Genomic DNA, 277,325 nt, shown 5'->3' on the forward strand with positions numbered 1-277,325 from the left:
TCTGCCAGTCTCTACCTCAGTGCAAGGAGAAAGATGCAGTTTTTAGATGTGATTTGGGAATATGATAGAAGACATTTAAAAGTATGTGCATTCATATTTCATTATACAATTCAGAACAACCATGTTGTTTTCTGTATATCTTTATGTGATTAAAGGGTTGATAAGATGCTCATGTATAATTATAGGGATAGTTCATGAAAAAAATGTAATCAATTACTCACCCTCATGTCATTCCAAACCTGTATGATTTTCTTTCTTCTGTGGAACATAAAAGACAATATTTTGAGAAGTGTGTTTTTTTATTTTTCATATCAGTGGGCACCAGAATCTGCATGAGAGAACTCTTAACACTTCATCAGTCCTCTGTGTGAAGAGACTAAATAAAAACAACAAAAGAAGCTTCGAGAGTGTGTCAAGGTGTGCTTTTCCTCTCCTTTAATTATGGCCAATTTTGGACCTAGATTAAGCAGAAGATGAAGTCCTGCCTCAGTTAACTGGAAGTCATTGAAAACAGACAATAACTTGTCTCTCCACAAGATCATTATAGTATTTAACTATAATGACAGGTTTTCTCAGAAGCTTCTCAGGAACATTAACTCGGAAAGCCGACTACATCTGACTGTGACATAAATGTCATTGTTTCACATCAAGTGGTATTTCAGAAGCATATTTCAGAGTAAAGAGAAATCAAAATGGAAGTAAAGGAGATAAACAGAGGGTAATATTTAGGCTACTCTTTTCTGTAGAATTTAAGGAAAGCTTTTGCTTCTCAGTCTTACATGATAAGGTAAAGCAATAAGCTTATACAGTACATGACATGGTGGTTCTATTCTTTAGGTCTGTTTGCTCTTTTGTTTTGTTTACATGTCAGCACTCTTGCTTCTGTTGCAATTGATTACAGCGGGTATGGAAGTGGAACTGACATACTTCCCTATTTCAAGTGTTTATTTTCAGTAGAGAGCAGTAGCCTGGCATTTAATGAGACATGATGTTTGTAATGGGAGAGGATTGACGGTTGAGGTTCATGGCCCAGGGGACTGTGTCTTTGTGTCTCAGCGTTCTCCGTTTTCCTCTGTCATGGCTAACAGTTAAACCGAGCATTGAACAATGGATGCATACGGCATTTGGCCTCTCAGAGCCCCGAGTGGGAGTGAGTAATGGGGGTTTAAAGATCAGGCTTCTGCTTTTTTACAAAACAGCTTTCTTATCCTCTGCGTCTCTTCGTTAATTAGGTCTCGACTCATCTAGTCATCTAGTAATATTTTCTTTGGTGCAATATAGTCCCATACAATGCCTGTGTATCTTCATTAATAATAAAATAATTATTTGTCTAATAATAATAATAATATATATATAGTAGTCAACATCAAAGTTATACATGAATTTTGAACAATACCCGTTCTTTTTTTAGGACAAATTTGATGAACTTTTTTGATCCACTTCAAATGTTGATTACTGTATATAGCTATGCATAAATCATCAAATAAATCATTAAAAATATTAACTTAAATTACAATTAAATTACAATTACAGTCAGGAAATTTAATTTAATTAAGCTATTGCATTTGTCTTAACAATTGCATCTCAATAGCATCTAAAGATGACAAAAAGTGAAAGGCTACTTTGTAAGTTAATTAAATCACTTTGAATTCACCTTCTGCTACTTTGGTTTATCAGTCGCTTCATTGTATACGCAGACGAGAACAAACACAGTACTATAGTGAATCTGTGCCAGTTAATGAATTAACACCATCCCCCCATAACAGCCCTGTCTGGTGCTGGCTGGGCCCATAGACTGTAAAAACATGGCTGGGTCTCAACCATTTTTTTACAGTCTCACCACATGATGTAGTCTAACACAACTGCTTTATTTAAATAAAATGACAAATGAAGGTTCCTCCGCTAATTAATAACTATTTCTGTAGTTGCAAACCATCCATCATACTGTATACGTTTGCTCTTGCATTACTGAGCAGCAAAAAAATAAAAAAATAAACACTTTTAGATTTATAGGGGCAGACTTTATGTATTTAGCTTGTAAAGCCTCCTCTCCTTACAATGAAGTGTTTATTAGCATTGCTGACATACAAAATCACCCACAAATCACTTTGGAAAAAGGTTAAATTTATAAGTTACCTGATTCAGGCCTCGACAGAATTGAAGTATTAATGTGAGCAAAGGATATGCCAGAATAAAACCAAGTTATTCGAAGTATATATAATATTGTTTTTTACCCTGATTTATTATCAGTTACTGTGAGTTTTGAATCGAGGCCAACGATTACGTAATAAGTAACACATTCATTGAGGGGCGGTTACCTTGGAAACTATCCTGCGTTTTCCAAACTGGGAAGCGACCAATGGCGGGATTTGGCTCATACTATTATTTGCAGGATTGGGGGTGTTCACACTGTGTGCAGACATCCTGACCCGCTTTCTTGTCCTGCTTTTTTCAAATGTATTTTATATTGTAAGAACATGTTTAGTAAATATAAACATATATTTGTGTTGTAAATTAAAGCACATGTTACCGCTGACGTTCTATTTTTCAACCACAATGACATTGCACCCTCATATTTTATGGTTTGATAATGGTATATTCCCCGCAGAAATTCAATTCGCTATCAGTGTTCACTGTTCATGAAAATGTAGGTACTCTCACTTTTTGTCTCAAAGACATTTCAGCTATTAACTAAATTCATACGCTACAATCCAGTTTGCATTTCACCTGTTTGATGTCTACTTTGGAAACGCTGCAGTGTCGCTTCTGAGGTGAGTGATAAATAAATAAATGTATGAATTATACACAAGAAGACTGTCAATTTATGCTGGTCAAATGATCGTTGCGTATGGAATATTCGAAATAAAAAATGAAGCAAACTAATGCTGAAAAGACATTCTAACTGTTTAATCTTTAGGTTTAGGGGATTTTTCACATAATGCTGGCGAAGTATTAAACTCACAGTTTGTTGTTTAAAATTATTATTGAGCACATTCAGTTCAAGCAAATGTTATTACTAATTCTTATATCAGTGAATGGTATCAGGATATTTGTTCGTTTGAATCGGTTCACAAATGGTCTGAGGATTCGTTCAATGATTCGTGCAAAGTCTTTTTCAGCGAAGCGATTTAAGTACATTTTAATATTGTTTAATGTAAAGGCAGATGATATTTGTGTTCTTGCCGACTATGAACTGAGATATATTAGTACAATTTACGTGAACGTTATGCCACTCCGTGATCCCAGGAGCCGCGTGATGACGTAAATAAAAGAATCCCTGAATCTTTTGCTTTAAAATGAACTGTTCGAAGGAACCGATTCGCGGCCCTTTATTGCAGGATGTCAGTGTTGCAGCCGACCTAGGCTTTGAAAATGATAAAAGTGGAGCCCAAGGGCGAGTCCTGGGGTTAAGGTTTACCACACACATTCTCCGATAGTGATTTAACCTTGACTGTAGCACTGCTCATTGAAGAAACAAAATAGCTGCACAGAAGTAGAAGTGACAGGTGCTTCCTATCTGTTTCTTTTGCACTATTTTTGTATTTAAATGACGGCTGTGGGTGGATAGAGCATATTTTGTTAATAAGGAAACTTGACTACTAGATTGTGATAGGCCTTGTTTGGATAAATGTGCTTGTGCGTCTGCGTGTTTTAGTCACCAAACCAAGTGAAACAGATCACAATATGAACAGATAATATAAGTTAATTTAGGAAGACAGATTGGCATTGTTTTGTTTTAATGTACACATACTTTTTATAATGTTCTGACCTGATTCCACTGCAAAGGAAAATTGAAAGGGGATTAGTTTAGGCTTAGAGTATGTTTTTGTTATTCCCTGTTAGTTGATAGCCTGGGCGTTATCATTTCGTGTCTGTCTAAATACTGAATTGCATGATGTTGACCTTTTTGTACACGATAAGTCTTAAAGCATGTAAAAAAAAACAAAAAACGTGAACAGCTATTCATGTCTGTGTATTATTGCACTAGTGCCCCTTTTTGCCCCTCTTTGTGGTATTATTACTAAAATGTTAAATTTAGATGTCTTTCTACATTAGAAAGACGTCATTTCTGTCATCAGCACAGTCCGCAATTTTTTGTTTGTGCATAGTTCATGTGCAAGTGATTTGAGTGCTCACTAGGCAGTGAGCATGCAGTGAATGCATACATTTTTGAAGGGCATGTGCGCTAGAAGCAGTGGAATGCGGAAGTAAATCCAGGCCTAAGAAGTATTTGGATGGAGAAAAGACCCTCAGCACCCCACCATATGTGGCAAAAGATTGTCCACTCTTCAGTTGAGTTTTAGTGCTGGTGTGATGTCAGTTCGGAAATCATCCCCCATAGTGTTGGGAAATATGGGATCTGTCTGGATGTCATAACGCAGTCTTCATGGATGACTTCATGGTGTTCTCTATCTCTTCTGGTTGTGCTTTGTGAATTTCCAGGATGACTGCTGCTCCGTGCCGCAAGTCAAATTCCAATTTGGGAATTTAGTCAGCGGTGAGTGAGTAGAGGTCTATCAGCAGAGATAGAGAGGGGGCAGTTACTGTTACTGTTAAGTAAAGGTTAGTATGCATGTAGTCTGTGTATTCTCTGTAGCAAAGTCTGTTTTTCTGAAACCATACACACACACACAACCTCAACCACAGACTAGCCACTGGGTCCTACGCTAGTTAGTTTGCAAACCATGTGAAGAACCACCGTCTCTCTCGCAGTGATTGTTGACAGTCTGACTGCCTCAAGGCTCCAGTGAATATAAAATGATAATTTGCTCAGCAGAGTTCAGAGGATTAGAGAGAGTATCTGAGACATTTTGGGTCCTCAGAGTGATCTCATAAAATTTCCTAAAACCATAAAATGTTTCTGATAGTTCACGTTAGTCAAGCTGATCCACTCTCAGCTGATCCACGTCTACCTATAGGAATACGACGCCTATCACTGTATACATATAAGCTCCTTCAGTATTATCAGCAGCTATCGTGTTTCTCTGGAGCTCATTACCCTCCTCCATCCCCAGCTCCTCCTCTTGTCCAGTCAGGATTTGGCATTCTGATTCCCCCTGAATCAGACTAAAATTCTCTAATCATGTTGTACATTAAAATTAATTAATGCTATCTGCAATACATTCATGTTGGTTCTGTCCTCCCTGATTGCTGCTCTCCCTGCTCTTATAGGCTGCCCATAACAGAACCATACCGCCAATCCAAACTGTGTGCTAACTGTCAATCGTATTTGACGATATTGGTCCTGACAGAATTTTTGGGAAAAGTGTTTAAATTAGTGAATAGGTGTCAATCAGTTTCTTAATAGTTGATGTGTTGTTAACAACGTAAACACACAATAGCCACAGCAGAATATGATGCTGACTGTGACGCTGTTCCTTTTGAACCACATAATGTTTTATTTGAAAGGCTAGAATTTGTTTGCCATTCACAGTTACACATGAGGTTTTTGTATAATGTTGCCAAATATAAAGTTGAAATTACCATTTTAAATCTTAACTCATTTTATGGGCTTTCCATATAATATAGACATCTTGAACCAATGTCCCTATTTGTTTCCCTCTCCAATAACCAAAAAATGCTTTTTGAAACTTATAGTCTGACTGGTTTAAAACTTATTGTCTGGCCATAAGAAGCTGATGCTTTTCTCTCAGAATCTTTTTAACCACAACCCCTATAAGTTTATTATGGACTTCAGAAGTGGTTGCTGATCAACAAATATTTGTAGCCTATATTTTATATTTTAACTGCTAGTGTAAACCTAAATAGCGTCTATTGTTGACTTTTATAATTAAGTGCTTCAAACTGCAAATCAGTTTTGATAAAGAGCATCTGCTAAATTAATAAATGTAAATATTTTATTTTATTCAGAGAAAAACATCCTGACAGTATGAGCATTGAAATTACAGAAATATAAAATTCTAGCATTGTCCACAAATATGATCAACCATACAAACAGTTTAAAAAAAAAGTCTGTTATTTTTATCTCTGGATGATGCTTTTGACCCATAAGAAGTTTGCCACATCAACCGCCCACATGCATTTACTAAATACAGCTTCCTCAAGTTTGGACTTAAGAACGTGACCAAGCTTTTCTCTTTTCTTCACACACTCTTCTAAATCTCCAGTTTTTTTTTCTCTGAGGAATGTGAGTTGGCTCTTTCCAGCCTCTCCCTAGAAAACTGCCCTCCCAAGATAAACAGCCCTAGTCCAGCCAGCCCTCCGCCCTCCGCCCTTCCCAGAGGTCTGTGTTTTCCCTCCAGCACGTGAGAGAGTGGACTCCTCCTCTGTATGGCACTGTGACTGAAAGTTCACTAACCCTATGGTAAATCTATGGTATTGACTTGGTTGGCGTCTATAACAAACAGTTTAACCTTGTTTCAGTGAGTGAAGTAGGTGCTATTTCAGACAATCCTTTCAATGCCGCCCACTTATAACCAGGCCTACACAGAATTCAGCAGAAAGCTCTCCATATTTCTGCATAATTGGAAATTCTATAGTTTCCATTCTGCAGAATTTCATGCAAAAACTGGCTCAGATTCCGTCAGGACCTGCTTTTAATGCCGCTTTTGAGTTCAGAGGGAATTGAACTGTTATCTGTCTCTATTCTAGCCTTTGATAAAGAATGTAACCCACATGCAAATTTGAACCGCTTATTCAAATGTAGCTAAGTATGTAAACAGTTTATGGTAGGTGATCTCACCTCACTTTGGTTTTATTGAGTCATTTTCATCACTGTTTGATTAATCAGTTGATCAGGCATGTTTATGTGCACATGTGCGTGTTCACAGAGGGGTGTGTGTATGTATTTGTGACAATTTAGTGGTGTGAAAGCCCGTTTAGACATGTCTGTGTGCAATATGAGTTGTAAAAGGAGATGTTCGTATTTGACCCTTTGTGTGTGTGTGTGTATGTGTGTGTGTGTGTGTGTGTGTGTGTGTGTGTGTGTGTGTGTGTGTGTGTGTGTGTGTGTGTGTCTCGCTCCGAGCCTACAGCGTGGTCTGTTATCTTCAGAATAAGAGATGGGCAGGAGTAGTAATCCTGCACTGCCTCATAATCCTCTCTTTCAAAGACACTGGCATTCTTCAGCAGCTCAGACGAGCACCCAAACAGATCAGTGCTGACAGCATTGCCAATGTGGCACACAGGGCAGCCAGGCTCTTAAACATTAGCGTTGATCCTGCAGCATAAGCAGCATTAATGTAAACACTTCAGGAACTTGGGCTGGGGATGAAGTTACAACGTAAAGGTCAAAGATCAGAGGTCTTCATATCTGCATGGAGTTTGAAGATATATATAAAAGTAGAAAAAGAAATCTGATGGCAGACATAAGAGGAACTCAATGGTCATTGACTCTTGTTGATGAAAGTGCAGCATGCAAACAATAATTAGGCTACATAACATGATTAACTAGTGTAGCCTATGTCAACAATTCAATAGTAGTTCAGACTAGAGGTGTTTTAATTCATGTTAAAGGTTGTATCTGATTTTAGGCCCACATTTTTTTTATCACATTCATCTAATCTTTCCTAACGATCCGCTAGCTGCCCACCCCATAAGCATGCCGTCAAAAAAACGCGTCTCTGTAGGCAGCCTAGGCTCTGAGATCTGCACACAAAAACAATTGGTTTCACCAACCACTCAAAACCAAAACAAAGTGTTCCAACCAATCACTGACAGGGGGAGGGTGTTGTGAGGTTTTGAGCCAGTTTCTTCTTCAGCTCCGACTTCGCGTGCAGCCGTGCACGAGCACAAAGCCTCACAGCACCCTCCCCCTGTCAGTGATTGGTTGGAACACTATTTGTTTTGGTTTTGAGTTGTTGGTGAAACCAATTGTTTTTGTGTGCAGATCTCAGAGCCTAGGCTGCCTACAGAGACGCGTTTTTTGACGGCATGCTTATGGGGCGGGCAGCTAGCGGATCGTTAGGAAAGATTAGATGAATGTGATAAAAAAATGTTGGGCCTGAAATCACTGATACAACCTTTAATATGGAGGACTCTGAATACCATTTATACGTATACCCTATTTTTTAATTACATAAATAAATTTGACTAAGAAATCGAATTGGAGTGTTAATTAAAACACAGTCCGCTGTGTTTTGGTGCATTTGGGTTTTTTAATCAATTTATTTTAATTTAGTCTAGTTTTATGTATTTTGCATTGATGATAACAGAGACTGAAACTAGGACTGCAGAATCAGATACAAACTGTAAACAAAACAGTGCGAGCGTTTGCTTACCATTTTGAATATCAATCATGCTGATCACTTTCTTCATTCCAGACGGCTAATGTAATGAAAATATTTGATATATATATATATATATATATATATATATATATATATATATATATATATATATATATATATATATACACTACTGTTCAAAAGTTTGGGGTCAGTAAGATTTTTAATGTTTTTAAAAGAAGTATCTTCTGCTCACCAAGGCTGCATTAATTTGATAAAAAACAATAAAAAAAAACAGTAATATTGTGAAATATTATGACAATTTAAAATGACTTTTCTATTTTAATATATTTTAAACTGTATTATTCCTGTGATCAAAGCTGAATTTTCAGCATCATTACTCCAGTCTTCAGTGTCACATGATCCTTCAGAAATCATTCTAATATGATGATTTGATGCTCAAGAAACATTCATTATTATTATCAATGTTGAAAACAGTTGTGTACAATTTTTTTTCAAAATTCTTTGATGAATAGAAAGTTCAAAAGAACAGCATTTATTTAAAATAGAATATTTTCTAACATTATAAATGTCTTTACTGTAACTTTTGATCAGTTTAACTCATCCTTGATGAATAAAAGTATTGATTTATTTTATTTATTTCCCCCAAAAATTAAATTAAAATTCTTACTGACCCCAAACTTTTGAACGGTAGTGTTTAATGTTACAAAAGCTTTAGATTTCAGATAAATGCTGTTCTTTTGAACTTTCTATTCATCAAAGAATTAAAAAAAAAATTGTACACAACTGTTTTCAACATTGATAATAATAATGAATGTTTCTTGAGCATCAAATCATCATATTAGAATGATTTCTGAAGGATCATGTGACACTGAAGACTGGAGTAATGATGCTGAAAATTCAGCTTTGATCACAGGAATAAATTACACTTTACTGTATATTCACATAGAAAACAGCTGTTTTAAATTGGAATAATATTTCACAATATTACTGTTTTTGTTTGTATTTTTAATCAAATAAATGCAGCCTTGGTGAGCAGAAGATACTTCTTTTAAAAACATTAAAAATCTTACTGACCCCAAACTTTTGAACGGTAGTGTATATATACTGTATATTTAAAAAAAAAAATAATATAAATTATATAATATATGTAGTAATGGCAGGACAAGTGTTGTAACAAAAATGTTTGTTGCTTATCATCGTCTTTATCACACTATCACTGTTTTCAGTGAATGTAATCATTGTTTATAGACAGTAAAATGTTGCAACACCTTGAGTTTAGCCTGTTTTATTTTCACAAGCCAGGGGTGCACATCTGTGTCACAAATGTGACATGCAACTCAATGTGCAGATATGCTTCAGTTACCTGTATAGACAGTGTTTTCGCACATCGTCAGATTTTATCTGTTAAATTATGCACAACAGTTAATCGTCATTCTGTCATTAACACCCTTATATTTCAGACTTTTGGTAGCATCTGCTCGATTCACTTCCCTCAAAACAGATAGAGCGCCAGCCATTCCCATAGAGATCTGTTACCATAGCCACAGGCACACATTCTGTGGGTATTGTGTTTACGGTGGGACTCAGGTATGCCCCCATGGCATGAGAGTGTTGGTTTCAAAGGCAACCAAATGGAGACGATTGGGGTAAGAATCCACACCTGGACTTGACTGAATGAATAGACCCAGAGAGGAGGAGCTATTATGGTCAGACTTGTTTATTTGTTGTGCATCTGGATGGCAGATGTTATCTCTTTTCAGGAGAACTTTCACCTTCCCAAAATGGTGGTCTGCCAAACCAAACCTCATTCAACCACTCCTTAAATAATCCGGTTAATCATACTTAAAAAATGGAGAGGTGGAGTCTCCAAAGTGAGTTTGAGGTGTCCGACACTGGCGTGTAAGTGAAAATTAAGTGTTGCTTCACAACTTTCATTCTTTCCGTCCTTCTGAGTTGGATACAGTCCACTCCCTGCTCTTACGGGATTTTGCGGAATGAACTTGTTTTTTGAGGGCGATGCTCAACCCAGACTCATATTCTGAGTGCCGAGAAACCACAATTTATTCTTAGCCGTCTGCTTCCAAGAACAGAAACAGACATACCAGATGATTCTCTCCAGTCTTTCTCAGGTAATTCCTTTGAGATCTTCCTGAAATTGTCCAACCGAATGATGGGATATCCTTATGGCCACCACTGCTTGTCTTTCTTTTTTCTGGAGCACCTTGTTTACTTTGATGAAGCCGACAGACACTCTTATATCATTTCCTCTCGTAGTCTAGGTGGAATGCTGGAAAGGATTATTAAGAAGTGTTTTGGGAAATGACTGCCATAAATATCCTGGAGGTGAACTCCAATGGGAAACCACTCGAGCTGAGACCAAGAATAGGCAAAGAATTTGTGGTGGAAATATGGTGGAAGCATGTACTGAGGTGTATGAATGAATGAATTTGGTCATGTGTCCGTTGGGAAGTGTCGTGCTTCCTGGTTGTATTTCTCCAGCCCTGCTCTGTCTGAAAGAGTTGGCTGGGAGGAGCTATCTAGGAAAGAGGGAGGAGGAGAAGTATTTGAGTTGCCATCTCAGTCGCGCTCACACACACAGACTCACACACACATTCACTGGAGCGCTGCTGACTCTCTGCTGAGCTCCGTTCTTCATAAGGGTCTACAGCTTGAGAGCTTCGTCCTGCTTTCGGAAAACACTTGTCCTGGTAAGTTAAGCAACCCGTAACAGAGATGGTACAGTAATCTATTTACTAGTGGACTTGTCAAATTCTTTCTGAAATTAGTTTGTGTTGACTATGTATGTGAGATATCTGTTGAACTCTGGCTTTGTATTAGTTATTCTTCTTAAGATTTTATTATCATCAATTGTATTTGCAATAACAGTGAAACTTGTGAAAGACTTGTCCTCGGCTCTCATTTCATCATTATTTATGAAGGATGTGAGTCTCTAATGAGTCTTATTTGAGCGTGCTGGGACTGGACTGATTACCTAGTACGTAATGGTTGTTTATATGGGATCTGTAAGAATCGTGTGAGAGTATGGGTGAGTTCAGGTTTTAGGCAAATAAAATACAGATAAACTCCAGGTATTTTCCCATCTCATTAGGGCTTTTATTAAAACAGTGAATGATTGTCGCTTTGAGCTCAGTTGTTAGATTGAGTTGGTTTTTGTGGGTGCTAAATGTTGTTTTGTGACATTGTTAGGAATAAACCAAAATTAAAATTCTGGTGAATATATATTTATTTTTTTATAAAGCTGATCATTATTTTCATGTCATGGCTGTTTAATATATTGGATGATATTAAAAATATATAAATAAAAAATTAAATGCATTTTGAATAATACAAGTGAATGTAGGAATCATAACATTATAACTGTATAAAATGTTTTAACATTATTATCAATACAAATATTTTCATGTTATGGCCAATAACCATTAAATGGCAGATATTAAAAGTTTAAACTACTTTGTTAAAATAAAACACTAAAAATGATTTGTTTTAAATGCTGCAAGGCATCACAGCATTTTTATGTACAGTATAAAAAATGGACATTCGTTTTGAGATTTGCTAAAGATTACATTTAACAATGTTATTAAATAAGTGATTTTAAAGATTCACTTTAAGTGAGCTTTAGATGACCGCAAAAGCTGTCTAAATGTAAAAATAGAGGAAAGGAGCGTGCTAAATAAAAAATTCAACATTGAACAAAAACGTGATCTGATATATTGTGCATCCCTAAGATGGATGGTGTCAAAACAATAGTGTCTGGGAAATGAGGAACTGAGAGCGTGTAACAACAACTTTGAGCTATGTCATATTGTCAGCATATTCATGGAGGAAAAGATCTCTATCTATCTATCTCCCTCTCTGAGATCCATTAACATTCCTGGCTTGGTTATTGGTCAAACTGGGTTAATAGGTGACCTCTGCTTATGTATGTTTAGAGGCTGTGTTTGTGTTGTGCGCTAGTTTTTGTAAACGTAGTTACTAGTTGTTTGTTGTTCTTTTGTTTTTGTGTGTGTGTGTGTGTGTGTGTGTGTGTGTGACTGTGGGAAAGCGGAATTGGTAGCTGCGGTGGAAGAAGGTAAAAACAACACTCTGGGCTGAGGCTTAAACCATCTCATCTTTGTGATTACACACTGTGTCCACACGTATATGCTTTTGTGTGTCTGTTTCTCTGTTAGCAGACACCTAGGCTGTAATTCTGTGCAGATGTGAGTGTGTATGTTTAGTGAGTGGCATATCTCTGCATTACTTTGTCAGGCCTGAGGCAGGCCACAGGGTCAGGGTCCATTTAAAGGACCTGGGGGTCATGGATTCCTGAGATGAATCTGACATGGACAAGGTTGCCATGGTTGTAATTAGGCGATGATCAGGCCATTTTGCTTGACCGGTATGACAGCAAGTTGCATCTCTCTTTTCACCCCTGACAGTGCTGTGAGGATGTTGCCAAGGCAATTGAACAGTACTGGAATAAGAGTTTAAAGTGTCTTCTGATGCCACAGTGTCCTTCCTTAAATGTGCAGCTGGTACAGAGCTTCATCTGGGGGAAACGGTAAATCACTAATAATCGTGTAAGTGACAGATCACCCAGGCCTCTGGGGTCAGATACATCTGTGCTGCCTGCGTTTAACCCTGATCTGAAAACTCCAGGGATATGATTTGATCTAATCTGGTTTTCTTTGATTTGAAGTTTTAAAGTGATGGACGAAGGGAAATGTGGAGAATTTATGGTAAAAGTGAGGCTGGCCCATGACGGACAGATTGCTCTCATCTGATTATCTTATTATAGTCAACATGAGAGATGAAGGAATAGACCGATCACATTTTCTGCTTGTTACCTTTCTAACAAGCCTCTGTGACACATAACCATTATTATGTTATCCTACTTTTGTACGTTTTTCTACTAATGATAAATTCGTATTTGGGGCAAGCCAATTAAATAATTTTAACTAAAAGGGATAGTTCTCCCAAAAATGAAAATTTTGTCGTGATTTACTCAAGTTGTTTCAAACCTGTATGAGTTTCTTTCTTCTGTTGAACACAAAAGAAGATATTTTAAAGAATGTTGGTAATGAAACAGTTGACGGTAGCCATTGACATCCATAGTAGGAAAGAAAATATGTTCTTTGAACATATGTAAAAATGTTTTTTGTTCAACAGGAACTCAAGTTAGGTTTGGAACAACATGAGGGTGAGCAAATGAGGATTTTTAGAAGAACTATCCCTTTACTAACCTTATGTTCGTCCGTTTTAAGATTATCCAGACTGGATTTCAGGATTGTTTTTTCTTTTTGTATTATTTATACCCTTTTTGGCCTAAAATCTGCATCCCCAAAATTATATAAATATTATAGAAAAGATATACAAGATATATAAAGATATATAAGATAAATCAAATATTTAATTAATAAATACTATTATTCATCATCATAAATAAATTCATTCATAAATGAAATATTATTAGGGCTGCAACAATTAACTGTTAATAAAATAATGTGTTTGTTTTTCTTTTATTAACTTTTAAAACGGTGATTTTAAACTGCTTTTTTGCTTCAGATTTGCTGACAAACTGTTGTTGTTTTTAATAACGTAACGTTAAGGCTTTAAAAAAAAAAAAAATTCACATAATGTATAACTAGGGTTGGGTACCGAAACCGATATGGAACCGGTACCTAAGTAACTGGTATGTAACCGGACAGAATCAAAACGCAGATTTCGGTGCCACTTAAATGCCTCAGCTGTCGGTTGAAATATCTGCCCTCTGGTTCTCCGAACCGGACTTAAGAAGCATCATCACCGCATGTGATCGCTAGTTAACCCTTTGACGCGTACAGTCGTTCAGATCGCGTGATCATCAACTTCTAAATTCAAATCTTTGTTTGAATTTACAACATTCATAGTTAGTAAAATACACACTGATGTCTATGGAAATGTCAATAACAATCCTTTCAATTATAAATTGATGACGTGTTTAGATACACATTGTGTTGGTAACTATAAAATTTACTCTATTCTTCTCACACTTCACCAGCCATGAACACGTCAATTCATCCACTTCTCCCCAAATACATTAAAGTAAATGTATTTCGGGAGAAGTGGATGAATTGACGTGTTGACAGATACAATTCTCTGAACTGTGGTGCGTTGGCTACTAACATAGCGCCCATTGTTCGTTATAGATCAGCAGTTGATCTATTGTATTGATCATCAATTAACATGAATCATGATCATTATAAAGGTTTCTTAAATAACAAAACACATTCACTTACATGTACAGTATTTAAGAATAAAAATATCAGCCAAGGACTGACTGACATAACGCAACCAATCACAGTTCGTTAATTATTCATTCAAGAACGTTGTGCAAGTTTACTGAAACAATAGAGCCGCGAACCTCACATACTTTTGAAAATCCAGCCTTCAGTTGATCCTGATGAGCGCTCGTTGTCAGTTGTAAACATGATGGTGTTGTTCTTCCACAAGGGGTTTCGCGTCACTGCATTTAAAGCTGCATTCCGTAACTTTTTTGGGGTTAAAAATTGTCCTAAATAAATTGAGTAAGTACATAACCAGCCAGTGTTCAAAACGATCTGCTTGCCTTAGCTCGATTCAAAACGGTAAGCTTGTAATAATGTTTTTAATTCCAGTGGTACTGGTGGATTTCTGCGGGAAATTCGAGCATGTCTTTGCGTCATTACGTCACATCTGTACACATAAATAATGTGTCCCAGCTAGTAGGCTATATTGCGTGTGAGGATGTTGGAGGTGGAGATTTATAGACTTTTCTCATAACACTTGATATAATTAAACTTATCAATTTGATGGCGGATCCAGAAAGGTTCAAACGACAATCACCAGTGACAACTGGAGATTCACCCGCTGAAAAAAAATGCAAAAGACTTAATTCGGACTTCGGAGTGGCTAGAGAAAAAAAAGAGACTACAACCGGGCCCATGCGAAAACAAGGATAAATATCGGAAGGGCATTAAATGTAGTCACGCAATGCTGATGTTGTTAACATTAACAATTTGAGAACAAAGTATAATTTTGCACGGTTTTACGTGATATGATAAGCGATCGTTAGATTTAATCAGCGTGATTTACTGCAATGCTTTTTTCCCTTAGTTGGTCAGAATAAAAGTGGATGTTACTTACTTGTTAAGATAATATTTTCCGGTGAAAATTCTTATGTTGGTCATACTTCCAAAAAGTAGAATCTGTGATTCCGAATGCCAGGATCCACACCTGCGCGGCGACTGACATCCGCACATTCTCCTCAAAACATTGGATTCATCCGCGCTGTGCCGTGCCGAGGCACAATCCACGCAAAGTTGATAATTCCTCAAATAACTGCAATTGCAGATTTCGAACAGAGATGGCGACAAAGAGGAAAAACTACAGACTGCAGCTTTAAGGTGATGCATTCTAAAATAACGCTCACCTTGTGCAGGACATGCAATAAGTCAGGAGAGGTGTCGTATTTGGCCAGAGAAGTAAAAAAACGTGAAAATAATTGCTGAAATCTAAAGCTAGTTTGTAGCATACCAAGAATACAGACTACTGTTAGTAGGCTACTGTAGTGTTATTTAGTGTTAAATTATTGTATTTGGGTTAGGTAGCTTAGTTTTTAATGTGAATTTATGTAAATTTGTTGTTTTGTATTTAGACTACTTATGTTTATATATTTACTTAAAAAATTGTATATATTCAATTTTGAGAATTTATTTATTTTATTTTTTTCAACAATAAACCCTTCTTTGATGTCATTCACCATCGTATTGAGGCTCTCTTTTTTTTTTCTTTTTTTTCTTTTTTTTTTTTTTATCGGTTCAGGCACCATTTAGACACTGGTACCGTTTTAAAAGTATCGATTTGGCACCGGTATCGAAAAAAAAAACAGACTATTGTATATCACCCTACATGGATACTTTCACTATATTTGTTGTCAACCTTGGACACTGGAATAGCATGTTTTTGTAAATTTGTAAATGTAATTTTTATCTGATTAACCAAAGAAATACTTGACAGGTTAATTGATTACCAAAATAATTGTTAGGTACAGCCCTATATATTATTTACATTTGTATATTAATTATAAATATGCTATAATCATTATTTTAAAACAACCGAAGTCTGTTATGCCCCCATGTAGTTGGGTAAACTGTGAGTGTAAGAAATGGCACTAAGGGCAACTGTATTTACATCTCTTTAGGGATGCACATGTTGGCTGTAATAATGGGAGATGAATGATGATATTATCCTGAGGGCTCATTCAGACATTCAATGTTAACGTTAGTTGTATCCTGGTCTAGCTGTGGGACGTTTAGTACAATACCAGGCTCTGTCTAATGATGTTGTGTTGAGAGGTCATCCTGGTCTGCTGTGGACGGAGGGGAAACAGCTGTGCTGTGGTTTGCCACACATTGAGAAGAGAAGGCTGTTTAAAACTCTTTATAACCGGCTGTTCCCTCGCCGATAGAGCTTTGTGGTGGTTATTGATGGAGGCAGTGTGAAAGGTTATCAGGCTAAAGGCTTGAATCCTCTGGGGCGTCTTTATCGCGGTCGCTGAGGTGAGTTGAGTGAGAGGTGTGACTCTGTCAGTGCAGTAAAAGCCGTCTGGGAAAACCCTTGGGAATGATGCTAGTTAGCTTGTACTTACACCTAACACCTACAGTGTAGTGCAAGAGGTCAAATCTTTAAGTGAACGGTCCCACAAATGAGGTTCATCTGTCGGCCACATCCAAACAAAGCTGTTACTGCTGAAACAAGCCGTTATCAATAAATCAATTGATAACTGAAATATATAACTACTTGTTGCTGAATAGGAGGGCTCGTCCAAAATTCATCTTATCTGACTCTCCTTATGTGCAGAGGTGATATTTGCCTCACCGTGACTCTTTATACATGGGGTTGTGATGGTCTCTGCCCGAGTTGGATTTACACATTCCTTCTCTCTTTTCCTTACATAACTTCCTCTCATGTCAGCAGGATGGCTCATGTTGCCAGTTTGGAGGGATTCCTGAATTCCGTCATTACTCATAGTGACGTCAGATCTTCTGCGCCCAATCCTTGTTCAATATCTGAGAAGATTCACAGGAACTTCCTGGAATATTGACACGTTAAATCAATGATGAAAAGCATGTAGTGTCAGCCTGTGAGGAACAGGAACGTAACTGTAACATTGCACAGGTGACTCAGCCTCAGAGTGAATCCCTTCGGGCTGCTAGGAGCAGGAAATGTTGGTTTTGATCTGTTTAGAGCTGTCAGCATCGCCATTTCTATTCTTCCCTTCCATAGCAAAGCACAGTAACTATACATTTAGTTTTGGGTTATGACTGAAATTCGGTCACCATGATCTACCAAGTGACAAAAGTGTGAGAATTGATAATTAATTCATCAGAATTCAATACAAAGCAGTATATTTTGTGTCCTTCATTAAAAACAGATGGAAAAAAATATGATTTCATCTAGTTTTTAAAGCATATTTGGCTTTTAAAAGGGTTCAAAACCCTTAAACCCAAGTTAAATTTTTGCACTTAACACACGTGCTATGAACATGATGCCTCAAATTGTGCAGTTTGTTGAGGAAAAAATGTGACGTCATGTTTCTAGCTAAAACTTTTCTACCTGGAAGATGATCAAACGTGAATCATATTTTTTTATTTTTTTCATTTTTTATTTTTTATTTGAGTCAGTAAGCTACCTAGCAACCCCCCAGAACACCCTAGCATCCACATAGCAATGGACTGAAGAAATCTTTGACCACCATAGCAACACCTTGACATTGTGATGATGAGATAAGCACCACTCAACTTATCTTTAGAAAACTACATTTACATTTAGTCATTTAGCAGACGCCTTTGTCCAAAGCGACTTACAAATGAGGACTACATTAAGCGTGTCGTCGGGAAGAGGCAAAAACAACTAAAGAAGTGCTCAAAATACAAAGTTCTGGCATTGCTCAGAGTAGCATAAGCCAGACAAGGGAGGATTAAAGGAAAAGGAAAGAATATATTATTATTATTATTTTTTATTTTTTTTTATTATTATTTTTTTAATGAGGTTAAGTGCTCACAGAAGAGATGAGTTTTCAGTTGTCTTTTGAATGTTGTCAGGGATTCTGCATTCCGGATGAGGGTGGGGAGATCATTCCACCAGCATGGAACCGGGAATGAGAATGTTCTCTGGCTCTCCCCACGTCCTCAGCGCTCCGGGTCCAGTTGGCTCAGCGCTGAAATGCTTCTGTTATCTCAATCAGGTCATACCACGCTTGTGCCCAAAGCTGTGGGCTGTTCGTCTTTTTGTATTACATGTATTACACTGTAAAATCTAATTAGTTGGACTTACTTAAAAAAAGCATGCAAACCGATTGCCTTAAAAAAACAAAACAAGTGAAATAGGAATAGTATGTGGTACTGACAAATGCTTAGTTAGTATAGTTCACTTACACAAGAGTTCTAGTAACTAAAAAAGAACTGTAGAGAGTGCTTGATAATTTACTTTAAATAAAATATAATTGTTACCATTGTTGTGTTTTGCAGGCTGAATGTCGAAGTTTGTGTGACTCAAGGATGATCAATTGCAAGATTGTCACAAATCTACCCAATTAAAAGTTTCACAAGGTGTTTAGGACATAACTGTTAGCAACAACATTATAAAAGATCATTAATTGACATAAAATATAGTAACGTTATACATCATTCATATCTATATACACTTCTCCTCCTTTGAAACCGAATAACTGATTTCTTATTGCAATCGGTGCATCAATGGGAAGAGAATTACAATAGTATAAATGAAGTTCCAAGTGCCCAACCAAAGGGATCACTAATCGCCATAATGGTGACTAAAACATTTTAGGAAAATCAACATCAATTTATGAAGTTAGCTTGTGCGATGTTCTCTCAAATTTTTCAGTTGTATTAAAATATCAACATTCAAGATGACTTTGGGAAATGAGTGAATGCAAACAGAGAAAATTAACTGCAGAAGTGGAGGAAATGAGTGAAAAGTCCATTAAGATTTCCCCCGCCTCAAAAACCACACTCAAACCAATCAATTAATCTTAACTTGGGTTTTCTTAGTAAATAAAACAGTATGTGAATAGTGCAGATTACTAGATTTTTACAATTAAGTTAAGACATTAAGTAAAGTTAACTAAAAAGTGTTAGTTAGAATCACTGTTGGATTTTACAGTACATGCCTTTTGAATGGACTTCTCCTTTAGAATATAACAATAACTATTTAATAACTATCTCACTCTTTATCTGTTTTTTAGATATCTATCCTGACCCACATCCCTATCTCTCTCTCCCTCACTTTCTCTCTTTCATCTTCTATTCCTTGTTCTTTTTATTTTCCCCTCTCACGTGTATCTTTCATGTTGGGCCTGTTGTCGCAGCAGTAATTGATAGATATCCTTAAAGTAGCAGATCCCTTTCAGTCACGCAGAATTCCCCTCTAATTACATTGCGGAGTTTCTTTCAGCCAAAATTAGTGAGGTCATTTTGTACTTTGTCCCTACAGCTGTAGACCGCCGCTCCATTGGTTTTTAGGAATAGCTTATTTGCATCACATTTTCCTCCATGTAGTGTACTGTCATTAAATCATTAAACACTAATAAAATGAACATTGGAAATGATACATCCATTCGAGTTTAAAAACACCCACAAAAACATCACTCTAAGATACCGTGCTCAAGCCGTTAGCAAACATTTTCCATTCACGTTTTTGCAGCCCAACCAACAGTCCAGTACACCACTAAACACTGTGGGGAACATTACATCAGCTCTCAGAAATCAAGACCAAGATCTTTATTTTGTGCCCAGAAAGGTTTGCTTTGGAGATGCCTGTGCGTTTCTGTGGTTGTGGCAGTCTGCCGTGGGTGTGTGTGGCTCTAAGTGTGTGTATTCCTGGCTCTCCCCACGTCCTCAGTGTTCCGGGTCCAGTTGGCTCAGCGCTGAAATGCTTCTGTTATCTCAATCAGTTCACACCACGCTTGTGCCCAAAGCTGTGGGCTGTCCGTGCCACCCTCGCTGCTGTGGCCCTCACATTCCACTGTGTGTCTGCTTCTGTTTGGGGATATTATTTTACAGGAGAAGTAAACACTTTAATGGTTTTTTGGGGATCACTGTCTGCTGTAAGATGAAAGTGATTTCCACTCCAGTTGGACAGAGTATATCATTGCTGTAAACAGTGGTTCTCAGCTGTCGGGTTGCAACCCAAAATTGGGAACCAAGTTCTGCTTATTACAGTCTGCACAGGAGAACTGTATGTTTTACTCATTCAAAGATCAGGTTAAGTCATTATGTACAATATCGGTACCCATATTATCGGCCCAAAACTCTTGATTTAATAACACTGCTAAATATAATCTTTAGCAAATCTCAAAATAAATATAACTTTTTCATAAAAGTTCATATAATATGATGCCTGAATTCATTTGTAGCATTTAAATAGACTTTTAGTGTATTTGTTTTAACAAAATAGTATAGACTTTTAATATCACCAAATTAAATGTTATCAGACAGCCATACAATGAAAATACTGGTATCTGATGACTTAACAAGCCTAGAATTTCTGCTAGCTCTCATTGTTTATCCATATTTGTCCCTGTAAGCCCTCATGCTTGTGGCCTAGGGATGCACTGAAATTCTGGGCCGAAACCAAAAATTCTAGATGCTCTTTGCCAAAAAAACAAAATTATTAAAAAAAAAATATATATAAAATATATATTTATTTATTTATTTATTATTAGAAATTTCATGTCGGCACATTATTTGAGCGGACTTTGCTTTTCCGATGAGCATGAGCGGTACATGAGTGCAGCGTTCTCATGGGCCGTGAGCAACTGAGCGGAGCACACATGCGTAGAGTGAAATATTGAGCAGAGCGTCACACCGCGCAGTGATAACGGCTAGAGTGAGAGTGAAGCTTTCTGGCCATAAAACTCAAATGCCATTTTCGGTGGGTGAAATTTCCATGCATCCCTAGTGGTCTATGGTCCCTGTCTGTGGAAGAGCTTTCCTCTATGTTGGTGTCTGGTAAAGGCCAGTGTAGAACTGGTGAATGCAAAGATGTGGAGGGGAAGGAATGATGATCCATTTTGGCTTTTGGACACTAGAGCTGCCTCACCCCTAGCAGCATAGCAGGATCCTGAGCAACTGTGCTTTCTATTAAAAGCTTGGCCATTGAGAGACAGGTGTGTGTGTGTGTGTGTGTGTGTGTGTGTGTGTGTGTGTGTGTGTGTGTGTGTGTGTGTGTGTGTGTGTGTGTGTGTGTGTGTGTGGATCATCATCTAAATGCACCACAGAATTTGACCTGGATAAGCATTTATTCCATTACTCTGTCCATAAGCCTCTTATAAGACACAATAACAGATAGATAGAAGCATGCCAAGCATGTTTAAATGGTTCTGTTTCCATAGTAATGGAAACACCACAACACTAGACATTTCTCAATGCCAGTGCTAACCCACTTTTAACTTACCTGTCACTCTGCTGTTTCAGTCTCGTGGCAACGTATGAGATGAGTCACGGATCTGAATGATTCAGAAACCAGAATGGAATCATTAGTAGGAACAATTAAAGTGTTTAAAAGCAAATCATCCTGCAGGGTCATTTCGACGGGGACCCCTTCACAAAATTTAGTTCAGGGCCCCCAGAAGTGTAGGACCAGCACTGTTATTCTTCTAGTTTTTTACCTATAGCCAAAGTGCAGTAAACGGTCAAACCTATGCTACAAACCTGTGTGTTTATAATTAGAACAATACTTCAAAACAATTTGGTAGGAAATACTAGTTTGCAATATAAAACAAAAAATAAATTGAAGCGAATGACACCGAAAGCCAGACAAACAAATTAGGTATGTTTGATTTGAAGCAGCACCGAGCAGAATGACGTACCGCAAGAGTCATCTGTATTTTTTTTACTGACAAGTTTTTAAACTGACTAGTTATGTTATTGAACCACTTCACTTGAACTGAGGCAGCAACGGTGATCTGTTATGCCACATCTAAAAGTGGTAAGACATTGTTTCATATCAAATGAAAACAAAGCACAAAGCTTATTGCGAATGAATGGATGGGAGACATGCTGCAAATCATGTTTAGTTCATGCATCAACTGAAAATACCATTCTTCAGATTCTTGGGATTTAAGAATCGATTTTGGTTAATCAAAATGAGAATTTGAGGAAAAAAACAAGTAATCAATATTTTTAACCCAGCCCTAATAATTATCATAACATTAAAGTTAAATGAATCACCACTTGAAACCTGTTTTACTTGCATAATGTGTGAAAAACAGGATATTTAAAGAGCAAAAAAATCTCGAGCATGAGAGATTTTAAAACAAAAGCTATATGTAATTATCCATTAGCCTGTGTAGCCTAAGTGACGGCAGCAGAAAAGGAAAGTCGTTTCAAAGGAAGAGCAAGCTACTACATTTTGACAATTTACAAAGCCACACAATTTTACTATGTGGAAGAACATGCACTGATAAAATGTTCACAATAATACCAGGAACATACATTAAAAAAGGAAATGGGGTCAACTTTTATTTTATGTTGGAAATTATTGCAGTGTAAGCCAATGAGCTCATTTAAGCAATTGAGGCTATTTATTGTTCAGTCTTTTGGGGCGAATGTCAGTAAGGTTATTAACAGTTTTCTCTAAAGGCGTTTCACACTGTTCTGTAATTAGAGTTTAAGACTATATTTAGGTTTTAAAGTGAACTGTTGCTTGGTAAGAGAATATGTCTATCTTTCTATTGTACTGAGTCTTTTCTATCTTATTAGTGGAAGAAAGGGAGGGGGAGCGTAACGAGGATGAGGGCCCAGACACAAAGTCATGCTATAAAAAGATTAATTAAAAATGTGTATTTGACTATAATGATGATGATGGCGAGAAATGGCAAGGAACAAGCCTCTCAGCGCTCTTGATGATGTAATCCAAACCTTTAATGCAGTAACAAAAAGAAGAATGTGGAAGGGAAAAATTGCCTTCACTCCCCTGACACTGAGGATCAAGAGAATATGAAAGCATTATAAGTTGTGAAGACATAGAGAGAGTGAGAGAGCTAAATTTGAGCCAGAGCCGATTTGAGAGCAATTCTCTTGTCTGTGTATAGTCTGACAGTAAGAGGGTTTTACTACATTATATGAAACTAGCTTGTCTGAGTCAAGCTGTGTGGATGCTCATGAGTGTTTCAGACAGATTTAAATAAGTCTTGGCTCAGATCTAGTCTGAGACCAGAATATAAAACATGATAATCTGCCTATAATGTACTCTAAAGACACTACACAATGTGCCTTTGTGCGCTTATGAACACTGAACAAGTGGAAAGCAGGGCATTTAAATATTTTCATAAAACGCTACTGTTTGATGTAATTGAATGTAAAAGATTGCAGCTGTTCTTTTGCTCTGCTCTTTTCTTTTTTGTTTCTTTTCAAAGAATCACATTTGAATGAAAATTCAGTAGGAGTGTTTGTTGTGAGTGGGGGGAAGGGTGCAATTGGTCAGAGTTCCAATCCTCGGCCAATCGGAGATCATCTGCTGGCTTACTCCTTTCTCCTCCTCTAGTGCATGCAACACTTTTCTCTTTCCTGATTGGCTGCTCACACATGCAGCATCTGGAGGCTTTACGAGTGTAGTGGGAGGGGCCAGACAGTGCATTAAAACCAAACGTCTGCCCCCATTCGCTTTAGAGTACTCCAGTATCTGTTCTGTGTGGAGCAGAGGGAGTGAAAGGAGGTCCTCTCTTTGCCTACCCATGTCTGACAGCATCTCTCTCTCTCTCTCCTTCCTCCAGGAAAACAGTGCAGGATTACAAGAAAAAGAGTTTCAAGTTTTCAAGGAGTGTTTTACAAGTCTGAAACATCTGGAGATTGAAAGGAAAGGACTGAGCCACCGTGCTTCACCAAAACTATTCTGCTAACCTTTCAGCTGCGAAGAGCTCACTTCAGGATCTGCCCGTCCTGGTGGGTCACTCAGCCGGACTGATGTGGAATGCAACCCTTTATGACCCCATCCCATCGGCCTCTATTCAATGAGCCGGACTCGGGAGAGAGCAGATAATAGACGTAAGAGGCCGGCACACAAAAAGAGTGAAGTAACAGCAGCAGGAGTGTTCAGACTGGTAAGAAAGTTAAAGGGGTCATTGAAGGTGGGAAAAAAGAGCTTAAAATACAAAGAAGAAGGAATAAAGAGACCAGTGACTACAAAAGTCTTTCTTGGGACTGCAAGACATTCTTGATCGCAAAGAAAACTTTGACCCTTAGTCATTTCACCTCTTAAATTAATCCCACTGCTACCCATCATGCCAGTGGAGACCCTCCGTCCTACAGATGGCCGTCTTACTGGGGGTCCCTTCACTTCTGCCATGCCTTTCCGTATCCTCAATAAAGGCCCTGACTACTTCCGCAGAGCGCCCGAGACAGGAACACGGAAGCTGAGTGCAGTTGAGCGCCTGGAAGCGGACAAGGCCAAGTACGTAAAGAGTCAGCAAGTAGCACTCACTAGACAAGAACCTGTAAAACCCCCAATCATCCGCAAACCACTGTTATCACCAAGCATGATGATGCAATGCAGAATAAACACTCCACCAGCGAGGAAGATTACCCGGCGCCTACTTGAGGCAGAGAACGGACCGGACCATGGCATGAGCAGAGGACCGCAACTCAACCTGGAAGTACTGAATAATCTAATCAATGTCTGCGATGGGCCGCTTGCATCCTCCCCTACCCCCTCCTCTCCTTCTCCATCAGGCTCCTCTCCCTCTTCTGGGGGTCACAGTGTTGGCAGTGGACAATCTGCAGAACCTCAACACTATACCAACTTCAAAGCACACCTTGCCTCAACGCCCAACTCCTCTCGCACCTCCTCTCCTCTTAACAATCAATCCTCACCTGCAGAACCCAGCCGAAGGCCGCCTCCGGTCCCAGCCAGAGCTCCCAGATTGGTACCACAAGGTAGTTATGGACCACCCAACTCTGTAACTGTGCGGCGGGTGGATGTGCGGCCACAGGCCGAGAGCAGAAAACCTAAAAGATTGCCTCTACAACCCAAACCTAGACAAACCCAAGTAGCTCAACCACAGATAGCCCAGCCACAGGCGCCTCCCACACCTCTTGCTCAGCTGCAACCTTCGGCAGCACACCCTCCATCCCCCTTCATACCCACCAGCCCGCTGTTTCTGCGACCTGGCATTCTACCCCCGGCTTCTCCCGCTTTCACCCGCCTGTCTTCAGCCAGCTCTCGAGGGTCACGTCCAGGTTCAAGTCGGAAGCACCCCTCCCTCCATCGGTCCAAGTCAGACTTGAGCGACCGCTACTCACGGGCCACAGCTGACCTGGAGCGTTTCTTCAACTACTGTGGGCTGGACCCAGGTGAGGTGGAAGGAATGGGTGGCGTGGAGCGTTTCGCTCGGGCCAATTCGGACATTGTTTCAGTCTCCAAGCTCCGCAGCGTCAGTACGTCTAGCTCAGAGTGCAGGGATGGTGGGGATGGACGGCAAGGGGAAGAGGAAGATGACGATGGGCCCATCAAGCCCAGTGAGCGGGTTCCTTACGGCATCTCAGTCATCGAGAGGAATGCACGCGTCATTAAGTGGCTCTATGGTATCCGACAAGCACGGGATGCCTCACAAAACATCTCCAATGTCTAGAAGCTTCTCTCTGGCTGTCTATCTACCCAGGAGTACCAGACATAGACAATATAAATGGAACAGAGACTTGTTATAGCATCCAGCTGATGTCTATAACACACACCTAATATTTATTACGTTCTTGTTTGAAGGCTGTTTGTATTTGCCTTAATAAAAGGATAATGTTCATGATGTTTGTTACATAGAATTTACATGGACATCCTGTTGTTTTTCGAGCGTCTGATGTTCTGCAAGAATGACGTACCTCCAAATGCGGAATACTACAGACTCTCAGCACTGTGACTTTGATACATTTTGATTTAAGCAATAAGACTAATGCTAAAGGCACTAACAGTGATTGAATGGATGATGATTTTGATTAAGAAGGTAGCAGTCGATCTGCTGTGCTGGTGCTGTTCAGGTACAAAGTCTTTATTAAACAGCAGTACTGTGGGACCCGTGGCCTAAGCTAATTCCTCTAGGAACCATTGTGTTTATAATATTGGAAATGAAGCAGGTACTTTCTAGTTTTAGAAATCTTTGTATTGGTTGAAGAATTGAAGAATGATTGAAGCTATTTAGGATGCTTGTTTATGAGGTCATCATTTGGTGTCGATTGTAGTAAGACCTCAGGGATATGTTTATTAAGCCACACCTAGAACAGACACCGCAAAGTCCTACCAGTACACGCATATAGAAACTGAGATGCACACAAACCCTTGCTCACTGTTCACACACTTTTGCTCCATAGGTGTCAAATTCACAAGTGCGTCAGATGTTTGGTGTAGATGTTTTTGAAGGCAAGACTACGATACTGTGAAGAATTCAGAGCTTCCACAGAGGCACTGCTCCTCTGCAAACATGGCTGATAGACTGTTATTGTTGAATATAAGTTTAGACATTCAAAATATAAGCATGTGAGAGCCTCTTGTCAGCATGCACATGTGGATGTTCAGCTTTATTATATGGCAAAGCACAGTTGCACGATGTGCACTCAAACATGCATTCCAAAACATGGACATACATTCCATTCAGCTTAATGTTTATGTATGATTTGTGTGGGTTTTGTTTGATTGTAACTGTTCCTTCTGCCTGTTTCTTTGTTTGGGAGAGGTTATGTTGTGTAAGACAAGTAAAGTGTGAGAGCTGACAGAACTGAGAGAGAGTGTTTGGCTCAATACTCTCAGGGGAATCAAAGCTGTTAACTCTGTTAACAGAGTTTTTGCATTTTAAAGTAAAAAAAGAAAAGCCTTACAAATTATTTTGATAGAATTTGATTGTCATAAAGTCATGAGGGCCACACAAATGTTTACTTTTGGTTGACAGTTTTTAAGAGAAAGTTTTGCTTTATTAAAAGCATAATAATCAAGTTTTTATTTTCAACGAATTGTGCAATCTAAATATAGCCATAAATGCATGAAAAAGGTAACGCAAAGCATTTGAATACATTAAATACATTGCTCTGCAGTACATTCAGAAATAATACACACAAAGGTACAAACCCTCAAACATTTCAGCACAGTGGTTAACAGTGGTTATTAAAGTTGGAGGGTACATGGTGGATCTGCTCGCTCCCTGAAGTTTACAGTTGACCCGGAAAGAGTCGAATGCAAAACCGGTCTTTTGAAGATGTCAATAAAGAGATGATGTTTTTGAAAACAAGCTGTGATTTCCTTATTTTCTTTAGGATTCATTTGAGTTGTTTAAAACTTAATCTAGATCTTCTACTGGAAAAGACATTTTAATCCAGGGTGCAGCACTTTTAAAAGCCACTTTACATGAAGAACCAGTTGAAGACGTCATTCTGAGTATGTTTACTCTGTCCCTTTAGACAAAGTGTTGAATATAAAGATGGCATATACAGTCCAAAACAACACTGGATCCCATTGTATGGACAAATAAAAAAAACGTTTGTGTTCCACAGAAGAAAGAGGCAACATGGAAGGACATGAGGGTGATCTCTTCAAGGCTGATGTCTCTGCTTTCAAATGTATTATATATTGTCAAATATTGTGCCCTGAGGTCGAGTCTGAGGCTGTGTCACAGGAGCAGCCTGTTGCCCCAGTCACCTGTGAATTATGTCTAACCTTGAGCAGACATGTAAAGAATTATGGCCAGGGAGAGAGGGGGATGTGACCATGTAAGAAGATGAAGAGGGCAGAGGTGTGATTAACAGCATCTTCTGCAGGCCAATTAGTTTTTATTGAAGAACCTCCCATTTTAATCCAGGAAAATGAAACTGGTGGAAGAACGAATAAGATTTATGGTAATGCTGTTCCCTAGTGAGGTGGTTTGAGGTGAGGTGTATTTATCTCTGTGCAGTAAACTCATGTAGACAGATGAGAGTGCGAGTGAACTAGAGACGCTAAGGGAGGAGTGCACTCATACAGTATTTACTGACACACCAGCTGCTTCATTCAGAAACGCACACAAAGAACGGTAAACACTTCTGCACCTGCGAGCCTCCGGCATTATATTTTAATTTTCACTTCTGGATGATGACGGGAAAAAATTGTTCAGTTATTGTTTCATAAGCATTTCTTGGTGTAACTGACTGTATTATGCACTAGTAAGCAGTTCTAGTGTTCATTAAAGTCCCCTGCTTTTATTATATTACAGTGAGTTTAAACATTACAGCAATTAGATTGGTGTGTGCAGTGTTTTTTGGGGTATGCATGCACCAGTGAGGCTGTAAATAATGGAATTACATTTTATTCAGGGGCTTTTTAAATCGAAGATGAAAAATGTGAATAACTTTGAATCTACATAATACACATTAGAAAAACAATAGTCTCCCAAATGTAACAGTTTTGCTTTGAACAATGCTGATGCATTTGCAGTGTGCATTCACTGTAGCTTTATAGGCTTAGTTTTTGGCTGTTGACTGGCTTTACTTATGCTGATGTTGTTTGTGTTGGTGTAAAGAACTCGTCATTTTACTTTGTAGTTTATTGGTTGTCACCGTTATTGAAGTTTATGTGTTGATTCTACTTAAAAAGGTGTTTTTTCTTATTTCACTACATAAGAATTATTATTATTTACAGTGGGCATGTGGTGTGTGTTGATGTAAACAACAAAGCACAGTAGCCGCAATGTGTGTCACTGCCTGACCTGTGGGCTCATTCACAGGCGGTCGGGAGGGGGGATGTGGTCATAAGCTGATTAGATGCACAGGGCAGATGGGTCTGTAAGTGTGTATGAAACTGGATGTGATGTGCGTTGAGTATTGATGAGTCTCCTCTCACCAGCCTCAATTGCAATGAGCTGAAGCCACTTAACCCTCACTACTCATCTGCTTAGAAACCAGTCTGTCAACAGCTAAATTTAAGGAGATAAGCTGTACAGATCTATGTCAGTTAAGGCTAGTCCTAAGCATCAGAATATATTGCTGGTGGGAATGAACTTTGACCTATTAAGCATCTATGCTTTAGCAGAGACTGTATGGAGTTTAGCAAAGTTTCTTTCAAGCACAGTCAGTTCACTCAGACGCGTTTTGCATCACATCCGACCCGTATTTCCGGTAGAGAGTAGCTTCCCAGTTCCCTATAGTAAAAGTTGCTTCTTTGGCTTTATTGTATATGGTAGGAGAGAGCCATGGATCCTGGCTTGGGAAAGTTCTTCAGGAAATGTAGAGCATTCTTATGTCTGTCTGCTCTGTGTTTAAACTCATGAGATAAAGGAGGGTTAGCCAATGGGATGAAGGCCATGTTTATCTGGACTTTGACCTAATTGCTTTGGCATTCTTGCTGTAAGTTGTAAAAATGTGCCTTAAAATATACAGCTCCATGTAAAGACCTTGTCCATATGGTTATTTATAATGTCAGGCTAACAGGTGGTCCTCGTGAGATAAACCAACAGCCCTTTTTCATATTTGTGCATCACATGCAATGTCTATTCTGAAATCAAGTCAATGTTTTATGCTACAACTAGAGAATCAAGGCCTGTAAATAATCTTGATGATTTGCACTGGCAAAATCTAAATCTTTGTTATTAGACAAATTCCAAACTGAGCTGCCATAGAAGGTCATATGTGTGTCAGTAGGTCCTTCATCCTTCTCCTCAACGAACAGACTCAACAGATCAATGGCTCATGGGCCTGATGGATGCGTGGTGCTTGATTAGGCATGAACTCTGACTAGTAAACCAGGTCATGTGATGTCACTTAGGTCAAATCCAATTAAATTAAAATAAATTAAATACTGCAAAGTAAAATGATAAATTTAGAATTAAAAATGAGAAGAAAACTACATAAAAAAATGATGACCAACTTTCTTCGAACTCTTTATTTAACTTTTCTGCTTTTTCTCTTCTACCTCTTTACTTTGTGGCTCAATTCCTCTTTTCTTCTTGTCTCTGTATATTCAATGCCAGGTGTCTGTACCTTATAAACTTTATTTCACATTCCCTCTCTCCAGAACAGATTTACACAGTTGTGTCCAACTCTTGTGTCTTTGCATCATTCTTTGAAATTACACTTGGTCCCAACTGATGGCAGGTGTTTTGGTAGATAAGAGCTAGACTGTTTGTCTGGTTCCTGTTTGAATCTCGGAGTCTGTTTGTGTGTGCGCCCAAAATCCTTCCCTTTATTGCTTTGGAAAGAAAAGTAGTTTTGCTTGTCTCTACATGTTTGTTATTTATGTTGTGGGCATAAATTATTAAAGAGAAACTGCTTCAGTCAATTGGAAAGCTTTAACAAAGCATTGATTAAAAGCAATTCCTCTCTCTGTTCTTTGAGTGTGGCAAGGATTTATTGCACTATTATGATGTACAGACTTTGGATGATTTAAATGCAGTAATAAGCTTATTTTCATTAAACAAATGCAGCCTTGGCGAGTATAAAAAACATTTAAAAACATTACAAAAATATCATCACTGTACTAAGCTAAAGCAAATTATAAAAAAAAAAAATTGGAAAAATTTCATTTGCATTACATGTATCTTTTTTTAAATCAATTATTATTCATGTAATTTTAGATATTTATTTTAAATCTAACAAATTGATTAAATGAAATTTAGATTTATTTGTAAAGCACTCCCCGCTGGTCTTTGTTATCACACAGGAAGTTGCAGTGAGTGGCATCCTGTCCCAGTTCTATGCCAAAGGATAATGACGTCGAGAGCATGAAAGAGACAACTTTTAATGAAATATTCAAAAGACTCTCACTCACCCGAATGCACCTTCAATTTTTCATAGGCACAATGTGCCTGTTGTCATGGAGGTATACGTACTTGTGTGCACATAGTATTTCATCTCTCAGTGTGTGCATAGAAAGATGGACAAACGGCACACACATCATTTTAGTCGCACTAAATGAGGCGGCATTATATACTGCAGCGCTGTAGCTCCGCTACTTTATGTGAGGAAACTTGCAACATGTAATTAACATTCCCCAAATCGCCACAATCCTCCCTCCAAAACATGTCTGTCTGAATGGGACAGTAACCGGCATGACAGATATGCAGCTGTGACTGGCCACAAACTACACCAAAACAATTCAACTGAAACCAGCAGGAGACAGAGAAGATTCGCTAGTCTGACGCTAGTAGCTAATCCTTTATGTTTTGACACAAAAACAGTATGTGTGGTAAACTTTGGATTACACTTTTGCATATTCAGACACACAAAAAATTATGAACCAGCCAATATAACATGGGTTCATACTGAACCACTATGATTCATAACAAAAAGGAGCTGACTTAACAATAACACAGTTGAATTTCTACACTTGGACCTTTATTGCATGTGTTGGGTGGCTCATATGAACTCACAGCATGAAAGACGCAGGGAGGACGGGCGTGGGAGGAGAGGTGAGGAGTCGGAAGGGGAGCTTCATTATCAGAGCCCCAGAAACACAGCATGCAGGCTGGGGTGTGGAGAGAGCCGAGGTCTGATGTCAGGTGATCCGGAGATTAGATCACCTTTACTGGAGCAATCTGCGTCACAGCTCTGAAGGACTTCAGGTGAGTCAGAGGACAGGTGAGGAATGTGCCAGGGTGGGCCGGAGGAGCCTGGAGGGCTGGGGTGAGTAATAAAAATGATGGTGCATAAAAACCAAGTGAAGAAAAGAACCTGCATGATATTATCCAGCACTACACGCACAAGATGAGTAATGTGACAAGCAAGGACGCATTAGACAACAACAAGCGGTTCAATCCGGTGAAATTCCACACCTCTCCTCTGTTTCTGCCTCCGGTTACACTGCTAATATCTGCTCCTCTCTCTCTCTTGCTTTCTTTTTCTGCATGTTCAACGTGTCTTATGAAAACTCTTGAAAAGAATATTATACTGAGTATATGAGTCAGATTATTTTGAATGTTTAAATATTTTAAATATACGAATATATAAAAATATTATGTTGTTGTGAGACATCAAAGGACTCGTCCCCATTTTTAAATAGCAATTTTAAATGTCACCAGAAAAAAACGAATAAAAATGATTAACAATAATAGGCTAATTTGAGAATAATTTTCATAGCAATAAAATAATATGATAAAATAATAATAATGTAACATAATGATAATTATTATTATTATGAATAACTTATTTCAAATAGGCTAAAGTTAACAAAATCAAATAAATTATTTACCAAATTTGACTACCATCTATAAATACTGTTCAGACAGCCATAGTTTTATGTTTTTCTTCAGATTTAGATGCATCAACTCTAAATTTTTGGTAGAAAAATATGAAACAAAAATTGGATTTGAATGGAAAGTAAATATTTTCCATCTAATAGTTTACATAGGCTTATATTTATAATATCTAATATTTTCACATGTGTCTTTATATGTGAAAATAGTCATATTTTAGGAAGGGGATCCATCATAAGGGCATCCTCATATTTGGTGATCTAAGTCATCAAAAAGTTTGAAACTCCCCTGCAAATTCAGTGCCATAATCGACAGATATGCTATCTCAGACCGGACTGTACTCGAGAACTGCATTACAAAAACAAGGCAAAACCCAAACAAAGGACCTTCTGAGTGCTGTGAGCCTTCATTCACTGAAAACAGTCTTGAAAAACATCTCTGTGGAGCAACAGTTGACCTTAAGACACAGACTGCAGACTCAACATGTTGTGTGATCATACGTCAGCAACGAGGCAGTGAGAGTAAAGCTGACGACAGATAAATGTAGACCTTAAACCCCCCCACACACAGTTAGTTACTAGCACAGCTGATGAATAGTGCCTGAACCACAACAATCCCCTCGTATTATTACAGACCCTTCCTGTCTCGTCCCACATGAACTCTGACGCACATCTTGGCCATTATGATGAAATACCTGCAAGAGTCAAAAGAGTGTGTGGTTTCTGGAACATGTAGTCACAGTTCAAAATGTATGGTTGTCAAGCCACAAGTGTCAGTAAATATGGTCTTTGGCAATACTGGCCAACTTTATTAGGAACTGCAACATAACACATGGTTTAAACTCATTTATAATTTTTTTTACAGAATCTATGCCATGTCTCGCTGCTTTTTCTGCTTCTCGTACATCAGTGGCGCAAATTTAAAAATGTTCGAAATGTGCCTTGAGACCCGCAGTTTCTCATGTTTTTAAACGCAGCCAAAGACTTTATATATACATAGACGGTGTACGCATATTAATATGAATGGGAGAAATTGCAACTCGCAATATGGCAGAAAAAGCCATTTAAAATAAAAGAGCCAATCGCATTGCAGCTGCAGTTAGAAGCTCCGGCTGCTGTAAAAAAGTCAATGCTTATGACTCCACATGTGCATTGGCTGGTCCAGCCTGAAAAATGCAGTCATAAGTTTTTTTTTTGTCATGATTTGAGCATTTAGAACCAAAATGTATTAGATAGTTATTTATTATTTTTTAAATTAACATTATAACATTATTTATGTTATTTTAAATATGAAATTTAATCTTAAGCTTGGTGAACAGCTTTGAAGAATTTGATGTTTTCCCATTCAAAGAGATATAAGAGCTGTCCTTGCATGACTGAAATAGCTGCCAGAGACGCGTTTTAAAGATGGCCACCGAGTGAAATGACTTGCATGAAAGGGAAGGGATGTTGGCTGCATCCAAAATCGCATACTCTCTTGAATATGTAGTTATTTTGAATAAGTAATTCACGTCTTCACAAAACTACATTCCATGTAGTGTGAATGTGTGTAGTATAAATGTAATCTGGACGTACATTCGCCACGTTGTCATTATCATGTGACCTAACAGCGTCAGTTATGTCGCTTCACTGCCATTCATAAATCCTCTCCTGTGGCCTCATGGGATAGTAAGGAGTTCATTGTATGCACACTTTAGAATCTCACTAAAAGAAGTAGGTCATCAGGGTACTTTTTGCCTACTCTTTTATGAGTACTGTGAATTCAGACATACTTCTTTGTCACATTTCTGTTTTTCACATTTAGTAGGGAAGTATGCGATTTCCGATGCAGCCTTTGACTCAGCTGACAGTTAAAGACGTCCAACTAGCGCATATAGAAAAACAATTAAAAGGTAGGGCACTGAGACGCAATAAAGCATTCTGTGTGAACGATTTACACAATTCAAACCATCTACTAAAAACATCTGTCATGACTAAAGTCAACTTTTTTCGCTGGTAAAATAAAAATAAAAATGGATGCTAAGAAATATTATGGCTGGTCTCTCAATTCATTGTCATAGCAAAAAATATACATTTCTGTCCTTCATGTTGGAAAGTTTTTTGAAGTTGTAAAACATCCTTAAAGGGACCATTCACACAGAATGCATTGTCTTTAGATGTGTTTTTTTCACAGTTGAGCTCCGTGTTTTTTTAACTCTTTGTTATGCGCAAAACAAAGAAAAAGACATGATCGCAACAACATTAGTCTAAATCATGTTTACATATAAAAACAATGGAAAAGTAGTGCCGAAGAATATAAAAACGCATTCTTTGTGAACAGTCCCTTATTCTTATAGAACATCCCAGTTTAAGAACAGTCTGATTATTTATGTTTAAAGCAAGGCTAATTCCAATAGCGGTCTAAAAGTTGCACATAAGATTTACACATTACAGTAACCTCTTGAACTCATATTAGAGGCTTTTGTAAATCCTTAAGTATTTTTCATCCACACTTTTGTAGCACTGTGTTTGTGAGCCTCTTCCACCCCTGACTGTGCTGATCTGTGTCTCAGTGCACCAACAGGAGGTTCCCCAGGGCTCTGTAGCAGGGGGTCGTAGAATTAGGTCTCGTTCAGGTAGAATAAGAGGCTTTGAACTACAGGACAGGCAAAGCTAGTCTGATCTCCCCCAAATGCTCTCTGAGATCTATCCAGCTCAGTCATATGTATAATATGAATACATTTATAATGAATCAGTCATGTCCAGAACTTTTGTTGATAAATGCTGTGGTATAAGATGCTCTGTTTCAAAACCTAGTGAGATCAGTGAAAAAAATAAATCCACGATGGCGTATGAGGCAAGGGCAAGATAAATATTGATAAATATAGATACGAATAGGTCAGGTTAATAAAAAAAAAGTTTTTTTTAATTTTTATCCGGAGTTGCGAAGTTGCTGCTTGTTGTTTAGTGTTCAAAATCAATCCGTTATGAAGTTTGGATGATACCTTAGAAGGCACTGTCTTTTAGAACAGAGCTAGCCTAAATTCTCTCTTGAAAAAATCAGATACTCTGCCAAACTGGATTCATTCAAAAAGCATTTCCTGTTTAATTTCCAATCACTGTTCTGCCAGAGCTTTACCCTGGTTTTTTACCTTAGTTTGCTCACTTGCTTCCCTTAAGGAGTGAGTACGTGTGCTAAGTGTGAGTGTTGGCTTGCAAACCTATTTTCGTGTTCAGTAATGTACTTCATATTTTCCGCTTGCACAAGCTCACTTCGTAGTTTTAAATCTTGCCGATGGAGTAGTGCATTTTTCATGAGACTTGCATGTGAATGACTCCAAACAGAGAGATGGAAGAATTATCATGGGAATTGCAGTGTGGTCAAAACCTTTAAAACAGTATATTTGTGCTAGACTTTTCAGAGCTTAGCCCAATTCTGTACTGATGGCTTTTACATATCAAACAGATACACTCACGCACATGTAGAAAGTATGTCAAGACACAAATAGACAATTTCCAATTTGCTAAAAGATAAACACTCATCATGCTATAAACACACTGTGCATCCTTAGGCTATATGACTAATGATTATTCCTCCATGGCTGTCATGGCTCTAAATTGAAATTATGCTATAGAAAATGAGATGCAATTCAGTTTAAACCGAAACAGAATATCTTGCAGACTGCATTGTAAGGGCAGCCTACCTGCAGTTCCCAAGACAAATGAAAACTGTAAGAGCACGAAATCTTTCTGTGTGTGCACACATTGTTCTCAGCCTCAACCACGCTTTCCTCCGACTGTAAGATCCCATGCATACTCAAACGACCCAGTTTGGAGACATTGCCTTTGAGACATTACTGTTTCTTTTTGAAGGCAGCTTGAGCTGCACAGCATGACATCGCCATTAGAGAGAGCGTAGGATAGGAATAAAAAGAAAAGAAAATGATTAGCAAACCAGTGCATAATAATAATAATAGTGAAATGTAGTAAACAAGTGAAATTAAATTTATTTTAAAATAAAGCGTGTTTTACTGTCATGACAAAAACTATTTGATGTTAGGACTCTAGCAAAAAGATATATGTAGGTTAAATAAGGTTTAGCAAAATGCCAGACTACAGGGTTGCAATTGAGCAAATGGTGACATTTCTCAAATGTGCCAGAGTCTGAATCTCTCTGCATGAATCACTGCCTACTAACTTGAAAGTCATTTGTATTTTTGATGTCTGAAAATCTTCACCCACACCCCAGGCTCAGGAGTGTGTGTGTGTGTGTGAGAGAGAGATTTACATTACTGAGATCTAAAAAGTAGAAAGAGAAGCGAGAGAAGCAGGATTGGAAAGTTGCGGCGGCAGGCGCATCATAGCTCTTAACGCACATTAGTGGAAGGCGAAAGTGGGCTAGATTTTGCATTTTTAATTAGAGAAGGGATTTACTATCTGTAAGAATCCTCTGCTGAGTGAATTGAGAGGGAAGTGAAAGGACCACAGAATGAAGAGATTTTGATGATGCTGTTGTTTTTGTGTCCTCAATACTGTGTTTTTTCTTCCCTAGCCCCATTTTTTTTCTAATATCTAAATTCTTTCAGCTGCTTTGCTACTTTCTCTTGCTGGCATGTCTCACTATCAGTGCATGACTTAATAGGCCTGTGTTTGGCTCTTTCCTCAGGTTCCCACACAGCAGATAAACTAGAAGGACAGACTGCACCACACAACTGTTGATGTCACAGTCCAGAAATCTCATCTGTAGCCAGAACACTGTTAAAACAACAAGAGCCATTAAAGGAATATTCCAGGTTCAGTACAGTTTAAAATACATTTTAAAATGTAATTTAATCCTGTGATGTCAAAGCTGAATTTTCAGCATCATTACTCTTCAGAAATCCTTAGGTATCCTTGGGCGCTGTGGTAAAGCCCCCGTCCTGACCCCTGTCAGTCCTGCAAGCTTGCTTAACAACATAATCGAGCTCATATTTATGAGGTGAAACTGATTTGTTTGTAATATGCAGGCCTGCTTTTCCCAACGGTCACTTGGACTGTGAATGAGTTTCCCATTACAGCAGCTGTAAAGCAACAGAACAGCTGTATTTAATCTTAAATTGTACAGTACTGTCTTTTTCCATCTCTGCCTTTTTCTAAAGAATACACAAAGTCTGCATTGTAGCTCTCACATTTCTTCCAGATCCTGTGCACCTGTTGCTCCCTCAATGTTCCCAAGTCATGGTAATAGTGTGAGTGTTGATTAGCCTACAGCTGTTGAAGTGCAGCTGTGTTCAGTTCTGCAGCTCTCCTTGTGTCTCAACTGAGTGCTTACATGAAGACATGATCTTTAAACACATACACTCTTCAAAAGTTCTCGGGTGGATAGCATTTTAAAGTGCCCCATTATGGATTTTTGAAAATGACCCTTCATGCAGTGTGTAACATAGCTCTAAGTGAATAAAAACAACCTGCAAAGTTTTAAATCTGAAAGTGAACCGTACATGAAGTTATTGTCTTTCAAAAGTAAGAGTCGACTCTGAGTCAATGAAATGAATCGTTTTTCAAACAAGTCATAAGCCGCTTCGTTTCGGTGTGAAACATTAGCATATTGCCCGCCCACTTATTGCGCGCACAAACACCAGGGAAAACTTGAACGCCCTCAAAAACACTGTTGCTGATTCCTGTGGATACTAGATAGCATCATGTCGAGAAGATGCTGTGCTCTCCAATGTGAAGGTAAAGCCAAGACTTTCTGTGTTTAGTTTACGGTGTAGGAAGCCTCAGGACAAGCAGAGCTGACGGACGTTGTTTTGGCAATGGGCGTTTTTGTTTTCGAGACGCGCGCTTTACACAGTAGACCAATCACAACAGACTGAGCTGTCTGGCCAATCAGAGCAGAGTAGCTTGCGGAAAAAGGCGGGATTTAGAGAGATTGACTCGTCTGACGAGTCGTTTTGAGAATCATTGAAAAGATGGTGATGTGCAAATGTATATTATGAGAAAATGAAATAGTTTTTTGTCATTTGATGCATGTAAACCTGTTGTAGGAGACTCCAAAACAACATTAGGAAACTTTAAAATAACGTTTTGTTTTGATGTTTTTGCATATTCCCCATCCAGCAATGATCACTTTTATATTGTTCTCAGCATAGCCACTTTGTACCTGACAACAGTACATCCTTATTAGACCTTTACATTTATTCCCTCCATTGACTGTATGGCACAGGGCAACGCCACTTTATCTATCAATCATTTACCTCCATATATTGACACTTTTTGCACTATTTGTATAAATTTGTAAATGTTCGATCTGCTGACCTGCATACTGCATTTCTACGCTTATTGTGTACTTCTTTGTCTTCTAATTATATGTGTAACTTTATGTTCTTTTGTACCTCGACGCTTTTATCTTGGCTAAGTCGCCATTGTAAATGAGAAAGTGTTCTCAATGTGCTTACCTGGTTAAATAAAGGTTCAATAAAAAATAGTTAAAAAAGGTATCTTAATTATGTTGCCTTAAGACATTTTGTTTTAGCCAAATTCTATGGCAGCATCAAATGCATCTCTTGCAGAGAAGACAATCCCAATATGCACTGCAATGAGGCTAGTGAAAAAATACATCCAAGATCGCATGTGTCTCATTAATGCTTCAATTGACCTAACAACAGAAACACAATTCAGATTAATCCCATCAGTGCTATTAAATACACTCCCCTCCCCCTCACGCACATCATTTAACACACATATACACACATATGCGCACACACGGGTCACAGAGCAGCCAAATGTTCACTGATATCCTGGGCATTCAGATGTCTATTTAACCAGAAGAGGTCCTCATTGGTTGCCATGGCGACTCCTCTCCTCGCACTATTTTATTGAGCATGAGAGGCCATTGCCTGGGCGTCTGGAGGAGGAATGCTGAGCAGAAGACCCTGATGTTTGGAGTCTTACTGTCTGAGAAAAGATCTGATGCCGCTGTGATAGCAGGCCGTAAAGGCCTCTAGACCTACACACACATTTTGGTATCGGTTTGTTAATGTCTGTCATTTTGTCAGACTTTCATTGTCTGACCCTAGAGGTTCATTGCACTAATAGTGTCATAAAAACATTCACAGTCTCTGACTAATTGTTGATTGCTTAAATAATTACAGGTTGAACTGTGGAAATGTCACACCTATTCTAACAGGATGCGATGTCTGTTTCCCTTTCACCTTCTGTCAGGGCCAATAGGATAGAAACATCACGAAGGAAATGTCTCAGTCGTTTGTTTAGATTGAATGGAGAGCAATTGGAGGCTTTTGCGTAAGTCGCCTGCTTTTTAGATGAGAGAAAAACGGCAGTAATCTCACATATCTCAATGAATCAATAATAATCAGCAGTTTATCCTAAATAATAAATAAAATAAATAGATAGATAGATAGATAGATAGATAGATAGATAGATAGATAGATAGATGGATAGATAGATAGCGTTTTTTAATTAAAGTGAACACAGCGGTTGGGAAAGGTTGATAGTAGAAAGGGCTCTGGTTAGAGTGCACTAAAAATAGATAGAGTTACTCGCTGGTGTGCTCAACGTAGTAGATTTACTACACTCACTCTGTCAAGGGGGCGATCAATCTGCCCTCTCTGCATTATAACCTGTGTGCTTTTGAACACTGTGGGCTCTTGTAATAGCAGGCTGGGTCACACACCGTGAGTCACCTTCTCATTTTCTGAGAAGAAATGGCAGGTTTACACACTCTGGGACTGGGAGGTTTTTCTCCAGTTTGATGTTTCTTCCACAGTGAAACAGGACTTATAGTGGAGGAGGGAAACTGCTTTGGGTCCATCTATGCATTCATACAAGTGGATAGACAGCCGACACAGAGAGAGACAGATGGAGGCAGATTTATGGAACATGGGAGGGACAAGAGTGAAAAAGATGGAAAAAAGGATGGACAGGAGGGAGGAGAGGTGGTCAGGAAGGATGCAGTAGTGTTGTTGAACTCTGATTAAACTGTCAGAGTGAAAAACGACAGGTCATGGGATGCTACCACACACGCACGCACGCACGCACGCACGCACGCACGCACGCACACACACACACACACACACACACACACACACACACACACACACACACACACACACACACACACACACACACACACACACACACACACACACACACACACACACACACACACACACACACACACACACACACACACACAAAGTATGGAAGCTTATTTCCACCAGGAAAGACAAATAGGTTATTGCAGCTTTTTATTTCACAATTCGGACTGTTTTTCTTGCAATTCTGAGGAAAGGTCTGAACTGTGAGATATAAACTTGCAATTGCAATAAAACCAAAAGGTTTTGTGAGAAAAAAAAGTTGCAATAATTTTTTTAATTTTTTTGTCCATGGCAGGAAAAAAAACAACCCAAAAAACAAAATTATGAGATGTATCTCAGAATTCAGAGGAAAAAAATGTCAAAATTGCAAGATGTAAGTTGCAAGATTGCGAGTTTACAACTTGCAATTCTGATTTTTTTATTTTTTTATTTTGAGTTTACATCTTGCAAATTTTTTTATTTTTTTCCCTCACTTCTCAGTTTAAAAATAAACTAATATAAATATAGACTTGCAACTTTGAGAAAAAAAGTCATAATATGAGATAAAAAGTTTGCAATACAAGCTTCCATAGAAAAGAGAGAAGAGATAAGAGTGAAAAGAGATATATGTGATTGTTCTCCACTGACGATCACAATGCAAAAAGATGGAAAAGTGCCATAAAAGATGCATGTAAAGGGGGAAAAAAAGACAAGGAATGGGAGAATAATCCCATGACTCTCCGGTTTACGATCAGACCTTTTCCTGTTGCTGCAAACTTTATCTCCATATCTAACCCAGTGAAGAGCCATAGAGCTCCACACAAACAAAGCTAATCCTGGGAGAGGAACAGATAGCACGGGAAAGCGGCCTTGCTGAGTAAACATCAGTTTTCATAGATGTAAATTAAGATTAAACTAATTTGTATAGCTGTGTAACAGTATAATTTGTTATCTTTGTAATTATGAAACCATTTCCCTAGTCTTTGATGTCCAAATATTACTTTATTACATTGTCAAACTGAGAGTATCCTCCAAGTGTCATGGATCATTCATGGATGGGACAGACCAGATCCATCCGTAGTGCCCATGGGAATCGATTAGTAAAGGTGACCATCGTTAGAGAGGAAGTAAACAGCGAGTTCTGTGTGGAAGTCATAATCTCTGATAGGCTCATGAGTCAAAGGTCAGGTGTTCAGTTTCAGATGAAGGGGTGGTGGCATGAACAGGACGGATGGAAGTGATTTTTAGAAAGTGGAAAATTAGTCTTAATTCACAAGATCAGTTTGCCCATTAAGACGCCACCCAGAAGAGAGATGCATCATGGTCTTATCAGCACAGAAATTGATGCACATAGTTGCTCTCGCTTTCTTTTAATCACCCCCATCCTGCTTTACATACAGTAGATTTAAGCAACCACATGCTGTGTTCTTTGTGTAGGTTACACACCTAAAACATATGGAAGCCCATTTTACATAAACACATAGCCTACTTTGATAAATTATGAAGTATATGAGATAAAAACTCAAAATTATGACAAAAATTATGAGATAAAGTCATAATTATGACAGAATTTGGACTTTAACTAAGTATCTCATAATTTTTTTAATTTTTTTTATAACATTTAATGTCATAATTTGACTTTTTATCAGTGAAGCTGTCTGCAGTTCACAATAAATATATTGTTTACTTCATGTTTACACGTTACTGGTATAATGAGAGTATCATGAAAATGTAGAACGTCAGAGAGCTCGAGTGGTGTGTCAGCAACTTTAATTTAAACACCTCTGATTGGCTGTTGCATGTATGTGCTCAACAGACATGTCCTGTGATTTGGTTAAGGCGCAAAGCAGCGAAAAACAAACAAACAAAAACACACATTGTAAATATATACTTGCGAAGCAACTGGAGTAGATGTAAATGAAATTCTCACAGCATGTGTCGACACTGGATTATTAATATTTCTTTAATAAATATTTGTTCGTCCACTAAAGTCTGCATCCATGTGTGCTTTTGTCCACTCAGACTCTGAGCTTTTAACCCTAAACGTTCTGTTCCACACCTCAGTCTTCCTCTCTGGTGCTCTTCCTGATCTGTCAGTGAGAAAGACTGTGTTTATCCAAGCACACATATATCATAGAAATACTCATGCTTATCTTTATCGTGCTAGCGTTATAATATAACATTTCTTGAGTGATATTAACATACACAGTGTCTGATCAGTCATATTGCTAATAGCTATCTTGCTAATTTACAGTTGTATGTTTTCTCTAGTATCACACCCAGGGAGGAAATTGCTGTTATTTTGATATGTTGGCAGAACATCCTTCCTCATTCTGGCCCTGAGATACTGTCTGACTGACTGCTCTTCCTACTTCAGTCGAGGGTCGCAGGCCTCTGCTCTTTGTATTGTGTGTTGTGAATTACTTCCCTGGCCTTTAACACAACAGTGACTGCAGGCCCACATCCACAGCCAGGCTGACGGTGTGCGTTTCCCCACGATAAGGCTGGTTCTTCCTCCTCTTTCTCTCTGTTGTTCACACACATCCACACTTTATCATTGTCAACAACGGTTATAGAAAGAGCTGATGCTTACCAGATTTGTGTAATGCTGATTTCATCAGTGAACTTTAGAGACATATTTTAGCATTCTTTATGCATGGTATCTGTTCAATCTCCTGAGAATGAAAAAAACAGTGTTAGATAATCAGTTTAATCTGATTAACGGACCTTTAAAATCAGATTCCTCTTTTTTTGAATAACAAGGAACAGATTTGAAGTATATGTCTGTATAGCAGTGATCTCTGAATGCAAATAGCTGCAGAAAGAGGACACACTTTTCTAAATCTATAAGAACATGCAGCAATGATGCATATAAAAATAGAAATTTTGTTTTATTCCCCTAAGGGCCGGTAAGATGATTAAAATTTGAGGGCATATTGCTCTCTTGCATGAGCTACAATGCGTGTGATAGGAAAGGAAAGCTTGGGGGTGAATGATGACAGAAATGCTCTGGTGTTTAGTCATGTACCACAACCTGATTATCTGTGAAGATCAAACGAGCAGTGCACTGGAAAACAAACAACAAAGCATTGCCAAGTTTCTCTCCAGAAACAATATGTGCTGAATTAGATCCTCCCAAACTAATTGAGCACATAGTTTGCTTCTGTTTAAGGACCTTTGAATTAGCAGTTGCTAATGAATGAATATTAGAGGAAGAAAGTCCTGCAAAATCCAGGTCACACAATAAATAAGTCATTGTCTGCTGGTGTGTAAAAGCTCTGTGGTGTGAAATCACATGCATGTGAGAACTGTTTCAACCCAGTTTCTTTGCTTTGGAAAAAATGTTGCATACACATTATTTCTAAATTATTGTACGTGGGAAAAGAAACACTGTAAGTTAATTCTTATCATTTGAAACCCTAAAAAAAAACTATTTATTGTGCTATTATTATCATAAATATTATTATGCTTTAAGGAAGTAGCCTATTGCATGAAAAATGTGGCACCATGATTAACAAAAACTTACTAATATAATTTCCATCTTTAAAAATTGTAAATATAACATTTTATCTAATATAACAAAAAAGACTTGATGTGGGACTGAAAATCTACTGCGTAGGGATGAGAAATAAGGTGACAAATACAATGGACTGTATTGCCATCTGCTGGTGGATACAAATGTAAGGAAAAGGATTGCGACTTACTCCATCTTTGAATTCTCAATTCTCCACGTGTGCTTGTAGTAATAACTGCACTATACATTTTAATATATATATACAGTACAGGCCAAAAGTTTGGAAACATTACTATTTTTAATGTTTTTGAAAGAAGTTTCTTCTGCTCATCAAGCCTGCATTTATTTAATCAAAAATACAGAAAAAAAACTGTAATATTGTGAAATATTATTACAACTTAAAATAATAGTTTTCTATTTGAATATACTTTAAAAAATAATTTATTCCTGTGATGCAAAGCTGAATTTTCAGCATCATTACTCCAGTCTTCAGTGTCACATGTGACATCCAGTCTATCACATGATCCTTTAGAAATCATTCTAATATTCTGATTTATTATGAGTGTTGGAAACAGTTCTGTTGCCTAATATATTTGATGAATAAAAGGTTAAAAAGAACTGCATTTATTCAAAATAAAAAAAATATTTTCTAATAATATAATTCTTCTTTACTATCACTTTTTATCAATTTAACACATCCTTGCTGAATAAAAGTATTGATTTATTTCAAAAAAAGAAAGAAAAAAAATACTGACCCCAAATTACGGACCAGTAGTGTATATTGTTGTTACAAAAGATTTCTATTTTTAAAAAATGTGCTTCTTTTTTATTTTATTTTTATTTTTATCAAAGTATCCTAAAAAAGTATCACAAGTTATGAAAAAATATTAAGCAGCAGAACTGTTTCCAACTTTGATAATGAATCATCATATTAGAATGATTTCTAAAGGATCATGTGATAGACTAGAGTAATGATCCTGAAAATTCAGCTTTGCATCACAGGAATAAATTGTTTTTTAAAGTATATTCAAATAGAAAACTTTTATTTTAAGTTGTAATAATATTTCACAATATTACTGTTTTTTTTCCCTGTATTTTTGATCAAACTAGATGTACCGCATCGCGGTACAAAATATGACCGCCGCTCAGGCCTGCACTGGCTTTCCACAAAAATAAATGACGTGGAGTAATTTGGCTGTATTGCGTGTTTATGTATATACCTAAAAAAAGTAATAGTATGTGCATGTCTGTCTGTGTGTGTGTGTGTGTGTGTGTGTGTGTGTGTGTGTATGTGTGTGTATTTGTGTATGTGTGTGTCTGTGTGTGTGTGTGTGTGTGTCTGTGCGTGTATGTATGTGTGCGTACATGTGTGCGCGTGTGTGTTTGTGTGTGTGTGTGTCTGTGCATGTGGATTTGTATGTGTGTGTGCAGGGTGCGATTTGTGAAAAAAACAGAGGGGGGGATGTTTTGAAACATTTTTATTCATAAAAATAAATCATGAGAACAAGAACTTCATTCACTGCATTTGCTGCTCTGGACCCTTTTCATTGTTCCCAGCTAGCTAACAAGAGTTTTCGTGCTGAAAAATTACATACTATTACAAATATTTGTACTTGGTGACATTCTGAAAAGCCGTACATGGATCAAAGCTAATGGACAGGATCAGATAAATCAGAGTTTAGATTCTCTGCCCGAGCCCGAATTTGACCCGACCCGACCCGGGCCCTTGATCCAGCACTTGTGTTACAAAATGCAACACGTCACGTGTCATGCTCCTCCACTCGCACGCATCACACCGGCCCGGGATAATAATCTTTAAAAATATTTATTTTGTTTAAAAAATATTCTATATTCTAAAACCTTGTTGAATTAAATTAGAGTTGTAGCCTACTAGGGCTACTCCTCCTAGGCCATCCAAAGTTCATCCAAAGTTCATTTTCTGTGTTCATAATTTTTCACGTTTTATTTTTATTTTATTTTATTTATTTTTTACGTTTCTTCTTTCAGATCCATTTGCGATCCATTTCATTCTGAATAAACAAACAAGGCAGTTTACATGATTTGTCCTTGTTGCATTATTCATTATGATAATAATTAATAAATGCACGCACAATATCCGTGAACTTGATAAATGTTGCAGATATGTTTTACTATGCACAAACAAATGCCTTTCAACTTATGTGTGCAAAATTCAGAAGCAGTAAATGAATGTGCAGCAATTTGTACAAATAGAGTGTCTGTATAGGCCTACTATATGTGTTGTAGCCATTAAATAAGCTCATTTAGTTTCATATTTGTTAAAATATTATTGTTATTTTTTTCCATCTATGTTGATTTATGAAAAGTGAACAGCAGCACGAGTAAGATAGGATGTGCAGTATATATCGGGAGACTTGGAGTGGGTTAGACATGATTTTGACTATTTCATTAAGTTTTGTTTTGTAGAAAGCCTTTCTTTAAAGTGAATTTCGTTCTGTATAAATTGTATCTTAATTTTAATACATTTTTCATCAACGAATTGCGTGTATTTAATAAATAAGAAGCAAATATAGCAGACAAAGGCTATAATCAGAGGCGCCGCCGCGGTTACTTGCACTGCACGATAACTTAAGCGGATCTCATCATAAATTAACCGAAACTAAGTGTATGCCTCAAAGAGAATATTAAGAAATATATCTAAAGAACGCTTGAAATGTCTTTAAACGAAACAATTCAAAACAAAAAGAAATAGGCAACACTCTGATGTAATCCATGCATTTCTCCATATATGCGCATTCACTACGGAAATGGCGATCGTCAACTTCATCTTTGCTTCATCTCAACTTCCCTGGCGCCACCCCTGGGTTTAAATTGGGCTCGGGCTCATAACATACAGTTAATGTGTCGGGCCGGGCCGACAAAGTCAATTCGCCTCATTCGGGCTTCGCGTCTACCGCGCCGCGCGACACGCATCGCGCCGCAGGACCTCTAGACGCGCGTAAACGCGTCTTTACATTGACTTAACATTGAAATCACTCACGCCAGACACTCAAGAGTGAGTGAGTAATCAAAAAACCTTTGCTTAGCCTCAGTTGAGTAAAACACCGTATGTGCAACCTCAGCACTAACTCTGCTTGTCATCATAGAAACAGATAATCAGATTGTGATGTTTATTCCCGCTTCAGTAATATGCTGCATATGCAGCGTAAAAAAAGACCTGCAACCGTCTCGCAAGTGTTGATAGGCTATTACTCGTGAGGTGTAACCAATCATATAGCGCCGTGGGCGGGACATTGAGCAAGTCTGCAGAGTGGTGGTTACAGAGAGGCTGCGGAGCCAGTCAAAGTAGCGCATTTTAAAATAAAAAGGATTTTAATCAAACCACGGATCCGTGATAAGTTTTGTGATCCGCCTCGCCACTAGTGTAGTAGCACTGATCACTTTGAGGGGGGGATAAATTTATCCCCACCGGGGATAAAAATAATTAAGCAGAGGCAGGGATACATTGACCAGAAAGGGGGAAATCCCACGCATCCCCCCCGGCAAATCGCACCCTGTGTGTGTGGATGTCAGTGTGTGTGCATGCTTGCGTTTGTTTGTATTCCTGAATGTGTGTGTGTGACAGTATTGGCCCCCGGGGACCAAACGAAATTTTTCCGTAGAAGTCTAGTGGGGCTACATGCCCACCAAATTTCATGTTCCCCGGTGTTTCGGTGTCCCTGGTATCGTTGACGAAAAATTTACGGGGGCCCCAGCGCAGGGGGGGGAAGTGGCCCCCGGGGACCAAACGAAATTTTTCCGTAAAAGTCTAGTAGACCAACATACCATAAAAATGTCTTCATCCTCGGTGCCACGGTTCAGGTAGTTATTTAGGAAAAACTGCATTTTTTGGGGTTTGGGGGGGGCCCAGCGCGGGGGGGGGAGTGGCCCCCGGGGACCAAACGAAATTTTTCCGTAGAAGTGTAGTGGGGCTACATGCCCACCAAATTTCATGTTCCCCGGTGCTTCGGTGTCCCTGGTATCGTTGACGAAAAATTTACGGGGGCCCCAGCGTGGGGAGGGGGGAGTGGCCCCCGGGGACCAAACGAAATTTTTCCGTAAAAGTCTAGTAGACCAACATACCATAAAAATGTCTTCATCCTCGGTGCCACGGTTCAGGTAGTTATTTAGGAAAAACTGCATTTTTTTGGGTTTGGGGGGGCCCAGCGCGGGGGGGGAGTGGCCCCCGGGGACCAAACGAAATTTTTCCTTAGAAGTCTAGTGGGGCTACATGCCCACCAAATTTCATGTTCCCCGGTGCTTCGGTGTCCCTGGTATCGTTGACGAAAAATTTAAGGGGGCCCCAGCGCGGGGGGGGGGGAAGTGGCCCCCAGGGACCAAACGAAATTTTTCCGTAAAAGTCTAGTAGACCAACATACCATAAAAATGTCTTCATCCTCGGTGCCACGGTTCAGGTAGTTATTTAGGAAAAACTGCATTTTTGGGGGTTTGGGGGGGCCCAGCGCGGGGGGGGAGTGGCCCCCGGGGACCAAACGAAATTTTTCCTTAGAAGTCTAGTGGGGCTACATGCCCACCAAATTTCATGTTCCCCGGTGCTTCGGTGTCCCTGGTATCTTTGACGAAAAATTCAGTAAGGTGACAAAAAAAAAAAAAAAAAAAAACTTTGACAATCCCTATATGACCGGCTAGCTACGCTAGCGGCGGTCATAATAAATGCAGGCTTGATGAGCAGAAGGAACTTCTTTCAAAAACATAAAAAATAGTAATGTTTCCAAACTTTTGGCCTGTACTATATATATATATATACAAAATATTTATAATAATGCCAACTTATAGACCCTAATAGCCTACATAAAAATGTGCAACTCAATATTTGTTAGATTTTCTTTTTTTATGGGTGATTATTAAAAAAAAAGAATTAAAAAAAACAAAAAAACAACTTGCCAACATTAATATCGATGCAATGAAAAGAGAGGGAATTGAAAACTCCTAAACTCTAAACTTTTGCTCCCAAACAGCGGAACTAAGCTTTCGTTTCTCCTGTTTCCTGTCGGATCTTTCCAGAGCGTGACACATCAAAATGGCGGAGCGGGAAGAAGCAGTGAGGGGGTTCATCGCTGTTACTGATGTTGATGAAGAGAGGGCCCGTTTCTTTCTCGAGTCAGCCGGCTGGGACCTACAGGTCAGGGTCACACTGATCACTTTTTTACTGAAATATTGTGCTGTGAAGCAAAAGCTCTGCACCTGAGAATTCAACATACTTAAACCTCCGCTCACTGGCAACCAGTGAAATCTATAACCGGCTAACGAAATGTGCAAGTCACTCTTCATTAAAATCACCAGGAGTGTCTTACACTGGTTTAAGTCGTTAATCACACATGATTTGATTCACACTTCAGGATTTGGTAGTCAGTATTGCCTTGAAGTGGATAATGTTTTTAAACCGTGCCGTTCTATTTTACTTAGAAATCCATCCATAAGCTAACTTAGCAGCTTTAGCTTGTTCACTTGATACTCATGTTTACATTCGTGGTTTGTTGGTAATATTCGTCCTGAAATATATTAAATTGTGATGTTTTGGAGTCGTTAATATAATAAATCTGATGTATCTAAGTACTGAAAGCAAAAATTGGTGTGTTTTGTTTCTGTAATTGACCAAAAGCGTGTCTGTGTGTGAAATGAAGTGACAGCTCTCTCTCATCTGTCCCCTCAGCTTGCTCTAGCTAATTTCTTTGAAGATGGAGGAGATGATGATATTGCCACCCTCCCTCAGCCAGAAACTGGCCCTGTCACTCGATCCACAGGGCCAAGGTAACACAGGTCAACCTACGAACTGTTTGGGCTTCTCTGTTATACAGGATCAGCTATATTATGGTTAAAGTCATAATAACAGTTGTGCTGTGTTTAATGTAATCTCATCTGATTTCAGTGAACACAGAGTGACATCCTTTAGAGATCTGATGCATGAGGATGAGGATGAGAGTGGTGATGAAGAAGGCCAGAGGTATCAATATCTTGTACAGTTAATAACAGCAAAAAATTGAAATTTTTTAATATTTGGGGTTTATATTATTGTGGAATAATGTCATAATTTTTTATGGAATATTTATTTTTTAAATCATATGCCCCCCTAATCTTTTAAAAACATTAACTTCCCTTCTCTGATGACATGTGCACAGGAGTGAGGGCTAGACAATAATCCCTCCCTTCCAGCAACCTGTCACACAATGATATCCCAGCAATTAGCAAATGACAACGATCCAATCAATTTCCAGTGGACAAAATCAAAATTTCACCCCTACATTTTTCATTCTCATTCGAGAAGCTGTTTCACTCGGATATACGTCACAATAGGGAAGAAAAGACGACCGCATTTCGTGACTTTTACGCGAACATGAACTCTTTTGTATTCACAACCATGATAAGTTACTTAAAGGGAAATTATTGCATAAAGGAAACACTGTCTTTTAGGTCTTTCTCCATTTTAGCTTTTTGCTGTTCGTTCCAATGTACCTGTGGTGACACAGTATATATTAAAAGTGAAAAAATATCAATAAGTGATTAAAAAAATGCTTGTTTGATAATTGTACCACAATTAGACATATAGTCCCCATGAAATCAGTTGAGGTTTTTTGGCTTTTAGTATGAATATATTAGCCGTACTGTTATCTATGTGCTCCAAAACAATGACAAAATTTTAATTTAGAAGATAAGCATTGAAAACGTACAGTCTTCCGCCAATATGGATCAATGATTTTGATGACATCACTGCACTTCAGCTTCTCGTCAGATTTTTTGTCCAATCAAATGCTTTCTAGAATCTTAAAGCGTCTAGAATCAATGTCCTTCCGTCTTCCTGTTTCAGTGGAAATTATGTTGACACAATGAAAAAACGCTGCGCTTTTCAAGGCACTTCAGTGGGCCCTTAAATAAAATATAGCGTCACCCTCCAAGACACTGCTGTCACTGATTGACATGTCAGCTACCCATATTCTCTGTAAGAGGATGCTTTCTCAGTCACACTTTTATTCCCTCTCTAATAGAATCAGAAAGAGCTTTATTGCCAAGTATGCTTGCGCATACGAGGAATTTGTCTTGGTGACAGTAGCTTCCAGTACACATACAATATAAAGTGACAAGACAAGTAACATAGGTATAAATAAAAAATAGAAAAAATAAAATAAAAATAAAAGATTATAAATTATAAATATATATAAAGTTATAAGGTGCTATAATGAAATGTCTGAGGGAAGTATTGCACATGTTTGTTCCACAGTAGGGGAACATTTAAGTGTTCATGAGGTAGATGGCCTGGGGAAAGAAACTTTTCCTGTGTCTGGTTGTTTTTGTGCTCGGTGCTCTGTAGCGTCGACCAGACGGTAACAGTTCAAACAGAAAGTGTGCTGGGTGTGACGGGTCCAGAGTGATTTTGCGAGCCCTTTTACTCACTCTGGATGAGTGCAGTACTTTGAGTGTGGGAAGGGTAGTGCCAGTGATTCGCTCAGCAGTCCGAACTATCCGCTGTAGTCTACGGAGGTCGGTTTTGGTAGCAGAGCCGAACCAGATGGTGATGGAAGTGCAGAGGATGGACTGGATGACAGCTGAGTAGAACTGTACGAGCAGCTCCTGTGGCAGGTTGAATTTCCTCAGCTGACGCAGGAAGTACAGTCTCTGTTGGGCTTTCTTCACAATAGAGTCTATGTGAGTGTCCCACTTCAGATCCTGAGAGATGGTGGTGCCCAGGAACCTGAATGACTCTACTGCAGTCACAGTGCTGTCCATGATGGTGAGTGAAGGGAGTGCAGGGGGGTTTCTCCTGAAGTCCACGATCATCTCCACTGTTTTGAGCGTGTTCAGCTCCAGGTTGTTATAACTGCACCAAAGAGCCAGCTGCTCCACCTCCTGTCTGTACGCAGACTCGTCACCGTTCCGGATGAGTCCGATAACAGTAGTGTCGTCCGCAAACTTCAGGAGCTTGACAGAGGTGTCTTTAGAGGTGCAGTCATTTGTGTACAGGGAGAAGAGCAGTGGTGAGAGAACACATCCCTGTGGAGCACCGGTGCTGATGGTGCGGCTGTCGGACGTGATTTTGCCCATTCTGACTAGCTGTTGTCTGTCTGTCAGAAAGCTGGTGATCCATTGACAGATGGAGCTAGGGACAGAGAGCTGGGTCAGTTTGGTCTGGAGCAGTGATGGGACGATGGTGTTGAAGGCAGAACTAAAGTCCACGAACAGAATCCTTGCATAGGTCCCTGGTTTGTCCAGATGTTGTAGGGTGTAATGCAGTCCCATATTGACCACATCATCCACAGACCGGTTTGCTCTGTAGGCAAACTGCAGGGGGTCCAGCAAGGGTCCAGTGATGTCCTTCAGATATGCCAACACCAGTCTTTCAAATGACTTCATGGCCACAGATGTTAAGGCAACAGGTCTGTAGTCATTGAGTCCTGTGATCTTTGGTTTCTTCGGGATTGGGATGATGGTGGAGCGTTTAAAGCAGAAAGGGACTTTGCACTGCTCCAGTGATCTGTTGAAGATCAGTGAGAAGATAGAGGCCAGCTGGTCAGCGCAGGTTTTCAGACAGGCTGGTGAAACACCGTCTGGGCCTGGTGCTTTCCTTCTCTTCTGTTTCCTGAAGATCTGACGCACATTATCCTCACTGATCTGAAGTGCAGGGGGGGAGGGGAGGGGGATGGCTGGAGGTGTTGATGGCTGTGTAGAGAGATGGTCAGGGCGGGTATGGGGTGTCTGATCGGGGGTCTCAAATCTACAGTAAAAGACATTCAGCTCGTTCGCAAGATGCTTGTTGCTGTCGATGCTGGGGGATGGTGTCTTGTAGTTGGTAATGTCTTTCAGGCCTTTCCACACTGATGCAGGGTCGCTTTTTGGCATAGCTCTTCTTAGCCACTTCAATCTCCTTTGTCAATGTGTTCCTGGCCTGATTATACAAGATCCTATCCCCACTCCTGTAGGCATCTTCTTTGACCTGACGAAGCTGTCTGAGTTTTGGTGTGAACCATGGTTTATCATTGTTGAATGATAAGTAATTTCTGGTAGGGATGCATAAATCCTCACAGAAACTGATGTATGATGTTACAGTCTCTGTGAGCTCGTCCAGATCGCTGGCAGCAGCTTCAAAAACACTCCAGTCAGTGCATTCAAAACAGGCTTGTAAGACCTGCTCTGTGTCGTTGGTCCATCTCTCTACAGTCCTTATTACTGGCTTAACAGTTTTAAGTTTTTGCCTGTAAGTTGGTAGAAGATGAACCAGGCAGTGATCGGAAAGTCCTAGAGCTGCTCTGGCGACGGAGCGATATGCATCCTTTGTTGTGGTGTAGCAATGGTCCAAAATATTATTGTCTCTGGTGTGGGGCATGTAATGTGCTGTTTGAATTTAGGCAGTTCACGTGTGAGTTTTGCCTGATTAAAGTCTCCGAGAATGATAAGAACAGAGTCCGGGTGTTGTTGTTCTGTTTCTGTGATCAGATCAGCCAGCTGTTGCAGCGCCGTACTCACGTGTGCTTGCGGTGGAATGTAAACACTGATGAGAACGAGCGAGGAAAACTCCCGCGGCGAGTAGAACGGCTTACAGTTAATGAAAAGCACTTCCACATCAGGACAGCACATCTTCCTTAACACAGTTACATCAGTACACCACCTTCTGTTGATGTAAAAGCATGTCCCACCACCGCGCGTTTTCCCCGTTGACTCCATATCGCGATCCGCTCTGAACAGCTGAAAGTCCGGTAGATGTAACGCACTGTCCGGAATGGCTTCGTTCAGCCAGGTTTCCGTGAAACACAGAGCAGCAGAGTTGGTAAAGTCCTTGTTTTTGCGTGAGAGCAGAAGTAGTTCGTCCATTTTGTTAGGGAGAGAGCGGACATTCGCCAGATGGATGCTAGGCAGCGCCGTTCTGAATCCGCGCTGCCTGAGCTTCACGAGTGTGCCGGCTCGCTTCCCACGCCTGCGCGTATTATACTGTTTCCACAGTGCAGCGGCGCAACCGACGACAATGTTCCGCAAAACGCCAGAAGAATCAAAAACTGGTTGGTGATCAGTTGGTGTGCACTGCCGAATGTTCAGCAGTTCGTCCCTGGTATAACTGATAGCGAATGACAAACATAAAACAGGACAAACTAACAAAAACAGTGTAACAACTGGAGAGCTCAACACCGAGGCAGCCATCCGCGGCGCCATCTTGGATTGTAAGGCCAGATAAAGACATAAATACTTTCACTTCTGCTTTTAACCCTCTGGGGTCTGAGCTGTTTTCTGGCCCTGGAGGTGTTCTGACATGCTCTAACATTTGTGCTTATTTCTGTTACTTGTGACATTGTCATGGCTAAAGTCTTATTACACTGTATTTAGCACAAACTCTGCTACAATAATATATCAGCAGCATGTATGTAAAGTTTGTAGTTTTGAGATAATGATATTTATACGTGGTTTGTGAAAATACCAACAAAAAAATTGTCACTGAAATAAGGCCATGAAACCCATACTGATTATTTCTTCACAAGACTTTTGAAAATTGTATCACGTAGCCTAGAATATTTGCTCCAAAACTATGTGAAAATCATCCTGACTGCTCATTCAGATAAGACAATATATTGATTTAAAATTTCTAAGACGTGTTTTGTGTGAGAAAGCTTTATGCGAAGAGGCGTGATCATCTCATTAATATGTAAGCCTTTCACACCTGAGAAAGACAAAGATACTCCCCTAATGGCTCTATTAGGAGCTATCAGGCCCTGTCATTCTGAGCAACCTTGCACAAAGAATGAGGAGATTTTAAAAAGAATGGCTTTTAGATTGTTTGGATTTATTTACAACACAACATAATCCAAAGATACACAACAAATGACAAAAGAGCACATTGAAAACAATGATCCAAAGACAGAGACCTTTGTGCCATTCATAAAAACATTGTACATGCCTTTCAATTCCAAGGTGTTTGATTTTCACTTTACCATGTTCATATAGAGACTCATGTGAATGTTGAAGTCAGCAGGACTCAGTGGCATCTGGTCCCTGAAAGAAAAGAAAAAAAGTGAACATACTGGTATCAAGAGAAACTAGGCCTGCACGATTTTGGGAATACATTTTAGATTTTTCTGGTTAAAATTGCTTTTTAAAATTCACAGAATACACACACACACACACAAATGTTTCCAACAATATATAATATAATGAACACCAGGTTTTTTGTGCCTTGTAGGCATAGGCTATGCGCAGTGCTGCATAAAATAATAATAACAATAGCCTATACCAGCCTATAAATCTTCCAAAAGATTTCAGTAACAACTACGCTAGAGAAAAATGTTTCCATTCGTTATGATGATATGAAATGAGATAATAGTAAAAACATAAAGCCTAATGTTTGGTGCGTTTTGCTTTTCAAACGCGATCGCGCTCCAAAATATGATACATTCAAACGCAGAGCGCTCCAAATTATGAAACATTATGGTTACCATATTAAACATATCTACGTTTGAGCAGATATCCACAAACAGTATTTAACAGTAAACACGGGTCTAAATATTATAATATTCACCATATATCTAGCAACAGTTCAACTGCAATGTGAAGTTTATGCAACAATACCATAAACTAATAAGAATTTCTTACCTTACATCTTTCTTGTCTTCAAATCGCGTTCTTCTTCTGAGGTAAATCCAATGTAAGCTCACGGCGCGTCTTCCAAACTCGACGAAAAGCAGAGACTTGTGAAGTGTTTTGGTGTTTTGTGTTTGAGGTAACGAGCGCGTTCGCGTTCCATGTGGAGATTTGCATGTGAATCACTTTTGCGCGAGTGGGCGTGGTCAAATAAAAAATAATGAGCAAGCGTTTGAGATACTGGACATCCTGTTTGTTTTATACAAATTACTTAAACAGAGAATATTTGTTTTCAGTTTGAATCCGATCATTTAAAAGTACACACTTAAATGTGTATAAAGGTATATGGCTCATAAATGTGTGACAAGTATTCGCTGAGTTTTGTTTCAGTTTATAGACGTGCTCAAGAAAAAAAAGTTCACCGCGACGGAGAGGCAGAACGCACACCCTGTTTATTTTCTTTATTTTACAAAAGCACAATGTTTTGATTTGATTGTAAGTGGACACATACAAAAGTAGAAATATCACAGATTCTTTTTTTATATTTATTTTTTTCTGTATGACCATAAATGGAGTAAATTAAGTTTATTGTGCTACAATGTGAAGAAAATCCAGCAAAACGCGGGGGCGCGTTTGCCGACCCCAGAGGGTTAATGTCATGTTTACACATATTTAATGCTCCTTTTTTTGAGTAACATCAGACTTCTCCTCCTGCAGGTTCTTTGCCGGGGGCTCAGAACGCAGTGGGCAGCAGATTGTTGGCCCTCCCAAAAAGAAGAGCCCAAATGAGGTGGTTGAGGACTTGTTTAAAGGAGCTAAGGAGCATGGGGCGGTTCCTGTTGACAAAGCAGGCAAAGGACTTGGAGAATCCAGCAAGTCCAAGGTAGTTCTTCCAAAAGAGTATACTTTACAGTATATTAAAGATAATTTGCTTATTGCATATATATATTTATACTTATATACATGTTGATTTTGATGTGCTCATGTTTCCTTTCTGTCTGCTCGTTCTACAGCCGTTTATAGGTGGTGGTTATCGATTGGGTGCAGCACCAGAGGAGGAGTCAACTTATGTTGCAGGAGCTCGGAGACAGCCCGGCAGTTCACAAGATGTGAGTCACCTAGCCTGTGCCTGCTGAAGTCATTCAGGCGTAGAGAGAGATCTGCTACAGTGATTTGTACTGTACCAACAGGTGCATGTGGTGCTGAAGCTCTGGAAGAGTGGCTTTAGTCTTGATGATGGAGAGCTTAGGAACTACAGTGATCCCGGGAACGCTCTCTTCTTGGAGTCTATCCGCAGAGGGTGAGCTCTAAATTCATTCATGGATGTTTGGCAGAAGTTTAGCTGATTAGCAGAGGTTATTGTTCCCCCTCAAGTCACTTCCAAAAGCATCCAACATTTTCCATTAAATGTATTTAGTTTAATGTTGGACCCTCTTGACATTAGCATTGAAAATCCTTATTGGTTGAACACTATTAGATAGTCCTCCTCTAACTGGTTGTCAAATTAGACTTGATAATCCACTAAATCTCTTTGTTACTTGCTGACTCACTCAGGGAGATCCCTCTGGAATTGAGACAGCGTTTCCGAGGTGGTCAGGTAAACCTAGACATGGAGGACCATCGGGATGAAGACTTTTCCAAACCCAAGCATGCTTTCAAGGCCTTTACTGGAGAAGGACAGAAACTCGGCAGGTTGGAAAACTCTTTCTTCTCTTCTGATTTCCTTTCACTGAGCTGAAGGTGGCTTAATTACAATGTTTCAAATTCTGAAACACATGTATGGCTGCTCAGTTCTGGATAAATTGAGAATCATGATTTTAAATATGAGATCATGATTCTCCCACAATTCTAAATGGACAACTAAACTAAACAACATGTAATTTACTAGAGGTTCTGAAGTAAAGGTTCATTTGTCTATTTAAAAAAAAAAAATCTTTAAAAAAAACTATTTGAATTAATGATTCAATGACTCATAAAGACTTCAATTGTTTCATTACTGGATGAATCATCATTTTTGAACGAATCTTCTGAATGAATGAATCGATGACAAATACAAATTTTAACAGTCACTTTATATTTCAAGTGTTATTATTTTCAAAAGGTGATTTACTCTATTTTGATCACTTCCGTAGACATCAGTGTTTATATCCGAACTATAAACTTTTATCCCAGTACTTCTGTGATCATTTGAATGCTTGTAAGATAGAAATAATGATACTGTGTGCTTGAAAAGACTGTTTGTGAAGCTGTTTCATACCTACACATGATAACTGCTTTCTCATGGTCAGCGGCAGCACCAATGCAGACTTTAATGTTCGTTGTGTTTATACTTGCCAAAGGTTTAATAGACATAGATGAATCATAGTCCATTGTTGTCATGATTGCGTGGATGTTTGAATCGAGATTGTGATCTTTTAATGATTAATCGTCCGGCTCTATTGGTTAATGTCTCATTGTTGGATATTGAACCATTGGAGGACAGCCTTTTTTCATTTGACATCTTTTTCTTAAATTAAGAGGTTACTTTAATTAGCATTAATAAAACTATAATTCTCAAAACCCTTACAATTATGCATAATGACAGGAGCATTGCTTATAGCAATCTATTTTACCACAAGGGAGCCAATAGTTTAATGCCTATTAGCTACAGACCCTTTTAGTCTCCCTGTTGTTTGGTGCTGTGTATTTGCTGTTGTTAAATAGTAGGGTAGCAGTAAACTGATGGGACACCATAAAGCTTCTCTTTTGATGACAACAGCCAAAATCATTACAAGTTTTGGGAAGATGGATGCATATATTTTGTTTAATCGCAGTCTTTGTGATTTGACTAAGCCATAACACACTAAGCCATAGTGCAATTTTGGTTTTGCCTCGATTAATCGCGCAGCCCTAGAAAATCATGAATTGTTTAGTTTGATGGGCACTATGGAGCTCTATCTATTCATTGTACATTGTGGTCTACTTGATAACACTTGATCATTAGATGTTATATAATTGAATGCGGCTGAACTGTCCTCATTCTACACTATCGTCCCTCAGCGCCACTCCAGATTTGGTTTCGCTCCAGAGCAACCCGCTGGACCAGTCTAGCAGTGAAGCTGAGGCTAGTGCTTCCATCAGTGTGGACAGCTCTCAACCGGTCACTAGCATCCAGATCAGACTGGCCGATGGAGGCCGGCTGGTGCAGAAATTCAACCACACCCATAGGTAAAAGCGTTATAAAAATGCTTTGAATATTGTGATAAATCTTCCTCACGACTGACTGAATGTTCCACATTTCTCCATCTCAGGGTGTCTGATGTGCGTCAGTTTGTGGCGAGCGCTCGTCCAGCTTTAGCCGCCACTGAGTTTGTTCTCATGACGACCTTCCCCAACAAGGAGCTGACGGACGAGAGCCAGACGCTGAAGGAAGCCAACCTGCTGAATGCCGTCATTGTGCAGCGGATAAAGTGACAGCGCCATCCGCTGGCCTGGCTTTATTAAAGCACTCTTGAGTTGGAGATACCTGGACTGAAAGGACTTCTAATTACTTAATTTTGTTTTCTTTAGTGATATGTTATTCCCCTGTGACAGTTTTGAGGGTGGTGGGTGTTTCTGGTTAAGCAAAATGGAGATGAATGGGGAAGCAATCACACTGTGATATAGTTAAAGGAAAGGAGAGAGCAACCGAAGCGAAGATCTAACAAGTTTTATGATTTTAGAATAACTGCTGAACACCTCAGATTGATTAAAAAGAGCTGAAGAGTGAAGAGTTTTGAGATTATTTTACCTCGATGTCTATCTTGCAGCTACATGCTGCTTCTGCTTTACCACCTCCTCAGTTTTATTCCTCATTCTGTGATTCTTCTCTTAGCATTTCTCAGAACTGTCATTAAAAATAAAGTAGCCTTACAACCCCATTCAGTGACGCTGACCTCCAAGATTAACCTCAACTGTCAATGATCAAAATGTTTATTTTTACAAAACAATCTTTCTTTTTTCAGATTTGAGGATTTTTTGTTATTTAGGTTGTCATGCTATATTATTGTTTTTTTAATTATATTAATTTTGCCTGATAATAAAATAAAATAAAGAGTTGGTTAAGAGCCAACTTCAGTTTCGGACACTGCTGCTGGTAAACTTATCAGCGGCCTTCTTGTATTCTATGCAGAAACTGACTATAAATCTGGACGTATTGCGTGATTGTGAGCTGTGGTGAACCTGATATTAAACCCCTTTGTCTGGCATTGGAGAGCGCTTAATTTTTTTGGGGGTGTTTTGGAGTATGGGACCACCAGGGGCTGATACCCTAGGAACTTTCCCCCCCCCAAAAAAGGACCTTTGAATGTCAGGAAGCAATTTGTTTTTTGAAAGCTTAGTTTGACGTAAGATCATGCTAGACTGCGTGATGGAAACTATTAGTTCAGAAACTGGAGTCATGAGTTTGTCATGCACTCCCAAGGTCTGTGGAGTCCACCGGCTTGCAATGTATTTGTGAAGAATATTTTCACATTTAGCACAGTAATGAAATTGAAATCCTACATTAATGACTTCATTGAATTTATTTATAAAAATACATCTCAACATTTTCGCATATGGATTCCACTATAATGTATACAAGCATTCCTCCAGTATTAAATGAGATTATGTTATATGGCCTGTTTTATTATTAAATTAGATATAATTCAGCTAATCGGATATATTAGTCATGGTTGCCTTTTAAGAGTTAACCAAGTTGAGCTGATTTTCGGCATGGGCTGTGGGGCTATATTCCATCTGTGTATATTTATGTGTGACTAAATACGTTCTAAATAAGTGAAAAATAAATGTCTTGTTTGTTGCATAGAGATATCATGAAGTATATAATCACTCAGTGGAGTATGTCAACAGCAAGCATTCTTCGCATAGCTTGTCTTTTTTAAGGAGACTCATTGCTATTCCCTTTTACGCAGATGGATGTACATGATTCCACTGCACAGGAGCAAGGGTACACAAACCCACGCCAAGAAAAAGCAGTAGCCGAAGTGTCCCAAGCTCAACTCCCGAGAGTCCTGAAGGATTTCTTTATTGTGCAGGGTGTAAATGAGCACGGCAGTGAAGGCGTTGAGGCCTGAAAGGAGACAAAAGGTCAGAAAAAAAAATTCCAAATGTTTTTTCTCGACTTAAGAGCAAATGAAACGAGTGTTTATGTATTTTGGCTCCAAGACGTTAAAATTAGGTAATAAAGCAAATTAATTCAAAGCACATACCGGCAAATGCCTGGCAGATACCAGTGAGGTAAAAGAGTCCTCCTTTAGACATGGTGAAGAGTTGTCCCAGGAATATCAGGAATGAAATGGAGGAGAAAACCACGGACAGGACCATCAGAACCTGGACAGCTTGAAGCCACTCTGGTGGACATAAGACATGGAGACTATTCTAGGCAGCTTTGAACCTCTTGTTTGGTGATGGTTATTGCAATAAATTCCCATATTTCAAAATCATTTAATTGCTCAAATGTGTTATTTTACCCGTCTCTTGTGATGTTGCACAAAACCACGACTCGGTTTCATTGTCAAACCGGCAGTTGTACCACAGGTCTGAGTTTTCTGTGCCTTGCCAAACCCACCAGGACTGAATCATAAATATGCATTAATGTTTTTAGATGTATGCACGTTATTCTGATTTTTGGGCATAAAGTGCTTCATTTACTTACCTTCTCCATGGTGGCGATAAAGAGAACGGCCAGTGTGATGAGATGAAGCAGCGTGACCAACATCAGAAGGGACGTCATGGTGATAAACAGCACCTGTCAACATATGAAGCGTTCTCATCTGTGCATTTCTGTGTTGTAAATCAGGGCACATATTTCACTTTTAACACATTTAAAATATGGTATGTATATATTGAATATTCATAAAATATTGGCAAACATTTAAGTGAAATGTATAACTTAATAATAATAATAATATATTTATTATTTGTTTATAAACATTTAACTTAAAGTTTGCCAAGGTTTTATAAATATTCAATATTATTTAAAATATTTTGTATTATTATTATTATTTATTATTATTATATTGTTTATAAACACATTTCACTTTTAAAATGTTTTAAAATATATTTTTTAAAAACAATATATTATATAGTTAGTGTTCTTGTATATTATTTATAATAAAATAAATGATGTAATAAAAAGATTATTATGTTATAAATAAAAAACTATTGTTTGATATTTGATATTAAGTCAAGGGTTCAAGACACAACTGCATAACTGTACGTTTAGCCTCAGGTTTTGTGCTTTTGCCAAAACCAAGACAGGGAAAAGGACAGGAAGTAAAAATAGTAAGTAAACTGACTATGGCTGAAGTCCAGAGCTGAGAAATGAAGGCACTCTTTCAGACTTTTCTAAGTCTTGAGACACACTGTACTTTTCTTCAGGTCAAAGCTAAAGAAGAACAGCCTCTGGAAAAGTTATTTTCTCATATCCAGTCTTCAGTCATTCTCAGAGACCTTTTACATTAAAAAAAACCCTAAAACTGTTATGTAGACTTCTGACTATAATACAATGATGAGGTTCAAGCACAGATTCATTCCCTTGTTAAAAATCCTTTCATATTCACAGCAGAGTTTGAAGTGTATCTTAAGTTGTTATATTTTATGGTTCAAGTTGTGTTTTTATAGGGTTTTTTAAATTATTATTTCACACTATAAACAATAATAAAAGCAGATCAAATAGAAGTAAACTCACCAAATGTGATCCAAATCCAGCAGAGGCAAATATACGATGTATTGTCTCTTTCGGTGTTTATTCAGGTCTGCTTCTGCTCTCCTCCTTTTTCAGCTCCAGTAAACTGGAGGATTTTGTGGGGTCAACTTCAGAAACGCCCATTTCCTTGCAGTTGGGTTAGTTCTGCTGTCCTGCACACAGCCCCATCTGATCCTCCTTGTGTGTTCAGGAAATGCATGAGCATGGGCACACATCTCTTTCCTTACAGTCGTTTATCATCTCAGAGGGTGTGCGCTGAGTTCTTATGGGCGTCTATCATAACTTTAATCTCCTTTGATGATGTCAATTATGTGAGTGGGTTTCATTCATCATCGCCCATGCGATGGAGTTTTGGGAAAGCCACCTAAATGGAGAAAACTACAGGAACCCAGTGTTTATTTGTCCAGCTGTGTACAGTAAATGTAGGTGGACCAAGGGAAAAAATAAACCCTAATATTTATATATGTATAGTATATTTATATCTTATATTAATATCTATATCTTATAGTATCTTTATATCTATATTATTTCTACAAATGCATTGACACAATAAATACAAAATCTTTCCATTACTGAAGTACATCTGTCCATTGTATTGAACGCAATGCATTAAAGGGTATATTTCTTCATTGGTTATTTCAGTGCTCATACTTGGTCTATATCTTAGTCTATTTCAAAATGTATCATTGTGTTATTTTATAAGCTCATAACAATTGCTGTAGGTTAATGGTTTAAAAATATATAAGCATATTTTGCTTAAATGCATGGGAGAAATAAAGAAAAAAATAAGAATGTTCCAGTCTATTATTAAGTAATCAGTTTAAACTATTTGCAAATATGATTTTTTATTATTATTTTCAATTATGCACACATTCACTCTTATGTCTAATATGTCAAAACGCACAATGTTACTCCTCTCGACGCATTCAGTTATGAATTATGTAAATAATAGCATGTTCAATTCAAAAAGGTAAAATGTTGTGCAGTTTGCATTACAGGATTATTTTACTGCCAGTTGCTGAACATTTCAATCGTAAAACAGTTGTCAAATATTAAATGTTTAGCTACGTACAGTACATCTCACCGGTCTTTCTACACAACACCTTTTTCAATGAAAAAACGAAAAACTTTTTATGTGTTTTGGTCGTTCATTTAGGCTATACAACAACAGCGGTTTACGTTTTTCGCATACAGACAATGTTATCAAAACGATCCCTGTTCATACGAATCCAAAATGACTAAAACACTGTTTTCGGCTGCCAGGCCAGTCGTTGGCGTCTGGCGATGTCACTTTGAAAAGAAAGTGACATCGCCAATGTTTTGACATAGACTGAACACATATAGGCCTATGCATGATGTCACCGTTTTCACACATTCACGTTTTTGTAGTTTACATGTAGGCTAGATGATAACTAGATGAAAAAGTTTGTTAAGTTGGCATGAAAAAGCCTTGCCAGAAAGTTTGAAAAATGTTTAAAAGCTTGAAGTTTTTAGTTTTAATTAGTTTAAGTTTTAGTTTAGTAGTTTTAAGTTTGAATGTTTTCAGTTTTAATTGGTTTAAGTTTTAGTTTAGTAGTTTTAAAAGTTTGTAGAAGTTTGAAGGTTTTCAGTTTAGAAATATTAGATAGACTCGATGATTAGAAATAGTACATAGAGCGGCAGCTGATGGAGTCTAATGAGCCTCTCCAACTGTCAAAATTTGAATTTAGTTTGGAGTTAGAATGAAAGAAAGAAAGATTAGTTAGTTAGAAAGAAAGAAAGAAAGATTAGTTAGTTAGTTAGTTAGTTAGAAAGAAAGAAAGAAAGAAAGAAAGAAAGAAAGAAAGAAAGAAAGAAAGAAAGAAAGAAAAAGAGCGAAAGAAAGAAGGGAAGATTAGTTAGAAAGAATGATTATAAGTATTAAAAATGGCCGATATGGAAAAATCGGGTATCATTTGACTCGGCATTTGACTGCACTGAATCAAAAGAGGCCAGATAATATAGTTTTTGGGTGAATGGCCTCTCAACTGACCAGTAGGTGGCGCTGTGTTAAAAAGATAGATAGATAGAAGTTTGTTAATACCAAAGTTTGAAGAATTTTTAAAAGCTTGAAGGTTTTTAGTTTTAATTAGTTTAGTTTAAGTTTTAGTTTAGTAGTTTTAAAAGTTTGAAGGTTTTCAGTTTAGAAAAATTAGATAGAATGGAAAATGAGTCTCGATGGATTAGAAATAGTACATAAAATGGCAGCTTACATAATGGAGTCTAATGAGCCTCTCCAACTGTCAAAATTTTAATTTAGTTTGGAGTAATATATATATATATATATATATATATATATATATATATATATATATATATATATATATATATATATATATAAAGAAATATTTGTTAGAAAAAAAGAAAGAAATATAAGATAGATAGATAGATAGATAGATAGATAGATTAGTTAGGAAGAAAGAAAGAAAGAAAGAAATAAAGAAAGAAAGAAAGAAAGAAAGAAAGAAAGAAAGAAAGAAAGAAAGAAAGAAAGAAAGAAAGAAAGAAAGAAAGAAAGAAAGCAAGCTTAAATGAGTCTCAATGAATTAGAAATAGTACATAGAATGGCAGCTGATGGAGTCTAATGAGCCTCTCCAACTGTCAAAATTTGAATTTATACAGTTGAAGTTTGAATAGTCTTGGCTCAATTTGAACATTCCGCAATGAAAGTCTATGGGATTTTTTATCAGCAATTTTAGGAAAACAGCAAGTCTGATCAGTCTAAATAGATAAAGCAACAGTTTGAAGGTCTAGTCTGAGTTTAGTGGTTGTAGCTTGAACAGTTTAGGAGGAGATGCGTGGAGAAATTTAGTCTAAGAAGAATAATAATAATCTTAAAGGGATACTCCACTTTCAAATGAAAATTCTGTCATCATATACTCACCGTCACCCTCATGTTGTTTCAAACCTTTATGAATTTCTTTCTTCTGCTGAACATAAAGGAAGATATTTAGAAGAATATCAGTAACCAGACAGTTGCTGGTCTCATTGACTTCCATAGTATATTTTTTTTCCTACTATGGAAGTCAATGAGACCAGCAACTGTCTGGTTACTGATATTCTTCTAAATATCTTCCTTTATGTTCAGCAGAAGAAAGAAATTCATACAGGTATATGAGTATATGATGACAGAATTTTCATTTTAAAGTGGAGTATTCCCTTTAAGTACAATATCAGTAAGTTGGCTTTTCCAACCCAACTCAACTATTGTTTTCAAAAACTTGTACTTTGAATCCCGTTTTCAAAAGTTTGCATTTTCAGTAATGAACTTGTAAATGAACGGCCAAAATGCATAAAACGTTTTCCGTTTTTAGTAAAAAAAAAGGTTTGTGTAAACAGCCCCTTAAGCCAAGTTCACACTACAGGATTTTAAGCCCGATTTAAGCCCGATTTGCAAATCGTTGAGCTCGCCGACAGGTCGGGGTGTTATCGCGTGCAAATCGCGGGGGATTAGCGGGCGATGAACGCTCGCCAATCTGTTAGTATGAAAGAGCCAACAACGCATCAAAGACGCTCGCAGACGCCTCGCAGACGCGTCGGCGAGCCCAGAAAAATATCTAGCATGCTAGATATCCAGAGCTGTCGGCCGACTCGATAGCCTGTGGTGTCACGTGTCGCGACGAGCAACAGCCAATGATCAGCTTGTTATGACATTACAAAAGCCTTTTGTATTTGTAACCATCGTTGCCAAACCACAACAGGCAGCTGCTTTTTCATTATAATGTTTTACTCACTTCCAACTGCCCGTGCGTGCTTATCCATCCTTTCACGCATATTCTTTTTTTTTTTTTCGGGGTTCTAAACAGATCATGTGCAAACAATATATACATGTATATGTATGTATGTATATATATTAGGGGTGTGCCGGTTTCAGAATTGGTGTGACGGTTATGACGTGAGTCAAATGACAAAACTCATTATCCGCACCAACGTTTTTTGACCAAATTTCAAAGCCGCACCCGCCCGCCATCCGCTGATTGTTTTGCGGTCTATGGGCGATGCAATGCTCTGCTGATGCGAGCCGCAAGAAAGCCCTTGTCTGTTCAAGAAAGGATGCAGCAAAGATATTTAATGCTAATGTATGAGGCATAGGCCTACGCTGAGTTTCATTCATTTACGATGAGATGCGCTATAGTTCACAATGCAATGCAAGTGAACGCGACGCACCAGCGCCCGCATGTCACGGTTATTATTATTATTATTTGCGTTTTATTTATTAAATACATGCAATTGGTTGATGAAACATTTATTAAAATTAAGATACAATTTGTACAAAACGAAATTCGCTTTAAAGAAATGCTTTCTACAAAGCAAAACTTAATGAAGTGGTAAAAATCATGTCTGACGATTTACAAAACAAAACTTCATTAAGTGGTAAAAACCCAATATATTGCGCATCTTATGATCCTATCTTTTATTACAATAGTTTTTTTAGCTAAAATGTAATACACATCATATACACTGTAGCCTATATGTTTCTTTTATCAAACATGTTTAGGGCCAGTCAAGGGGTAATTAAACTGCACGATCAGTTATCGGTAATGCTAGGCTACGTTGTTTATTATTGCAAATGTTTATTGCTAATGTTTATTATTGCAAATGTTTTTCATTTGTTTAATAAATCTCATAATGATGGCACATCACTATATCATAGCTTTTATTTCTATCTCAGATGATTGGCGGTCGGTCAAGGGGTACTTGGCAAAGAATCAAATACAGTTGGAAACGATGTAGACCAATAATAACACAGACTGTCAACAATTGTTTTTAATTAGTATTTAAACATTCTCTATGATAAAAAATATTTGTAAATATTTTAATAATCTTAATAATTTTAAGTTTGGGCGGTTATAGAGTTCTAATGACGGTGCTCAACTATAACCCCTAATATATATATTTTTCTATATTATAATTTTTTTAATAATTTTATATATAATTATTTTTTTTTTTAACCGCCAATTTTGTCCCGCCATCCATTTTCAAATAGACAATGCGCCATTGGAATGCACCATTTCCCATTCCACTTCTTGCGCATGTTTTCGTGACAAAATGTGGTTTTGGGACCGGATAGAGTCGTTGGGTGACAGAGTTGTTGTCAGCTCATGTAGTGTGTAACCCCCCTGTTGCAGAAGATTTACGTAGTGTCACGTAGTGTGAACACAACAACGACTTCAAGACTCCAGAGCAACTCATGTAGTCTGAACAGCACAGCAATCTGCCGACGTTTGTTGGAGTTCGCACTCGCCTTTGTTTTGATTGGCCATCTCAAACATTTCGTGCGCTAAGGCAAACCAGCCTAAAAATGTAACTTTTAAGACTTTTCGCCATCCTAAGAACAGTTAGTGTGTAACAGTTAATGGGAGTGTAGACCAGCATCAAGAAATATCATTTTGTTGGTGTTTTTCTTTCTCAAAGAATAAAAATAAAGACTCACTAATGGATAACGACACCATATGGACCGCACGGCACTCACCGCAGTAATTCAGTGGGTGGGGGTCAGTTGCTGGTTGTAGTTACCCCTCCAGTCCAGTAGGGTGCAGTATTAACTCTATCATCCCCGGTGGTTTCGTGGAAACTTCCCAACGTCACAACGTCAGCGAAACAGCAATGGCGACTAGGCGCTCTGGGTTTTCACGGACCCAAACAAGCAGAGGAAATTCATGCAAAAACATTTTTAATAAAATTCAACAAGGACAAATCACAGGTGTTGGGTTGACTAGAGGGTCTCAGGTGAGATTTTAACTTATATAAAGGTCCAAACTGCCTCCAAAACGCGTCTTAGACACTGTTTACATACGAGGGCCTGGAGACTCCTCAATCTAAAATAACGTTAGCTCTCAAAGAGTCATATATTTCGTTTCATTGAGAGCAATAATCCGACAAACGAATTGTGTAGGGTGGATGACAAATGTGTAGTTGTAGGTTTTTATTTTAAAAAACTGATTTAGTGATTCTCTTCCTGCTTTTCAACTTCGCAAACATGATTATTTTATGATCTAACAATATGTTAAAGTGCTTATGTTTTATATATTTGCATTGCTTGCTAAAGGTGTTTAGTGCTAAAATAGTCTGATAACAATAGGAGCAATAATTAATATATCTGAAATGTATTTATAGTGTTTGAGCAGTGTTGTGTTTGTGTTGTCGAATGAAGATTCCTGCGGTTTTGCTGGAGGAGAGAGATAAAAGAGCTCAATGGCAGGGAATACCAGTGTTATTGAGGAGACTTCATGAGAGCAGCCATCCTAACAGTGATCTCTCCAAGATTGACAGCATGGTCATGGTAATCAAAATGTCGTCCATTCATACAAAATCGCCTGAAACCCATTGGTATAATTTGTGATCAGATGTTAATTGAGTTGTTTTGTGATTGTGCAGGAGCTGTCGTCATTGCTGTCTATGGAGGCCATGTCATTTGTCACAGAGGAGCGTAAAACACCACAGGAGTCGGTTTCACCCAATACATATACGTTTGACCTGTTTGGAGGAGTTGATGTGAGTTTCTTGTAATTAAATATAATGCCTGACTCATCTTGATCAAGATAGGCTAAGTTAAATTGTCTTCATTTTGAAGGCATTCATGTAAATGGCTATTCTTATTCATCTTGTATGTAGCTTCTAGTTTTCAATTGTTCTTAAGCTAGAGCCCCTAAGAAGTTAGACTACTTTGCAAAAGTTTGGGGTCAGTGCGATTCTTTTAAAATAATAATACATTTATTCACACAGAGCAATAAAGTGACAGTAAAGATTTATATTATAAAAATGTTTAGTTCTCAGAATTGTGAATTGTGAAATAGTCGCAATTTCCTTTTGTATTTTTTCAATTCCGTGACGGAAACAAGCTTCCATAATTGATCAAATCATGATTTTCCGGTACATGATGAGAGCTTATTAATTACAAACGATTATTTATTTTAGCTGATTATTATTTTATTTCAGTTAGTTTTTCAGTAACTGTTGTTAGTTTCGTTTAGTTTTAGTTTTTCATTTATGTTGAAATTTCTATTTTATTTCAGTTTACACTCTTGAAAACATACAAAATCTTACATGGAATCATAATATTTGAATTTAAAAGGAACCAGTTTGGATGTTACCGTAATTATCATACTGGTAATCACAGTATACAGATTTGTTAGTTACTCAGTGCTTTTGTCATTCGTCTGCAGCTATTTGTAGAGATTCTGATGCGGCCAACGCTCACAGTACAAGGAGATCTACCCATACGTAAGCTTATTTAAATATTAAATCCAAGCTTCCTCGTTTCCACTCTTCTCATTGCTTACTGTTTTTTAGGAAAGAGCGAGTGTTTGATGTTTTTCAATTTAATTAAAGGTTTGCTTTATTATTTTAGTGAGCGATGATCTCATCAAGGACTGTCTAAGCGGACTGTACAACTGCTGTATATGTGTAAGTATATTAAAAAATGCATGACTCTGAAAGGACAGAAATAATAATTGTGAATTATTTCACTTGTTTCCTTGTGAGTAACAGCCTCTGCTTTGGTCTGTCAGACAGAGGGAGTCACAAAAAGCCTTGCAGCGAGGGAGGATTTCGTCATGTTCCTGTTCACTCTCATGTCCAACAAAAAGGTTTTCTTACCAACTGCCACTCTTATTGAGGACATTTTGGGTGTCCGAAAGGTAAAAGCAAATGCATATACACTACTGTTTAAAAGTTTGGAGTCTGTAAAAAATTTAAGGAATTATTTTATTCAGCAAGGATACATTAAATCGATCAAAAGTGACAGTAAAGACATTTGTAATGTCACAAAAGATTTCTATTTTAAATAAATGCTGTTTTTCTTTTGAACTTTCTATTCGTCAAAGAATCCTGAATTTTTGTTTTATCATGGTTTCCTTTAAAAATAGATTAAGCAGCACAACTGTTTTCAATATTGATGATGATAATATTAAATGTTTCTTGAGCAACAAATCAGCATATTAGAATAATTTCTGAAGGATCATGTTGCTGTGAAGACTGGAGTAATGATGCGGAAAATTCAGCTTTGCTATCACACAGATTAAAAGTGTATTTTGTATGATATTCAGAAATGCTCTCTGTCTCTTAGCAGCGTAGTAAATCATTTATTTTCTATTTTTAATCTTAGGAAATCATTCAGCTGGAGAAAATTCCCAACTTGGCTAGTCTGGTCCAGAGCTTCAACCAGCAGCAGCTGGCCAACTTCTGTCGTATCCTCTCGGTCACCATATCAGAGCCAGACGTTGGTGTAGATGACAAACACACTCTCCTGGCCCGCAGTACCCAGCAAAAGACCAGCACGTGCACATCACGCGCTGAGAGCAACCAGGGTTAGAAAACACAACTGTAGTTAATCCATAAAATAATAATATGCGCTCTGTTGTGTCATGTGATCACACACTTGCTCTGATCTGTCTGCAGTGGCTCTGCTGAATATCCCAGGCTTTATTGAGCGCCTTTGTAAGCTCGCCACACGAAAAGTTACAGAGGCGGCGGGTGCTTCTGCCCGGCTGGAGCTGGAAGACTGGCATAGTTGGCTTGACAACGCACTGGTTCTGGATGCTCTCATGCAGTTAGCAATTGAGGAAGCGGAGCAGAGCAGTACAGGTGAGATCCTCTTCTCTTTCTTGCTCTGTTATTTATATTAACTGTGATTCCTCTCCATCCTTTCCTGTTACTTGGTCTCATCCACTCTGATTGGCTGTCTTTCAGAGTCATCTGATGAGAGCTCCCTGTCCTCCAGTCCGCTCAGACACAGGCTACCCCAATCTATGAAGATCGTGCACGAGATCATGTACAAAGTGGAGGTTCTCTATGTGCTGTGTGTGATGCTTATGGGCAGACAGCGAAATCAGGTAATGTGACGGGATTGAAGTGACTGAATATTAATATGATAAATTTGACATGGTATGAGCCATCCAACAACTGACCTAGTCATTTAGTAAGCTTGAGTAATAATAATAATAATTGTTTTTTTAAAGTCTCTTATGTTCACCAATGCTGCATTTATTTGACCAAAAATACAGTAAAATAGCAGTTTTGTTTAGTTTAAAATAACTAATTTATTCCTGTGATGGCAAAGCTGAATTTTTAGCATCATTGCATTAGTCTTCAGTGATTCTTCAGAAATCATTCGAATATGCTCATTTTCTGCTTAAGAAACATATCAATGTTGCATATCAAACATCTGTGCAGCTCAATATTTTAGTGGGAACTATGATGTATTTTGAAAGTTCAAAAGAACAGCATTTATTTGAAATGCTTTGAAATCTTTTGAACCATTATAAATGCATTTATTGTCTTTTTTGGTCATTTTTTAAAAACAAAAAAGTATTAATTCCTTTAAACCCAAACGTTTGAACGGGAGTGTATTTTAAAGAATTGAATTATATATTTTTACTCTTGTTACACAGGTTCACAGAATGTTGGCAGAGTTCAAGTTAATTCCTGGACTCAATAACCTGTTTGATAAGCTGATCTGGAGGAAGCAGCCATCGGGTCACGTCCTACATCGACAGAACCAGAACTGTGACTGCAGTCCAGTAAGAAGCATCCCTTCATTACTCAGACTTATTTAAATGACTCTTACATACGGATGACAATACACCTCTTTTCTCCTGCACATCAGGAGATCTCTTTCAAGATCCAGTTCCTCAGGCTGCTGCAGAGCTTCAGTGACCACCATGAGTGAGTATAACACTGAGATGCAAGGAACAGGGAATGTTAGACTCAATATTTCTAAATTTCTTAGCATATACTCAACTTATATTAAACCATCTATTTATTGATCACAGGAATAAGTACCTTCTTCTAAGTGGACTGGAGCTGAATGAACTGAGTGAGATCTACCTGAGTGCGAACATCTTTGAAATGGATGCACTGAATAACACAGACAGGCATGGGGACCCTTCTCATATCATATACTTTAGTGCTTCCTTATTCTCATGTTTTGAGCTGCTGATTAATTGGTTTACATTAACTTTAGTTAATTGTTTTACAGGAACCTTGTGTGTGATGGTAAAAAAGGTATTCTTACACGGTTAATCTCTGTAATGAAGAAAGAGCCAATTGATTCTTCATTCAGGTGAGATCTATAGTTGCATTCGTAATGTTTCCTTCCACATCTTGTGTCTTGAGTTTGACTGGTCACATGACATTTCTCCATGTCTATTTCACAACTCACTTCAGGTTCTGGCAGGCAAGAGCAGTGGAGAGTTTTCTGAGAGGAACACCATCTTATGCCGATCAAGTTTTCCTTCTCAGAAGAGGCTTGTTAGAGGTAAACACAATGTGTGATGAATCCATTTACACACTACTGTTTTTTGAAAGAAATTAATAATTGTATTCAGTAAGGGTGCATGAAATTGATCAAAAGTGACAGTTTCAAATAAATGCTGTTCTTTTGAAGTTTCTTCAAAGAATCCAGATAAATATGTTATTTTAAATTGTAATAATATTTCACAATATTACTGTTTTTTTACTTTAATATTGATTAAACAAATGAAGCTGTGGAGAGAATAAGAGACTTCTTTCAAAAACATGAAAAAACCTTACTGACGTTTGAATGGTAGTCTACAGTTAATTACAGTCAATTAAACTGTCTCATAATTGTTTTCTTTCAGCACATTCTATATTGCATAATCGACAGTGGCTGTAAGTCACATGATGTCCTTCAGAGCTACTTTGACCTACTTGGTGAGCTCATGAAGTTCAACATTGATGCCTTCAAAAGATTTAACAAATATGTCAACACTGAGGAGAAGGTGGGCTTAGAGTCAGATCTTAGATTTTTCTTGTGGCACACACACTGAAGTGAATCAGTAGATCTCAAATCTGTCTTTCGACACCTCAGTTTCAGACGTTCCTGACTCAGATCAACAGCTCTCTGGTGGACTCTAACATGCTGGTGCGATGTATCGTCCTGTCTCTGGACCGTTTTGAGAGCCAGACTGAAGACATAAAAGGTTTGACTCAAGTGATTGAACGATTAACGGAGAGATGGATGAAAGACGAGACATGTTTTAAATGTTTTTCTTTGTCTCTTTTTCTCAGTGGTTGAAGTGTTTTCAGAATGTCGCCTATTGTCCTACATGGCTCAAGTGGAAAACAGGTTGTTCTACCTTTATAGACTGATCAGCATCATCAATGTACAAACCCTCACTCAGGCAAGTTATAAAATGTATTTTTTTGCAACCAGTGCCAGTATTAACACGGGGAGGGGTAATCTTCATTGAAGATATAATGTTCCAGCAAGTCTGCTGAATCAGTTACCAAAGAAACATGTCAATATTAATCAGGAAATTAAGATTTTCTTATCAAATTGATAAAATGTCATGAAAAATTAGTAAACCTCCTGAAAGTTACAAAAAAAATGTTTAAAAAAAAATTATGGTGCAAATTAAAGGCATTTCTTGATCAACAGGTGAGGTGATGTTGAACCAAAACATTTAAATAAGAGTAATTTCTCTACAATTATAAGTGCTATTTAGCCTGTTGAATCATCCTTAGACTTAACGCTGACAACAATGGAACCAATTGGGCATTTCAACATGACAATGACTTAAGACTTTAAAATTGATAGGCACCTGGGGTGGATCTCCAGGAGATAAACAGAATGGATGTGAAAAGCTGGTTGTGAATTTGTATACTCAGTGCCAAGAAGTAGTATAATATTATCCTCTGGTTTCACAGACAAGGCTTAAGCTTGTCTGTGGGAAAAAAATGGATGTTTGAGCTGTTTTAACTGAAAGCAGCTTTCACTGACATATCTTAAAATGCGTGACTGTCATTGTTCTGTCTCAAGAAGCACACCAGTCAAGGTTTTTTTTACGGCACTAAGGCCTAACCCTGGCTTAATCTAAGCCCTGTCTGTGAAATCAGGCCTATATGTTTGTTATATTTAATTAAGGTTGTACACATTTTTCTCTGTTTTTATTAAGTCTGTTTGCTAAATTTCCATTTGTTTTGAAATGCAATAGTGTAAATGTCTATTTTCTTGAATTGAAATAGTGATCACTAAGTAATGGGAACATATCTTTGTTCAGAGGGGGTGCACTAATTAATGCTGAGTTCTGTGAATGTATGTGTGCATATGGCGCAGTGATTAACTAGGAAAAATCTAAATGGCACTTAATGACAAAAAGGTTTGCCGACCCCTAATTTATGCTGTTGCAAGATAATATGCAAATGTGAGAGATCATTTAAAGGTCACTGACATTACACTAATTGTTTTTTTGTCTAGATCAATACATTTGTTCAAAAATACCAGAAAAATGCAAAGCATACATAGATTGAATATTTTTTTTATTACGAGTCAAACTATTATTTTTAAACCAACATGAATACAAAGATTACATTTCTAATTCTTGAACAAATTTTTTTTATTAAATATCATTGACCCTTAAAACCTATTGCTGTGGTTTTGACCAATCACAGGAGAACGTGAGCTGTCTAAACACCAGTCTGGTGATTCTGATGCTGGCTCGGAGGCGGGGGAAGTTGCCTTTCTACCTGAGTGCTCTGCGAGAGAAGGAATATGCAGAGAAATACCCCGGCTTCCTGCTCAACAACTTCCACAACCTGCTGCGCTTTTGGCAGCACCACTACCTCAACAAGGACAAGGACAGCACCTGCCTGGAGAACGTGAGCTCCGCTTGATTGACCAAACGCAGACTTTCTGTCATAGATGTGGGTTCATAAGGCATTACCTTTTGTATCTCTTTCTCTACAGAGTTCTTGTATTCCCTTCACCTACTGGAAGGAGACAGTATCAGTGCTGCTGGGTTCTGGTAGAAGCTCACAATGTGCCATTGCCAGCTACATTGATGAAGCCTACATGGACCTGGACAGAGACTTCATGGAGCTGTGACTATAGAGAATGAGAGGACTCTCTTTACATCAGAATGACATCATGCCTAAATTTATAAGACCTTGTCCATTCAGATGCATTACAGAATAGTGTGTATGTGTGAAGTTATGAGTATGTGGGTGCAAGTGTATCTGGCTATTCATGGCACTGAGGTTATTGATCTGCTTGTTCAACCGCATGAATGTGTGTGTGTGTGTGTGTGTGTGTGTGTGTGCTGGCTCACAGTATTAAATGTGAAATGAATGTGCTTGGGAATATGTAATGCCACTTTAGAGGTGTGTATAGCGTGTGTGTGTTTGCAATGGCACTAGAGTCTGGTTTGTAGAGTTACAGCTGCCTTGTTCTCTACTGCTGATCTCTCTTGCCTCCTGTGGGTCGAGTTGTCAGTGACACATCCAGACAAACTCCAGAAAGTAGTCAGGAAGAGTCTCACTGCCCATTGTCCCTCACTGCAAAAAAGGCTGTTTCATTCAGGGACATCCTAATGTCTAATGTTGGTGGTTGGCTTAGTTTACATACTGCCTGTATATTTATGTATGTTATGTACGTAGTTCTTACTTCAAAATTGAACTTTTAAGCCCTGAATTACAGAGTGACGACACAAAAGAAAATAAAGAATTGTTTTATCACAAGCATGTTTCTGTCTGGCTACAGCATTAGACTTAGTATTCTATTAAAACCAGGTTTTCAATCAGGGGACCTCATACAGTATGTGAGAATAATTATTTTTTGTAATGTTTTTTATTTTTTAAGGCAAATTGCAGTTTGGCTTTCCTTTATATTTTATGTAAATCTATGATTTTTGTTTTGCTTAGTGAAATGAACCAAGCAATTCTTTCCTTAATTTATAAACAACACTCCCCTACCTCTTACAGAAAAAGTGTTGCTATTTTGAACTTGTTTTTTCCGTCTTATCCAAACTTGGGATGCGTTTCCCAAACGTATCGTTAGCCAACCATGATCGCCATAGTTCCGTCAACGGAACTATCGCCGTTTAGTTGGCAGATATTTGCGTTGCGAAGAGACAGAAATGGCGCGTTTTCTGAGGTGATTTTAAAATGTTTTTATTCAGTAAGTTACATTTATTTGTTAGATTAAATTTAGTAAAAAATGATATTAACAACAACATAGGCCTACTAAATAGCTGATATCAACATGTTCATTGCATGTAGGCTATATAACTGGCTGTTCGATTCATTAGTTCTAAAAAGATGATTTTCTTATGTCATCTTTCTCCCTATCAACTCTCCCTTTATAATTTTATTATAAGTGTGTTGGAACTAATAATTGTTTTGTTGTCAGATTCCTGCTTACGAAAATAGCTTTGCCTCAAGCGAGACACCACGGATGAATAGGGTAAAAAAAAAAAAAAAGTAGATTGATTACATTAAGAATTGCAAACATTATTTGCATAACAAATTTTCTGCAATTTTCTGTTAAAATATGCTAATTGTATATTTTAATCTGATTAAATATGCACTAATTTGCATACATTTCCAGAACAGAAATCTGAGCATTGGATAAAGCCAGGTTCAAAACATTTTTATTTTGTTGACATAGTCAAAGGTTTTTTTAAGAGGGAATTTTAGAAATCTCTTTCACCATGAAAATACTGTTAACAGCTGGAAAAATTTTTTTTAATTAAGAATGACATGTTGTAGCCTATAAATCAGGCAAATGATATGTGAACAAACAAACAAACCCCTTGTTCAAACCCATTGGAATATGTATAGGAATAAAACTAAAGTTTGGAGTAAATGCTATTCAAGCGGAGATTTCATTGAAAACGTGACAAAGATATGTATTGCAATTACAATCTGCAAATAGATAAAGATGAACTAATCTCCAGTCTGGTTAGGCTTGACCGTTTTGCTGGTTTTACTTCATACAGTTTTTGGAAGCCGATTCACTTTTTCTTCTTCTTTTGATCTTCAGAAAGATCCCCCTTTTCACATAATTCTACATAATGTCATATTTTTTATATTTTAACTATTTCTTCATTTGAAATCAGCATTATAAGCTATGAAAAAATTCTAGGAGAACAACTGTGAGACTCAACTTTCACCCTTTCAGTTTGCATCCCTAGAAAGAAAATAAAATGATCAATTATCCCACTTTGTTGAAATTGAAAGCATGGGTTTGGCATATTATTTGGTGATGCAGGTTGAGTTAGACCAGAAAAACAAGAGCAACGCATTCTTAACATTTTTATTCCAAATTAATTTCTGTGCAACTTGACATGATCATGCAAACATTTCCATTTAGGTGCTGTTTATTTATCATGTCCAAATAGCTTTTCAAATACACTGTGGACTTCAACTCAGTCCAGTTTAAAATCAGAAGGGTACAGGAACACAACTGTCTTCCTGAGCTGTTCTTCAGCTGGACTGTAATGACACTCTGATTTTCCAAAACACTGCAAATTATGAGCTCTGCAGCCTGAGCCTCTTCCGAGAAGGATAGACCGCTTAAAAAAACTTTTCAAGACTAGTGTTTGATATCTGAAAATCAGCATTTTATCTCTGCAGGCTGCAATTGCAACAACAACAAAAAAACGATCAGTTTTAGTTGACTTTCAGTAAGCATTAAACATTTCCAAAACCTCTGTGCCTTGCAGCATATTACAAAGAGCAAAAAAGAAAGGAAAGGTACTTGTCACAAGCTACACGACTCTTAAAAATCATCTGCTTTAATCATCTTCACTCCACAATCTGTGAACAAAAAGGTATTTTTGTTATGACTCACTTTTATTGTCTTCTTTTTCTTCCATTTACTCATTCTTAAAGGGCCAGTTCACCCAAAAATGAAAATTCCGTCATTTTAATTTTCTGATTTTGTAGGACTTTCTCTCTTCTTTTCTCTTTTTTTTTGTTTTTGTTTGTCTAATTGGGTTCAGTTTTGTTGTGGCAATTCACTGACATAAGTTAAATTTTTGGGTGATCTTTCTATACAAGTATCTGAGATCAGTTTACTGTGTTACCTTGACAACATGAGTCTCTCGGGTGCGCACACGCAGCTTGTTGACCTGAGATTCGGCCATATCTGCCCTCTCCTCGGCCTCATCCAGCTCATTCTGGATCTTCTTGAACCGAGTCATGTTGCAGTTGACCTGCTCCTCCTGCCATACAACAACGAGATACAATGCTCTGTAATCTTTAAAAAATGGACAATGCCATATTGTTTGACAGGTCACATGATGAACAAAGTAAAATATTTTGTTACTGTCCAACACTGTACCATATCTTTATGTAATGAAAGGAGTTGATATTGCAAGGGAATGGAAAATACGTACGGCATCCTCAGCTTGTCTCTTGAAGCTCTTTACTTTTGCCTGTAATTTGTCAATCAGGTCTTGCATCCTCAGGAGAGTTTTCCTGTCCTCCTCTGTCTGCACAGAGAACACAAAGTCTTTTAGATGTGCTGGAGATGACGAGGAACACTGTTTTTCTGTTGCGTCACGTCTCCGTGAGTAATACCTGGTAAGTGAGCTCTTTAATCCGCCTCTCATATTTTCGCAATCCTTTTTGGAACTCTCCACTCTTCTTCTGCTCACACTCCAGCTCTCCCTCAAGCTCCCGCACCTGATGATTGAAATGTTCCCACAGATACAGATTAGTCCATAAAATATGTTATATTCATGTCTGGACCAAATGGACTTTTTCTTTCTTTCTGCTCACCCGAATTTCCATTTTCTGAATCTGTTTCTTTCCTCCCTTGAGAGCAATCTGCTCCGCCTCATCCAGACGCATCTGCAGGTCTTTGATGGTCTGCTCCATGTTCCTCTTCAACCTCTCCAGGTGACTGCTGGTGTCCTGCTCCTTCTTCAGCTCCTCCGCCATCATGGCTGCCTAATGATGGATATGTTTGGTTACAAGTTACAATATAAAACAGCACACTCAAAACAAGTGTTTCAGAGTTGTGCTTTATGGTTGTAATCAGAAAAATTAGATGCGATTTTGACATTTTCTGCCACGCAAAACTTGCGGACAGTAGTAACTCACATCAGTTATGGCCTTCTTCGCCTTCTCTTCAGCACTGCGACACTCCTGCAGAGCATCGTCCACTTCCCCAGATAGCATGGACAGATCACCCTCGAGCTTCTTCTTGTGGTTCAACACTACCGTGTTCTGTAGAGATCAGTGGATCGTGAGGTAAAATCATGACGTTTGATTATTGATCATTTGTTTAATTCATTTATCATACCTGAGCATGCAGCAGGTTCACTCTCTCACTGGACTCCAGAAGCTCGTGCTCAGCGACTTTACGCATGCGGTCTGTTTGTTCCACCATTGCGCGTAACTCCTCCAACTCTGCAGTTAGCAGGGTGTTTCTCCTTTCTGTGACTGCCACTTGCTCCTTTTGGTCCTCACACTGATGTACATAATCATCTAACTCTACTTGCAGTTCCTGAGAAGACACAACAATTGCAGTTGACATTTGAATTTTTACACACTTAAATGTATGTTATACAGATTAAAAGGGATGCACTGATATAAAGATTCTGGCCAAAACAGATTAGCTGGTAATTATTTTTATGTTAAGCCTGATATTAAAATGTATACTATTTTGAGTAAATTAAAAATAAAACTTCAAAAACTAAATGCTTTAGGCATCACAACATTTCGAAAACGGATATTCATTTTGGGATTTGCTAAAGATTACATTTAACAGTTTTATTAAAGTTGTTAAAATAGGGAATTGAGCACAATCAATTATACAATATCAACGAATACGATAAAAAAATCTTAATATTGTGCATCCCTAGAGATTATTTAAAGTTGTAGTTAAAGATTACTCTGTAGTTTAAATCTGCATATTGCTACAACCAGCCCTCCCATCTCACCTTGATTTGAAGCTGTAGGTTGCGCACCATTTTTTGAGACTCCACAGCCTGTCTGTTTGCGTGGTTCAGATGGATCTCCATCTCATTCATATCTCCTTCCATCTTTTTCTTCACCCTGACTGCCTCATTACGGGCCCTGGCTTCTGCTTCCAGAGTGGTCTGCATGGTGTCCAGAGTCCTCTGATGGTTTCGACTGCATAGGTAAATAGTCACGTGTTTTAATTAAATAGTGATACTTTAATAGTTAACTTTTTTTTTATAGATATAAAAGAGTCCCTTACCGGAGATTGTCAATCTCTTCATCCCTCTCTGCAAGTTTCTTTTCAACCTCAGTCCTGGTCTGGCTGAGTTCCAGCTGGATGCGTAGGGTTTTACTCTCCTCGTGCTCCAGAGTGCCCTGAGTCACACAGGGTTAGCAACACATTAGCTTTTCACCCAAGTACATAATTATAAATGTCTGTTGGTGAGCATAGTCTGGTATCTCAGGTAATCTTCCTCACCTCAGCTTCCTCCAGTGCTGCTTGAATGTTAATCTTCTCAAGGTCCAAAACCTTCTTCATCTGTTCAAGCTCATGGAAAGTCTTGTTGCCTTGACTAATCTGATCAGTCAAGTCAATGATTTCCTCTGCAAAACAAAGGTCAGGTAAGGCTCATTTTGAAAAACATTCTGGACCAAAATATACTCTCTTGATAAAAATAAATGTGTGCAATTTCACAGTCAGATATATTCTTTCCTAAAGTCTATGTACAGTCTTTGTACCCTGCAGGTTTTTGTTCTCCCTTTTAATCGTCTCCAGCTGGTCAAGGGATTCTTCATAGGAGTTTTTGAGTTTAAAGAGCTCTGTGCTGAGACTGCGGGACTCTTTCTGAGAGCCATCCAGCTCGGCCTGTGTCTCCTCAAACTTCTGCCTCCACTCAGACAGCACCTGGACATATTAATAATAAAAATAGGTGGTAGTAGAAAATGAATAAGAACAATGCCTATCTGTACTTCTGATTAAATGAAATATTTAAATGTACTTTTTTGTCCTGACCTTATCAAAATTGCGTTGCTTTTTGTCCAGCACAACAGCCACAGCATTAGAGCGTTCCAGGTCAACCATCAAGTCCTCAATCTCAGTCTGCAGACGGTGCTTGGTCTTTTCCAGCGAGGCACATTTGGCATTGGAAGCTTCCACTGCCTCCTCAGAACTCTGGAGCCGCGCAACCAGCTTCTTCCTGAAGACAGATAAATCAGAATTTTAAATAAAACAGTGATTCTTTTTGATAAGTGAACAAGACTCTATGTTACATTGGCTGATGACAGAGTGGTCTCTTACTTGGCATCCTCTAGTTCATCGGTCCTCTGAATGGCATCAGTCTCATACTTTGTCCTCCACTGTGCAATCTCCACATTGGCTTTAGACAGAGCACGCTGCAACTCGGATTTGGCCTCCTGCTCCTCCTCAAACTGCTCTCTCAAGAGCTCACAATCATGCCTGGATGACTGTACCGCATGAGCTAAACTGTTCTTTGCCTGGCACAAAGACACAAACACAATATAATATTAAATGTGATTCACTTGAGATGAATATATTGAATATAAACACTACCAGTGAAACGTTTGGCGTCATTAAGATTTTTTAAGAAGTCTCTTATGCTCTCCAAAGCTGCATTTATTTGATCAAATACAGTAAAAACAGTAATATTGTGAAATGGTTTTAGTTTAAAATAACAATTTTCTATTTTAATATAATTTAAAATAAAAAATGTTCCAGTGATGGCTAAACTGAATTTTTCAGCAGCCATTACTACAGTCTTTAGTGTCACTTTTGAGCAATTAAATGCATCCTTTAATACTGAATAAAAGTATTAATTTCTTTCCAAAAGAAAATGATCCCAAACTTTTGAACGGTAGGGTAAATTTTTTCAACGATTTACCTGTCTGCCACAATAATGTAATAATTTATGTCTCTTTCTTCAGCAAACATTGATATGTGATTAATTGTGGTTAGAAATTGTAATTGATTGACTGCCCTAATAGTTATGGCACAATGCATCCAATGTATCTAAAATCAGGCTCACTTTGCATTCTTCTTCTAGCTGTTTCTTCATCTCCTCCATGGTCTGGGTGAGACCACTCTTTGTTCGCTGCAGTTGCATGACCAGAACCTCTCTCTCTTCCAGTCTGCGGCTGACCTCGGCTGATAATTGTAAGAGTGAAAAGAGGGAACATCCGTTGGTACTTTACCAAGTGACTGATGCCTTAAATTATTTGATCTCAGTGTTGGCACTTGTTTCTAAGAAAAAATGTGAATCATATTGTCTATAGGATACTTCCAATCATAATGTATAATATATTTCCAGCTCCTGATCTTTATTCCTTTTCAGAGTGTAGGACACTGACCACTTTCTGTCTGAGCACGAGCTTTTTGAGAGGTGACATCCATTAGCTGCCTCTGGAGTTCCTCCGCCTTGGTTTTAGACTCGTTCAGCTGGTCCTCGTACATCCTGCACATTTTCTCTGTTGTGGCCTGCAAACATCAGTCTCTTTGTTAATTCCCTCACAGTTCATTTGGTACTGTATATATAATATAAACTCTATGAATAGTAACATAATGGCATTATGAATCTCAGAAACCATGTTAAGCACATTGAGATGTTTTACTTTGGCTCTGGAGAGATGTTCAAGGTTAGACGCCAAATCTTCAGACTCCATTCTGGCTTCTGCCTTTTCCTTTTCCAGCCTCTGTTTAACCCTCTGCAGGTTGTCCAGTTGCTCCCCCATCTCAGCCACAGTGTCCGCATGCTTTCTCCGTAGCATGGCCATGGTGGTTTCATGATGCAGAGAGGCTTCTTCCAGATCTCTTCGCATCTTTAAAAAGTCAGCCTCTCGCTTCTTGTTCATCTCGATCTGGGCAGTGGTAGCACCTCCTGCTTCCTCCAGACGTTCACTCAGCTCTTCCAGTTCCCTTGAAACATCACTGCGTTGTTTGTCCGACTTTATTCGAGCTGCTCTTTCAGCCTCAAGTTCCTCCTCAAGCTCTTCTATACGGGTCTGTAAACAGTTTACCATAATACTGTTAGATTAATAACTCATTATGCAAACACGTAATGTTCGGTCAGTAGCCAAATAATTACTTTACCTGTAATTCTTTTATTTTCTTCTGTAGTTGAATAACCAAGGCTTGCTCCTCTTCAATCTTTGCACCTATCTGAACCATTTCGAAGTCTTTCCTACAGAAAAGACCAAGTACAGATTTCATTAGAGAACATAATCTTACAGCATTTTTGTAGCACAGTACTTCCATTTAATATGACGATGTGTAATGCTTATAAAATCTCACTTCTTTAGTCTGTCCTCTAGCTGTTGTTTGTTGTTCTCCAAATCCATGGATGACTCCATGGAAAGCTTCAGATCGGCCTCAAGCTTTCGCTTCACTCGCTCCAGATCCATACGCACTTTCTTCTCTTGCTCCAAAGAGCCCTCTAACTGTTCCGGTTAACACATAATAATAAACAATGAGAAATGTATTACTCAACCATTTTGCTAGGTTACACGGTCGTGTAGGCTAATAAGCTTTTCATTTCCACTGTGCTGTGAATAAGGAGCTTGGATTGTTACAGAGTTTGTCTCACAGGGTTTTACTGAGCCCACTTTATACTCACATCATCCACCTGCTGCTCAAGTTTGATCTTGGCCTTGGACAGCATGTTCACTTTGTTCTCCTCAGTCTGCAGGTCTTCCAGAGCCTGCTGATGTGCATCCTGGAGGGCTTTCTTCTCTTTAGTCAGCCTCAGGATGGATTCATCCAATGTAGCCATTTCCTCCACCAAGTTTTTCACCTGAGTCAACCAGAGAGAACTAGGTAGTTAATCAGTGCATTAGAGGAACTAACGTAGACCACATTGCCCCATCCATGAACGGATCAGTGTTACCTTGTTCTCAGTGGCATGCTTTTCCTTCTCCACCTTGGCCAAAGTAATCTCCAGGTCATCCAGGTCTTTTTTCAGCTCAATACACTCATCCTCAAGTTTGCGTTTCTTGGCCAGGATGGTGGCATTAACCTCCTCTTCATCCTCCAGCCTCTCCATCAGCTCCTTAATTTTCGCCTCCATCTGGATCTTAGCCTTGATCAGCAGGTTACAGCGGTCTTCAGCATCAGCCAGATTATCCTGCTCCTGGGGTCAGAATGTAAAGATGAATTCTTTCCATCTTTCCTTTGACTAGTGTTTGATGCATAAAAGCAAGTAAAATATGATTGCTATTAACTGTGATTCTGAATCTTAACTTCTTGTTTCATTGGTATGATCCACTCCTTGCACTCACCGCTTGAAGTTGTAAGGAGAGGTCATTTTTCTCTTGCACCAAAGAGATCTGTTTCTCCTCAAACTCCTTCCTCTTCACCTCAGACCTCTCAAGAGCCTCCTTTAGCTTCTGGAACTCCTCCTTCAGTGTAGCCAGCTCCTTCTCTGTAGCTGCGCTCCTCAGCAGGGGTTTGATCTTGAAGAACAGACACATCCATGGCCAGTTCTTGACTGCGTAAAAGGCACGGATGTTCCACTGAATCACCATCAGAGCTTCCCTGAGTGAATACAATCAGATGGTGGATCAGTGACATACTGTATATCGGGTTTAAACCCAAAAACAAGTTCTCAGAAATGTACTCTTTATATGTTGGTTTCATATGGTTCTAAAAACTTTTATACAATTAAAAAATAAAAAGTTTAAACATACTGATCCCCAAAATGTCATCTTGTTTAATCATAAAGTAAAATATAACACATCTTCCTTACATCTAAGTACCGGTACATGTGAGTGTACATCCTAATCATTATATATAGATTATTTCAAGGTAAAAAAAAATTACAAAAAATGTAATAACTTTTAACCTTTTAACCTGTATGTTGGGTGCACTCATAACTTTTAACCTGCATGCTGGGTGCACCACAGTGTTTTTAGAATGAAGCATTTTTCCTTCATTTTCTTGATATCAAGAGAGTTTTACCACCCTGGTATTTTTAACTTTAAGCTTAAATATGTTGTATTCAAGTCAATGTGTGTATGACTTGCATGTTAAACATATATTTTTAAATAAATAGATCAATGAAAATTTAGCATAATGTCATTGAGCCTGGTGCTGGTATATATGGAGTTGTCTAGGAAATATTTTGGACTACACAAAACATTGGGTAAATACATTACAATAAGTTTCAATATAAGATACATACTAGGAATGTCCCAAACAAGTTTTTTGTGCCCCCAAAACGATCCGAGTCAATGAATATCGAGTATCTGCAGATAGCATGTCCAGATCCTTTACTTGTAATTTCCTAGTACTTAGTGCACACTTAAAGTACACTCAAATCAATCCAATATATACAGGGCTGTGCAGAGAGTTTAAAAAAAAGGGGCATTTATCACTAGAGTAACTCCAATGTAACAATTACTAAAGTAATGATATATATATATATGTATATATATATATATATATATATATATATATATATATACATATTTATAAATAAATAAATATGTATATGTACATGCACACACACTTGAGCTTATTCTTTTCCTTTTAATGACGGTTGGCAAACCCACTTGGGTGCATTCCGCTACCTACTGCACGGCACCAGCGTGACAGCTGATGTAAAATTAAGGATCAGGCTTAGGATAGCCAATACGATCAATAAAAAAAAAAGCTTAATCAGCCCCAATAACGATCCTTCAGATCGGCTCAGGACATCTTTAATTCATACTGTAAGAGGATCAAGATGAAGCCTTTTACACTCTCTCAAAACTCCTTGTGTCCAAGGATAAAAGAACCCGTATCCATTTTGTAGCCAGCACCTCAAACTCCCTGCCCCTGTTGTTCTAAATTAGCTCAGTATGTCTAGCACCAAATAGGGCCAGGCTGCCACACGCCATTGTTTCGTGTGTTCTAAATCAGTAATCCCACTGTGATACTGAGCATGTCTAAAGAGTAAATCAATTCCGCATTGCTGAAGCGGCAACACAATCAGGAACAGTCAAAGGTCAGGCAGAGGTTGTTGATTATCTAAAGCTGAACCCTTCTGAAGAAACAAGAGGACTTAATGTCCTGTCACCTGGGATGGCATTTCAGCAGTTTTCAGCCTGCTCCCAGCCATTCCCATTCTGGACAAAAGAAGGTTATTTATATTAAAGATCGGAGGGGGCACTCTGGTAAGGAACCGTCAACAACTGGTATGTGCGCTGTTTGCGGGATATATGACCCACCTCCACACCTGCTTTTGTAAATGCCATTTTGGGTGGAGGGGGTTTAACTGGCTTTTTCTGTAGTGACCACACACACACACACACACACACAAAACAAACGGACACACGCCAGACACACGCCACAACATAGTCCGCATACACTTCAGACATTCCTCTCATAGATTTACAGGCTCATAGGCCTACACACACTCTCAACAGTTTATCGACATGTTTAGAAAGGGCTTAAGGATGCAATATCTGCAATCTGACACCTTTTTCAGTCAGTGAGTAACAGCAAAACTATTTGCGTTTGGCTATTTAGATGCTTTATGACTATTGTCATGGTTTGGATATCCAAATAGCACATACTTCTCTTTCATCATCCTTCTGCGCTCCATTTGCATGAGTTTTCCCCTGCAGAAGGCCTGCAGCAAGGTGAGGATCTTAGACAGACGTTCGACTCTCATGTCCTCCAGATGGCCAAGAAGTCCCGCCTTAAAGAAAACCTGAAGGAGGACAGATTCACAGGTCAGTGTAGCCTAGGATGAGTTTTAAGTAACTGAAAATACAGTAGTGGGCATGATAGGAGTGAAAGAGAACAATTTCATGAACCTTGCTGTGGCCAAACTTGTACTGTGTGTGGTCGATATCCAGAGACCCAAGCAACTTTTCTACAGCTTTCCTGCTGTCCACATATGTGTCCTCTGGGATGGCCAAAGGGTTCAGGATACGATAGCTGGTAAATCATGATGGTTTAGTTAAATATCTTTATTCATCTTTCTATTGGGGTTGTGCACCATTAAAAATTTACTTGAGAATGGCTTTTAAATTGTTAAATTTTAATACAAGAAAGTAGAATTAAAGTAGTGAAAATCAAAGAGATAGATAGATAGATAGATAGATATTATACTCTACACTACATCCCCAGAATGCATTACCTGTGTTAAATCTTCATTTAATTACCATTCACTAAAATAATCTTCCTGTCATTCCAGCATTATCCAGTCTCTTGTGCCCCTAATTACAAGTGTGACCTATGAAGAAAAACTCACCGCTGTTTGAACTCTGCATAGAGAATCCGGTTGGGAAATCCCTTCCTGCAAATGCGGATTCCTTCAAGAACACCATTGCAGCGAAGCTGGTGCAGAACCAGAAATGGCTCCATCATCCCTATCAGAAACAAGAACAGAAACTGAAGACTGATGGTGTGTTTACGGTTGGTTTATGGAGATCTTATAGCATAACAAATGGTTTTATCCTCAACACTGGATTTTTTGTACCTGGGGTCTTTGACTCATTGGGGATAATGCAGCGCACAAAATGAGGCTGAGTGCTTCTCAAATTAGCCATCAACTTGTTTAGATTCTCCTAGAGTGATATAGAAGGAAAGGTCATTATGCAATATGATAAGATTGAAACAAATTTTAAATCAGCTCACAGTCTCCATGCTTGCAACTACTGGGTCAGATCTTACCTGCGTCTGTGCATCTGCAGCTGGTGAAAGCTGAGCCAGCACAGACTTAAAGTGATGTTCATGGGTCAGATTACCTAAACATCACTGCAAGTCTTAACTGGCTCACTTTCCAACACCATTTCCAATATCTAACCATTTGCAGATTTTTAAAGAAGTGAAAAGTTGCTTTTCTGGTGCATTTAGATATAACGTCATTTGATATCACACATTTACCTATAGAAAATACATAATCTCTCCTCCGTATCTCCTCACTCTTACCCACCTTATGCAGCTGGGACACTGTTTGGAATGAAGCACCTTTCTTCCTCTTCTCTCTGCCCCCTGGTTTTGCTTCTGTACCTTTAACAATACGTGTAAAACACCTCAGTACAATCTAGCCAATGGAATCATCATTTTAATATCAGTTGTATTAATATACACCTGAATCTAAGCTGATGAAGTTCTCGAAGAGGATTGCCATTAACTTGTTGGACGATCTCTGGAAGATTCCCACCACTGTTTCATTTAGAGGATCTCTGTTTTTGTCAAGCCATCCATTGATGTTGTACGGCACCTGACAACATACATGCATGTGAATTTATATTATATGTTCAGTTAATTATAGTGATCAAGTGATTTATCCTTTGCCACTCTTGAGCTATCACCATTGTGCCATTAAGCAAGGCACTTAATCTCAGCTTGCTCCAGACAATCCCTGTTACTTAAATGGTGCCATTCTATGGCGGCATTGCATACTGTAAATTGCTTAACAAATTCCAATGGCTCCAGTTATGCGGCTTATAAAGAGTCTATTATTGTATGCTATGGTAAATATGTCTGTGAATATGATGTTATTTTCACTCACCACTCCAGCGTAGTGCACCAGCTCAAAGTGAGTGTCATATTTGCGTTTTTTGTCTGGCCTCGGTTTCAGGAAGTTGGGAGACTTGCCAAGGTGATTATCGTAGAGTTTAGCTTTGAAGCTGCTCTCTGTGGATTTAGGGAACATGCACTCCTCTTCCAGAATAGACAGTATACCCAACGGCTGCAAACAACACAAGAAGGATGTAACAGCTAGAGTTGCTTAGTATTATCTTATACAAACTTAAACATGCTTTCACAGAGTTGTATGTAATTCTATATCAACCTTCTCAATGAGGTCAATGCAGGCTTGCAGGTCTAATCCAAAGTCTATGAAAGTCCACTCTATGCCCTCAGTCTTGTACTCCTCCTGTTCTAGGATGAACATGTGATGGTTGAAAAACTGTTGCAGTTTCTCATTGGTGTAGTTGATGCACATTTGCTCAAAGTTGTTGAACTGTTCAGGGAAACAGAAAAGAAAGAGTTTTTCAAATAATGTACAATGAGTGCTGAATAATGTATATGGGTGGGTATCAGTGTACATTTCCTGAATCAGTTCTAAATAAGTTCACGATTCAATCTGATTGTGATTTAATGTTATAGTCCACTTTAGACATTCATTCTACTAACTATAAGTAACTTTGCAACTTCATGTCAGCTACAAGTCATTAGAATATTAGTAGACTGTCTGCTTAATATCTGCTAACATTTTATTTTGATGGTTTCCAACAGACATTCTACTGACTATAAGTAGCTTTTCAAGTACATCAACTTTATCATTAAAAAGACTGACTCAAAGAGTAATTTGTTTGTGAATTGGACTACATTGTTTGCAATGCATATTTTTGATTCACTACCAAGAACCAGTACATAAGAGTCAATGAATGATTGAAACGTGGTGCAGGAACCACTTCCACAGGGTAAAAAAAAAGAGCTTTTAAGAATCAAAATTGTGTCAATCAAATGAAATTTGCGATTCCATATTTGCATATATATGGAGAAAATCCATATTTTTACTCAGCCCTAATTTTGTATCTTGTGTCTTTAAGATCCACATCTGATGTGCAGACAGTGGTAAGGAGTGATGCAAAGCAATATACAAGAAATGTACAAATATTCAAATTTGACTTGAAATTGACTCACCTCAAAGATCTCAAAGCCTGCTATGTCCAGCACTCCTATGAAGAACTGACGGGGGATGGCCGTGTATAGGGTTTTATTGATTCTGCTCACCAGCCATTTAAACATGCGGTCATACGTGGCTTTGGCCAAAGCACCAACAGCATAGGTCACCTATCATGACACAAAAGCACAAATACTCTAACTACTTGGTGAAATTAAATAGCATGGATACTAATTCATCATTTACTGACCAAACTGACCTGTTCAACTGTCTGTCCTTTGACAATGTACTCATTGCCCACTTTCACTCTAGGGTGAAGCAGTCCTTTTATGAGGTCAGCTGAACTGATCCCCATGAGATAGGAGGCTTTGTCTGCACCTGAGTAACAAAATCACAGCGCTTAGCCAAACCAAGATGCTGACTGAGACATTGGCCTTGCTTATGACAGAATCCCTCTTACTTTCAGTGCCATCTGCCTCTGCTTGCTCCTCTCTCTGCCGCACTTTGAACTTCATGTTGCCAAAGTGCATGATTGCACCGACTATCTTGTAACAGCCATACTTCTCCTCAGGAGTGAAACCAAGGGTGTCCATTGCATGCTAGAGAGGAAGGTAAGCAAGTTGCATTATGGGTGAGTGGTCATTCTGTGTTTATGTGGAATAATTAGCATCTAGGTAACTCTTTACGGTGATCTCCATCATACAAGAACTTACATCAGTTGCAAGCAGCTCATCTCCATCGTCCATGTTGTCAACAGTTACAACACCCTGCGAGCAGAAGTGGTAGTCAAAGGGATTTGATGACACCAGCAGCATGTCTGTATAACACATGAAAGAGGTTGTGCACTGAGGATGGAATTCTGCTGGCATTTTAACATCTATACTTGATATATACTTAGTTCTTTAGCTTAAATAGTAGCCATGCTGTCTGTGTTTCCTCTGAATACCTAGGAGTTCTGGTTTCCTTTGCGAGAGGATCTGGTAGTAGATGTGGTAGCTTCTCTCTCCAGTTTGCTGAAAAATCACTCTAGATTTTTCCAGAAGATCTAAAGAGAATGTGAAATGGAACAGGATTTGAAGGAATAACAATATATATAATCTATTAACAGTATTATTTTTCAAATCAGCTTACAGATGTCAATGTCAGAAGATGCAAGTTTCCCTGTAGGAGCAAAATGGATTCGTATGAATTTACCCTGTGTTAAAGAGAGGAGAAAAAAGTAAAACGGAGAACGATACTGAAAGAAAGTGAGATGTTGTGCTCATTTTATGACGTTTACTCACAAAGCGGGATGAGTTGTCATTCCTCAGGGTTTTTGCATTGCCAAAAGCTTCCATAGCTGGGTTGGCCTCAATTATCTGATCCTCTAATGTACCCTATTTACATTGAAAACAGAGATATGTGTGAGTTTATAATCGAACACTAAAATGATATCTATGAGTAGGACAGAACAAACTCATGGAAATGAAAATGAAATATTATCTGTCATGATTGAGGGGAAAATAGATGAAATCAGGTTTTTTTTCTTCCAAAAAGACAAAATGTGAAAAAGGAGCTTATAATGTTAAAAACAAAAGACAAAATGAGAGACATTGCAAAAAGGGGAATGGGCAATGTAAAGAGTGGTATAAAAAGGGTTTATAAAATCATACTGGAACGGGAAAACAAAACTCAGGTAACAAAACTCTGAGGGTCACTCCTTATCGGTTAAAAGGATGTCTGTGAATTCAAAAGGAATAGATAAACATTTAGACGTGATTAAAAATCCCAAAAAACAAGAAGACAAAAACAAGGGATAAGGATGGGTGATGACAAAAAGAAGCAGAGAAATTTCTGCCCTTACTCCTTTTTTGCCCCCTGCTTCACCGAGAGCAGCTATAATGGCAAAATACTGAATTACGCGTTTCGTGTTGACAGTTTTGCCAGCACCGGATTCTCCGCTAGGCATGGACAAAATTCATGTGAAAGATACATGAAACATTATTAAATCCAAGAAGAAAGATTGAAAAAGAAAAAAGAAAAAAGAAAACTCTTCAAAATGACAAAAACCCATTTTTTTTTATACCGCTTCGTGATTAAATAATGAGCAAAAAGGATTGCAGATCATTCTGACCTAATAGTTGTAGAACAGAATGTCGTGGTGGAAGGTTACTTACGTGATAAGCATTGACTGGTTTTCACGATCTACAAGGAAAAAAGTTTACTGAGTACATGGTAAAGAATAAAGAACGAAATGCATTATCTTTTGACCAAAATGCTATTCAGAATCAAAACAAATGCAACATATAAGGCCTTGTGTGAAATAGAGATCAAAAGAAATATGTTTCAGACCATACTTTTTAGCATGTCATTGTAGGCATTGTCTGCTATGGAATAGATGTGAGGCGGAACATCTGAGCGACGCTTTCCCTTATACGCTGCAACCACTTCAGGAGAATAGACAGGAAGCCATTTATACGGGTTAACTGTCACACAAAACAGCCCTGAATATGTCTGTGGACAGACAGAAAAGAACACGCATGAAGACTGAAAAACCCTAAAATGATCCTATGAAGAACATCGAAGAAACAGATATCTTGATTCTCAAGTTATTTTTAAAACTCTTTTAGATACAGAGAGCCGTTAAACAGTAAATGATAAAGTCGTGTCTCACATAGATCATCCAGTAACTGTAGCGACGTCTGATGTTGAAAAGAACAGAGGCCTCATTGAGGTGCGTAAGCATGGCCATGTCTTCAATCATGTCAAACTTCGGGGGATTCATCTGCTGAATGTCATCCTCTTTCACTGTTAACATCTGTAAGGATAAGATTAAAGAATTTAATCACCACCTTGTGATACATTTTCTTTTTCCACTGCAGAATGAATGTAGTCACTTGAATGACAATTGTAGAAACATGCGAGATTGGCCTGCTAAGCTTAACTATTTGCTATAAATACAATACAATACACACACACAAAAATCAGCCCACAGACAACATCAGCATTGGTATACACAATGCAATACATTTTTTTTTTTAAATTAATTCTCTAGTGAAAACACCTAAAACAAAATAATTACATTTATGTTTCTTTATCTATTCCCCCCCCCCCCCCCCCAATTTTTTTGCTTAAAACAAGAGAAAAAAATTGCCAATGAGGTAAGAAAGATCTAATTTCTTCTAAAAAATTGTCTCTTGTAAGAATGTAGATATACTTACTGAAAAATAAGCCAAAAATTGTGATTACATTTTTTTGCAGTGTGGTCACAGAAAAAACAAGGGCAGTTTAAGCTTCACTGACCATTCCATCTTTGGTCTCCACCATGACTTTGTCTCCATCGGTATCTTTGATCTCCACCTCAATGTAGGCTTCATTCTCATCTGGAATATAAACACGTTTCTTCCCTGCACACAGAAGTATTTGTCACTTCTTAATTGAACTGCCAGACAGGTAACATTACAAACCATGGTAGATAAACCTCTTATGCATGCAACACCAATTAAACATAATACTATTATTATTATTATTACATTAATTTATAATTTAGGTTATAGCCTAATATAAATATATATTGCATTTATTTACATTTAAAATAAACAAAGTTGCGTGTTATGTCAAGATATCTATGCGTTTTCACATGCACAATACATGCGTATCTTAATGTGTAACTCGTCCAGAATTGGATAGGATTTAAAATTAATGATTTGAATTTTGATAGGATTCTGCACCAATAATAGTAAAATAAAAACTCGTTTTCACATAGGACACAAACAGGACGTCTGACAGTACCATCAAACGCATGGGACTGCGCAGCGAGTTGTTCCAGGTTGGTTTTACGCAGGAATGTGGCCGCATCTCCAAATTCCCTCAATTCCATAAAGCGGGACATGATTAACGCTTCCGGTCCCGGACCTGCACTCAAACACCTGTAACGTCGTAGAAACTTTGTTAGAAAAAAAAAAAGATTTTCTCTTCTTTGTTTTGTTTCACATAGGCATGTGTTGAAAAAAAGTCAATCTCTAATCCACAATCTTGGTGAGTATTTGTGTACAAAAACCTCGAATTCTTCAAAACTGTCACATACAAGGCACGGCGCACTATCCAAACAGCGCATGCATTTGAGTACTGACCTCAGTAATGTCTAAACGGGTTGGCCTCGGAAGAAGTGGCCTGGTCCTCTTTTATTGTTCCCCTCAAGGTCAGAGTTGGGGAGATATGTCAGATATTCCCATGTGTCCGTGTGTGTTCAGTTGCTCATTGGCTGCGCGTCCGTGCGGTCCGTCCCTGCGCGATCACAAAAGGCAAACAGGTTTGACGAACCGTACTGTAAGGGGTTATTTTTAAAACAACATTGTTGTTGCTTGTGATTAATGTGCTGCTGTCCAGAGGTTAAATGCACGACCTCTCTCTATTTCTTTAAAGTCTTCAATTATGTTACGGGCAAAAAATGATAAGTAAAAAAAACAACAACAAAAAAACTACGGCTTTGGAGGGTTTTGACCCTTATTGAGGCCTGAACCCCCATATGGAAGTGAAAACAAAACATTAAGGAGGAGACTTTTATTTTATAAAATTTATTATAAATATACGGAATTTTCTCAAAATAATACTGTAAACAAAAAAGTTAGATTATAAGTTAAATTGACGCTTGAGAACAGTTTACCTGTGGTAACAATAGCAACAGAAGGTTCTCGAGACTTCCGTCATTGTATCGAATTGTATCGGACGGTATATTGACAAAACAGTTAAAATGTATTTGTTGTTTTTAAATTTTTTATTTTTTTCTCACGTTAGTAAATAGAAATATAATTTTATATGTAGGCTATAGGGTTTTGCAGAATTTGCACGACAGGCAACCCTTAGCCTACTCATAAAATTACATTTCTATTTTCTATAGGCTTTATGCAATTCATTTATTAGAATATAAAATATAAATGTAATTTTATGTGTAGACTAGGTGAGTTTAAGTTTATTTATATTTGTATTACTTAATGTATATTTATAATATGATTACTTACACATTAACAGCATACCAGATTGAATACAACATGGGCCAGTTCAGAGAACTATCAGGGGATTTTTAAGAGTAGGCTTAAGCTGTGTTATGACAGGATGAAATATGGTATTGAAAGGAATGGGATCAGTCTGTGCCTATAACTTAGGGCTTCCTATAACTTAACTAACTTCTGAGACGAGGATTTAAAAAAATTGTGTCAACTTGGTGCAGTCCATTTCTGTGAGTGTATAAGGGTATCTATCTTTGCCTCATTTGACAGACTAGTTGAAAGACATAGTGGTGTGTTCAATATAACACACAAGATCTGCATAACGTTCATACTGATACAATCAGATCCTCCTTAGCAAATAGGCGCCTCAGAAGCTGTCGACCTTGAGGGGTAAAGCTGAGATAAGTGTCCTCTAGCAGAATCCAGAGCCCACTATGTAGTCCGAAAATAGAAGAGAATACAACTCCTGTTCCCAATAGCCGGCATTCCGTGCAGAGATAGCCATGCTGTCTGGCATGGGTTTGTGGTTAAAGAGGCGGTGCTCTGGTTTGTTTCCCTAAGAAATTACTGAGAGTGATCAGCCAGTGATTAAACACTATCTTCTCAACCCTATAAATACTGAAAGAGGTGCACAGATGTCACCATTTATGTTTGATTGTTGAAAGTGCTGTTAAACAGTTCAAAAGTAAGCATTCTTTTTATATTATATTATATTTTTATTCATTTACTTTTTAATAAGTACATTTAATAAGTAATAAAACTACATTATTTTTTTGAAGTGACATCAGAAATTATATCGTAATGAATTAGGCTACTTCATACAGCAATTTCCTTGTTGAGGAAACTGCTTTTTGAAAACATAGTTAGAAAGCTACGAACAAAAAATTGCTAACTATACGGAAGTTACTTAAGGAGGCAATATGTTTTTATAAATAAAAAATATACATTTATTCAAGGGTGTGATTTATCATTTTAATCAAAACAATGAGTGCTTTTAAATTTATGAAAAAATATGTAGCAGTAACTTAAACAAACCAATTTATACATAGACTACAAAAGCACCCTAACTTAACTAATTAGAAAATAGTACATATTGCAAAGACTTCTATTAATCGTTTTGCACTATTTACTATGAATTACACAATGGAAAGAGAGAATGAATTACGATGAACCAATTCAATAGAATGAATCAGACTTTCCAACGTTAAAATAGAACGGCGACCGTTTAAAATGATTCATTTATAATAATGAATCAGACTTTCCAACGCTACATAGGACAGAGAGAACCAGAATGAATCAGACTTTACTCAACACACATTGTGGTGTTTGTTTTTAGCTCAGTAATTAAATACAGCGATGCAGTGTTTGGTCTCGCTACTTATGGTAAAAAAAATAGCTTGTTACTGGAAAAGGTAAGTTACATTGAAAATAATCTACTATTACAACAAAAAATTTAGTTTTAGTAAATAGTTTTATTTGCTACTTTTACATTTATTAATTTAGCAGATTGAAGCATTGTCTAGAAGTATCTTTTAGTTAGTTACTATCCAGCATTGTACAATTCATTACAATGTCACTTGCCATAAAAGAGCAACCGAAATGGCACACCTGAACAAAGCTTCCAGGAACCAGGTTTTGAAGTTCTACACATGGTGAGCAGTTGTTACAGATTATCAGCTCTCATACAGTGGCACAAGCCTCTACCACAGAGGCCAAAAAGGTCAGAGGTGGAGGGGGAGCAGTGGCGGTTCTGGGGGCGGGGGGGCCAGTGGCCCCGTGTCACCAAGCTTGGCCCCCCCTCTGGCCCCCCTAAATTTGGAATCGTAAAATCACACCAAACAACTGCGCATTTTATCAGTTGCGGCGCATTCATCTATAGGCTGCACTGCAGCACGACGTATATTCACATCAAATGTTAACGCAGAGGAACGGGACACTGCAGTTCACAAAAGCATTATTCATTATTTGCATGTGCTTTAAAGCCTTGCCGGTTAAACATGTCATTCGCTGCTGATGCGCTGTTCAAATATGCGCTTTACTGAGCGCGTACACTCGACGCGCACATGCACTAAAAGCCTGTTACTGGACTAAGTTATCTTTTGAGTCTTATATTGCGCTAATACTGTCAAATACAGACAATTGTTACATAAACAAAGTTGGTTATGTCTAAAGTGAAAGCAAACAGAGAAAATTAATTAAAATCTGCTTGTCAAATGCGTGTATATTAGACGCATCGCCTGCATTTCTTAAAGAGACAGTAGCCCTAATAATAAACATGCTGCCGCTTGTCCTTAAAGGGATAGTTCACTTTGAAATAAAATTTTGGTATGTTTTAGCTTACCTCAAGGGCATCCAAGATGTAAGTGTCTTTTTTTTCCGCAGTAGTTTCAATTTTGATATTTTTAGGTCAAACCGTTCTTGTCTGTCAGTCATATAATGCAGGTCTGTGGTCACCACCTCAAAGAGCAAGCACAGTGTCCAAATTAAAACAATTCTCCATCGTCCAAATGAAACAATTTGGACAATAATTTGGACGATGGGGAATTGTTTTAATTTGGACTCTGTGCTTGCTCTTTGAGGTGGTGACCACAGACCTGCATTATATGACTGACAGAAAAGAACGGTTTGACCTAAAAATATCAAAATTGAAACTACTGCGGGTAAAAAAGACACCTACATCTTGGATGCCCTTGAGGTAAGCTAAAACATACCAAAATTTTATTTCAAAGTGAACTATCCCTTTAAAGAGATAGTCCACCCAAAACCAAACAGTTGCTGGTCCCCATTGACTTCCATACATAGTAGGAAAAAAATATACTGAAGTCACAGGGGTACATCAACTGTTTGGTTACTCACATTCTTTCAAATAACGTTTATTTTCAACAGAAGAAAGAAACTTATTCAGGTTTAAAACAACTTAAGAGAGTAAATTATGACTTTTTTGGGGGGAGAACTATCCCTTTAATGTTAATAAAACAACAAAACACACAGAGGAAATCATTCACTGCTCTTGACTGAGAACTTTAAGTCTGTTGTGTTTTATTTTCATATTTGTTCATTTAATTACTTTCTTCAATTCTACTGTTAAATACACCTATAGCTGAAAAAATAAAGCACTGTTTATTTCATTTGTATATTAAGTTGTGTATGTGTAATATGTATCTCTGTTCTTAATTTTTAATAACAAAGAAAATAGTGACAAAGATTTTTATCTTCGCCACTTTGGCCTAAATGTCTGCCATTCTTTTTTATTTTATATTTTACCTATATTTTGTTACCTATAAGGCTTTGCTTTTAAAATAGGGACATTAGTTTGGCTGTAATGCTCAGTCACATGCAAAATAGTAAAACCAACATGAAAAATGAATCGTGATAAAATCGTGATTTTCCTGAAAAAAATAATAATTTGTAATATGATATTATTGCCATATCGCCCACCCCAGGTGTAAAAAAGTGCCTATTTGTGCTTAGATGCTAAAAATGTGTTATTATTGATCATTATATCACACTACAATTAAACATAATGAAACATTCATTTGAATTGAATTTTTTTTATTAGCTTAGCTAATATAATTTATTAGCTTTTTCTAGAGATTGCAGTCATGCATGACATGGTGAAAAATGACTTGAAATAATACTGAAAATAGGTTAAGATGAATGTTAAAGGTGTGCCCCCTAAAAGCACAAGTGGCCCCTGCCTGGCCCCCCCAGTTACTGTGGTCTAGAACCGCCACTGGGGGGGAGGTCACATTCTGTACACCCACACTCAAAGGAAAAATACACAAACTGAATGTTTGCCTCTTGCCAATAAAAAAATACAGTATCTCCTGGTCTTTTAAATCCTATATGTGATCTATCCACCAGGTGCAGACATGTGAACCATATCCCAGATGAGCAGCGTTCGGCTCCCCCATTATTCTCGATTCTTCATTAGTTTTTCCCGCTGACCTGCCTCTGACAGTGGCGTATTGTAAGACCCTGGCACACAGCAACCCCCCCTGCACCTGTGTGTGTGATTGAGAACGAAGAGGAGTTTGGGAAACCCTAGATGCCCTAATCTCAGGATTACCAGCCGGCCCATCCCCACAAATCGGCAGTAATATAAGCTAATCAGTCTTTTAGCAAGTGACTCAGCGGATGGAGACTCAGTGCCGTTCTCCCCCATCCGGCTCCAACACTCGGCCCGTCTGCATTGTGTTAGGTCTCCACTGCACCACCATCCTTCTCACACACACTCAAACGCATAGCCTAGATATGAGCACCCACAGCTGTCTGTCTATTTTAGTCTGGATTTTGACAGCAGTATATCTACCCTCCCCTGTAACAATCCCTGACGCCTTCACCAGAACAATAGGCAGCAGCTCACATAAACCTTTTAAACTTAGAAAGCGCTCAGGCTCAAGAATAGCCCAGCCATTCTGGCGCAATCTCCTGCCACACGGTAAGCCCAGAGAGGACGGACAGAGTTAACAAGGCCTTGAGTCAACACTGACTTAAACAATCCATGCCTGATTCAAGTCTGTGCGCAGATGCTCAAAGTTACATTTTATTAAATAGATTCGACTCTAAATTCTGATAGGATGAACTGCATTTAAAGCCATTGTAAAATATGCATTTATATCTACACACACACACACACACACACACACACACACACACACACACACACACACACACACACACACACACACACACACACACACACACACACACACACACACACACACACACACACACACACACACACACACACACACACACACACACACACACACACACACACACACACACACACACACACACACACCTTAATGCGCCAGGTTGCTCTGATAATATTAGGCTAATGAACTATATTACTTGCTGGAACAATTCTTTCTTCTTCTTATTAATATACTAATGATGAGAAGAATGTATTTTTAATATAATTTAAGTATTAAATATTGGTCAAAAAAACAATCAGAGTGAAGTCACGGTAATGCTCAGCCTCTCTGGCTTATCACTTTAGAATGTTTAACTGCTTTAAATTTACAGTGATTGAAGTGATAAAATGAGTGTGTGTGTGTGTGTGTGTGTGTGTGTGTGTGTGTGTGTGTGTGTGTGTGTGTGTGTGTGTGTGTGTGTGTGTGTGTGTGATGAATGGTGACCATGTGCAAACCCTCATAACCTCACTTTATCTCTCCATCTGTCTCATTGTCTCTTAACATTCTCAGCATAAGCTTCCGCTATCATATTTAGTATTTAAATAGTACATATAACCGGCAATTAAAATTCCAAACCCCACTTAAATACACCTGCACATCTCTACATTCATTTACTGTCATCTACCATGGGATAATAGAAACCTTGACAGATTGGAATGGGAAGTGGATATGGATTAATTCAGTCAGTCTCCCATACAGTATATTGCTATGTAAAATCCACATGGCTGACTCAGAAAACCCACATTAGCCTTATCCAACACGGCAACAACTGCTGGAGAACGTACACACAGGAATATGTATACCATCAATTCCCTTATAGTCAGTGAATCTGTTACCGGTGTTTACTGTAGTAGCCTACATGTTGATTTTTTTTAGTTGTTTGGAAATGTTTCCATGTATAAACTTTCTGTATAAACTTGATTATATCATTTTATATTATTTAAGGCATCATGTTTGCATGTTCCGCTATGTCCAACTGGCACAAAAATTTTTGTTGAAAATGAAGAAGGGAGTGGTTGTGTAACAAAATATTTCCGCCAGTCATCACCCTGCTTGCAATGGTGATCAGGTCAGAGAGATGGTAGTGGCATCATAGTTTAACTATAAGCTCCTTTATTAAGGCTGCTGAAGAATCCTGTCAAGTGCTGTATGACATGAATAGTGTAGTCAATAGTCATACATTTGTTTTTGTCACAAAGCATTTGTTTTGTTCCTGGTTCATACATGGAAATGTTATGTGAGGGCCACAGCAATTCACTGGTTCTTTTCAAACTAATTGAGCAATATGAGACCAAGTCAGTGCATGCGTGAGGAATTAACAGTTATGGCAGCTTTGCTTTTGAAGCCACACTATAGTTTTAGATATAAGAAGTTATTTAGTGCTATGCACAGGTGCATAGATTAAGAGTGACACAAGAGAGAAGGGGAACCACTGTATCTATATCCACTTTATCTTTCTTTCTTTCTTTCTTTCTTTCTTTCTTTCTTTCTTTCTTTCTTTCTTTCTTTCTTTCTTTCTTTCTTTCTTTCTTTCTTTCTTTCTTTAGGAGCACTATTTAGTTGCTACTGCCATCTATAGGACAACAGACGTAGGCTACTACGTCTAAGAAGTTACTTAAAAGCTAAGCAATGAATTCTTAATGTCCATAACTATTACATATTATGCAATACTGTAATAAACTATATAGGCTAAGTATTCATATATTATTAAAAATGTTATTATAAATTAATTATTTAGGCTAATAAAAATAAATGATTGTGTCCAAGTCCAACCTTACAAACAATGCATGGTAACAATAGTTTGGGAGGCGAAATGGGTTAATGCAATTATTATTGCATCTTTAGAATAATTGTGAAATAATTTGGGATCTCTTTCGAACATTTTAAGAAGGTTTCAAACTTTTTTTTTATTTATTTATTTTTTTTTTTTTACAGATGTGGTAAATACAAAAATGTGCAGTTTTATTATGTTAACTTGTGTTTTATATGGTTTATTGTCCTGCACTAGCTGCGTTCTCAGTGGACTAGTATTTTGAAATGGTCAACGTCAGGTGATTATAGTGGCACGTTGTTGCTCGCAGTAGTAACAAACACGCACATATTGTTATTGATCTTACTTATCAATACTCGTCATTAAACCGACAGTTAACGAATTTCTTTGTTTGTTTATCACTCGTCCCGTGATGGCGGAACGGATCACGAGAGAAGATGCGTTAACACGGGAGGGTTTCAAACATGCGTGTCACATTATGCTTTACGGAGACTCTAGTGCCAAACTCTTCGGGAAAATCCCAATCAAACATATAGTTCTGGTAAGGAAGAGTAGGCCTGCGCTTACTGTGACCTGTACATCTTTTTACCTTTATGTGTAGAGTGCGACTACGACAGGTGCACTACCAAAGCAGGAAGTTTAAAAAATAATGTGTAAATGAACGCCGTTGAATTTATGAACCTGAATTCAGATTACTGTCATTCAGATGCAGATGCGCTTTGATGGCTTGCTGGGTTTCCCTGGGGGGTGAGTTCATCTTGCCACACGAAAAAAAAACAAAAAAAAAACGAATTAAAACTTTAAATGATTTGTCTTAAGTAGTTTATAAATGCACTGGAATTATTCATGTGTTTTGTAATCTGTAGATTGGTGAACCCGTCTAAGGAGACGCTGGAGGCGGGGCTTAGCAGAGAGCTTCACGAGGAGGTAGGCGCGGCTGTTTCGGTGGGCGTGGACGATCAAATATCCTCCTGCCTTTCTCAATCTCCATCCTCCCCTCGGCTCATCACACACTTCTACATCAAGAAGATGTCAGAGCCAGAGCTGAAAGAGATCGAGAGAGCAGCTGTAACTACAGCCACAGACCATGGTTTAGAGGTAAAAGCTCTGTCTATTCTTTTCATGTGTGTGTAAATGTACTCACAAACTCTTATTATGCAACTTTCTTGTCTGTCCCCAGGTAATGGGTATGGTCCGAGTCCCACTCTACTTCCTTAAGAATGGGGGTGGTCTCCCCTATTTCCTGTCCCACTCGTTCATCTGTAACTCTCGGGCCCAGCTGCTCTCCGCCCTGCACCACTGTAGGCTGCTGTCCCAGGGGGAGCTGGAGAAGGCTGTGAGACAGGCTGAGCAGATGAGACACACACACAGCGATGATCCGCACTGACATTAGTTTACACAGCGGTGCCTTTTCACCCCTGGGCCATTACAGCTACATCACAGTAGCCCAACCCCCCAAGTGCCGATAGATACACCCTCATGTCCTCACCCTACCTTCAGTTCCTGATTCAGCCTTGTACAGCATGTACTCTCCGTAGATATCCTGTGTCTCAAAGATGCAGACCTGTTTAATAGAACCCTAACCGTTTATCATAATTTCACTAACAATTCATGACCCCAGGTTCACTTAATAGGATTGTTATTGTTTGATAATAATATTTTTGCATACATCAATAGTCCCTGTTCTACAATATTAGAGCATAAATTAAGCAAATTAATGACTCTGAGATGTTGCAATAATTATACCTCAAAAAATGTAATTTGTTTTTGATCATTTACATATGTAAATGTGTTTATTATTTATGCATATTTGCTTAAGAGAGATGAATGCTACACTTATGGCAGTGAAGCCATACTGTTTGATGAATTCCTATCAGATCGGTTTATGAGATTTATATATTTGCAAGAGAAATGGTGCATGCTAGTTAGACTAATAAACACCAGATGCCATGTAAGGCTCGTGTCTTTTCCAAATGTGTATCAAAGCTGAGGTTTTAATCACATCAGACTTGCAGTACTTAGAATGGCCACAGAATTGTGCTAGCAGACTGCCTTATCTGACAGGCACTTTTTCAAGCAAGTCTTTTTCTCTGGTTGTAGGATAAAGCTGCAGTGTGTAATTGTACAAACAATAAAAAAAATGTAACACTCTCTTATCTGCCATTGGTTAGCAAACAGACAGTCCTGCTCCAAACTCATACCATTGTTTGCACAATGCTGCAGACTCAAACAAACAGCAATGTTTTAATAGAGGTACAGTGTTTACACTTTTTTAACTTTCTTTTTTTTTTTTTACTTTTTTTTTACTATTGGCTTACTTCGTGTTTTACATAACCTTTAAATTAGTGTTTACCCCAAAAATAATCAATTATTTACCCATCAATAATTAAATGAGAGTGCAGTAACTTTCATTTTAGCTTCCCCTTTTTAAGTAGGAAACTGTTTTGCTGAATTCATGACTTTCAGAATTCTCATAATCTTTTAGTCAGAAACTCCATTATTCAGAGTTCTTTGTTAACTGACTCATGTGATGGATGCATTTTCAGTAATTCACTGTTCTATTAAATTATTACGTTAAGACGTGGCAGTTTCTTGTAGCATGAAACTACAAATTTGATTCTAAACATGTACCTTGCTATATTCTGGAAAAATACATCTAACTTCAAGAGAGTCTTCATATACAAGGAAGTGGTCTAAAAGTGTTTCTATTTCCCATTTTTCCCCTTTTAAATTTATTTTCCCATTTAAATTTGTATTGCAAATTACATTATCAGCATCAGAATTGGAGGGAAAGTTGAAATGAAAAATGTCCTAGTGTCCACAAGTTTGTGTGAAACCTGATGTTCATGTTCTCCAGTAGGGTTATTTGAGATGATTCAAAGATTATCTTGAGATTCAATGGCAGCAAGAACACCTGACCCATCTGAATAAAGTCGCATGCTGCAAATTTGCTTAAATTTTCATTTAAATATTTCCTATTCATTGAGGTTTTTTTTGTTTACATTTTTTCAAGTCAACCTCTTTATCTCCAAGTTAAAAAATGATTTGGAATCTCAGATTTTCAGTGTGATCAAAGACTTTTGTACCCCATGATCAATGCCCACGTCATCGCCACGTTCTGCAGTCCATCAGCATCTCTGAACCGGAGCTTTGTTGATGTGTTCATCAGACCACAGCAGGTGAAATCATCTTTGTTATCACCACTTGCCGTTCATTTGCATCGCTGCATGTGCAGTTTTGAGCATGCGAGGCCAGAGACATGAAGTAGGTCAAAGCTGTGAGGACTGACTGACCAAGTGGAAACTGAACTGTCCCTAGGGAGGACGGGCCGGGGTAGAACGGGTTGATGCGGGAAGAGGGGAAATTGTAGAAACAATTGTATCAGAGGCAGCGCCGACCTGTTATAATGTTCACGTCACATCATGGCTTCCCCCCCAGCCACCCTCACAGTGGAGTCGCCTTTCCAAGCACTCATGGGTGGGGTGATGGTTCCCGTAGACCATTCGTTTGCCACAAGAGAGCTGGAGCATGTGCAACAATCCTTGTATTATATCCATGAGTTTATAAGTCCGTCTTGACCAACTGCACACAGCATCACACGTTCATATTGTTGATTATGCTCAATGAACACATGTATAGTTGTGTTGTGAGTGCGCTCTGTTTAATATTGGTGCTGCTGCACTGAATTTCTCTTTAGGGATCAATAATCATCAATCTTTTTATATCTAGTGAGATTGGGCCGCACTGCAGCTGCAGATGTTTCTCTCAGCTGTGTGTGTGTTTCTGTCTGGTTGTATGTGTAATATTGTCTATGTGTGTGTTTGTGTGTGTGTTTCACATTATAGGATTTAGGGGGCTTTATTTCCCTTTATTTGTCACATCCTGAGGATTTTATAGTGAGTGAAAGAGAGCGAAAACAGACTTAACCAGAGAGAGGAAGGAAACAAGCACAGGAAAGATGGGGGAGGTGAAGGGGTTGAACTTCTGTTTGCGCGCACTTTGAAAAAAAAATGGTTCAATCGGTTTATATACCATAGGGTTCTTGACTCAATTTTAAAGAGCTGTTTATGCGAAAAGGTATTTCAGGTTTTTTTTTCTGGTGATAAAGTATGTTTACAAGCTGTTCATGAAATGTATTAAAAATACGTTAAAACTAAATTAATTCATTGAAACTAAATCCTTAAAATAATCCATATGAAGCACCTGACAGAACCCTTTAACCTTTTCTTCTAAGAGTGCCCTAACTCAGAACAGGAATATTCAATTATTTATTAAATTAAATATTTATTAAATGTTAAAACACAAAATGTAAATGATTACATTTACATTGATTTCTCATTTGAGACGTTAAATGGAAATTCAGTCAATTTTTTCACACTCTTGTCATTCCAAACCTGTATGACTTTCTTTCTTTCTTTCTTTCTTTCTTTCTTTCTTTCTTTCTTTCTTTCTCTGTCTGTAGATATATATATATATAAAAAAATCCCTTTAAGGTATTCTTATTTGCATAACTAAAATTGTTCTCATGCATATGCATGAAGTAGGTATTTTTTACAGAAAGATTTAAAAAATCAACAACAAATTGAATGATTGTGGCACATTTACAAGTTAAAACCGACGACCCACACTCAACACTTCTCAGTCTCCTTTAGTGGTTGCTGTGATGAGTAAATTGGCGGTTATGTGGGCACCATTTCCTGTTTGGTGCGAACTCATCTAAAAAAATCGTTTTATTGTATGCATAACAATAATGGAGCTAATGGGCAACATAAATATGTGCACATCCAGACCAGTGCATACTAGATAGGATAAGCCATTAGCACATGACAGCGCGCGCGTGGTGTCAGCAACAGTACGTTTACACAGAACGTGTTGCGTTTAAAAACGAGACGCAGCGCAGTTGAATGGAAAACAATGACGTTTTAAAAAGTTTAACTTAAACGTGGCTAACGGTCAACGGTCCTGCTATGTAAACGGTGCATGTTTACCAAATAAAACAGCGCAGTCGAGCGGAAAAAACGCATTCTGTGTAAACCGGCCATTACAGAGCCAGCAGCAGGTGTATGTATCCTATGTGTGTGTGTGCTGTGCACGCGTCGGCCATTGTTTGTTTATCACCCAGCTATAGCTCTTATCCATTCAATCCCTTTTGGATTGGCATTAGCATCAGTTTTATAGCTCATCTGCAAGATCATTAAATAGATTCATGACTGTACATTAATCCTGAACGTGTGTGTGTGTGCAGAGAAAAGGGGGAGGTAGTCCTCGAGCACAATGCAAGGTCATAAGAGAAGCATTTCATGGCCACAGAGAGGGGGAATATTAGGAATGAGAGATGGAACAAAACGGGAGGGGGCAAGTCTAAGAGAACAAGACAGCATATTCATATCCATCCCTGTATTTATAGTAAGCCTGCGGGGAGGGGGCCGAAGAGGGCGTGGCTTCGGTTATGACATTCTCTCTGATTGCCTGAGAGCGGAGGAGACAGAGAGAGAGGCTGTGTTTCAGCGCGCATGCATGTGTGTGAACCAAAGAAGGGAGCCGTTTTCTAGCATGCGTGCTCGTGTGTGTGTGCGCGCATCCACCTTATTTTGAATGCACTCCTGAGAGAGAGAGGGTCATGTGTGTAGAATGTGTCAGAGGGGGTGAAATCAAGCTGGCTGCATGAAATCTGTGTGACTCAAACACAGTGTTCAGCAAGAGACAGACCCTTGGAGAATGAGGTAAGACTGGGCTTTCTTTATTATTTATGACTGTACATTCACTGTGTATTCCTCTCAGCATGACCGGTTGTATGTTTATGTGTTCGCCCTCCATCTCCTCACACACACGGTGGAGGCTCACTGACATGTTTGTGTGTGTATGACAGCGAGCATTTCTTAGTTGCATGCATTGTCCTCTATATAGGATGAGAGTGTGTGTGTTTTTGGCAGATCCGTCTAACGCGTCCACACATAGGCTATTCGTGCTTTTGCATACATGTCTGACTGTGCGCATGAATGCCACACATCGAGAGAAAGACACTAAGTGACACGGGCTGCTTCCTCTTTCAGGGTGTCTCAGTGGCATTGATTGTTATCAAGCTGTCCGTCTCACCTCTTTGCTTCAGTCTTCCACCTCCCCTCTCACCTACTGTACCTCTGTGGTGTTGTTATTTGGCTGAGGGTTTCCCTGTGTCTCTCTTTCTCTTCCTCTTCCCCTTGCACAATCTCTTGCCTTTCATTTTCACACTTCAAATCACTCTTAAAGAGACAGTACACCTTTAAATGAAAATTCTGTCATTGTTTAGTCACCCTCATGTTGTTCCAAACCTGTATAGCGTGTCTTTCTTTTGTCAAACATGCAAAGAGATGTTTGGCAGAGGGTTCATGCTGCCCTGTTCCATACAATGAAATGAAATAATGACCAGGGGTTTTAAGGCATCAAGCACTATAAAAGTAGGCTAGTCCATATGACTTGTGCACTACATACTATACAGTAGCTTTATGTGAGGAATAAACCTATATTTATTGTGGTCTTTGAAAAATATTCTCCACCCTCGTTCTCAAATCTCAGTTATGGGATTTAAATATTCAAATATTAAATGCGTAAAAATATTCAAATCATATCATATTCAAATTTGGCATGTCACGATTGGTTTTAAGACACACAAGATCCAGTTACGTTTTGGCATCAATGGTTTCAAACCTACAGGAACGAAATTGACATGGATAATTTACCCCAAAATGAAACTTCTGTTACCATCTTTTCACCCTCATGTCATGATTTGGAATCTTAATGGCTTACTTTCTTCTGCAGAACACAAAAGAAGATATTTTGAATGTCTTGTCCATGCCATCAAAATGAATGGGGATGAAAACAACTCTGGATTGTATGGCCATAAAAAAGCACTGAGAGATTTTTCAAATTATCTTCTTTTGTGTTTCACGGAAGAAAGTCAAGCAGGTTTGAAAGACATGCGGGTGTTGTGAGAGCTAAATAATGACTTAAATTTCTGTCTGTTTCTCACAGTACAGTATTGCTTTTAAGACTTGAAAGACACATGAGTCATACACTCTAAAAAATGCTGGGTTGTTTTAACCCAAATTTGGGTCAAATATGGACAAATCCAGCCCTTTGGGTTACTTTTTTTTATTACATTTTTTAACCCAATGTTCGAGTTTGTCCATATTCGACCCAAAATTGGGTTAAAACAACTTAGCATTTTTTAGAGTGTATGGACCATGTTTATAGTGCTTTTTTCCATTTTTTTTTTCCAGCTTGACAGACTGGTTATCATTTACTTCCTTTTCATAAAAAGAGAAGTATCATCATTCTGATAAACTTCTCCTTTTGTGTATCATGGATTAAAGAAAATCATACAGATTCAGAACAATGAGAGGATGAGTTCATTTTGGGGTGAACTAACCCTTTAAATGCAGATATGTAGCAGTTGGGAATGGGATAGATGCTCCCTAGAAAGGTGGATTGAAAGATAAATGTATGAGTCTTCAGAGGCAAAACTTGGCAGATAAGCAGGGATGAAACGCAGGGAGATGAATTCCTTGCATGTCACGATGTCAGACTTCAGGGGAAGTGCTGGAAAGAATACAGTGACTCAAGCTTCTTAATATGGGATTAGAGTGTGTGAGAGAGCGTGTCCGTGTGTGTTTTCATGTACACATGCTGAAAAGGAGCGACAGTGCAGAAAGGGAGTCGTGATTGTCAGATAAGCAGTCTCATATCAGCATGACCTCTCAGCTCCTATACATTTACTGCTCTGAGCTGTCCCTCAAAGCTCTGCTATCCATCCATCCTGTCCAGAAGAAAATTGTATTTCTCAGAAGTTGCTCTTTCATAGCTCAAGTGAGTTATGGGAAACGAGACAATATAACAGTATTGCTGTTTTTATTGTATTTTTGATCAAAGAAAAGCTGCTTTGGCGAGCGTAAAATAATTCTTTCAAAAACAACAAATAATCTAGTGTATGAGCTGAGACATTAGCTAATGTATGTTTCCACCCAAAGTGTGATAACTTATGCGCAAAATTGGAATATTGCATAAAACATTTGCGAATAAAGCAGCGTTTCCTTCCCACGTGTTCAAGAGAACAAAATCATCACTTCCTTGGTCCAAAACATCTGTATTAAATATGGAAGTTTGAGATGCTGCACGATGCGATTGGTTCTGTTATCCAATCACATCCACTGTAAAGTGTTTCCATCGTAGTTCATGTGCATGTCTTCTTATTATATAAAAAATATATGCGCCTTATTTGAACACGTACGTTTTTAATGCGCGTTTTTAATGCGTGTTTTTGCGCATCTTTGCGTTTCCATCCAGGTTTTTTAATGTGATATCCCAAAATGTGCATAAAAATAGGTGGATGGGAACATAGCTATTGTTGAGATCTCTTCTGAGTGAGATTACTGGACATTTTCCTCAGGAGAAAAATGGGAGACTTAATCGCATTGCTGACTAGGAGAAACCAGAGAGATTATACAAAGATCTCATTTGTGATATTTTATTCCTATGGGCAGCAATCAGAGCAAGGCATATCTTAATCAACTTAGTCTCAGGCCATATTTGCTAATTGCCTTTGCAGAAATGCACTTTATCATAGTCAGTCCACAACATGTATGTTCAGAATAATGTTTACTTTATTGGCGCTTGGTGCATTTGTGATGTAATTTACTTGTAGATAACAAACATTTATAAAGTCTGTGGACAGACACACATTTGTAGCTTCAAGAGATCACGAGTGTCAGGACTAACTGTGTCACGGTCCGGATGTGGTTTGCATTATCACTGGTCACATCACATGAGTTTCTGTGCTGTTGTGTAGGTATGATGTTGTGGTTTGTGTAATTAGACAAGTTGGTTTTGCTTCCTTTTTGAGTGGTGTTTAATGTTATGGGTATGTTGCACTTCATAGTGTGACGAGTGTTGTGTTGGCATATTGTGAGGAAAGAGTTTGTGGGAGCTGCTGGGAAATATACATTGTTTGTTTTGTATGTCCACTACCTTTCGAGCATGGATGCATTAAATTGATAAAAAGTGATAGTAAAGAGTTTTACGTCCAAACTAATGATTTCTATTTCAAATAAATGCTGTTTCTATTCATCAAAGAATCCTGAAAATAGTATCACGATTTTAAATTGGATAACATTTTTACCGTATTTTTGATTAAATAAATGCAGCCTTGCTGAGCATGAGAGACTTCTTTCAAAAACATAAACGAATGTTTCCGACCCCAAACTTTTGAAAGATATTTGCTCTTCCACAGCTTGTGAACTCTCAACAACATGTTTTTTTCCCCCTTGGAAGACAAAATGAGATGCAGAATGTAGAAGCTGCCATTTTCCATGTAGTCAAAGTTGAAGTCCTCAGGCTCCAAAAAAAGAAAAAAAGGACCATAAAACGGGTCCATACAACTCATATTATATTAGCAAAGTCTTTTGAAGCCATACTAAAGCTTTGTGTGAGCTTTCTATCTGTCAAGGCAAAAATGTTGACTTGAAAATCATATTTTACAGCCATGGTTACCATTTACAAAAAAGCGCAGCTTAGACATTCAGCTAATTATCTTCTTTTGTGTTCCACTGAAGAAAGAAGGGTTTAGAATGAGTGGAAGTAAATGTACCTGATCTTTCATATTTGGGTGAGCTTTCCCTTTAAATGCATTTTTCGTGATGCATTACATTCAGCCTTTAATATTTGTGCCTTTGTCCGTGTGGAAGGAGCATCACTCCATGGCAATGAGAGAACACAGCGGTGTGTGTGTGTGTGTGCGGGGTCCCTGTGGTGCTCTGCTCTGAGAGATAAGACCAGAGCTCAGCTTCTTCCCAGCCTCCACTGGGAGCGTAAAACAGGATTGATCCCATGGATCTCCAATTCCCCTCAGTTTCTTTAACTCAAGTCAATACAGTAGACAGATCAAGTTTAAACGGGCACATTCACTCAGTCAGGACACCGGAGTGGTTTCACACAGGCATTCCACTGCTGGATCAATATATATGCTTGCTTATGTGTAGCTGACAGATGTATATGTATATGTATAAATACAATACCATTTTATGATATTTTCATTAAAATGCGCGCGCATCTCCCGTAGATCTTAAACAGCCTATCAGATGTTTTGATTAATCAGTGTGCTACCATTGACAAGCAAACAATCAATAAGATCTAAACAGCCAGGTTGCATTGCTATCGTGTTCGGTTGCGTCACCGCATTGACATCCAATATCTCTTACAGTTTTAGAGGTTTGTATTACAGATGTTGATCTACCTCAAAGTTTGCCTTGATTGTTCTACGTTTACACTTTTACATTGCACACATTTTGTAACATTTTAAGTTTGAGAGTTTCTTTAACACTTACTTTTTTATCTTAAAAAAAAGGTTATAAAAATTGTCAATAATTATTGATACCGAACGACATGAAACATTATATCGTTATAATTTTTTTTGCTATATTGCATATATATATATAACAGAGAGAGAGAAAAGCAGCCTTGCATTCTTTCTTTTTTTTTGCCTGAAGTATCAGATTAGAGTTTACTATTTAAAATGCTTCAACCTTTCTCTGCAAAACAGAGAAACCACTGCCAAGAGTATATATCAAAAAAGCACTGGCATGTGCTGGCATACACTAATTCAATAGAATTCAACCCCATTGTGCACAAATCCGATTCAACTCTTGTGAATCAATAATAGCATTATCATAATGAAGTCTCTGCTGAGCTCTGATTGGCTGGCTTAGGCTTTTGACCTCTAAACACTGAGATGGAGGAAGTGAAGAGCAGACTGTCATGACTGCTCAGTCGCTGAGAGTGCATGATGTGCCTTTTGCATGGAATCAGTTGATGAGGAAATGTTGCTCATGTTGTTTATACTATTTAAATTATGGGTAAATTGCTATATTTATGTATTGCCATTGTTGCATGAAACGCTTTGTGCTCATGTGACAGGGTTAAACAAAAATTGGTGCTGGATTAAGTTTGAAACAGTTTCCACTCAGAAATTGCTAGTAAATGTAACACATAATCAAAGAACTAGCAAGTAACAAATTGAATTAAACCTAAAACTTTGAAGTAGAAAATTTTTTTTCAAGTGAGTTTTTTTTGGTTGTAAAATTTTCTGTTTTATTTACATGTTGAAAAATAATTTTGTACTGCAAGGCTGCTAGTCAACTTTATTACATGTTTTACATTATATTATCATATGATGTATATTATTTTTAAATGATTATAATGTTATTTTTTAATTAGTTAACTAATCAATCAATTATATATTCCATCCAAAGTCCTAAATCTGCGATTTGTAATGAAAAGCTAATTACAATTAAAATGAATAAATAATTGTAATAAAAAATAATAACAATCAAGATAAAAGATTAAACATTTTATTTGTTTACTTGAATGTCATGCGACCATTAACGACATCAGAGAACTGCGAACATGCAAATGAAGTATAAACTTAAAGGGATAGTTCACTTTGAAATTAATTTTTGGTATGTTTTAGCTTACCTCAAGGGCATCCAAGATGTAGGTGTCTTTTTTTCCGCAGTAGTTTCAATTTTTATATTTTTAGGTCAAACCGTTCTTGTATGTCAGTCATAATGCAGGTCTATGGTCACGGTCTCAAAACACATGCACAGAGTCCAAATTAAAACAATTCCCCGTCGTCCAAATTAAACAATTCCCCATCGTAAGTACACATTGATGGCCTAAGACACGAAACGAGCGGTTTGTGTGAGAAAACGAACAGTATTTATATCGTTTTTACCACTTATACGCAGCCATGTCGAAGTGATCTGATCTGACGTGTACGCAGACTGGTGCATAGATATATACACTAGATGTCGCCTTAAAGACATTCGTTCAATGAACTGCCGTAGACAAGGCGACATCTAGTGTGTATATATCTATGCACCAGTCTGCGCACACGTCAGATCAGAGCACTTCGACATGGCTATGTATAAGAGGTAAAAACGATATAAATACTGTTCGTTTTCTCACACAAACCGCTCGTTTCGTGTCTTAGGCCATCAATGTGTACTTACGATGGGCAATTGTTTAATTTGGACGACGGGGAATTGTTTTAATTTGGACTCTGTGCATGTGTTTTGAGACCGTGACCATAGACCTGCATTATATGACTGACAGACAAGAACGGTTTGACCTAAAAATATAAAAATTGAAACTACTGCGGAAAAAAGACACCTACATCTTGGATGCCCTTGAGGTAAGCTAAAACATACCAAAAATTAATTTCAAAGTGAACTATCCCTTTAAAATCTCACAATGTGCCGAACATTTCTGTTTGCATTTCTCAGGTTATATACAAAGAAGAAACCCACCTGTGCATGTGTGTTACTCTAAATTCTTAATGCACAGTGCTGGAGCAGCACTCCCCTGGTCTGACTATGACTGTGTGGGTTTGTGCCAAGAGCCATGATGACTCAGGTCCCTCCACCCTCTCATAAGACCAACGGCCATCACTGTTGCAACTCACAGGAACTCCTGCGCAGTTCAGACTGCCATCATACAACAAACAATCAGTCACGTAGCTGTAGTCAGAGCCAAGTCAGATCTTTCAAAAAAATTGCGATGTGTTTAAGGCCTTTCATTTGAGTTATTAGCTCAAGCTTTAGACTAGTGCTTCTCAGCTCAAAAGTGGGTCACAGGTTTGTCTGATTAGATTGCAGACAGCATTGAAGATGCTAAATGCAAATAGTAAAATGCAACTAACCATATAATTGTTCATAGTTTGTGCAAAATAAACAGGCTTCCTAAAAAAGAAAGAAACAGTTCCTATATTGTTGGTTGTTGATATCAAAGGCTGTGTGTCCAGCCAGACTCTATTTTTGTTGCAAACTGATCTGTCATTTGGTGGAAGCAGCCAATTTAGGCACGTGCCAACATGGACAGTTTGCATTGCACAAAAATAAGTAAAATTTTGGTACTGTGTTGGGTTGCAACTTGACATTCAGTGTGAAGTACTGTAAAACTGTTGAGAACTTAAGAGGTTGGTTTTTAGAAGTAGTAAAATGTGTGGATACTTAACTTAGGATTGACAGGATGTCTTCATATGAGAATCTTTCTGAATCGCACATACTATAGAAGACAAACAGGATGTGGGCAGGTGCATTCTATTCGCTTAACCGTTTTCGTCTTCTGGAAGTGCCCTTGACACGTCATATTGAAGTAACGTTTTTTGCTCTCTCTTCCTCTCCTGTCTCTCTCTTATCTTGTATTTACTTCCATATTCCATTTATGGTTTGTTTCTGTCTTGTACATTTGTCTTTGTCACACCTTCTTACGAAACTTCTGTGTTTCTCTCACTGTCTCTTCCAGGCAAGGACAATCGCATTTAACCACTGTCTCAGGAAACTGAACTAGAAAACTATCAGGCCCCTGCAACGTTCTCTGCTCTGAAAACTAATCTTTAAATGCACATGCTCAGTGCTGAGAGAGAATTGCTTTGATTGGAACTCCCTCCGTGTTCACAAACGCACACACTCATACACAAACATACACATGCACACAGAGACTTCCCTGTTCCGTTTCTACTGAGGGCACAGACTGAAAGACTGAAAAGAATTTTCTTTAGAAGCCCAGTATGAACTCAAGACCGAACTTGACATGTTTGTCTATAATGGAAATATAAATCATTTAGCAAAATAAAAACACCATTACGGAGTTAGAGTATTTTCTTCGTGAAGAGGAAGGAAATCTGTGCGTGATCATCTCAGACTGTGAGCCACTGTGAGCAAGTCAACAGGAGCGCTACGCCAGCAAAGGAGACCATGACATCACATGGAAAACTGAGAAAGGAAAAGGGGAGTCTGGCGGAGTATGAGACTCAAATCAAAGGTAAAAGAAATCAATTTGATTCTGGAATATTTAGTAAAGATGTTTGTGCAAATCCTTTAACCGGCATCTGTGTGCCACTGTGTGTGAAAAAACACTTGTGAAACACAATTCAAGTGAATTGGACTGTATAGCCTTTACTTCTCTGTTGGCAAGGCTTAATTTTAATTAATTGGACAGTCCTGTCCCCCTTCTTTTAAACTGTGGGCCAGAGATGTTTTACAATTCCTTAATTTAAGGGGCTCTGGGTCTAAGTTCACTTTCATGTGGCGTCCTTTCATAAATTATCTTCAAAACCAATTATAACTGTAAGTGGACGAACTGATGCTGGTGTCAGGTTTTGCTTATGATTTACTGATGTTATTCTTTCTCTTTTTTTCTTTATATACACATACAATGTAAAATAACAATGTCTGTATGTATGTTGTGTTGTTGGTTGTGTTGATGTGAGAATATGTTTGTTGTTGATGTTTAAACAAATAAAAAATGGGGGAAAAAGAGAGAGAGAAAAAAAGAAATCAATTTGATCTCTCTTTCTTTTACTTGGCTAGGTAGTACAAACTAATGTACATCTCAAAATGTAATGTGTGTTCTATGTGTGAGATGTTGGCCTGCACTGTGATGTATTTATAGGCAGTATTAGGGATGCTGTCTTCCCTCATCCAATCAGCTCTGAGCCCCAGGCCAGAGCCACTAGTGCCAGGAGATGCAAATTCATCAGTTCATGGTGCTTTTTGTGATGAAAACCATCCATACATGATCTCTTTCTCTTATATCTCTTTGTTCAGAGGTGCGTGGTCAGCTATCAGAGCAGCTAAAAATCCTAGACGCGCAGCTGGAGGTCAAGACCCAGCAGCTGCAGGATCTAAGCGAGTACCTGCGCAGACGAGGGGAGATTGAGGCAGAATATGCCCGCTCTCTGGAGAAACTCAGCGAGAAGTTCACAGTGAAGACTAAGAGGTACCCACCCTGCTTTTTGCATTGATGGATGGATGGGTGGATGGATGGATGGGTGGATGGAAATATGGATAGATGGATGGGTGGATGGATAGGTGGATGGATGGAAGTATGGAAGTATGGATGGATGGAAGGATGGATGGATAGGTGGGTGGGTGGATGGAAGGATGGATGGATGGATGGATAGGTGGATGGATGGAAGTATGGAAGTATGGAAGTATGGATGGATGGAAGGATGGATGGATAGGTGGGTGGATGGATGGATGGATGGGTGGATGGATGGAAATATGGATATATGGATGGATGGAAGGATGGATGGGTGGATGGATGGTTGGATGGTTGGATAGGTGGGTGGGTGGATGTAAGTATGGATGGATAGGTGGTCGATGGATGGGTGGATGGATGGAAGTACAGTATGGATAGGTGGTGGATGGATGGATGGATGGATGGATGAATGGATGGATAGATAGGTGAGTGGATGGATAGGTGGGTTTATAAATCAAATATAATTTTGTAAATTGCATAAACAATCATGAACAAAACAATATCATGTACTTATGCATAGTTTAATACAAAGAGCTGAAGCACCATTCTCACAGAGTAAATTTTTTTGCATTTAAAAACATGAGATGCAGTGGAATAGACCTCCCCCCCCCCCCACACACACACACACAAAGTCTCGAGACATGTTTTTTAAAAGTTGAACTTCTTTTAACTTTACATGGCTTTCTAAACATATGGCTCTCTTGTGCAATACGCAAGTGCAACAGTCAAAGATATCCGTCTAGCCCATGTTTACAGAACATAATGAAAAGCAGCACAGAAAATGCGTTCTATATGAATGGCTCGGTTAAGTTTTTGACATAAACAAGGTCTTTTCCGGCATTGAGCTTTTCTATTTCTGCAATGATTTGAATGAACAACGCAGCACCGCAGCATCAAGTAGGTTAAACTGGAAAAACATTAAAACACCAAAATGCAACAACGCTTACATCATCATCCCATCTCGTGTGCCACAAATAAGGCTGCCTGAAGCACACCAATAATCTTAATGCACCGTTTTTGCATTTGAATGTGGATTTTTCTTTTAAATTCGACAAATATAAAAAATTCAAATTTTTATTTGACAGCCCTAATAGATTGATGAATGGATGGATGAATGGATGGATAGGTGGATAGATGGATAGATGGATGGACAGATAGAGTGGCTTCACGCAACGATTTGTTCAAACACATCATTTTATTCAGTAACCAAATAAGTGACTCATGACTCATTTGTGAGTGAGTCATTGAATCATTGAATCATTCACTCAACCAATTCGTTCAAAAACACTAATCCATTTAGGAACACCACTACTGTGTTATTTCTCTGAGATGTGCAACTGCTGTGGCTTCATTCTGAAATATTTTCATTGGCGCAGCAAAAGTACATAAAGTGACTGCCAATATTGTGTCTAAAATGTGAGCCACGCCATAATAACTGTTTAATTGTTTTTTATTCATGTTTAATTTTTTTAATTTTTTTATTGACCTCGTAATGGATAACTGGATTATCCAGTGGAATGGATGACTTCTCTCTGGTGATATATGCCAGACTTGCAGACTTCTCCAATCACTAGTCTTCTTAAAACCGCTAATTTCTCACAATCAACTGCAAGCTTGCATTCAGAGCTGCCTTCTGCCTTCAACCGACTGATAGAACCAAGTTCCCGGCATACATTTTTCTTTTCCAGGATTCCGTTTCACACTGAAGTACGTCACAATAAGGATGAAAAGATCTGTTGCTACTTCTATTAGATTGCGACTTTAACCAACTCTTTCATTGTCTCTGCTCCTTTCTCTCTTTAGGAAGGAGCAGTTGGACCTGTCGGTGGCTCAGTGCTGGTCTGTTCTGCTGACCCAGACCAGGCAGGAGAGTAGAGATCACAGTTCACTGAGTGAGCTCTGCGGCAACACACTCACGCAGCGGCTCTCACACTGCATAGAGGACACACACCGCCTGGCAAAGCGGGTACAGAATCCCCACCATATTACCAGCTCCGACATCTAATTCCTCTCTCTTTCTCTTCCTCTCTTATTTACCGACATGAAACACTCCCCCACACAAAACACAACCAAAGCATCTTCCTTATTTCACACACCAACTCTTACTCTCTGTTTCAGAGCAAGGAGGTGGGACTCCAGATGCAGGATGAGCTCTTGAAAGTCACCACAGAGATGCAGACGGTAAGTCGGAGGCTGTTTTGCTGTGAACATGCTAAATATACACTGAGCAACACGCTCTAGTGAACTGAAATAGAGTCCAAATGGCATCAGCTTTGAATAACATCATCTCACCGTGCGGCCAAAGACAGCATGATTAAACTTGACTAAATACCACATGATGCACATATTTGCTCATGCATTCACGATTGAATGTGTCTGCATGTCTTTCTGTAGACCTCAGTGCATTTTGGTCCATCCTGTAACACAGAAAGCCCACGTGCCCCCCCCCGCTTTCCAGAGCTCATTTTTCTCGCTGTGCTTGGGTCAGAGCTGCAAGATCAAGCCCACTGACCCCGGCTGACAGCAGCTGTGTGCTCTCTACCCTCCAGTAGACAAACAGCTTGCCAACCACAAGTGTCTTGGCTCAAGGCTCAGGGTTTTTTTGTTTGCGTGTATGTCTTTTTGCAGTTTTAGAAGGTATTTAATGTCTCTTAAAATAAATACGCTAAGCTTGATCATAAAAAATAAAAATAGGGATTTATAAGAGCATGTAAAGTAGGACGTAATTGAGCATGTCACCTTGGCAAGTAGCTTTTTTTATCTCGTTTTATTTATAAATCAAATAGTAATCTTAAAATGTATACCCCCAGTTTCACAGACAAGGTTTAAGCCTAGTCCCAGACTAAAATGCATGTTGGAGCTGTTTTAACTGAATGCAACTTGCACTGATATATCTTAAAATATGTCAGTCTCATTGTTTTGTCTTGAAGATACACATCAGTAATGTCTTTTTCTAAGGCACTTTTATAAAAGCTACTTAAATGTCCTAATTGAAGTTTGAATAATCCTAATCCAAGGCCTAATCCTGGCTTAATCTGTGCCCTGTCTGTGAAACCGGGCCATGGCTTATTATGGTAAGTAAAAAAAGATTAGCCCATAGATTAAAAATAAACTTCATATTATTATTATTAATAAATAATAATAATAATAATAATAATGTATTATAATTTTATTATTATATATTATAATTTCATCTAGTTTTATCCATAGATTTAACAATAAGCTTCAAATGTCTGGCTTATTATGTTAAAAACAATAACAGCAATTATTTGCCCACGAATAAAACAAGATTAACAAGATAACAATAAAGATTATTAATAATAATAATAATTAATATTATTATTGTTGTTTTTGTTACTGTAGCTTTTTCACCTTGTTTTATTTATACATCTAACCATAAGTTTAAAAATATCTGGCTTATTATGTTAAAAACAATTAAAATTATTTGCCTATGGAGTAAAAATAAACATTTGTAATAATAATCGTTATTATTATTATTATATTTTTATCTTGTTTTTTCCCCATTAATTTAACAATAAACTTTAAATATCTGGATTATTCTGTTAAAAACAATTTGCACATGGACTAAAAATAAACTTTAATTAAATCTTAATTTACACAATTTTCTTTCTCAAGTAAGTTTACCTTGTGTTAAAGATGTTTAGATATTACTGATAAACAAGATACAAATATGAATTTTCTGTGCATCTCTTACAGGCTTTGAAGACTTATCATCAGTACCACATCGACTGTCTGGCTGCTGAAGGAAAGCTCAAAGAAGCCACACGACTGGAGGAGAAACAGACGGGCAAGTCATCTGATCTCGGGCTCATCCAATCAGGGGGGCAGAGGCGCAGCTCTGTGAAAAAAATGGAGAGACTGATGGAGAAGGTAAAAGCGGTAGTTTGTGAAAAAAGAAAGCTGGTAACATCCGGAGCTTTGCTCTGTGAAGATGGCACAGGAAGAGCAAGATCTCACTTTATCTCTAACCCCCAGTTTCCACTGTACTTGTGTTTTCTTTACAGAGACAAGGGAAAGTACAGGAAACTCAGCTGAAGTGCACTAAAGCTCGTAACGACTACTTGCTCAACTTGGCAGCAGCTAATGCCTCCATGAATAAATACTATCTGGAGGACATTTGCACTCTGATTGATGTGAGTCTAACACACTTCTGTCTCATTACCATCTGTCTAGACACTCTCTTGGATGTGTTTGTTTTAGTTCCCTTTTCATTTTGAATTGACCTCTGACCAAAAAATAGCACAGACCATTCAATCTAATGTCTTTACTGTATGTGTCCATTGAGAGAACAGTAGAGAAAACCATCTACACTACCAGTGAAAAGTATGAACACACTTTTTAAACAGCTTTTGATCTGAATATTTATGCTTAAATGCTTTAAAAGCTTTATAAGACAAATATTTATAGGGCCTATATATGAATTTCTTTACAAAACAATTTTTAATGAATGAGTAGAATCACAAAGATGAAAGAAACGAGCTAACCACAGCGGGCATACAGTACTGTTAAAATCCCAGGATGCACCTCATAGAGATAATTCCCACACTTCCATTTGTGTTATTTCATAGTTTCAATGACTTCACTATTGTTCTACTTTTTGATAGGCACTGTGCATCTTTTGTGGCACTGATATCTTCAGCTCCCAAGTGAGCTCTGAAATGTGTGTGATGGTTTGTTATTCCCATTGCCTGAGGCACATAGTAGAACAAGTCACATCAAAAACATCACAGCAGGTTTAGTCAGTAAGCGACGTGAATCAGAACATTCGTGTTTGCTCAAAAAATGACTGTATTTTCTTTTTTTTGTCTTTATCTTGCCATCTCGCTGATGTTGAATGCAGTGCACAGATCTGGGGTACCACCTGTCTGTGTCTCGGGTTATACGAGGATACCTCTCCAACAGAAACCGAACCCTCCAGAATATGAAAAATGGCTTTCAGCAGCTAGACACGGCAGTGACTGGACTCAGCCAGAGCCAGGATAGAGATGCTCTGCTTCAGGCCCACAACACTGCATTCTGTCTGCCGTTCCGCTTCCAGTACCAGCCCCATGAAGGAGACCAGGTAACGCTTGAGAGAGACTAAATGCTTTTCAGTGCAGCTTTCAGTAGCTCTTGAATGAATGAAATCCTTGAAATCCTTTGGTGTTATAATGTGTATAATGATAATATATTAAGAATCTAAACTTATTTAATGTTTTAATACAAATACAAGATATATTTTATATGCACAACCTAGATTTTTTATAGAAATGAATTGTTTTATTCAGCAAGGATGCATTAAATTGATCAAAATTCTCCATAAAGACATTTATGTTACAAAAAAACCCTATTTTAAATAAAATAGGCTGTTCTTTTGAACTTTCTATCAGTTGTTAGAGTATCCTGAAAAAAACAATAATCACAGTTTCCACAAAAATATTAAGCAGCACAACTGTTTTCAACATTGATAATAATAAGAAATGTTTCTTGAGCATCAAATCAGCATATTAGAATGATTTCTGAAGGATTGTATATTAAATATATAAAAATAGAACATTTTAAATTGTAATATTTCGCAGTATTACTGTTTTTACTGTAGCCTTGGTGAGCATAAGAGACTTCTTTCAAAAACATAAAAAAATCTTTACCAACCCCAAGCTTTTGAATGGTAGTGTAATATATATATTTTTTTAAAGAATAAAAACGTATATTGTATATAAATAATAGATTTAATATCATTTTAAAGGCATAATTCATTTTTTAAAAAGTAAAAAAATTTGGCAATTGAAAGGGTTTGATAATAAGGGATCATGTGGCCATCATGATGTAGAATAAAAACATCTGGTGTATGTGACAGGTGTGTGAGGTGAGCGCAGAAGGCCAGGTGAGGTATGAGCTTGAGACCAGATTCCAGCAGCTTCAGTCCAGACTGGCATCTGTTACCTTGGAAACTGACGAGGTAAAATCTATGCTACGCTCTTTATTTTGGTGCACTCCTCCAGAGATGCTCACACTGTTATTTTTATTTTTCACTGACTTCAGGTCAGTAAGACACTTAAGGCAACACACTCAAATCTTCTGGAGAGCGTCTGTGACGATGATTGCATCCCCACCCCGGACGCCTCCGCCGCCCCATCAGTGGAGAGCGCAGGTGACGGAACAGGAGCCAAACCCAGCCTCGCCAAACGCAGAGCCAATCAACAGGACACAGAGACCTTCTACTTTACAGTAAGAGCTCTTCCCAACATGGATTGATGTGCTATATGACCAAAAATATGTGGAAACGTCCTTCTCTTCAGCAAGGATTCATTAAATTGATCAAAAGTGACAGTAAACGTGATTAATGTTTTTTTTTTTTTTTTTTTTTATATATATTTTTTTATATTGTTTTACTGAACAGAGGTCCAAAATGGAAACATTAGCACGGTATACCAAATACATAAAAGTAAAGCAACTCTAGTTACAGATTAGTATTTCTGATACATAGGATAGAGGAGTTCCAGACAGATCACAGTGTTAACATCAGATGAGTAAATTAAGAGTTACAAATATGTAATGAAGTATAAGACCCAGTATATATTTATCACATTCCAAAGTAATCTAATACAGGCTTCCATATTTTCGTAAATATTTCTAGCTTGTCGTTATTGATAAATCGTAACTTCTCAATATGAATAATGTTCACTAGCTCACTTTGCAGCACTTTGAATGTTGGAACAATATCCAGTTTCCACCTCTGAAGAATCAGTCTTTTTGCAAGAACCATAAATAAAGAAATGTGATTTAATGTTTTTAACGTTCAAATTAATGTTTTGTTTTTTTGTTTTTTTGTGCAAAAAAGAAAATATTCTATTCATCAAAGAATCCTGAAAAAATATTCCACAAAAATATTAAACAGCATAACTGTTTTCAACATTGCTAAAAAATAATAAATGATTCTTGAGCAGGAAATCATCATATTAGAATGATTTCTGAAGGATCATGTGACACTGAAGACTGGAGTAATGATGCTGAAAATTCAGCTTTGATCACAGGAATAAATTACATTTTAAAATATATTGCAATAGAAAACAGGTATTTTTAAATTGTAATAGTATTTGCAATATTACTGCAAAATTACTGTATTTTTTAATCAAATAAGCAGTCTTGTGAGCATAAGAGACTTCTTTCAAAAAGAATGGTAGTGTACTGTATACTTTTAGCTTTATAATGTACATGCAAATCATATAGCAGAAAAGTAAATACCTTGATGACTAAAAATAACGTATTTAATTTTTTAATTTTTTAATATTTTTTTTTTAGAAAGTGAAGGAGAATGTAAGCGGCAGCTCTCTGATCTCCAAACTCGAAGCCAAGCATGACCTACTTAAAGAGGCCATACAGAAAGGTAACTAACCACAACTAATCAGTTCTTCGACTTAAAATTAAAATATACAGTAAATAAAAGAAGAAAAGTCACTATGCCCTCATAAAATATAGGGTAAGATGGTGTAAGATGCCTTATAACAATAAAAGTTTCCAGTTTTATTGTGGCAACAGTGACTTTAGTAACTATGTATTCTGGCAAAAAATTATGTGATTGAGAACCTATCACCTCTCTATCCTCATTCTCCCTCTTTTTCTCTTTTGCAGCTGAGGCCACTGATAGCGATCCCTCCAGGTACGTATCCCATCCCATCTGTTTCTCTGTGACTATGAGCTTTTCACACAGTCATGTGCTGACAACATTGGCCGCGATCCAGCAAACATCTGCTCTTGTTTCCTGGCCGACGGCCTTTGCGTGCTCAGCAGAAATTAAGACGGCTCCATTGAGAAATGTAACAATCAGTTTAAATGACTCGAGTGATCGAACAAAACACAATCAATTTCATAATGAGGCTCAAACATCTCATTGTGGGATAAATAGAGTGCGTATTGACCCCAGACGGTGTGCATGCTCTAGAGTACATTTCTGTTGTGTTGTTGTCTGTTCTGTGTGAATTACTGTTATGTTAGCATGTTTGCATGAGTACACTGATGCCATAGTGTCACAGTGGAGTGCCGGTGTATATATTTCCCAGAATGCAGCCTGGTAGGGCAGTGCGTGTGCGGAAAGCCAGGCCCTGCTCCCAGTACAACCACAAACTCTTCTCTGGAGACATGCTCTCCTTCATTCAGGTATAGCCCTGCGGCTGACAGCCCTCTGCTCTGTTAAAGACAGATTTCTGTAATGTTCTTGCTGTGTTCCTCTAACTCCATTCCCTCCATGGCTTCCTCAACACTAGCGCCTCACTCTCATGTGCTTCTGGTCATGTGTGTTGCATTTGTGCAGTTCTGATACGGCTTTGAGCATGGCCTTCCCTCTGTCTGATTATTGCATCTGGCGTTTCAATGATTACTTGTGAATTTTGGTGTGACCAGTCGGCTTGTAAATCTACAAGGGGAATGTTAAATAATGAGAACATCCATGGAGATAATGTGATCACTTCATGCTCCCCGAGTAAGGTTAGAGACATTGGCGCGGTTTGCACGATTGTGTTACCGAATCTTATTTGAAATGACATGCTACGTTATTTCCATAAAGTGACATGACTGCTTATTAAATCGGGTGAGACAGACGCGCTCACAGTGTTCTCTCCAGGCATCTGTGCAGCCTAGTAATCCGTGTGCTAGGCAACTAAAATGCGTGTTCACCTGTGTGAGTGAAGTCATGCATATTTTTCTGCATGTGTGTGCTTATAAGATCCACTGTGCTGTTCTCTGAATACTGCATCATTTCAACCGTTATCAAAGCCTCTTGCTCAGTTTTTTGGTGCTCGTATTTAATGCCTCTTCCATGTTATGGCCTATAAAAACAATGTGTCTTGCTTCTCACTGAAACTGCTGCCATAAGTGTTTTTTTTAATAGCCTTGGTTCTAGAATTTCTTCCTTGTTTTCTCCATAGGGATTTAAAAAATAAAAACAGGGAATGAACAGTTCAAGGAATTAACTACAATCCCATAGAGAATTATGAATGAATAAAAATCCAAAGGCGCAATAATAAACTATTGATACGTTTACATATTTATATGTGTATGTATTTATAAATGTGTAAATTATAAATAAATGTATGTTAATATAAAAATATGAGTGTAAATTTAAATGATGAAAGAAACATTTGTATTTATTTATTTACTCATTTATTTATTATATAATATTCATATAAGTATAATAAATATTATAAGAATATAATACATCTATACTATTTATTTATAATTATTTATAAATATAATTAAATAATTACAGTTAATTAAAATAATACAAAATAATATTAAATTTGTATTATTATCATCATTAAATATTCAGATATGCACCAGATATTAACTACTTATTCTGTAGTTCTTTACTGGGATTGGAATGAAGTTAAAATTACACTTGTGGCTTCTACAGAAGTATAGATTGCTTTTTATTTTGTCTAAGAATCTATATGGAGAAAATGAATGGGATTTTATCAGCATCATATAATGCTTTGGCTAACTCTCATTTGCTTTGCTGACTTGGTGTTTTACAAACTTAGATTAAGAGCGGCTTCAAGATGTAGCCTTCTGATAGCACTGGGGAACTCCACGCTTTCAAGTTTTTTGAGCTTATACCCTAGCTCTTACAATAGAGCTCATAATGGCTAGTGTATAATACCAGCTAAATTCTGCACCGTCTAAGAGCTGTCACTCTTGCTTTCTGCCTTATCTGCACTTGATGTCCTTGGCTCTTTAACAGTGTCCTTAGGAGACCACCAACACCAGACCACCCTGCTGAAAAGACTAGCTTAGACCAGCATGCATTTGGGTGCTTTTAACCATTTTTAATCATTTAACCAATTCAGCCTTTTTGCTTTTTGCTTAAATGGATAGTTCACCCTGAAACGAAGATTCTGTCATCATTTACTCACCCTTATGTTGTTCCAAACCTGTACGAGTTTCTTTCTTCTGTTTAACACAAAAGAAGATATGAAGAATGTTGATAAACAGCATAATATATATATTTTTTAATGGCTACCGCCAACTGTTTGGTTACCAACATTCTTCATAATGTCGTCTTTTGTGTTCATAAACATACAGAAATTCCATCATCTCTCAGTTAATATTATTTCAATAATTATATAATTACTGCTTGATAATTATGTCAAAAAATCTCAAAATAGAAAAATGTACATAGAATATCTGCTGTCACTCCTTGAACTTCCTTTTCTATGCTATTCAAGGGTGATTATTGTTGGTCTGAGCATAACAAACATTGAACATAGGTCAAATTGGTCAACCAGCATGGTCTTTCTGGTGAAGCTGTTCAGCGAGGGAAATCTTGATGGTTATGCTATTTAAAAAGCATATTGGGGAAGCCTGTGTCCACCAGACAGCATATGCTGGTGAGCAGTCATGCTAGTAGTTTCAGCAGGGTGCTCTCTATTCTCTGAGATTCCCACCGTGTGTCTCTCCGTCCCTCTCTATTCCTGGGAGCTCAGGCCTGTAGAGCACTGCTCTGCCATCTGGCTCTCTGCACCATGAGAAACTACTTCCTTCTTCCACTTCCATTCTCTCACACTTTTATTCTATTGTGGTGGAGTGTCTAACAGTGTCTGCTACATCCTGCATTAGCTGTAGCTGGTGTATCTCTTCATCTTAAGTGGACAGTAAATCTATGAGATGTGCACTCTCGTTACACCGCTAATAATTGGATAATGCAGTCAGGGCCACAGAATTGCTTCGCCAACAACACTTTTTTTTTTTGCTTCATTGGTTGATCAATGGGTGCAGCCCAGTAAAATGGACTTTTTTTTTGTTAGTTTTTTTGGATTGAAATCAGATTTAGGAACATTGCTAGCATCGAGCTATGCTAACATGTTCTTTCTGATCCCAAATCCCTTAACGAGCATAGTTTTGTGTTCTATATTGACGAATTTCCCATTGAAACAAGATGTTTGGGTGAGATATGTCAAAGTAATTGTTCTTTTTTAATGATAAAGGATAAAATGATTAATGATTATAGGCATTATATCTGCTCCTTGAATAATTCTAGATACTTTTTATATCTGAATTGTTTCGATTTTTAGAATGCACATTAGCTTATTGAACCACATCAACCGTTTAAAATGTACTACGGTGCATACACATTTTTGCATTGGTCTGAACAAAAATGGCAGACAGTTTGAATGAAAATCCACTCTCTGACAGTAGGTGGCGCTTATGGAAGAGCAGAATTAGAGCCGTTTCTCCGGTAACCGCCGAACACAAAGCAGCTCTGTGCTTTTAAACACTTCTTCATTAAAGAGGACCTATTATGAGTTTTTCAATTCATTATAATCATATACGGTTTTAATGATAATGAAAAATATGCTATATTAGTAATACTAACCATCTGGAATTTATAATGCTTTATCGCTAAACCGGTAGCTCAAACATTTCTTCCCTAATGATAAATGTCTTTACTGCCACTTTTGATCAGTTTGATGCATCCATGCACAAGACACCCCAAACCTTTGAACAGTAGTGCATATACTAAAAGTGTATTTTGTTAACGCCCAGGAGTACACTAGTAAATAAATAACAAAACATACAATCTAATTTAGATTTTATGCTGCCTTTAAACCCATTATTATTGTCTAGCCAGTACTACATTAAAACAGAGCATCCCTGACATGTTGCTTTTCATCTAAACTCCTTGTTCTCTGCTTTTTGTCTTTCTCCCTTACCCAAATTTTTCTTCCCCTTTTCTGACTGCTTTTGCTTTCATTTGCTTTTATGTCATTCTCTCCCCATTTTTCATGTTACTCACTCCTTCTGGTCATGCCAAACAATCTACTCCTCCTTTATATGTCCCTCCTGTCTCTTTCTTTCCTTGCTTGGCTGGCTGTGACTGTAGAAGGAGGAGGCGGATGTCGAGGACTCAGGTACAGCTGTTTCCCCTGTCATGCATGCATCTGTTTGTGTGGATAAATGTATTTCTGTGCTCTCTGCACTCTTTGCCTCTCTCTTGGCACATTATGTTTGCTATACTTCATATGTATATTTGTTTTATTTCTTTCATGATTGATTCCTATACAACTCTTCCCATCCAGATGTGCATAATTATTATTCCCAATTTCCCTCCATTCCCTGTCTAACAGAGCTCTGGGCAACAGATCCCCCTGGTGGTGGAGAGCTGCATTCGCTTCATCAACCTGCATGGTAAAACTGTCAATTGCAAGACAATCCCTTATTATAGCTACACTCTGTCATTTTTCCTCATTAAATAGGTTTTACACATAATGAAACAAAATGATTTACAATCACATATGATGAAAACAGTCATGTATCACATGTATCAGTATTATTCATAGCTGACTGCTAATAGTAGGTTTACTGTGAGCACCTTTATTGTAGGTAGTATTAATGGAAAGGAGTGAATAGTTATGTATTTATAAATGTGATATTTTAACAGGTCTGCATCATGAAGGCATTTTTAGAGTTCCTGGTTCACAGACTGAAGTCAATCATATCAGGGATGCCTTTGAAAGAGGTACGATCATGTTTAAATGGATGAATTACAGGTGTATTACAAAAAGAATGTAACATGAAGTAATGCACATTTGGCTGGTAATTATCACAAAATAAAAATATATCACTCTGACAGTGTTTATATTGCAATAATGACCTATTGAATGTACACTGCCGTTGAAAAATGTGTTGGTTAGTCAGAATTTCTTTTCAGTAAGGATACATTAAAGTGATCAAAAGTGACCTTAAAACATGTGTAATGTTACAAAAGATTTCTGTTTCAAATAAATGCTGTTCTTTTGAAATTTTTATTCATCAAAGAATCCTGAAAAAATGTATCATAGTTTCCAAAATATTAAGCAGCAAACTGTTTTCATATTTCTGAAGGATCATGTGACACTGAAGTAATGATTCTGAAAATTTAGCTTTGACATCACAGGAATAAATTACATTTTGAAATTCAAATAAAATAACAGATTTTTAAATTGTAATACTATTTCACTGTATTACAAGTTATACTGTATTTTTATAAAACAAATTCAGCTTTGGTGAGCATGAGAGTTCTTCCAAAAACATTTTTTTTAAATCCCGACCCCAAACTTTTGAACTATTGGTAGTGTATATTATCTTATATTTATATACAAATATGCCTTTTTGTTCAGTGTCTTGTCTGTTTTCTGTTCTCGCTAACTGTTCTTCTCTCTTTTATTTGGTGATGCAGGAGAGGACCCGCTCACGGACACTGAGAGTGACATTGATTCAGTGGCAGGGGTTCTGAAGCTGTATTTCAGAGGTCTAGAGAAACCTCTGTTCCCCGAGGAGAGCTTTAGCCGTCTCATGGAGTGTGTCCGTAAGATGCCTTTCATGTCTGCACATTAATTTGCATCAGATAACAACATATCAAACCTAGTGGCATCTGCATGCAAATGAAGTCAGAGCATTTCTCAGAACTTTACCTTTCTGTCCCATTTTTCAATGACTTTTAACCAAGTGGTCACAAGGTAGCACCATTCATTCAAAATTTCGGGTCAGTAAGCAAATAAATTAATATGTTTATTCAGGAAGGATGCATTTAATTTATCAAAATTGATATGTTTCAAAAATGTTAAGCAGCACAACTATTTTCAACATGGATAATAATTAAAAATGTATCTTGAGCACCGAATGATCACATTACAATGATTTCTGAAGGATCATGTGACACTGAAGACTGGTGTAATGATGCTGAAAATTCAGCTTTGACATCACAGGAATAAATTACATTTAAAAAAATATATAAAACAGTTATTTTAAACTGCATTTTGGCTTCACAATATTGCTATTTTTACTGTATTTTTGATCAAATAAATGCAGCCTTTCTGAGCAGAAGAGACTTCTTTCAAAATCATTACAAAAAAATCTTACTGGCCCCAACCTTTTGAATGCTAGTGTTTGCTTTAAAATAGTTACTGTAATAAGTTACTGTTTGAAAGTCTTAATTGAGTTGAGTGTTAACTCCGTGTCTCTTTCAGAGATGGAAAACATGACAGAAAAAGTAGTGCAGATTAAGACGATCGTCTCGACCTTCCCCAGACCCGTCATCATAGTGATGCGCTATCTCTTTGCCTTCCTTCATCAGTGAGTCCTGCTCTCTTTTTCTTAAAGGCCCACGCAATCGTTCCAAACCTGATTATGCTGTGCAGTGATACAGTGTGTAACCCGTTTTGTTTGTGTCTGTTCAGTGTCTCTCAGTACAGTGATGAGAATATGATGCAGCCGTATAACCTGGCCGTGTGCTTCGGCCCGAGTCTGCTCAGAGGGGTGGAGATGGGTGGTGATGAAGTGACCCTGGCACCTCAGATCAATGACCTTGTCAAGACCATGATCCTCCATCACGAGAACATTTTCCCAGGGCCATCCGAACTCCCGGGCACCGTCTATGAGAAATGCATGACTATGGAGCAGGAGTACTGGTGAGTCTTAAGGCCCTGATATACTCACGATGGATCTTCTTTAAGGTGTAAAAAGAAGTTTGAAACGCCTGAGCAGCGGTATACTGTTAGCAAACACACTGCTCAGAGCAGTGTTTAGATGCATATGTAAATATGGGCTGAATGCTTTCCTCTCAATAGCAAAATAAACACTATAAAAATGACAGCGATCAGAAAACAGCAGTTAAGAAAGCATCTGATCAGAGCGATATAGATATGTTTGCATCAGCTCTGCAATTCAGTTCTCAAGTCAAGTAAAATTTATTTATATACCACTTTTTGACAATGAATTGCTTTAAAGCTAGCAGCTTCACAGGACCAAACATGGAAAAACAGTGTCAGTGCTGCTTTCAGTTTGAATTAAAACTTTCTACTGTTAAGCAGTGTGTTCATATTTTTTACTTGCATCTGACCTTGACGGACTGAACAGAAGAAATGAACAGATTTCCACGTCAAAGAGCCATGTCACTTTGTACATAATTGCCACAGACCAGTGGTAGTTTGAAGGTGTTTAACAGACAGAGCAAACTTCTCCGGAAAGTTTGCTTTGGTGAGCAGTTTGGAACTGGCCTGATTTTGTTATGTTTTTCAATTTCACTTGAAGTATATCAGGGCCTTTAGAGGGATAGTTCATCGAAAAATTTAAAACATCTGTCATTATTTCCTAAACTCATTGTCTTTTAAAACCTTTTGCTGTTGCACAAAAAAAATCTTAATTATTTTTACTTTTAAGTAACGCCAACCTCTTTTTTCCAGTGAACCCATCACAGAGGAGGGCGAGGGAGAAGCTGAACATCCTCCCAGTGAAGATGGTAAGAAAATACAACATACATCATGACAATTTATTTTTAAACCTTTGAAGTTTTAATTAATCTAAATGTGTCCATGTGTGTTCTATGTTGGGTTTTTGTGTGCTGTTGTGCATTGTGGACATTCCATGTTGGATTTTGGCATATGTGGCATTTCTGTTGCCATGCTTTGTGTTGTCTGTATGCATTGTATGAGCAGAGTGCGAGGCTGTGGCCATGTTTGATTATGTTGCACGCTCTGCAGCCGAGCTGTCATTCAAGCAGGGTGAACACCTCCTACTACACAGCAAGGTCTCTGCTGATTGGTGGAGAGGGGAACTAGGAGGAGTGAGAGGCCTGATCCCCCATAAGTACATCAGTATGGTAGAGGGGTGAGAACATATTCATCATAAACTACATGCGGTTCCTTCAAACATTGCATTGATGTTACTATTACAGCTACTTATGAACAATAAGACTTATAGAAAGAAAAGTTTTAATTGTTACAAGCTCCGTTTCAAAGCCTTGTTGCTTACTAGTAACAAAGACAGCATCCTGACCCAGTAAGGGATTGATTTATAGCATAATATGCTTTATAGACAGCAACTCTGTGCTCCACACTTGTCTCTTGACTGGATTAAATTGATCAAAAGTGGCATCAGAGACATTTATAATGTTTCTATTTCAAATAAATGCTGTCATTTTTAACTTTCTAATGATAAAAATCCTGAAAAAATGTATCACGGTTTCCACTAAAATATGAAGCAACACAACGGTTTTCAACACTGATGATAATTCAGCAATTGAAAATTCAGCGTCGACATCACAGGAATAAATTACATTTTATATATTACGTAGAAAACAGGTATTTATTGTAATAATATTTTACAATTCTACTGTATTTTTTAAATTAAATGTCATATTAAACACTTCTTTCAAAAACCTTACCAACTCCAAACTTTTGAATGGTAGTGTAAACATAAATATGAAAAAAAACACATAGCACACACAAACATTGGGTCAAATAATCTATTACACTGAACAATTTTTGTCAATATTTCCAGTGTTGAATGCTTTTGAAACAGCTAATGAGCATAATTTGCTAACCAAATTGATTATTAATTATTTTATTAGTAAATATCTGAGCACTAATTAATCTGCTTTTATATTACCATGGTTCAAACATGACTGATGTGAAGCATATGAAATCAGTCAGATATGTCACTAATAGACTTTAGTCAGAGTAGATGTCGTATTTCATTTGTCACTAACAGAAACAAGACTGTGAGGGACAGAAGTTCAGTTCATTCAATATGTCATGCTGAAAATAAGGCCCAAGGTCACATCTAATGTTTTGTTGGCAGAATGATCAACATCCAGGTACACAGACATAACAGGCCTCATTCATGAAATGCAAGAAGAACAAACCTTTCTTTCTTGTCGCATTCAATTCACTGCAGCCATTTACGTAAGAATGGATTTATGAATGATTTACACAAATTTGTTCCGCTTGTATTGTTTTATGAATGAGACTCATCAAACGGGCTGAAAATCCATCCCTCACAGCCTTGTTTTTATATTGCATTAAATAAAATATGGTGTCTAAACTGATTAAAGTCTATGGAAACCATTGCAGAGACATAAAGAAAACATAATAAACAATCATATTGCTTTTGTTCTAATACAATATCTTGGTAGCCATAACCTTACCATTAGCTTTGGTAACCTCATCTTGTTGTCTTCTCATCCTCAGGGCGGAGCGTAAGGAACGAGGGAAGAAGGATGACAGCAGAGGGGGAAGCACAGGAAACCTTTCAGAAGAACAGCAGCAGTCTGAACAGAGCACCAGGTACATTCTCTCAGACCGCTGGTAATAATGCACCATGGATGCTCTACACAGGCCCACTGAGATCTTACTGTATCTGCACTGTGTTTGCTGTCGTTCCCCAGGATGAGAGTGAACAGTGACAGTGCTTCTTTGCCCTGCCGGCAGAGGACCAGCAGTGGAGGAGGCAGCAGTGGGAATGTGAGCCCCATACGGAAGCTCACCCTGCAGGTGCCCGAGGGACGACTCATCCTTCCTCCTCAGTCAACTGCAGCTGCACGCCAATTCTCAGGGTAGGAGAACAGAAGCTGTTGTTTTGATGGTACCAGCTGTTGAAAGGCATATGCATTAGGCGTGATCTGAGTATGTGACCACCATTAAATCCCAGTGAGCTTACAGAATTATTTTTTGAGATGACAAAAATAAGGTTCAAACATTATTTTTATTTTTATTTTGGAAGGATGCATTAAATTGATCAAAAGTAACAGTTGAACCATTTATAATGTTACAAAAAGATTTCATCAAAGAACCCAGAGAAAATGTATTGCGATTCCACAAAACAAAACAAAAAATTATAGAAATATTAAGTAGCACAACTGTTTTCAACCTTGATGATAATAAGAAATGTTTCTTACTTGCTACAGACTGCAGACATTTCTGCAATCCTATAAGATCATTACAAATCACACTGTACGACATGGATCTAATAAACTTGGGTACGACGTATGAACACTGTACTATAATGACACCTATTGAATTGTAGGCTACGAAGCAAGTTAGTATAGAAGAATAAATCATCATCAGCATGTGCTAGTAGTAAACAAACAAAGCAAGATGAATCGCACTTTGGCAATTGTGGTTTTTATGTGCGCTGAAGGATGGGGAATATGGATGCGATCATGGTTAGGGAAAAGAGGCCAACTTGGCATGGCAATAAAGCATTTATTAGAGCTTTGGGTAGTTTTAAGTTTTAGCGTAATATCACGTTGATCAATACGCCATTTCATGTTGCATTTTTATTGGCTAGTCAGCAAACACTGTAGCCTGGGAAAAACCCAGACAACTTCCGGCAAATTTAGATTTGCTCTGCAAGTAGTCTGGCAAAGAGCTCATTCAAACCCATTTCTAATCCGTCGAAATCGCGGCACCAATCAGAAACGTTGGGGCGGGCTTTACACGATGACGATCGCTCTGATTGGTTTTAGGTCTATCCAATTGCGCCCAGAGGCATTTGAGCGATGTCCGTACGTGAAGCGCACCAACTTTTAAATGCATTATTATATTCAAATTGCAAACACATGAGGACAGTCTCCATGAAAGACCCACTGGCAGATGAACATGCTACTACATTTCTCTCCGAAACGGTAGGAAATTAAATTAGATTTAATAGAGGATTTTAACTGTGACAAGATGATTGACAGGGCAGTTTACGTGACAGGATGCACGCGACAGATCCGTCCGATAAAGATGACGAAGTAGTATGTCCCAAAGCTTGCCTACTTTTTTGCTACACATTCAAAAGTAAATACCATTTCTTCACAAAAAGAGTACATACTTTTATGGCGTAGTGTAACTTAGGCGAATTGGGACGCAGCATATGGCTTTAGTTTACATGATGACGATCGCTCTGATTGGTTTTAGGTCTATCCAATTGCGCCCAGAGGCATTCGAGCGACGTCCGTTGGTGACGCCCCTTTGGAAATGAGTTATTAATGAAGCTTTGCCAGACCACAACTCAGTTACTACTGAGAATGGTCTGGTTTTAACCAGGCTACAAACACTGAGATGTTCACACTAAATTTCTGACACTGTCAGAAAATGATGGCAGGCTATCTTTGGTCACAAGTCCATGACAGCAGCTGTCTTTAAACCTTTCTCACTGTACTAAGTCGTACATGTACATGGACCACCGTTTAGGAGCCACGACCACAGAAACCGCCACAATTTGTCATCTTTCGTCTGGAACAGCCCAAAACCGTACAATGTGTACCGGCAGCAAATCAGCAAATTAGAATAATTTCTGAAGGATCATGGGAATTCAGCTTTGCATCACAGAAATATATTATAAAATATTAAATTAGAAAACAGTTACTTTAAATTTCAAAAATATTCCACAATATTACTGTTTTTCCTGTACTTTTTGATCAAATAATTGTAGCCTTGGTGAGCATAAGAGACCGATCCCAAACTTTTGAATGGTAGTGTATGTTGCTATAAGTAATTGAATTTTTTCCCTTCTATATGCCTTTTTTTTCCCTCTTCAGTCATCAAGAGCGCAGACACACTTTGGACAGTCTGAGACCAGTTGGAGGAGCAGCAGAAAGACAGACAGTACATATCGACAAGGTCTGATTCTCATACTGACTGGCATTTCACAAACATTTCTATACATTTTTGTAGTTATGATGAGATAAAATATTGTATCAGGTAGAAATTGCTGAGAAATTGAAAAAAATCCCTCACGAAATAATACAAAAGGTTTTTGAAACTAGAATTATGGATTTAATTGTTAATTATAAATGTCTTATTTTAATATATTTCCAATCTGTAAATAATAATAATAGTTTGAAAACAAGCAGCTTTTTCATTACAGCAGAAAGTACCTGAAATGTGGAGAATCTAAAAGACTGAGAGCCACTGATTTAAATCTATGAACATGGAAACTCGTATAAAAATCGTAATGTTTTAATGACCGAATCTCTCTTTCTCGTAGGAGGTCAGTCGCCAGATGAACTCGGTGTTTAGGGAGCTGTTATCTCGTCAGCCTCCTCTGGAAGTCTCGGGTTCGAGCGCTCCCCCCTCCTCTCCCCCTGCATCTGTCCCGTCGGTTTCCTCCGCTGCTGCTCGACCTCCGGCGAAGAAGGGAGGCTTCGGCCTGCGCAGCAGAGGTCTCTTCAAACCCCAAGACCAACAGGACTGAGGGAGAGGAAGGGATGATTTATGAGTGAATCTGAGTATGAGTGTTGGGGGAACGGCAAACTCATCACAGATATGAATATATTTTTCCAGACATACAAGATATGGTACTCTTTACGCCTTATTAACTAAATTTCCTTTGACAGTAACTGATTATGGTTTTGTTCGTGTGAGACCAAGTCATTGATCCTGTTATTGGTTGTATTTGTGTTTTACTAGCTTTGATAACAGTTAATTGGTCCTCGGTCAAGAATTTCCTACTCTAATCATTCACCGCAGTGATGTCCAATGTGTCTGACGTTTTTGACTGTAGTGTTGGCTGTGTTCTTTTGGAAAAACATAACTATCTGCTGATGATGTATTCATGGAGTCCCTCAAAGCACACAGATTCTGATCGGCAAGTGAATTGTGGGAATGATGTCCATGACAGACAGAGTCCACACTGTAATTTTAAATATAGACGTGTCACTCTGAATGTAGCAGGAGATTTATGAAGGCCACTCAGATGTTTGCGAACCAAGAGATCTACTTCATTATTGGAGTTTTTCTTATTCAGTTTTAAATGTTTTTTTTTTGTTGCTTTTGGATATTATGCATAGCTCAAGTAGTTCTAGGTACAACATGATGAATATTAAAATGCTCCAGTTTTTTATTTTTAGATGATTAATTTCGGGGTTTTTTGTATCATTTGCTATTTAATGTTTTTTTTTGTTTTTTACATTTAATTGCATTACTATTTTTACAATTATTTGCATTACAATGGATTATTCTTTAAAAAGCATTCTGTCGTAAAGGAACCAGCACATATGCATGCAATGTGCTGGGATGGTCTTGCGTGGAACAGGTGGGACGGCCAAAATAAGCACAGCTCTGTAGCCTTTTTTTATCCCGCCGGCTCCATGTGAAAAAGACAACTGTGAAGATAAGTGCCACAAAGCAGCTCAGGAACTGTCCAACAGAGAAGTGACTGGAGAAAAGAACAAACTGTGAAAAGGCACATGTAGTCACAGGAAGTACAATGGCACTTCCTTTTCGCTGCACATATTAATGCCTCTGGTTACTGGTCTCCCTCGACTTCCACCCCATCACCCATACCTTCCCCTTAGCAGTGTGTGTCTCTGGTAGATGATGTCATCATTGATATGTGGATTACAATATTATCTAAATAAATTATAGATTCTAAAATACTGTCGACTTGCCAAATATTTCATGCAGAATAATTACTCTTATAATGTTTATCTATATACTCTTTAATCATTTATTAATATATTAAACTAGATTTTTTTTATATTTTCAGTTTTCATTTTATTTTAAGTTTATGTAGTATGTTTTGTTTGTTTTGAGTTGGTATTTCTATTTAGCTTTATTCTATTTTTATTTCATATTTAGATATTTTAGTACTTTAACTTAAACTTTATTTATTTCATATTTGCTTCAGTTTTAGTTCAATGAAAACATTTTTTATTAGTTTATGGGTTACATTTTACAACAAGGTCCTATTAGTTAATTCATTAACTAACAATGAGCAATACATTTGTTACAGTATTTTCCAATCTTTATTAACATTTACATTTAACAATTATTTCATGTTAGCTAAAATGTATTAAATAATATTAATAGATACAACTTTTGATTTTAATAATGTATTAGTAATTAGTAATGTTGGAATTAACATTAACCAAGATTAATAAATGCTTTAGAAGTATTTGTCATTGTTTATCTTAACTAATGAAGTTAATTGATGTTAACATAACTTATAGTAAAGTGTTACCAGTTTTGCTTTTAGTTTTACACTGTGTAATACAATGACATACATTTTTAAGTGTCTCTTAACTGTCCAAATATTTTTTTTAGGGCCACTGTATGTTTCCTAAAAGAAAAAAATAATATATCTATGCCTAAAATGAGATAGTATGAGAGGAAACTGGCTGTGTTCGAAGAGGGTTAGCCTGTCCGGTAACCTGATTAGTGGTGCCCACTCCATTCCTCTCCCCAAAATAACTCTACGCTCAGCCTACTAATTCTTCACTGGATACACACACTTCCACAAACTAGACGATGGCAAAGAACACAAGGCAGAGTGAGTGAGGTCACACTGCCTTACTGTAAAACGCTCCGCTCCATTCCTTCTGATCTCCAACAGAATGATATAGGCCATATAGTCCTCTGTTAGATGTGGATGACGAGACAGTTTATGGAGATTTGCAGTGTCTGTCTGACTGATCAAAATAGTCAAACTACTGCCAACTAGAGTTTATTTTTGGACCAGGACTGAATATTGAATAGGGTAAGTGTTAAATATTCAAAATTGCACAAAAAAAAAATATTTTGCATCCCATTCATTATGAGTATTCCATATAAAATGCAATGCATGTATGTCAAATGTTTTTTTCTACACATTCTTTTCAAATTGATTTATGAAATGTCAGATTTTGTCATCTACGCCCATATGCCATACAGTACTGGCGGGTTCATGTCATCGCTTCTCAGTCAGACAAGTATGTAGGCCTATGACAGTATGATGCGTAATGAGTAAATGTAAGCATGAGTTGTCAGGGTGTGTCTTGTCTGAGTGCAAGATGGCTCAAAATTATTTAAAATGTAGTAATTACACGAGACTTCCAATTTCCTCGTAGAGCTTGTACTTGTAAGCTGGGAATTTTCTGAGAGCTCCTACTTAATTTAGGCCTTAATAGTGTTGCCATTGAAATGCTTCCGAGTCGAACGTCACTTGTTGTCATCTCGAACTTACGGTAATTGCGACATCCTGGGAACGCAGCTATGGTTCTCATTATTTTGGTCAACCTGGACATACAGTATTAGGGAATTTTAAAAGTGTGATTTCTAGACCTGGAAAAATCTTGAAATTAATCAAATATATATTTTTATACATGTAGGCCTATACATAAGCTCTAACATATTTTACTGTATAGAAATGGTTATTTGTTCAAATAATAATATAGGCTGTAAAAAAACCTGTGCACAAACTAGAAAAGTTATGCAAATTCAATGGTTATTATTAAATTATTTATATTTATTTTAATATGATGCCACTCCTAGTTTATGTGAATAAAAAGTTTGAGCAGCTTTGTCATCCTAGCAGATATCTTATAGGGGGCTTTAATAATGTCTTTGACAACGGGGTCCTTGCAGTCTTAAACTTTGAGAACCACTGCTGTAGTTTGAGTAGTTTATGAACTAAAATGTTTAATTTAACATGTTTAACCCACAGATATGCTAAAAACCTAACCTATTCATATACACTGTAAACAAAATATTGTTGGTTTAACTTAAACAAGTAGCCTAAATAACCTGTTTGACTTAAAAATGTAAGTTCATTGAAATTAAAAAATTGAGTTAACACAATTGAGATTGGTTTAATCAACAGAAACTCAAAATATTATCTGAACCACATTATCTAAGTGGATTTGACAAAAGTAAAATATTTGATAAATCATGAAAATGTTTTACTTGGTAGGCTACTGTACTGTTTGCTGAAATGTTTGTTGAAATTTCACTCAAACAAACCGTGTGATCTGCTCTGCAGTCAATATGATGCGAGACGAGTATTTGGTGGAGTGTAATATTGATGATGATGATGATGATGATGATGAAGAAGAAGAAGAAGATTATGATGTGAAAAAGTTCCAGCCGTCTCCGCCTCCTCCACCACAGTTCTCCTCCACCCCTCCCCTCGCTCATGTTGAGATCAGGGATCCCTATGGCGTCAACAAACAATTGAAGGTGAACTTCTCATCGGATGGACATTCAGGGTGTTTTACAGTAGCCTACATGAAAGAAGAAGAATCAGGAATAAAATTCACGTAACTTTCTGTTCATTGTGACACCATCAGGTAGAGTTTAGCGATGTTTTGGCAGAGCCCGCGTCCACACACAGCTACGACCGCGTGTGGGTGTACAGCGGGATCGCCTTCGAGTCCACGCGGCTGTGGGGTTACCGCTGCCTGACGGCGCTGTGTGCGGTTCCCCTCTCCTGCCTCTGCGGCTGCCTCTTTGCCCTGCTGGCCTGTATGCACATCTGGTAGGCTCTTTTTTAAAGAAAAAAAATATATATATTTATGATAGATGTTCCTTAAGTTTTTTAAAGGGATAGTTTACCCAAAATTTTTAATTCTGTTCCAAACCTGTATGAGTTTCATTCTTCTCTTGAACACAAAAGAAGATATTTTGAAGAATGTCTGTAACCAGACAGTTGACATAGCCATTGACTTCCATAGTATTGAAACATACTATGGAAGTCAATGGGGACCAGAAACTGTTTGGTTACTAATTAACATTCTTCAAAATATCTTCTTTTGTGTTCAACAGAAGAACAAAACTCATACAGGTTTGGAACAACATGAGGGTGTAGTAAATGATGACAGAATTTTCATTTTTGGGTAAACTATCCCTTTAAACAAAAATATTGTCACTGCTTCTATTTCCTTCTTCTTGTCATAGGTGTGTGATGCCCTGTATTCAGGTGTGTCATACCTGCCTGCCCTGTGTGAGGTCACTGTGGATGAGTGTGGTTAATATCTTCATCACTCCATTCTGCGCATCTGTGGCTCGCTGTTGCAGTGGCATATATGTGACGGTCTCCAAAGAGTGATGAAACACAATTAAGGAGGAATTTGAGGAAGTTTGTTCAACTTTTTTTTTTGCTCTTTTGAAGTTACAAAATAAAGCATATATTCAAACCATTTAAAGAAGAGGATTACATGCTATTGTAGCTTATAGATTTTTCATTATATAATAGTACTCGTTTTAAATTATCTTAATGTAATAAAAAAAATTCATGTCAGATTTTTTTAAATCTTTCTAAGCATAATACAAAAAAGAGCCTCACACAAAATATCAATAACCTCTTTTTTCATATAATCTGTTTATATTTTTCTGTTTGATATATTGTGTAATTGTCATGTAGTATCTATGAAGCCAGATGTCTATTTTGATGGTTATCATGTCATACATGTTTTTGAATAAAACAACCACTTACATTTGTGCATTCAAGTTCTCTTATTTATCAAGTTTTGTCAACAACATTTTTATTATGTGAAAATGCAAGTCAATCTGGACGATAAAGCACTCAAAAGCATTAATACTTTTTTTGTATTTTTTTTATTTTTTTATTTGTGAGGTCAAACTAAAAACGTTTGTATAATGGTGTTCGTAAAAGAGAGAACAGAGAACGCTGCATATTTAAAAATCTTCATTATGACAAGAACAGTCAATATTGGTCTACTTTTCACATGCATTGCAGCGCATCTATCCTTTTACAATTTGTTTCAGTACTACAGGTGAAAGTGCAGAAGTGGATTGTGTTACTATGTAGGACTGGAGCATTATAGCCCAAAGCAGAGATAATAAATTTGTGATAATTTTGATTGCAAAAGAACTTTGCATAAATATAATGGCACAAATACAAATCCTTATTATTAGCCTATTAGAAATGTAATAATAATAATAATAGCCTAATAATGATAATTATTATTGTTGTTGTTATTGTGTCAAAAGAAACAGCTAAAACATAATCATTTGTTCTGGTCGTGAAAAAAACCCTATATTATAGGATCTCTGGAGTATTCTTTACCAAAAACATGTCAAAAATGACCTGAAGACATAAAAAAAAGGTTTAAAAACGCATTAATAACAAAAACGCCTCGGGTTGTCATATAAGTGGGGATTTAAGTTATCTGTGGAGAAGTCACAAGTTATTATATTTTCCAACAAGAAAGTAGATAATGAATGGAAGTTAAGGATATATAACAGGGAAATGGCTCGAGTAACATCAGTTAGATTCTTGGGAATGTGGCTAGATACTAGACTTACATGGAAAGAGCATATAGATAAGATAGTGAATAGGTGTAAAAGAGTATTAAATACAATTAAATGTATGGCAGGACAAGAGTGGGGAGCAGATAGAGGGGCGCTTCAAACAGTATATATAGCAATGATAAGATCTGTGCTAGATTATGGAAGTATAGCATATGGGTTGGCGGCAAAATCGCAGTTAGAGAAATTGGATAGAATTCAAGCACAGGCATTGAGAATATGCTGTGGAGCATTTCCAACAACACCTATAGCAGCAATGCAAGTAGAGATAAATGAAATGCCGCTTAATATTAGAAGACAACAGTTAATGGCTGTGTATTGGACAAATCTGAATAGTCAGAATGAGGTACATCCAACAAGGAAAATATTAGGAATGGGTTGGGAACAAGGAATGAAGAAACATAAGAGTTTTGGGTGGGTGGTAGAAGAAGATATTAAGGAGATGGGGATAAACAATTATAGATGTGTACCAAGAGTAATATATCCGCATACTCCTATATGGATTATTTCTCATCCAGTAGTAGATTTAACATTAATGGAGATAAGACAGAGTGAAGGAAATAATGAGATGGAAGTAATGAGAGCGACTGAGTATTTAAGAATAACGTATGGAGATAATATACAGATTTATACAGATGCTTCCAAAAAAGGAATGAGAATAGGAGTGGCAGTCAATGTGCCAAAGTTAATGGTGAAGAAAAAAGCTAGAATTAGTGACCAGTTGTCAGTATATACAGGTGAGTTGATGGCTATTTTGCTAGGAGTAAAAATTATTAAGGAAAGGAAAATAAAAAATGCAGTCATATGTTCAGATTCTTATTCAGCAATTGTTAGTATCGATAATCAAAAATCAGAATCAAGACCAGATTTAATTATGGAAATTCTTCAAAATCTCTTTGAGTTGAATCAAATTAAAATAGAAGTACAGTTTATGTGGGTCCCAGCTCATGTGGGAATTAAAGGCAATGAGGAAGCAGATAAATTAGCTAAACAGGCAGTAGATGAAGAGATGGTAGAAATTGAGTTACCACATAGTTTAAAAGAAATTAAAGCAGTAATAAAAGAGAAAATGATTAAAAAGTGGCAACAATATTGGGATAATGAGAGTAAAGGGAGACATTTATATGCAATACAAAAGAAAGTAGGAAAAGGTAGGAAAAGAGGGAGAAATAGAAGGGAGGAAAGTATAATTACGAGACTAAGGGTGGGACATACTGGTTTGAATAAAACATTACATTTAATTTCTAAGCATCCAACGGGTTTGTGTGAGAAATGTGGGCAGAGTGAAACTGTAGAACATGTGTTTATTAATTGTAATGGTTATGAGGAAGAAAGAGAAGTGCTAAGAGAAGAATTATGGAAGAATGAAGGGAAAGAGTTAACATTAAAGAATATATTAGATTCAGATATAGGAAATAGTATGGTTATTGTGTTGTTTCAGTTTTTGAATAATACTGGTTTAATGAAGAGATTGTAGGATAAATATGTATATAGGTTTATAGAGAGAGGTAGAAGATGTATAGAAGTATAGTATGAGATAGGGTAAGTCAATTTGGAGGTAAATAAGGTTACGGATGGGAAGCGGGAGTTAAAGGGAAATGGGGTGGAAGCTGGAGGAGCTGAACACGCAGCGCCAGTGGGTGTTTTTTTTTTTTTTTTTTTTTTTTTTTTTTTTTTTTGCTTAGAAATATTAAGAGCTAGGAATGTTTCTGATCCGAGCTCCAAGCTACCAGATGATGGCAGTAATGCACTGTAAAGTGCGGTTGCCAATAAAATGGAAAAGAAGAAGAAGAACGCCTCGGGTTAAGAAGTCTCATGTGACTTTTTACTGTCATTTGTCTTCCCATAATTCCTCTGCCGTCTACCCGGAAGCAGTGCACAGTGTGATGAAGCGCGGAAGTATCGCGGGGGAATTCCTCGACAGTCTGCACCTGTCTGAGCTTTTCTGGATGTTTTCATCTGATTTACTCTATCAGCCTCGATTCTGATTTTCCAGCTCGGTGAGGTTGAAGATGTTGGCCGACCTGACCGTCTGCGGTTGACTATAAACAGGGCCGTGTTTCTTTGGCGGAAGACTGACAGACAGTGGATCTGTGTTAGCGGTAGACTTATATACTGTAAACGGCTTAAATAAGGTAATAATTACCTTCCTATTACATCCTACGATATATTTATCAGATAATGTATGTGTATATAATGAGTCTGAATTGTGTTACTATGTGGTTTTGCAAGTTTTAGGGTTTAAATGCACTGATGCTAGTTCGTTAGCTGAACGCGTCAGTAACGAGCCTGTAAACAAAACATTGAGTCTCGCCTTTCAGAAGACGTGGGAAGTGGTTTAAAGTAAACCTGGCGATAATAACTAAATATGAGGGCAATATAAGACTCAACAGCGTATTTGAGGTATGTGTTTGTCTTTAGCGTGAACACCGCAATGAGAAACAGTGAAATTATCTTTATGGGAAAGGAATCATGAGATGCCTAGACTATATTTTTCTTTTAAATATGATTTAACGTTAGAGTGATTATTTAATTTTAGATTTGGCTTTTTTAAGGGCAGAAGTGTCAGTTAATTGCGGCTAGTTTAGATGTTTTAGCATTAGTTGTAAAGTGAAACCGAAATTCATCCATTACACTTTAAATTAGATGTGAGATTGTTAAGTAATTTACATTTAAGTTTGCTAAAACCATTACTATTTAATTGTGTATAAATAAGCTGTACCTAACTGTAACTAAACCATGGAAATATCAGGGAATGTTAAATGTGTCATTTCCAGCACTGAAAAAGTCAGAAATAAATAACATTGAAAAAAAAAAATGAAAAAAGAAAAAACCCCTTAGTTAACTACATTAGTTAATATGAACTTGCAATGAATATTTAATGAAGCTATTTATTTGATTTACTATTAGAATTAAAAGTTATCTGTTAATTTTATTTAATAGATCTGCTCTAATATGAACTAACAATGAACAGTTATATTTGTATTAAATGTATTTTTATTAACTTTTATTGATTAATACATACATCAATAATATGAATAATTAACTAAAGACATTCCCTCTCAAATGAGCAGTCAGTGGAACATTTTATAGCCCAAAACAGAGTAAAATAAATTTGCGATCATTTTGACACAAAGACGAATAATAATGAATATTCATGACCAAAAGTTGAATTTCAAATCTATTTATGATAATGTTGTTTTTACTAGGTGCTGTTCTGTTCATTTAACACGTACACATGGTAACCATCATGCAACTCTGCACACTTTTTAGTGTACAAAAAATGTACTTAAAGATATGTTTAACTGATGTATTTAAAAAAGATATATTAAAAAAATCACCTGAAAAAAGTATCATCTTAACTAGTTATTTTGTTAATTGTATTTTTTATTCCCTATTGATTGCTGCTGACATGGCGTTAAAAAATCATTTAAAATAAATAAATATAAACTGATATTTAATATCCTTAAAAATGAATCATAAACAACTGGAAAGGTAATGGCGATTCAGAGGTGCCGATGTTTATTATTGGCTTGTCTTCTCTCTCTTTCAGGATCATGGTCCAGCCGCAGCCGTCAGGTGGTTGCACTCTGCAGTGGGAGCTGACTGGAGAGGAGACTGTGGGTGCCGGAGGTCAAGGGTCACTGATGGCCAGTTCACAGGGGTCTCTGAGGGTCCCTCCTGAATTAGCGGGAAATGAAGTGGTCCATAGACTCATAACAGATAATCATCAGCTACGAGGTGAGACGATGAGATCTATGGCAGACTCATTGCCTATTGAAAACAATGCATAAACAACTTTAAACGTTCCACAGAGGCTCTGAAGCGAAGCAATGATGCCCTCAAAGAGAGATGTGAAGAGATGGAGGGTTGGCAGAGGAGGTCGCGGGAGGAGCGAGAGTTCCTGAGCTGTAGATTTCGCGAAGCCAGATCTTTAGTGCAGCGGCTGGCGCAGGAAAACCAGAGCCTGTTAGGACAGCTCAACCACAGCATCGGTCCATGTGTCGGCATCTCTAAAGAGACTGGAACTCAAGGCCAGGACCAAGAGCTGAAGTGCACCAATGCAGAGAAGAATGCCCTCATGGGCTCACCAAAAGTAGGTTCTTTTGTTAATCCTCTATTCATAAGGAACTTGCTGAAAGTTCTGTTCATTGAATTAAAATGAACATCCCGTTTTGTTTCATCTCGCAGGTATTAAATGAAGCTGTACTCATAGCCCGAGCTGAAGGAGACACTGACAGACACACAATGCCTCAAAGTTTGGTAATTTACCATGAATCTTATTCTCAATATGTGAAATGTAACATTGTTTTTTTTTGTGTGCAACATCTGCAATCTGCTTTGACTTCTTTTGGGTGTGGTGTGTTTGTCCTCCTTTTCTTTACTGTGTTAAAGTACACTCCAAACATGGCAAAAAATAATGTCGTTTTTTTAATATAGCCTATTTTTGCTTTAACCTTTACACATCTCTTTACTCTTAAGCCTGCTGAGGGCTCTAATGAATTTCTGAAACTGCTGAAAAGCCATAAAGAGAAGCTGGAGGAAGGGATGAAGGTGCTGAGGAGGAAGAATGAGGAGCTAGAGAAGGAGAAAGCAGAGAATGAGAAAGAGCGAGTAAATCTCCTTGCCACCGTGGAGCAGTTAAACTCCAAACTCACTCAGGTAGAGCATTTCATTTCCACATGGTTATTGCTACAATTAGATGTGTCATATGGTTAGTTGAATAATAACATGCCCAACCCCTTTTCTGTCATTTATATTGTGTAATTGCTCATTGGAGATTATTTGGAGTTAGTTCTGCTGTGTCTTATTAAAAACTGCATGTATAATATTTATACAAAAATGTCATTTAAAACAATACTAGATGAAACTACTGTTAAGTTTTGGGTCAATAAAGTCTGTTATGCTCACCAAGACTGCATTTATTTGATCAAAGTAAAAACAACAATATCGTGAAATATTATTACAATTTAAAGTGTTATATATTTTAAAATGCTATTTATTCCTGTGATGGCAAAGCTGAATTTACAGCAGCCGTTACTCCAGTATCTAATATATTGCAATGGAAATCTTTTTTAAATTGTAGCATTTTAAATGTCTTCTGTCACTTTTGATCAATTTAATGCATCCTTTGGCGCTTTTCCACTACACAGTACCAGCTCGACTCGGCTCGACTCAGCTCGGCTCGGCTCGCTTTTCACTCCGTTTTCCATTGCAGATAGTACCTCCACAATAGTACCTGGTCGTCATAGTGACGCCGCAGGAAACTGCCGTGACTTAATCTTTTACGCGAGACACACCCGCTACCCACACACACAGGACAATGGAGGAAATCGAGTGTATGCTGTTTTTGGATGTTTTTGTTTTTGCTGTTTTTTATTCAGGATACTCCGTCTGGCGCGTGCAATGATGACGCAGTGAATAGTGACGATTCTCTCTGACCAATCAGCAGTCTGCTGTGTTTCCACGTCACATTTTAGTATCGCCTCAGCTCGCTTTAGAACCTCGCTGGAGGTGGTACGAAAAAAAGTACCTGGAAGCAGGTACAGGTACAACTTTTACACAGTGGAAAACCAAACAGAGCCGAGTCGAGTCGAAGCGAGCCGAGGCGAGCTGGTACTGTGTAGTGGAAAAGCGCCACTTGCTGGACAAAAATAACATCTTACTGACCCAAACTTTTGAGTAGTAATATAAAGCATGTCACACCATAGGACACTGTTACTGGTTTCTTACAGGACGTTAAATAGCTGCTCTTGTTCAGATTTGAGCACACTTTGGTTTAGTTTATGAACTAATGAACTCCTATTGATTCTTCCTCTCTTTATCAGAATGTTACAGAAGAGTCAGTCCAGCAGACATGCGCTCTCACCGTTCCTGCAGAAAGGTACTCTCAAATATTCAGTTTACTCTGCTCTCTCTCTCCATACAGGTGATAGTGATGCTCCTTTAACTTTGCATGCTTGGATTGGATTGTAATAAATCTCAAGGTGCTTTGCTTCCTTTCTTTTAATGTGAACGGTTTGGAATCTCTCTTCTCTGTCTTCTGTCTCGATTCACGTGTCTGCTTAGCCCTCACTTGGCTAAACTAACTGAACAGCTTCAGGCTACACAAGGCAGGTGAGGGGAAAACGTATCTCACTGTATGTGTGCATGAGTGTCCTTCCTCCTCATTCGTGTTGCAAGAGCATGTTGTCTGTGACTGGAATGAGACATGCACTGACTAGCATAACTAGCATTGATTCGGGGTCGGGAAGAATTAAGGAAAAAAATGTATAGTTTTATTCAGCAAGGATGCATAAAAATGATCAAACGTGACAGTAAAGACATTTCTAATGGTACAAAGGATTTATATGAACTTCCTATAAATGATCATTAGAAGAAAAGTTTTCAACATTGGTGATAATAAGAAATGTTTCTTGAGCAACAAATCAGAATATTAGAATGATTTCTGAAAGACTGGAGGAATGGCAGATAAATTACATAGAAATGACATAGAAAACAATTATTTTAAATTGTTATAATATTTCACAAATGACTGTTTTTACCATATATTTGATCAAATAAATGCAGCCTTGATGAACATAAGAGATTTCTTTCAAAAACATAAACCCGAAACATTTAATCTGTAGTGTGTTTATATATTGTTTTATTCATAATTGATTTTTAGTTGGACCAAATGGTGAACATATTAAATGTAGCCCAGCATACATGAGAGCTCATTAGTGTCCTTGCATCTAGGCAAAGGGGAAGTAAGCTAAAATATAAGATTTTGATTTGTTTAACATTTGGGCACTACATTTTCCCCACACTTAGTGGGTTTGTTCAACAGGGTTTGTTCATTTTGATGACTTTGTTACTTTAAAAATGTAGAAAATACTGACAATAAGGAATGAATTGATGTGTCCAAATACAAGTGGTAGTACTTTCGGTGGTGAACTGCAGTAAGATGGACGGTTAATTGGGTGTCTCTCTGTCTTTGCTGGGATGCAGGTACAGGGAGCTCCAGGAGAAGCTGGACTGTCTTCAGAAGAATTCTGCTCAGAGAGACAGAACTGAGGCTCTTCTCAAACAGAAAGAGAAGGACTTTGTTCAGGTACATAAGCAAAGATACAACCTTTGATTCTTTTTGTTTTGACATTTGCAGTAATTTGAGTTGAGGGATCAACATAATCTTTGTGTTTGTAGCTGACAAAGGATAGTGAAGCTCTGAGAGCTCAAGTCACGTCCCTTCTCGGTGAGTTGAATGAACGACAGAACTGGCTGGAGAAAAGTGAAGCAGAGAGACGAATATTAGAGGATAAGTAAGTGAATCTCTTCATCCTTGTGCATGTTTGATTATGAGAGTCGGCAGCTGTGTACAAGACCTGTTTGATCTCCCAGATTGGGCAAGAAGACAGAACGCCTGCAGACTTTAGAGAGAGACATGGAGCAGCAGAAGAAGCAGCACAGTGTGACAGTGGACAATCTTTTATTGCAGACACAGAACCTAGAAACTGCACTGAAGAACGAAAGGCTCGTCATAGTGGAGGAAAGGTGAGTTCGGCTGCATGGAGAGCCTCTTAACAAAAGCAGCTTCCCTTTTTTCATTGTTACAGTTGTAACAGTAACCCACTATTCCTGTTGCTCTTCCTCATCTAGGAGGAAGCTGGCCCAGCTCCAGCATGCATACACATGTCTGTTTCAGGATTACGACAACAAACTTAAAAGTGAAAAGCAAGCCAATCACAGGGTAGGTAGCTGCTGTTTGTGCTCTACTATGTTGGTTATGAAACTCTAGTTAGCAGCATGAAAAAATATATATTATGTACAGAAAGCGAATAAAGGTTTCTGCCATTCTAATCACTGAAGCTGTCAATCACAACGCGAGATACACAAAACTGTACTCTTGCGAAACTCCCGTTATGAAGCTGTCTATCTTTTTGACATTGTGTTTATACTTTGTTGGTTACAACGAGCCTGCAGAATTCGAGATGTTGAGCGGATTCTGACTTACAGCTCTGATTGGCCATTGCGTTCACATGCTCAACAGATATGTCTGTGATTGGCTACAATGCTAAACACTGCAAAAAACGTGAATAGAAACCTTTGATACGGTTCAGTATTTTAAATACTTATATTCAGTATTTATTAATAATTTAAATTAGTTTTTATTGTTATGTTTTTGGTTTTCATTTAAATTTTTGTTTAGATGTGCTTTTGTCATTTTTATTAGTTTTTTTATTAAAATAATTTTAGATTTAGCTTTTTCTTATTTCAGTTTTAGTATTTTTAGTACTTCAACCTAACCTTTTTAGGTTTTAGTAGTTTTTTCATCTAATATTTTATTTTACTTTTTCAATTAATGATTTTTAACAGTTTTAGTTAACAATAACAACACTGGTGCAACCAAGATACAGAAAAAAACATAAAACAAATACAAAACCCTTTGTGATAGTGTGTAAAAGTCAATACGCCTAAATAAATATTTATTAATAATTTATGATATTTGTAGAATACTTTTTTTTCCCTCACATATATAGCTGTTATATTTAAATTTAAATATTTGTAAAAGTTTTTTTCTTTTCTTTATGGTGGACACTTATTAACCCATCTCTTAAACTTAAATGCTTCAAAACTAGAAAACTGTTATGGTTTCATGTTTATGGTAAGCACTTTTGAAAATGGGTCAGTGCATGGTTTGCACTATATGTGGTTAATGGAAAGTGTATGTGTGGTATTTCCATTTCAGAGTGGAGAGGCAGATACTCTAGCTAACAGGTTAGCAGAGGCTGAGAAAGCTCTGGCCCTGAAACAGGATCACATCGATAAACTCAAGGAGGAAATGGAGCAGCTGAGAGCTACATTAGAAACTATACCAGTGCTGAATGCTCAGGTGAAAAGAACACCTCATTCAAATAATCATTTACTTTGTCTTTGTTATAAATACTCATTCAACATGCATGCTGCAATGAATTTTACATTTTACATACATTTTCTTTTTTGCAGGCCGAGATCTTTAAGATGGACTTCCTGGCTGAAAGGGAAGCCAGAGAGAAACTCAATCAAAAGAAGGAAGAGTTGCAGGAGGACCTAAATAAGGCACTAGCTGAGATAGACAGACTCAAGCAAGAGGGAACGTCACGGTATGAAATGAGATGGAAGCAGTGCACAATTCTTGATATTTGGGTACCAAAATGATTATTGACTGATTTAAAGGTATAGTTCTCCCAAAAATGAAAATTCTGTCATTAATTACTCAGCCTCGTGTCTTTCCAAACCCGTGAGACTTTCGTTCATCTTCGGAACACAAATTAAGATGTTTTGGAGAAATCTGAAAGCTTTCTGAATCCCCATAGACAGCTACGCAACTACCACTTTCACGCTTCAAAAAACTCATACATACCCCTTTTCCACCAAGGCAGAGCTGGTGCTGGTTCGGAGCCAGAGCCTAGTTTCAAATCGGTTCTTTGTTTTTCCACCGCCAAAGCACCAGCTCCGAACCAGTAAAACTGGTTCTTAAGTAGCACCAAATCATTGCAGGGTCTAGAACGGAGCCAAGAAAGAACCGCTTGCGTCAGAGGCTGGGGGCGGGGTTACCGTGGCCAACAAGACTGAAGAGAAACTTGTGACCGCCATTTTTAAATAGCAGCTAGTCGAGCTAATAGCAGCTTGATTATAATATCTGTCTATGTAAGTTACGGCGAGCTGCACGAACGCGTTGGATTCGCCGTGTTTGGATGCCGATTTATTTTCGCAAACCCATGAGCATCCATAGTAACGCAACGTCTATTATTGTTGATGCCTTGTTCGAGATGCATCGGAGCAGCGTGGACCGATCAGAGCTGCGGGAGTGTTTGGAGGTCATACGACTCCTTGTGCTTTTTGATCGCTTTGATTTCATGTGCTGATCGTTCTGCGAGAAGCCGATGCATCTCGAACAAGTCTGGTGTGTTTGTGTTTGGCGCTGCCGTACTAGCGTTGCTGGGCAACGTGATACGTATGCAGTGACGTAAGATATAGCTCTGTTGTGGCTCTCTGGCCGGTGGAAACGCAAACCGGTTCTTAGTAAGCTCGTCAGTCGAACCAACTCCGAACTGGCAATAGCTCTAGCTCTGAACCAGCACCCGGTTCTTGTTGGTGGAAAAGGGGTAAAAGAGGAGAGAATTTGGTTGGAAAAACATTATTAGATTTTTCATTACTCCTCGTATCAAAAGTAAGCAACTCAAGACCCCCCAGCATTGCTGGGGACTTTGTGGCAGTATGAATGCCAGTCATTCTCATGTATTTTGGACCTGTCCCAAAGGCAGGCCCTTCTGGGAAATCATAGCGACTGTAATAAGGGTTGTCTTGGGCTATGCGTTTCCCACTGACTTTCAATCTATGTACCTTGGTTTACTTTCCAATTCAGTTATACGAGCTGAGGATATGTATCTCTACAAAGTTATGTTGATGGCCAGCAAAAAAACTATTACAAGGAACTGGCTGAAGAGTCTCACTTTAACATTGTCACAATGGAAAGAGATAATGGAAGAAATCTATACAATGGAAAAAATCACTAATTTTATAAGGCTGAAATCAGCTCATTTTGAACAGAGATGGAAGAAATGGATAATCTATAAGACCCAAGTGTGAAAGGGATTCTTTGTAACATAACACCTTGCTGTTATGTTTTGTTTGTTTTGTTATGTTTGTTATAATTTGAAAATTGAATAAATAAAGAGTAAAAAAAAAAAAAAAAAAAACTCATAAAGTGATCGGAAATCCATATGAATCCAGCGGTTTAGTTCAAATTTTCTGAAAAGACATGATCACTTTATAGAATTAACAGGTTAAATTTAGGCTTTTAGAATAGCATATAAACATCAGCGCATACACCAGTTATGGTAAACAGAAGCTCAAGCATGTTCGCTTGACGTGCGAGAACCAATGAGGTTCATTCTTGTAACGCAGCATGTTTGAGCTTCTGCAAGAACCAATGAGGTTCATTCTTGTAACGCAGCATGTTTGAGCTTCTGCAAGAACCAATGAGGTTCATTCTTGCGTTACGCAGCACGTAATATCATAATATCTGATTAACGTAAATCCTCTCCACTAGATATCATCTTCTTATTTACCTTGCGCGATGTTACAACAAGGGAAGGCATGAAGTTAAGTTAAGCAAGTGCGGTACTAATTTAGCTTCCACACCTCACAAACACTTGGAAATGCGCCTAATATTAGAGTACATTTATCTAGGTTAACGATAGAGCAAGTGGTCATGTAAAGTGGCTAATGTGAGGCTACTACTTGCATGTGTTGAATAAGTCATGTTTGAGGTCGCACATCATACTTTGGATTTTCTGCCTGACATATTACCGCATGGACCAGCCATGTTAGCGATCTGTCACTGTGTGACTTTGCCAATTCTGGTGTTTTTTTTCTTCTGTGACTGACCGACTAATTAAAATTTTGTCAACCACGCCTCTTCTTGACGACTATGAGGCGGCAGCCCTAGTGCTTTGGTGGATGCAGGTGTGCCTTACAGTGTGAAGCACCTTCCGGACAGTTGAAGGAACTGTCACTATCCCGTTCGGACCAGTGCTGCATGGTCACGAAAGTTTATCATTTGCACTTGTTTTTAAGCCAAGTCAATTTAAACATTCAAGACATGAAAGAGAACGCAATTCAACACAAAATGTCCAAGAGTTACATGTGGATGTTGTCTCTTCACAGAGCTCGCATTGAGGAGATGCAACAGAGACACTTGGAGAATTACAGGCCTCGACCTCACCCGCCCCCTCCAGCTGGTAAAACCCCTTATTCAAAGTCTGCATGTGCTAAAACATATGCGCTCTCTCTTTCCTTCATTTTGAATGTACATTGTAAATGTAACAACTATCTCTTTAAATACTGTTGTATTACTTTACCTGAACATGTTTGGGGTCTCAACTTGAAATGTCTGCTTTTGAAGCACCTTTCCCAGGAGCAGCCATGTTCAACCCAGCCCAGCCGCCATCTGCACGCAGAAGAGATGATGAGCAGGAAGAGCTGCCTGATTACCGCTGCCCAAAATGTATGTACAAGGCTCCAGACATGGATACCCTGCAGATCCACGTCATGGACTGTATCCAGTGAGAAGAGATGTTCAGGGGTTTTCATGACACCTGAGTGAACTCTAACCACATCAACAAAAAATGAGAAGAGAAAATCAAGAACCTGCTAAAGACAAGACGAGAACTGTCTGAGGACTCTGAACATTTAATCCTGCTGCAGATTGACTTGAAGTAGACAGATGTTTAGCAGATGTTTTTATCATGTGGCTGTAGAGCTGCCACCATATTCCTGTACACTTAGTGTGTGTATCTCTTTAAAAAAAAAGTTCATCTGTACTGCCTTTCTGTGACAGCATAGTGTAATGTACTGCACGTGTGAATGTTTGTCTGCTTTACGTCTGCACACATCTGACAGTGACAATGTTTCCTTTATACCTGTGGTATTTGTTTCTCTAGATGTATGCACTCTTGAGGATTCATGCCCGCCTGTGTTAATATTGTGTATTATCAGCCAAAGTGAATATGGAAAAAACAACTTTGTACAGACTATTGTTATGGAGAGATTTACTGAAATAAAGGTATGAATATAATGAGGAAGGATCTACACCCATCTGTCAGTTATTCACTTAATTGTATAATGAGAAACTCCATGAAAAGAAAGAAGAGTTGCAGTAGGAGCTGAATAAGGCACTAGCCTAGATTCTCAGACAGACTCGAGCAAGAGGGACCCTTATGGTACAAAAAATATTAAATTAATATTTGAATTAAATTAAAAGTGAAAAACTGATTAGATGATATACCAATTCATTGTAAAAGTTGAATCCAATTTCATTACATGTTTTAATATTTGCTAATAAAATCCTACCATTGCAACTGTTAAAATATCAAAACGTGAAATGTATTAATAAGTGCTGTCAAATTGATTATTCGCATCTAACATAAAGGTTTGTGTTTATATATGTGTAAATATGATTAAATTATATATATTGTATGTACTGTATGTGTGTGTGTGTCTGTACACACACATTTATATATATACACGTATGTGTGTGTGTATATACAGTGTATATATATATATATATATATATACTGTACACACACACACACACACACACAAACAAATTTATGTTAGATGCGATTGATCGATTTGACAGCACTGATTTTAATACATTAAAATTACATTAACAAAGTATTTGGATACTTTCTGGTTGTGTGAACTTAAATACTGTGTGAATTTGAATAAAAAATCACTTTGACCTGTTGGTTGACCTCTTACGTGTTCAAATACTTTTGGCCCACTGTGTAGATTATCGTAAAAATCCCGATGGGATGTGGATGTTAGCTTGCTGAGGCCCCCTGGTGGTGAGCCACTGTTCTAGACGAAAGACCTGCAGTACCGGCGGCTTTCACCAGAGGTCGCGCTCTATATCCTACACGTCATTCTTCCGTAGAGGTGACGTGTCTGTCTGTGTTTCATTGGGTGGACGCTGCTAGTGTTGCTCTCTTTCCCAGGTTTGAGTGAGTAGAGGTGGATTCAACTGTCCGGAGATCAACATGATGCGAGTTATAACAGCTATTTTGGCTTTATGTCTGGGCTTTTGTGCAGGTACTTTGCCATTTCTTTCAATGTTAGATTTACATCACCATTCATTCTCAGCTTTCGTGTATTCGCTTATCAACCAAACAGGCTAACAAGATGATGTTGCAAGCTACATCGAATTGATTCCGTTTTTATCACATTTATCCATTGTTAATCTTTATAACTAGCGTTTACTTGAATTCATTCAGCGACTAAACTTGACATGTAACGTTAGCTTGTTATTCGTAAAGACTGTACGTGTGACCGGGGTTTTCTCTCCTCAGCTGAGACTTGCACAGACCCAGTCATTTCTCCGTCTTCATACACGACCACAGACGCGCTCATCTCCTCTGAGACTGTGTTCATCGTTGAACTGAGTCTGGCGTGTGCAAACGGAGCTCAGGTGAGTGCACTGACGGTGCTTTACAGTTACATGTATGCACGGTTCATTTGTACAGAAAAGTGGACTGACCCAGCTTGTGTTTTGTTTTCAGAGTGTGGCCCTCTATGCAGACGTCAATGGCAAACAGTTTCCTGTGACCAGAGGCCAAGATGTTGGCAAATATCAGGTAAGGTTACATGGTTTTAAAGGGATGGTTCACCCTAAAATTCTATCATTACTCACCCTCATGTCATTCCAAACCCATAAGACTTTCGTTCATCTTTGGAACACAAATGAAGGTCTTTTTGATGATCTCTGAGAGATTTCTGATTCTGTCCCTCCACAAAAAAAGCTTTACAATGTTCAATCCACGGCTTCTGTGAAGGCATGATTGCTGTATATGATTAAAATATTTAATTTAGGCTTTTATTCACATGTTATATAAATGTTGATCAGCGAACATGCATAGAGCACTCAAATATGGTAAACGGAAGCTCAACCGGAGAACAAACCTCATTGGTTTTTGCGAAGCTCAAACGTGCTGCGTAACACATGAGAATGAATTCCCACATGCTTCCGTTTCCCATATTTGAGTGTACGTTTGCTGATCATATGTGAATAAATGCTAAATTAAATCTGTTCATCAAGCAATTGTGTCTCTTTGGAATACTTGGATTAAACCATTTGATTCATTTGGATTTCTTTTACAACTTCTTTAACTTTTTGAAGTGTCAGAGTTTTAGGTAAATAGACTTTCAGTGGAGGGATACAAATCTCTCAGATGTAATAAAAAATATCTTCATTTGTGTTTGAAAGAAGGTATGTTAACGAAGCTGTAACTTGTAAAATCCCTCTACACATGTAACCAACTGCTCCATTTTCTTCTAATGTTTGTCCAGGTCTCATGGAGTGTTCCTCATAAGCAGGCCAGCTCTGGCACATATCAGGTCAAATTCTTTGACGAGGAGTCTTACAGCACTCTAAGAAAGGTTGGTTAAGAAATTATTGATTTAAGGTATAGATCACTTAAAAATGAAAATTCTGTAATTGACTTACCCTCATGTCATTTCAAATCTGTACGACTTTTTCTTCGGTGGAACATTAAAAGATATTTTGAAGAATATATATATTTTTTGTCCATACAATGGAAGTCAAGGGCACCAACTTTCTTCAAAATATCCTATTTTATGTTCTGCATTAGTCGTACAGTTTGGAAAAAACATTTACATTGTAAATAATGACAATGTTAATTAACTATCCCTTTAACATACTTGATGACACTGTGTGTTCAATGGTGCTGAAGACTTTTTTTTATGCTTTCAGGCTCAGAGAAACAATGAAGATGTTGATGCTATCAAGCCTTTGTTCTCTGTCAATGTGGATCACAGGGTGAGTATGCATACTAATCTTCATTGACAACAGCCTCCATATCGGTGTAATGCAGGGGTCACCAAACTCGGTCCTGGAGGGCCGCTGTCCTGCAGAGTTTAGCTACACCCATCTCACACACACCTGCTTGAAAGTTTCTTGTATGCCTAGTGAGACCTTGATTAGCTGGTTCAGGTCTGTTTAATTGGGGTTGGAGCTAAACTCTGCAGGACAGTGTAATGCATTAACAAAAATATACCCCCCACACAGGTTAATTTTGCTACTAGTTTACTTTCTATGATTTGTCTCTCTATATGTTTATTTACCACTATATATATGAATTGCAGGGTGCATGGAGTGGTCCCTGGGTGTCCACAGAGGTCTTGGCTGCTCTGATTGGCATTATGGTCTACTACCTGGCCTACAGCACCAAAAGTGCTATCCAAGCTTGAGATGAGAAGAAAAGTCCATTTTCCACCATACTGTTCAAACTGGTCTCCAGGCATTCCACCTCCTGCCATTTTAATGTGCAGAGTTTAGTGTCATGGGCACCTTGGCTGAAACAAGAGATTGGTTTGTTGTAGAGCTTGAGTGAAAGTATCGGTATGAACAGCAGCTGAAGTGGTGTTTTTTTCTTTTCTTTTTTTAAACAGACACTGTCAAGAATTGAAGACTTAAATCTTTCATCTATGCTATCATTATTAAACCTCAAAAGGTCAAAAACTGAGGTGATTTATCTGTGACTCATCATCATAGTCCAGTTCTGTATGTTGAAATGTCCCAAATATCAATGAAATTCATTGAATATGGGAATATTGGAATAAACATTTTTTCTGTAAGTTTTCCTGAGTCATTTAATTTTTGATGAAGAGCTTGTTTAGTTAACCACATTTACCCCATTAATATTGAGACATCGTCAATAACTTTTTTACATCAAACTACTCCATACACCATAATGACAAAGCAAAAAACTGATTTGTGAAAACTTTGCAAATGTTTCAATAATAAGAAACTTTATGTTTTCTGGGATACTTGAAATTTATCTCAGCATTCCAATTTTGCTAGATGTTACCCCACTTTGAGTAGAGTTAACCTGTGCAAATTCAATTGAATGGGTATGATTTGGAAAGGCCATACCTCTCAAGCTGAAAATGCATATCAGAGCAAAAACCAAACCATGAGGTCAAATGGACTGCCTGTAGAGCTCAGAGACAGGTAGAGCCTGTAGAGCTCAGAGACAGGATTGTCAAGACAGATCAAGGGAATACAAAAAAATGCTGCTGCATTGACGGTTCACAGAAGCATTTAGCCTCCGTAATCCTTGATGGAAGAAGTTTGGAACAACCAGGGACGCATTTCCCAAAAACACCGTAAGCCTAAGTTGAGTGTAGAGACCATTTATGGCAATTGTTACTTAGGCTTACGATGCTTTTGGGAAATGCAGCCTGGGACTCTTTGTAGAGCTGGCTTCCTTGCTAAACTGAGCAATCAATGGAGAAGGGCCTTGGTTAAAGTTGTGACCAAGCAGCTGATGCTCTCTCTGGTTCAGCTCCATGATCATATATGGAGATGGCAGAAATTTACAGAAGGACACGTACCATTGCGACACTCCACTTATCTGGGCTTTATGGCAGCAGTGGCCCGACTCAAGCCTCTCCTCAGTGAAGACAAATGAAAACCCACTTGGAATTAACAAAAAAGCATCTAAAGGACTCTCTCAGACTGTGAGAAACAAGATTATCTGGTCTGATGAACCTCAGTTCCAAGCATCATGTCTGGAGGAATCCAGGCACTTTTCATCACATGCACGATACCATCCAAACAGGTGTGGTGGTAGCAGCATCATGCTGTGGGGGGTGTTTTTCAGTGGCAGGGGCTGGTGAACTCGTCAGGGTAGAAGATAAGCTCAACACAGCAAAATATAGATAGCCTTAAAAACCAGTCCGGAGCACTCAGAACCTCAAACAGGGCAGAAGGTTCACCTTCCAACAGGACAATGACCCTAAGCACACAGCTAAGACAATGCAAGAGTGGCTTATGGACAACTATGTGAATGTCCTTGAGTAGCCTGGGCTTGAACGCAATCAAACATCTCTGGAGAAACCCTTAAAATGGCTGTCCATTGACGGTCCCCATCCAAACTGACAGAGCTTCATGCCTAAAAAGACTTGAGGCCGTAAAGGTGCTTCAACTAAGTACAGAGTTAAGGGTACAAATACTTATGCAATGCACTTATTTAAGTTTTTCCTTTTGTAATAAAACATTGTCACAAATCTGTTTTTTGCTTTGTCATTATGGTGTATGGAGTATAGATTGATGTAAAATAAGGCAGCAACAACAAAATGAAAAAAGAAGGGGTATGAATACTTTTGCAAGGCACCACTGTTCTCACCTATATTTACTACCTATTTACAGTATTTTTTATATATTTTTGAGGAAGCAAATGAAACAAGGTCATGATTAGCTTCGAGTACATATGGGATTGTCCATACATTTGCATCAATCCAACGTCTGATGCACCTTCATGGGCAAAACCAGAATAGGCGGAGCTCAAGATAGCAGACTATGCGACGTTTATTTCTGAGGTGGGTGAAGTGTGACCAGCCAAATGAAAAATATGCTAGCAATAGTTCAGTTTGGTGCAAGATTGATTTTCCTACTCTTTCTTTATGATGATTAGTATATCCTACAAATAATTTGTCTGTCAGCGACGAATTATCTTACTTGTGCCACAAAGTGACAACCAGCTCCCCTCTGCAGGATGAGTTGGTTCAGTCCGCAAGCGCGCCGCGTCCATACTCGTTTCTATGACCAAGCGTGTAGAATAAAACACGCTCTCTGTTTCTTTGAGGCGACTCACGTTTTCTCTCACTTCGCCGTGTTTCACCACCTGAATGAGTAATAAATACAATTCAGCATAGCCATGTCAGTTTCCGAGCCACAGTCAGTGGACTCCGGCGGAGCGGGAGGGTATGGAGCCTTTTACCCGGCGGGATACCAGGCGCTGCACCCGGAGGAGCACGGCCTAGATCGCGGCTTCCGACTCACGGCCTTTTCCGATATGAAAGGATGAGGGTGTAAAGTCCCGCAGGAGACTCTGCTCAAACTCCTGCAGGGACTAGAGCCTGACCGCCCGCCTGGAGAGGACGGCGGCTCGGGGACGGGTGTTGGAGACGAGACCGCTGATTTCGGGCAACTTGTTTCAGTTCCCCAGGGTCCTCGACTAGGTAAAGTATGAGCCGCGTGCTGACCTGTCACATCATCGCTGTCAAAAAGCGAGCACTGATTCGTGTACCTTTCGTTCTTTTGAGTCGGTTCTTTTCAACGAATCGGTTCCCAAAATCAGCAATTGGACCCAGAAACCAGAGTTTGTTGATACTAATAGTAAGCGCATTTGAAGTGAAGGGAGGTTTTGACTGATTGGGCGAAAAGAAAGTGACTTAAATAGCCGAATAGCATAGTATTTTTAACCAATAAAACGTACTGGAAATATATATTTTGACTTGATTGTATAATATATAATTATATATATAAAAAAGATACACTTAAACACTCCTATTAATGGAAAAACCTTAATAAGTTGCCATATGTTATTTGGATGTAAAACAAACCCCACTGGATCAGTTTTGTGAACTGGTTCTTAGAAACGAATGGTTTAAAAGAACCGATTCAAGGAAATGAGTCAGACTTCCCCATCATTGCTTTCAATCTGATATAATGTCAGTTTGATAGTTAATCAACCGGTTTAGCAAAGAAATGCTTATTTATTGAGACGTTTTTTGGGGTGTGTGTGTGTGTGTGTATATATATATATATATATATATATATATATAAATAATCATATAACGTCTGTGTTAGTAAAACTCTTTGTTTAACCTTTGACTTGTATCCTGTTAATTAAAAACTACTGGGAAGTATAATGCAATAATGTGAAAGAGATGTGAACTATGGACTCAGGCTTCAAGTCAATGCTTACCACTGAAAATTAGATCACAATTAATTCTGCAAAAATGCTTCTTACCATTGCAAACTGAATGATTTTTTATAAAGATTTAAGTCCCCATAGTATATGATTAGCTTCTATAAACATGCATGCACTTTGCACATGATTTTACAGTGAGTGAAAAATAATTCCACTGTTCTTGACTGCAGGTATTGGAATGGACTCATGTGTGATCCCTCTGAGGCACGGGGGTCTTTCCCTGGTCCAAACCACAGATTTCTTCTATCCTTTAGTGGAGGATCCTTACATGATGGTGAGTGAAATCTTATTAATGTTTCGCAAAAGTTAGCAGGCACCTCACAAAAGAGTGTCCAACTCATGTCAATTCTTTTACAGGGACGAATTGCCTGTGCAAATGTTCTGAGTGATCTGTACGCTATGGGCATCACAGAGTGTGACAACATGCTCATGCTTCTCAGCGTCAGTCAGAAGATGAATGAGAAGGTGCGCTGGAATCTCTCTGCTTTCATTCTCGCTGTCATATCATTTTTAGTTTTTACTTTTTAAAGCTAATGCAAAAATGTAATTTTCAGTAAATATGGACTTGTTCAGAATGTTCACTACATTTTTGCATGATGTTTTTGCAAAATTAGAAAGCTAAGCATGAAATGGTTAATTTGATTTGTTCTGTGCCGATGTTCTCGGCACAGGAGAGAGAGCAGGTGATGCCTTTAATGATGAAGGGCTTCCGTGATGCGGCGGAGGAGGGCGGGACTTCAGTAACCGGGGGACAAACAGTCATCAATCCCTGGATCATTGTAGGGGGCGTGGCCTCTGTTGTGTGCCAGCCCAACGATTTCATCATGTGAGTGTTTCTCATGAATCAAAGGACTGTATATCTGTACACTTGGTTCTGAATTATCAAGTTTTTCCTAAACAAACATTTACCACAATTTCAAAAGGAAATATTAATTGTCTGACACTTCACAGTTTGTTTTTGTTTTGTAAATGCTCACATATGTCTGTGTATGCAGGCCTGAAAATGCTGTACCTGGAGATGTGTTGGTTCTCACTAAACCTTTGGGAACTCAAGTAGCAGTGAATGCCCATCAGTGGCTGGATATAGTGAGTATACATTTTCCTCTTTGGAATGATTGCTTGTGCGGTTCTTTTCTCCTTTAAGTTATGAAGAGATGGCGACCTCATCTCATTTGTCTCTGGATCTCTTTTAACTTTATGCTTAATTTCTTCAGCCTGAGAAATGGAACAAGATAAAGTTGGTGATTTCTAAGGAGGAGGTAGAGCAAGCTTATCAGGAGGCTATGCTCAACATGGCCACCCTCAATCGCACTGGTATGTCATTGCATAAGCATTATTAGCATGGATTATTTTTAACAATGGGGCCAATATTCATTACACACACACCTCCTAGTTTTGTTTGTACTAGATCAAATGGCCTATATGCATACTTTCAAATGACGAGGAAAAGAGAGAAAAAATAAATACATTTTGCAGTACTAATAAAGAAAGATACATTTATGTTTCATTTGTTGCTTAATTTAATTACTACAAGACCTCTCTAGGCATATACGCGTTCAACAATTTGGGGTCAGTAAGATTACAGTTTTCAAAAACATATTAAGCTGTATTTTCAACACTGATCATAAGAAATGTTTCTTGAGCACTTAATCAGCATATTATAATGATTTCTGAAGGATCATGTGACTTTGAAGACTGGAGTAATGATGCTGAAAATTCAGCTTTGCCGTAGAGCTCTACGATTCTGAATTAATTGATGATCACAATTTATTAGTATTTTTTTTCAAACAAATTCATTACGATTCTCCCATGAACAGACATCCAAACAAAATAACATAATTTACTAGAGGTTCTGACAAAATGTTCATTTCTGCAGTCTATTTAAAATATTTAATTTGAATGAATGATTTAAAATTGGTTTGAATTAGGGCTGCACGATTCATCACAATTTACGTGTAGTTGCACTTGTATCGATTTGGCTTATTGTGGTTTTGAAATCGCAAAGGCTGCGATTTTTGCTTGTATGCGCAGCTAATCATTGATGTACGGCTCTGTAAACGCTCCATCTGAAAGCACTGTGAGTTTTGGTCACTTATAACGTGAATTTGAAAAAGCAACACGTGTCAAACATCTTTCATGAGAAGCATTTATGAACCTCATGTCTAACAAAGACAACATTTAATAACATGCTTTTACTCCAAACTCACTTTCATAACAACAGTTGAGCATCCTTCTGTGAGATGATGTGGCTTCTTACACAGAATAAGGCAGTTGTGTGTTTATTAGTCAAGTTTAATCAATCAAAGCGTTTCAATCTTCTGTTTATTAAGCAACAGTATAGGGATTTCCTGGAATGATGTGTGTTGTACTTCTGCAGCGGGGCATACTTGGTGTGACGCCCTCTGGCGTTCAGATGAAGCAGCATTTACTATCGATCAGCCGCACTCCACTGACAAGCAGCGCATAAAATAATCGCAGCCTTTGCCAAATTGCGTGTGGTTTCATTGTGAATAATTGTGCATCCCTAGTTTGAATGAATGATTCAGTGACTCATAAATACTTCACTTGTTTCATTACTGGATGAATATGAGTTTATGAATGAATCTTTTGAATGCTGTACTTCTGTGATAATTTGAATATTTGTAAGACTGAAATAATGATACTGTGATGTTGAAAAGACTGTTTGTGAAGCTGTTTCATACTGATAACTGCTTTCTCCGGGTCAGCGGCAGCGCAACGTGCCGGCGGGCTTTAGCATATCATTAAGAATGACCGCTGTTAAGCAGTGGAGTCTCAAGAGAAGCCAGGTTATCCCGGTACATTTTTCTGTTGATATGAAAAATCAAGTATATTTAGCAAAATAGCAGGTGAATTATGTATGTGATGTATTACGATGTTATGATGAACTATATGCCTTTCTCCCCTGGCGTTTTGAGTTGTTTAGAGTTTCTAAGGATACTGATTTTTAGAAGGCAGCTGATTATTAGCTGTTTGATAACGTAGTCAAGAAAAAGCTGATCATATTAGTTACCGTTATGTGTCTGCCGTTGTAGAGAGCGATACATAAAACACATCACCAATCTGAAACATTGACTTGTAGACGAGCATGTATGAGTGAGTGGAGGCGGGGCTCATTTGCATTTTCATGGATCCACGTATACTACATGAAGAAAGAGTGTAGTTACATTCAAGAAATTAAGGCATGAGTAAAAAAAAAATCCAAGGAAAAAACTTTAAATATGCCATTTTGGTTATCAAAGATGAGTTTTAAGGAATACAATTATTGACAACAGGGGGACTTTAAATTATATTACAATAGAATACAATATATAGACAATAGAATATAAATCGTATTGACCTTAAACTTTTAAACGGTAGTGTATTAAGGTTTTTACAACAGGTTTTACATTGTTTTTCAATTATTTTTTTTCTCTCCAGCTGCAGCCTTAATGCACAAATTTAATGCACATGCTGCCACGGACATCACAGGCTTTGGGATCATAGGTCACGCACGGAATCTCGCCCAGCAGCAGAGAAATGATGTTGCCTTTGTCATTCACAACCTTCCCATTATCTCCAAAATGGCCGCAATCAGCAAAGCTGGTGGCAACCTATTTGGGCTTTTGCAGGGCACCTCTTCTGAAACATCAGGTGAGAGTCACAGCTCTGTGCACAAACACAATCGTTTTAAAGTGAACTAAGAATTATCATCAAAACTTTGCAATTACATTGAAAGTGGGCTTAACATGATCAGCATTGGATAATTTCTTTGTAAATAAAGATTGTATTCGCTTCAAATACTGTAAAAAAAACCCATTGTTAAGGCCCGTACACACCGGGACGAATATCGGCGCGCGTTATTCGCCAGCGTTTTTCAACGCGTTTTTTGTGTTCACTCCCAAGCGATTTTCGCTGACGATGAGCCGAGTGAACATGCAAATTCATTCCCTGACATTAGATGGCGCTTAATGTAAAACAGAAATACAATACCACTCCATAACAGTCTATACTCTGCAATACCACTCCATAACAGTCTGTACTCTGCAATACCACTCCATTACAGTTCTCTTTTAACAAGATTTTTGTAGTCGCTGTCGCGTTTGTCATATAGTTCTTTATTCCGACACCAACGAGACCAGCAGCTCTACATTCATCTTGCCTTGCATCTTCCTCGTCATTTCTTCCCGGCAGTGTCTGTCTATGGGCAGTGTAGACGCTACTTGCCGTATATCTTCTTCGCTGTTACGTATGTGTGCTCGGCAAGACCGTTTTGTGTTTGAGCGCCCCCAAGTTGTGTTTTACTGTAACTTCAGAAGCTCCAGACACTTGAGCAAAAGCGCCAATCTCATTGGTCGGATAGTTTTTGACGCGGCGCGTCAAACCAAAAAAACGAACCCGAGGCGTTTAAAAAAAAATTACGCTTTTACGCGTGGCGTTTTTCGCGTCGGTGTGCACACTCACATTGGCGCCCTTTGTTTAGTCACGAGGCGTTAAACGTCGGCGAATATCGCGCGCGAAATTCGTCCCGGTGTGTACGGGCCTTTAGTCTGTCGTTCTCCCTGCATCATCCCAACTGACAATCTTAAATGTGAAGTGAAAAGTAATTTGAAATGTTCAAAGATCTTTTATTTTCTATACGTGTTGTAATCAGTAGTAATAAATTAATGGTAAATTGAAGAATTAAATTCTCACTAAACAGCGAAAATATATTAAAATACATTTGCCTAACAATATTGTTATTCACATTTGTTCAAATAAAATTTTATAAAAATAAATGCACATGGGATTCAAGGTCCTCCACAAGTTTTTTTTTTTAAACGGTATTAACATTGATTAATCAAATGAATCATTTATCAATTCCTGAAAATGAACAATCCTGGTCAGTAGAGATTCCTACATGCTCTTGGGTAGATAATCTTTTCCTGCCTCTCTCAGGTGGCCTGTTGATCTGCTTGCCACGGGAGCAGGCAGCCCGGTTTTGCGCCGAGATGAAATCCAGTCGTGTGGGTTTGTCGGGAGCAGTGGGGCAGGATGGAGGGGTGGGCGATGGGCAACAGGCTTGGATCATTGGCATCGTGGAGAAGGGCAGTCGCTGTGCCCGCATCATCGACAAACCTCGGATCATTGAGGTCCCGTACCGTGGCTCTGTGGTCAACGCGCAGGAGGCGAGCAACAATAATGCTAGTCCTCCTCAGGTTCAGCAGACATAACAACTCCACAACGCCACAGGGGGTCTCTCAGTGATCATTATTCTTTACCCCTGACCCATACACTATGATGATCGATTTGAATGTGTGTGCTCATAACAGGCATGGTGTTTGTGCAGGACAGAGCATGTGTGGTTACTCTTGCTGTCCATTCCCTCCCCCCGTTCAACCAAAGGGTTGAGAGCAACAGACCAAAAATATTTTAACTGACCTGGTGGGAGATGGAATGGACAAGCTAACATATTTTCATCTCTCATTCTCTTTTCCAACTCATTCTTTCAAACACACACACACCTCCACTCTGTTTTCTTTATTTTTCTTCTTCCTGGTTGACTGTTTTTCAATGTTTAACAGCTATTCTTTAAAAGAATAGTTCACCCAAACCATAAAAGCTAACTTAAGTTATTAACCCTTATGTTGCTTTAAATCTGTATTCTGCTAAATGCTAATTTTTATTTTATTTTTGTTGAACACAAAAGGAGGAATTTCAGGCAGACATTTTCCTATAAAAAACAGTGAAAGCGGTCCTTCTGCACTATTTTTCAAGTCTTTTGATTCCACTGTAAAAAGTGATTTTGTCTGATATTCCAGTACAAATATCTAATCATTCTTAAATTAAGAAACATTTTCTTGAAGCAAAATGACATCTTGTTTGTGAAAAAAGTATCAAAAAGAAGTGATTTTATACTTAAAACAAGAGAAAAATGTTAATGGGGTAAGAAAAATAACCTTGTTTTAGTTTTCTTACCCCGTTGGCTGATTCGTTTTTATTGTTTTAAGTTTAAACTCACTTAATTTTGATACATTTTTCAGAAAACAAGACACAATCTTATATTTGTGTTTCTCAAGTCAGTGTATGAATGCTTTGAACTTTTTCTGACTAAGAAAGTGAACAGACAAAATTAGTTAATATTTGTGACCTGTTAACTCGAGATTAAGCAATTAATTGTAGTTATATGGAAAAAGGGCTCATAATTCTGCTTTTGTGTTCCTCTGAAAACATCGTACAGGTTTGGAACAACATGAGGGTTAGTCATTTAATGAAATAAAACTCTTTTTGTAGCGGAAATGAGAATGAAACCATATCCAGAGCTTAATTATTTCTACTTGATGAGGTGGAGGCTTTGAGACCTCACACTAAAATGAAGCCGGGTTTACTAAGAAAACATTCCCAATGAGTTCCTGATGCTTTGAATAGCAAATATCCTTAATGACAATCAGACGTGTTTTTTTTTTTCTAAGCCATCTGACAAACACGTGTCAAAGAAACACTATCACACCAATGTATCCTGGGGCCTGAGTAATCATAAACGATGTATTAGTCGAGATATTTAGTGGTACAATCAATATTTATTTTGTCAAAAATTTAAATGCAATTATCCAAATTTCAAGTGTTTTTAGGTGGTGTTTATCTTGTATCCAATCAGTCTGATTCATCCATCTGTTGTAATAGGACATTCTTGTAACATTCAATTATGTCTGGTAAAATTAGGTTATAATGTTCTGTCTTGTGAGTCTTTTTCCTCAATAGAGTGACCTTACACTAGTTAAAGTAGGTTAGACCGGTTCTTCATTCATAAAAATATGGACAATGTGTCATGGTTTTAGGGGCAGCAGTTAATTTTGAATGATTGTGGTGAGACATATGGATGATCTTTTTCTTCTCTCTCAATAAGTCTGTTGATTTTGAACAGAAGATAAGGTAGTCTGGTTCTCCCTCTTGTATCTGAGAAAGGGTTGAGCAGCTTTCTCCGGTCCAGCGGGTGAGCCCAGAATGCCAGTTGTGCTGTTTGAATGGCAAGGACAGAACAGCAGTGTCCACAGTCCTCTTTATGACACCTCTCTCTTTAACCCCAACTCATGGGACAGGTGAGGTTGATGTTAGATAGGAAGGGATAGGCTGAACTGCCACGTTCATTCTCCTGGCACTGGTTTTGTCATTGCAGTTTTCATTCATTAAACCAATGTGACTCAATAAACTTGTAATTTCTCTAAACTGACTCTATTATTCATTGAAGCTTGAAGCTTGTTTCATGGTCTCTGTTGTTGACTGTCTAGATGTGTTGTATGTAGTTCACCACAATGTGTCAGCAAAGTGCAACACTAAGATGGAAGCGGCCAACAGAGTCTTGGCTCTGTTCTCTTTATATGTATTGGCTGGCTTGTCTCAACATCGTCATTCTGCTTTAGTTAACATCTTTTTAAACTCAAATGCAGTAATTGACAGCTGAGTGTTTGATAAAGCACTTTTAAAGGGATAGTTCACTTTGAAATTAATTTTTGGTATGTTTTAGCTTACCTCAAGGGCATCCAAGATGTAGGTGTCTTTTTTTCCGCAGTAGTTTCAATTTTGATATTTTTAGGTCAAACCGTTCTTGTCTGTCAGTCATATAATGCAGGTCTATGGTCATTATCTCAAAACACAAGCACAGAGTCCAAATTAAAACAATTCCCCGTCGTCCAAATTAAACAATTCCCCATCGTAAGTACACATTGATGGCCTAAGACACGAAACGAGCGGTTTGTGTGAGAAAACGAACAGTATTTATATCGTTTTTTACATCTTATACACAGCCATGTCGAAGTGATCTGATCTGTACGCAGACTGGTGCATAGATGCAGACTGGTGCATAGATATATACACGCTAGATGTCGCCTTGTCTACGGCAGTTCATTGGAACGAATGTCTTTAAGGCGACATCTAGTGTATATATCTATGCACCAGTCTGCGTACACGTCAGATCAGATCACTTGGACATGGCTGTGTTCAAGAGGTAAAAACGATATAAATACTGTTCGTTTTCTCACACAAACCGCTCGTTTCGTGTCTTAGGCCATCAATGTGTACTTACGATGGGGAATTGTTTAATTTGGACGACGGGGAATTGTTTTAATTTGGACTCTGTGCATGCTCTTTGAGACAGTGACCATCGACCTGCATTATATGACTGACAGACAAGAACGGTTTGACCTAAAAATATCAAAATTGAAACTACTGCGGAAAAAAAGACACCTACATCTTGGATGCCCTTGAGGTAAGCTAAAACATACCAAAAATTAATTTCAAAGTGAACTATCCCTTTAAGCGTATGGCAATTGACAATTGTTTTTTGAGCGAGGGGATACTGAAAAAGAACGAATGAACAAAGTTGTCAGAAATGTGCATGATCAGAAACAGATTTTTTTTCATCTTCTGCCAGTAGACAGATGTAGTTTGAAACGTTTGACTTTCATAAAATTTGAGGTAATATGAAGTAGGAGTTTTTTAATTTGACTGGAAAGTACATTCTAATTTCATTAGTGGCAAATAAACATCACTTGACTTCTATCTTAAATTGTATTTGCTGTTATAGGTTCATGCAGAGAACAGCAGAGTGCTGGAGACTACACTATCCATTTAGAGAAAAATTTCGTAATTTTCCATTTATCATCTATCCCTCAGAATAATATGTTAGAGACTGTTCCAATGCTTCAGTATGTGTATCAGCTCGATATGAAAACTTATAGGAATTTATGAAGGCAGATTTATTCCCATTTCTACCCTGTCCTTTCACTTTTAGGTGTTGTCTTCTTGGCTAAATCAGCAATTAGACCACTAAAGATAATCATCTCTCTTTTTATCGACCTAAAACATTTTGTTTACCAGCTCTTCTCCTGCTATCATCTGGTTTGATTTTATTAGGAAAGGGAGAGATACATAATCGCTCACTCTGGACATATTTTGTTTTCCCTCCTCACATTCTGCAACCCCTCTTTTCTCTTACATAATGTCCTTTTTTGGTGCAGAGTCTTTTCACGGTGAGGAAATAGTTTAACAGCTTCTGATTCCACTCATTGTCTGTTCACTGACTCTGTCACCATGCCCGGTCTAAACCTGTTCAGCAGAAACCTTGGTGGACCAATTGTTGCACTGTCCATTGGTTCTCTTTGTACTTTGCATTGAGTGTTTGTGCTCATCACTGATTATTGTGCTCATCACTGATTATTGTGCTCATCACTGATTATTGTGCTCATCACTGTTGTGATTAGGGATGGTATATTAATTCTGAAAGCTTCCCTGCTGTTGAATTTATGCTTTCGCTGCTTAATCTTCAGTCCTACAGCAAAACAAATCTTATTTTGTTGTGAATGTGAATTGGCAGTTTGTAATTAACACGATGCAATAAAAAGTTACGCCCCAACGTGCCTCAAGGCCACCACCATCGTCCAGTGGCGAAGAAGTCCACAGTGTCCAGCCTCAATGACTACCTGCCCGTCGCACTCGCACCCATCGTCATGAAGTGCTTCGAGAGGCTTGTCATGATGCACATCAAGACCCTTCTGCCCCTACACTGGCTCCCCTATAGTTTGCATACCGCCCCAAACGCTCAACAGACGACACCACAACCTCCACCCAGCTCTCACTCACCTGGATAAAAAGGACACATATGTAAGAATGCTGTTCAAAGACTTCAGTTCAGCATTCAACACAATTATTCCTCAGCACCTGATTGGAAATCTAACCCTGCTGAGCCTGAACTTGTCCCTCTGCAACTGAATCCTGGACTTCCTGTCTGAGAGACCTCACAGTCCAGAACAGCTTCTCCAGCACGCCGAACACAGGTGCCCCACAGGGCTTCGTGCTTACTCCATTGCTGTTCACTCTGCTGACTCATGACTGTGCAGAAATGCACAGATCAAACCACATCATCAAATTCGCAATGACACAACTGTGGTGGGTCTCATCAGCAAAGACGATGAGTTGGCATACAAAGAGGAGGTGCATCGGCTAACGGACTGGGGCAAAGTCAACGTGGACAAAATGAAAGAGATGGTTGTTGACTTTAGGAGAGCACGTAACAACCACTCTCTGTTTGGTGTCCACTTGGCGGAGAATCTCACCTGGTCTCTCAATACCAGCTCCATAGCAAAGAAGGTCCAGCAGTGTTTCTACTTTCTACAAAGGCTGAAGAATGGCTATGGATGAACACCAGTTGTTTGAAACGGCTTTGGCCGCTACAATGAACGAGTTAGACTTGGCTTTTTATCTTAAAGAGGAACAGAAGACGGCGCTCGAATCGTTCGAATCGATTTTCAAATGCATGCTTTGTGCCGCCCCTCGAGCTGGCCGATTTTCAATAGTCGATGCCAGACCATTCATCTTTCAGATTTAGGTCTGGATTTCCAGGCTACTCCCAGAGTGCATTACGGCATGAATAAATTAATTGCTTTTTTTAAAAACTATTTTTGGCTTTATTTTACCATTACAATTTTATTTGATATCGTTATTGGGGTTATACTGACAAGAGACAGCAAATAAAATTGTAATGGTCTAATGAATTAAATTAATAATAACAATAAAAACTTGTTACCATTGTTGTGGTTTGCATGCTGAATGTTGAAGTCTGTGTGTGACTCAAGCAAAATTGCAAGATATTGTCACAAATATAGAGGGATTATATCAACCCAATTAAAAGTTTATGCCATAAGTTTTAGCAATAAAATGTTAAAAGTTCATTATTATACATGAAATATAATTCTGTTATATATCATTAATACATTCATTCAACACATGGAATTAATTTGTATAAATATATATATAATAATTATTACTTCCTTTGAAATCAAATAACTGATTTCATGTTGCATCATTGCATCAATTGGAAGAGAATTACAATAATATATATTAAGTTCCAAGTGCCCAACCAAAGGGAACTCTAATCACAACAATGGTGAGAAATTTTAGGAAATCAATGTGAATTTATGAAGTCAACTTATGTGACGTTCTCCCAAAATGTTTTTGTTGTATTGACAATAACATTCATGCTGACTGGAAAATGAGCAAATGCAAGAAGAATGATGACTGCAGAAGTGGAAGAAATGAATGAAAAGTCTATTAAGAATTGCCCCGCCTCAAAATCAATTTGCCCCGCCTGTTTAAAAAATTTGTTTTTGCTTTGGCAAAATGCTACTCAAACCAGTCAAGTAATGTTTACTTGGGTTTTCTGAGTAACGAAGACATAGCATGCCAACAGTACAGCTTACTAAATTGTTTTAAGCAAGTTAGTAACAAATTATTGGACATTAAGTAAATTTACCTAAAAAGTCTTTGTAAGAACAACTGTTAGATTTTACAGTGCACTCTCCCCTCACACCAACTCTTCTCGCTCTGACCATCTGGGAGAAGGTACTGAAGCATACAGGGTCAGATTTTGTGACAGTTTCTTCCCCCAAGCCATCAGACTCCTCAGCACCATGTGACTGACACACACATGGTCAGATTTTGTGACAGTTTCTTCCCCCAAGCCATCAGACTCCTCAACACCATGTGACTGACTGACACACACACACACACACACACACACACACACACACACACACACACACACACACACACACACACACACACACACACACACACACACACACACACACACACACACACACACACACACACACACAAACTACCAAACTTTGCTCATTTAATCACTCAAAACTCCCCAATGTTCCTTGTCTCTTATTACTGTGCCCTGTTCAAAGAAAATGTTTTACTGTCTCATGCTGTTTGCACTATCCACAAATGCTCTTTATAGTCTGCATATAAATGTTCATTTCTTATTAAAACACTCAATGAAGTGCACATACGACACACTGAGATCTAATGTTCCTGATCAAGTAACTTTTTGAGTTGCAGAAACTAATTATTACAAACAAGTAAAAATTCCTAACTCTTCTGTTTAATCTATTTAGTATAATTTAATTATGTACAGTTTAGTTATGTAGTCCAGTGTTTGTCTTATGTAGCACCATGGTCCTGGAGGGACGCTGCAATGAAAATAAAGCTACTCTGACTCTGATTTCTGAATGGTTCCAAAATGTTAAGCTACCAGTTCAGCTGTATGATTTAAACAATTAGTTGCAAGATTCTTTATGTCAGCAAATTATACTTTTATAACTGAAAGATATGCAAATGAATCCAAATGACCTGTTTGATTAGCATTAACAGTGTCTGTAATATGTGAGCAATTCATTTGTGAGTTCTATATAGAGAGCACGAGCCCCTAAGGATCTGCATAGATGAACCACAATGACTGCCTCTGATGTAAGTGCATTTTTGCAGCCAATCTCCAAAAATACCCTTTGCAGCTGTTCTCAGATCTCCTTTTCTAGACATGAACACTGAGTGGTGTAACAGTCAAAAAGATGAATCTTTTTCAGAGGGAGTTTTATTTTGTCAACAAGGGAAAGCAAGACAGTAGGCTGCTATATATGAATAAAAAAAATTCTAAGAAGGAAATTAATTGTATTCATTAAGAATGCAGCAAGTTAATTAATAAAAGTGAGAGTAAAGACCTTTGCAATGTTTCAAAATATTTTTTATATTTCAGATAAAAGCCATATATATATATATATATATATTAAAGGACAAGTTCGGTATTTTATACTTATACGTTTCTGATGAAATAGAACGGTTAAGATTGAAATTTGGACACATGCTGCTGGCCCGAGAATTTTCGGTTTCTGTGGTAGCACCCCTCCCACCTCCACAATGGTTGCATAGGTGCATTGGAACAATCCTTCCTAAAATGCATTAAACTTTCGTTTTACAAAGATGTGAAACTCACCGAGTGGTCAGGGGTGTTCACTGATATGCTCACACAAAAATCGCTGCAAAAGATGCTTTTCAACAGGTGTTTTACCATTCGTTGTAAAACTGTGGACCTATTTTTCCAAACCTCTCACACCCTTACATGGACAAAAACTACGATAAAACCTGTTGGAAAGCATCTTTTGCAGCGATTTTTGTGTGAGCATATCAGTGAACACCCCTGACCACTCGGTGAGTTTCACGTCTTTGTAAACGAAAGTTTAATTCGTTTTAGGAAGGATTGTTCCAGTGCACCTATGCAACCATTGTGGAGGTGGGGGGGGTGCTACCACAGAAACCGAAAATTCTCGGGCTAGCAGCATGTGTCCAAAAAATAAGAAATCATTATGCACCAAATCAGCGTATTTGAGTGATTTCTGAATGATCTGAAAATTCAGCTTTGCCATCCATCTCCATCCATCCATCAATCTTCTTCCGCTTATCCGGGGTCGGATCGCGGGGGCAGCAGTCTAAGCAGAGACGCCCAGACTTCCCTCTCCCTAGACACTTCCTCCAGCTCTTCCGGGGGGATACCGAGGCATTCCCAGGCCAGCCTGGAGACATAATCCCTAGGTCTTCTCCGCGGTCTCCTCTTGGTGGGACACGCCCGGAACACCTCCCCGGGAAGGCGTCCAGGAGGCATCCGGAACAGATGCCCGAGCCACCTCAGCTGGCTCCTCTCGATGTGGAGGAGCAGCGGCTCTACTCTGTGCTCCTCCCGAGTGGCCGAGCTTCTCACCCTATCTCTAAGAGAGCGCCCAGCCACCCTGCGGAGAAAGCTAATTTCGGCCGCCTATATCTGGGATCTTGTCTTTTCGGTCATGACCCATACTCATGACCATAGGTGAGAGTAGGAACGTAGATTGACCGGTAAATTGAGAGCTTCGCCTTGCAGCTCAGCTCTTTCTTCAACACGACAGACCGGTACATCAACCGCATTACTGCAGAAGCTGCACCGATCCGTCTGTCAATCTCCCGTTCCATCCTTCCCTCACTCGAGAACAAGACCCCAAGATACTTGAACTCCTCCACTTGAGACAGGAACTCTCCACTAACCTGAAATGGGCAAGCCACCCTTTTCCGACTGAGAACCATGGCCTCTGACTTGGAAGTGCTGACTCTCATCCCAGCCGCTTCACACTCGGCTGCAAACCGTCCCAGTGCATGCTGAAGGTCCTGGTCTGGGCCAACATGACAACATCATCCACAAAAAGCAGAGACGAAATCGTGTGGTCCCCAAACCGGACACTCTCCTGGCTGCGCCTAGAAATTCTGTCCATAAAAATTATAAACAGAACCGGTGACAAAGGGCAGCCCTGCTGGAGTCCAACATGCACCGGGAACAAGTCTGACTTACTGCTGGCAATGCGAACCAAGCTCCTGCTCCGGTCTTACAGGGACCGGACAGCCCTTAGCAAAGGGCCCCGGACCCCATACTCCCAGAGCACCCTCCACAGGGAACCGCGAGGGACACAGTTGAATGCTTTCTCCAAATCCACAAAGCACATGTGGATTGGTTGGGCAAACTCCCATGCACCCTCCAGCACCCTGGAGAGGGTATAGGGCTGGTCCAGTGTTCCACGACCGGGACAAAAATCGCACTGTTCCTCCTGAATCCGATGTTCTACTATCGGCTGTATTCTCCTCTCCAGTACCCTGGCATAGACTTTCCCGGGGAGGCTGAGAAGTGTGATCCCCCTGTGGTTGGAACACACCCTCTGGTCCCCCTTCTTAAAAAGAGGGACCACCACCCCGGTCTGCCAGCCCAGAGGTACTGTCCCTGACCTCCACGCGCTATTACAGAGGCCAAGACAGCCCCACAACATCCAGAGACTTGAGGTACTCAGGGTGGATCTCATCCACCCCCGGTGCCTTGCCACCAAGGAGCTTCTTGACTACCTCTGTGACTTCAGCTTGGGTGATGGACGAGTCCTCTGCCTTTGCTTCCTCAATGGAAGACGTGTCGGTGGGATTGAGGAGATCCTCAAAGTATTCCTTCCACCGTCCGACAATATACACAGCTTCTTCAGTTTGACGCATACCTTACTTCCGGTGTCCACCACCGGGTTCGGGGATTGCCGCCTTGACAGGCACCAGAGAGCTTACAGCCACAGCTCCGAGCGGCCGCATCGACAATGGAGGTGGAGAACATGGTCCACTCGGACTCAATATCTCCAGACTCCCTCGGGATCCGGTCGAAGCTCCGCCGGAGGTGGGAGTTGAAGATCTCTCTGACAGGGGACTCGGCCAATTGTTCCCAACAGACCCTCACAGTACGTTTGGGTCTGCCGACTCTGTCCAGCTTCCTCCTCCGCCATCGGATCCAACTCACCACCAGGTGGTGATCCGTTGACAGCTCCGCCCCTCTCTTCACCCGAGTGTCCAAGACATACGGCCGGAGGTTGGATGAAATGACCACAAAGTCGATCATCGACCTCTGGTCTAGGGTGTCCTGATGCCACGTCCACTGATGGACACCCTTGTGCTTGAACATGGTGTTCGTTATGGACAAGCTGTAACTAGCACAGAAGTCCAATAACAGAACACCGCTCGGGTTCAGATCAGGGGGGCCGTTCCTCCCAATCACGCCCCTCCAGGTGTCACTGTCACTGCCCACGTGGGCGTTGAAGTCCCCCTGTAGAACGATGGAGTCCCCAGTCGGAGCACTTTCCAGCACCCCTCCCAGAGACTCCAAGAGGGCCGGGTACTCTGCACTGCCGTTCGGCCCGTAGGCACATAAGACAGTGAGAGACCTGTCCCCGACCCGAAGGTGCAGGGAAGCGACCCTCTTGTTCACCGGGGTGAACTCCAACACATGGCGGCTGAGCTGGGTGGCTATAAGCAAACCCACACCAGCCCGCCGCCTCTCACCATGGGCAACTCCAGAGTGGTAGAGAGTCCTGCCTCTCTCAAGGAGTGTGGTTCCAGAGCCCAAGCTATGTGTGGAGGCTCTCCCGACTATCAACCGGTACCTCTCAACCTCACGCACAATCTCAGACTCCTTCCCCGCCAGTGAGGTGACGTTCCACATCCCTAAAGCCAGTTTCCGTGTCCAGAGATCGGGTCGTCGGGGCGCTGCCTTCGGCTAACGCCCGATTCACTGTGCACCGGCCCCTTACGGTCCCTCCTGCAGGTGGTGAGCCCATGGGAGGGCGGCCCCACGTCACTCCTTCGGGCTGAGCCCTGCCGGGCCCCATGGGGGGAGGCCCAGCCACCAAGCGCTCGCATGCGAGCCCCAACCCCGGGCCTAGCTCCAGGGTGGGGCCCCGGCTGCGCCATGCATCTCTTTATTTGCTTCATAATAGGCTTATGATCCACTCTCAGTCTGACCCGTCACCTAGGACCTGTTTGCCTTGGGAGACCCTACCAGGGGCATATAGCCCCAGACAACATAGCTCCTAGGATCGTTCGGGTACTCAAACTCCTCCACCATGATAAGGTGGCAGTTCAAGGAAGAGCTTTGCCATCACAGGAATTAGTTACATTTTAAATTTACATAGAAAACAGCTATTTTATATTGTAATAATATATATTTTTTTAATTGTTACTGTTTTTACTGAATTTTTTACCAAATAAATGCAGCCTTGGTGAGCATAAGAGACAGTAAAATCATACTGACCCCAAATCTTTGAACGGTGTAGTGTGTATTCATATAAAATACAGGCCAAAAGTTTGGAAACATTACTATTTTTTATGTTTTTGAAAGAAGTTTCTTCTGCTCACATCAAGCCTGCATTTATTTAATCAAAAATACAGGAAAAAAATGTAATATTGTGATATATTATTACAATTTAAAATAATTGGTTTTCAATTTATTATACTTTAAATTATCATTTATTTCTGTGATGCAAAGCTTAATTTTTTAGGATCATTACTCCAGTCTATCACATGATCCTTTAGAAATCATTCTAATATGATGACTCATTATCAAAGTTGGAAACAGTTCTGCTGCTTAATATTTTTTCATAACCTGTGATACTTTTTTCTTTGATGAATAAAAAGTAAAAAAAATAAAAAACATTTACATTTAAAAAAAGAAGCAAATTTTTTAAAAATAGAAATCTTTTGTAACAACAATATACACTACTGGTCAGTAATTTGGGGTCAGTAATTTTTTTTCTTTCTTTTTTTGAAATAAATCAATACTTTTATTCAGCAAGGATGTGTTAAATTGATACAAAGTGATAGTAAAGAAGATTTATATTATTAGAAAATATTTTTTATTTTGAATAAATGCAGTTCTTTTTAACCTTTTATTCATCAAATATATTAGGCAGCAGAACTGTTTCCAACACTCATAATAAATCAGAATATTAGAATGATTTCTAAAGGATCATGTGATAGACTGGATGTCACATGTGACACTGAAGACTGGAGTAATGATGCTGAAAATTCAGCTTTGCATCACAGAAATAAATGATCATTTAAAGTATAATAAACTGAAAACCAATTATTTTAAATAGTATAATATATCACAATATTACTTTTTTTTTCTGTATTTTTGATCAAATAAATGCAGACTTGATGAGCAAAAGAAACTTCTTTCAAAAACATAAAAAATAGTAATGTTTCCAAACTTTTGGCCTGGACTGTATATAAGAAGACTGTATTCAGTGCTGCACAGTATTCAGTAAGTTGTAAGCTAGTGTTCCATTCTGAACATATCCAGTCTCTATTTCTCTCTGTCCTCTCCTAGCATGTGACCCTTTAAGACATGCTTGATTAACCAGTTAACAGGGGTTAACGTGCATGTAAGAATGTGCTGTGCATTACAGTTAATCTTTCTAAGTGGGATCTGATGGTGATGATCACATCAGGCATCTTGCAGTAGCACTCAAACTGAGATTTCAGATTAAGAGAGATAGTCTACTGTAGTATCTTCTAATTAAACTGGTGAAATTCCCCTTAAAACAGGTGGCTCTTCTTATATCTGGAGATAGTATGAGTTTCTCATCTGTGATGCAGAGGCAAAAATAGCCTGTCATGTTTTTGTAAAGTTTCTTTGCATAAAGGAAAGAGACGGGTACATGCAGCCACCACTTTTGACCCCAGGCATGCCACCCGTCTGCCTGTCATCTCCCAGTCAGCAAAGGCAGGGTAGACCGAAAGCAAATCCACAAGCATATGGTTGCACTGGATATCCATATTATAATGTATTTTGTTTTTTTTAGCTCTATTGTTCCATAAGCCCCACCAACAACATAGAGTCATTCACATGCCAAAAAATATCCGGGATAAGTAGCAGTAGAGGCTGACACGAGTGCCAGACTCGATTGTCTACAGTCAATTCTCATAAAATTATAGCTGTGCAACTAATCTCAAATAATGTTTGCAATGTATTTGCACTTCTCATTTGCATCATTATCTCAAGTTTAATTCACAAAGCAAGTCCACTCAGTATTTTTAGTTATAAGCATAAATAAATGGATGGTACCATTGAGGAGTAAATTATTCTCGATTTACTGCGAATAGAGTATTTCTACAATGATATAACTGAACATTTTTTGAAAAAACATTTTACAATCATTTTCCATTTGTATATCAACCAGTGCAACAAAATAAAGAAAAACATTACCATTGCTTTGGTGCGATTAATTAAATAACCTCAACATATGTGAGGTGTAAACAATTCAAGTGAGTTATGCATATTTCCTTGCAGTTCATCAAAACTGATGTTTAACAAAAGTGTGTTTTTGAGGCCTATGAATGTGAGGAAAAAAAACTTTTTTTTGGTTATACAAGTTTATATATATATATACAAGTTACCTTATGAAGATGAAGCAATTAAAAAGGAAATAAATAAATAACAACATAGTAAAGTAATATAAAAAATAATTTATTACATTGTCAATCATATTTAGGTACTGCATATCTTATGTATCAAATATGTGATTTATATTCATCATTATGCATTGAGGATATTAAAAAGGTCACTAGCTGTTAGTTTTCTCAGAATTGTTTCAATATGATTACTACTAATATCTAATAGTTAGTAGTTTACAGTTAATCAAGGTCATCATTGATATACTGTTAGACAATATCATGGAGAGAACAGTACATTTGTGCCAATCAAAATTGATTGTTCAATTATATGATTTGTAACCAATTCCTTTGTTAAATGAGGAAATATTAATGCATTTCCGATCTCAATCCTTTTGTCATCAAGCATGAAATGTGAAAGGCCAAAATATTTGGAAAAAACAACAACTATTTTCTCAAGCTATGAGAGTAAGGCTTTCCCAAAGAGTGAGTTTTAGACTTTCCAAATCAATTCTAAAATGCTTGAAAAGTGTGTGTCTAATAAATACTTGCAGGGGTGAGATTAGCGCTCAAAAGTGTTAGATTGAACTACCACTACCACAATTCTACTGAATTCCTAATTGCACTAACCAAGTACCTCAAGAATCTGTGCGTTACAAACATACATGTACATATGTATATAATACTTTTCTTTATAATAAGGCGCTTAAGTTGCAGTGTAGTCAATTTTTTCTCAATCCTTTTACACTTCTTTATTATGTTAATATTTTCTGTACAAATAAGTTACTCTGAAGCATGTGAATGGTCCCGATTCCAAATGAGACAAAATAGAACTTTTAACACAAAATCAAACAAAGAGCAGAGGTAGAGAGCTAAAAGAGTGACAAACTTGTGGACAAAACTGAAATTGGTGTGATTAGTTTTTACATATGTACATAATGTAGAGATTTCAACTGTAGCAGTTGCTCTCAAAATGTTGCTACCTACAATACTTATACCTATATTGCTGTTCATTTACCATTACCCTGTTTCTTCAAAAAAAAAAAAAAAAAAGTTAAATTGTCAAATGTAGATTTTTGCCTGCTGTAAACCCTTTCACTGCAGCAATTCTAATCATAGTACTCAAATACTGTAGACCAATTCAATTCACAGTGTCTTTCTTTAGATTTGACATATAATTCAGAAAATCACTAAGCTGTCACTGTGTTTGATTCCCATGTCATAGGCTGATATTTGCGTAACATTCTTGCTGGTGGTGAATATGTTCCCCTAAACTTCTGACGATCTAATTCGCAGCATCTTGCCGCTGGTCTTTGCCAGCTATCTCGAGTATATCCAGATAACGCTTTCTCCATTCTGTATGTGTTGTTCACATGCTTTTTCCACACTTACTTTGTACTGTGAATTCTGGTATAATCCTGTGATGCTAATCTATGAAAACACTCGGTTGAGGCATGAAAGAAAGATGGAGAACAATGGAGGACCTCCGATCCTTTGCTTCCTAACACCCCCCCCCCCCCTCCTCCTCCTCCTCTTCCTCTTGCTTTTGATTCATCACTCCAGTCTGTTTTCGTGTGACTGAATGGACAGCTGTCTGTAAAATGCACTAGGCATGGCGATGTGGTTTTGTCTTTCAAAGTGATGCAAGTTGTTATTAATGGATCAGTATCTGCTGTTCATATTGTGTAACCACCATGTACCTGAATCTAAAGGACATGTGTGGACATTACCCCAGTCCTGTATCAAACGGCGCACTTCATGCACAATTGTGGAGTTGGCGCGTGCCTTGTGAAGTTCATAAGATCGTAGGGTGAAAGGCTGTTCACGAGCCCAAATGTATCCGCCATTTTGTCACCGAAATGAGGGCAAAGAGTAGCATTTGGGAAAGGGTCTAGCCCATCACATCAGTGGTGTGTTTGCCATGTGCTGGTGTGTGTGTGTGTAGTAGAGTCAGGCCAGAGGTCAGTATATGGAGTCCTTGGTGTTGGTTGACGTGTGAGTTGTGGTTGAGTCGTCCGGCAGGGAACCTCGACGTGGGGATCCGGTTTGGCAGCGCAGCAGTGCGAGCAGCTCACGGGACACACTGCTGGAGAAGGCTGTGTAGATCCACGGGTTAGTGCAGGAGTTTAGACTGGCTAGCAGCATCAGGATAGTGAAAGCAGCCCCTGTATAAGAGATAAAAGTCAACTCAGAGCCATTTGTGTGTATTAGTCAACTGCATTGACAATATAGCAATATCGTTGTGATAATAATCTGTTCAAGTCTATGAGATCATCTACCAGGTCAAAATCTTAAAATCGCTTGGAATAATAGCTTTAAAGACTCTAACACAAATGCAAATAATAATCCCATATTCATATATGGGATTATGACTTTGCAGTAGTGACATTAACTGTAATTATTTGGACAGAAGCTGTAGTTTTTGTAAGGAAAAAGGCCATAAATTAATTACAAACTAACACAGTGAATTTGCATTTAAGACATATATAATACACTACCATTGAAAAGTTGTTGGTAAGTTTTTTAAGAAGACGTTCACCATGGCTGCATTTATTTGATCAAAACTACAGTAAAAACAATAATATTGTGAAATATTATTATAATGAAAGTGTTATTTATTCTTGTGATGTCAAAGCTGAATTTTCAGCACCATTACTCCAGTCTTCAGTGTCACATGATCCTTCAGAAATCATTGTAATATGCCGATTTGCTGCTCAAGAAACATTTCTTAATATTATCGATGTTGAAAACAGTTGTGCCGCTTAATCTTTTTTTCAGGATTCTTTGATGAATAGAAAATTCTACATTTCTATTAGAAATGGAAATATTTTGTAACATTAATGTCTTTACTGTCATTTGTATAAGCTGACTAAAAAACAAGTGAGGTGGGGGGATATAAGCCATGTAGAACTTTAAAATGCTGTAATTGTGCTGATTTTCATAGTGATTTTGTTACCAGGTGGCTGGTCAAACTGTGCAGAAAGTCCAGTTTAATACAGAGGTGTAAACACCAATGAGATTACCCAACACTCAGGCGAGTGAGCAGGTGTTTTTCTGTTTCTGTTTTAAAGGGAAAGAAAGCAGGGGGGCAGTTAAAAAAGAAGAGGAAAATAAAAAGGGACTCATTGAAACCATGATTGATTATTTCTGCTTCTGGAGATCTCTCCTCCCACAGACTTTAGTTCCAGCCAAGCTCTAACACACCTGCCTGCAATTTCCCAGTAAACTTGAAGACCCTGATGAACTGATTCATGTGTTTTTGATTGTACTTGGAATGAAACTCTGCTGGAAGGTAGATTTCCAAGAACAGGCACCTCTGTTTTTGAGAGATTCCTGGAGAATGTGTTGATTGTTTGGTTATTTAACACCACCCTGCTGATGGCAAAGCTGAATTTTAAGCATCATTACTCCAGTCTTGTGTCACATGACCCTTCAGAAATCATTCAAATATGATGATTTGCTGCTCAAGAAACATTGTCTTATTATCAATGTTGAAAACAGTTGTGCTGCTTAATATTTTTGTGGAAGCTGTCATTTTTTCCTTGATCATAGAAATTTCAAAAGAACATTTATTTGAAATGTTTAAAATGTATCAAAAGTGACAGTAAATGGATACTTGCTGAATGAACATATTGAAAAACAAAAATTGAAAAAAAATTTGAACTGACCCCAAACATTTGAACAGTAGTGTCTTTTTCAAACCAGCCATAAAATCTTACAACAATGGTATACTAAATTTGACTTCTTTAGATAAAATAACTTATTTAACTTAAAATTGTTTGGTGTCTAATTAACAAAGTTAACTAATTCACATGCACGAAAAAAGTCTGTATAGTCTGTATCGAAAAAAATTAATTGGAACTTTTAACTAAACGGCGGGACTTTCAGACTGACACGATATTGATCTTTGCGATTTCTCCCATTAATTTTTGGCGAGTGAACTGTCTCTTCTAGCTTAGATCGTCTCCGATTTGATGAAACGTGTTGCATGATTATGAAGCAATTTCCTATTACAAAATATTGCCTATTATGTTATGAACCCTTTTAAAAATACGGCACAGTGTTTATGGCATCCAAGAACTAGTGTGCAACAGTCAGGTTCCACGAGAAAAAACTCCATTCATTTTCTCCATAAGGAAATAGTTTTTTAACGATAGCTTATAAACTTTTAAGACAGACCTACTGTGAGCCACGAGGTTGTTAATCCATGGTATTTGCCTCTGCTGAAGCCGTCAGGCCGCATGATTTCATCGTATTTTTTAAATAATCGTGTTTAACAGTGGAATTCCTGGTGAAAAACTACATCACCCATGATTCTGAACAGAAAATTACACCAATCAGTGAGTCAAAAAAGCAACACGCTCCAAAATAGCTCCGCCCACTCCCATGAGGCACTGCAAATTATGTAATCGAGGCAATCTCTCATGCTCTCAAAATACTGAAATGTTTGTATATATATATATCAACATTTGTAAATGAGTAGTCTTATATTTCTCCAATGTTTTTAATTCGATTATGCTGTTCGTAATCCTTCATGGGATTGTAGTTCTTTCCCTCAATAAAACCATTAGGTACAAAAACTTTTTCTGCAAACCAAAGTTTCAGTGTTGTGATTCACCTTGTAGCTGATTGGTTGGTTCATGGCTTATAACTCTTTAATGAAGACTATTTTAAAATCCCTATGGGAGAAATGAAAAAAAAAAGAACTTTCTTCCAGAACCAGCACAGATGAAAAATGGGGCGATATGTTGTGTGACTATACAGGACATGTACATACATGTATGTATATCTACAGTAGTTAAAGTCTGACCTTGGTTTGGTGGGTTGGGGTCCCAGGCTGCCCATAACTGAACAATAAAGAAGGGAGACCAGCAGATGGTGTAGACCAGCACAATGACAAGAGTCATCCTAACTGTCTTAGACATGGCCTTGGTCACACCTGGGAGAGGTGGCGGGTGCGAATACTCTGTCGGAATGGGAAAAGCATCTGGAAGCACATCTGGCCACAGTTCAGAAGCTCCAGAGCTGTTTGGATGTCCAGCCAATGCACAAACGCTATTGGCTGATAATGACTGAGAATGGGAGGGGTCTGAGAGATGGTTGGGGGTGTTTTGCTGGTGAGTTGTGATGGAAGGGGAGGAGCTGTCTGAAGAGGGGCGGGGCCCAAAGCAGGGCTCACAGATAGAGCTCCTGCAGGGTAAAGTCTGAGAGTAGTCTTCCTCTCTGGCACGATGTGAGGGGCTGCAGTGAGCTTGACTGAAACTGCTGTCAGCTTGGTGAGTGTGTCTGCTCTGTCTGTTTCTCTCTCTGCTCCTTCCCCTGCCCCCCTCCCGCTGAGCAAAGTGGAAGAAGACAGAGTTCCTCTTGAATTCTGCCGTCACCACCCGCTCTGACTTCAGGTAAATATTGTCATGGATTTCTCTGAAGATGCGAACCTGAGATGAAAAAGAGATATATCAATGTAAAAATAGTCCTACCAGAGTTGTGTGCCATTAAGAATGCTTTTAACTTTTAAATTCCAGTGAAGTTCCTGGATTTAAATTGTAGCAAACATTTTATGGTGGTATATAGCTAAATAAAAATCTGTGGCTGTTTTGAAAGTATTACATTTAATTCAAATAATCATTCCTAATCTGAGGAAATCATGTTCTACACAGGAATAACACAGACAACACAGACTTTACAGAACATCCCATAGGAGATTTCTGTGAACAGTGTTATTTTTGGTAAACCATGCTCATAAAGTGGTAAAAATGTGTTGGAAATTGTCATGCAGTTTACAATATTTCAATAAAACTATCCAAACACACAGCTCCTCCAAAGACTTACATTAGAGCTTGTCTGAGACAATTATGCTTGGCAAGAGTTGTCAACTCTTTGCCAGCCATTACCAGCGTTTTTGATCATTTTCACAAAAATGTCATGGCCCCCAGAATATTTTGTTGTATGAATATCTGAACATGCAATATGTCGAAAGAAAGAACAGAGCCTTTGTTTTTAAATAAAAACCCTGTTTTATTCTAGTTTAATGTATTCTTTTTTATCGACACTTTAATGTGGGTAAGTTTCATAAAAAAGCAACATTTTGAGCAAAAAGATGAGAAAAACGTGTTTTTGTAAAAAAACTACATTCAGATTGGATTCAGAAGTAGATCGAGTCCATCAACACCCCTAATGCTTGCAGTGCTTTAGCTCGCCCTGGGTTGACATTTCATTCTGTAACATTAGGCAGTTTTGATTTATATGTTGCTTAATATTGATGACCGCGTTATTTTACATATGCATCTGCTTACATGTTATCGCTTGTTTCTGCTTCTTCTTCCCATGTGTTTTGATCAGGATATTCAGTACTCTTTCAGAAGATGCCAAATAGCGTCCCCTAGCATATAGTCAACGGCAGGGAAGCGTTGTCTCATAAATGACGGAAATGTCCGTCAATGGCGGGGAAGAGTTAAGTGAGGCTTAGCAAAAGTGCGAGTAGTCATTTACATTTTACGATTTATCTAAAATATGTTGCATTGCATTCATTCATTCAGGTATACATTTGATCAATTCATGCATTCTAGGGATCAAACCCATTAACTTGGGATTTCTAGTGCCTTGCTCTTTGTTTTAAACTAAAGGAACACTACGTCAAAATGAGTCAAAAGAAAGCCAAAACTCCATAATGCCGAATTCTGAATCTCACCTATTAATTTCCATTAAACATGCTAAGTCTTTAACATTTGCATAGTGTTCACCACTTTCTTATTCTATAAAGCATTGTTAGACGAGAGATGTCAAAGCCATATCATAAAAAAATAAAATAAAATAAAAAGAGTAGGGAGTGAGAGATTGAGAGGGAAAGAGAATGAGCTGGAGATACCTGACAGACAGTGATGATTAAGGCTGGCAATACGAACACAGCCACAGTCATCCAGGTGACGTATGCTTTAAGACCCCATGGCTCAGCAAAGTGGCCCCAGCATTCAAACACCCCAGAGGACACCTCTGACCGTGAGAAGATAAACACCTATGTATGAGCGAGCAGAGAGTCATGAGCTTGAACAACATATTAAATATATCAGTCAGGAATGATCTGAGATGTATTCCTCACCTGTGGTAAACTGAGCAAGAGGGCCAGGCCCCATGCGACCATGATAGGGGTGTTCCAGCGAGAGGGCGCGCCCCCGCGATACGCCTGCAGGGGGCAGCAGATGGCATAGTGCCGATCCACAGTCATGGCCACGATCATATAGGATGATGCGAACATCCCGACAATCTGCAAATATTTGACGGAGCGGCACAGAGCGTCAGGGCCATGGAAGTGCTCAGTGATGTCCCACACTAACTGTGGCAGCACCTGGGGACAAAATAAAAACATATAATTAGAATTTATGATCATGAAACTCTAGATGGTACATCATTTACTACATGGCACAAGCTGATTGGCCTCGCTGTGTTCGCTGTAAGCTGGTCCTGCAGTGCGCTATCAGAGTTCCTCTGAAACCCTCCACCTCCACCAGCTCCACCTGTCTAGAACTAAGAGATTTATGTCTATGTATGCAGCAGCAGCAGATCTTACATGCTCACTTTCTCTGAAACAACATGTGTATGAGATCTTGTCCACCAAGACCAAATACATTAACATTATCTTATCTATTAACATGCTAAAACTATTTCAGGAGTTGTCATGATTGAACTGTCATTATTTTACCATGACAAACACATTCTTTGTCACATTAGCAGATAACATCTTGGGACGCACGATTTAGAAAAAAAGATACATTTCAATTTTTCTGATAAAAAATGTGATTGAGATTTCATTTAAGTGTGTTTGTGTTTGTTTTTTTAAGTTTCAGGTCTGCTGTGCTTGTTTTTAGGAATGCATAAATTGGCCAAAATGTTTGTCATTATATAAATAGTATAATTCTCATTATTATTTTGTTTCTTAATTACTATTAAATAAAAATGTTAAACAAAATAAGAAATATTACTGTTGTAACATTTGTAAAGCACGTGGCCCGCTTATTTAAATAAATTTCAGCCTTTGCACAAAAGCCATATCACAATTATTTTGATTAATATTAATCTACAACTTATACAACTTCCCTGCTGACACATCATTACTCCCACGCCTGATACGTCAACTGCATTTTAATAAATGTAGTCTCACTATGTTTCCACCGAGGTCAATGATTACTCATTACCCGCTCTTTTCTCCGTACTCATCATTTTAATACTTTGAAGAGGCAGTTACCTGAAAGAAGGCCACCACCAGGTCAGCCACGCACAGATTGACCATGAAGAGGTGCATGGGAGCATGTTTCTTCCTACGCAGCAGCACCCACAGCACAAATCCGTTACCCAGAGCAGTGAGAGCAAGCACCAGCCCCAGCACCCCAATCTCCGCCTGGGCCAAGGCTTGGTCCCGTACCCGTGGAGGGGCAACTGGCTGCATTGTGGGCCTCATGGTGGTCCACGTGACGTTCTCTGATGGAAACAGCCAGAGGAAAGAACCTGTGGCCCCATAACTGCTGCTGAGATTGAAGAGGGAGCTGGACAGGTCTGGTGGCCCCTCCATCTCCAGCACAGAGCGATTGGGCTGACCCAAATTCTTTTCCCAAGAGGCCATCCTCATGACCTACAACAAGGACAGATGTGAGAGGCAAAACTAAAACATTCTAATACTGATCCCTCTCTGGCCTAAATTGGTAAACAAACAGTTGTAAATCATTTTAATAAAATTAGGTCAAATGAATTGAATTTTGTTGGCTATTTCTGTAGCTCTTCTACACGAGTAATGGAATGGTGTCGTCTAAATCAAATGAGAACATTAGGAGGATGTCTTCCATATCATCTCAAATTAAATTCTCCATCTCTACTTCTGTTTTTGGGGAGGTTTTAGAGAAAGCTCTTAAAACACGGTAAATCATTGTGTATTATCTAAAACATAAAGAAACTTATGATACATGTACTCAAACCTTTGAGGGTAGTTTTGAGGTTTAGATAGATAGTTTTATTTGACCTCGAGTGGAAATTTGTTTCCACCGTAGATGCGCACATAACTTGTTAAATTATCGACATATATATCATATCATAGGTTTGTTTGAGAGAAAGAGGCAATAAAATTAGATAAATGTATTAAATACAGAGTTGAATCATTGTCTTTCAATTCCGAACCCTGCAATCTCTTCATAAAACATTTTAAAAAAACCTCTGTTCTCTTTGTATCTGCCTCATTAAGATGCTGCGTGGTAATGATGACCAGCTGCTAAAACACATTTAAGCAAATTTATTTAGCAAATATCTGAAAGGCAACTCTGAGAATCTCTTGGTATTTACTCATCCTTTATCTCCAGACACAGGAAAACATATTTGCAGTGAGACTGAGAAAAAAACTAAAGAGATATGGGAACAATTATGGTTTTAATCTCTCTTTTGGATACACAGCGTACTGAGGATACTGAGGCATGGATGGGAGGGGGAGGCAGGAGGACAGGCTTTCAGGGACTAAATAGAGAAGAATGCAGACTTTATAATTATTATGTGCTGACATGTGTATAACTGAAATGAAAAGTAAGTTTGCTTTTACTTACATTAAACTTCATTTTTGCCTAATTTACTGAATACGCTCATAAATGTCATGCTTTTAAAGTTTTTTAAAGCAATTTACCTTACATGCATACTGGAATTAAGGAAATATAGTAAATCAAATATGAGTAAAAGAGTGAAAGTGCAAAAGCATTTAAGAAAACAACATCGGATAATAAAGGCAGAACAGTGTGGGTTATTGTTAAGAGTGCTGCCACTATAAATTAGGAGAAAATGTGCATCTGTATCAGTAAGTCTTACAAAAGTGGATTCGAAAGACTAGATTTATTAACATCTTTATTTACACTTTGGAGATACACTGGTCCGTGTGCTGGCTTCGGGGTCCGTGTACCTTCGGATAATTAGTTTTCTCGTTTTTGTCTTCAAAACGGAAAAATGGGGAAAAACACTAATTTATCACATATTCGACCCTTCTCATGAACATAAAAAGTAGACATAAATTCACCCACGCGTGCCATGAAATATTAGTTTAGCTCAAAAATATTAATTTACTTCGCATCTTCATACACAATTACCCCTAGCCTACATATTTGGCACACTGCCTGTTTTATTTAACAGACCAACTATCAAAATCTGTGTGGCAAAGCTGCGCGATGCACGGAAATTAACCATGGTTTTACTACAAATAAAACCCCCAAAACATGGTCAATATAGTTTAACCATGGTAACCACAAATTAACCATGGTTTTGCTACACTAACCATAGTTTAATGGTATTTGTAGTAAAACTGTGGTTGTACAAATAGTAATCAATCCGCCAAAAAGACACGGTTACTACACTTTTACTATAATAAAACTATACATAGTAAATTTTTGTAAGGGCTGGACAGTGCGGAGCGAATGCATTTAGGCTACTCTGACGTGAAGTGCAGACTAGTATCGATTCGAGTGTACACTTTGAAATAACACTGAACAATAAAGCCAGAGATGAAGAGTCTTTTTATATTCATGGCCATCTATCACTACCAGAAATTAATTTCCCATAAGGGGAAATATTTGCCCTCAAATGGATTTCCAGGGGTATTTTTAAATAGGATTTTTTTCCTAACCATTATGTCATCTTTAATGTTAAATTCTTAAATGTAGTCAAATTAGAATTATATGACAATACCAATTAAATCAGTATCAGCCCATCTTTGCAATGCAGAGTTTGCAAAGAAGCCAAACTGTATTTACACAGTTTAGAGGGCAGTAAATGCATTTACACAGCGTAATGAAATTAATGTCTTATAACATTTTGAATACAAAAATATGAAATGAATGACAAAATGAAACGATAATTGGATTATGACATATGGAAAGTGACTGTGTTAATGAACGAGTCATTTATTCAACCGATTCGCTGATTCATTCAGGAATAAAAATCAAGTGGCTGTTGTTAGCAATGTCCCACTTAAGAGGCTGCATCCTTCAAAGGCCGCATCCAAAGGCCGATTGTCACCGAGGCACGATGAAGGCTGTCCTCCTTCAAATGCGGCCTCCAAATGCGTCATTTGTTTCCCGTGAAATGAAGGATATATGGATGGATCCTTCGCGGCCTTGCCTACCCCAGAATTCATTGCGTGCCAGTGAAATGCAAGTATTGGGTTTCAGCTTACTCAAATATCAAATGATACGAATGTAAAAATAAAAAAACACTTCAAAGTGGTTCAAATGTTGACATATCTTACTGTACTATAGATGCAATTATATATAGTTTATACTCTTTATTATATACAGAAATGGAACATATTTAGTGTTTAGTAACCACAGTTAAATATTATTTTCAAACAAATCCAGTAATGTTACGGTCACTCATCAACGGGAGCTGTCACAGTTGCACCTACACTATACCCAGCTACAAAATATTTCTATTTCAAATAAATGCTGTTATGTTGAACTTTCCATTCATCAAAGAATCCTGAAAACGTATCACTGTTTCCACAAAAATATTGAGCAGAACTGTTTTAAACATTGATAATAATAATAAATGTTTCTTGAGCAGCAAATCATCATATTAGAATGATTTCTGAAGGATCATGTGACACTGAAGACTGGAGTAATGATGCTGAAAAATCAGCTTTGCCATCACAAGAATAAAGTACATTTTAAAATATATTCAAATAGAATGCATGTAATTTAAATATAGTAAATTCCCAATATTACTGTTTTTTTGTCTTGGTGATCATAAGAGACTTCTTTCAAAAATAGTAAAAACATCTTACTGACCTTAAACTTGTGAATGGTAGTGTAAATCATTTGAATACTAATACTGAATACTAGTCTTTGCATTTGTGTTCCCTGATTTTTTTCTTTCATTCTTCTGGTGTTTGTAAGCTCATGTGTGCTGTTTTGTCTTCCATAAGTGTATTCCCGTCGCTTTGTTTGATTTATGTGTGGATTAGCGAGAATGGAACCAGAAAGCTCTCGAATGCAATTTGTTTTAAAATTAGCTCTTGATTCAAGCCCAAGTCTGTGCGACCTGCAATATTTCATTCACTTCATTCATTCATTCTCACTCATTCCTCCTGCTCTCACTCTCTCCATCTGGAGTGGCGCTTTTCATCTTGTGTTTACATAATCAATTCACAACAGAAATAGCCCCCTCGGAGCTGGAGTCCTAATGAAATTAATGTAGGTCTTCCTTTGACGTCGCCCGCTGAAAACCCGTCAGTTGCTTGGTGTCAGTTTTGCCGTCTTTGCATGTCCTGACTACTTTCCATTATCTACTTTGATACCTCCTGGGAAATTACAGAAAGAGCCTCCTAGTGTGCTCGGGGTCTTTAAATGTTTCTGATGCTGGCACTGGCTATTCATCAGGAGGCTGAAAGCGGCTCTGTGATTTGCCCCTGCTGGGCATGTGTGTATGATCCGCTCAGTCAAATCTGCCCGTTGGAGAGATAAATCCCCAAAATAAGATCTCGTTCATATCTCAATTGTTTCTCCTATACAGCAGAGAGATTACAGGAAGAGCTAATGAAGTCTCCATCTCAGATTTTGCAGGAGACTCATTTGCTCTCTGTAATTTCACTACCCTGATAATCCAGAGTTCTCGCGAGAGCACAAGTTGAATTTGCTCAGCGAGTTACTCTGGTGTCGAGTAATGATGCTCATTAAATATGCCCCTCTTTCTGAGCTGCCCAATCATTTGGGTTATCTGATATAGGCGGGCCAGAGGCGAGATGACGACAGCGCGAAGTCATTAGTAAACATTGCAAGATGGTTATGGATGAACACCATTTGTTTGAAACGGCTTTGGCCGCTACAATGAAAGATTTAGACTTTTCTCTAAAAGAGGAACAGAAGACGGCGCTCGAATCGTTCCTTTGCAAGAAGGGCGTTTTTGCTGTTTTGCCGACCGGATACGGTAAGAGTCTAATCTATCAGTTAGCTCTGCTGGTAGCTAAGCGATAACTTGTTGTGATTGGTCGTAGTGTTATCCAATTGCGTGCAGTGAGATTTTCAAATGCATGCTTGGTGCCGCCCCACGAGCTGGCCGATTTTCATTAGTCGACGCCAGACCATTAATCTTTTAGATTTAGGTCTAGATTTCCAGGCTATAATTTCACTGCTGTAGAAAAAACAACTGAGATATGAAAGAGATCTCATTTAGGTTCCAACAGAAATATCACAAAGGGTTTTAAAAGAGATCGCAACAATATCGCACAGTGTGGTCAGATTTGTAGAGCGTAAGAGAATTCGTTTTTTTTAAACACTGACTGGCCAATTGTGTGAATGTCTATTTATATTTTTCTGTATTTTTTTGACCAGAAATATATTTGTCAATTTTTCCTTATGGAATGTTATTCTTATGAAATGTGAACAGTATTTTATACTACAGTCTCCTTTTTTTACATGAGCCTACCTACTCATTGTGATTTTTCCAATCCTGGGATTGAGGACTTAAGTATGTGAGCTTTGCTATCTGCATGGATTTTATAGCTCTAAACTCTTAGGCTTCGTCTACATTAATCCGGATTTGAAAACTGAGTTTTCGTTTCAAAACGCTCTCCGTTCACAGTAACATTTTCAAGCATTTTCCAAAAGTTTCTCATCCACACTGAAACGTAGGAAAACTCTAAATTCGCCTTACAGTGCATGTGTAAACCCTCATAAAAGCTCAGAGATGATACAGACAGAACAAGACATAGGCTAATCAAGTTATCACACAAATCATCTGGCGGGATCATTTTATTTAGCTACATATTTTAGGTCGCACTCACTCGCACTCACCATTATTTGTTTGGTCTAAAACGCAACTGCTCTCATGTTTTGGCACAGGACAGCAAATGCGAGTGAATCTTCTGTCAAAGTAACATATTTTAGCAACAGCGTGAAAGTGAATAGCTAACAGATAACAGGCACAATACCCGTATAAACATGAATATTTAATGGTACAATATGGTTCACATGACTAAACATGCGTCATCGTTTTCAGATCCGGTTTCACAGTCCACACTTCAACACGAAAATGCCGTTTTCAAATGTATCCACTTTGGAGAGCGTCTTCAAAAAGCTTTGTTTTCATTAATAAAAGCTCCCAAAAGGCCAAAACAGAGAGAAAAAGATGTGTTTTCAAATGAAAAGTATTAGTGTGGACAAGGCCTTAGTGTATGTCAACAAATGTCTCATGTGTTTTTATTTCTCCTAAAGATTTTAGAAGACACATCACAAGTCTCCTGAGCTAGGAAAGAGCAATTTCTGAGCAATCAAAGAATCTGAGCAAAACCACACCAAACAGAGACATGTCCTCTGTCTCTTCAACCTTCATCTGCTGGTTATCAGACGGACACTAAAAATATTTCCCGTTTCCCGTGGTGCTCTGCTTGGAGGTCAAGGGGGTAGATTGAAAAAGAAGAGATGAGAGTGGAGGATGTGAAAGCCAACTGTGGAGAGCAGCAGTGCACTCATCCATCTCTCGCTCCTTTGCTCCTCTCTCAGTTTGTATCATCTCTCTGTCACCTCTGCTGTTCACAGCATCGGATTTTTACGTAAATATCGTCCTTTCAGCAGATCAAGCTGTCCTTGATAGCTTCTATTCCAGGTCAAAAGCAACTGCACAGTAACAGTTTTAGCAAAGCTCAACCTGGCTCTTCACTTCATCGAAAGCTGAGCTTCAGATGCGCAATACCTTTCAGATGCTGAATGATGCTCATGGGTAAATAGTCATTTTAAAAGTGATGGTGTTCTGTGCCAGTCCAGGGTCATATGAGAGAAGGAAAGGACGTTCATGGCACAGCAGTGGGCTGCACTGGGACTTGAGCACATGACCCTTTAACAGCACTTTCTAAAGGTGCCTTTTGCCATCAAATAAATAAATAAAGGTGAAAAATAAGAGAGAACATACTAAAAGACACGGACAGAGATATAAGAGAGAGAGAGAATACAAAAATACGTCCTGCAAATTTTTTAATTGTAAAATGAATTTTAAAATTAGGGAGCAAGCTGTTAAGTGCACTCTTACGTGTATCATCCTGATGTTTATGTGACAAATATAAATAAATGTTTAAGTTTAAATTAAGTATTAATATAAATGCTACTTACTGTATACTGTGTCAGGGGCAGGGCCAAATTCACTGGTTAAACTGCTAGTATACTATAAATAAATTGAATTTTGTTGCACACAAAATAAATATACACATGTGGAAAATTTGATAATTATACATATATATCATAGATTTTTTATCCATTTTTTAAAACTATCTAATATATTTATGTTGTCCAAAATACATATGAACACATTTTTTTTTTTTTTTTTGGCATTTGAAAGTTACACAAAATCTATTTTAATTTTCAAACATATATTTTCTTAAGCCACACTGTTTAAGATGTGTATTTAAAATACATTTTACCCAGAATTGTATTATTATTATTATTATTGCCGTATGGGTATACATGCATTTAATCATTCTTCATTATATGTGTAGTATATGCAGTTTCAGAAATGTAGTTCTTAATCGGAAAAACTATGATATTATAATGGGGAATTGAAATGGGTCACAGCGTTTCTTGGTTTCCTCTGGTTTTGTGGTCAGCGATATCTAGTGGGTTGCACTACTTTTTCTAGTGTCAACTTATATGGTCCGTTATTTCAAGGTACCTTATGTCACTGGTCAAAAACAAATCCTGACTGAGAAAATAGCAGATGACAACATAGCTAAGGAATGATAAGGAGCTATACTCATCTCACAAAAACAATTAACTAATAAGGTAAATTTACATCTTAATTGTGAAGTTAATTTGTAACATTGGCAGTCCGTTTTGTTTATTAGTTCAGTTTAGTCTTCCTCCGCCCCTGCCTGTTTGTTTCTATGGTTACATATTGATTAGTTAGATCTGTTCAGGTGTGTCTCGTCTTATCTTGTTAGCTCTCCTGTTTGTTTGTGTATTTAAGCCCTGTGTCTTCAGTCTTTGTCAGTTCTTAACATTGTACTATGTTGGTTGTGCTGTTCCTGAGTCTGTTTTTGTGAAGTTTTGAGTTTATTTAATAAAGGACTGGTGCACATAGATCCTGCTTCCTCCTCTGCTTCAACCAATGTGATATAATTATTGTTCAGCTTGTGTGAAATGAGAAAATAGTGTCTCATAAATGCTAAAGATAATACTACATTTGATAATATTCATGTTGAAAATAGAAAATAGGTTCAGAAGGTCCATCATAATGATTTCTTTTGATGATCCTTCTGCCACTGAGTGTGTGTGGACCGATCTCACACTGAGCAGTGATGAAGTGCAGATAAGGAATTTATCAATGTACGTCAGCACATCAGATCAGCGTGTTATGTGGCTACACTGGAATCTGTGTGCGTGCCTGTCTGGTGGACTAGGTGAAAAAGACGTGTAAGGAAAGTAATCCCTAATTTATGAACACCCCCCCAGGAATGCCTCACAGCAGGAAAAGCTACTGTATAGTGCAGCATCGCTATCTGGAAAGGAAAAGCAGGATGAATAGAGGGAATGAAGGAAAAGTGGCAATTAACCGCAGTGGATCTTTTTTTCAATATAAGGAATTGTCTGAATCACAAAAAGACCATATTTTTTCTTTAAATTTGAAAGTTTAAGGGTTTTGAAGAATGAAAAACAAAGAAAAATGATAATGTATAATTAAGTAATATTTCAGATTCTACACCTTTTTTTTTTTAGGTCAGAAATCAAATTATTGTGACATTAATTATGTTTTTTGTACAGACGGTCAGATGTTCTCGTTTCCAATGAAGTTCAAGATGTTCTTTGGATCAAATCATGCTTGAAAACATGATAATCAGGTTATCAAGTTCAAGGTGATAATAAAAATGATCATGAGTTTGATAATCTGAAAAACAATGATATTATAATGGGGAATTGAAATGGGTCACAGCGTTTCTTGGTTTCCTCTGGTTTTGTGGTCAGCGATATCTAGTGGGTTGCACTACTTTTTCTAGTGTCAACTTATATGGTCCGTTATTTCAAGGTACCTTATGTCACTGGTCAAATACAAATCCTGACTGAAAAAATAGCAGATGACAACATAGATCACAAACTCATGATAATTATCAATTACATTTTTCCTTTAAATTTGCAATGTTGATAGTTTAATTTAATTAGAAAATAATGCATTTTCACTGTTTAAAAAGGTATACAACTTTTGAATGCAAACTGCACACATAAAAGGTCATTCTACATAGTCCTGGCTGTTTCCAAGAAAAAACACTTGCAAGTATATCTCGATCCTTCTTTATTATTATTTTGCGTCTTTGTCAATCACAGGAAAACAGCCACACCACAGGAAGGATGACTGAGTGATCCACCTATTTTCATGTTAGCTCTTTTGTTTATCTAACCCATTTCTGCTGTCTGTTTGTCCTTTCATGTTTCAGCTCTGTTCTGTGCTCGGGTCAGAATCCCAGAGTCCTGCCCAAGAACACACCCGCATTCCTCCAACACTGAGAGACATTTTACTAAAGTATAGTATAGTATAGTATAGTATAGTATAGTATAGTGAGGTATAGTTGTGGCAAATTTTTTTTGCAAATATTCTTCATTTTACAGTTTTTCAGGTACATTAAAACATTTAAATGTGATGTATGAATGGTGTGTGTGTGTGTGTACATGTTTTTGCACACAACCTGAATGCACACATACTCATGGGGAATCGTGTCACAGTGGGGACCTAAATAGAGGTTCCCATGGGTACACAAGCTTATAAATCATACAGAATGAGGTTTTTTTTTAAATGTAAAAATGCAGAAAGTTGTGTGTGATGGGTAGGTTTAGGGGTAGGGTTAGTGTAAGGAGATAGAATATACCGTTTGTACAGTATAAAAACCATTAAGTCTATGGAGAGTCCCCACAAAGATAGTGAACCAGACGTGTGTGTGTGTGTGTGAGTGAGAGAACGAGGACATGGAGATCTTGGAAACAGGTTCATGCTCTACTGGCTGGTCTACATGTACTCATTAACTCATTACATATATCCCTGTTTAAACAGATCACAGTTTAGCAGTCTTTACAAACACACCGAAACCTTGGAAACAATGAAAATAACACAATCGAAACTACAAAAACAATACGAGCAAACATTCCATACCTTTTTATCCTTCTTTATTGTGCATAGTCCGGGCCATACACAAGGGAACCATAAGTGAATACATCATCAGACATCGATGGACTTTGAAACCTCTAAGGTTCACAGAGTGTTTACGTTTGTTTACTTATAACTCTATATTCTCTCCATGATTTCAAAGTTCTTAGTAAGGCACATTAACATTTAGGCATGAATCCAGCCTATGTTAGTGCAACTCTGGTAAACACCGCTGAAATTTGGAACAGCTGTGGGGCACTTGCAACCTAACTTGACCTAGTATTTGTTTTCTCTCAGTCCAAAAATCCATAAAGCTTTGTAAGGTTTCAACAAAAGCAGGTCACGCATGTTGACTCAAGACAACTGAGATTCCAGTTTTGCAGAGTTAACAGGTTCCATGGCATGGCTACTTTTGTTTTCTAAATCCTGAACAATTAAGCATGCAACGCACTGAAGATTTTAATTAATTACTGCATTTAGTTTTTGTTCTATGGATTAATGCATGGAATGTAAAAGGAGCTATATGTAAGAATTTTATTTTGTGTATTAATAGCTTTTTTATTGACAATATGTGAACAGCTTGTAACAAAATAAAAAAAACAAGACCTTTCCCGACTTTCTAGGTTGTCTTCGAAAGCATGTAGACTGATTTTTATGCAAAAGACTCAGGAAATTTTGCCGGGAAAATCAAAAGGATGTGATATTTGTATGCACTCCCGAGAGCCTCTCTTCCGTTCAATCACACATGAAACGAATGCTAATGTTCAGGATAATGCCGAAAGAGCTATTCTGTTTAATGACCTCACATTTCCGTATTCTACACTCAACTGGCCAGTTTATGTGCACTTTCGGTACACCTTGCTAGTACCCGGTTGGGCCCCCTTACCAGCAGAACTACCTTAATTCTTCATGGCACAGATTCAACAAGGTACTGGAGACATTCCTCAGAGATTTTGGTCAATATTGACATGAAAGCATCATGCAATTGCCGCACATCCATGATGCAAATCTCCCGTCCCCCCACATCCCAAAGGTGCTCTATTGGATTGAGATCTGGTGACTGTGGAAGCCATTTAAGTATAGAGAACTCAGTGTCATGTTCAAGAAACCAGTTTGAGTGTATTTGAGCTTTGTGATATGCTGGAAGTAACCATCAAAAGATGATACACTGTGGTCATAAAGGGATGGACATGGTCAGCAACAATGCTCAGGTAGGCTGTGGTGTTGATGATGATGCTCAATTGATATGGGGCCCAAAGTGTGGCAAGAAAATATCCCCCCCACCATTACAACACCATTACACCACAACCAGCCTGAACTGTTGATACAAGGCATTTGGATCCATGCTTTTTATCCCAAATGTCGGAGCAGAAATAGAGACTCATCAGACCAGGCAACATTTTTCCAATTTTCTACTGTCAATTTTTGGTGAGCCTGTGTGAATCATAGCCTCTGCAGGTTCCTGTTCTCAGCTGACAGGAGTGACACCTGAGTGGTCTTCTGCTGCTATAGTCCTGTTTCTGCTTCAAGGTTTGTTGTGTTGTGCGTTCAGAGATGCTCTTCTGCAGACCTCGGTTATAACGAGTGATCATTTGAGTTACTGTTGCCTTTCTATCAGCTCGAGCCAGTCTGGACATTCTCCTCTGACCTCTGGCATCAACAAGGCATTTTCACCCACAGAAATGTCACTCACTACAGTTCTCTGTAAACTCTGTAAAGATGGTCGTGCGTGAAAATCCTAGTAGATCAGGAGTTTCAAAAATACTCAAACCAGTCTGGCACCAACAACCACGCCACGTTCAAAGTCACTTAAATCCCTTTCTTCCCCATTCTGATGGTCAGCATCAACAGCATCATGTTCATTCTTGAACTTCAGCAGATCGTCTTGATCATGTCTACTGTACATGCCTAAATGTTTGCTGTCATGTGATTGGCTGATTAGATATTTGCGTTAACAAGCAGCCGAACAGGTGTACCTAAAGTGGCCGGTGAGTGTATAGCCCTTTTAAATGAAAATATTTGTAATAATTTATAGCCTAACATGAAATTCTCATATGATAAGCCAAAGTTCCACTTCACAAAATCATTTAGAAGGCAATCAATCACAAATGTGATCACTCTACATTATCACTATGACCAAATGTCCAGCAAATCATCAGGCGTTCATGGATAAAGCTTTTCATAAAAGACTGTAAAGCATTTTAAAGTCCTAATTAAGAGGAAAATGAAAAGCATCAAGTGCAATTAGTGCCGCTCTGAAACACAGGCCTCCATGTGTATATGAGAGTGATGGATGTATAGAGACCTTTCCAGCTGACCTCAGCCATATAATTCCACCATTCAGAATGTGTGTTTACCTCAAAATGAGATGAAGCGAATTAATTTTATGAATACTTTGTATGAACTGTAAAAAGTACTGTTCACATTGTGTTCTACAAGTTAATTATTTCAGCACTGTACTGCAGATGACTCTGAACTGACAACTGAACTGTGATTTAACCTAACTAGTTGGCTGCTGCACCCATGCATACGCTTTAACTTTACCGGTGACAAAACAGAAACTATTCTACCCATATTCTACACAGTAAAAAATCCCGTAAGATGTATTGTCAAAAACTGGGAGCTCTGTCTTTGCCAGAAATTCATAAATAATGATGGCAGTTTTTCAGGCATATTTTACTTTTTAAACATATCATTAACTAACATATTTAATATATCACTTGAACTATTTAAACATTACATGATGAAACAAAGCTTATAAAGTTGAAGTTCTCAATGAGCATTTAGCTTAATATGTAAAGAGAATGCTCAATATTACCCACACAAACACAAAAAACATGACATTAAAATAATACATCAAATATTAACTAAGCAACATAAAATGTTACATATAGGCTATATACCTATAAGTTAAATATGATTAAATGTGACGTGTCATACAGAGAATTATGGGAACATCCTTTTACTGTTTATCATGACTCACTTTTTACTTGCTTTAATCAATATTTTAGGGATTGCTTTGACAAAAAATATATTGTAATCATAGATTATAAGGTAACTCATATTTTATTACAAAGAACATTTTTAAAGTAATTTAAGGTGTAACTTAGTTAGTAACTTACTGTATTTTACATTCTTTTCCTGTTAAAATTACTGAAATTTTAAACATTTTAAAGTCATAAAAGTCAAAAGTATACTCTAACTCCACATGATTTTAACACATTATTTAATGCCCCTTTATCTTTTTTTTTTCTTTCTTTTTTTAAAAATCTCAAGCCTATAAAGTAAGAAAATACATAGGTCTATGGCAATAGTCAACTTTTTGGGGTTAACAAAATAAAAATGCACCTTATTGGCCCTCAGATAACCTTCAGATAATTTGAAAAAGACAGAATATAGTTTTAATACAGGCTATCATTTGCAATTTTCGTTTGTATTATTTTTAGCCATTAGGAACAGCAGGAACGCTATTTATTCCAATGGTCAAACACTCAATACATAATCCTAACCAAATATATTCAACATTAAAATCATGTTTGACATTGTAGTGTCTGAAGAGAGCACGTGAGGGACATAGTTTAGTGGTGCGCGCGAACAGAAAGCGCTATATGCGACCGCTGATTGATTAGCAGCACTTACCTTCAGTCAGCTCCTTTTCTTCACTGTAAGTATTTCACTTTGCGATATAATCCACAGTTTTCTTCACGAACTAAGCCACATATTGCTCTGTCCATGCCACGTCCACGCCTTCTGTCTTGACTCTGAATCTCTTTTAGATATCCACCGTTTACCATTGTGACTTTGCTTAGGGATTATGAAAAATTATTTAAGTTAAATTTGCTCCTGTCCGTCCAGATGTCAGACAGAAAAGCAAAGTGCGTCTATAGCCTATTTCTTTCTCATGCTCTGTCAGTTTCAGTTATGTCTCAGTATATACTCTGATCTAGTGAGCGCAGTAAACGTATTTTGCCTGGTCTACTTGTGTTCCTCCAACTGTCTCCCTCTCTCCATGAACTCCTCCCCTCATTAGCCTTCATCCACACTCCAGCTGCTTTAATCATACAGATCAGTGTCATCTAGAATATGGGGAAATGATACAGTGTATATATACACTCAATAAAATCATGGCAACAGATTACAAGCAACATTATTAATTAAAAACACATCTATGTATAGAATTATGTATCAATCATATAAGCTTCTTAAAATGAATTATTCAAAATGAGTCACTGTAAATAGATCATAAAAAAAAAAAATACAATAATTGAGTTAACTGAACCACTGTGTTTCTGAATGGAAGTGTGACACTTTCCTATTTACATTAAGTAAATAAAATACAATTATAAAATATTTGTTTATGTGCGTAATAAACGTATAATTTCAAGTACAAACTCATCCTGACATATCAAGACAATAATGTGACAAAATCAACAACAACAGTGTTAATACACTTGCAAACTGTCAAATATGAATTATTCATGCCCCAGAGCATACTGGGATAAGGCTGAATGGGTAATGCCTGTACATTTAAAACAGCTTGTTTGCATTTTGTTGGATTCACTCAGTAATTCCTAATTTTTGTTCAAAAAGGATCATTAGCCTATGCCTTATGAATAGATTTTTCTATACATATTTAAATGGCTTTAAATGAACCCATAGTCAAAATGCATTTTAACACAATTCTGTTAGTGTTCACTTTCATGAAGTATACAAAAGCACAGTATATATATAAAAATAAAATTCTTATATGGATTAGCTCAAATTAATTTTCACTCACTGATATCAAAGAACTAAAGAAGGTGTTTCTTATCAGTGATTTTACAGTACAGCGGGGGTATTGAACACGTCATCATTTTTCTCAGTAAATATATTTCCAAAGGTGCTATTGACATGAAATTTTCACCAGATGTTGGTAACAACCCAAGTAAGCCATACATACAAAGAAACAAACAAAAATAAGTTCAGAAATTAAGTTAAGTGTAATAATGTGAAATGACACATGTAAAGAGTATTGAACACATGAAGAAAGGGAGGCGCAAAAAGGCATGGAAAGCCAAGACAACTGCTGAAAACTTACAGTAATTAAAAAGCAATCCAGCCCCCTGTCAGTGGAAATTAATAACAACTGGTTCAGTCCCAAATGATGGCCTACAAAAAGGTCTCATTGCCAAGGTGTCACACAAGACACATCTCATGATGTGTAAAAGCAAAGAGCTGTCTCAAGACCTTCGCAACCTAATTGTTGCAAAACACTTTTGGGGCCATAATACGGAAGTGGAAAGACAATAATTTCACCATAAATTTGCCTCGACCAATGCTCCTCGCAAGATTTCTGATAGAGGAGTGAAAAGAATAATCAGAAGAGTTGTGAAGCTTAGAATGGCGCCTATAACCAATGCCATCATTATGTTTTGCAACAATTAGGTTGCGAAGGTCTTGAGACAGCTCTTTGCTTTTACCCATCATGAGATGTGTCTTGTGTGACACCTTGGCAATGAGACCTTTTTGTAGGCCATCATTTGGGACTGAACCAGCTGTTATTAATTTCCACTGACAGGGGGCTGGATTGCTTTTTAATTACTGTAAGTTTTCAGTAGTTGTCTTGGCTTTCCATGCCTTTTTGCGCCTCCCTTTCTTCATGTGTTCAATACTTTTTCCCTGTGTCATTTCACATTATTACACATAACTTAATTTCTGAACTTATTTTTGTTTGTTTCTTTGTATGTATGGCTTACTTGGGTTGTTACCAACATCTGGTGAAAATTTCATGTCAATAGCACCTTTGGAAATATATTTACTGAGAAAAATGATGACGTGTTCAATACTTATTTCCCCCGCTGTATATACAAAAATATGTGTGAAATGCAAAATTGGTAATATTGCAGCTGACTTAAAAAGTTCAAGAACAGGCTTTTTTTGTGTAGTCGAGGCTGTTTGATTGTCTCAAACTGGTTTGGACATGGAGTTATGTCACTGAAGTAATCACAATTGAAACACTCAAGTTGTCTAATGCACATCGGTCTCATTGTAATCACAAGTCCTTTGTGTATCCTGTTTCTTGGAACGGTAAAATCTATTGCAAAATCACAGGAGTGAATGATGACTCTGAAACTCGACACTCTTCATCCATCTTGATAATCTATGTGTGCGCAAACAGCACAGAACAAGGAATCCCATGTTTTTCTTTTCCCTCCAGGAGGACGAAATTAGACCTGACAGGCTCATTATACAATGAAATTAATCATATTAAAGGACTGATTAAAACATGGAAGAGATTACACACTTACACTGAATACATAAACATGAATGTGCTCAGCCTCCGAGCGTTTCTAACACCTGCTCCTCTGAAAGGGATTAAATGGAAGTTTGAGCAAATTACCGTCTCTCTTTTCCCTGCAAGTTAAATGAGCTCAGAACGCCATCCTCAGCAGTCTCAGTGCTTGAGTCAGCCAAAAAATAAAGAGTGACATAAATCCCTTCCCCCCTTTTCAAGCTCTCCCTCAGTCCTGCCTAATCATTTTTCCTGATGACGGAACAATGGATAGATAGATTAAATGGAAGGATTGATAGAGAAGAAGTAAGAGTGGGACTGATTTGAATGTTTAAAAAGTAATTAACTGCATGGGTAAATGGAATACAGAGCTGATTCATGGTTCGGTTAGCAGTGACCCTCTGTGCGATTGTTTTGCTCTCACAGAGAAACCGAGGCGGTGTGCAGTCAGTGCGAACGAGTCTGTTCATTCTCCCTGCAGAGGCAGCATGAGTGTCCGCACATACACACTAGCACTGAAAGAGGGAGAACGCTACATGCCGATTACTTAAAGTGTGTGTCAGTGCAAGAGAATTCAAGCTTTGTGAAACTTTCCTTCCACAGACCAAATCGAGTTTCAAATCTATTACAACGTGTCCCAAACAAGCAGGTCTAGCTGAAAAAAGCTCTCTGTTAGTGTTCCCATTCACTGCAATTGTAATGGCTCTGCAAGCACAGACACCCCCGAAAGTATGTGATTTGAAATCTGCCATATTTGTTCATGTGGATTCGGCTCTGGCCAATCACTTGAGCCGTAAATGCCACGCGATTCTGGGCTGCAGGAAAATGGCATCATAAAAATGCTGATTGACTTATTATTTAAAGCCTGTCACTCGTCTATCCGTTGTGATGTCAAAAGCAGTTGAAAAAAAAATCCATTTCATGCTCCAGTCCTCCAAAAATATGTCAAGTCACCTTTATTTATATAGAACTACATACTCTTTCAAAGCAGCTTTACAGTGACAAACAGGAAAATAATGAGCCGTGCAAAAGCCGTGCTTTCCACTGTCGGGCCAAAAGCGAGCGTGCTAGCGTGCCAGGGCCAGTCGCATTTCCACTTTCACTTTTGGGGCCAACAGCCATTGTTGGGTAAGTTACTCAAAAAAAGTAATCCACTACAAATGACTAATTACTACTTTAAAATTGTAATTTGATTACTGCATGTAAAAAGTAATCAGATTACTAATTACTTTACTTTCAAGTTACTTTGAAAACCTATCAAACCTACAAGAATATACAACAAAGTGAAACTGAAAAATATTACAGAAGTATGAAAACAGCAACTTGACTTAAAGATCCAATGCATTTCTAGAACTTAAACTTAACATTAACCCAATGAAAAATGTAGTCTTTTTAAAAGTGTCTGTACAGTATGTCTTATCTACAACATTCCCTACTGTGTGTAACGTACTGTATGTGTGCTAGCTTAACTGTGTTTGTGTGCATTAAAGCAACACCATGTAGCTTTTCAACCTTCATAATATATTTCCAAGACCCTTGTGATGGTACATCGACTTACAATAGGTTGAATGACACGTCTGCCATAGCCTGACGGGTCTGTATCGCTTTTACTGGCACTACGGAACTTCGGGGTTCGGGTAGTAACCCTAGCACAAAAAGAACTACAAAATTCGACTGCTTTACGGCATACCTCACTTCCCCCACCACCCCCACCCCCCATTTCCTCAAATTCGGACGTATAGCGTGTGGTATAGCGTGTGTATGTTGTTGTCATGGCCGAAGCAGCAACGAAACCGAAGAAGGCAAAGAAAGGGAGAGTGACAAAATCAAAGGCAGGTGAAGCAGTCGATTCTGTTCCCTACCGGAATTCCTGTTCCCCCTCAAGCGCATGCTTCAAAGCCTTAACAAACCTTAATAAATCAAAGCCTTAATAAACATTACATTAAAATCGGTTATAACGTTTTAAATTTGAAAATAAATAATCTGGATTGAATTGACAGATGGGGGAAAACTCGCTTCTAATAATTTTCTTTTTTTAAACGCTTACATTTCGGGAAAAAATACAATCCTGTTTTAACCTTTTGGCTTCCCATACATCCAGTTGTGCTTCTTGCTCGTATTCAGTTCTGATGGTACGTATGGTAACTCGGCAACTACGCATGATTTTTAGTATGAATGCGTAAAGGGAACAGAATCGACTGCTGTACCGGACGAGGATCAATATTGGTCCAGCTTTCGCTCGCTGGCGTGAGCTAAAGAAGGAGGAGGGGTGCCCGACCGATGCTGACTTGGCCGTCATGCTGTTGGACTAGTAAGTATATTGCTTGCATACTATCTCTAGTTTTTCTAATTTGTTGTCTGCCTGGCTATGTTACGGAAGCTATCTGGTCCTCCCTTTATCTTCATGAATCAAGTAATGCTAGTAGAGGAGTGAATTATAAATCTGGTAGCTAGTAAATGCTAACATGCTAGTTTTCAATGAAAAAATGAAATCCATGAAATTATATTCATATGACATGCTGAAATATATGCCACTGGATGAAGACATTTCACACGCAACGCAGGCAATCTGCCCAAGATGTGAGAACTCCTTCTGCAGAGTTCATCCCCTGGTGTAACCATGACAGATTTTACGACAGTAGTAGAAGACAATACTGTTTCCCAACTGTAGGGGGACCCCGGGAGCAAAAGTTACTTGGTGTTGCTTTAAAGACAGAAAAAAATACTTTAAATTGATAACACTTAAAAACAATATATATATATAAACATTGCATATTTGAATGCTTCAAGTTGTTTTTTCAGTATGCATGAAACTGCATGAAACTGCAAAGTGAAAGTTTCTTCTACTCTACAGGGTACAAATTAATTTTTACTTTTCATTTATTTTACTTGTCAGTAAAATAGCGGTTGTATCTCATCAAAAGAAGTTTCTTAAAATCGCTTGCTGGAAAGTCTGTTTCTCTTTTGGGTCAGCACAAGACTACCTAAACTGAAAAGTCTTTCCACAGGAGCACTCGATATTGCCAACACGGTCTCATGAAAGTGCGTATCTAAAGCACAAATTTTATTTATCGTGCCATTTATACGGCAAAAATAGTTTTTGCGTGCATATGATATGCACTGTAACCCCTTGGGTAAGATTAGGGATGTGGAAAACTATTTTCGGCGTATAAATGGCACGAGAAATAAAATGCTATAGATATGCAGTGTTGTACTTGAGTGAGATTACTTTAATGTTTGGGAATGGCTGCGATTCCACAGTCGACAAGGGAAGCATTTCCACCACCACATATGCTGCTACACCTCTCTTCATTTGACCAGAAGTTACCTTCCCTCCCGATCCTGAACAAAAATCCAATCTAGCTTGTTTAGGCGAGGTTGCACCGCTCTCATCACGGGCGTGGGTATCCTCCTTGGCTATGAGTTTTGTCGAATGCATTCTGTTCAAGTGCTTCGACAAATTGCTAATTAAGCGAGTTGAAATTGCGCACAGTTTGCATTTAACAGTTTAAATTTTGTTTTTACGCTCAGTGAAATCAAAATAATTTTTATATTTCCACTTAAAGAAACAACTACCACACTCGTCTGCGCCAATTTGAGCAGCACGTGTTCTCCGGTGATTCATTAGAGCGTGTGCTCAACTGACGCAGCCGCGCCAAACATGATTAGAAATGCATTTACTTAATATTTTTTCTTAACAATACATTTTGCAAGTAACTTAATTTTATTGACATCAGTAACTGTAATCAAATTACATACATTTTAAATGTAATGAGTTACATTACTGCGTTATCAGGAAAAGTAATTATAATACAGTAACGTGTAGCTACCCAAGTCTGCCAACGGCCATAGGTTTTTGGCTTGCTTTGGACTAAGGTATTCAGTGGGCCAAAAAAACCCGGCCATTGGTATCGAGGAAGCCCCGTAACTGGGGCTGGAGGAGTGGTCATGAACAAAGATGGAGTTTAACACCGCTGCTCATATCCCATGTTATTATATCATGCTACCAGCTAACTTCAACATGTAAGACATTTTAAACCATTTTCAGCTCAAAACTCACTTTCAGACACCAGTGAGTGTTTGAAATAACTTCTGATCACCGTATGAGGCAGAAATACTGTATATTTATATGCAATGCTAAAGGCTACTTATGCTAACCATTGCAATAATAAATACACGTTTATGGAAAATAAACAGCTTGAAGAACGTAGACGTATGGGGTGGTGATGGCACAATGGATAAGACACATGCCTTTGGTGTGAGAGACCCGGGTTCGAATCCACTGTGAGACACCAATGTGTCCCTGAGCAAGACACTTAACCCCTAGTTGCTCCAGAGGCGTGCGACCTCTGACATATATAGCAATTGTAAGTCGCTTCGGATATAAGCGTCAGCTAAATGAATAAATGTAAAATGTAAATGTAGACAAATATATGATTTTAATCGTGTTTTTATTTGATTTAATGTTTTATCTCTCTCTTCTCTGTGCCTTTGTTGATACCACACTAATGTATCTGCATATGTCATAGAAAACATGCACTCCAGTTCTATTTATTGACACTATCTATCTATATATTCAGTATATTGACACGGGAGAGATCGCTCAAACCTCCTCAGATCGCATAATGGAAAATTAATAGAAATGCTCACTCTTTCTTACTAAAGAAATGTCACGTAAACATATGATATTTTGTCAATATTTTTCTAAATGTGTAAGCCTTAAAAGCCTTAATGGGGATGTTTTGTGCATTCCTGTGATCGTAAAAAAAATGGAAGCAGGTGTAACTGAATAGGTATGTTCTCTTTTTATGTGAAATGGTAAATATCCATTTGATTCAGCATTATTGATGTGCACTCCTGACACAAATGAATATATTACTGTCACTGTAACCTTTTTATTGTTAAACATTGGTCAGATATAGATGCTGGCATCTTAAGTCTTTAAGTAAAGTCCAAACGTTCGCTTCTGTCATGCTCATTTTGCGATCTAGCTATTTTTCAGTCAGCTGGTGGGTTGTGTGATGTTGTTCTATGGAGGCGTGATAAGGGCGGGTTTTAGAGTAGCGCTGCAGGTCTACTGGCCCGACAGTGGAAACTCAACTTGATTTTGGCCTCGGTGTTTGAGGACAGAGGCTATTGGCCCCGCATGGCACATTGTTAGCCCTGCGTCACACTGGCCCGACAGTGGAAAAGCAGCTAATGATGCAAACAGAATTCAGTTATGTAAAGCAGCTCTAAATTCAATTGAAATTATTCAATTTGTGTTGATTCAGTTAGGTTCAATAACTGTGTAAAGTTAATCAATTATGGAATGAGTTCAAATCATCTATAAAGCAGCTCTGTAGAAAACAGTGCTGTCATCATCAGCTCAGTTCTTATCCATAGTGTCAGTGAGTCTTGCTGAGTCAAGTCAGTAATATTGCCGAATTGTATGTGTCCCCAACTAAGCAAGCCAAAAGGAGACAGTGGCAAGGAAATCAAACTCCATCAGTGACATAAATGGAGAAAAAATTTATCTTGGAGGAAACCAGGCTCAGTGAGGGGACCAATTCTCCTCTGACCAGAAGAAAGAACATGGTGTGGTTTAATTCCAGGCTGCAACACAAATCAGATTGTGGATTGATATCATTCAGAATATTTCATCCAATTCTTTCTGCTTGAAGAACGAGATACATCACGTCGACATAAGGAGGGAATTGAAGCTGTCCATAGGGGTCTGTGCAGGTCCACCATCTGTCACAGGTAACAACATCTCTAATATAATGAACAATTATGATTTGAAAATTTCTTTTTGAATGACCATCAATGTAGAAAGATAACTAGAAAGAACTAGAACTAGACCTTAGCTATGTTTACATTTAGAGCAGCACGATTCTGGATAAATTGAGAATCACATTTTTTTTTTGCTTTCAAATAGAGATCACAATTCTTACACGATTCTGAACAGACAAGAGACAACTAAACAAAATAACACGTAATTTATTAGAGGTTCTGACAAAATTTGAATTACTGCAGTCTATTTAAAATGTTTAATTAATCTATTTAAAAAATTGAACTCATCACTCATAAATACTTCACTTGTTTCATTACTGGACAAATCAGCATTTTTGAACAATACTCTTAAATGAATGATTCAATGACACAAATGATTCACTTGTAAGTCACTTGTAACAATGTTATTGATACAATTGTTATTTGAAGCGCCAAATTTCTTTCTGTAGACATTTATGTTTATATCCAAGCTATATATAAGCTTTTATCCCAGTACTTCTGTGATCATTTGAATATTTGTAACACAGAAATAATAATACTGTGTGGTTGAAAAACTGTTTGTGAAGCTGTTTCATACCTATACATGATAACTGCTCTCTCTGGGTCATTGGCAGAGCAAACGCAGATTGTTCCGGTGTGATTTTATCAAAGGTTTAAAATAAATTTTAGGAATGAAATTGCGTAGGTTTTTTAAATCGATCTTTGAACGATTAATTGTGCAGTTTACATTCAACCTAATAATCAGTTTGTAATTGGATTGATGGCTAAATTGAACTGAAAAGAAAAATGAAAGTTTCATCCGAATTAAATTTCAGTCTGATTGAAAGGGGTGGCATAGATAAATTGTCTTGTTTGACTGGAAAATTAAATGCTTGAATACGACTGCTTCATCAATCAGATTCAGTAAAACCTTGTGTGTATGCACAGTGACTTGATGCATAATTTTTGTACGTCTTGAGTAGGTGTATTTATGTCTCTTACAAACTGGTGGAGACAGAATATTTGCAAAAAAAGGGAAAAAATGGCAGTTATGCATGCAGTAACTCCAGTAACAATCTCACAGTGAATTTCTCCATTTCTGACTGACTGAAATGGGAACTGCACATGTGCTGAAATGATGTAATTACGTTTAGAATAGATGTAATACACGTAAACGATTATGTGAATCCGATAGCAAAGTTAAGGGTTAATATACACTGAACTTATAGAATCTGAAATTGGATTGGATTCATTCAGATTGACAATTAGTGTAAGTTGACATACCTAATGAGATTTTATTAGGGGCGGAGCTAAATGAGTGACATGTCAGCTGTTTAGGACATAAACTTAAATTAACACGGGTGTCAAAGGGATAGTTCACTTTGAAATTCATTTTTGGTATGTTTTAGCTTACCTCAAGGGCATCCTTAGGTAGGTGTCTTTTTTTCCGCAGTAGTTTCAATTTTTATATTTTTAGGTCAAACTGTTCTTGTCTGTCAGTCATAATGCAGGTCTATGGTCATTATCTCAAAACACATGCACAGACTCCAAATTAAAACAATTCCCCGTCGTCCAAATTAAACAATTCCCCATCGTAAGTACACATTGATGGCCTAAGACACGAAACGAGCGGTTTGTGTGAGAAAACGAACAGTATTTATATCGTTTTTACCACTTATACGCAGACATGTCGAAGTGATCTGATCTGACGTGTGCGCAGACTGGTGCATAGATATATACACACTAGATGTCGCCTTGTCTACGGCAGTTCATTGGAACGAATGTCTTTAAGGCGACATCTAGCGTAGCCTATATATCTATGCACCAGTCTGCGCACACGTCAGATCAGATCACTTCGACATGGCTGCGTATAAAAACGATATAAATACTGTTCGTTTTCTCACACAAACCGCTCGTTTCGTGTCTTAGGCCATCAATGTGTACTTGCGATGGGGAATTGTTTAATTTGGACGACGGGGAATTGTTTTAATTTGGACTTTAATTTGGAGATAATGACCATAGACCTGCATTATGACTGACAGACAAGAACGGTTTGACCTAAAAAGATCAAAATTGAAACTACTGCGGAAAAAAAGACACCTACATCTTGGATGCCCTTGAGGTAAGCTAAAACATACCAAAAATTAATTTCAAAGTGAACTATCCCTTTAAGGCCTGTTCACAACTGTAATTATAAATATAAAGTTGTAATAATCATTCTATTTCTGAGAATAGGGAATTCCACACCACATCTATAATGATAATGACATAGAGGTAATTCTGAAAGTGATTTTAACGATATACAGTACTGTGCAAAAGTCTTAGGCATGTTAATACCTAAGTTAATTTATTTTTGAAAGCATTCTCACTTTACAGCATTTTAACACAAGTGCCAGTACTCTTCACAGTACTGTAGCTTTGCAGGAAGGTTTCTTCAAGCATCTTGGAGACGTTCCCGCAGTTCTTCTAGATTTAGTTTGTATTATTAACATGCCTAAGACTTTTGCACAGTACTGTATATCGTTAAAATCACTTCCAGAATGATTTTTTTTTTCCAGCTGATGAACGATAAAAAAAAAATGGATAGCTATTCAGAATCTGCTAGAGCATGGCAGACGACAAAACTGCAGCACGCTTATAAGAAACAGAGCATTATCATCTCTAGGTGTGGAAGCTTGTATAGTTATCTTTAGTTATTCTTGGTATGAACAGGCCTTTATCCTGTGGTCAAATTTTTGCTAGTCTGAAAGTATTTACACTCTCTGTTATTTTGTCATTTTTGTTTCATATTGGCTTGCAGACCGATATCTAGCTTCTTGCTGCAGTCTCACCATGTGATCAGAATTCAAATTGAGTTTGGTCAGAGGTGAGAGGTATATCAGCACTTCACCACTTCATAAAATGCTGCTCTCTGCAAAGAATAAGACAGCACATATTATGACGCTTTGAGTGGTGTGTTCACTAAAGGAGCATTTGGTACACACATGGACTAAGTATGAGTTGATTCTTTCAAGGCGACATATCCTTTAAGAAGGGAGCTTGTCTGTCTTTACAGTGGATTTAGATCAAAACCTCAAAACTTCCTCTCGTTCTAGAATTCATCCCAAAGTCCCTTGTTTTAAAGTCCAAGTTTTCATGAAACCCAAAAGTAAGACTCAGGCGGCGAGCCAAACACACATGAGCTGAGGTGAGAGAAAGATGTGGAAAACCAGAAAATCTCTAGTTGTTTTTCTTATCTTACACTTCTGCTTTCCATTTCCCTGTTTTTTTCTCCTTGCCCCTTTATATTTTCCATTAAACAATGCCTTTCAGCGGCTATATTTTGACATCCATTTTTCATCACCCCGGTCTTACATTTTTCACCACTGACCAAAAAAGAAACAACAAAATATAAGGACTGTTGAGCTTGCCAGTGAAAGCAGCATTAACAGTTCATTTAGGCCTTTATACTTCCAAAATGTCTCAATGAAAAGACAAAAAACACATGAAATATCTTATTTATTTCTCAGACAGCAATGAGATCAAATGGAAAGCAAATGGAGTCTCCTCAGATTTTTCTCCTGACAATACATTTAACAGTATGTAAGATTTTTATTATATTTAATTGTAAATAATTATTACTTTTTAAGTAGCAAATGCATTTGCCCCCATTTGTGCGCCCTTGGGCGTGCTGGTCTAAAATTGAGGTGTGTTCAGGAGCATTGTTGGCGCGTTGCTATTTTGAGGCAACTGAAATAGACTGCGGTCACTGCGCCATTGACCAACTGAAACCTGGTCTAAAGTCAATGGCGCAGCATTTTTTATAGATTTTGTTGTTATTTAAAGAGCGCGTTAGTAATGTACACCTATAGGCGGGTGAAAAACGCGCATACACTCTGCTTATTATACAAACACAGGGATGCGCCGCAGCACACAAACATGGCAAATATTAAAAATAAAAGGATTACCATGTAAAGGTTTATTATAGTGTCCCATAGATGGTCTGCTTGCTTTTACCTGCTTTAACCTCGCGCATCCGTTTGCTCTCTTGAGAAGCATTCAGTCTTTCCACTATCGAATTCTGTCATGTAAATAGCGAATCTACCATGGCTCAAGAGCAACTTCCATTCAAAGGGAATGGGAGATGAGACTCTGACTGATTTATTGCACGTTAAGCCCAAAACACACCCATTACTCATTAAGAGAACAGGGACAATCCTTTTAGACCATGAAGCGCCTGAAACGCCAACCATTTTTCCCGTTAAACTAGCAAAAGTGGATTCGGACACGCCCTAAGTGCACTTGCACCGTGCGCTTTAGACCATTCGCTTAGATTGTTAAAATAGGGCCCATTGAATTAAACATGCAATTTAGAAGTAATAGTATTTTCTTGTAAAACATACTCCAATAAATTTTGTTTTATTTACAACTTTTAAAAATGCTTCCTAGTGTAGCATCAGTCACTTATCAAGTATCAGCCATAACAAGAATATTCAATATAAATTATCAATAAGTGTATTCATAATTTTAATATTAGTGCTTCAGTGCTAATTTATCTGGACTCTACCATCCACATTAAAAGTATAAATATGATCTGACTCTATATTAATTCATATATTTTCTCTTATTTTTCTCTTTGACCACGTTCATGGAAAGCTGAGAACACCATTGAGTCTCCTGAGCTGTGAATAAAAAAAACTGTTGAGCATTAACTGATTCTTCTGGGTTCAGTCCATCCCAAAGCCTCACTTATACGTATAACCCATTACTGAGCTGTGGGGATTGTGTGTGTTTGTGTATGTCTGTGTGTTTTACCATGCAATACTCCATATGACAGAGGGCCTTTTCATATTCATCAATTACTGAAACTGGCCACAGGAATCCACAACCACAATAAGCTATCATTCATTATGCCTAATGGTTTATGACCAGGAATCCTCAAACAGACATGAACCGCAATCTTAATCACGAGGGGCCCTTAAACACACGTGAACAGCTCATGAACAATGGTGGTTATGAGCAGTGGTCCTGTAATATATACAGAGTACATATAGGTTAGGGTGAAAGGTTCAGTTCAGGGGCTGCATAGGTTATTAGATGCAAATTCAGGGATTTTAAGGCTATTGGTCAAGTTGCGGTCACACATGTAACTACATAAACAAGAAGGTTTGATTGACAGAGAGAAGGGATGACTGCATCTGGATCTGGATTACAGCAAGTGCATCTGATTAAGTTCTGAATCCTTTGAGGAAGGTTTGAGGGGGAGAAAAACACTTGGAACGGGATACTAGAGTTGGGTGCCAAGTTTTCACAAATCCAGCTGCAGGCTACAGTTATCCAGCCTTATACTGGACATCTCGTTTAAAATAAACTTAGTATATTACACACATTAATGCACATCAATGCTGCTGCTGTAAGACGGACTTCAAAGTTCAGGTTAGATGATGCATCAAATTCTATGATAATATACATTCATGACACATAGTGATCTGTAAAGAAAGGCCAGAGCATTGTATTCATTCTGTTCTGCATAGAAAAAAAAGCATAAGTAAACACACACTACAGTTCCAAAGTTTGGGGTCAGTTTTTAAAATAAATTAATACTTGTATTCAGCAAGGATGCATTCAATTGATCAAAAGTGACAGTAAAGACATTTGGACACTCAAAAAAATTATTCAGGCCCTTCATAGATATGACACATTTAAATTCATTCACTTTACTTAAACATATCTAATTAGGAGTTTTATGCATTTATATTTAATGAGTTTTACATAAAATATTTAAATAGGGTCTATGACATTTACTTAAGTTTGATCAACTCAATTTAGTTCAATTTAGGAAAAAGGAGAGCCTTCTGAGCATGCATTCGAAAAATTATTTTTCTGCCTCTTGTTCAGTTTAATTAATTAAAAGAGCTAAAGTAAAAATTTTTTTTAAACATTGTCACAACTTAATTTAACTGTATTCAATCAACCCTAATATATTTAAAACTGAGGTTCACCTAATTCGTTTGTGTTAAAACTACATGAATAATTTTTGTTGACATAAATAACATATTGTTGACAACAATAACCACTTTTGAATAAGAAACAATATCAAGTTTATAAAACTCGTCAAAACTCCACAAATCACAACAAGCGTATCGGTGAGAACACTCATTTAAACAGCATACACACACCCGAACTTGACTTCACATCACATTTTTTACATTATTGATACTGCTTTCAATTGTAATGCAACGGGCCGGTCTACGGGACATAAATTAAGCTTTTAAATGAATGGGTTATTGGGCTGTTTACACTGTCATATACAATAAAAGAGCCTGCACAGTGACAGGAAACAGAAATGAACACAAAAAACTTGCCTAGTGCCTTGCCTATACCTTACACAACACTGACAGTGGACTTGCGCTCAGGAGTAGAGCGGCTGCGGACACATTTTTTTGAGCGGCTATGCGTGTGCGTGTGCTGCGTCACAGCTATTTTTGCGTCAAAGATCAGCCAAATTCCCACAAGCATCTTAAAAAGCGGATGTTTTGGAAAGTGCTGCTGCAAGTTTTTGTGCCATCTAATGGTTTAGAGGTAAATCAAATCAAAGGCGCCTTTACCCCGGTGAGCCTTTAGCCCTGTTGTACCCTATATGACAACACATACTATTACACATACTCTTAGAACTAAGAAAGAATTTTCAAAACATTTTTCTTTCCTTTATTGTGAACTCTCTTTTTTGTCATTGATTTTTTGCAAACTCACTTAATCATGGTGACAAAATCCACAGGCAACACCCGTCTTTAGCACATGAACTGATGTCCTATATGCCCTCTAGCTTCCCTCCGATCCTCTCGAACTTGCTATCGCACTCTACACACATATTTCACACCCACCACTTTCCTTTTTCTTTAATGAAAGACGGATGTAGGTATCCCTGAACAGCTCTCAGTGAGGTGCATTAGTCATGCTTTGATTAATCGTTATTATACGGCTTAATTAAAAGGAGCAGAGTGTACGTGAGCAATTACATCAGACCGTTCCTCCTCAGACTGTCATCTTTACCACTCTCTCACCAACTCACAATACCCTCATTACTATAGTTCCATGTTTGGCCATTTTTCTTCTTTCCCCTGATGACTTATTCTGTTTTCCTCAGTCAGCGGTGTGGGAATTGCAGAAGCAGCTTTTACCCAGGCCAGTCTGAGAGTATAAGACAGCGTGCTCAGGGTCAAAGATGAAGAAGGGCCAGGGCATTTGGGAGAAGGGAGAAGGGCTCCTAATATTTGTCAACTGGCCTGCTGTATAGTTTTGTGTTTTCACATGTCACATAAGCAAACAGAAAGTAATATCAATATAATGTGGAGACAAAAAAACTAAACTATTTTAAATAAATAAATATATAAGTAAATAATAATCTCTGAACAATTAGTGGAATTCAGTTAATGAAATGCTAATGCATTTCAAAGCTATGCTTTGAAGCATAAATTACAGGTTTTAAACGAGTTACATTTTGTAGATACAATTTTAAATAAATATTGTTCTTTTGAACTTTATATTCATCAAAGAATCCTGAAAAAAAAAATTTTCATGGTTTCCACAAAATATTAAGCAATGTTTTCAACATTGGTAATAACAAGAAATGCTTCTTGAGCAGCAAATCATCATATTATATGATTTCTGAAGGATCATGTGACTCTGAAGACTGGAGTAATGATGCTGAAAATTCAGCTTTGACATCACAGGAATAAATTACATTTTAAAATATATTAAATTGTACTAATATATGTATAATAATTCTTGGTTAGACTTCTTTAAAAACATTTGAAAATCTTACTGACCCCTTACTTTTGAATGGTAGAGTATATATCAAAATAGCATAATATTTAGCTGTCATTAGACATTAGTTCACCTAAAAATTCTGTCATCATTTATTTACCATCAAGTCGTTCCAAACCTGTATGAATTTCTTTCTTCTGTGGAACATAAAATATATTTTAAAGAACATTGGGCTCCAAATAACACTGAATCCTATCAATGGCGGCTTGTGTATTTTGAAGTAGGAGGCACATTAACTGTAGTGGTCTGGGGATCCTCTCCCAATGATTTATTGTTATTATTATTATAAACTGCACGGAATTATAAAAATGCACGAAAATAGATGTTCACTCCCACCTATCCTTCTGTCCTTTTAAATGTCCGTGTTAAAAGAGCGTGTTCGGCCGTTTGGTGAAGCTGAATGCTGTAGCCTATAAGCCCAACTTTGGTGTGGGGTCTTTGTTCGTTTTTAATTTGTAGCTGCAGCTCGGATGGTATCTTGGTAAATTTGTTGCCGATCAAATATTTAATATCTCTACTCTCCAAAATGAAGGTAGTTGCTAGATTATCAGTGAAAGAAGTTTAAACTAATATTATGTAATTTACCTCTCTACGATGATTGGTTGATATACCAAGGGAGGCTAGCCTCCTCTGCGTTGTATTTTTTCTCAACACTCAAACCACTAAAAATTTTTTACCAACGGAGGCAAAAGTCTATGGCTATGAATTTGCCTCCCCCTCCCCTTCCCCTTCCCCTTCCCCTTCCCCTTCCCCTTCCCCTTCCCCTTCCCCATCCCCTTCCCCTTCCCCATCCCCTCCCCCTTCCCCATCCCCTCCCCCTTCCCCATCCCCTCCCCCTTCCCCATCCCCTCCCCCTTCCCCATCCCCTCAGACTCACTTTAGCACAGTTTTCCGAACAGCCGATTCGGCATGTTCAGGCAACAGCAGCAGTGGTTCCGACTTCACTAATATTTGATGGTGTTACAATGGCGAAATTACATGATTCTGAGAAATGAAATTAAAAACTGGGCATTTTATTAATATTAAATCGTCCTTCTCCCATTTTCCACCTAAAAATTTTGGGTAGGCTGTGCCGCTGAGCCGCCAGTACTAACCAGCAGAAACCAGTCAGGACCAACATGGAAATTAAGAGTGTGTGAATCACAGTGGGTGTTCATGACAGGTGTTTCATTATCGCAGAAAAGTACAGTATGGATTCTGGCATATGTTGTCATGTTACATAAACAGAATTCATATAGCTATTGTTAAATGTGCAGTTTAATGAAGGGAAGCCTAGAAAATACTGCGTAACTGGTTAGTTGTTCGGTGCAGTCTCATGTAGTGAAGAAGTAATGACGTGGGGAATACAGTTGTCCACAAGGATTTAGCGCAAATGAGTGGAATGGTAAAAGAAGCAGATGGCTCACACTGCAGGTGCATAAGCCGTGGAAAACATAAAGGTTAGCAAAAAGAGAAGGAGAGGAGAGAGAGAAGTGATCATGATGAATGGAGCAGGCAGTAAAGGAGAACACTCCTGAACCCAGGAGAATCTATTCTGATGCATCTCAGGTCTCCAGACTGTTTTTCTCACGTACACCACTGAATTAAAAACACTGAGATGGAGCGAAACCAATATTTATAAGCAAAGTGCACAGCGTCAGGCGTGAGATAAGACTTCTTTTTTTCTGGAGAGTGTGATAAAGACCCTTTCGTTTTCTGGATGGGCAGTGTGGAGTTAATTTCAGCTGATAGAGCTAATTAATTGCCATTCTGTTAGCATCATTAGCATACGTGTGGGTGAGGGCCCATGCTAATCATTCAGTTCCTTGCATATCTCTGTGGACTTAACCAAATGACTCTCTCCATGAAGAGTTTTGTTTTTATCAAGTTATTTGCGACTGGGTCGTCACGAGCATTAAAAGTGCCTCATTAAGGCAGTTCAGTGTTTCTGTCTCCAATTTCCTTTGCTTTGTCTCCGTCTGTCGCATCCTATTTACTGTCGGTCTGAACTACAGATTTTTGTATTTGCATTCGACATCCTCTATCAGGGTTGACATCAGAGTGTGAGTAGGGAGCAAGGCCATGATATATTTCTCTTAGCAGATAGTAAAAGCTTTATCAAGGACTCCACTTTGCATTTATCCTCATAATCTGCAATTATGTTGTCAGGGAAACTGCTATTGTGAAGTGGCACATCAAAGGATACATATGGAGCGGTCATGTCATGGGCCTGTTGGTAGGAAGGTCATTTGAGAGGACCTGGGGTGAAGCATCCATGCATAAAAGACTAAATTGAAATGCAAAAATAAATCTTATGAAGAGACATATTTTTCTAAACATATCATGTCTGCCAAGTTTAATGAGGTCCAAATCTGTTTCCAGCGGTAGGATTTTAAAAGCTGTGCACCTGGTGAGGATGTTGAACGTGACAGAGGAATGTGGCAGTGAGGAAGAAATGGACAGATGGTCTTAGAAAGAGTAGGAAAGACAGGCAACCATAGATAGATGGATGGATGGATGGATAGATAGATGGATAAATGGATATATAGATGTCTATAGATGTAAAGTCTCACAGTCCTTTTTAATATTTCCCAGCAAAGAATGCTTAAGCACAATACAAGCCAAGAAAGACATATCCAATTATATGCAATCTCTCCAAGGATCACTTTATTATTAATATTATTATAATTATACCAGGCAGTCAAAATAGCATGTTGTGGTAAAACAGAAAGGGATAAAAAAAAAATAAAAAAAAGAGTACGAGAGAGGAGAGGTGTGGATGGATGGATGGGTTTGTTTGTTCAATGTGTGATTCAATAACATTTAATTCCTTTGAACCAAACTATTCCCTGAAGCTTCAAAAAACAAGTGAGCTACATATATCGATCATTTCTTCTTTTACCATTGAGACATCAGATGAGCAATTTGTTTTCAGCAAATAATGAAAGCTCTCTCTCTCTCTGGTTTTGTTTAGACAGTGTGTCTCAATGCTTTTGGTGCCAAATCCAGATTCAGACAGGCGACTGGAGCAGTCGATATCCTGTCTGCGGCCACATGAATGGAGAGGCTGCGCGGGGTAAAGCAGGTCCTCTGAGGTCAAGAGATGGTCTGAGAGAGCGAGAAAACGCCCGTGCGTGACACTCAGGGAATGTGCAGAATGGAAGAGAGAAAAGAGGGAATGGACAACAGATGAGTACAGACGAATATTAGAGACAGAAGATGAATCAATGTGAGGAAATGTCATATGGTGAGGAGGGAGATGAAGGGAGCAGATATTGTAATACTAGGATGTAAATTACTTTCCTGATTACCAGTGGGAAACGAACAAGCAAAAAGTTCAATAGACAAGAAGTTAATATTGTGTAAATTACATTTTAGAGACATTGACAACGGAAAATAGTTCCTAACAAAATCACAAATCAAACGTTTTTCACACGAACAAATGTATTGAGTGAATGAATCGAATTACTCATAAAGTCAGTAGGTGTGTTCAACTTGAAGCGGCGCTGCGCAGACCGATCGGTGTGTGACATCAAAGTACCGCGAGAGCGATTCGAAAGCATAGGAAGCCGTCTCGCTCTCGCGGTACTTTGATGTCATACACCGATCGGTCTGCGCAGCGCCGCTTCAGGTCGAACACACCTAGTCACTTGCTGCAGCCTCTAGAAAAAGCACAAAAAATCTTAACCACAGACAGACAGTCTGTTTGGAAAACACCAGCACAGACAAGCATAGTTATACAAACAGTGAAAAGTCTCAGTGCTGTTGTTGGACTGTTATATCAGCAGCACAATAAGAATAATTACATTAAAAATAATGGCAGATTGACTTGCTGGGGTTGGGAACTCTGCCGTAAAGGCCAATGCACCCTGTTTACCTAAGACACCCTGGTAACTCTAAACACATGCATAGCCCACATACAGTACATGCACCGAGTGAGCACAGTATTCACAGTGACATAACAGTCAGATGTCTGCCAAACATGTTTAAAGATTAACACAGATTCCAGGAGCGTCATGCAGGACTGGCTTTCTTCTAAAGCTAATTTCTCTCTCCAATTTAATGGCCACTTCTGATGTCTCCTGTCTGTCTCTCATTGTTTCTCTCTCTGTTATGCTGCCCTGCAGAGATGTGGTTCGACAGGTGTCAGCACACAGCTGCCAGTATGAAACTACAGCCCCTGATATCTGACCCAGCTAATGATCCACAACATCTTTCATTACACTAAACACTCACACGCACATTTTGAGGTTCCCTCCTTTGAAATATTAGGCGGGATCTTAAAGGACGATTAAACTCTGCATTAAAACATAGAGTTAAATTAAATGAATGCTAAACAGAAGCGCTGTCAGGAGGATGCGGTCATCTGTGAATGAGCGCATGAGTGATTGAGTCACAGATCACACCTCTGCAGGTTCAGCGGGGTCCAAATCTGTTTCCAGCCGTAGGATTATAAGAGCAGTGCACCTGGTGAGGCTGATGAAGGGGACAGAGGAACGGTGTGGAAAAACAGACAGATGGTGGCAGACATTCTTAGAGAGAGTGGGAAAGGCAGGAAGCCGTGGAAGGAGGGGTAGGGGGATTGGAAAAACAGCAGCTGTTTGGCACTTAGGAAACCGGACAACATAAGATGCTAAAATGAATGCGCACGGCCTGTGCAATGTTCTTATATGGCAGATCTCACAGTAAGGCTTGTTTCTCACTGCTGGCAAAATTGACAGGCTCATACTAATATTAACTGATTCCTCACTGCCCACTAACAGAGGAATTCTAACGAGAGGAATCCCGCATTACACTACGCTCTTAAAAATAAAGGTTCTTTATTGGCATTTATTACACGGCTCTGTGGAATTCTTGATTCTGATTGGCCAATCGCACCATGCAGCGGTATGTTATTAACCGCTGAAAACAGATAACACAGGCTCATCCAGGTTACTGCGCTGACTTCAAATCAATATTTTCTCTACAGTTTATTAATTATGTCATCCAGTATCATGGACTCGCTCTCTCTTGTTTCATACAAACGCAGCTGCTGCCATTTTGTGACTGTTTTGAACAATGTTGAATTATAAGATACAAACAGGTACGATTTTAAGACAGTTTAATCTCAGATCAATATCTCTTATCCCCATAATTATTTATGGGGTGAAATGCTGCTGTGTAATAAGTGGTATTAAGGTACCATATCCCTTAAATGTCCGTCTAGTTTTGATTTGCCGCGCTAGCAACTGCTCTCTCCGTGGAAGCTTTGCGTTTAAAGAGCTAATATTTTGACTCAGATCAATATTTCGTGCCTAATTATTTACTTAGGCTATGTGGCAAGTAACCATGTAATAAGCGGGATAATATCTCAGAATAAACCCTGACAGGGTGACCAGGACCCCAATGCACAGCAGAGTAGGCTAAGTATCCCTTACTTATGGTTCCGTGAAGAGCCTTTAACATCCAAGAATCTTTGCATTGCACAAAATATTCTTTCTAGTGGAAAAAGGTTCTATAGATTATTAAAATGTTCTTCATACTAAGACAAAAATGGTTCTTTTAATAACTGTTCACTTAAAGGACAAGTTCGGTATTTTACACTTAAAGCCCTGTTTACAGATCGTATCTGATGAAATAGAACGGTTAAGATTAAAATTTGGACACATGCTGCTGTCCCGAGAATTTTAGGTTTATTTCGCTTCCCCCCACCACCCCCACAATGGTTGTCTATATGCACTGGAAGATTCCGTCCTAAAAACACATTAAACTTTCGTTTACAAAGACGTGAAACTCCCCGAGTGGTCAGGGGGTGTTCACTGATGTTCCATCAAAAATCGCTGAAAAAGATGCATTCCAACAGGTTTTATCGTAGTTTTTGTCCAACTCCATTGACTTAATAGGACGTGCTGTGAGACCGCAGCACCTTTACGATATTACTCCGCCGCTTCTTCTTCTGCTTCTTCTGTGTATTCAATGAAATGCCCGTGGTTTGCTTGCAATTGGCAAAGGTGCATTATCGCCACCAACTGGGCTGGAGTGTCTATTATTCAAGCTCTCAACGGAAGAATCACGGGTGTGACGCGTTTGGCAAAATAGGTCCACAAAAGCGAAATAAACCTAAAATTCTCGGGACAGGAGCATGTCCAAATTTTAATCTTAACCGTTCTATTTCATCAGATACGATCTGTAAACAGGGCTTTAAGTGTAAAATACCGAACTTGTCCTTTAAAGGTTCTTTGGGGGACCAAAATGTCTCGACATTCTGTGGCGTCGCTACAAACAAACTTTATTTTGTAAGAGTGTACATGGTTTTAGTCCCACACTACAGTTAAAAGATTCTATTTTTTTTATGATTTTTGATGACGTGCCTTAAACGTATGCGTAACAAATAGATTTTCAGCACCAAGCTTATTTTGCCACACACAGCATGCTGAAAATATGGTGAAACGATATTAGTCTAAACAATGTTTTGCAATGTGTCTATTGAAAGTGATATAATCGACTGCACTACTCATACATTGTTTGGAAAAAAAACATCTGTTTGGTCTTGATCCAAGTTCCAAACTGTTTTCTATTCAGTAACGCTGCATGTCTGAATCCAGTGGTTCTCAACCTTTTTGACTCCAAGGCAAAATTTGAAGGTTAAGATATTTTTAATACTTCTGTTGTAATGTCAAAGGTGCCTTCAACCCTTTTTTTATTCAAAGAATCTATATTAAAGAAGTTTCAAGAATTGAGTGCTGTTAAGCATTTATACTATTTATGAGCAATGAATTTACATGACTTTTCCAACCATTCGTGATAATGGGAGTTTTAACAATTATTTTTTATTCACAATTACCTGATAAAATATGTTAAAACTTGACATATCCAGAAAACATTTGATTCATTATAGACATTTCCATGGCTTATTAATATTTTATTAAATTCTATGACTTTTTTTTCCCAGGTCCCTGCTTCTTAAATAAAAATGACAATTGTTGAGGGAAAAAGTTAAAATAAGAAATAATATGTTTACATCTTGAATTTGAGCTGGTTTGATTTATATTAAAGTTTATTTTTTGTCTCATTTAAAATCATTTTAAGCCATCTTATGGAAGTGTGCCCAGGTTGAGAACCACTGATCTAGACAGTTTAAGCAATTTATAGCTATAGTTTTTGGTTTGGATTTAATTCAGGGTAGATTAATTAACATTTCGATGAAAATGTGACCCCTGTGATGTAAATTAGATTTCAAGATTATCAATATTGTAATAATTCGCAATGGATCACTCCTGATAACATTTAATTTAATTGATTAAAAAAAATACTGGAAACACTACAATAAGGTTTCATTAGTTAACATGAACTAAGAATGAACAATCAGTCTACAGCATTAATTTACAAGTACATATTTTAAAACAAAAATTGTATTTGCTAACATTAATTAATGCACTGTGAACTCACATGAACAATGATCAGCTGTATTTTTTATTAATTAATGTTAACAAATATGAATACTCTAACAAAAGTATTGCTCATTGTTAGTTATGTTAATAACTGAGACCTTATTGTAAAGTGTTGCCGAAATACAAAAAGTGCAGCAGCAGCAACACTGTCAGTTAGTGAAAGCATGCTGCTGCTTCACTTACACACTTGCTTATGCGCAGTGTGAAACAGGCCTTGCGGTAAGATTTGAACGCTCGCACTCACCCCCTAATGTTACCATGGAAATAAGCAGTGGCCCTTGTAAGTTCCTGCTGGGGAACTGAGCACCTCCTGCTGTTGTTTCCATCACGGGTGGATCTATTGCGCACTGCCGCTGAAGCTGATCTGGGATGACTGCAGGTCTCGAGGAGGGCAGCGGGTGTCTACACTAATTACTACAGCCTAGGAGAACCCACTCTGAGCAGCGTGATAGACAGACCGAGAGGATGTGGAGGGAGAGAAGGTGGAAGGACAGATGGAGTGAATGCTTATTTGAAAGAGTAAAAAGTAAAATCAGAGCAGTTACGTGAGCAATGATGACTGCCTCCACTGGGCTTTCAACTGCACCGCATTTTGGCTGCATTTAGGTCAAAATGTCTTCAATTTTTGATCACATTAAGTAGCTAAATCAATGTAAATACAAGAGTAAGGAAGGGCGGTAAAAAAGAGAAAACAAGCAAAAGGAAAGGGCAAGGCAGAAAACAAAAATATCGGTGTTAACAAGGCTAACCTTACAGTATATCATCTATCATCAAGTCCACCACTAAATTAGTTTAAAGAAAAAGGTGCGAGAAAAAGATTTTAAACGACTTTTCTTCCAAATTAAAATGTTGAAAGACAATAAAGTCTTATGGTTTTATTTCATGTCAAATTTTAGAAACCAAATTTTTGTCTACTGTAAATATTTTTCTAAAGTGTATTTTCAGTGTTGCTTCACCTAAACCTTGACACAAAACATGTTTTCCTTTAAATAATATTAAATATGGTGACAAGTTGGCCACTTTCACAAAACATTCCTGAAGACGGCCCTGTGACAGTTTGCTTTTATGTCCAGGGTATGGAAAGAAAGAAAACAGAATAATCTAAGGTGTTTCCTCTGGGAAAAGCGATGAAACTGCCATCATATTTATACCATGGTTATTGGAAACATTTAGTTCCCTTTCAAATCAAAACAACTGATCTGGCATAAATTATGCTTCTAAGAATGAAACCTGTCCTTTTGGAGTTCGCGCTCACTCCACGAGGAGTTTGGCTTCTTCATGGGCTTGGGCTAGAGGAATGTCGATTCAAGATATTTGTCTGGTGCCGGGTCTGTCTTTGCAAAACCTTTTGCTAGATTTTACAACCTTGAGATTCCATCTTTTGCACCACTTGCTCTGCCTGTGCAGTGAGATGGCAGCTGTTCTGGATTGTTGTTTTTTTGGCCACACCTGGCCGTGCCCCCTTCGTAAGCGAGGCGGTTTCGACCAGGTCGGGTGTATTGTTGCTTATTCCCGCTCTGCTATGAGCTGGAGGGCACTTATTTATGATTTATTGACTTATTACTTATTTATTAGAGGAGGCCTATATATACACAGCCGACTCACCTATGTTCCTCGACAGTTCTCTGCATCCCTCCAACACCCCGTCTCCTCAATCTCGCCTGATTACTTTCCTAACCAGGGATACTCTGGGTTCGGGCCAAATTCCAAGCTCGGAGCCGTCCCTTCGGACAGCACGCCAAATACGCATACTCTTTACTCTATCTGATTATTTGCAAGTGTGAAATCAAGTCTCTACTATCTTTTCCCCTAGGTGCACTAGTGGATGTCAAATGGTCAACGGGCTTGGCATCTGGCTTGTGTATTATTCTCTATGTTAGGTTACAACACAGCAGGGATTGAACGCGATCCCCATAGCATAGCTAAGCAATGTCGAGAGACCAACTCAAAAGGGAACGGCTCTGATTACTCTTAAGTTACCTCAGTTCCTTGAGAGGAGCGAACGAGACATTGCACACTCTGCTGTGTTGTAAATCCCAATGTCTTGTATGCCTGTCGAAAGATTGAAGGTGAGCGCCGAGCTATATACCGTAGTAGGCCATTGGCCAGTTAATTTTAACGGCTCGATGCAATCAGGCTTCAGTATTTCCTAGAACAGTGCCTTTATTACTTCGCTAGTGAGAAATGTCATATTGGTTTTAAGTTATTTAAACTATTTTACTGATAAACTCATCAGAGCAGCGCTGACAACACGTTTCTGTGAGAGAGAGCGGGAGAAATAATGTGCTGTCCGTACATAATAAAACGTAATTTTGTGCCAAAAAAACATGGAAATAATTTGTCGTTTTTATCCTATTGTTTACTATATTTATTTGCTTGGGCAGTGTCATTGTGGGTTTTGGTTCTTTTGCTGTTGTTGGCTGTAAAACCTTTGAAATAACTGAAATTCTTTGGCGAAGTGATACGGAACTGTAATGCGGTCAAGACCTGCTGGAACTACTTTAGCTGTGCGTTTCCCTGAAAATAATTGCACACCTTAGAACGTTCGTCAACCTATCAGATTCAAGCATTCAACAGCCCCGTAGTATAATTACTTATAATTAATACAGATAGATAGATTCGGATAGATTTGACACCCTTATTGAAGAAAACATGATGTTAATCGATAAGTTTTTGTTTACAGACCAAAAGAAGCATGTCCTGTTAAACTGTACAATTCAGTGGTAAAAACAATTTTTTTTATTGATATCCTACTTTAAGTAAAATAATTGCTTCCAGTGAGAGTGCCCGGGATTACCATTAGAGGGCACTCCAACCCGGACAATCACCACACATCCACAGACTCCATTCCCCATAATCCTTTGCCCAGACCATCACCCATTCTCACATTCACCTGTCTCATTACCTTGTTTAGCTCACCCCATATAAGCCTGGTTTCTCATTCATTCTCTGTGAAGTCTTGTTTAGTGTTTGTACAGCAATTCTGAGCGTGTTTGTATCCTGTTTCTCCTGTGTTCTGGTTATCTTGATTCTCTGCCTGTTCCCTCGGATTTCTCTCTTTGCCTCAGCGCTTATCTGTTATTGTCTGGATTGCTTGTTTGTGTATGATCCTTGCCTGGATTTGGATTACGTCTTTGGATTATCCTCTGTTCAATAAATACTGCATTTGGATACTCAACCTTTGTGTCTCAGCGCAGTATGTGACATAGTTGATGTGCTCTGATTATTTTTATTAATTAAACAATAAATAAAAACATAATATGGTTTGTATAATACGGTCACGATTTCCAGTCACCAGCCCGACACCGCAGCACTACATTTCCCAGCATCCCTCCTGGCTCCCACCTGCACACACTCAATCACCACCCGCACCTGCCATCAATCACCCTCATCAGCAGCACCACATTTAAGCATGCCATCTACATTCTCACAATGTCTGGTCTCGTCACTTTCTACCATATGTATGGATTCACCTTACTTGCCTTGTGGCTACTTAGTCGTCCTCCTCCTCACACTGACAATCTTCATTCATCCATTCCTGCAAAGGACAAAAAGACTTTCAATTCAAAGTTAAGTGGTGACTCTGTGACTTTCTCTGATACGGTTGGCTTTTCACTGGCTCATTCCTTGTATATGCACGTTTCAATAAAGAACCTGTATCCTTGAATCTGCTCTCTTCATCTGTTTGTGACAAATACTGATTATAGGCGTCCATACATCCATCTTCCATACCGCTTATACTGGGTGAATTACTGACGTACAGTGGTTAACTGACGTAAAGAGGTTAGGGGAATGCTATGCTAGAGGATAAGGTTAGGGGAACGCTACGCTAGAGGACAACGTGAATGTTAGAATATAATGTTAGCGGAAAGCTAGAGGATAATGTTAGAATGAAACATTAGAGGAACGCTAGAGGATAATGTTAGAATATAACGTCTGGTTAACGCTAGAGGAAAACGTTAGACTATAACGTTAGGGGAACGCTAGAAGATAATGTTAGAATATAACGTCTGGGGAACGCTAGAGGTAAACGTTAGAATATAATGTTAGGGGAACGCTAGGATAATGTTAGGGGAACGCTAGAGGATAATGTTAGAATATAACGTCTGGGGAACGCTAGAGGAAAACGTTAGAATATAATGTTAGGGGAACACTAGGATAATGTTAGGGGAACGCTAGGATAATGTTAGGGGAACGTTAGAGGATAACGTTAGGGGAACGCTAGAGGATAATGTTAGGGGAACGCTAGAGGATAATGTTAGAATATAACGTCTGGGGAACGCTAGAGGAAAACGTTAGAATATAATGTTAGGGGAACGTTAGAGGATAATGTTAGGGGAACGCTAGAGGATAATGTTAGGGGAACGCTAGAGGATAACGTTAGGGGAACGCTAGAGGATAATGTTAGGGGAACGCTAGAGGATAACGTTAGGGGAACGCTAGAGGATAATGTTAGGGGAACGCTAGAGGATAATGTTAGAATATAACGTCTGGGGAACGCTAGAGGAAAACGTTAGAATATAATGTTAGGGGAACGTTAGAGGATAACGTTAGGGGAATGCTAGAGGATAATGTTAGAATATAACGTCTGGGGAACGCTAGAGGAAAACGTTAGAATATAATGTTAGGGGAACGCTAGGTAAACGTTAGAATTTAATGTTAGGGGAACGCTAGAGGATAATGTTAGGGGAACGCTAGAGGATAATGTTAGAATATAACGTCTGGGGAACGCTAGAGGAAAACGTTAGAATATAATGTTAGGGGAACGCTAGGTTAACGTTAGAATATAATGTTAGGGGAACGCTAGAGGATAATGTTAGAATATAATGTTAGGGGAACGCTAGAGGATAATGTTAGAATATAACGTCTGGGGAACGCTAGGTAAACATTAGAATATAATGTTAGGGGAACGCTAGAGGATAATGTTAGAATTTAACGTCTGGGGAACGCTAGGTAAACGTTAGAATATAATGTTAGGGGAACGCTAGAGGATAATGTTAGAATTTAACGTCTGGGGAACGCTAGAGGAAAACGTTAGAATATAATGTTAGGGGAACGCTAGGTAAACGTTAGAATATAATGTTAGGGGAACGCTAGAGGATAATGTTAGAATATAACTTCTGGGGAACGCTAGGTAAACGTTAGAATATAATGTTAGGGGAACGCTAGAGGATAATGTTAGAATTTAACGTCTGGGGAACGCTAGGTAAACGTTAGAATATAATGTTAGGGGAACGCTAGGTAAACGTTAGAATATAATGTTAGGGGAACGCTAGAGGATAATGTTAGAATATAACGTCTGGGGAACGCTAGAGGAAAACGTTAGAATATAATGTTAGGGGAACGCTAGGATAATGTTAGGGGAACGCTAGAGGATAATGTTAGAATATAACGTCTGGGGAACGCTAGAGGTAATAACGTCTGGGGAACGCTAGAGGAAAACGTTAGAATATAATGTTAGGGGAACGCTAGGATAATGTTAGAATATAATGTTAGGGGAACACTAGAGGATAATGTTAAAATATAACATCTGGGGAACGCTAGAGGAAAACGTTAGAATATAATGTTAGGGGAACGCTAGGATAATGTTAGAATATAATGTTAGGGGAACACTAGAGGATAATGTTAAAATATAACATCTGGGGAACGCTAGAGGAAAACGTTAGAATATAATGTTAGGGGAACGCTAGGATAATGTTAGGGGAACGCTAGAGGATAACGTTAGGGGAACGCTAGAGGATAATGTTAGGGGAACGCTAGAGGATAATGTTAGAATATAACGTCTGGGGAACGCTAGAGGAAAATGTTAGAATATAATGTTAGGGGAACGCTAGAGGAAAACGTTAGAATATAATGTTAGGGGAACGATAGGATAATGTTATAATATAATGTTAGGGGAACGCTAGAGGATAATGTTAGAATATAACGTCTGGGGAACACTAGAGGAAAACGTTAGAATATAATGTTAGGGGAACGCTAGAGGATAACGTTAGGGGAACGCTAGAGGAAAACGTTAGAATATAACGTTAGGGGAACGCTAGTGGATAATGTCACTCTATGAGCCAAAATCATAGAGGCTGCATGAACCGTCAAGGAGTAGGAAATAAACAATTTTAATATAAGAAATAAGAATGTTAAATAAAGTTTGACTTCCCATGGCACTTTCAAATAGGAAATTTTGTCAAACTGATAAAGTTCCAGATGCTTAAATGTAAATACATCATATAACCTATTTAAACAAGTAATTGTTAACTATTACTTTATTGCAATTATGTTATTAACCAACTTTGCACGTGTGGATGATACAGATACCACAAAAGACCATTTTTAACTAAACCGCTAAAACTGTTCACACTCCAATGTTCAGACCAAAACAACACCCTTGGTTTTGGAGAGTCCTCTTCAGTTGGAATGTGTCTTGTTTTTGAAAGCATAGTTATAGGCAGCAAAATTACTTTTGGCCCTTTTCAGTCTGATTCACGAGCTGTTTTTCTCTGCATTGCTGGTCCTGAGATGCTGAAGCTGTTTTTCTCATTCTAGTTCACTTCAGTACTTCATAGTATATTACTGGCAAAGCGCTCGTAACAGCCCACCCGTGACCCTCTCCCTCCTGCTGTGAGCAAAGATGGCCAAATATGTGTGTGTGTATATATGTGTGTGTGTGTATATATATATATATATATATATATATATACATATTTATTTTGCCAATAACTCAAATCATGTGAGAGAATGTACGTGTGATCAACAGAAAAATTTGACCAATATAACCCTTCATTTCAACATCAGTTTCTCTTCCTTTTCATTCCTTTTTTGACATTCCATCTCTTTCCTTTTCATCGCCCTCTCACTGGCAATGGCAAAATTTATTTTTTCCACTCAATTGCTCCCTCATCAAGAGAGTGCACTTGCATTGATTTAATAACCACAGGGTGACATTAGTTCCTTTGAAGACTTTCTCCCCTTTGATGGATCTTTTTCTCATCTAACCTTTTTGTTTCTCCTACATACAATTATTTGAACTCCTGCGGGTCAAAAACAAGTGTTGCCGCTTGTCACACCTCACTAATTTAGCTAGCAATTGAGTGCTTTCCCTTTCTCTGCATCATTCATAAAAATGTTTAAATACTTGAACAGTTGGATGAACCAAATAAATACATAAAAATCAACCTCAAAAGAATGGCTAGTATTAATCATAATCAAACAGCAACGACTGCCAACGCTGTCGTACAGAGAAATTTCATAGGCGTGTGTTTTGGGCAAGTATCTCAAGCTCTTGACTTTTAAATTCACATTTTTACTGATGATAGATTTACTTTGTTTCCAAATACACTCAACATTCCTACAGGATTCATGTTGCAAAATATCTAATGAATGACCAGCATAGTTGAAAACACTTAAATGTCATGTTCAAATATATCAGTTAATTTATGTCACTTATTACTGCACACCTGCAAACCACCCAAAGTAAACATTGCATGTAATATGTTTTTCCATTTTCTGCACAAAAAAACGTTAAAAAACAAGTCAAAACGTTTTAGGATTTTCATAAATTAATGTCAAAAAGCATCCAAATTTAATGAAGCTGAAGTAAAGCGTTTCAGTGCCACCTACTGGAAAAAGTTTGTCCATCAAACCAAGTCATCATTTCTTTTTTTAGTTTGATGTACAATGAATGAAATGTATTAATGAAAGTGTTTGGTGCATCATCAGTTAACAACAGGCAATACATTTCCATAAATTCAGAAAGATTCATACAGAACCTGTCCATGCCAGTTCAGATAAAGGCTTTAACTTAACCTGATCATAACAGATAAATAACATTCATACTGTTAAACATACAGATTCTGTATTTCACCTGTGTTTCACAGAAGCATTAGGCATGTATTTGGACTGTTTGTGTGGTCTCTAGAACCTGCTGAAATGAAGTTCAGAATTGTTCTAATGTGCGTGGTCCTCCTCTCTGGATCTCCTGCATAATGGAGTGGACCACTTCAGATGTAGTACACTGACCTCCCAAATCAGCAGTCTGCAACTGCAAGGAAACAAATGACCATACAAGCTGGATGAGTCCAGAAGAGATATAGAGATGTAATACAGCAGACATGTTTGAGTAAACAAGAGTAACATTAACTAATTTGGCTTATCATAGGCAAAGTTGAATGGCATGCATTCATACAGCTGTTTGACATAATGAGATTTAGCATGTATCATACTCGAGTTTCAGACAAAGTTTTCAAAACTGCCTTTCGAATCATCCTGGCATATGCGTGCAGCCTAGGAAAGGGAAAAGACAGCCCAGACATGAACGTAATGCACAGTTTTGATCCTGCAACAACATTTTCTTGATTTGTATGTATAATTATGGTGTATGTCATTATGCATGAAGGAAATGAGGATCTAATAACTGGAATATTGGTAAAACGTCCAATGAAAATAATAAAATGAATATTCATACACACGCACTTTAAGTGGTCCAGCATCACGCAGCCGGCCAGCAGTGTGGCCGTGGGGTTTGCAATATTCTTGTTAGCAATGCTTTTCCCAGTGTTCCTTGTGGCCTGTATAAACACAAAGAATACCTCATATATCCTCTAGTCTAGTCACTTCGACAGCTGACATATCCAGAACCCGCTCTGTTCATTCTTACGCTCTCAAAAACAGCATAGTCCTTGCCGTAGTTGACTCCTGGTACCAGACCTGGACCTCCAACAAGTCCAGCACACACATTGCTCACCACATTTCCATATAGATTTGGCATCACCATCACATCAAACTGCTGGGGCTTAGAGACCAGCTATACAAAATAAAAAAAATAAAAAATGATATATACTTATAATGTCCTATAGAGTAATTATGTGTAGCTTTTTATGGGTCTGTTTTTTAAAGCCTTTCTATGGATACTCTAAAAATCTTACTGACCCCAAACCTTTGAATGGTAATGTTTTTTTTCTTGTGCTCACCAAGAATGCATTTATTTGATAAAAAAAATACAGTAAAAACACAGATATTGTGAAATACTGTATTACAATAAAAGTGTATTTATTTATGTAATGCAAACTTGAATTTTCAGTGTCAAATGATCCTTCAGAAATAACTAATACTGATGTGATGCTCAATAATTTTTTTTTCTTTTTAATGTTTTTATTATTAGTACTTTTGAACAGTAGTGTGAGCGAATTAGCTTTTGCTATAATCTCTATTTGCAATGCCTCTTATTTAGACTTTCAATTAAAACTGTTATATACTGTCCCTATACAAATGAACTCAAAATAAATAACTAGATAAATATATTGTGAAAAATGATGGAAGCCTCCAAAGAATAGTTATAACATATAATAATGCAATTAAATATCATCCACTTATGTAGTTCCCCATTTAAATACCTGCATGGTGGTATTATCCACAATCATGTCATCAAGTGTGATATCAGGATATCCAGCTGCCACCTCTTTACAGCACTGCAGGAAAAGGCCGTCACCAAGCTTCCTATAAAGCAAAAGAAAAACAATCCCAAACTCATTCAAACTTGTACCATATAAAACCAATATTTCAACAAGATTCTACCATTCAAAAGTTTGGGCTTGGTAAAATCGTGAGCTTAGAATTATAAGGTTCTATCTCCGTTTAGGGTAGTTCTGAGATATTGAGCATCAAAGTTTTTACATCCCAGCTGGCAAAACTGTTATGTAGTATAATCTACTATTATAGCTCAACAAGACCATCACCCTACAGGTACTTTGAGGATAGAATATCAAAATCCTGGCACATTTGGAAATGGGATTTTTTAAGATGGCCCAAATGGAGATAGAACCTTATAATTCTGAGAGCTCTGATTCTGTTTGGAATTATAAGGTTCTATCTCCACTTTTACAAATAAAACCCCACATTTCAAAGAATAAATGTATATAACCATTGATTTTAATCAATTTATATATTTATAATACAAGCACACAGCTTGATTGGATTTTTGATTTTGATTGGATATTGAATCTACTGGAGATAGAACCTTATAATCCCAACTCGGTTTATGTTTTTTGTGAGATGGAACCTTTTTATTTGATTAATTATTAATAACTACTAACATTTTTATTTTTTTTTACAAAGATAACACCACACAGGCATTAATAAACACCTAATGGATCAGATTATGTCAAAAACTCAATTTCGACCAAAAGTGGAGATAGAACCTTATAATTCTAAGCTCACGAAATGTCTTTGAAAGAAGTCAAAATATAAATATTAGGAAATTTTGTTTCAATATATTTAAAAATGTATTTATTCCTTTGTTGTAAAGCTGAATTTAAAGCATTATTACTCCGGTCTTCAGTGTCACATGATCCTTCAGAAATCATCCTAATATGCTGATTTGCTGCTCAAGAAACATTTCTTATTATCTGTGTTGAACACAGTTGTGCTGCTTGCTATTTTTGTGGAAACCATAAATTGTTTCAGGATTATTTGATGAATAGAAATTTCAAGAGAACAGCATTTATTTGAGACAGAAATAAATACATTATAAAATGTTCCTGTCACTTTTGATCAGTTTAATGCCTGCTGAAAAAGTATTAATTTCTTCAAAATATACAGACCCTTTCCAAAAAATTTGAATATCTTGGAAAAGTTTATTTATTTCCATAATTCCATTCAAAACGTTAAACTTCCATAGATTATAGATTCAGGGCCCACAACTTAAACGATTTCAAGTATTTAGTTGTTTATTTGTACATAATTTGGGCTTCCAGCTCATAAAACCCACGAAAACAGGATTTCAAACAATTAGAATATTACATGAAATCACACAGTAATACCATGGTCATTGAACCAGGTTTTGGTTCTTTTGGCAGTGTGGGCAGGTGCAAATCCTGCTGGAAAATGAAGGAAGCATGAAGTGCTCTGAAAATGTCCTGGTAGACGGCTGCGTTGACTCTGGATTTAATAAAGCACAGTGGACCAAAGTCCTCTTTTCTGATGAGAGCAAATTTTGCATCTGATTTGGAAACCAAGGTCCCAGAGTCTGGAGGAAGAATGGAGAGGCACACAATCCAAGATGCTTGAAGTCCAGTGTGAAGTTTCCACAGTCTGTGTTGGTTTGGGGAGCCATGTCATCGGCTGGTGTTGGTCCACTGTGCTGTCCACTCTACGCAGCCGTCTACCAGGACATTTCCAGAGCACTTCATGCTTCCTTCAGCAGACAAGCTTTATGGAGATGCTGACTTCATTTTCCAGCAGGATTAACCTGCCAAATAACCAAAACCTGGTTCAATGACCATGGTGTAATTACTGTGTGATTTCATGTAATATTCAAATTTTTTGAAATCCTGTTTTCGTGGGTTTTATGAGCTGGAAGCCCAAATTATGTACAAATAAACAACTAAATACTTGAAATCGTTTAAGTTGTGGGCCCTGAATTTATAATCTATGGAAGTTTAACATTTTGAATGGAATTATGGAAATAAACTTTTCCATGATATTCAAATTTTTTGGAAAGGGTCTGTATATATATATAAATAAATACAAATCTGACTGACCCCAAACATTTGAACAATAACATATATACAGATATGTTCTGAAGCAGTAATTTGCCTGATGAATTTGCTGAAAATAAAGCAGGGTGAGTCATTTGTAAGGACAGACTCTCACATGATATTAGCTTTGTGTACTGCTGTGACCTTGCGGCGACCTTTCTCCCTGGCCAAGTTAAAGGCGTACTCAGCGATCCGCAATGAATTCACACGTGTTATGATCTTTAGACTTTCCACCACCCCGGGAACATTCTGAAAGAAAGAAGATTTCAACTTGAGGAATGTGTGTTCAGTACTGGTGTCCTCAAACTGTAAGAGACCCAAACACACGGACCTCATGCTCCAAGCTGCTGTACTCTCCTTCAGTATTCTCCCTAATGATGATGACATCGATGTCTTTGTGGTGGCTCGGGACTCCAGGAAGAGACTGACAGTGCATCACGTTAGCATACAGGTCCAAAGATGTTCTGTGGGAGAGTTCAAACAGTTTATATAAACTCACCCTCTGGACTTATCACAGATAATCAAGTAAAGAAAAAAATACATTTAACATCTTACCGAAGCAAATTGTTCCTGGATTTATGAGATGGAGGAAGGTTGTGATTAGTCTCTATGTTACCTGTAAAAGAGTATTACCTGTAATACAGTAGGAATGCGAGCACTGCTATTTAATTATGATGATAAAGTCCATTATTTTTATGTTAAGAGTAAGACCGATAACAGTTAAGTGGCATGATTTAAAATTGATATTGATTTTCAGATTTGCCAAATATTTAAAAGTGTTAATACAGTTTTGTTAGTAATTAAAATGGTGTTTTTAAACATGTACTTTAAGTGTGTTTAAGGTAATCTTGTGACAAAATGTAAAAATAGAGGAAATTAGCATGAACAATTAAATATCAAGAATTGGCCGATAACTGATGTGTTACTAATATATTTATATCCCTTATATATAGCAAACATTACTGAGGTTAATGAACCATATTCTCATGCTCACCCTTAAGTGCTACTCCATTACGTTTGATTGCAGTAACAGCATTATTGATGTCATCCTCAGAGGAAGCAGCCGAATTCACATTGACAACCTCAAAGTCCACAGGCACACAGCAGAATCTGGGAATATTGTTGAATGCTAAATACATAAGAGGAATTCTTTAGTGTTCGCCGGTAAAGTCTGTTTATAGAGAGCCTTATATTCAAACCTGAAAAGCTCTCTGACGTGGTTCAACAGTTCTGGTCCGATACCATCACCAGGGATTAAAGTCACAGTGTGTCTGCCTCCATATTTAGCAGGTGGGGGCTGATGGGTAAAGATGCAAAACAGACCATTGACAAAAGAAGGGTAGAAGCAAGGGTAAAGGTCAAGCTTACAATATGAAGCCAAACCTCAGGTACAGGAAATATTACCACTACTTGTCATTTGTTCATCAGCTTTCAATTCTACCAACACAATACTACTAAACACTGCCATTCAAAGGTTTGGGGTCAGTAAGATTTTTATGTTGTTGTTGAAAGAAATTAATACTTTTATTCAGCAAAGATGCATTAAATTGATAATAAGCGACAGTACAGATATGTATAATGTTACAAACAATTTCTATTTTTAAATAAATTCTGTTCTTTTCAACTTTCTATTCATCAAAGGATCCTGATTTTTTTTTTATCACGGTTTCCACAAAAATATTAAGCAGCACAACCGTTTCCAACATTGATAATAATAAGAAATGTTTCTTGAGCAGCAAATCATCATATTAGAAGGATTTTTGAAGATTCATGTGACACTGAAAAACTGAAGTAATGATGCTGAAAATTCAGCTTTAACATCACAGGAATTTATTACATGTTTAAAATATATTAAAATAGAAAACAGCTATAATATTTCACATTATTGTTTTTGCTGTTTTTTATTTTTTTTTATTTTATAAATGCAGCCTTGTTGAGCATTTTCAAAAACAGGAAAGAAATCTTACCAATCCAAAGCTTGAACGGTAGCCTAGTTCTAGGTAAAACCTAGTCAAATGATCAGTCAAGTAATCAAATACCTGTCAGTGACCTGGATGTTTTTGTAACTGTTGATGATCTAAATATCAAGCCCAGACATCACAAACCTACCACACATGTAAGCACATACTGTATATCGTTTGCAGAACCAGTACTCACAATAGTCTGGTTACGGTGAGTTGATGAATCAGAGGGAGTAAACAGGAGTGGTGGTTAGTCAGAGGAGAAAGTCAAATCCATTCTGCTTTGGTTATGCTTACACAAATCAGCTTACAAGCACAAGAGAGAAGCAGAACATTGGAGGTACAGTGGAGCTGCATTTAAGTGCTTGAAAAGGGTTTAATATTAAATCTTTTTTAACTACAATAAATATATTACCTCTCTACAAGGAACCCAAAGTATATTACAGCCCTTAAATTAAGGTATTTCAGATGAATAGGGAGGAAGAGGGAGTGAGGTGACAGTAAAGGGTTGCAAGAAAAGATTAGTCATGCTGTAATTAGCTTTCGTTAATTATATAATGCGTATTATCATAAGTTAAGACTTCAGTCCAAAACTTACAGTATATGAGGACTTCTCCCTCTGGCAGCACACTGAAGGGCTTTTCAGCTGACATTATTTGATAACAGAAAAAAATGCATCCAGAGACAAAAAACATTGTTAATTTTAGCAAAATATTGCAACATTTTCTGCAAAGTCTAAAATATTTCAATAATTAGCCTACATCAATGAATGTAAGGTGCATAAGCAGACATGTCCTTGTCAGAGAATGTAAGACATACCACACCTTTCCCCGATCTGACTTATATCTGCGACCTGCGAATATCTGTTTCTATATTTTACAGACGATAGACTACACGTGCTTGCCATTTGTTGAATGATGACAATTTAAGCGGAGGCTTACTTTGGATACCGAGCACTTTAGTCCGGTCCACGGCTGCTGCAGACGCGTTGAGGAGAGGAAGAGCGCGGGTCTGGCTGCTGCTATGGACATTTTGGATTGAGTTCAGCTTTTGCCGCTCCAGCATCAGCAAACAAACCGAATTGTTGAGCCAGCAGTGCTGTTGTTCCACAATCAGCTGACACAAAACTTAAGAATGAACTTTTAAAACCAAATAAACTTTGCCTTTGGCGCGCTCTAGCGTCCATTATGTGTGTGAGTGTGTGTGTGTGTATATAATTTTTTTTTTTTTTTTTTTTTTATAAATACCTATGTACAAAATTCGAACAAATATATACAACTCACAACAACTAAGAAAACAAATTATTAAACAAAAAATATACAAGGATATATCCATTTGTATCCATCTTGTCGAGCTTTTCAGTCATGACGTCAGTTTACATGCCAACACATTAGCCCATGGGTTTAAAAAAAACAACGTTTTTCTATTCATTAAGTTCTGTCATAACATTACTTGAAAACATTCACGGTTTATGCTACAACACAAATTACATACATTCATAGCTCAAACGTTATAAATTAAATAAAAAAAGCTAAGTTGCTACAAAAGGAATAGGCCTACAACTGTACCACAAGTGTGAATTTACGTGCTTGAATCATATACAAACAACCATTGTAGGTCATAGACATATTAAATATTTATTATGTCCTTATGAAGCAACTTACGCTATTAAAATAAGCACTCATTTGAACTGAATATATTGCTTTGGACTTTATAAATCATGTAGCTCAGGCAAACTGTGAACCAGTTGAAGATATTCTTTTCAAAACTATTTAGAAAATAGGCCTAGAATGGTGATGATTTTCATTCAAAATAAAACATTAGCCTACTTGAAAATCAATTTTTTTTTTTTTTTTTTTTGAGAGAGCACGGTTTGCAAGCATAAAATGGCCCTTTTCTTTCTTTCTTTCTTATTTTTTCACAAAGCACTTGTTGAATTTAGATCAGTGGGCAGACATATTTGAAACCCATACCATAATCTATTTTCTCCTGTTCAATGTGGCAACTAAAACCTGGGGCAATCCCTAAATCAGAGATTTTCAAACCTTTTGAAGGACTACCAAATATGATGCTACATACCTATATTTTCATATAGCCTACCTATAAAGACCCATTTGTACCATGTGAGAAAATAATAAGAATATTATAAAGATAGGTTGTTTCCCAAATTATAGAACTTATTTTTTGTCATGTTAATGAACTGAAGCAAAAAAAAAAAAAACTATCCTATTAAAATACTACCTGGAAAAGATGATGTATCATGTTAAATTGACAGTATGTTTTTCATGTTACATACTATTAGAAAAAAAGATTTTAAAGTCAATTCAAATCTATTTGTATAGTGCTTTTTCAAAGCATTTTTACAGAAAATAGATGAGATGAACACACTATTTCAATTACATTTTTTTTATTTTACAAATCAATATGCAATTTTGGTTTTGATTACTTGCTGTCAAGGACTGTCAAATGTATGAAATAAACACCGACCAGTCTAGCAGAATGAAAATTAAAACAGTAGCCTAAATAAAGGAAAAAAGTTAAATGTGTTTAAAATGTTGTGTTAAACATAATCAATATATCTGACAGACCAGTCATTTGTTAAAAAATATCCTTCTCATTTCTGCAGAGCCCCTAGTATAGGCTCCTCTTGCAGTCCATTGGCCCTAAACTGTTTATTCCCACACAACGTGAGAACTTCAGAGATTTTAATCTAGCTTTTCCAACTGAACCAATTTTCTTCATCAACTTTTGAATGAACCGGTCCTTTTGGAAATGGCATGCTTCGGGTCTGTCACATTGCTGTATGGTAGTTGTAGTCTTTTATGCAAACGTCCAGATAAACCAACACACAGGAAAAAACTACATCCCCCAGGCATAAGGCACATCGCCCCTCCCACTTTCCTCAGCTCGCCTCCACTCCCACTTTCTGTTGGTCCGCGGGGAAGTCGCAAGATGGCCGACGTCGCATGAAAGTATGTTCCTCTCCTCAACATGAAGTCGTGAGTGAGACAGAGAGCGAGGGAGCTTACGTCGGGCTTTTGTTTTTGTTTTATTTTAGTTGTTTTACTTTATTTTCCCCTTAGTTATTCATCTCATTCCGAATCGCAGCAGCCCCCGATTTGTCTCGACTAGTTGACGCGTCAATCACGCCGGGATCTGAGCTAACTGGCTAAGTGCGCGAGCTAGTTTGTTAGCCACAAACTGTAGCTCTTATAACTGTTAACCAGTACAGGACATACTGTATCCACTACCAGCTAGAGTTAGTTTTAATTACCTAAGGGGCATGTTCGATGGCAACGGCGTAGTTGTTGTTTAGTTTTGCAGCTAGATGTGTTACAAATAGGATTATATTTAGATGTTACCAACATTGTCGACATCACAACTGTAGCGTGCGCGCCGTTATTCTCCATCGTTACGTTGTAGACCGTGCAACATTATAATTGATCAAAATAGAGACTTTAGCGGGATTATAATATTGACACCGTAAGGAATGGACACAGATTGCACTTACACGACCAAATGTAATAAATAGCCACGCGTATCTGGAATTTTACAGGGGGTCGGTTGACAGTTGCATTTGTCGGATGATTTACCAGACATTTCAGGTCTTTAGTTATCCAACTATAACCGACCAGATCTAGTTCTGAGCACATAACCAAGAAATCAACTTATTAACAAGGTTCATCCATCTCACGCGCATAGACAGACACAATATGGGAGTTCAAGGCTTTCAGGAGTATTTGGAGAAACGCTGCCCTGGGGCGGCAGTTCCAGTAGATCTTCTCAAGCTCGCCCGAACGGCAGGCCGTCAGCCCCCACACCATCATCACCACCACCACCACCACCATCCCCATCATCCAAGCTCGCTGCCTCCGCCTCCCCCGCCAGCTCGCATTCTGGTCGACGCAGACTCTGGCCTTCAGCGGCTCTACGGGGGCTACCAGACCGACTGGGTTTGTGGAGGCGAGTGGAATGCAATGCTCGGCTATCTGGCGGCGCTCTCCCAGGCCTGTCTGTACCAAGGCGGACTGGAGCTGGTGGTGGTTTTTAACGGCACGCTTGGGAAGGATCGCTGGCCAGAGTGGGCGCGGCGGGCACAGGGGCAGCGGCAGACGGCCCAGCTCATCGTCAACCATGTCGGAAGCAAGGCCACGCCCCCTCCGCGGGCCTGGTTCCTGCCCCCGGCCTGCCTGAGCCACTGTGTCCGCCTCGCCATGTTCCGATTCCGCGTGCGGGTGAGTGGCCTTGATGCCCTCCTCGAGAGGAACTGTGGCTTGTGTTGTCTTTCTATGAATTGTCTTCCTTTCTTGCTTTTACATATGCAACGTGCTGCAAATGCTTTGTCAATTTCAGTTATTTGTGTCATTGCACAAATGTTTCAAAAGCAAGGTCAGAATTATTCATTAATAGTAGTTAAACTACTTTTGAAGGTGCACTCGTGCAAAGTTTACTCATAAATACAGTAGGGCTGTCACTAACGATTTTTTTGGTAATCAAGTAATCGGACGATTATTTTGGCGAGTAATCGGATATTTTTGTGGTAATAAAAATAGACCTAAGCAATCAATTGCCTTTAAAATGACTTAAAATGCACGTGTTATAACAATGAGGCAATGATATTTGGTATTGTAAGCAAGTGATCATATGGTTTTATAGAACAACACTCTTAAAATACATAGGCTTAATACATTATACATAATATAAACAATCATGTAATGTTTTATAACAAATGCCTGCAGAGGGGGCCAGCGGCCTAGTGTTGTTACACTTTACAGCAGATGAAGTCCTTGTTAATATTGGGCAAACGACTTTTAAATATCTTAACTATTTGGCGATTATATTTTTTTTATGATAGAAATGCTACAGCCACTGTAATTTCTTGAACAAGAATATGTGGACATGCAAACTCAGAGTGAGGGTTTAAACCTTTTATTTTGAAATTGCAATGATCAGTTTGCATATTTAGAAAGATATTGATGTATTCTCCTGTCTTCATATCTCTGTATTTTTTGGTTGAATGGCGGTATACGGTATATATTCGTATTTTATACCTTTTTTTACTTGGATTTAAAAAAAAATCTGTATTTATTTTTAGATTTTTTTATTTCACATCCTGCCCAATGTAGGACACTACAAACAATGTTCATATTGAAGACTAAGAAAACAAATATAGTGAATGTAACCATGTAGGCTCTGGTATATTATGTGCAAAAAAGGGTTAAAATCAAATTAGACTCTTACTTTGATTGTAACATTACAAGCTAAATACAAAAATGATTTTATTTTTAAATTCACTGCACTAAAAATAAATACAATCAAAAGCTAAGACTTAGTTACTGCTATCATAAATACACTTGTAGGTTTAAAATTCTTCATTTGGCACATTTATTGTTCAACAACAAATTTTTAGCAATATGTGTTTTAATCAGAATTATTGCACTCCTATTCTATTGCGCTCAGTCTGTTTTTCATGCATGCGCACGGCGGTGCTCGTTCACGGTAATCTGTGAAGTTTAGGGGAGATCACAGAAAGAAACTTTAGAATAAAAAAATTACAATTCATTTGTTACTGTACAAAATCGTTTTGGTTGTTATTTTCTTGATAGTGCAAAAACTGGAATATGAATTTATGTTTAAAACAGATAATAGTGAAGACTTTGCCACCTCATTTCAGAACACCACTGCACACGACTGGCTCACAGGACTAGCCAAATACTACTAGCTTTATTTTAATAACCCTTGGACACTTTTGCTTGCAGAATAACTTAATCATGGCTCATTTTCCAGCTAATATGTGTTAGTGTTGTCACTATACTGGAATTTTTAACTTCGACACAGTACCTTGAAAAATATATTCAATACAATTTTCGATATTCAATACAATTATCCAAAGCATCTAATTCACTTTTGTCCTGAGTCAAAATATTTTCTTATCAAATTAATCTATCTGAGATACCTTGGCTTGGTAGCTCTGAGTGTGATTATATAGCCTAACTTTATTATTTGTATTGCCTCTCAGAAATATATTACTATTGTAATACAACTACACTGTAAAATAAAAAATGAATATTTCATAAGCATTATTTTACTAAACAGTAGTAAAATGTCAATACTTATGGCTTTAATTCTTGCAAATAACCCTCAAGCTTTTATTTTTGTGACTGTGACGATAGATTTATAAACGCTTCTCATTACAAATCTGTGTCAAATGCTGTAATCATCTGTCCACAGAAGTGTTGGAAATAATGTGAATATGAAAATACTGGTGCATGTTAAACTCACAGGCAGAGATGGAGTTAGCTGCATTTACTGTGAACCGAACCACTCAAGTGTAAGATCACAGCGATGCCCTTCACTTTGAAACACGCAATGGACTATATACTTAATTAAAAGATACTGCGAAGCGAGAAAGCTCAGCTGGTACCATTGTATCGATACTGAAGAAAATGAGAATTGAAAGTTTTAAATATTGAGAATCAATGTATTGTAAAATCTATACTTTTGACAACACTAAGGCCGTCTGTCCACCAAAGCGTTTTTTCTTGCGGCTGGCGTATTTTTTTCAATTGTTTTTAATGGGAGCGTAACGAGGCGCTAAGTGTTTTTTCACGCTGAAGCGCAGAGCGCCCGGTGTTTTTTACAGGTCACTGACACTTGAAGAATGTTCAACTTTGGGTAAAACTCATCACTGTCACTTTTTACCCAACTGTCCAATCACAGTGGAGGAGGGTCGGGACTAATACCACACCGACCAACCGCCACATTCTGCTTGTACAACGTCAACAGATGACAACAACAAGCATAATAACGGAACAAAATAATTAAAACAAGAGCCGGAGAAAATAAGTTACGTTGCATTGACATTTTAATATAGATTCAACACAGAAACAAAATATGTGTGAAATGAGATACAAGTAACACTTTCTATTCCGTATTCCGTAACGAGCAAAGTGTCGCAACTGAAAAAAATGTTGCGCTGCCACAACGCTCTCAAGCACCCATGGCTAGGCATTTTCAGCAGAGCGCCTAGCGTTTTCACCTGGCTAAAAACGCTTTGGTGGACACACGGCTAATGTGTTAGTACAATTCCAAGTCAAAATTCCATAAACAAAAGTAACTGAATGCACCTTTAAACGAATGGTCACAGTGTGGTTTGATCAGAAGTTCAGAGCAATGTGAGCTTGTTACATGGTCTTCTTCCACCCTGCTTGTGTTGTAGGTGGTGCAGACCCTGGAGGACCACCATCAGGAGGTGCTATCCCTGTACAGAGACTATGGTTTTCAGGGTCTGATCGCACAGGACTCCGAGTTTGCGCTATGCAACGTTCCAGCCTATTTCAGCTCCCACGCTCTCAAGCTCTCCTGGAATGGCAAGAATCTGACCACTCACCAGTACCTGCTATCAGAAGCGGCTCGCCAGCTCGGCCTCAAGACCCAGCACCTGCCAATCTTTGCTGCTCTTCTTGGTAAGGAACACTGCTGTTTTGTTGTGTCCTGGCATGTGACTTTATTTTTTTAATAACATTGTTTAGTTCTAAATGTGGGTCTTCATCAAAATCAGGTAACCACATTCTGCCAGATGAAGACTTGGCTGCCTTTCATTGGAGTCTTCTAGGCCCAGAACACCCTCTTGCCTCCCTCAAGGTGCTTATGCAATGTGTCATTTCACATATTTTTTTATATTTTTAATCTTCTGTAATTGTAATTGATAATATAGGCTTATGCATCCTTGAGCATCAGATTTATCACTATAACCCATTCTTTTAATTTCTTCCCTTTGTTCAGGTAAGGGCTCATCAGTTAGTCCTCCCTCCATGTGAGGTTGTTATCAAGGCTGTATCTGAGTATGTGGCATCCATCAAAGATCTTGGGAATTTAGATTCGGTGGCCAAGGATGTTTTCAAGCAGTCACAGGTGAAGCATGGCTGTGTTTTGCATTTTCATGTACTACTTTTGTACACTTTTACCGTACTGTTGTTGTCATCTTAAAAGCTCATCCTAACATGGAGACTTCCCATTTTCTAACCTCTAGTCACGTACAGAAGACAAATTTGAGAGGTTTAAGAAGGCAGTGGAGTATTTTTCAGCGGCCAGTAAACCAAGACCTCTCTCCATGGGACCTTCTCCATACCTCTGTAGGTAGAATGTGGTGTTTGAAGACCATTCACTGTACATGCACAACCTTTTAAAAGTTTGGGGTCAGTACGGGTCAACAAGGATGCATTAAATTGAACAAAAGTGACAGTAATTTTAATACATGCTCTTTTGAACATTCTATTTATCAGAGATTCAAGATAAAAATGTGCTTTTCACAAATAATAAGCAGCACACCTTTTTTCAACATTAATAATAATAAGAAATGTGTATTGAGCAGCAAATAAGCATTTTAGAATATAATGTAATGGCTAATGGCTGCTGAAAATATATTCAAATAGAAAAGTTTTTTTTAAGTTATAATAATATTTCACAATATTGCTTTTTTTACTTGGTGAGCAAAAGAGACTTCTTTTAAAAAGAAATATTACAGACCTCAAACTTTTGAACTATAGTATATGTATAGTTTCCACTGTTTAATTTTCAGCAACCTTAAGATAAGCTCTGACATCATATTATACTCATACAATGTTAATTAGGTTTCTCTTGACTCTTCTATCAGTTCCAGGCTTTGGGCCTAATCAATTTGGCGGACCTCCCGGCCACATGGGGGCGATGCAGCCTCTAAAAGCTCAGGTAATTATTTACTGTACAGTAACATAACATAAAGAGTCTTTAATGTCGTGGTTTGCGCCATTGCTGTCAAAGAAACTAAAATCGACGCGTTTGTAAACTTGTTTTCCGCCAAAAATAAAAGCTCACAGATTTATCTCTTGCATGTAAAGAAATTAGTACAAAACTAATTATGAAGGAGTCATTTATTTTTCAGTGCATTTATTTTTTTTATTTATAATTAAAAAAATTGTTATACAATATATGGCTATTACTGCCATAGGAATATCATTTTTTATTAGTAATAGAAGTATTATTATTATTAGTATTATGCAGTTATTGTAGACACTATATCACAACTAAAAAGAGGTTTGAGTCCCCTTTAAAGTTCAGGTACAAGTCAATGCACAGACTTTTTCTTATTTCAAATTGGGTTAGAGCTCTTAAAGTGCACCAGATTTATGCCCCCGAACAGATTCACAAAATCCTGTGGGAAACTTTTAAGATGTTTAGTGCTTCAAATCATATTTATTTTCCAGAAACAGATTTCAGCCAGTCACTTTTTGCTGTTCTCCACAGTTTGGCCCACCCCAGGTGTCAGGTGTTAAGGTGCCTTATCCCGGTGGGCTCTACGGACCCAGCCCTGTAACTGGTCCAGCCCTTTTATGCCAGAACCCAACTCAGCCTCTGCAGGACTGTAATGATTCACTAGTTGGGAAAATGGGCTTTGCTGATTGGTCTGCTCCATATGATTCCTCTCAAGATGGCAACCGACAGCCCAATCATCACACTGCTGCTCCCACAGGCCCCTCCCCCTCATCGTCGTCGTCTTCAGATGGGGAGGAGCATAATGACACCAGCACTAAGTGAGTCCACTTTGTATGGAATCTGTTCATTGTGTTGTACCTGTTTAACTAGCAATCTGGTATTCAGAGCAAAATAAAAATTCATTTTCTGTCATAGTCATTTGGCTGACAAGTCCACAAGATGGGAAGATCCCAGTGGACGGGGCGGCAGTGGCTCTGGGGACGGCCACCATGGTAACGGTAGTGGGCCGTCCATTCCATCATTGCTGTCCATGCCAACACGGACTCACATGGACATCACAACTCCACCCCTTCCACAGGTCAGTGCCGAGGTGCTGAGAGTGGCGGAGCACAGACACAGGAGAGGACTCATGTATCCACAGATCTACCACATCTTGACCAAGGTACCGCAGTCACACAGCATGTGCTCACAAATAAATGGCATTCTGGGAGAATTTCAGCCTTAATATTTTTCGCTGCTGACTATGCAACGGCACAGCTGAAAAAACTTTTTATTTGTACAGTTTTCCTTCACTGAATTAACAGTGACTCTTTATTTATTTAGTTTTTCCTTTACGTCAAGTCTAACCAAAATGAAACCTCCTTGTGCACCTCAATTCAGTATCATTACTGATGTTTATATGACAACATGTTTATATGTACTTAATAAAACTGCAGTATATTCATTTAAAAAAAGTTTAAATAGTACTTTTATAATAGTAGACTAAATTTTTTTACATTTATGATGGAAAATGCCCTGAAATATACAAAAGCAGCTTATAATACCTATGAGAGCTCTAACACTCTTCTCTCTCTGTCCCTTACTCTCCATTTCTTCCCTCTCTTTCTTTTCTGTCGCCTCCCAGGGGGAAATGAAGATGCCAGTGTGTATAGAGGATGAGTGCAACCCTGACCTGCCTCCTGCTTCTCTACTTTTCCGTTCTGCCCGCCAGTATGGCTACGGGGTGCTGTTCAGCTTGGCTGAGACCCAGCGGAGGTTGGAGAGACTGGCCATGCGCAAGCGTAGTCCCATTGACGGTGAGAGGGAGGGTGGGCATAAACCTTGTGTAGATGAGAATGTAGAATAGCATTCATGTTGTAAGTGTTGTCACAATACCAAAAAATCAATAGCCGATACCAATACAAGGAAAATGTTGTGATTCTCAATGCTTATTTCAGAACAACAGCAGAAAATTATGCGTTATTTAACACAATAATATTTAGGTTATTAACAAAATATTATAATATTAAGTATTAACAAAAAATTATATTTTTCTTAATATTGCTTCATGTTTTTCAGATTAATAATAATAATGATTATTATTACTTATGTATTTAAATAGTAATAAGAAAATTTCCTGCTAAGAACATTTGGCCAGTATCTTAAAGTGTCATGAAACCCCCCTATTTCAGCTCAAGTCTAGCTCACAATCTTATTGCAACTTAATTGGGCGTGGTGGCAGTGAGAAGAAGGGAAGAGAGTGGGTGTGGTATGACACGGCAGGGGATTTATTGCTGACAAAGTTAAAGTCTAATGAAATACACTGACACCTTATTTTTGTCCTTTCAAAAGTAACTGAATTCCCTGCTACATATATTAGCCTACAGTAATCATAATTATATTTAAAACATATAAATATACATGCATATGTATAATTATGTCATTATAAAATATATATTTGTTTATATACACACTATAAATGCATATATAAAAAAAAAAAATAATAATAATAATTTTGAAAAAAAAAACGTTCCGTACACAGCCTAGATCTACGCGCCCCCTAAACCCACATAATAAAGATGGACGGTGACATAGAAATTTGCACAAATTAAGCATATGTTCCATACAATTGAGGTATTATCGAAATATCAAAATGTTTATAACGAGTGATTATTTAACGAAAGGCAAGTAAAACAGTCAGGGTTACATTTTAGACACACACACACACACACACACACACACACACCTCTGAAGCGATAGAAAAGTCCTCGGGACCGCATCACTCGCAAGACGAAACCTGCATTGGTGTACAAGGCCGAAGTCCACCATTCTCCAGTTGAATGGTTGCTACTACACACACATAGTTTAGATGTGTCCGTGGTTGATGGCCAACCAGCCGCCCGCAAGCAGAGTCTAGCCCTGGCAGCATCGCGGGGGAAGATGCACTGGAACTTTTGCACCACGAAAACAAATGCGCGTCCCATCATTGCCTCTCTCATCTACTACGCGATGTCACAGTTTGACATGTCTGTCATTGGAAAGATCCACGTGGTGTCATGAATAATTAAGAGCAATTGTCTTCTCATTGGATAAGAAAACTCAGTCATGAATAATTATGAGACACCGATGAGTCATCAGAGTACTATAGTGCTCAAGCTGTGACGTGGACACGATGAAGATTTTAAACCCGGAAGATGAAAATAGTGGAATTTTTTTTAACCATTTTCCCCCTACTATTAAATCTAACAGATGCTAACATTGTCTTCAATGGTGTTCAACACACATACCTCTGTTAAAATCTCAGAAAATTTGGTTTAGGGTTTCATGACCCTTTAAAGCTGATAAATAATGGATTATTTCCTTCAGCTGAGACACTTCAGATGTGCACTGTTCACCATGATGGTTTTAAATTGCTTGAAATATAATTCAAATCACTTTGAAAAGGAAAATACAGTTAAGTGCAACATGTGTAGCGCAAGTCTTTCATAAAGGCTACATGAAAACACTACTGTAAAATAATGTTGTGAATTCCTTGTACACCCATGTTTTAGCGGGTTGTTACGGGATAAACGCACCCAGAAGTTACAACTTCATGACTATAAGTTCACTTGTGCATTGCAGCCTTTTGTTTTGTGCAACTGCAAGTTTTAATATTATGGGTTTTTTTCACCTATATATATATATATATATATATATATATATATTAGGGGTGTCCCCGACTATGGATTTTCATAGTCGAATCAGAATCGTCATGTCTTGTCTATAGTCGACTAATAGTCGAATCATGTGTATGGGGGCGGGGCTTTAACGTTTCAAAGCCGCGATGTACAGAAAATCACACAAAGATATAGAAGAAAATGTATAAAAACATTTTTGATCAATAAAACTAAGAAATAACATAAATAACTCCAGAAAGGCCACACTGCAGATTTGCATTTCACATGCAAATCAAATTAAATCGGCTAAATTACCTGTGCGAGCAGGCCAGCCTACAGCACAACATCGATGCACCGAAAAAATAAACAATTAATTTACTAAATTAAATTAGAACAGAATATACCTTTCTAATAAATAAAAATACAAAACGAAATAAATCAGAATCAAGTCACAGGATGAGGAGCAAATGTGTGCAAAATGCCTAAAGTGCAGGGGAACATATATTCAAAACACAAGCCACAAATAGTTAGATTAGATAACCCTGACAGATTAATTAATAAAATAAAAATAAAGAAATTATTAAAATAACGATAGTAGCCAGAATTTTCAACTTTCTTTTTAACTGCAGAAACAACAATAAATGCTAAACTGGAGAGGCAGTCTTTTTAGCTAAAAATGTTCACAGCATCCAAAAATAAAATTAGAAACCGGCTGAAAAGTTCTGTAATCACTTGTACCCGATACCTGATCGAGAGAACAAATCCAGTCGTTCACTCTGTCTGTGTCCGTTGGAGTCTTTTAAAATTGTGCGCGCGGATAAAATACATTCTAACGTGAAACCCAGTCTATGCGTGAAACATGTTAACGTTGGCCGGCAGAAGTGCGATCATGGTTTTCCTGATGCTAAATCCAGCCTTGGAGAATATCCTTTCTGATGGTGTACATCCACACTTTAGATTTTCTTATCCCAGACATTGTTAAAGATTTAAATCCTTGCCGCGAAGACGCTCCTCTGTCGGTCACGGATTGAAAGTGAAACTTAAATCTGTCACGGGGTGTTTGGATTTATTCACGCACGTTAAAAAATATTTATTAAAAGCTTCTTTCTTTGCACATTTTTATATAGGCCTACAGCATTATCATAATAGGCTGAATATTAACGTATTGACAGAAAACCGGTAGTTCCATTTGAAATCAGACATTGAGCGCCCTCATATAGCCAAAGTGGCATGATCCTCGTTTCATAACCTCTGCGAAGATTCGACCGTGAGATCGGTAGTCGAATCAGGCTCCTCCTATCGAAGCATCGAATCTTCGACTATTCGGGGTCACCCCTAATATATATATATATAGATAGATAGATAGATAGATAGATATAGATGATTAATCTTATATAGTTTCGTTGAGTTAATTAACCCGCTAACAAAGCACATCAGTTTACAGGTGTTTATTCAGCTTTTCATTATTCAGTATTGAACATCCCTAAAAATGCAAATATTTTTACATGTCTGACCAGAGAATTAGCTCTTGTTCTGTGTTGCTTTTAATAATGCAGATATTTTGGCCTACTATGTCTCAACTAACTGAGAGGAAGACATCGTCAGAAGATCAAAATCAATCTTCTTGTTTCTGTTTGATTCTACAGTGCCCCCGGTGATTGTAAAGGAGTGGTGTGCCAGTAAAGCTAAATCTGCCCTGACCCCAGAGCTCGTTCCAGCCCTGTGTTTCCGCGAGTGGACATGTCCCAACCTGAGGCGGTTGTGGCTGGGCAGAGCCTCAGAGGACCGTAGCCGTCGTACGCGAGCCTTTCTAGCCTGCATGCGCTCTGACTGCCCTGCCCTGCTCAACCCGACCTGTGTGCCATCTCACCTGCTGCTCATGTGCTGCGTGCTCAGGTATATTTGTGAGATGTATCTCAGTGGACATTGATATGGTTCTTACTCCACACTGACTGGATTAGTAGGTCAGCACTGAATCTGAGTAGCTCTGGGTGTTTTGAACCGTAAAGTGTGTTTACAGGTATATGATGCAGTGGCCGGGGGGTCGCATTCTTCAGCGCCATGAGCTTGATGCCTTTTTGGCTCAAGCTGTGTCCAACCAGCTCTATGAGCCTGACCAACTTCAGGAACTCAAGGCAAGTCATGTCTCATTAACTGTTGTCATACAGTAACCACCTATTATTTGGGCAAAAACCACAGGATCTTTTAAAGCTTTACAAGTGCTTCTCGTTACAATTTTAGGAACATGGTTGCATTCCCAAACGCATGTTATAAGCGACACAAATAAATACAAAATCTGCCAGAAAATGTATTCTTTTAATAGAAAAGCTCTGATTGAGGATTTAAAATCTTGACATTTGGTAACCGCAAGCATCAAGGCTCATAGTAGGGGCTTGTTAAAAACAGTCTGTAATATTTTGTCTCCTTTTTATTTGACAAAAACTTCGCGATTTTGGTAAAGTTTTTATTTTTTTAACTACATTTTAGTCTCGTCTTTTTTCGTCAACGTTATTCCATGTTGCCATTGTCACAGTTATCGTTTAATGACGTTGTTGTCTCGTTATCTTGTCTTAGTCATGGAAAAAAAGGGTGTCAACGAACATTTTTTGTCATAGATTTTGTTAAAAGAATTACCATTAGTGTAGAGCAGCATTTCCTGCAAACCGAGCCATTCTGAGACATTGCTGTGTTTCAGACTGAAACACCCAGCCCATATATTTATTTAAACTGCTGCCTCTGCAATCTGATCATTTTATTTGCCAAGTCAGATTGTGATTTCAGTTTTATTTTAATTAATCGTGCAGCCCTACCAAAAATTGCTTTATTACTTGGGCAGATGTATTTAATTTAAATTTTTATTTATTCTATGAATGTGAAAATATGCTATATTAAATGCTTATAAATGACATTTTCTTCAGAGAACAGTTCAAAATAAATGTTTTGTTTTGTTTAAAGTGTATCTCAAGTATCGGCCATTCTTGACTTTGAATCATGTTTCTAATGAAATATTTACCTTTTGTTGTGTGAAATTGTTAAAAGCAGATGGATAGAGAGATGTGGTGTGAGACTAAAGCACATTTGCATGTGTTTTCATGTTCTTATATAACGGTAAAGACCCAGATTACTGTAAAAGCAGTGGGAGGAAGGATTGAATTGAACACTGCACACAACATACCCCTTGCACTCTTTATCTTTGTATCTTCCATGCTTTATTAAATGTTTGTTCACAACAATTTTGACAGGTTTTTTCTTTCTTTTTTTGCCTTGAGGCAACACTTGTTGTAAATAAGGACTCAATAGCTCAGCTCAACTTCAATAGCTGTATGTCACATATAGCAAAGCGTAGCATTTCTTTAAAATAGATGCTGTCTTTCAACTGTCAGGCTGTCAATAATCTGTTTTGAAAGAGCTCTGTGAAATCTGAAATGACACGCTTCTGTGACATTTACCAGGCTGATGCCAAGCATGCCGCCAGATCATATTTCTTTTCTTTGACACTGATACCAGGTGGAGAAGGTGGATAACCGTGGGGTGCAGCTGGCCTCTCTGTTCATGAGCGGAGTGGACACTGCTCTGTTCGTGAATGATGTATGTGGACAGCCCCTGCCATGGGACCACTGCTGCCCTTGGGGCTTTTTTGATGGGAAGTTGTTCCAGAGCAAGCTAGCTAAAGCCACCAGAGACAGAGCCTCCTTACTTGATATGTGTGAAGGCCAGGTAACAAACATTTATGTGCAGGTGCAGCTGTTTAATATTTCACAATATATCAGGTTTTTTTAATGTTTTTGACACCCTGTCCCTGCAGGAGGAACTGGTTTCAAGGGTGGAGAAGATGCGCCAGGCCATTCTGGAAGGCATCAACCTATCCCGGCCGCCGCCTCCACCTCCACCACTGCCACCCCCTGCATTCCTCCCCCCTTCCATGGTGCCCCCTTTTTACCCCATGCATCCTCTTTATCCTCCTCGCCCATTGGGCTCCATGCCTCCTCCTCCTCACCATCACCACCAGCACCGTCCCAGGGCCTTCCCAGGTTAGACATTCCTCTTATTTAGCACATTTACTTCATTTTCTTTTACTGCCCTTTGGGTGTCACTTAGTAATTTTCTGTAATTCTTTTAGGAATCCAGTCTATACCTCCACAGGGTGGCAAGCTGGAAATAGCTGGCATGGTTGTTGGTCAGTGGGCTGGGAACAAGCCAATCCGTGGCAGAGGGGGGTTCAATATGCAGGTGGTGTCAGTAGGAGGGAAAGGGTGAGTCCATTCTGTGTCATAAAATGGTGTCCATTTGGCTGATTATTTATGGCGGTATGACAAAGCCTCACAATAAATAACTTGTTTTTGAGGACTTCTTTCTCCCTGTTGCTCTTGATCTTTATTAACTCTCACTTGCACCATCTACTGGTAAGGACTAATAGCAGCAGGTTGAATCTCTTTTCATACAGTGAATATGCATGCTGACTGCATATGTATTTCCTAGGGCTGTAACGGATCAGATAGCACTCGAACACCGAATTGATTCCTCTTTCGTGTTTCTTTGTGCTTGAACGGACACATAAGACAAATTGTAGAAACCACATGAAGACGTATATTTTAAATATTTACCAAGCACTATGATTGCAGACCTGCCAACCTGTACGCATTTTGCGTAGCGCATACGCATTTTGACTTCAAAGTACGCTGGTACGATTTGTCACTCTAAACTACGCAAAAACCTGGTGACGCCTCTGTGCACGCGCTGTCCTCAAATCAAGCTACAGCAAAAGAGGAAGAGGAAGAGTTCGACCAATCATAGCGCTGGGTTAATTCCCCAAATAGCAAGGGGGGATGATTGACAGATCCGTAAGGCCTATCATTAAAAAGAGACTGAAAATAGACACCAATAAAGATTCCCGCTCGATCCCCCTTCCACTCCCGCGGCCGCCGTCTGACTGATTTCATAAGCGAGGAGGACAGTACAGTAGCCTACGGTACTTCTGACTCCTGAAGGTAAACGGCCTGGGGTCGATGTGGAAAGTTGATTGTTGAGTTAACTTAATCTTATGGATTCGATGATCACACAGATCGCATGGATTATCTTTAAATACTCCGTTAAGTTATTAATGGTCACTCAGAAAAGAGGAAGACATCATTCATCAGTCATGCAAATAATAAAATGCTCAAGTAGGCCTAATGCTGAACTATAAATCTTGAAATCGCTATGGCTTAGTGATTATGAAAGTGCTGTGATTTGTGGATTAACGTTAGCCTACTTATAAGCGTGAGTCTGGAGAAACAGGCGTTTATTTATTCATTCATTCTCAGTGTTGTGAAACGTATGTGTTACGTTGTGTTAATTATAACTAAAGTACCTAATTATGTTACATATTTATTTTGTATGAAAACTAGCGCGTTAGTTACTTATGGATTAAAAAGTACCGTTGTATCAGTGCTGCGCGAGCTCTCTCACAAACACGGACGCGCGCACACAGAGAGAGAAGATCATTGTAAAATTAAAATTGACGGGCTAAATTAAAATTTTGTTCTTGCTTGTTTTTTTTCTGTCAAAAAGCATTTTGTATTATCCATCCCTGCTTTTAAAATCCGTTAAATGACGGACGTTTACTGTTAACACAGCCCATATGTCGGATTCGGAACTTATACTTTATATTATTTTTAGAATAAGTGATTTGTTATGCTATTATTGGACCCCTGTCTATTCATTGTCAACTGTTTTCTATAAATATGTTTGTATTGGCTAACATTTATTCAGCTAATGCGTGTCCTGTTTAAAATGTGCAATGTTTAAATGCAAAGACAGCACGTCACAAATAGAAGCCCTTTTCCCTGTGGTATTTAGTATCATATTTGGATATTGGAAAATAAAGTAATTAGCCTATCTTAATTGTACACAATGTTCCTATGTTTTATCTTTTTTATCTTTTTTTTTTTTTTTACTGTGTTCTAGGGGTTTCTTAATTTTAGACTAGTTGACCAGCACACATTATATGCAATGCAATTATATAACGCATGTGTGTCGTCATCCAAACCGCACAGTTGTTCACTCAAAAGCAGTGAGTGATTTTCTTTCTTTTATTCTTTGATTAACAATAACAGACAGCAGCAGGTTTATTAGGCTGCTGTCACTTCAATACCTGATGCACGACATGTATCTAACACACATCTGATTTTCTCAAAACTCTATGTTCTTTTAACACTTTTAGACTCATAGGATACTCGACAATATCTTTTGACTAGGATACTCGACAAAACAGGCATTTTGACATAATTTTGTGTTTTTGTCCATTCAAGTGTGGAAGAGAACTCAATGCGGCACTGGCCCGCTGTCTGAATCGGCATTCTGGGCACGTGTTTCAGGTGTTTAGGGGCGGTCCCAATTGACATTTCGTTACATTGACTTCCATTCATACGTATGCGAATGTGTCAGACCGCAAACGAATGCGCATGCGTAAAGTTTGGCATTTCACTGTGTTCCAAAGTTCAAGTTTGGTGAATTCTGTGCTGCGAATTCGCATCATTTGAAGATATGTGACCACCAGTAGAAGATCGATACATCACTGCGTGACCTCTCGGCTGTATTAAAAGAACAATATTTTTGCAGTAAAGCCAAGTAGATTGTATATTTTTTACATTTTGAGTGTAATACTATTTGTTATGTTAAATTGATGTTTTAAAAAAAAGACGCTTCAAAGTGTGATGTCATATCACGACAGTTACAGTGTCGGAAGAAATTTTTCATGCTCAAAGTCTAGAATGACCGTGGCTTTAGTTCACAGAAAGCTGCTTCACATGAATAATGTCATCATATACTGTAGCGCAGCCAAAGGATGACAGAAAGAAATGGATGCTGCGTTAAATATTTTTAGTGGGTTAACTCAAGAAAATTGTATTGCAAGGTTAACATGTTAATTGACAGCCCTAATTTATAATTGAATTAATGTTAAATAAATATGAAAAAAAAAAAAAAGTGCAGTTTAGATTTGTAATATAAGCACAAACATCATTTGTGATCTGCGCTGGCCAAATGAGTCGCAACGAGCATATTTTCAAAAATGAGTTATTTTCACACTCTGTACTAAAAAAACTTTCAAAATGTATGATTTGTTTTGACCTTGGGCCCTATTTTAACAATCTAAGCACATGATCTAAATGCATTTGCTATTTAAGCAACGTGCTGCAGACACGTGAAAATGATAACTGAAAATGATGTGTTTTTTGGTAGTTTCAGCCCGACGCAGTTATCATTTTCATGCCCTGTGTTGGTTAAATAGCAAATGCATTTGCGCTCATCTGTTGGCCCATGGGTGTGCTGGTCTGAAAACGAGGTGTGTAGGGATTCAGACATGCCCTAAGTGCACTGGCGCCGTGCGCTTTAGACCATGCGCTTAAAGTGCTACTATTTATTATAGTAGCATTTAAAATAGATCTTATGTTTTTTCTCATGTATATTTGATTTTTCAGTGCTTGATTTTACTTTACTATACAGTATTAGCAGGCATATTGGTTATTAGCATTAAAAATCTGCCAAAATATTGTTGCATTCCTAACACACATGTATATAAAATATCTGTTATTTTTCTTATTTCCCAGAAGGGGTAAAGAATTGACAGTAAAAGCAAGGGGAGGGAAGAAAGTGACAACCAACAGAACACAGGTCAGTTCGACATATATATTTTGCACTATAAACGCACAATATTCATATTGACATTGGTTAGCGATGAGATTGAGTTTGATTTGCTTCCTTTCCCAATGTTTCTCGTAGACTTTGTCCTCCTCACCTCCCTCCTCCAGCCCCCCAAAGCTCACTGAGGACGTTAAAGCAGTGGGACGGCCCATGGAGGGAACGGGGACTCCTTCACAGCAGCTGAACGGCAGCTCTTCAGGAAGCGCCACTGGTCAAGCCCTTGACCTGCCACCACTGGCCCAGCCAATCCAGTGTGCCTTAGCCAGCAGAGACAACCAGTCAGAAGATGGGGTGGAGGTAGAGGCCCCTTGTTGCCTTGACGACTGCCCATCAGATGGTGCACTACAGAAAGAGGAGTAATTACATCCCAAAATGTAATAAGAATGAGAGAGTGAGAGGGAATGATTTAAGGTCGACTGCCTTTTCCTTGCAAAATTGAATATTTAGGGCACAGTAGCCACTTTGTGTTGTCATGGTATAATTTATGATGCTGCACATGCTGGAAACGACATATGGACAGTGTCAGGATTGCGGTCTATGTGTCACCCTTAGAGCCGGGTCTGGTTTAAAACTGAGCACGTTTAAATCACAACCCTCGATTGCACATCGCCCTGAATCTTCAGATTCTGGACCTCATCCTTTCCACTGGCCCATCATTGTTGTAGCATAGTGAAAAGCTCTCGAGTGTTTTTATTTTGACACAGTTTTCTTTTCAGACCTTAGTACATTAAATGATTGCCTAAAATGGCTACGAAAAGCCCCATAATGCCCAAAGTATATTAGAAAATTGACCTACTCGATACACTTGCACGTGTCAAGTTGCACAGCAGCTCCAGCTGTTTTAAACTTTCCACCACACAGCAAAGAATTACACTATTTGTTCTACACGTGGCTGTATCTGCAGTGTACCACATAGGCGAGGATTCAAAGTCAACACTGCCCTGAATACAGTAGACGAGTGGAAACCGTCGGAGAACGCGGGTTGTATTTGTATGTCACAGTGTGCATTCACACACACATGGTAGTCCCTTTGTTTTGTTTTGTATATTATCTTATCAAAAAGTGATTTGCATGTGGAGAAGTTGCAATTGTCTTCAGCACGGGGGCCACGGGCGGCCCGAGAAGTCCAGGCTCAGAGAGACATGTAAGGCTGAGCAAGAGGAAGGGAAAGAGTTGTACAGGTTACACTCAGCATCACATAGCTAGCCCAACTCTATTGCTTTATCTCACATGTAGACAATCTTCTTTTTAGGCCCACACCACCCTGAAGATTCACAGAATAGTTCTAAACGAGATCTTTAAAGCACCTTACGGCCGAAAAAATACATATGCAAATTCCTCCCCTCCATTGATTGTATTCTAACGTAGAGCACTTAAAAAAAAAAAAAAGCACTTGTTATTTAGGATAGTACTATGCTTTATAGAGACAGTAACTTCCTTTTAATGAGCAGCAGACCTGAAGTCATTCCTTTCAACAGTTTAACTGTCCAAATAAACTTTTACCTTGCGTGTTGTTTACCAGTATGACGTACAAATCAACACCAACCCATTTGAATGTGAGAACGGAGTGCATTGTAATCTGCACTTTGTTTTAAAACCGAAAACACACTGGGTTGTCCTCGAACCAGGATAAAGAAAAATCGAGGCCTCTGCCAGAATTAGGGATGTGTTCGGATTGAACCGTGATACTGTTTGACATCCCAGCCGCTTGTATATAGACCCAAATGTACATGATCCTGTTACGCTATGACGTGATTTACGGGAGTGATTTTATCAGTGGTCGAGAATGCACACAGTCCCTCAGAGAAACCTGAAGACCTGCCATTTGACATCTCTCAACTTCACACCGTTCTGGGTTATAGCAGCTCTTTTCATTCTCTCGTTGTTCACGTCTCCCCTGTGCCTTGTGCATGTGTACCATGTGGATGCTTTTTTGTACATGTGCATTCTCCCACCATCGCTAAAATCATTGCAATTTTGTTACTCTGCAAAGTAATTATTGAACGAACCTTAGGATCATCTTTTATTGTGACAGTCGTTTAAAAAACAAAAACAAATCGGAGTCTGTGGTTCTCCAGACCGTTTTATGATCTGTCTGTCTCGTCTTGTTTTTGTGACAGTCCTATGAACTCATGCACTTCTGTGTTCAAGACAGTACTTCTATTGAGGCAAATGGGCTTTTAAGTAAAAATCGAACGAAACACCCTTAAAGATTAAAGCCGCACTTGCCATTATATTGACCATTTTGCATCAGATGGTTAGGAAATTAATTTTACTTACATGTTAATGTTTTAAATCCATTTTAAAAAACAAAAAACTTGTTTTGTACCAATAATTTGTTGGACGTAATGAATGAGAATTTAAATGTAATTAACTAATACACTTGAGAGAGGCTATTGCATTTAATTATCATAGTTTAAAATCTGTACAATTGACAATGTCAAGATTACATCACTGCTTTCTATTGAAGTTATAAGATGCACCTTATTTTGTTAAGAAGTTAATATTATATTTAGTGCCACTAAAAGTATATCGAAAGCTCTAAGTCAGATTATGGAAGACACCCATTATAGTTATGCGACTATATATGTTCTGCAAATTCTCACTCTTGAGGAACCCAGACAGATCAGCCCATCAGAAATATTACAATTACCTGAAGCATGCATTATGAATGCAGTTTGCTATGGACAAAATGAGTAAAAAAAAAAAAAAAAAATGACAGTGATATATCGGTGTCAGAATATGTGACAATACTGGACATACCGGACAGACTAAACCAAGACGAATCTTGACCGTAGTATTTGAACTAATACGCTACACGGTCATGTGCGCTAGAGCATTTAAACTTCAACCTTAGGTTGTCACGTTTTATTACGAGTTAAGTACAGTAGTGCTAGTTTTCAAGAAAGGATCTCCAGCATGTTAGTGCATATGAACATGCAAACACACCCGTTAATGGAATTTTGGTTTCCTCCGAATAACTGTAGATCCTTTAAAAAAAATTCAGTCCTTTTTCATCTGTGATTAACAGCCGTCTCAGTTAGTTGGGTTTTTTCTCAGTGTGTTTGTCATAGAGTATCAGTAACTCCTTCACATTTAGTTTTAAGTATAATCTAAGAAAGGAACAGCATAAACCGAAATATACAGACACACCAAATAAAGATATAATCTCTCTCTCTTTCACACACACACAATACCTTTATTATACCTGTAGAGAAACATCAGTTAGTATAAAGGAGAAGAAAAATAGTAAAACTTTTTCATATTCAGATAATTAATGTATTGTCCAGAGTGTTAATTTCACTTATACTTATTTGGATACTTAAATTTGCAGTTTCAGATGCTTGGTTCCAAAGTTATCCTCTCCAAAGCTTCTCTTCTCTGTTCTAGATTGCTGCTTAAACTCTCAATCATACATTTATAGAGATTCACGTTAGTAAAATATAGACTAAGAAATATCTAGTTGATAATATTTGATGCCCTGGAAATCAGTGAGGTTGCTCTGGCCGTTGCTGTTAGAATGGCACTGTTTCACTCCAGATGTTGGTCCTGATAAAACTGATTTTTCAGCACTCAAATCTGGTCACAAATGCAGATCCCCATATGTTTTCTCTTCTTTTTTCCCCCACAGTTTTGGGCCGTATACACTTTTTAAAATGTTCTCCATCTTAATTCTTGTCTCTGTTGATTTTTATTCTTGCCTTTGTTTCCCCTGCAGTCTTCATACTAACAGTGAGAGATTTTAACTTTTATAATTAGTCTAATAATCTGTCTGTAAGTAATCTTAGACGAGAGTTGGTAACATTTTCAACAGTGAACTGAGAAAATTTAACCTTACCATTTTTGGTTTCTTTCAGTTGTGAAATTGTGTTTTTCTTACTTAAAAAAAAAAAAATTATTATTATTACAACAGCTACTCCTTTGACCGTTGCTACATTTAGTATTAAAATTTGCTTAGCGGAGATAACTAGATATTTTTCAAGTGTAATGATTGCAATTTTCCTCACCTCTATTTTGTATAATATCGTTTCAAACCACTTCACCATCATGATGTAATTGTCACTTACGTAAATAACCCATTACTTTGTTTTAAGCATTGATTTTGCAGTCTCTTTAAAATTGTTACATGTAAAAGATGAATTATTTTGAGTAAATCTAATTTTGCTTCCTTGCACACAAAGCAGACTAATATACATCTGTGCAACATTAATTTTCAACCAAAGTAAATTTCTGGAAACTACTTTTCCAGTATATAGTTAACAGTCTTGATTCTCTTTTTCTGGATCCTGTATATATGATTATACAGCTACGTGTTTTAAGTAATTGAGATAATAGAGTACGTAAAGGGTCCGTAATCCGATTCTAAATGAAGAAAAATGTGATGTTTACATCTTTTTGGTGAAAAGTGGCTAAATCTTGTATCGTCCAGTTTCATTGCTAAAATAAAGATTTCTTTTTTCCTCTCAAGTGGAGCTTAGCGATTAACCCTAGAACACTTCGGCTCCCATGCACACGTGTTGTCCCTCTGAAAAATGTAGCTTCAATGTAGTCATGGATAGGTTAAGTGTGAACGCATACTGTAACCATGCACACATGTGTGCACACACACACACACACAGCTATTTTGGTAAAGAGTTTTGCCTGTGCATTCCTGTAGATTTGTGTCTGGACCTCAGATCTGACTCTTGCTTTATAACTGTTTCCCCTGTATCCTGGCTCTGTAGCCCTTCACTCCACAGGACCACTGGTGTGGTCAGGTTTCAATCCTAGTCTGATAACAGCAATGTGTTGTGTACAGTGGCCCGCTGACATCCTACATTTTCTAGAAGTATGTAGTAGCCTCTATATCTTGTCCCCATTGCTTTATAGCATGTGCCCCCAAGACTCAACGTCAACTCAAGACATCCATTTGTAGGCAACACATTCTGTCGTTTGTTCTTGGAAAACTGATCCGCTCATCAACACAATCGCATTGATGCATGCATCAAGATCTCCAAAAGCTCCAAAAAACTTGTGAAGTGAAGGGTAAAGTTCATTATTATTATTGCTGTTATGGTTATGATCGTTATTAACAATTTCTTATTTTTAGTATAAAGAAAGCACCTGATTGTTTTGGAAAGAAACTTTTCTTTTTAATTTGTCTTGCTGTTGTGGTCTGATTTCACAATGGATTGGGGAGAAAGCCAAAAGGCTCAAAGAAAGAGAGAGAGAGAGAAAGTCAAAGTTGGCAGTCATGTTTGTATGGTTGGGAAATGACTTACAGTGCTGAAATAAAATTTATTCTTTTAGTAAAATGGAGTTTTGGTTTTCATTTGCCTGTGTTTTTTTGTGTGTGTGTGTAAAGACTCTAGTAGAAGAACCCGCTGCTATACTGCCATGTTCTAAATGAAAAGTTAACACTCGTACTAGGTTAACATTGGTTAATTAGGTATTATGAACTGATGATGATAAATTGTACAGCATTTATTATGCACTACAGTTCTGCAGTTTGGGGAAATGAAGATTTTAATTTTTAAAGCAGGATAACTCTTCAACACAATAATAATAAGAAATGTTTCTTGAGCACCAAATCAGCAAATTAGAACGATTTCTGAAGGATCGTGTGACACTGAAGACCGGAGTAATGATGCTAATGTTACTGTTTTTATCAAGTAACAACATTATTGTAAAGTGTTACTTAAAACATTTCTAAATGTATTACTAAAAAGTATTGAAATGAATAAAAATATAATTTATCTCCAAGATTGTGCAATATTATGACACTACTGCATGAAATCAAAGAACTATTGCAATCTGAAGGCTATTTTTTTTCCCAGTGCTATAATTTTGGAAGATGTTAAATTAGTGCTATAGTGCATGGAGAACACATTCCTTAGAAATGTAGCAATCTTTTTGCCATAAATCTTTTGACCGTATTACATTTATTATTGGATTTGTAGAAATATTAGCTTCTGTTCCTTTTCTACTAAACATCTTGTAATGTCATGACCTGGAGCACAAAAAATAACAGCATAACATTAAAATGTAGTAATAAATTAATACATTTAATAAATCTTCCCATTTATTAACACTTAAATACTTTGATAGAATGTTTAAAATGTAGGCTACTTTTAACTTGACTAAATCACCATTTCAAAATGGAAGAGCAGCCTTCCTCGTGAAATGGTAACAAATAGCATTTTCTCTCGTGCAAGTTGTGACATTTGACAACCATTAGTTGTTAATTGCTCACTTTGTAGTCCATTAAATGACCTAATCGTGAACTGAGAGGACGGCGGATCGGATCACATCCCTCAAGGGGCAGGTCACCTCAGGGGTAGATCTGCGCGCCTGCAGCCAGTGTGTCTCACTCTGCTCTTCTGCTGATGTAAGATGGCGGTATCATGTACAGTCGCGATCTCAGGTGAGCGAAACACCACGTTCCTTCTTTAAATTGTCATTGCCGCAGTCACTGCGAACACGAAACACAATTTACAATCTGTCTTACATTTGCATGGACACATTTCCTGTTTAGCATGCAATTTATTGATTATCAAACCGGGGGCACTAGTGAGGCAACCGCCATTTTTCGTATTTGATAGCTTTACTAATATTCAGAGTATATGATCTTAATATCATGTGAAAGGCAAAGTAGGTCATGCATGGAGATCTACAATATTCACTGAAAAATTTGCTGACAAAATGCTCCATTTCAAGCGGTAAGCCAGTCTAGTTAGGGTGTCGATCTGATTTGTGAAGCTGAATTTTCTCGATAAGACACTGATAATCGCACGCGTGTCTCTGCTTGTCATGATCAAATTAATCTGGCGGCCAGACAGTCTGTTCAAGTTCAACCGATCAAACACTGATGTGATTCTAACACACCAGATTGACATGCATTATCAAGCCTCTGCCAGCTGTTGATTACTAAGACAGAAGGACTGAGCTAGGATGGATGGTTTGCTGTAATAATATTAATCATCATCATCACCTCAAACATTCAGTTTACATGTAGTTTATTTTGATGCTCTCTTGAAATGTGCATGGGTGGGAATGGGAATCACATCCCTGCTGGAAAATCCAGTTTAAGATGGTAGATGAGTTTGCTTTGGAGCATGACAGTTTGATTCTAGCTGGTCATCATGGACCAGCAACAGAGTTAAGAAACAAGCTACCATGTTCCAAAATTTAGCTATCAGCTTTAGCTGGATTTTCCAGCAGGGATGCATATTAATAATGACTACTGTACAAGATTTCTGTGTATATGTGCGTATATGCTTTATTGTATGTGGCAATACAATCTTCCATATGGGTTGATTCATTGCTTAATTTCACTCAAGGACCAGTCCTTACATATCTAGACACTGCTATTATTGCATTATCTTTACTAATACAGTGCATAATGCATTATAACCAGAGTTGCAGTCATACAGTGAAATTTTATTTTGTGAAATATACAATTATGAAAATTTATAATGCATAACATTATTTAATAAGCAGTATTCATTATTTTTTGCCATTGCTCTCTAAGCACATATAAGTGGCAATACATTTATTGCATCAAATGCTGCAGAGCACCAGATCCTGATCCATTTTGTGTAATCTCTTTGTTGTTCATGGTATATCATGACTCATGATTCAAAAGAAATATGCCAGAAGTCTGCCCACACTCCATGGTGTGGATGTTTGAGCTAGGGGTTAAAGGATGATGATGACAGCCTTCACTGTGGGATTTATGAAAATCACATTAGCAGTGGTAAAGATAGTTAGTTAAATTTAGAATAAAAATAGCACAAACAAGCAATCTATTTGTAGCGCTGACATGTCTTTCTGCCTCCTGTCTCCTCCCGCAGGGTACCAGACAGAGGGGCTGCTGCATGGGGGCTGTGGAATGAGGTAGTAGTTTGTATAGTTTGGGATCACACCAGATCTGGGAGATAACTATACAGCCTACTGTCTTTCTCACAGCTGCTCCCTCACATCAGATGCACCAATGATGGTCCTTCATTTGTGGATGGCTGAATTTACATATCTTTGTACTGTGTGCTTTCTTTTAAGAGTGTAAATTGTGGAGAGTTGGTGATTCTTACTGCACAAACTTCACAATATCTTAAAGTTGGCATGAAACGGAAGTTGTGATAGTTTTTCTTCCCTAATGTGCACCCTGGGCAGGCGTGGGATTCGATTTCAACTGTGAAAGACCTCTGGAAGTCTGGACTTAGACTTTTTCAGTGGGTCTGGAAGTCTGAGCTCCAGGAGCGGGGCATATCCAAGTGAAAAATGAAGGGCGGGACTTGATTTTGTCTATGGGTAGTTTATTGGATGGTTGTGGTTTGCTATCGCTGTCATGTTATGTGAGTGACAGGTTGTCCCGCCCTCACGCCAGTAAACACATCATCAGAGAAGAGATGAGATTATGCTGCAAGAGGGAGGGGAAGTTATTTTGATTAAAGATTACAAGGATATATGAATTAAAAAAATAATGATGTGCACGGATGAATCATTTATAATAAATACTGCAATTCCATAAATAAATAAAAAGAATTGTGAGTTTTGATTTCATGGTAACTTTAACCCCCAAATAAAAATATTGATGGTAATAACTGAAGGTGTTAATTTATTTCATGCAGTCTTTATTTAATGTTACAGAGGTGTAAATTGGTGGTCAGAAATCGGACTGCACTATCGTCATTATCCGATATGCTATAACTAGGTTATGTAATTGTTCAGTCAGCTCATACATCGGTGTATCAATTTTGATTATTTATGTTATTATTATGATTATTTGTGAAACTGCTGTAATTTATAAAAGTAAACTGAATAGACTCATTGTGTCTCATCTAGTCTCAGTAATTATTCATTATTATTAGAACTGGATTTCGGTTTTAATATTCCTCAATTAATGGGTCTTACAAAAAATATTTTCAAAATACGAGTCTTCAGACTACCTTTACCGAATCAACATCCTGTGAAGATGTCAATCAAATTAACTGCAGCCAATCGCGTTAAAGGGTGTTGTCGTGTCCGTATTTCTGATTGGTCTGAAGCAAGGGCTCTTACGTCGCGCGTTGACGTCACCACTGGTACCCAAGCAGTAGCAGCGTGTAAATATGGCGAACATTAGAAGTGTCAAGGTGAGAGAGAAATTGAATGAATTAACAGAAATGTACAGTCTCAAAAATGTCGTCTTTGCTGTAGTTCAACTCTTTAAGGTTGCTTTGCTTCCTGTGTTAATTGTTGCGTCGTTGTATGGTTGTATTTCACATCTTTTCGCAGTATTTTGAAGTTCTAGCCTCACTGCTAACTAATTGAATGGAACTTCTGTGCAGTTGAGTTTGACTGATAGGCAGGTAAATATTTGAAACAATGGCGATTATCCAGCTTTGCTCTTTGTTCCATTGTATCAGTCCTCAAACTCCGGTGCTGTGTGCTCAAAACCTCATTGTTTTGCCGTATATTACTGTTGAACCATGACTGCATTGTGTTTGTAGTAGCTATACTCAAACATCACCAAGCTTTATGCAGGTTGTGTATCTTTCTTACCCTTGCGTCTGTCTGTCTGTCTGTCTTTCTTTCTAGCTATCGATTAAAAAAATTAATTGCACTCTTTTCTGTAATTAATGGCACCTTACATTTACATTTGTAATATATTTTTTTTATGTTGTAATACAAAATTCTCATTGAATCTCCAAATTAATGTACAAACAACAAAGATATATTTTACATATTTGTTTAATGGCATATTTCTACTAAGTACTATGAATGAAGGCCTGTATCACTGATACCGATACTGATTTTCTCTCTATTTTTGGGAATGAAATGAGTAAAAGTTATTGTTTTTGTTGTTTTTGACACATGCAACATTGTATTTTAACAATTAAATATGGTTATGTCACCAGCATTTCACATACCAGTCACAATTCTCAATTCCAATTTTTATTACCCCCCATATTATTTTATAACTAATATAAAGTTCAAATATTTTTAAAGACAAACAGTAAGTAATAGAATAAGAACAAATAAATTAATTACAAGTGATAGCATAAATGAGTACAATAGAACAAAGATTCAAATTAAATAAACTGCTTTAAGATTTTTAGCTAGGTCTAAGAGTGATACCCAGGTAAGAAATGCAAAAGTAATCGAATAGAGTAATCAAGTGTAAAATAACACTGCATTATTTTCACCGTATGATATATAGAGAAATCCTTATTAAAGCAACAATGTTTATTCAGTCAAGAGCAAGATATTTTCTCCTTTTCTTCTGTTCTTTAATTAACATTAATGACAGACTGCAGCAGGTATATTAGGCCACTGTCACTTTAAGACTTGACGCACATGACACTGATCTGACACATCTCCGATTTTCTCCCAGCTCTTTACGTTCATTTAAATCTTATTAACTCATTTAAGACTGCACTTAAGAGGATACACCCCAAAAACAGGCATTTTGACGATTTGACAGGGTATGGTGGGTCTGGTGACAGGAGGGGCCTCTGGTTTGGGGAGAGCGACTGTGGAGCGGCTCATCCGTCAGGGGGCCAGCGCTGTGATCCTGGACCTGCCCAGCTCAGATGGACACAATCTGGCCGCTGCTCTCGGGGAGCGATGTGCATTTGCACCAACTGACGTGAGTTATTATTAACCACCCTTTTGCATTGTTCACTCTCTCTTTTTGCTCTTTTAGACTGCAGATTTCGAAAATGTTCTTTCCTTCTGATTTGGCTTTTGTTTTTAATTCAGGTCACATCGGAGTCAGATGTGAGAGCGGCTGTGGATTTGGCCAAGGAGAAGTATGGCAAAGTGGACTTGGCGGTGAACTGTGCTGGGATCGCTGTGGCTGTGAAAACGTACAACTTTAAAAAGGACCTTCCCCACAGTCTGGAGGATTTCACTCGTGTTATCACTGTAAGCCTCACTGTATTTACAGTGCTGCCTGAAACTCATACATGCCACTGGATCATACACTTCTACAGCTGATGACTACTCTAAATATCCCAAAGCAACTTACATTTGTCACTGTAAAGTTTATCTCTGTAATTTTCTAAAGCATCAGTCTTTTTTTTTCATGTGATTGCATGAATTATAAATTGAATCTATTAAAGGTGAACATCGCTGGGACTTTTAATGTGATCAGACTGGCTGTAGGAGAGATGGGAAAAAATGAGCCTGATGCAGATGGACACCGAGGCTGCATTGTCAACACAGCCAGTGTTGCTGCTTATGATGGGCAGGTATAACAGCCGTACACTATTGTTCATAAGTTTGGGGTCTGTAAGATTTTTTTTTTTTTTAGAAAGGACAGTAAAAGTGAGTAAATACATTTATATTGGTACAGAAGATTTCTATTTAAAATAAATGCTGTTCTTGTGAACTTTTTTTCATCAAAGAATCCTAACAAATTTTCATCTATGTTTACACAAAAAGTTTAAGCAGCGCAACAGTTTTTAACACTCATAGTATGCATATCAGAATAATCAGCATATTCAAATTTAAAGGATCATGTGACACTGAAGACTGGAGTAATGATGCTATAAATTCAGCTTTGCATCACAGTAATATATTACATTTTACAATATAATTTCAATTTAAAAGAAGTTTTTTATTTTCATATATTTCCACAATATTACAGTTTTTACAGTATTTTTGATCAAATAAATGTAGCTTTGGTGAGTATGAGACGTCTTACTGACCCCTACTTTTGAACTTGTCAACCTTACAGATGTATAACATTGCAGCACTACATGTTTTGTAAGGTGTTTTGTTGACTTTTAAAGGTGGGTCAGGCTGCATACTCCGCCTCTAAGGGTGGGATTGTGGGAATGACGCTTCCTATTGCTCGAGACCTTGCACCAATGGGGATCCGCGTGGTCACCATCGCTCCAGGTCAGTATCCCCGAAACACATATTTTCTCAAAACAGAATGATGTCCTCATCTGTTAGTCTTATATTTTTAACACAGTTAATTCATTATTATGCCTTTTTGTTGCCTTTCCTATTACATCCTCTATGCTTTTGCCATGTTTCCTCTTCTTTCCCTACAGGTCTGTTTGCAACACCACTTCTAGCAGGATTACCTGAGAAAGTGCAGAGCTTCCTGGCCAGGCAGGTGCCCTTCCCGTCACGTCTGGGAGATCCAGCTGAGTTTGCACACCTTGTGACTGCAATAGCAGAAAACCCCATGATCAACGGCGAAGTGATACGCTTGGACGGAGCCATTCGTATGCAACCTTGAAGGAAAAAAAGAGAACAGAGTGGACAGACTCTCTTTGAAATAGCCCAAACTTCCCTGGGGCTGAAGAAACTGATACAGCATAAAGTCAGGATACGTTGTACCCGAGTGAAAGTACTACCATGTTTTTTTTCTTTCTTGGAAATCTTGTAGATTTTTACACTCTTAAGTCTGTCTGGTATTTATATACTGACTGCACTTTTGTGCCACGGAGGGATTGTGGTCTAACTAATGACTAATGTGTTCATACAATCATAAGGTTGTGGTCATGTAAACTGAATGTCTCTTGTATCAACATAACTTTTTGTGTAAAATAAAATATTTAAAGCACAACAGGATGTTTTAATGAATGAATATTTGCTGTTGTAGAAAAGCTCATAGATCAACTGTAGTGAACCGAAAATAAAGCTACAGGCAAGATGGTCAATAAGACACATTGTATTTGTCACCATACTGATGTTATGTGACTTAAAATGATTCAAATTAATATATTATTATTCATGCAATTAATATTATTAATAAATTCAAATAAATAGAACTTAAAACTAAAATCAAGAAATATATATATATATAATATTGTTCCCTCAATAACTTTTGTTTCTGTTTGTTTCCCCAGTTTCTTTTCATAAAAAAACAACAACCATATCTGTCATAATCATATCAGAAATACTGCAGGAAATATTTCACCTATTGAGAGGCTTTTGAAAATTGTGTTGGACAATTTGACCTTTGAGTCAATAAGGTTGAGAACCACTGCTCTATAATATGATACATATTATACAACACATCCTTATTTTTTTATTTTATTTTTTTGTCCTTTGCTGTAAAATAGGAAATAGGCCCTTTCTGAATGGAGAATTATTTATTTCCATTTTGGAAAAATAATAAATTACAATCACTGTGTCAGAGATCCCAGTACAGTGAATAGCTGGACCAATAGAGGGCAGAATTGAGCTTGTTTTGACTTCATCAGGACCGGACAGGACTTTTTCATATGATCTTCTATATTGTGACGGGGCCTCATTTATAAAGCTGAAATCCACGCCAACGTTCATATTTATCAAAACGGTCTTTGCCGTGGAAAGAGAGTTTTCCATGTGGCAGAGTAGGCTACTGTAAGTATTTGGGAATTTATTCACTTCTTGCCGCTCGCCATTTTCAAGTATAGGATTTGGACGTTGACTGGTGCTCTTTTATATGTTAATGACATTAATTAGGCGACGTTTACAAAGCGGAGATCGGAAACCATTCAGCTGCGCTCGATTTCAAGATCATTAGCGACTTGTAACTCACTTCTGGAAGAAAGGCGTACGCACGTTTTTGTGCGTACGTTCGTTCTCTAAATCACACGTAGGTTTACGCACATTTGAAAAAAACGTAGGATGGTTTCTACGTAACATTTTATAAATGAGGCCACAGGGTCATAGGTCTTTATTACAATAACATTAATAAAATATCTGTAGTGCTATTTTTGTTTGGCAAAAATATTCTAAATACATGTAGCCTATATTTATTAGATAAAAGGCTATATATTTTTTGTGGATTTCTCTGGATTTTTTTGTAAAACATTCATTAGTGACTTAAATATACAGCTACTTAAACAGCATGTAAGACTAATCACCATCCAAAAAAAAAAAGTAAAACCGAAAAATATTGACAGCTGTGCACAAAAGTCCTGGTAAATCCTTTAGTGAACAGATTGAGCATAATTAAAGTAAACCCAGATTGATGTTCGTAAATCTGCTTTACACACACACACACACACACACACACACACACACACACACACACACACACACACACACACACACACACACACACACACACACACACACACACACACACACACACACACACACACACACACACAAATATGTGTTTTACGGGGACTCTCCGTAGCCGTAATGTTTTTTTTACTGTACAAACTGTATATTCTCTAAACCTTTTGGCATTTTCGAATTTCAGCAGCGTTAAGTTTGTTTTTTAAACCATTTGGTTTACGTGGATATACAAGAAGTGTCCTCAAACCATGTTTACATTGTAATACCCATGTCATTATACATATCTGTGTTCTCGTAAACCATGTAGGCTATACAAGAACACATACACACACACACATCTGATTGATTTCTGACCACAAGATGGCAGTTCCACTGTAATCTCTGATTTATTCATTTCAGTCTGTCCTACAAGCTATAGACTGCGCAGGGCATGTTAACATGATTACACTTTAGTTTAGAGAAGTCAACGGTTCATTTGGCTCTGGAATATTAAAGGATGATTAAAAATCATGCTTACCATTCTACTATTTTGCTTGTTTTTTATTTTGGCAACACTTTACAATATGGGCATTTGTTAACATTAGTAAATGCATTAGCTAACATGAACTAATGAGCAATATATATTTTTAAAAAACTTTGACTAATCTTTGTTAATGTTAGAAAAATTATAATTGTTCATTGTTTGTTCATGTTATAGTTCACAGTGCATTAATTAATGTTAACAAATACAACTTTTGATTTTAAAAATGTATTAATGTAATGATAAATGCTGTAGAAGTATTGTTAGGTCGTAGTTCGTAGCTAGATAGTTAACTAATGTTAAATTCACTATGAAATCAAATGGACACAGACATCTCAGCTATAGCAAACTATTTATATATTTAATACAGTCTAAATAAGCTTGATATTTCACTGCCAGTTTTATTGTGTATCTAACTGTCTGTGACGAATAAAAATCTTGAGTCTTGCATTATACAGCAATATGTAACGCACAATGCAAGGAGGATCTCCTTTGATGAGCTGTACCAAATATGAATATGATAAAAAAGTCAAAAAAAATGAGTCAAAAAAGCATTTCACTAGACTTGCTCAAGTGTGTGGTGAAACAGATGTTAGATCAAACATCAGATTGAGGGACGCCATACATGGAGAGTGGTTTGAATCATGGATGATGGTTATTGAGTGTCACTGTGTTGTCTCAACTTCACTCTGATGTGTTGCCCAGCGTCTGCTCCATCATTTCGTGCATCTATCAGGGGGCCATGAGTTAGGACAGCTTTGATGGACACTTGCTGTCATCCCATTGATCTCTGCACTGTCAGGAAAATTACTTTCACTATTAACTATGGAGCGCTGCCTTCCACAGAGGACAAACATCGGAGACTGTGTGAAGACAAGGTTAAAGACAGAGGTGCTTGTTCCCAAAGCAACGAAGGTTTTGCCCAGAATCACCATAGAGGTTTCAAGAGCACACTAACTAGACTGATTCATCAATATGCATTATTAATGTGCTCGGGACAATTCAATCCCTCCAGACTGTGTAAATATGAGGGCTTGGGTATAATCAGAACACAATGTGAGCCTCTAGGGGGCAGACTGCACAAACACGCCACGACCTGATCGTGTTTAGGGACGTGCATTGACAGCATGTACATGCATCATTTGGATAACAAGCTGTCTCTATAAATCCCCCAAGATATAGAAAAGACATTGCTTCAAGTTGATTTTATCAGTGTAGATCCCCATGAAGTCACGTCTAGCCTGCTGTGTGCTCCTTGAAGTGCTCTGAAGAAAATACAAGGGATATAGGCTGGAAGTCTTTTGGAGATGGGGACAGATGCAGAAAAGAGGAGGAGAGAATGTGAGCTGGTTGTCATTTATCTGGGTCAGTCAGACCGACCTCTTTTCTTTACTAAAACATAAATATGTTAAAACATAAACTGACATAGCAGTGAGATATCAGTAGCCTTTATTAGTGTTACTGGGTGAATCAAAGAACATAAATGTTTAAGAAAATAAAGCGTATTTAAGTGTTTTTTTTTTTTTTTTTTCTGTAGTGACAACACATCCCAATTATTTTCTCTTTTATTACCAGAATGCTTCCAGAACAAAAAAATGTAAATAATAATTCATTGTTTTTTCACATTACACTAATGAGAACCTAATACTGAGAATGAGACTTTCTGCATTTTGGTAATGAGAATTTGGAGGTAGATTGAGCTCAGAAATCATAATGGTCCTAAAAATAAGATTCCTTTTTTCATGCAATATATAAACACTTTGGGGTCGGTAAGATTTTTTTAAAAGGGGCTATATGTAAGAATTTCCATGTATTAATCAAAAACAGCTGTGAACTAATGTGTGAACAGCTTGTAACGAAACTTAATGAAAAGAGACCTTCCTTGACTTCCTAGGTTGTCCTTCCTGATTTTCATGTGAAGGACTTATTTTTGCCTGGAAAATCTAAATGTAACACTTACACGCGCTCTCGAAAGCCTCTCTTCTGTTCAATAACACGTAAAATGAATGCTTATACAATGTTCAGGATAATGCCCAAAAAGCTATTCTGTACTATAATGTCAATGTGTCATGAAAAGTCAAACTGTAGTCTCACATAGTCAGATCTATATAGTCTCTATACTTTATAATCAAACTTTTATCCGTGTAATTTTTTTTTACCTCACCTGTCCACATGATGCCGGTGAATTGCAGAGCTGGTGCAAACATATCCATAGCACTATCAGATGCTTTCTTAACTGCTGTTTTCTCACCACTGTCATTTTTATTCTGTGTTTGTTTTGTTATTAGGATGAAAGCGTGTAGCACATATTTATATATTCATCTAACCGTCTCTCTAAGCAGTGTGGACGGCGTCATGGTGTTTGTTAACAGTATATCGCTGCAAAGGGTATTTCTAACTTCTCTTAACTTGTAAGCAAACAACGAAAAAGAACTTCGCTGTGAGTATATCGGGGCATTAAATCACATTACGTGTGCATGATATATCATAACATATCATATCAGCAATAATTTGCTGTCTGCAGTTCACTTATCATCCACCAGTGTCTGCCAATAACAAGGGTTTCTAGCTCCTTTAAGAAATGAACTTTATATTCAGCAAGGATGCATGGATCAAAAGTGACACATTTTGTAATTTATTTTTTTAATTATTTTTTTTTAATTTAAGATTACAATAATTCTCAATAATTCATATTTTTGATCGAATAAATGCAGCCTTGAAGATTAAAAAAATCTTGCAGACCATAATCTTTTGAATGCTAGTATGACATTTTTTATTTATTTTTGAATAAAAAAAGTGAAATAGAAGAATTATATTTGGCGAGACATTAAAAACCATAGAAAGCACATGAACAGAAACAGCTTTATGAATAGTGCGTTTGTAATTAAACAGCACAGTGACGTCCCACTGAGACGTTCAATCCTTAATCTCCAGCAGAAGCTGCAGTGAGAATGCTTAGGACAACAGCATCCCTCCTCCAAAACCAAGAAAATCAAATCAAATTTGGAAAACTCTAGAAAAACACCCCATAAATCTTCAAGGGACGACTGCGCCCACTGAAGAAACAGTGAAAGGATAATTCCCAGTCATTAAATCTAAAGAGTCCCAATGATCACAGATGTCTAGGACCATTGGCTGGTTTGAATACGAGCATTATCTCTCAATCCCACATTTACAATACCTTTCACATCCGACAATACCGTAACCCAGCCTGACACTGCTCATTTACGCTTTATCCTTCATGACAACAAATAGGTTTGTCTGAAACATTGGATATGGAGTCTTTCTGGGACCTATTAGAGGCATTGTGTTGGTTTATCTGTTGAGTGCAGGCTACAGTAGCAGTCTTTGTGCTGAGGGACCGTAATCCTGTATCTGTGTGTGTATTTGTGCCCACTTGAGGCTTTGAGACCGAAGAGGGAATCCACTAATGCTGCCGATGCTAGAGAAAACAAATCAACACAGCAGGCCTCCAACTAGCCACGGCAGAAATATTCCCGCGACATTCAGTCTTTACAAGCGTGTGCTCAAATAGAGCCATTATTCATGTCTGTAATGAATCATGTCATGCATGTTCTATATGGCCCTTTGTAGACTTGGATGTTGATTTGAATGCTTGTAGCTTGCAGGATAACAAACATACACGGGCCACATAAAGAATCACCTCCGGTGACTTTAATACCACACGGTTGTATATATGTAGGCAGCAATGGGATTCATTTTATATTTACGGGGTGTTCAGCACACCATAAAGAGCCAGTTGTGTCCCCGAGAGGATAGAGAGTATATCGTTTTCAGGATGGCCTTTGAAACAGCCTGTAATCATAGCTTTGAGAGCATGATGAAGATCCAGCACTTCTTTAGCAACACACACTGACTTCTGACCTCATCCTCCACTTCATTGTAGCATGACCATAAAGCTGATAGAGGTTATCCGATTTAATCAGAACACAGTAACAGCCTCTCATGAGGGTCAGACACAGACATCCTCACAATACCACTGCTAGAAAAGCTTTGCATCTGAAGTATGCGTCTCCCAAACATGGCAGATTGATCTCTAAATGGAACGGCATCACAACGGCGCAATGGTGGGAGTCATTTCTTTACAACCTACTTTCAGTCATGGT

The 277,325-nt window shown here is 38.0% G+C and overlaps 15 protein-coding genes and 2 long non-coding RNA genes across 26 annotated transcripts; 12 read left to right on the forward strand and 5 right to left on the reverse strand.

The window, feature by feature from the left end:
* Positions 1-2,640: 2,640 nt before the first annotated feature.
* LOC309480218 (protein FAM110A) lies at positions 2,641-27,522 on the forward strand. Of its 3 annotated transcripts, none has more exons than XM_082144629.1 (2): positions 2,641-2,771; positions 24,028-27,522. In XM_082144629.1, exon 2 carries the CDS (start codon positions 24,535-24,537, stop codon positions 25,879-25,881), a length of 1,347 nt encoding a protein of 448 aa, XP_082000755.1. In that variant the 5' UTR covers positions 2,641-2,771; positions 24,028-24,534; the 3' UTR covers positions 25,882-27,522. The 3 variants fall into 3 exon arrangements, with proteins under 3 accessions (XP_082000755.1, XP_082000753.1, XP_082000754.1); XM_082144627.1 differs by lacking the exon at positions 2,641-2,771 and adding an exon at positions 9,388-10,918; XM_082144628.1 differs by lacking the exon at positions 2,641-2,771 and adding an exon at positions 9,388-10,339.
* A 21,536-nt stretch (positions 27,523-49,058) lies between these two features.
* On the forward strand, positions 49,059-59,842 carry nsfl1c (NSFL1 (p97) cofactor (p47)). The gene is made up of 9 exons (XM_082144711.1): positions 49,059-49,182; positions 49,714-49,811; positions 49,930-50,004; positions 56,334-56,499; positions 56,630-56,725; positions 56,807-56,916; positions 57,171-57,308; positions 58,656-58,823; positions 58,907-59,842. Exons 1-9 carry the CDS (start codon positions 49,081-49,083, stop codon positions 59,067-59,069), a joined length of 1,116 nt encoding a protein of 371 aa, XP_082000837.1. The 5' UTR covers positions 49,059-49,080; the 3' UTR covers positions 59,070-59,842.
* Positions 59,843-60,138: 296 nt separating this feature from the next.
* On the reverse strand, positions 60,139-62,692 carry emp3b (epithelial membrane protein 3b (MAM blood group)). Its single transcript, XM_082144713.1, has 5 exons — positions 62,326-62,692; positions 61,291-61,383; positions 61,106-61,208; positions 60,845-60,985; positions 60,139-60,705 (listed from the first exon to the last, which is right to left on the reverse strand). Exons 2-5 carry the CDS (start codon positions 61,366-61,368, stop codon positions 60,530-60,532), a joined length of 498 nt encoding a protein of 165 aa, XP_082000839.1. The 5' UTR covers positions 61,369-61,383; positions 62,326-62,692; the 3' UTR covers positions 60,139-60,529.
* A 5,259-nt stretch (positions 62,693-67,951) lies between these two features.
* Positions 67,952-75,840, forward strand: trpc4apb (transient receptor potential cation channel, subfamily C, member 4 associated protein b). The gene is made up of 19 exons (XM_082144774.1): positions 67,952-68,091; positions 68,516-68,644; positions 68,740-68,856; positions 69,528-69,585; positions 69,713-69,768; positions 69,873-70,001; positions 70,469-70,670; positions 70,762-70,947; positions 71,053-71,195; positions 71,754-71,882; positions 71,969-72,027; positions 72,135-72,236; positions 72,341-72,424; positions 72,529-72,619; positions 72,963-73,103; positions 73,193-73,304; positions 73,393-73,505; positions 74,776-74,982; positions 75,071-75,840. Exons 1-19 carry the CDS (start codon positions 67,969-67,971, stop codon positions 75,206-75,208), a joined length of 2,319 nt encoding a protein of 772 aa, XP_082000900.1. The 5' UTR covers positions 67,952-67,968; the 3' UTR covers positions 75,209-75,840.
* Positions 75,841-77,400: 1,560 nt separating this feature from the next.
* myh7bb (myosin, heavy chain 7B, cardiac muscle, beta b) lies at positions 77,401-93,952 on the reverse strand. Of its 3 annotated transcripts, XM_082145501.1 has the most exons (43): positions 93,818-93,952; positions 93,477-93,613; positions 92,988-93,091; positions 92,359-92,502; positions 92,042-92,198; positions 91,862-91,889; positions 91,549-91,645; positions 90,989-91,081; positions 90,837-90,900; positions 90,652-90,750; positions 90,419-90,522; positions 90,166-90,304; positions 89,965-90,083; positions 89,726-89,875; positions 88,869-89,039; positions 88,587-88,766; positions 88,163-88,295; positions 88,005-88,081; positions 87,549-87,636; positions 87,321-87,438; positions 86,881-87,004; positions 86,638-86,774; positions 84,361-84,616; positions 83,970-84,212; positions 83,700-83,876; positions 83,378-83,523; positions 83,177-83,267; positions 82,699-83,088; positions 82,438-82,564; positions 82,116-82,234; positions 81,371-81,567; positions 81,086-81,269; positions 80,812-80,977; positions 80,552-80,676; positions 80,333-80,448; positions 80,052-80,244; positions 79,412-79,615; positions 79,210-79,335; positions 78,886-79,056; positions 78,685-78,789; positions 78,501-78,596; positions 78,189-78,326; positions 77,401-77,919 (listed from the first exon to the last, which is right to left on the reverse strand). In XM_082145501.1, exons 2-43 carry the CDS (start codon positions 93,574-93,576, stop codon positions 77,908-77,910), a joined length of 5,808 nt encoding a protein of 1,935 aa, XP_082001627.1. In that variant the 5' UTR covers positions 93,577-93,613; positions 93,818-93,952; the 3' UTR covers positions 77,401-77,907. The 3 variants fall into 3 exon arrangements, with proteins under 3 accessions (XP_082001627.1, XP_082001628.1, XP_082001629.1); XM_082145502.1 differs by lacking the exons at positions 91,549-91,645; positions 92,359-92,502; positions 92,988-93,091; positions 93,477-93,613; positions 93,818-93,952 and having other exon boundaries at positions 92,042-92,154; XM_082145503.1 differs by lacking the exons at positions 91,549-91,645; positions 92,042-92,198; positions 92,359-92,502; ... (1 more) ...; positions 93,477-93,613; positions 93,818-93,952 and having other exon boundaries at positions 91,862-92,028.
* A 7,467-nt stretch (positions 93,953-101,419) lies between these two features.
* Positions 101,420-103,119, forward strand: LOC309481448 (U8 snoRNA-decapping enzyme). 2 transcript variants are annotated; one of them, XM_082146357.1, is made up of 4 exons: positions 101,420-101,705; positions 101,856-101,911; positions 102,031-102,262; positions 102,345-103,119. In XM_082146357.1, the coding sequence occupies exons 1-4, from the start codon at positions 101,577-101,579 to the stop codon at positions 102,549-102,551; spliced, it is 624 nt and encodes a 207-aa protein (XP_082002483.1). In that variant the 5' UTR covers positions 101,420-101,576; the 3' UTR covers positions 102,552-103,119. The 2 variants fall into 2 exon arrangements, with proteins under 2 accessions (XP_082002483.1, XP_082002484.1); XM_082146358.1 differs by having other exon boundaries at positions 101,422-101,705; positions 101,871-101,911.
* A 3,522-nt stretch (positions 103,120-106,641) lies between these two features.
* Positions 106,642-137,192, forward strand: arhgap4b (Rho GTPase activating protein 4b). Of its 3 annotated transcripts, none has more exons than XM_082144775.1 (24): positions 106,642-106,887; positions 114,500-115,018; positions 115,804-115,975; positions 117,821-117,983; positions 118,136-118,198; positions 119,735-119,908; positions 120,043-120,171; positions 120,879-121,100; positions 121,875-121,976; positions 122,060-122,245; positions 123,320-123,404; positions 123,650-123,677; positions 124,078-124,174; positions 128,137-128,197; positions 128,451-128,528; positions 129,228-129,356; positions 130,018-130,123; positions 130,228-130,458; positions 131,233-131,288; positions 131,485-131,656; positions 133,018-133,113; positions 133,215-133,382; positions 135,354-135,435; positions 135,803-137,192. In XM_082144775.1, exons 2-24 carry the CDS (start codon positions 114,952-114,954, stop codon positions 136,007-136,009), a joined length of 2,874 nt encoding a protein of 957 aa, XP_082000901.1. In that variant the 5' UTR covers positions 106,642-106,887; positions 114,500-114,951; the 3' UTR covers positions 136,010-137,192. The 3 variants fall into 3 exon arrangements, with proteins under 3 accessions (XP_082000901.1, XP_082000902.1, XP_082000903.1); XM_082144776.1 differs by having other exon boundaries at positions 131,530-131,656; XM_082144777.1 differs by lacking the exon at positions 124,078-124,174 and adding an exon at positions 127,893-127,920.
* A 435-nt stretch (positions 137,193-137,627) lies between these two features.
* On the forward strand, positions 137,628-141,114 carry cav4b (caveolin 4b). Its single transcript, XM_082144791.1, has 4 exons — positions 137,628-138,292; positions 139,553-139,749; positions 139,860-140,047; positions 140,467-141,114. Exons 2-4 carry the CDS (start codon positions 139,558-139,560, stop codon positions 140,615-140,617), a joined length of 531 nt encoding a protein of 176 aa, XP_082000917.1. The 5' UTR covers positions 137,628-138,292; positions 139,553-139,557; the 3' UTR covers positions 140,618-141,114.
* Positions 141,115-143,724: 2,610 nt separating this feature from the next.
* ikbkg (inhibitor of nuclear factor kappa B kinase regulatory subunit gamma) lies at positions 143,725-154,448 on the forward strand. Its single transcript, XM_082144778.1, has 14 exons — positions 143,725-143,975; positions 145,394-145,581; positions 145,656-145,936; positions 146,032-146,103; positions 146,323-146,502; positions 147,669-147,724; positions 148,831-148,933; positions 149,026-149,141; positions 149,221-149,373; positions 149,479-149,569; positions 150,569-150,712; positions 150,826-150,962; positions 153,532-153,605; positions 153,770-154,448. The coding sequence occupies exons 2-14, from the start codon at positions 145,398-145,400 to the stop codon at positions 153,931-153,933; spliced, it is 1,755 nt and encodes a 584-aa protein (XP_082000904.1). The 5' UTR covers positions 143,725-143,975; positions 145,394-145,397; the 3' UTR covers positions 153,934-154,448.
* An 851-nt stretch (positions 154,449-155,299) lies between these two features.
* On the forward strand, positions 155,300-158,019 carry ssr4 (signal sequence receptor, delta). The gene is made up of 6 exons (XM_082144792.1): positions 155,300-155,457; positions 155,715-155,833; positions 155,925-155,999; positions 156,712-156,801; positions 157,136-157,201; positions 157,528-158,019. Exons 1-6 carry the CDS (start codon positions 155,406-155,408, stop codon positions 157,630-157,632), a joined length of 507 nt encoding a protein of 168 aa, XP_082000918.1. The 5' UTR covers positions 155,300-155,405; the 3' UTR covers positions 157,633-158,019.
* A 1,944-nt stretch (positions 158,020-159,963) lies between these two features.
* sephs3 (selenophosphate synthetase 3) lies at positions 159,964-168,365 on the forward strand. Its single transcript, XM_082144786.1, has 8 exons — positions 159,964-160,407; positions 161,333-161,436; positions 161,520-161,627; positions 161,834-161,988; positions 162,158-162,248; positions 162,377-162,476; positions 164,601-164,813; positions 166,098-168,365. The coding sequence occupies exons 1-8, from the start codon at positions 160,104-160,106 to the stop codon at positions 166,370-166,372; spliced, it is 1,350 nt and encodes a 449-aa protein (XP_082000912.1). The 5' UTR covers positions 159,964-160,103; the 3' UTR covers positions 166,373-168,365.
* Positions 168,090-170,344, reverse strand: LOC309480363. The gene is made up of 2 exons (XR_014199596.1): positions 169,444-170,344; positions 168,090-168,615 (listed from the first exon to the last, which is right to left on the reverse strand). It is a non-coding gene; the product is annotated as an uncharacterized lncRNA (long non-coding RNA).
* Positions 170,345-179,811: 9,467 nt separating this feature from the next.
* avpr2ab (arginine vasopressin receptor 2a, duplicate b) lies at positions 179,812-201,880 on the reverse strand. Its single transcript, XM_082144435.1, has 6 exons — positions 201,528-201,880; positions 187,996-188,379; positions 186,853-187,098; positions 186,622-186,768; positions 184,567-185,191; positions 179,812-181,921 (listed from the first exon to the last, which is right to left on the reverse strand). The coding sequence occupies exons 2-6, from the start codon at positions 188,374-188,376 to the stop codon at positions 181,719-181,721; spliced, it is 1,602 nt and encodes a 533-aa protein (XP_082000561.1). The 5' UTR covers positions 188,377-188,379; positions 201,528-201,880; the 3' UTR covers positions 179,812-181,718.
* Positions 201,881-225,050: 23,170 nt separating this feature from the next.
* On the reverse strand, positions 225,051-239,715 carry LOC309481273 (isocitrate dehydrogenase [NAD] subunit gamma, mitochondrial-like). 3 transcript variants are annotated; one of them, XM_082146141.1, is made up of 13 exons: positions 239,556-239,715; positions 239,213-239,260; positions 237,853-237,950; positions 237,648-237,763; positions 237,209-237,269; positions 236,985-237,117; positions 236,769-236,902; positions 234,512-234,614; positions 233,776-233,922; positions 233,592-233,686; positions 233,342-233,402; positions 233,041-233,160; positions 225,051-228,663 (listed from the first exon to the last, which is right to left on the reverse strand). In XM_082146141.1, the coding sequence occupies exons 1-12, from the start codon at positions 239,643-239,645 to the stop codon at positions 233,056-233,058; spliced, it is 1,191 nt and encodes a 396-aa protein (XP_082002267.1). In that variant the 5' UTR covers positions 239,646-239,715; the 3' UTR covers positions 225,051-228,663; positions 233,041-233,055. The 3 variants fall into 3 exon arrangements, with proteins under 3 accessions (XP_082002267.1, XP_082002268.1, XP_082002266.1); XM_082146142.1 differs by lacking the exon at positions 225,051-228,663 and having other exon boundaries at positions 231,920-233,160; positions 239,565-239,715; XM_082146140.1 differs by lacking the exon at positions 225,051-228,663 and having other exon boundaries at positions 231,920-233,160.
* Positions 239,716-241,529: 1,814 nt separating this feature from the next.
* fam120c (family with sequence similarity 120 member C) lies at positions 241,530-263,980 on the forward strand. The gene is made up of 16 exons (XM_082144436.1): positions 241,530-242,849; positions 245,834-246,080; positions 246,176-246,258; positions 246,400-246,528; positions 246,647-246,749; positions 247,271-247,344; positions 247,900-248,186; positions 248,284-248,530; positions 248,993-249,164; positions 252,650-252,899; positions 253,024-253,138; positions 254,511-254,720; positions 254,809-255,034; positions 255,124-255,256; positions 258,593-258,656; positions 258,765-263,980. Exons 1-16 carry the CDS (start codon positions 242,328-242,330, stop codon positions 259,044-259,046), a joined length of 3,144 nt encoding a protein of 1,047 aa, XP_082000562.1. The 5' UTR covers positions 241,530-242,327; the 3' UTR covers positions 259,047-263,980.
* On the forward strand, positions 255,263-256,791 carry LOC309480083. Its single transcript, XR_014199542.1, has 2 exons — positions 255,263-256,030; positions 256,250-256,791. It is a non-coding gene; the product is annotated as an uncharacterized lncRNA (long non-coding RNA).
* Positions 263,981-267,696: 3,716 nt separating the features above from the next.
* On the forward strand, positions 267,697-271,230 carry hsd17b10 (hydroxysteroid (17-beta) dehydrogenase 10). The gene is made up of 6 exons (XM_082144485.1): positions 267,697-267,799; positions 269,131-269,295; positions 269,409-269,573; positions 269,771-269,899; positions 270,443-270,551; positions 270,710-271,230. The coding sequence occupies exons 1-6, from the start codon at positions 267,776-267,778 to the stop codon at positions 270,898-270,900; spliced, it is 783 nt and encodes a 260-aa protein (XP_082000611.1). The 5' UTR covers positions 267,697-267,775; the 3' UTR covers positions 270,901-271,230.
* The last annotated feature ends 6,095 nt before the right edge of the window (positions 271,231-277,325 follow it).

Source organism: Leuciscus leuciscus (genome assembly GCF_965113295.1).
Source record: "Leuciscus leuciscus genome assembly, chromosome: 18".
Taxonomy (NCBI): domain Eukaryota; kingdom Metazoa; phylum Chordata; class Actinopteri; order Cypriniformes; family Leuciscidae; genus Leuciscus; species Leuciscus leuciscus.

What these genes read in the sequence shown, in the direction of transcription:
- cav4b (XM_082144791.1), top strand. Translation starts at nt 139,558, where the DNA reads ATGATGCGAGACGAGTATTTGGTGGAGTGTAATATTGATGATGATGAT. An exon ending in GCGTCAACAAACAATTGAAG is followed by an intron (nt 139,750 to 139,859) that starts GTGAACTTCTCA and finishes TGACACCATCAG; the next exon opens with GTAGAGTTTAGCGATGTTTT. An exon ending in CTGGCCTGTATGCACATCTG is followed by an intron (nt 140,048 to 140,466) that starts GTAGGCTCTTTT and finishes TTCTTGTCATAG; the next exon opens with GTGTGTGATGCCCTGTATTC.
- ssr4 (XM_082144792.1), top strand. Translation starts at nt 155,406, where the DNA reads ATGATGCGAGTTATAACAGCTATTTTGGCTTTATGTCTGGGCTTTTGT. An exon ending in ATGTCTGGGCTTTTGTGCAG is followed by an intron (nt 155,458 to 155,714) that starts GTACTTTGCCAT and finishes TTCTCTCCTCAG; the next exon opens with CTGAGACTTGCACAGACCCA. An exon ending in CTGTCAATGTGGATCACAGG is followed by an intron (nt 157,202 to 157,527) that starts GTGAGTATGCAT and finishes TATGAATTGCAG; the next exon opens with GGTGCATGGAGTGGTCCCTG.
- nsfl1c (XM_082144711.1), top strand. Translation starts at nt 49,081, where the DNA reads ATGGCGGAGCGGGAAGAAGCAGTGAGGGGGTTCATCGCTGTTACTGAT. An exon ending in GAAGGACAGAAACTCGGCAG is followed by an intron (nt 57,309 to 58,655) that starts GTTGGAAAACTC and finishes ATCGTCCCTCAG; the next exon opens with CGCCACTCCAGATTTGGTTT. An exon ending in AAATTCAACCACACCCATAG is followed by an intron (nt 58,824 to 58,906) that starts GTAAAAGCGTTA and finishes TCTCCATCTCAG; the next exon opens with GGTGTCTGATGTGCGTCAGT.
- hsd17b10 (XM_082144485.1), top strand. Translation starts at nt 267,776, where the DNA reads ATGGCGAACATTAGAAGTGTCAAG. An exon ending in ATTTCACTCGTGTTATCACT is followed by an intron (nt 269,574 to 269,770) that starts GTAAGCCTCACT and finishes AATCTATTAAAG; the next exon opens with GTGAACATCGCTGGGACTTT. An exon ending in CGTGGTCACCATCGCTCCAG is followed by an intron (nt 270,552 to 270,709) that starts GTCAGTATCCCC and finishes CTTTCCCTACAG; the next exon opens with GTCTGTTTGCAACACCACTT.
- myh7bb (XM_082145501.1), bottom strand. Translation starts at nt 93,576, where the DNA reads ATGTCCCGCTTTATGGAATTGAGGGAATTTGGAGATGCGGCCACATTC. An exon ending in TCGTGCTCAGACAGAAAGTG is followed by an intron (nt 82,235 to 82,437) that starts GTCAGTGTCCTA and finishes TACAATTATCAG; the next exon opens with CCGAGGTCAGCCGCAGACTG. An exon ending in TTCAGAAAATGGAAATTCGG is followed by an intron (nt 78,790 to 78,885) that starts GTGAGCAGAAAG and finishes TTCAATCATCAG; the next exon opens with GTGCGGGAGCTTGAGGGAGA.
- emp3b (XM_082144713.1), bottom strand. Translation starts at nt 61,368, where the DNA reads ATGACGTCCCTTCTGATGTTGGTCACGCTGCTTCATCTCATCACACTG. An exon ending in TGCAACATCACAAGAGACGG is followed by an intron (nt 60,986 to 61,105) that starts GTAAAATAACAC and finishes TATGTCCACCAG; the next exon opens with AGTGGCTTCAAGCTGTCCAG. An exon ending in TATCTGCCAGGCATTTGCCG is followed by an intron (nt 60,706 to 60,844) that starts GTATGTGCTTTG and finishes GTCTCCTTTCAG; the next exon opens with GCCTCAACGCCTTCACTGCC.
- ikbkg (XM_082144778.1), top strand. Translation starts at nt 145,398, where the DNA reads ATGGTCCAGCCGCAGCCGTCAGGTGGTTGCACTCTGCAGTGGGAGCTG. An exon ending in AAAAGCAAGCCAATCACAGG is followed by an intron (nt 149,570 to 150,568) that starts GTAGGTAGCTGC and finishes TTTCCATTTCAG; the next exon opens with AGTGGAGAGGCAGATACTCT. An exon ending in AAGCAAGAGGGAACGTCACG is followed by an intron (nt 150,963 to 153,531) that starts GTATGAAATGAG and finishes GTCTCTTCACAG; the next exon opens with AGCTCGCATTGAGGAGATGC.
- LOC309481273 (XM_082146141.1), bottom strand. Translation starts at nt 239,645, where the DNA reads ATGTCCATAGCAGCAGCCAGACCCGCGCTCTTCCTCTCCTCAACGCGT. An exon ending in GGGAGAAGTCCTCATATACT is followed by an intron (nt 237,951 to 239,212) that starts GTAAGTTTTGGA and finishes TTTACCCATCAG; the next exon opens with CCCCCACCTGCTAAATATGG. An exon ending in TGGATAATACCACCATGCAG is followed by an intron (nt 233,923 to 234,511) that starts GTATTTAAATGG and finishes TATTTTGTATAG; the next exon opens with CTGGTCTCTAAGCCCCAGCA.
- LOC309480218 (XM_082144629.1), top strand. Translation starts at nt 24,535, where the DNA reads ATGCCAGTGGAGACCCTCCGTCCTACAGATGGCCGTCTTACTGGGGGT.
- trpc4apb (XM_082144774.1), top strand. Translation starts at nt 67,969, where the DNA reads ATGGCGACTAGGCGCTCTGGGTTTTCACGGACCCAAACAAGCAGAGGA. An exon ending in ACGCGCTGAGAGCAACCAGG is followed by an intron (nt 70,671 to 70,761) that starts GTTAGAAAACAC and finishes ATCTGTCTGCAG; the next exon opens with TGGCTCTGCTGAATATCCCA. An exon ending in ATGTACAAACCCTCACTCAG is followed by an intron (nt 73,506 to 74,775) that starts GCAAGTTATAAA and finishes GACCAATCACAG; the next exon opens with GAGAACGTGAGCTGTCTAAA.
- fam120c (XM_082144436.1), top strand. Translation starts at nt 242,328, where the DNA reads ATGGGAGTTCAAGGCTTTCAGGAGTATTTGGAGAAACGCTGCCCTGGG. An exon ending in ATGTTTTCAAGCAGTCACAG is followed by an intron (nt 246,529 to 246,646) that starts GTGAAGCATGGC and finishes TCTAACCTCTAG; the next exon opens with TCACGTACAGAAGACAAATT. An exon ending in CATAATGACACCAGCACTAA is followed by an intron (nt 248,187 to 248,283) that starts GTGAGTCCACTT and finishes TTTCTGTCATAG; the next exon opens with TCATTTGGCTGACAAGTCCA.
- LOC309481448 (XM_082146357.1), top strand. Translation starts at nt 101,577, where the DNA reads ATGGCGGAACGGATCACGAGAGAAGATGCGTTAACACGGGAGGGTTTC. An exon ending in CAATCAAACATATAGTTCTG is followed by an intron (nt 101,706 to 101,855) that starts GTAAGGAAGAGT and finishes ACCTGAATTCAG; the next exon opens with ATTACTGTCATTCAGATGCA. An exon ending in CCACAGACCATGGTTTAGAG is followed by an intron (nt 102,263 to 102,344) that starts GTAAAAGCTCTG and finishes GTCTGTCCCCAG; the next exon opens with GTAATGGGTATGGTCCGAGT.
- avpr2ab (XM_082144435.1), bottom strand. Translation starts at nt 188,376, where the DNA reads ATGAGGATGGCCTCTTGGGAAAAGAATTTGGGTCAGCCCAATCGCTCT. An exon ending in TGGTGGTGGCCTTCTTTCAG is followed by an intron (nt 187,099 to 187,995) that starts GTAACTGCCTCT and finishes TTTTGTCCCCAG; the next exon opens with GTGCTGCCACAGTTAGTGTG. An exon ending in TAATCATCACTGTCTGTCAG is followed by an intron (nt 185,192 to 186,621) that starts GTATCTCCAGCT and finishes TTTTCATCTCAG; the next exon opens with GTTCGCATCTTCAGAGAAAT.
- arhgap4b (XM_082144775.1), top strand. Translation starts at nt 114,952, where the DNA reads ATGACATCACATGGAAAACTGAGAAAGGAAAAGGGGAGTCTGGCGGAG. An exon ending in TCGCTTCATCAACCTGCATG is followed by an intron (nt 128,198 to 128,450) that starts GTAAAACTGTCA and finishes ATATTTTAACAG; the next exon opens with GTCTGCATCATGAAGGCATT. An exon ending in CAGTCTGAACAGAGCACCAG is followed by an intron (nt 133,114 to 133,214) that starts GTACATTCTCTC and finishes GTCGTTCCCCAG; the next exon opens with GATGAGAGTGAACAGTGACA.